Raw genomic sequence first — 288358 nt, forward strand, 5'->3', positions numbered from 1 at the left:
AGTGGTTAAGAGCTGAGAGAACTGTGGGGATAGCACTATGAAAAAGAAAAGGTGAATCAGTTAGTTATAGAAGTGCTTATTATGGTAAAAAGTACTTGGTGTAGCATCATGTGTACTTTTGTAGCACTGAGGTTAGAAAAAAAAGTCACTTTGTACAGGACAATACTGGGGATATTTTAAAATGTTTGTGGGAGGAAACTGATGGAAAGGAAATATATGATTAAAGCCACAGGCTGTGTGTTTTGGACAGTTTTTTGAGATTTGGTTGTTTAGTTGGTTAGATTTCTTGTTTTGTTTCTCCCTTTTATTTTTTGGCTAAAAGAGCCTAATGGTTATTAGAAACATACAACAATAGTAGAAGAAAAGTGTGTTGCCATTGGGGTCATACAACTGAGAACTGACTTGCTCACTCAGGGTGTGGTAACCCAAAATATGTACTGTTTTAAATTTGTTGTTTATCTGTCAAGATAAATTAGACTGAGAGAAAACTTTCTGGATGGTTTTACTATCCAGATATTGCTGTCCTAAATTGCAAATCAGTGTAGAATATCTGTCAAGTTCCACACCTACAGCTACCAGATGATTGCTTGTATTTTAATTCAATCATATGTGGCTTTATAGATTGTTTAGAAGTGGATGAGTAGTGTAGGCCAACCTTGCAATGCAAAAAGTGACCAAAATGTCTTTATTTGTAGTATAATCTCCATGATGGACCATGATTACAGTTACAATAATCATGGAAATGACCACCAAACTCCATCAGCTAAAGGCAGTTGTGTGTTAACTTCAAACTAATGCCTTTAGGTACCTGCTCAGCTACTGAGGTACATGCTAAAACATCCTGCCTTTACTGGAGTCATCAGCTAGGTAACTTTCCAGAAATTACAAATTAGTCATATTGCAGCCATGGTGGGAATCCCTGGAATCTCTCCTAAAGGTGGCTCCCCACGTCTGCAGGCATTTTCAAATTGAGCTTTTTCTTTTATTTTAATTGTGACAATGACTTTGTTAACTGTGCAAGTTGCTTTGACGATAAAAACGAAATGCTTGGCAAGAGGAGCAGTTGATTTTGGTACACCTTAGCTCGGGGTGACGGGCCATCCGCAGGTCAGCAGCTGTCACTGCAGCACCGGGCAGGAAACAGCAGGAAACTCCCAGGAGAACCTCGGCTCAGCCCTCATCAGGAGCTTTTATCTAAAATGATGTTTGCAATGTCCTTTCTGAAGGGGAAGCTTTGGTTGCCCTCACTAATACTGTGTGTAATGTCAGAAATACTGCCTGCTGTCGGACAGGGGATGGGGAGCCAGGTGTCTCCTTGCACTGGTTTCTCTTGGAGTCACAGACTTCCCTGACCATCCTTGTTTTTCACAGCACCACGTTTGTGATGCAACAGGACAGATCTTGTAGAAATTTCCCTTCAAAGAAAAAAAAAAGATTCTAAGGCCAAATTCATGTGTACCAGAATGGAAAGGCAGTGATGGTGGGAAACAGCATCACAAAGCATATAGTCAGAGAAATGGAAACAAAACTGCAGTGTCCCAGACCTCAGAGCAGTCCAGATAGCATCAGTGAAAGGACAAGATTGGCTTGGAGTGATGTGCATCCCAGAAAGACAGGACAAAAGCCCTACTGTAGCTTATTTCTGTGAGCACAGAGCACTAACACAGTAACAGCTCGTACCAGAAGGCAATGGTGCTGTGTTAGTGGCTTACAGGCAATATTAAATTGTTCAGAATATAGATGAATACCCCTGTAAAACAGAGTGATTTTGGAAAGTGAAGGGTAAGGGAGCCTGATGCGTCAGTCTTCTCAGGAAATTTGTTCAAAAGGCTGTCTAGAGAGTCCTTGTCATTACAAAGATGTGCAGTACCTAGGATCAGCTTGAGGCAGCCCACAAGCCACTAGAGACAGAGATGAGTATTTTTTGATGAGGGACAGCTGTCGTGTGACTCTTCACTCAATGTGTTCATTATTCAGACTCATTTGCATCATAGTTTGCAAGAGCCTGGTGTTCCCAAGTTATCTTCAGCAGTCTCAGCATGACATAAGAGTGGATTCAACAATGTTTCACAGGAAATTTGAAGGGCCACCTTAACCTTTTGTGTCAGGACCTTAACCTGTACTACTGGCAAAATATTCTTCTCAATTGTAACAACACTTTTTGGCAATTGCAACAATATTTTAAAACTAATAAATCCTCCTGAATAATATGCTCACACATTTTAAATCCCCTGTCTGCATTTTTCTTTCTTTGCCTTACCATGCCATTTGTGCAGCTACAGTAACATCAGCAGAGCTACAGCATTTATTGCAGAATTAAGTTCAGAGTACCTGTAAGAAAAGACCAAATTGACTGCACAGCAGTTTAGACAAAAAGCAGAATTTTCAGCACCCCACGCAGGGCTGTAGTAAACATACTCTCTTTTTCTGTGTTTGTTTGCAGGATGTAACCACAGAGTCTCTATATGCTTCTTGTGTATTAGAATTTAGTGTCTCATTTTCCTAAAGCATTGGAAAGATAATTTTGAAATGTTCATAAAACGTATTTTAAGTGAACAGAGAAATTTTGATGTTTGCTTAAATCTACAGGCTGAAAGACCCAAAGGTGAAACAAGGCTGATTCAAACTCTGTTCTGTGCCCTGGAGCAGCCTTACACTAGCAGGATAAGCAGTTTATTTGATGATTCAATTTAAAGTCTTTTCTAACTGTAACGAAGTGACACTATCATTCTGTGATAGGAGAGTTTGTCATAGGAAATTTTAATGAAAGGCTCTTTTGTTCTGCCTTTACTATTTGTAACATCTGTCAATTTACATCATGCACAGCCTGAGTGTATTAAATAGAGATGAATCTAAGGTTCCATTTTTTTAGTCTAAGTAGGATTTATTGAGTTTATCCTTTTTACAGAGAAAAGAATGAGTCAAGATAGCCAGTTCCAAGAATGCATTTAGTCTCAGGGTCTGAATTCCATGACTTAAAAAAAATTTGGTATATTTGCTTTGGGTTTTAATATTCTAATATTTTTCCTTCATTAATAATTAAGTATTTTTACTTTAGTGTTCTGATATTGTCATTTCTCCACATACATCCAGCCATTCTTTATATTCTACTATTTAATATAAGTACTTTTTACTCTGAGTATCTCCTTCTTTATGAAACCTATTCTCAATCTGTTTCAATTTACTTCAGGCCTTACATAAGTGTTTCTATGTCTCAGGAACTTGAGGGCTCTTGCTTTCATTTATGGAAACTTGAATTTGACCAACTGCTTTCTTTGCAAATAAGGAATAAGTAACAACAAGGAGCTTAGGTCATTAGTCATGAACCATGACATTAGAGGGTGACACTTCACGGGACAGAACACTTGTTCCTTGTTTTGGATTTTTTCATGTGGAAAACTAGATTAAAAGTCTCTTCATGAAAAAAGTATCATAGAAATCTAAAGTGTCCCTGCAGCTTTTTCCTGGTTTTTCCTTCACACTCCACAGGAGTCACCTCCCCCGGCTGAGGCCCTTTGCCAATCACCTTGTCAATGCCCCTTTCCTTACAAGGTGATCCCAGCTGCCTGATTTCCCTACCCTGATTCCAAGCTACCAGCCCTGTTCCCCAGCATCCCAGCAGTGAGGTGATCCCCTGGGTGATGGCTGAAATCTCTTTGCATATCCCACAGCTCTCTCAGGGACAGGGACTGAGTGGTTCCCTCTTGTTCCACCTCTTCCTCCTGCTCTGTTCTCCTTTGCTAAACAAACTCTCTCGTGTCCATTTCTCCTGGTGGGAAGGGGTGACTGATACCAGCAGGGCTGGTGCTCTGGGGCAGCTGCAGGGCCTGGGGCCGGGGTTGGAGCAGCTGCAGTGCCTGTCACTGCCATCAAATCCAGGCAGATTCTTTTCCCTTGGGGACCCTGAATTAGTGTTGAACTGGGCTCATGGGCCAGGGCGCAGCACACTGCAGTGATTTGTGTCTCTCTGGAACTGCCAGGCTGGTGGCATCCTCTTCCAAGTGTTTTCCTAGTTTTTCTGGATCCTGCGCTTGTTCAGGGGGACGTTCCAAAATGCTGAAGGTACCCAGTGTCCTAGGCACAGCCGCTGCCCACACTATCCCACAGCCCATCCACTCAGAGCTGTCCAATCTCAGGGCAGATCTCTGGGTGGTTTTCTTAAGTAGGTGTTCAACAAGACCTGGAGCACAGTCAGAAGACACAGCAATGAAACTGTGCTGGTTTGAACATCCCAAGGATATTTGACATTTGCAAGAGCTGTAGTAACTGGCCTGGAGGAGAAGGGAGGTGAGAGGAGGTCTCCCCCATGGAGTATGTCCCTCACAGTGGGAAGAAGAGGAGAATAGGTAAAAAGGTAAGACTTGTGCATTGAGGGAGCAGTTTAGTAATTGCAATGAGGTAAAAGATGGTGATGATGATGATGATGATGATAGTGATGGAAAGGAAGATAAGAAGTGAGAGAGGAATAAATCCCAAGAAAGACAAGTGGTGCAGAGTGCAATTTCTCAGCACCCACTGAGCAGTGCCCAGCCAGTCCCCCAGCAGTGATCAGCCCTGCTTGTCCAAATTCCCCCCACCCTATATACTGAACAAGACACTCTGTGGTGTGGAATACCCCTTTGAGCAGTTCAGGTCAGCTGTCCTGGCCATGCTCCCTCTGGCTCCTTGTGCACCTCTTCTCTGGCAGAGCATGGGAAGCTGGAAAGTGCTTGACTCAAGGCAGGCATTCAGAAACTACTAGAACATCATTGTGGAATCAACAATATTCTCATACTAAATCCAAACCACAGCGCTGTACCAGCTACTACTTGGGCATGGTCTTTGCAGAATGCCAAATGAGAGTGGACATATTATCTGCATCCCAACCAATAGATCACTGCCAAATGTATGAAAAATGCTGATTTATTACTTTTGCACACTCTTCAATTACTCTATATACATAAATGACAACCTAGGACAATGCAAAACTGAGTCTAGAATCTTGGATGGAGCAAAAGAAAAATCATTTCCAGTTCTTTAATTCTCAAATTCTCATGGATCATGTCTATTTTAATACAAAGCTATGCAAACTCTACAGAAGGCAGACATTTCCAGAACAGTAGATGCCCCAATATGAAAGCTCCCAAGCCTATTCCATCTCCTACGAGACAGTAGACATCATCTTAACTGTGACTGAAATCAAGACAACCTTGGTATAAGTTTAAAGTTGTTGAACATATGGTTGTGTGATTTACTGGCTCAGATTCTCTATTTACAGCTGGGTAAAGGCTGGACAACACATAAAGATAGAGATCTTTTTTGTAATTCTAGATCTAGACAAAAGCACCAGAATTACCAAGAGTAATTAGGACAATGCTGGTTGGAGAGGAAGAAATAAATTTTGGTTCTTTATAAGGAATCACGTCCTACATATAAATTTACTCAAGAGATAATATATTTTGTGTTTCCACATGCAGTGAAAAGAAATAATTCTTTGTTTAAAGACAAAGACAGAAGTTGGATAAAGTGGTCACATATTTTGGTTACATTTAGTCTACAAGACCAAATTTAAAGGTCCAATCTCAAAAATTATGAATCTAAGGGAACTAAGAAAAAATTTAAAACTGAGTTTAAGTTAATATAACATACATCATAGGATCAGGAGATGATGCAAGTTCTGTTGACTCAGATTCTCCTTTACATTTAGTCTAGTCTTTAAAATTATAGTTAAAAGAAGAACTCTCTTCAGTTCACATGAGAACTGGCTAACATTCCAGTCCTATAAAACATCTGTCTGTCGCCATGAATCTAAGATCTGTACCATGACTCTGTAAACCAGCAATCACATTAAGCTTATACTGTAGTACATTTGTAATTGTGATAGTTACTTTGCAATAATGCCAAATCCTGAAGCACAACAGACCTACGAATATTAGGACAAGGTGAAATAATTAATGTTCAAAGATGGCAAATATGGGAAATGTGAATTTTTTAATGACCAAATGTCTATATCCATGGAAACGTTTGTAGTATACAGTGGATTTGAAGTATCAGCCAGTAACAAGATAGTTTAAAATATCAAATACTTCTCTCAACAGTTCAATCATATCAGACTCCCAAGAATTTAGGATTGCATGGGAGCAGTCCAAAGGAGAGGCTCAAAAAAGCTACTCTCTGTATAATGAAAAGAGCAGATCAAGGCTCCATAGATAAGGATTAAAAACCCTGTAGGATGAACAATAATTAAAATTATATGAACAACAATCAACTACCAAAAAGGTTTTGTCAGTCTATGCAGTTCATGCAATATTCAGCCTTGTTATCTGTTATGGGGATTTGAATACATTGAAATGAGGATATCTTTCAAGTTATCTTAATTTAGAGATCTCCTTCAGGGTCTCTGGGGATTTAATGTTTTTCTTGTGTATTTTCAGGCTTCCTGTGTGTGAGACTGCCAACAAGGATTACTAATGAAAATTACATGAAACTACTTTTTCTTAAATACTTGAAATCCTCGTTCCCATTACAGAATTTTATATTATATTTACAGAGCCATATACTAGCAAAATAAAAATTGAGATATTGAACCCCATTGAAGATTTGTCTCCTTCTGTATCTGGTACAGGAAATTGCTCCAGCCTGGGAATTGCTCAGATGTCAGTTTGGTGCCTGATGACTCTGCTCAAGCCTACTGTAATGTATGTTGTTTTGAAACATCCATACCAAAGATGTGCCAAGAACACTAAAGTGTCCCTTATCCTATATATCTTCTCTGCGTGTGGATTTGGCAGGAGAGATTGCTGAGGGGTTACTTTTAGGGAAGAGTTGTTGTAATAAAACATTTATTTTTTCATGATCTAGTAACTATAAAGCAAGCTCTCAAAAGTATTTGCAAATAAATAACATTGGAAGTTCAATTATATACAAATTCAGTGAACCAAGACAAAATTAAGGCTTACCTGGTCTTTCTTGCTTCATATAAAACCTTGTCTACTTTGATAGTTTTCTAATAATTCTGTAAAAGATGAACTAGCAGGGAAAAAATTCTCTGCTGTCCGCAAGACAACTTTCTTCATCCTGATTTTGGATTTTCTGAGGAAGTTATTCAAGACCTCAAATAAACTCCCTTCTAATACTGAGTATTGGAAGATCCTTGCTGTACAGCTTGTGTCTTGATAAGGGCTGCTCTTTAGCGAGCTTCCCTAGCCACCATGGGAGCAGCTTTTCTTTCACTTACAAGGATTTGTGAATGAAAGTTATTATTTCCAGTGCTCTTTTATGCAGGCTGTTGTGTCTGTAAATACTGTCTGGATCAAGACAACATTAATAAGGTTTATGTCTTGACAGTCATCTGGGAAGGCTCATGTGGCTGGAGGAACTATTCTTATATTATCATCATTTTCTAGACCAAACAGGCCAGGGTATAAGACTATGCATAGCAGAGGCTTCCATATCTGTTAGAGGGTTCTTTTTCTCAAATTTCAGTTCAATTGGCATTACAAGACTGCTTGACAAGCACTAATTATTCTATAGTTACATTCAGCATTAATATTGCCATGCCATTAGTGGGGGAGGAGAGTGACAGCACTTCATGTGTCTCTAGGGAACAAGCCATTGCCAGGAGAGAGGCAGAGCACAGCAGTCTCTCTCTCTCATAAGCTCAGCTTGTTCTTCCAGAGAGACCCTCTTTCGACCTGTGGCATCCCACACGTGCCCCCCCTCAGCCAGCAGTGCAGCCTCAGCTCGCTCTCCCTCTCCAGGAGCCATCTGGCTCTCGTGCCCCCCCAGCAAAGGCCAGCGCCTGCATGGATTGGGCAGCTGAGCCAGGTGAAAACGGGGATTCTTTCAGTGGTCTGTGTGTTTGGATTAGCTTCCAGATGCACCAATTCCCCAATCCCACTGACCACACAGCTGCTCCAGGGCTCACACTGGCAAAAGAGAGGCAGCAGGGCAGCCTCTCTCAGACACAGCTCTGTTTTAGGTTACTTTAAGCTGGTTACAAAACCACACCCATATCTTCAGAGAAATGGAGCCTACACAGAGCCATATGGCTCAATAAATGACAGTCTAACCAGTGCACAGCCAGTACAGATTAACCCAAGAATTCTTGCCATCTGCTTTCGCTGCGGTCCAACAAGTGGCATGTTTGTTTATTGCACCACTAAACATTCATTTTTAAACAGCCAATCAGCAAGTCTATAGCTATTGTATATCTGGAAAGCCCCCCTTTCATTTCTTTCCCAAAAGAAAAAGGTTAGTGCCAAACATCATAACATGCACTTTTCACTGAGATTTCAGTGTGCACTGTTTACTCAGTTGTCTGTGTAGAGGCCCATTATGCATAAATCAGTGCAGAGAAATAAAGGATTGGTTTATTACACAATGAAATTTTCTAAAAAGGATCCTAATTTCCTGTTCAAGAAATGGCACCATTGTTTACTTGAAACACATATGCTAAATAGCCTGGAGGAATTTTGATTTTAGGAGACAGACTTGCCATTGTTATAAGTAAGAGTGTTGCATTGTTCATGACAATGGCAATTAAAACATATTTTAATTTGAAGGTAATTAGCAAAAATGGCAAAACGCTATTTCAAAGCTTGACAAATTTTCCAAATAGCTAAGGCTCAAATGAGTCCAGTTCTTGGGATAATTTTCAGATTGCTCAGAAGTATTGCTTAATATCAACAAGAAATCAGCTATGAAGAATCTCTGTAAATTCCATGGTATTAACCGCAATGCATTTCATATACAAATTAGCAGACCTGACAAGATGCTATGTCAACATCTTAAATCCCTCAAATTTTGTAACCCTGAGGTCAGATTAGCAAGATGTTAGTGAGCAGAAAGACTACTCTCAGCCCTTTTCCTTATGAACTCACCTGCAAAATCTTCTCAAGTGCTTTTTCTCAACCACACTATCTGCAATTCTTCCACTTCCAGGCCACTCTCACCTCTATGGACATTCCTCATCTTCCTTCTTTTTACTTCCCTGACATGCATCTGTGCCACTCAACCCTTCTGGCTTTCCTATTCTTAGTACCATGCCCTTGCCTACCGAGGGACATGTGATTCCTCAGGTGTTCTGCTGTTCCAAGGATAATTTATTATCAAATTACATCTAATTCTGTGTGGACTGTTGAAAGGACAAGTATAAACCAATTTAAGAGGAGGAAGATAAAGCTGAAAAATGCTACAGTTGCATTATAATACCCAAGACACAGCACTCAAGACCTTTGTCTTGAATGAGATCATGTTTCCACTTTCAAGCCCCTGTGGGGCAGAATGGACCTGTTCTACCATGGCACATGACAGCACGTTGTCATACAGTAGCTCAAAATCTCTGCTGTGTGCAGATCCTGCTGTTTGCAAGATGGGATGAGTGAGAGGACTGCCAGGCATCTGGTTGTGGTTCCAGATTCTCCAGGGCTTGTCTGGACAGCTCTAAACAGTACCAGCTGCTAATAGTTCCCCTTGGGATCATTTTCTAATTGCAGATTACGAGACACAGCAGGGCATCCCTTTCTTCTCCAGGGGTAATTCTTATGCTGGGATGGAGGGGGAGGAGATTTTTGAACCAAATATGCTGAGAATTGTCAGCGTGGCAGAGACAACTAATTAATTGGTGAATATTTGAGAGATTTCTGATATTTTAGTGCTCTTTCTTACAGGGAATCTATCTTTCGTCATATTAATAATATCAGCCTGTTAATTCACCAGTGCAGATATTATACATCAGAATGGTTTCATTGATGTTTATTCAGGTGATTTGTATCTGGGTTTATGCTAATCCAGGGCTGTGCTGTCTTATCAAGTTGATATGTCTGTGTCATCACTTGTCTGGACTCACTTGAGAATTGTGATTTTCCCCCAGAGAAATCTGATTGTCAGGTCCTTAATGTTACATCAATGTAGAGAACATGTGGCTGTAATCTGTATTCCTAGGACATGATTTCAGATGAGAGTTTCAACAACAGTGGTGATTCTTAAAAACTTAATCTTTGTTAGTGACGTCTTTTTGAATTTCTAGCCAAAAATATTTTGACACTCAGTTATAATGCGATGCACCTATTTGTTCTTACTGATCTTTGGAAAGTGCAGGAATCCTACATGAAAGATGTCAAAACACTGATTAAGATTTCAAATTCCAAGGCCTCCTGTATGAATGGCTCTCCAAAGCCGCATATTTTTCCAGAAGATTCTTTTTCTGCCGTTACCCCTCTCATCCGCGCCGATGAAGCGTCGGTGCTGGGCGGTGCCCAGCCCTGTGCGAGAGGAGCTGCTGGTACCTGGTGCTGGGGCAGGAATTTCTGTGCCTGTCACTAGAGGGCAACGCAGCCGCTCCCAGCGCCGCGCCGGGAGCCCCGGCCCTGCCGACACCGCACATAAAAAAGATTTGCGGGTTTTTCTCCGCAAATCCCACGCTCAGGCGCTAACCTAAATAATACCGGTTGAATACTTCTGGATGGACGGTCTGGAAAGACGCTGAGAGGAGAATGACGCTTCCTAAAGCAGGAGGAGTTGGCCTCTGTGTGTGTCACCTCCTCAGGAGGGTCACTGCCCGCTGCTGACAGCAGCTGCGGTCACCTGCGGACACCTAGTGCCTGACTTTGAGCCACTGGTGCTACGGGGGATTTGCTGCTGGTTCAGTTTCACTAAAAGCAGGATTTGATCTTTGGTACTGACTTTTACCAACAACAATGTTCTTTTACCCAGAACATTACTAGCCCAGGCTGGCTAAAACTGACCTTGTGAAAAGCGATTCAAGTTTATCTTTGAATTTTGTGCAGGCTGGGGGGAAAAAAAAGTTTTAGATTCTGTCGCATGTAACTCAAATATTGCCAAAGAGCCTGGCTTGTCTTAACTCGCAAGCACCTGGCACAGAAACAATCTATCATTTTGAACACTCCTATATGCAGTAATGCTCTCATTTAACCATGACTGTGCTGGCTACGTGTGAGGGTGGTGTAATTTCCAAATGAGATAATGCTGTGTGATTACCCCGCATCAAAGGTGACTTCAGTTATTTCACTGAGGTTTTTACACCCCTTGTGATTTTTACTGCCTTGCCAACACCCTACTCTGTCTCAAAGTTCTCTGATTTCATGTGATTATCTTGGGAAGGTTTCCAGGTAGGTTTATGTGGGATTACCACCCGAGTGTATTTTCTTCCCTGCTTACTCAAGTGGTGTGACCAGATCATCACTGAAGGAGCCTATAAATATGTATATTGTAGCCAAATAAAATATGAAGCTCACATACTTGACTTCTTCCTCCTGCTTCTCTGGAGACATGTTTGCAGTGTAACCCCACAGTTTCTCTCCCATTTCACATAGTAGGTAACTATAACCAAAATCAACTTTATATTTTTTACAGAATGTAAAAGACATCCATATTTAAGTCTCACAAGAATTTTGTTTTGTGAATAAGAGAGAGAGGGTCTTGTCAAGTTATAAAAGTTAAAATGAGGTGGAGTCAGTGTATGGGAGAAAGGCCCTGGGTCTGTCCCCTCCCTCAGAATACCATACTAGAAGGAACCCAATCCAGCAGAAATATAATATTACACATCTCTTTTAATCAAGTAGCCTTATAATTTGCATACATCCCTTGTTGTATGTCATATATGATTTGGAAGTCCTTCCCATGAACTAAGTGAGGTCTGGATGTGGACATCTTGCATCCTCAGATATATGTTCCTCTGGTACATTGGGATACTACAGATAGTTGCATTAAAATATAATTTCAAGCTTTATTTCTTAAAACTTAATGGTAAAAGAAAAAAGGTACTTATAAATTTAACAGCAATATTTTGTTTAACAAGGACTTCCGTTAAATATAGTGTCTTCTATTTGGAATACAGGACTTGTTATTTGAGGTTGGCTCATAGGTTCATTTCCTTTATTATCCTTTTCTGACATTAACCGGCATAGAAAATTTCAGAAGAAAGCAGATGAAATCCTACTGGTGTTATAACTTTTTTTCTCAGTAAAATTACAAAGAACTTACAAGTAGCTGCATTCTAATACTCAGCTATATCCACATTCATATTTTAAAATAAATGCAGACACTATCCTAATTTTTGTTGCTGGAAGCCAGCTTAACTTTCTTTCTCTTAGTTCTTTTCAATCTTCAAGACAACAAAAGGTGCTGAAAGAGCCTTTGTGGTGAATTCCAAGACCAAGATATCCCCAAGGCAATGTGGTTAGCGCAGAACCAAGAAAAGCACTTAATTCTGTAGATAGAATCCAGTCCTTTTAGTAAGCAAATACAAGCCTATTAAAAACCCATCTTTAAACAAAAAAGCCAAAGCAAAAATAGCGCAAGGTGGAAATTTAGTTGGATTTGTAGGTAAATTCTCTCACGGCTTATGCAGCAGGCTTTGTCTCTGGGTCCCCCAGGCGCTGCCGTTCTGATCACACGCCACGACCACACAGGTGCTGAGGAGGAGCTTGGATTTTATTGTGAATCGGAACAACACCAAAAGTCAGAACGTGACCGTTCGCACCCCTCCCCGGGTCGTTGTTTGGGGTTTTTTAATCCCTACAGACACCGCTCACCCCCTCCGGTGATAAACGAGGGAAAAGCAGCGGGGGCTGATGCGGGGAGGGCAGCGCCTGGCGGGAGCCGAGCCCCGCGCAGGTGGCAGCGAGGGAGGGGACGAGCGACAAGGGGCGGGAGGGAGGGAGGGATGTCTGTAGGGCCCGGGCCGGGCCCCGACCCCTGGGCGGGCCGGGCAGCGGAGTGGGTGGAGGGCGCGTCACTCGGGGCAGGGCCAGCGGGGATGGCGGCCCCCGCCCGCCCGGCGCGGCGCGGCACAGCCCCGGCGGCAGCGGCGGCAGCATGCGGGCGGCGGCCGCGGTACGGCGGGCACACCTGCTCCGGCGGGGCACAGGCGGGGACGGGGACGGGGACAGGGACAGGGACGGGGACGGGGAGGGAGGGAGGGAGGGAGGGAGGGAAGGCTGGCTGGCTCGCTCGCTCGCTGGCTCTCCGCGGGCTGGCCGCTGCCCCGGCGGTGCCCGCGGAGAAAGCTTCATCTGTCTGTCCCTAGGACGCGGTGGGCATCCTCATCCTCTGCCTGGCTTCGGCGGCGGCCGCGCTGGACTTCAAGTACCACCACACCGAGGAGCTGGAGGAGTTCCTGAGGGGGGTGCACGCCGCGCACCCCTCCCTCACCCACCTGCACAGCATCGGCCGCTCGGTGCAAGGTAAGCGCGCTGGGACGAGAGGAGAGACGCTTTTTGTTCTAACTAATTCGGGGCAGGTGTGGGTGAAGGTGGCGTTTCGTGGCTGCTTGCTGGCGGCGGGGCTGCTCTAACCAACCTATGAGAAGTTTCGTGTTCCTCTTGCTTAAGCGTGAATAACACACTCTGGCTGAAGCATCGTACGTGTCATCAGGGTAGAAGTTCTGCCAACATTTACTTTTCTGAGAATTGGAAACGTCCTGAGTGGCAATTTCAGAAAGAGGGCCGTCTTTATGGAACGTAGAACGTGTGGGACCCCTTTGCCAAGTGCCCGTTCTGGGAAGGACTATAATTAAGGAAGTGTGTTTCCTGACTTGTGGTTGTGTTAAAAATACCTCTTGATACAAGCTCCTGTGGTGTAGATGAAGAATAGAATTTCAGTCTCAAATGTTACAGCAAAATGTACTGAAATCAGTAATTACTTTTCCGACCTTATATTGATATTTTAATTTATGCCCCTGTGATTTCTTACCATAAATTTGGGGAGAAGTGGCTAATTTTTCAAAAGAGATTTAAAATATTAAAATCCATATGCAAATAAACACTAATGTACATTTTTTTTAATTCTAAGAAAACAAACAAAAAACGCCTAAACTGCTTCACTAGATTTCAGTTCAAGAAACTAAATCACTCTGAGAAGAGCTATAAAACTAGATAGAAAATCCATTCTTTAGAAACATCGTCTGTTCCTCTAATCCCATTTTGTACCACGGGAAGGAGACATTTGTAGCATCTATTATCAAATCCATGCTTGTGATTAAAAAATAAAAATCTGTATTCTTCTTGATCATGAACACATTGTCATGCCTTCTCACTTGTTTTACCATGTATCTCAAAGTAGAAGAGGAATCTTAGTTATTTCAACTGTGTTGGTTTTGGTTTCATCAAAGGCAGAATTAGATTGGATTATGTTATTCATCCATGCAAGAGGTTAATTCCTGTAAGTGCAGTTCCCTCCAGTGCAAACTAGCAATTATCCACATCCTTATTTTCATACCTTTAGAGAACTTAGCTAACATTCTGATGATAGGAATAGATTATGACTTTTCTGCCAGAAACTCAGCTGGCTTATCTTTGTGCAGGTAGGCAGAAACCTTTCATCCAACCTGAGAGATTGGAACTTTGACTTTTACATATCTAGATGCCTGAAAGCTGATAACATGAGGTGTTCAACTTGTCTGAGTTCCACCAGCATGAAAACTGGAAAATCATCATCTCTTGGTTGTGATTGAGCAATGCACTGAAACATCATTCAGATTTTGATATATTGCCTTCTGCTTTGCCAGACTCTGAGAATTGTGTGGGCTCTCCTCGTTGTTATTCTCGGTGCCACGTAAAGCAGAATGGCAGTGAAAAATGTGTAGTGCTCCTCTAGTCTTTCAGTTTTTTCTAAAAGTTAAGAGATTTCTACCTTTGTTGAGAAATGAGCCTTCAGAGTCATCTGCAATATGGCAGGGGACAGTACTGAATTAGGGTCTAATTTGGGGGTTTTTTTTGCTCATGCTAAAAGAAAGTTTTGTGATAACAGTGGTTATAGAATTCTGGTGAAAATGAAGTTTCAGTTTTGGTCCATGGGTTGAAGTTCTGTTCCTCTATTCTCAGTTAAGCTGCTGCAAGCAAGGCTGTCTGCGCGTGCACACTCCTGTGTGGGTTTACTAGTGTTGTCCTCCTGCCAGTTAGCTAAACCATGGTAGCTAAATGTACTTCTTGATGATGAGAAACAAAAATTAATTTAAGTACTATAAAACTGAGATCAGTGTGATGTAGTAAGTTGATAGTCCTGATATGAAAATTCTTGGTGATGAATACAATATCCCATGGATCAAAGTAACACCTATAAAGTCAACAGACATTATTTTACTATTAGCATGAATGGCTGTTGTTGCCATGTTATTTGTTAATCTATGTTCAATTTTATCTAATAATCTAGTATTTTATACTGCCATCTAGACTTGGATTATGAAGAATGTGAAGTAAAGGCTTGACTTTTGGTCGGTGTGTGTAGATTCAGAGCTCTGCAAGGATGTAAAAATCCAGCTCTTAGAAGTTGTGGAGGTTGATAGGGACCTGTGTATTACCACTTCAGAAAGTGATCGTGTGTAGTTCTTTAGGAGAAGTATCTAAACACTCTTCATGTCAGAAGCCTCACCTGCTTGAGGCAGATCATAAAGTAATTTAGGTCTAGAGGCTATCTAGTCTGAGCTCCTGTTCAAAGCCAGGCTCACTTGAAAGTTAATTATGGTGCTCAGGGCCCTCTCCACTCTACTTCTGAATATCTGCAAGGGTGGAGGTTCCACAGAGTCTCTAGGTACCTGAGCCACCTTGCAGCCCTTCAGCTGCACAGCTGCAACCCAGCCAGTCTGCAGTCTGTACCTGCCTGGGATTGTTTTCTTGAGTTGATAATCCATACATGGGGTTCTTTTGTTCCAGGTGTAGGATTTTGCATTTATCTTGGTCAAATTCCGTGAGTTTGCTGTCAAGAAATTCCTTCAGTTTCCCAGGGGCCCTCTGAATGGCAGCCCTGGCCCTGATGAAGATATTAAACAGCATCAGCCCCAGTACTGGCCCTTGAGGAATGCTGCTAATCATCTGCTGCCTCTTGAACCACCAGTTGTTCAGTCCAGTCAGCTTCTAGCCTACTTTACTGTAGTCTAATCAATAATCCCATAATCCCATATCCATAATCCCAGCTTGTTTACAAAGACACCATGAGGGTGGCTGGACACTGGAACAGGCTGCTCAGGGAGCATCCTTAGAGATATTCAACATCTGTCTGAACTCAGTCCTGTGCAGCTGGCTGTAGGTGGCCCTGCTTAAGGAGAGGAGTGGGACCAGGTGACCTCCAGAGGTCCCATGCAATTCCTGAATCTGTGATTCTGTTGAAAGCCTTGCTAAGGTCAAGACTAAATGAATAGGGTGCTTTGCTCCCTTTCACTAAGTCACTCATTTCTGCATAAAACCTAAACAGTCAAGTGTGATTTGTTAGGGATAAATCTGAGGCGAGATTTACATAATGTGTTTATTTGATGCATGTAGACTGTAATAGCGGTGTGCACAGCAGAATCTGTACCAAGATCCTCAATGGAAAACAAATGGAAAGATGCCAAATTTGTTGTGTAGTGGTTTACATCACCATAGAGAAAATCCCCCCTGCCAGATTACTAGGAGCACCTCTGCCAAGTTACTGAAAACAATGTGTTTTAGACTGGCAAAGGCCTGTTCAGTCTCCAGATCTGATTTGGAAGCTATGATATTTAGTTATGTATCTCATCTGCTAAGCTGTTATCCTTAAATGAGGGGTGAAAGGAGCTTAAAAGATGCAGCTTATTGGCTGACAAAACTGAGTGTTACCTTTTGGTCTAATTTAGTAGGTATCATCACATCCCTCAAGATTTGTAGGTAATTTGGTCTGTGAGAAACTGATAGAGTCTTAGCAGCAGGTAGGCAGAGATGTGTGATGGCCCAGAAAACATCTTAATTCTTTTACATTGTTTCAGGTGTGTTGTTGAATAAAGTTATAAAAGCTTTTTGTCAGGAGTTCAGTTTTCTGATATATCCAATATCCAACGTCAGAACAGAGTGTGCACTCTATAATAATAGAGGAACCTGCAGGGCTGCATCAGTCTGGGATGGGAGAATGGGACCTGGTGTAATCATATTAACCCATCCTGCCTAATGCCACCCCAGTGAGAAACAGGCTGACTCTTAGCAAGCAAATCTTAGAGTGCGTTACCAAAAGGAAAATAGTCAATGTACATGTAGGATCTGTGGCTTTTCATTGTGCAAGATACAGTGCTGTTGTTATTCTTTGAAAAGAAAATGAGGGTGGTGGGAAGCTGACTTAAGGATTCTAGCTGAACTGATGACCTCCTTAGAAGGACAAAAACAGCCAGGTATTGGAAGAATGGAGGAACTTCTGTAGTGGATCCACACTCTAAAAAGCCTTTTCAGATACACTCTGGATTGAGATAAAGTGATAGCATGCTAATTACAGCTTGGTTTAGATCTAGGTTTTCTGGAGGCCAGTCTGCATTTTTAGAATTCCAGTCAACTTTGGGACAGTTGTAAACATCCTCAGGCCAGATTCTGCTCACTGAAGGAAAGGTTGTGTATGGTTAAAGTGCCCCTGTCTTTACTTAATGAAGTTTCAAAGTTGACTTTATATATTAGTATCCCTTTGGCAGATTTCATCACTGGAGAGACAAAAGCTAAAAGAAACTGACCAGATTTTGTTCTGGTTCCACTAGAAATTCTCAGAAATACCTTGCAAAAGAACTGTCCTGAAAGCTTCTTTGGTCGAGAGTTCTGTGGCTTAGTCATCCAAATCTGACGCTTAGTGAACACCAATACTCAGTTGCTCTCTCTGTTGCCCTTGGACAGACACATTCTGTCCATTAATCTTAAACACTTGGCTAACTTTGGGGGGAATTTTTTGGTTTTGTTTTTAAGTAGTGAGTCTTGCTTATTAGCATTTTGCTGTCCCTGCTGTGTGAACAGGAGAGGCTGAAATGTGCAGGGGGTGTGTGTGTGTTTGCTGTGGGGTTTGTAGCTCAGGAGTGCAGGACTGGCCCGTGGCTGCGTGCATGGGTGGTGCTGTGGGCTGCAGGGAAGGAGTGCTCAGCAGGCCAGGTTTCCCAGTGATAAGGTGCCTGTTGGAGCACTTTGTCCCCTTCCTGCCTGCATTCATGTGCTTTTCTCCTTGGAAAACAGGAGGGAATGAGCATGCCCAGGTTTCCATCTGATAAGCAGCTGTGGCTTTGGCAGTAGGGCGTGCTAGGGATTGGGACTCAGGTAGCGCTGCATGCAACATGTGCCTGATAATAGAGTCAGTAGAAAACCTGGGCACTTAACCTGTCCATCATTGCTCACCAGCATCAGTGGAATGTGTGCCCAAGGTGTGCCAGAGGTCAGCTCAGACCTCCTGACCCCTCTGACTCTGTGCTGTTGATACCCTCAGGCATTTATGGGTGCCTGATACCTTTAGGCATTTATGGAAAACAGGGGAGTGCTGATTTAAGGTTCACTGCACTTCAGTGAAAATATTTAATAATAAAAGGCCAGGTGTTATATTTGTCTCATCTACACATAAATAGTGTGTGTATGTAGCTGGGAACTCATTTTAAGTTATTTATTGTGATGCAGTATGGAAGAAGCCTGAGTTACTGCCATCAATAGTAAAGTGCATTGTAAATTCTATTGAATTTACATTACAGACTTTTATGTTCTGGGGGTTTTTACTTTTTTTAAAGTACTAGAAAACAAGTTTTACTGCTGGGGAAAACAAAGCTGAAATATGTTACCCATGAAATGTTTGTTTTATTGTTTCATTGGGAATTATTTTTTGTTTGGCTCAAGGGTTCTGGCAGTGCATAAAAATAGAATGGGAAGGTTTTATACAGCCCACTGTACTTCAAGGTGAATTTCTTGGTGTTACCCATTATTAAATGCTAGTGCCAGTGTTTTTAAAAGTAGGAAGAAAAATGAAAGGTAACAGAGAGAATTCTTTTTGTCTTAAAAATAAACAAATTACCTAGATGAAAAATCCATAGCAAGTGTGTTGTCTTTAAAGACTATATGGTAGTTATTTTTTCTGTGGTTACATGATGCGAGGTATATTTGTGTAGAGGATTGTTACCTTAGGTTTGTTCCATTTGACTGCTGCAGATGACTTTCCTCCTGTCTCCAGTCCTTGATAATGTCTCCTCTTCTTTTCCCTCCTCCTTATCCCCACCCCACAAATTTCCTTACAGGCTTGTCATGCAAGCATGGTGTGTACATATGATATAAACATCGAGGCTTTTCAAAGTTTGTTTTTAGAAAGAAGAATGAATGAGGCATTTTCCACTCTGGGGGCCCCATGGTGCAAATAATACTAAAGTTGCTTAGCTCCAGTCCAGAATTCCATGTAAAAATGGGCATTCTAAAACGTACTGTGATAGTTAAATTCTTATCCATGCTTGCTCACTTCTGAATTTTTTTGCCCGTTATGGGTCACGTGTTCTTTCATGTCTCTCTAAATGCATGTTAATAAGATTTTTAGTAGGTTTACATGTTCATTTTAGTATTGCAAAGGTGTTTGGGTTCACAGATGGGTTTGATATTAATAGCCTTGTAATCTTTATTTGCAGCACATAATGTCCCTCACTGTGATGGGAAGAGGAAATAAAACAGAGAAGTACTGGCTCCTTCATGGTTTATCTAGTGAAAACTAAATCATGACGTTAAAAACAAGAAATATTAACTTGTATTCTTAAGTCTTCAGCTCCAAACTGAGCTTTGCTCTAAATCATGTGTTTAAATAGAAGTCACCATTACTATATTAGCTTTAGATTTTATTTGTCCTAACTGAAGCTAAAAATTCTTTAAATGCTGAAATATAGATTCATATACATTATCTGACTGCATCCTCTAGCAGTTTGACTGCTGTGGTGAGACTCAAGTAGTTTGTGTGCAATCAGTCCTCCAACAGCCAAGGACTAAGATTTTATCTGATGATAACAAGACCTAACTTTTCTTTCCTGTCAGTACAACTATGCTTTTTATATGGGTCATTTATAAAAAGCATATAGTTTGGTCAGCATCAGATGTTTAACAGATTGATAAGCTCAGACATTCCTCTTGGAGATGCAGTCACTGACTCTGCATTCCTATTCTCTTGCAGTGAAAGTAAAATTATTTGCTTAAGTTTTCTCTTCTTTACACTTGCTGTGAATTGGTCAATCATTTTTGTCCTGCCTTCTATGATCTCTCCTACTTAAATACACTTCTTTCAGAAAATTTTGGAGGAAAGTTTGTTCATCTGTTTTTTTCCTGTGAAACATGCTGCATCAGAGATTTCTGTCCCAGCTTAAATAAATAAATAAAGTGTGAGGGGAATCTATCCTAGCAACATAGATCAAACATTTCTCATATATAAACTGTTATCTAGTACTGAAGTTTTAATGTTGCAACTTCAAAATGGAAAGATCTGATCTGTTTAGAAAAAGTACATTGTTCACATGAGTAGCATTTATTTAGATTCAGCCTTTTGAGAAAAATCTCTGTTTTCCTGCTTCCTCTCTACCTTTTGCTTTGCAGTTGTCTGGTTGCAGCATATATGTGTCAGCCTTTTTTTCAGAGCAGTAAAAGTCTTAGGGCTGCAGCCATCCTGTTTCCCATCAGCAAGGCTTTGCAGCTTTCTCTGTTTGTTTAGAGACAGGCAGAACTGACTACTGGATATTGTAACTCACACCAGTGAAGTTAGCAATGCTCTGGAGCTTGTGTAACACAAAATCAGGAATTGCAGCTGGTGGATGCAGTATCCATATCCCTTTCTGGTGTTGAGGAAGTAAATATGTAAGATATTTTTCATGTTTGAGGGTTTTGTTTGTTTTAAAACTTAAGTAAAATATAGAACTCAAGGTATTAACAATGGTGCACAATGGACATAAATTAATGGTTTTTCCCCCTCACTTGTTGTAGAATTCTGCATTCTGGAGCATTGTGCATACATTTTTAGCCCTGTAAATGACATATCCTAATCACAAGCTTACTTAAAAAATAAAACTCTCATCTTGTGTCTGAGTTTTACCCAGATGGTCAATTTGTCTGCTTTCTCCTTTTAGCTTGAGAAGAACTTAGTAACACATCCCTCCTACCCCACTTCAGACAATGACACTTTTTAGTGGCAAAGTGTTTCTGGTGCCTTTCCATTCACTTCCCACAAAAGAAGAAGAGCAGTGTGCCCTGCATCCCTTCTGCCCAGCCTTTCTGCCTTGGACCTCTGGCTGTGGATCCTTGAAGGAACCAGTCTTGCTTATTTTCAGGTCTACCTAATTAAAGGTTTGCTGTGTGTAGCTATGGCATATTGTGTTCACATAAGTACATGGAGACCTACTTATGATACATTAATTAATTGTTTGCAAGACTTCTCACAGTGAAACATTTAGTTCATTAGACAGTCATTCTGCACATGTTTTTGTGTAGAAGAGAGATCTAGATAGTTTTTAGGGCTGGGATTTTTTTAAAATGAAATCTGAATGTGCATGTGATTTCTAAACTTCCTGGAAGTTCTGCTTTTGGATCTTTTTATTAATTAGAAGATTAATTTTAAGAAATGGACATGGAAAAACATAATGCATTGGACTGGCTGTAGATCTCTTCCCCTCACAGCTGAGAGAACACTCTCCTTGTAAAACTGTTCACTCTTATAAGCTGTGCAGTGGCTCAAATGTGAGAAAGAGGGTAGAGGATGTTTCTAAGCAGATGATTCTGCAGTTTGATATCTAGGACTTACTTGTTGTTATGGGAAAGGTCAGACCATGGCAGTCAGAGGCACTTAATTAAATTACTGTAGCTGCTACGTAACGTGCTGAGCTCACAGTGGATCTAGGACAGTTGAGTTACATTTCCTGTTTGTGCCTGGCCAGTGTGTTCTGCATCCATGGCCTTGCAGTTACCTGGGGCGTTTAAACAGAGCTTGAGCACATCTGGAAAAGTAACATTTATCCTAAATCTAAAATAAAAGCAAATTTCATTCTCAATAAGAAATGTACTCCTACTGTGTCCATTATTCTGTTTTCCAAAGAGCAGCTAGAGAAAATTAGGGGAATAAGGGTGGCACAGATGCCTTCCCTGCTCTGCACTTCAGCAGTGTGCAGCCAGGATGGTTCTGATGAAGCATTTTTCCTGATCGTGGTGTGCCGAGAGTACAGAGCTTGCTTTGATACACAATTGCATTAGGCTGATCTCAAAATCCCAAGAATAAACAAAGACCATCATAATGTGTTTGTTCAAGAGGCTAAGGACCAAATTACTTTGCTTGTGGGGGGTAACACAGCCTGATCCTTGGTTGCTGCCTTGTGTCTTTGTTTCCTTTCCTGAAAGCCGCTTGCTAGTGTTTCTAGAGACATTTGTTACCTGGTTTAGGAGAGAATCTGGAAATGCTGGTCGGACTAATGTAGCTTGTTAACTAAACCAGAAACAGATGATCATGGCACAGACTGGATTAGTTTTTAAAAATTTATCTAGTCTCCATTTTTCCGCCTTTATTGAGTTAAAAGGGTGGGGGGAGCTACTCAGTGTCTGGATTTGTAGGAGTCTGCTTGTCAGTGTTGAGATGTGTATGGTGTTGAGCTTCCTGTTCTTGAGGCAAACACAATGTCTGAGATCTGACAAGGATTTTTAGGGGTGTAGCAAGTCTCTTGGTGACGTACTTCAGTGAACTCAAATCCTCAAAGTGTGCCAGTAACTTCTCAGCCATGTATAAGCCACAGCCTGTAGAGTGCTCCTTCTGTTACCTTCAAGTGCCAGAAATAGTTCTACATCCTCTGTCTCTGGTGGTCAAAGTGTAGGCTAAACAAAACTATTGAATCTGGATAAATTGCACTTTAAAAGAAACAACCCCCTGTCCCTTATGACCAGCTTGTGTTACAAAAATCACTTTATTCATGATGATCCAATGGTACTATTGGTAATATTTATTACTTTCAAATATACAGTAGCTTTTCTGAAATTACTAGATGCATACCAGTTTCATAGCTTTCTCAGAATATAACATACACCTTTTTAGAACTAGGTTTAAAATCCCTGTGGTGATAGAAACAACAGTTGGTGAAAAGGGAAAAATAATCTATTTGGTTTCTGGGTGTAAATACGAACCCAGTTAGTGTTAATAGTAAAAAATAGCCTGCTCAGACTTCTCATCTTCTTAGTGAGCAATACAGAGTAAGGTTAGTATATCTTAATTTAAAACCAGTATTCCCTCTGCATTTTCTTTGTCTTTTACAAATTTATTTTTATTTATTGATTTTTTTTCAAATAACCTGTAAGCTACTATTGTAGAGACTATGTTCTGCATTGACAATTTTTCATTTTTGTATGAATTGTTTTGACTCCCTTCTTGTCTCAAGTGCTTTGGATACAAATAAACAGTATCTAGTGTTTTTAGAGTCATTTTTATTCCTTGTCATGTTTATTCCTTCAGTGCTGTTTATATGGTGCTGACTCTAATTTAGAGTGACTGGTGTTATCTCTTGGAGTAGATAGGAGCTGATTAAACAGTGGGAAATTGATATTTCTGTTTCCTTTTTGCCAAGAGAGAGCGCCGTAAGTCTGTAACAAGGGATCTGTGGAAGAGCCAGAAGTGTTAAGTTTAGCAGTGGCCCCCACATAGTGATTCAATTGCTGTCAGTGGCTGTAGACAGTGACAAATAATAAACCTGTAGCCAAATGTTACCTTGGGTGCTTTTGGCTTTTTTTCTGCTTACTAAGCACCATGCTGAATATTGCCAGACATACCAGGTTGATGTATGTGATTGATCTGTATCTCCTTATTCTTTAAAATAACTTGAAGACTTTCTTATATTTGAAGTGTTCTAGCTCTTCCTGGCATATTAACTTTGTTCATTACTAATGCCAGTGCTACTACAGGCCAAGTCTTTAGCTAATCCATTCTGTCTCAGTATACCTGAAAGTAAAGAAAAATGCTCACAAAAGAATTTGATGTTCAGTTGTTCTTACAGATGTTTATCTGATTTTAGCTTCAGGTATGTAGCTTATTTTGGCAGTGTTTTACTCGGTCTGGCTAGATTAAAATCACATATTTGTTCATATTTTGAAGGCAATACTGCTACATCAGTCATTCTGATTAACCATTTCTGGTTATACAAGTAATGTACTGGTACTTCAAATTCTCTTAGAATCTAAATCAAGCCATGTGTGGTTTTAGGCAGTCCCCTTGCAGAAGAAAAGTTCCCAGATGGCATTAGATTTTCCAGCTTGAATTGGTAATGACAAATCAGAGTGCCTGAGGGCAAGGGTGCTGCTGATGGTAGTTTAGCAAAAGGAATTACTCCTGGAGTCCTTCATTAGCTGTGGCAGTGTTTTGCTGGAAGACAATGTTGCCCTGAGGAGGCTCATCTGCCTGGAGAAGAGAATGCTTAGGGTGGAATCTTGTCACAGAATTCTAGCACTTGAAGGGTGGCTATAAAGAGGATGGATCCTCTATCTTCTCAAGAAGCCATGTGCAAAGAAGCAAAGGGCAATGGGTACAAGTTGCACTATGAGAGGTTTCATCTCAATAGAAGAAAATTTTATACAGTGAGAAGTTGAGATTTTATACAGTGAGAATGACTTCCCCAGAAATAAGGTAGAGTCCTCCCCACTGGAGGTTTTAAAGATGCAATTGAACCAAGTGCTAAAGAATCTTATCTAGGTTTCCTTTCCCATGTAGGGTTGGCCCAGATGATCTCGTCCTTCTAACCTGGGCTGTTCAATGATTCTGAGATTTGTTCTATGATTTAATTGCTCTGGGACCTCGCATTCTAATGAGAGTTAATCTTTCTTCCCCTCTTCTCTGTCCTGCACCTTTCTAGGTGGGGGCTGCCTCAACACAGAGCAGCACTACAGCAATTCCTGCCCATGAAGCCAATGTGCCAACCCAGCAGGACTGTAGTCAGTCTATTGCTTTTTCTTGGTCAAAGTGGTCCTCCCTGCAAACTCTTGAATCAGTACTCTAGCCTGACTGCTACTGACAGCGGGTCTGAGCCATTCCCCAGTCATTTCACTTCATTTCCTAGTCATAACTTTCTTTGAAATTAGGAGTTTTTCATAAATGAAACTGTAAAGAACAAAGTGAAGAAAAGCAGAAATAAAATTCAGAACAAAAACAGGGAGCACAATCCAGATTCTAACGTCTACACATTGATTTGATTTCTTTCCCAGTAGATCTGGAGATCAGTTTCAATTCTTCATTTTAATTACCAGGTTTTGTACATCTTTAGGATATGACACTACGTTGTGAACTAGTGGCAATGCTAGAAAACTTTTTAAAAAATTAAAAAGGCTACTCAGTCTACTAGAAGCTGTGTGGTCTGGCTCTGCTCCAATACGAGTCTTGTTACTTGTCCTGAGACACAGAGTTAGAAACACACGTTTGTCTTCATCACTTGAAATATAGTTCACTAATTAGTTGACGTCAGCTTTGCTTTGGCAATTTGGCAGTGAGAAATGGCTTTTCAAAGCACGAGAGGAAGCTTAGCTGTTCCCTTCAGGTACCAAACCAGAGTTATCTAGGCTTTGCTGATTAAAGGAAACCATCCATATGCTGAATCTTTTTACATGCAGTTAATTACAGCCGTATGGAAAGAAATCTTACATCATCCCTCCCAGATACACTATCCAGTACTGCAGGCTGAGCAGACCCAGGAATGTATTTTAATTGTTAATGGAAGGTTTAGTACTTCTTACAAGCTGGAAATGCCAGGAAATAATTGGTATCTCAGTTCATGGGAGTGTTTATGGTGTGGATGGCCCTCACACAAACTAAACAGTCTGAACACTAATGCAGGAACAACCAATTTACATCAGTACTTAATGTTAGTCTATACTTAGCTCTTCCTTGTGTTTCCCATGAGTGCAATCCACAGTGAGAGCAGCAGGAACAAGTACTGCTGATGGCAAGACACTGGAAGTATTATTTTTTATTTTGATATCAGAATACGCTATTATTTGTAGAAAATCTTAAATGATGGAAACATCTAGAGCACTTTATCTCTGTGTGGACTCTTTGCTTGAGTGTGTGTGATGAGCTGCATGTTGTAGGTTTGCAGCAGCCGCCTTTGGGCTGGGCTGTGGCAGAAAGGCTGCAGTCACTGCTGTGAGCAGGTGTGCTCCTCCTGGTGCAGAAGCCCACGTGGCAGCTGGCACCAAGGAGGGATGTCTGAACTTGCCCTCCAAAAGAGGGAATGGGAGCTGGGAAGCAGGCCTTAGAGGGCATAAGGGCAAAGAATCATAGGAGCATTCTGGAAGGACTCCTTGGTAATTCATTGCAAGTTGCCCCAGGATACAGCTATGGAGAGAATGACACATTGCAGAATTGGAAAATTTAGGTTGTTGTCCACACTTGATTATGAATAACAGTTTTTTCACTACCAGGATTGTTTTCAGTTCCAAACATATGCTACTGCAGCAAGATTTGTCATCTGTTTTCGCATAGCTGCAGGATGGTTGAGATTAGAGGGGCTCTGGAGGTTTTGGAAGGGAGAAGGGCTAGGGTGAGAGGATTTGTGTGTTCTCTTTCTTTCCTTTTTGAACAATAATGTGATTAAAAGTTAGTGTCTTTGGGTTCTCCACTCTGCAACTTGTCAAGGCTTACAGAAATCAAACTTCTTTTTTTATGAGACAGTGGTTCTACATACAGCAAGGCCAAATAACTAGCTTTCTTTCTTACCAAATCAGTTGCCACAAAATTATTTTTAAAAGTATGGATTGCTTGCTCACATTGTCCTTTAATGAAAGAGTCAGTAGCATCATCTCACAGCTTCGTGCATGGCGTGGTTACAGGGGTTGAACAACAATGTCTTCAAGAGCAGCTGCGAAACCAGGGGATACTGAGATCACTCTTGGTTGAATCTCTCAGCACTGTCTTGCTGCTTCTTGGTCCCAAGACTCTGATTCTGTTAACTGAGAAGTTAGTTTGGCAACCACTGTCTTCAGTTTTGCCTCTCTTACATGTTTCAGTGCATCATCCAGTGTTGCTTTGCCCACTCCAAGTTTTTCTCCCATTCCCAAAGCCATGACCCTTGTGGTAGAGCTGCTGTCAGCCAGTTGCACAGCTGGAAAAGAAAACAAAAATGCTGTGGCATGTGCATGACTACAGTGGTCGTGCCTTTGGGAATGGGAAGCTGGTACGCTCCAGAGTTTGTTTTCAGTGCAGATTTGATGACCCACAAAGCCTTAGGAAATAGGGCTTTTTATAGCATTGCATGTAGCAGTTCCTGTGTTCTGTCTGTCCTGCCAGCAGCAGTGGTGGCTGGGCTCCTCTCAGGCAGGCTGTGGGCCCCAACAGGACCTGTGTGGAGCTGGGGCCAGCTGCCACCCTGCAGGGCCTGGACATTGGCAATCTTTAGCCTGTCACTGCTTTTATCAAGTCACTGGTCCAGTTTCATTGCTGCCATCTGCTGAAACTTGAATTTTCCACCTCACTGAGCAGACTAGTGGGAAGCACAGATTTGCAGATGAGGTCTGAAATGCCACAGTATCACTTAAAATAATAACAAAAAATTTCCTCTCCTCACCCTTTCCCCCTGCTTAAATGTGGACTTCCAAAATGTATGTATGTTTATTTTGGTGCTTAAAGTTCAGCTTCTTGTGCAGCTTTAGTGGTCCTAACTAATACTCTTTCTGTAGCTTTTAATTCTTTCCCTGCTGATGTATTTGAAATATGTCTCTGATACTGCTCTTTCTGGTACCTCCTGTTTTCTGAGTAGTAATGCATGAATATGTTTAACTTTTTTGTGTTGTCTTTAGTACAAAACCAGATGTTCTTTCTTTGTGATAATGAAAATTTCTGTATATATTTCAAAAAAGCCTTATGATTTAAAATTTGGGGGGGGGGAAGAGTGGTGTTATTTGCTAAATTTAATTTGAAAATTGTTTTTTACAAAAAAAAGAAGAGCCTTCTTTTCTAGTCCTGGTTAAATGCTTTAGAAATTGCAGAGTTTATTATGTACTTGGGCAGAAGGCAAAACATATTTATTCCTATAACTAATATTGCAAATATTCATAGAGTAAAAGAACCCCACAGTCTACTTTGATATGTTATTATAGGACTGAGTGGGCACCAATGAAATACGAGGATTTGTACAATGGTCTTAATGACCAACTCTTTTTATTCTTCTAAGGCTTGTATAATTTTACACATGTTTTGAAAAATGTCTTTTCCCCTTCCCCTCCTAAAGGTAGAGACCTGTGGGTTCTTGTTCTGGGAAGGTTTCCAACCCATCATAAGATTGGCATTCCAGAGTTCAAGTATGTTGCTAATATGCATGGGGATGAGGTACGTTTCAATTTTTGCAATGTCATTTATACCAAATACACTGTACCAGAGGTTCAGAGTGAGCTTCTCTCAGTCATGTTCTTTTTATTATTGAGATATTTCATAACTCAAGGAAGACAAAACATGTGTGTATTTATTGAGGAATTTTCAGATAAATAAAGTTCCCTTGTTTTGGTGGAAGGGCCTTAGGAGACCTTACATCATGGTGCAGAGTCCAACAATCCTACACTCAAGACCTCTCTTAAGGAGAGAGCTTTGTCTTCTCCACCTGAGCAAACCCAGAGGCTTTACGTTTCCCAGCAATGCATCAGATGCAGTAGTTTGCTTGTACATTGTTATTGCCTAGGCATGAAATATGACTGATAGAACTCTTTAAATACATCCTAAGATTAAACAATAATTGCTGTGAAGCATCAAATTATTTATTGTAGGAAGAAAATTTATCTTGGAAACCTTAAGCTAGGAACAGCTAGATTCACCTGAGATAACACAGAGTACAAAAGAAAAAGCAATGCCAGAACAATAGACTTGCTCTGGGAAGAATGCCCACTTATTAATGATCAAGGAGGAATTGTGATTATGAGCCTACCTGGTGCACTACCTGAATCTGAATCAGAAAGAATCAAAGTTTTGCTGTTCTCTATAGTACTTTTTTGCTTTATATTTCTTTTATTCCTTGCCTTTACCTGATTGTATTAGTCATCTGCAGGATAAGTTGAAACTGCACAATATGTTTTTATGCAGCCTTTCATGTGAAGGTTAAATAATTTAACAGGAGTAGCAAGGTATATATGTGCTAGACTGTGAATTGCCAAATTAAGAAAGATGGAGGTAGTAGAAGGTGTATCCTGTGCAAAGGGTAACGTGTCAGGAGTTATTGCTCTGTGTGAGCACTTGCACGCCTACGGGCACTTGTGACATTATGTGCCAAGAATTTTCCCCAAGTTAGACTAGTTTCACCTTGTTCAACACTGGCCTTGCTCAAAGTGCTGCTGGGAGTTTGACTGCTTGGGAATTTAACTCTATGTGGGAGGAGGCTGGTTCGTGGTGTCAGGTGGGTACGTGTGTCACTGGGTGCCCAGGTAGGGTTTGCAGCTCCCGGAGCACACCTGGTGTGGTCACCACGGTATCCAGAGGCCGGGGCTCCATCCCACGGTCCCTGCAGGCTGCTGGAGGGCATGGCAAACCTCTGACTGTAGTCAGCCAGCTTTGGTGGGGAGGAGGTGGAGGGCAGGATATGATCTCATCCAGGATGGGCTGGCTTGCAAATCCAATATTGCTGGACTGCAAAAGGCCACACGTACTGAAGTCTCCACAAGGAAGCACCCCTGTCATTATCACTGCTGGATGTGCATGAGGAGCTTTGGCCATAGGAACACACATTGTTTGCACATCCACAGGGCTGGGAATTGCTGGGGATTGGCAACTCAGATCACTGCCTAGGATCTGAGTTTTTTATTGACTTCATGAGGAAATTAGGCTAGATTTTCTTTTAAAGTCAGACACAGTGCCAGATGGTGTGAGCAGGGTTGATCCTTGAGCTGCCTGGCTAAGGCGTCCAACATTCCAGTTGTTTGTCTGACCAAGCTCACACCTAGGGAGCATTCCAGAAATAGAGCTATTCCTCCTTTTCAGACCCTCATCATGATTTTTGCTATATGTGGTTTTTGGGTACATACAGGTGAAACAAATAAACATACAAACACAGTTGGTGTTTGGGGCTTTTTAAAATCTCATCATAAATGTGTTTCAGATGGCAGGAAATGAATTCCTCATATAGAGAAGCATTGGAGAACTTGAATATTTTTTCCCCATAATCTAAGATTCTGCTGGACTAGTCTCTGGGGATAGATTCAACTACCCCTACAATATATTAGACAGATAAGCTTTGCACTAATTATACAACAAGCTTCAATTTGTGTGCCAGAGTCTTTCATAAATTGAAATTGTGGGATTATGGCTTCATTGATCCAGTCAGGCCTTTTGTGCTCCAGTGACGTTTTCCACAAAAGATAAAAAATTAGAAGTTCTGTTCTCAAGTGTTGTTTGGTGAAGCTGCCCTTCCAGCCTGTTATGATCATGCATATGTCACTTAACTTTGACTCAGCTGGCCCACTGCTCCAAACACATAAAAGTTGGGGTGGAACCTGAATTACATGTGTGTGGGCTGTTCACACGTGCTGCTGGAAGAAAATCTAGGTTATTTGGAAAGCTGCCCAATAGGGAAGTTCTAATAAAGTAATCTGAGTATGCAGTACCATGAGAGGAGTATTTTTTTCAGAACTGAAAAGATTTATTTTTTTAAGCAAGTTTATTTTTCTTGATACTGTAAGACATAACCAGCCAAGATCTAAAAGATTGTAGTTTTGTGTTCACTGTTGCCAGATAGAGTGAACTTTTGCCCCAGATCCACTGAGAGGCAGCAAAAAACTTCTCCCATTCTTTATGTTGCCTGCATGAAGCTGGACACCATTTTTAGCAGTACTTTTTGTTTAACCTGAGCCAAATGAAAACTGATTTAAGCTAACTTTAATCAAGATGGTGGTAACTGACTGCACAAAATGCATAAGCCTGTGAAATGTTGTTGAAGTCTGCAGGGGGAAGGTGAGGGAGAGGTTGCCTGATCTTCTGGGGCAGCTCCCATTCTGAATTAGACAGGAGCCTCTCTTGCCCCAGTCTTGTGCTCTTACTTGAAAGGCCTTCTCTTTCCAAGTCACACACCCCTCCCTGGGGAAGAACTCCTCTGCTCAACACCAACCACAGCCAAACCCCCAGATGCTCCCAAGTCACGAATGGAGCAAAACCATTTGGGCCCTCTGTGCCAGTGACTGGAGTGCTTTCCACACAAACAGGATCTAGCTGGAAGGCTCTTCCTGAGCCATGGATATCACTGCAGGGAAACCCCTTAAGGAAAAGCACATCTGAACAAGCTGTAAACTTCCTGTGTGCTTCTGCTCTCCCCCTTTCATGTGCTGATATATGGCTTTAGCTTTCTGCAGCTGTAGTGTAACTGTGTCATCACAAGATAAACTCTTTCTCAGGATGGCAGTGCTGATATCAGTCCTTTTCTTTTAAAGTGTCCACTTCTCATCACTTTATTTTCTCAGTATATGAAATAGCAACAGTGCAAATAATATTAAATAATATCATCACTTATTTATAATAAACAATAGTTTATTTATAATAATATAAATAAAACACTAATATAAATAATATAATAATATCGTAGTATAAAATATTATTAAAAATAGTAGTGTTTTTCCTTTTTCACTGTGTGAAACTGAGCCTATACTGATAGGTCTGGACTAGCCTATGTGAAAGGATATGTTTATCTGCTGCCTTATCTTGTGAAATAAGTTAAAGCAACTCTACCCTATTTTCCATGTCATCATAGGCACAGTCATATCCACAGTTGGGTTTCCTGAAATATTAGAGCTTAAGTGATTAAGGGCTGGAGTAGATTTATTTGTGATTAATATAAAATATAATGGAGTCTTAAAAATTCATCAAACAATAAGCTAATGAGGCTTGTGCAGAATTTCTTACACTTATTTCTAAAAAATTAATGGAAGCTGCATTTACTCTATCAAAATACCACTGTTGAAAAAAAGGCTGTTTTTTTATCATCTGATAAGAAAAAAATCATTGCACAAAAAGAATGCTGCATGTACTGCACAACTTATAGAATACTTGCATATATTGCTATGAGGAATCCTAAGTCCATATTCCCATGTCCCAGTCCTGTGTGATATGTTATTGAAGTGATATGCAGGGAAACAGCATTTGCTCTAGGAAAACCCCCACTGTTTATAAAAACATTTATTGGATAGTAAACTGTTTTCCACCTAGCTTCAGTATTAGCTGATGTGATGTGAAGAAAGGTCAGAAGAACCAGAAATTTAAAAATTCAAATCAATCAAATCTCAATGCTAACAACAGACTTTGAAAAAAGCTGGATGTTGCTGAGCACATTTTATTTCAGCACATTTTAACACTGCCTCGCTGCAGTTACTTTTTCCTTATCTTTCTTCACACTCTTCTGAGCGGGAAAAGAAAAAGCTGCCCATGTCTCACCCAGGTAAATTCTGAAGCTGGTGGAGTTTGTCCAGGTGGTAACAACTTGTGCCAGCTACTGGTTCAGAAGCATTTCCTTCAGTGATAAACCAGAGAGCTGCAGTTCCTGTCACACATGTGGTGTTTCTCAGATGGCCATAGAGATTGCTGCTGCAGCAATGAAGGGATGTGAGCCAAACTTGGCACAAGCCAATGGTGTGTTTTAGCCAAGAAGGGCAGCCCCAGTGGGGTGTGTCCCAGCAGTGCATGATAATTAGAGCAGTACAAGTGTTAAAAATAAATAACATCCTGCAAGTGTAGCGTTTCAGTGGGAAGCCAGTCTGGCCTGCTGCTGACACTGAGCTTCCTTAGGTGGGGTTGTTGTGCCTGGTGTGCTGAGCCTGGCCTGTGGAGCAGCCAGGGCTGGAGCAGGGAGCCAGGCAAGGCTGTGCTGCCCTGGAACAGGTCCTTCCTGACTGCTTGCATCTTTCTTTCAACATCGTTCAGCTTAAAAACCAGGCCACGTTTAAGGAAAGAATTTTAATAATAAAAATGGGCAGAGTCCATCCACCCATAGTCCCCTGGTATTAGGTCTCTGTCATGTGGTGAGAGCGCTGCTCTAAACCCAGGGCTGCTGCAGTAAAGTGTTACAGCACAGGTGCAATTGCTCCTCACCTTAATCTGCTGACTGGCTGCTGCTCAGGCCTCTTGAGTAATCCTGTGGCACTGAGCAGGGTGCTGACACAGCCCTGCCAGCAGGCAGAGTCAGGGTAAAGGATTCGTGTACAGAAGCAGCAGTTGCACCCTTTTCTGCAGCATTGATCCATGTCCTGACACACGCACGCTTCTTCATTCGAGGCTTCCCTGAGGATCACTGGAAGCCTTTCCTGCTGACTTTCTCCCTTTGGGGCACAGGAGGAAGCTGACAGCTGAAAGTGCACAGAGAAACTCAATGTCTAATTGTATCCCTGAGGTGGGAGAAAGGGATTTCCTTTGCTTTTCTGTCGCCCTTCCTGTGAAACACAGTAGCACAATCTTCTTTGGCATCTCATCTCCCCTGGGATACTGCAATCAAAGCTGAATGTCCACGTCCTCTCAAAGCCCAGAACACATTCATGCTGTCCCCTGCTCTTCTCTCTTTCTTTGTATTAAACCTGAGGCTGGTAAAGGTGTCTGTCCAGTAAGGTTACTGTCAGCAGCCTACCTTCAGTGTTTCTAGATCCTTTATTTGAAGCTCTAAAATAAAAGTGACTCATAACTCTTATCCAGAGACACTCCTGACCTCTGTAGCAACAGGGTAAAGCTGGACTGAGCAGCAGATACTTTCCAAGGGATGATCAAAACTTGACCTTGAACTTAAACTTTCCCAGAAACAAAAATTTCCCCTCAGATACTTCCAGATGTGCTTTCCCAAGCAATGCAGGGTGCTCTGGACCAAAACAAAACCACCCCTCTGTTACCACACCAAAACAGTGGTAATAAGTATATTCTTCTCTCACAGTGTAAGCACCCAAGTGCCAGCACTTTTATGATAATCTGAACTGCCTAATGTCCTGAGTACAACTACAGCTATACCAGGAATCCTATAAAATAGTTTGTAAAACACTGCACATGTAACTAAATCTGGGATTAACTTTTAATTGCAAATAATATAATCTGTGAAAATCTGGTCATCTTTCATTCTTTGTAAATATTGTTCTTTTCCACCACATTCTTTTGTTCCTTTTCTTTTCTCCCCTTTCTGCTCCTGCTTCTCTACCCTTTCTTTTTGGGACTTATTTTGGTCAGGCACTGAAGAGCAGTACAGCAGGAGAAGAGCACTCTGCCAGGTTCCCAGGCAGCAGTCCAGTCTTGTCTCTGTGGTAGAGCTGTTCTTGCTGATTCTGAGTCTGGTAACTTCATCTCTCATGCCCAGGGCCATGAGTTGGCTGATTTCTCTCCTCTCCTGTCCTCTCCTCTCCTTTCTTCCCCCACCTTATAAAGTTCCCAAGATGTCTATCACCCTTTTCAAGAGCTGCCTGTACAAGACAGGTTCTGTTGCATCCCTTTTTAGATTTCACAGAGTGTATTTATCAAACCTGCAGAGCAGTCTGTTTTCACATACTCAGGTGCTGGTTTAGATCCTGTTGTGATATGCCAGGCTTTGTTCTCTGAGATAAAGTAGAGATAAATTATCTCTAGAACTCATCTGCTTGCAAGTCTTGGTTTGTTCCCTTTCCAGACAGGGTTTAGGAACCCTAAAGCATCCTTGAGGAATGGGTCACAGTGCTGTGGAAAGTGCCCCTGGAAAGCAAGGCTCAATGAACACTAGCACTGGTTTCTGGGGTACAATAGAATTGTCCTTAACTCTTGACACTATTTTGCCTAAAATCTGATAGACTAAAGGGAGATGTCAGGTTTCATGACTTACACAAACTTACATGAACAAAAATGTTTAGCTTTTTCTCTGCAACTACCTCTCCTTGATCCAAAGTCTGTATCCAAATGTCTAAATGTCTTTCCATGTCCTTTTCTAAGGTTTTTTTTTATTTCCCCAATGCACATGCTCATGGCATTAAAATAAAGCAATGTAACAGAAGTATCTAGTGGCCTCTTTGATCTTGTATTAATATTGACTTCCATAAAAGAGGATCAACAAGAAAAAATTCTGCTCTGTGGCATCCTGTAAAATGTGGCAGACTTGTCCTCCCTTCCTTCTGAAGCTCCACTGCCAGGTGGTGCCACACAGTGCTGGCACTCGTGTGTGGGGTCACAGCGCAGAGCTGGGACCCTGCAGTGGGACTGAGAAAATGCAGAGGAGTGTTCCCAAGCCCACATGATGTTTATCAGGCAGCTTCAGTTTTTGTTATAGCTGTTCCTTATCCATGCAAGATTTAAGCAGTGCATCTTGACACAGTCAGCTTCCCATTATACAAAAAGGTCTGGTTGATCTGGGTTTAAAACCCTTGTGAAAACCCTCCAGCGATTCCTTTAATCTACTCAGTTGCTTTAAATATATTTAGGGGAGAGCATAAAACAAAGTAATGTGGATCAGTGTGCTCTCATATGCCTTGTATGTCTGTGCAGTCCATAAGAAAAACCTGGAAGTTCAAGGCAGTGGATATTTATTTATTTATTTATTTATTTTCTTCTTCCATATCTGACTTAAGGTCAATTTTGTGCTTCTTTACACAGACTGTTGGGAGAGAAATCCTGCTCCATTTGATAGATTTCCTGGTGACCAGCTATGGACGTGACCCAGTTATTACTCGCTTGCTCAATAATACCCGGATCCATATCATGCCAACCATGAATCCTGATGGATTTGAAGCTACAAAAGTGCCTGATTGTTATTACACACCAGGAAGGTAAGGGTGGCTTAGGAGGGTGGGAAGGGTAAAATAAATGGGTGGGGAGTAATAATTGCAGCTAGCCAGAAGACTGAATCACACTTGGTGGAGAGCAGAGTCTACAGGATGTGCTAGGGCTAATTTTTGCCTTCTGAAGACACATTGTTATGGCATAGAGTTTCTGAAAGATTGAGTCAGACTGGTGTTTATATGTGGTGGAGCCAGAAAAAGATTGGTCAGAATTGGTGTAATGACCTCACCTTTTAGGCAGGAGACCCAGATTGCGAATACAAGCACAATTCCCCATTCTGTAGCACCTTAGAGTGCTACAAGAAAAGAAGGAAAATTCCACCCACAGGGATCTGTTTCAATTGGAGAATTCTGTAACCCTTCTTAATGTCAAAAGGTGTGTCTAAGCTTGTTGAATGGACTTTAGCCATGTGTTTAAAAATAATGTTGGATGTGGATTTAGTAAGAAGGAGGAGTTACACAAGCAGAGCTGGCTATAAATAGGTTCTTTGCTAATAGTGATGGTAGGGAAGAAAACCTACACAGAGGAAAATATAACTTGACATTGCATCCTGTGCTGCTTTTGCATTCTTTATTGTGACTATTGCAGAGACCAAAAAGGGGATGAAAAGCTTAACAAGCTAGAAGAGGGAAAGAGACAGTGAGAGAATGGGAATAAAAGCCCAAAGGACAGATTTGGAATGTGCAGAAAAAGCAAACCCATGAGCTGGAAGTTCTCTTGGATCACTGGCATTGGCAACACCAGACACAAGTGAAAAGAAAGTTTAGGTAGTTTAGTTCTTCTTTAGGTGACCAGTGTAGGCCCTCCATTTTATTAAGAAAAAATGTTTTCCTCAGCAAATAGATGGGACGTGTATGGAGGCGGGTATTTTTTATCCCCTCGCTGTCAAATAGACAGAGTTTAACAGACTGAGCTCAAAAATTATCACAGTCAACAGTGAATACCCTCTTCATTCCTGTGCTGACCTAACTGAGAGAAAAAGCAAGAGAGTATTTGAACAGGCTGGGCATTATGGGTCAGGGAGAATAAATGCATCCTGTGTTTGACTCCATTTTTTCTGTCTGTTGAGAGTGAGAACAGCCCAAGGGATACGGCCATTCAATAGTTACCTTGGGCCTCTATACAAGCAGGAAAAACACATACAGGAAGAGGACAAAATCCTTCTGATCTGGCTCTGGTTTTTCTGATTCAGTTATGAGTAGGTGTGCATTCTGTGTGCAAGTTAAATATTCTCTGTTTCCATTTAGAAATGTTTTATTGTGGCCTATGAAAACTCCAGTGCTGCCAGAAAGCAAACTGGACTCCACCACTGTAACGCTTGAGAAATAAAAAATGGTCATCTTCCCTGCTCCCTGAAAATACTAGCACACCACAGACCTGGAGAAGTGGGAGGCTGGTGATGTGGGAACATCCACAGGCAAAACAGAAATGGGAATGTCTTCTCTCTTTCTAAGGTACAATGGGAATAGAGAAGATCTGAACAGAAATTTTCCCGATGCCTTTGAGGACAACAGGGCCAGCATTCAGCCAGAGACTCAAGCAGTAATGGACTGGATCAAAAATGAAACGTTTGTTCTCTCAGCTAACCTGCATGGGGGTGCCCTGGTTGCCAGTTACACCTTTGATAATGGTAACCCAGGTAAGCTGCTGGCAAACTCTGTTCTCCCACAACTGACTGGGTTTAGGAACATCGGCTGTACCAAAGCGAAATTTATAAGGATTCCTGCAAAGTTCCTCTAGCTTTTGAGCTGGGATGGGCAGAATTTTATAAACCCCATCAAAATTCACTGCCTAATGTGGCCTTTTGGGAGATGTTTACCCTGCATGTAAGCCAACACTGTGTGTTTCACCAGTAATGAGAGTTGCACAATGGTTATCTTCACTCTGCAGTTACTGGCTCTTTGAAAGGCTATAGCAGATCTCCAGATGATGATGTCTTCATTCACCTGGCAAAAACCTATTCTTCCAACCATGCCAGCATGTACAAAGGGACAGGCTGTGACAGCAGGCAAACCTTCCCAGAAGGCATTACCAACGGGTACTCCTGGTACCAGCTGGAAGGTAAGAATGGCATTGATATTTCATTCAGCTGCTCCTGGTAAGGTGTTTTCTCACTTCCTCCTGCCATCTCTGATGATGAAAGGGCAGTGATGTTAGAGTAGAGGGCTGATGAGGGAAGCAAGTCAACTCATTCATGCAGATTCTGTGAGCAGGACCTGGATGTTTTCAGACTCCTCCAGCCAGCAATTCCACAAGAGAATGAGGCAGGCACTGCTGTTTGCCTGCTTCTGTGCCCTTGTTTAAGGCCTGCAGTAGCTGTATACATTACATACATGTGCACACTCTGCTTGACATCAAGATCTTTCAGAAAGAAAACCAATCTTCTATTCATATGTCGTACATTTTTAAATGTTTAATTACGGAAATAAAAGTTTTCTTTATTGTTTATGTGTAGCCAGATAGAATATGGGGCTTGTGCACTGTGTATGTTGTTTTCATTGTATTAAAAGACTTAAAAGGGTCTTGGAATGGCTTTGGCAGTGACAAATCCTATGCCAGCCTATCTGTCCCTTTTTAGATGGAAAAGCTTGAATGAAGTCAAAGACCCGTCCTTTCTCAGCCACAATCATCATCATTTCCAAAATGAAATATGTTTTAGAAAACAACACTCTATGAGTAACTAGAGTTAGTAATTAAGTTGGTTTTTCACAGGAGGCAGTAAATACAAGTGTGGCATTGAGGCATAATTTATGTGAATTACTTTTCTTACAGGTATGATGCAAGTACCAACATTTTAACTCTCCTATTTGTCTTTTAATTTGACCTTAGTGTTTCTTTGCAGCTGAAAACACTTTTATCTCACTTTTAAGGTGGAATGCAAGATTACAACTATGTCTGGGGACAGTGTTTTGAAATTACACTGGAGCTGTCATGCTGTAAATATCCTCCAGAAGACCAGCTGGGAAAGTTCTGGAGAGACAACAAAGTTGCTCTGATCGAATATATCAAACAAGTACACCTAGGTGGGTATGGGAGTGGGGGCAGAGAGAAAACTGGGGCCAGCTTAGAGGGAGCTCCTCAGCAGCTGGGGCAGTGTCACAGCTCACAGGGGACAGATCTGGTGGTAACTTGGGAGCTTCTGAACAGGAACTGCTACAAAGCCAGGGTGGGTGAGGCAGGAGAACTTACAAGTGTGTCAGGTGAGGGGATACTACAGTGTGCAAGGGGTTAAAATGTGCTGGGGCAGGAGCAAGGGGCTGGCCCTGGGAGCTGTCTGACCATGCACTCCCCTCCTCCCCTCTATTCCTGAGCAGCCTTGGGACAATAATAATTTCAGAGGTCTCTAAGTGTATGTGTGCCTCAGCACTCATGCCATGGGTCTTTGCTGTTTGGATTTTGTAAACTTGAAAGGCTTCTCTAGGTGTGATCCAACTTCACATTTGGAAGAGAACTGCTTAGTGAAGCTGTGGTGCTTTACAATGAGTTGAAGGGTTTGCACAAACCTGTTGCTTATCTTGCATTTTGTTACCCTAAATATCTGACTGCTGTTTTATCTCTCCCTGTGTTGCCTTGAGATGGTGTGTGGGAATTAAGGGAAACTACTTCATAAGCAGACATTGTTGGTATTCTGCCTTTGGGAAATACTAGACAAGAGGCTGACTTATTTTAAATCACAGAAAAGAAGGGGGGATGGGTGTGTGTGTGTGTGTGTGTGCGCGCAAAAATTGCCAAACCTGTAGCAAAGATTGAAGCCCTTCAGTAAAGGACATACAGTAAGTGTGTATGATACCTTCAGCAAATGAGATTTGGAATATTAGAAGATTACAATGCTGCTTTCTAACTTAACATGGGGTAAACTATTAACAACAGCCAAAGATTTTCTGGTTTAATTCCCTTGAGCAAGGCCGAAGTGATTAGGTGCTAATACTAGATGTGCTGAAAAGTGGTGAAATAGCCTTTGAGGGCATCCAGCAACAGAACAGTCTGCCTTTCTCAGAGAAGGAGGCTCACCAGTTACACTTCATGATCTTTCCCTCCTCTCCCTTTTTCATAGGTGTCAAAGGCCAAGTTACTGGTAAGAATGGGAATCCTATTCCCAACGCCATCGTGGAAGCCAAAGGAAGGCAACATGTCTGTCCCTACAGAACAAATCAACACGGGGAGTACTTCCTTCTCCTTTTGCCTGGGACATATGTGATCAATGTGAGTACATATGTGATCAATGTGACTATGCAGCCTTACTGAAGTATTGTTTCCAATTGCATTGAGGTCCTGAGCACAGTGAGATTGCAGCCTTAGAGATGGGTGAGCTGAGCTGCTCAAGTCATAGATAGGAGGTGTAAAGACTCTTTAGCAGACTTAAAAAAAAAATGTATTTAAATATTAGTCAGCAGAAGGGGAGTTGTTTGATACAGTCCTCAGTGTCCAGAGCTAAGCACTCCTTGGACCTTGGTGGTGGAGCCAGCTGGGATGAGTCTGGAGCATGGCAACAGGAGCTTGAGGTGTTTGAAACAAACCAGGAGCTCTTGCAGGGTGAGAGGGTGGAGCCTGGGATCTGCAGCAGGGGCTGACACCACCATGGGTGACTGTCACTTCCTTGTGCCAAAATGGTTTCCCTGTGGAAGTCCAAACATCCATGCCCTGTAGGCTCTGCCTGCTGCCAAAGGCTTAATGCTTAAGCATCACTGCAGGATTCTGGCTCTTGTACAGCAATAGTCTTACTGCTGTAACATGAACACTTTACTTTTCCCAGTCCACATTCTCAATGTATCTTTAGAATATTTTGCCCTGTATATTTAAAGTGTAAATATTAATTGTTTCACACTTGAATTCAATGTTTCAAACCAAGGAAGAACTCTTGTGTTTGCTCCTAGGCTACTGTACCAGGATTTAAATCCATGCTGAAGACAGTGGAAATACCTGACAACACTGCAAACTTCAGTGCTGTGAAACAGGATTTCTCTTTCCCAGAGGTCTCAGATAAGATCAGCTCAAAAGTTACTTCGTGTCCCAAAACTCCCCTCTACCAAGAGCTCTCACGGGCTTCGGCTGCAGTAAAACCAACTGTACATCTCTTGGTTTTAATGACCGTTGTGCTTGCAATTTTCAAATAAAGTCAGGAATGACAAAGGCAAAGGCAAAATCTTCCTGCACAAATGTGGCTTTTCAGAGAAGGAATTGTATATGCAAAAGAAAGTATGTTTTTATAAACCAGATTCTCAGATTCACAATCGTGTTTACTGTATTTTGTAAAATACTGGTTTGACAATTGAATGTTTTACTTTACTTATAGTAGACATATTTTTAATTGTAACAGACTGTCATATTTTTCTATGTAAATATTTTACTCTGAAGAAATTTCCTACACTCTATGCTGATAACTGTAGAATTTTGATGCAGAAAATACAAATACATTTTGAAGATTTTTCCCAAATTCCAAAACATTGTGAATTGTACTGCAATGTTTCATGCAAGCTCAGGTACCACACGACTGTAAGTCATCAGCTCAATACTAATTTCTCATAATAAAGCCACTGCTATAAATGAAGAATGGCATTTCCATATATGCTCTTTCTTACCTGGGCAGATGAGATGGCTCAGGGCTCAAATGAAGTAAAGGCCAGTGACACAGACATGTTTTAAGACAAGAAGATGAAAATGAAATGTGAGTATCTACCAAAGGGCTGTGCTGTGGAAGCTGGATAATAATCCACACCAACAGGGAAAAGGGAGGAATTTGTGGCTCTGAAAACCATGTTCTCCTATGGCAGAGCTGCTGAAAGCAATGTGGAAAGAGTCACTGACAGCTTTATACTGTGTCCATTTTTAACTGAATTTGTTGTGGCAGAGAACCACATACATTCAGAGTTCTTTGAATAGTTTTAGCAATGGCTTTATACTGCTTCAGCAGCCTCACAGCCCTGCTGCTGCACTGCTGGGACTGTTTAACAGCCTTGCCAGGAGCTGGCAGGCACAGCAGCAAGGCACCAGCCAGCTCCAGTCACAGAGGGTGCTTTCAGTGCCCCCCTGGCTAGGCTGTACTGCAGGCAGGATTAGCAGACTCCTTTTGCCTGGCCAGTTGTGAGTCATTTTCAGAGCCCTTTGAAGCTGCCCAATTAACAGAAAATTCTTCAAGAAAAGCCAGTTAGTACCATCTCCTGTGTTTATTTTAAAGCTTTATCTGCCAGTAATTTTCTTGAGCAATTTCAAAAGCAAAGCAGCAAAGATTATCTTTGGAAACATCAATCTTTTCCTGTATACAGTAAATAAAAAATGCAGGAATTCAGTTAATCCTTTAATGCCTTTTAAAATCTCTCCTGAGGCATTGCTGCCTGTCACACCAAGCCTTCCAGCTGGGCTGTGGCACTTGGGCATCAGCCACTTGTCTGCCAGACAGCCACATTCAGTGTGCAAATCCACTTCAGAACTTGACACAGCAATGCCAATAGCAATGAGGGCTCTGTGCAAGAGACTGGTGTTTGAGTATTTCCCTCATATCCATTTGCATTTTCTACCTTTCCTCACCCTCTCATCCGCTGTGGGTTGTTTACCACACAGAGAAGTAATTATCCACTAAATCCCATCACTGCTCCTGCCACTTGTAGCAGGAAGAACGAGATTCCTTGAGTTAAAATCTCCCAAACCAAAGAAATCTGACAGAAGTCAGCAGTCCAGCAGCTGAGTGGGGGCAGAAAGAGCCTGTGTGCTGGCTCACAAAAGTAAGAATCTGTGTGAAAACAAAGTAACAGAACTTCTAACAATCAAGTAACTGACATGAAAAAAAAAGAGCACCATGGAGTATATAAACAAATCTTTATTTAAAGCTTTTAAATGGAACACAGTATTCAATTTTCATCAGAAAAGGAAAAACTGAAAACTGAAAGATAAACGCAAGACACGTGGAACTCCTCGCAAATAGGTCTATACTGTGTGCAACTGGAGTGGATACTTGCATTGTAATGGTTACTGACTGTGCTCATACGTGCACTGGGTAGCTGGAAAGTAATACACCAGGTCAAGCTCTTGAAAGCACGTTGCATAGTTATTTAAATTCACTATGAGCTACTCTATTCAACAGTCATCCCAGCTATGTGTAGTCAGACAACAAAGACTCTGGTTTAGAAAAGCTATTGGTATTTTAGGTATAAATTAATCATCATCCTGACAGCCACTACTGTGGCTCAAGACCAAGAACCATCCTTTAAAAGCAGGCTGTTAAGCTAAAACATCTACTCAAAAGGGGAGCCACCACCTTTTTAAGTATCACTGACAAATTTCACATGTATAATATAGCTCTAGATACACCAAAGAACCATTCACTTGAAGCTTTCAGTGCATCTATGCTAAAAAAAAAAAAAACACCCTAAGTAAACCCCCACACTGTAGTTAAAAGCAACAATTTTTCATGTTCTGTAAGTGCAATCCACTATTAAAACCTCAAGCTGGGTTTTGTGCTTTGCTTGTGCAACCTTTAAAGCACAAGATGTGCCTTGGACTCCGGTGTGGAGGAGCTGGACAGGCAGGGCAGGGCAGGTATCCCCTGGAAAGGAGAGGGCTGATGCTCCAGCAAGGACCAAGGCTGCCCGACAGCCCCTCCGTGACAACGCTGCCTCTCCTCGAGTCCCATCAACTGTCCAATATAATCCTCCCCACAGGGAAACCTCCCAACAGCAAATGCCCCTTTTCAGGCCAAATGTTGCACAACAAAATGCTGTACCTTCCTGGGATAAGGGATAACTCCTGCCCCAGCATGTGTGTGGTAAGTTAATGTGCTGAATAAATTACCTGCTTTAAAATTATAAACTCTACCTAACGTTACACCCCAACACAACAGCAGCCTTAGATTAAGATGGAGAAGAAAAAAATCTTCACCCCTATTTCCATCCTATTTATTCAGTTTCATTAGGATCTTAATAATTTTCTAATCTCTCTTTTGTAAGATACATTTTTCTGAAACAATTCTTCTTGTTGACGCTCTCTGTAAGAACGAGGAATTTTTCTCTTCCTCATATTAGTCATAAGAGAAAAAAATCTGAAAAAAATCTTCATGCCCACAGATGCTTCAGAGACAGCAACATTTGAACAAATGTACAGCAAACAGAACTCTGATAAAATCGTACCACACTCTTAAAAGGAATGTAAGCTTTTCATCAGTGAGCATTTTGAAGCACCTTTACCCTTTCTAAATCATCTGCTAAGGGGAGAGGCACAGGACGGCACAGCCCACGATCCTGCTGGTGTGAGGCTGATTTCAATACTAATATAATGGCAATACTAACAAATAGGTAAACAGTTAAAGACTTGTATTTAAGCAAAAAGTAGGTTTATTGTACTTTCTAAAAAAAATAATTGCAAGTTCTTGCACCATTTATAGATAACTATTGTCTACCTGATGTGCAAGAAGGAAGAGACTAAGAAAATTACTGAAAATCACATACAGACGCATCCTGTGGGCATCTGGCCTCCCCTGCAACCTTCATGGTCATGTGTCCAAAGGCAAAAGCCATTTGCACCTTTGCAAATTAACCTGAAAGCCTCTCATCATCATCCTGCATCTCCTGGACCATCACCCCAACGTTACCAGCACCCAGAAGCAGTCAGTCAGCTCCTTCCTGTACTGAGGGATGCAAAAGCATTCCAAAGGAAAGCAAAACACCACCAAAATATTTTCACTAAGCTGAGGTTGGACCAGCACCTTCTCTATTCAATAAATCTTGTTCAGGTTCAACACAGAAGTTGTTTTAAGGGAAGGAAATAAACACCATAGCCATAAATCTCCCTTCTCAATATAATACAAGTATTTCTCTGAATTTTAATGCTACATTTCTTAAATTAGTCCTCTTGGGCCTGTGATTTACTAAATAAGCATATTTATATAACTACACATGTAGCAGTAGACTAATTCAATAAATTAGAGCTCAAAACATCAACTGTGAGCACAAGTATATTTACAAACAGCAATAAATTATTGATTAAAACGTGTACGATATTACATAAGGATCTCTGACGTTTAGTACCAGTGTTCAAGGGCCAGAACAAGCAGGGTGCCCACTGCTCGTGCCCACACAGGAGACAGGGTGGAGGCAGAGCCAAAGGAGACCCCACAGGAGCCACTGTGCCACAGCCCCGGGCACCAGCCCTGCACTGGCCTGTCAGGGTCCTCTGCAGGAACAGGCATCAATTCCCATCACTCCCACTTGCAAGGCACGCACCCACACCAAACAATTCAAAGTTGCACTAGAAGTCATTAAGAATAATATTAGGCCATAGAATGTAACTCAAACCAAAATACTCGACACAGTGATTTGCAGATGCAGAAATGAAAATGGCCCATTTCCTCCCCATTGTAGGGAGTGGAAGGTATTTCCACAGCTATTCTCTGCAACAGAAGGCATGTGACTGGAAAGGATTGCCGAGAGAGATGGCACAATTTGTCCCAACAGGAAGAAGATAAGGACAGCTGCTCCCCCAGCATGCAGTTACACAGCCAGGGCAGCCACTGCAGAGAAGGCATCGTGCTGAGACAGGGGAAGACACGGGAGACAATGCAGGAGGACAAAGCTTCATAAGAACAAGATGAAATTTTAGGCACAATTCCCATGTTATTGATGCTTCTGCATATACACATCTATAATTATCTCTCACCTGTAGGTGCAATGAAGAGCCTCTGCAAGCCTCACAGCACCTAAGTTTATCAAATCAAAAATTAAAAAAAAACATTACCAGGAAGTGCAAAGTAAGGCAAGTAGCTCTGTAATAGTATCTCTCTTTGAAAAAACTAGTTATCTTCCAAAAAAACTAGCTGAGGCTGAAAGATTATCAAATCCTATAAAACCCATGAAAGGTTTCTGCTGATCAAAAAACTTCCAAAAATTCAAGCTACCCGATGTCCCTTTACAAATTGCAGGAGGCAAGAAACTTGCAAGTAAGAACGTGAATGAATACAACTGGAGTTTATATTTTGTTTGCTTAAAATGAACTATGTTAGAACTTTGGTACACCACTTTCTTTCACTAGCAACAAAATAACTAAAAAAAAAAAAGTATGAACAAAATGTGAATGATCCCAATAATTCAGTCTTTACCTATAAAGTTACTACTTTTCAACCAAGTCACAGTCAAAGATTTACTAAGCCTTTCCTGTATCCCCTGATGTCCTTTTCCTGAGTACTTCCAGGCATTTGCAGCCCTGCAGTTAAGGAGGGCAGGAGGAGTCTCTGTGCCAGCTCACAGGCATCAGCAATTTTATAGTGCTGGTGTTAGGGAAGCAGTTGAGCCTTAGCCTGTAAGATGGTAACACTGCACAATTCCTGCACTTGGACTACATCTCCACTCTTGGCACTCCCCTGTTTATCTGCCATTCCCTATTGGTCACACAATCAGCAACCACATGTAAAAATAAAAGGTACTAAAAATATACAAGTACTCTTGTAACATAGTTTTCCAAAGGAGTAAGAATCACTCGCAGGGTACAGAAACTCCATGTGAAAGGCAGCTGAGTGATCTTTACTGCATCCTGGCTCCCACTCTACCCTGCCTTAAGGCCCCCAGAACTGAGGCAGGCAGCAAACTCCCTGGGCACAGAACTGGCAAGTTTCACCAAGTTTTTGACAAAGTATAGTGCGGAGGCAAGAGCTAAAAGCAGCAAAGGACAGGTCTAACAAGACCAACTTTGAATGGCCAAGCACCTTGCAAAATATTTCCAGAATTCTCAAGATACAGATAAGAACAGTGAGTTGGAAAGACTACTGCACTTAAAGAATGTGAACTGGAACTGCACAGCTTAAGTGTTTCTACAGGTGAAGGGGAATTTCTTTTCTATTTTTATTACAGTGAATGTAGCAAGGCAGCTGAATGTATTCTGCTAAGTCAAAACAAGTGCAGAAACAGAAAACAACTGTCCCCTACTACTACCTGACATGAGAGCTCATAGCATATCCTTCATTTATCTTGTCTGTTGAGACTTGTTTCATGCTGCACATAGGCAGAGGAGTCTGACTGAGCCTTATGTTTTCACCAAGCAACAAAAACTGGAACCTGGATAATCATATATTTTCTTAAATGAGGAATTTGCAGAAATACACACTTCAACATGTCTCTCCTCCAACAATTATTGAATTTGGGGTTTTAATGCACGTATTTAATTCAATAAAACAAATGTCACTAACTTGCACGGAATATTAAAACACTTGGAGAGGAGGTGGTTTAGAGGATCTGGTTACTTCTACTGAGAGGGATTTAAAATCTCCAAGTTGACTTCTGAGCATTAGGCAAACCTCTTAATAATTGCAGTTACGTCAGCAATTATTTTTCACACAGAACACAAAGAGACACAAAATATTAATTTTCCAATAAGCATACAAAAATAATTTCTTACTCTCTTAACCAGTTTCTGAAGTTTCTTTTGCTGCTTTCCAGTCAACACATGTCTAACTAAAATAAGTTAGCACAATCATTTGTATGGGCTGCCTGCACACTGGGCAGGGTTTGTTCCTCTTCTTGAGCTTTTTTGCACAGGTAAAACATGACATGAGGTGTCCCGTTTTGCCATGTACTATGCAGCCATTTTTAGGTCTGCTCTGACATATGACACACGGCTCTATGCTGGTAACAGGCAGACTGGATTCCATGCTTTCCTCTTTGTCTTGCATTTCTCTCTTCTCAGGTTCCTTGAAGTCCTCCTGACTGCTACAGAACATGCTGCTTGATGTTGACGGCTGGGAATAACCTTCACTTTCCTGGGACTCAGAAAGCTGTACTGATTTATCCTCATTCTCATCCACAGCTGGTTCTTTATCTTCAGTCATTTTTGTTTTCTTGCAATCAGGAACATCAAAACCTTCTCCAGACTCTGCAGGAAAGGAGGTTTCTAATTTGCTCTTTTCCAATTTCTCACTCTTTTGATCTGGAAGCCAATCCTCACGAAGGGCCCAGCATCTGTGGCAATGTCGTGGAAGCGGAGGATTCATTTCATTGCATTCGGGACACTTCCAATAATCCTTCAGAGAATCAAAGGTTGGAACAGCTTAAGCTACTTGGAACACTTACAACTGAAGTATTCAGACATTATAAACAATTTATTACTGCCAAAATAATTATGTTGAGCTATCAACTTGTTTAGAATTTTAAAATTCCACTGAGTGGTTTTGGCCCTATTTTACAATTCTATATTGAAATGGTTCTTATTTTAAAAGGACTCTGGCTTTCCTTTGTTTTGCAATAGGTTTATGAATAGAACAATTCATTATTTCCTACGCAAAACTGCAGAAACCAGACCACAAAATTCTTCAGAGGCCCTCATGAAAACCTCGTTAAAAAGGTCATAATTTCCCTTTTTTTCGGCTATGGACTCCTGCGACGGGAGCTATTCCAGGCGGAGGGACGGGACCCTTGCCCGGCGGCGCTGCTGGTGCACACCGCGGCCGGGAGAGGGCGCTCCGACACCGCGGCAGCACAGACACAGCGGCCAAGGCAAACACGGCCGGGAAGGGGGAAAGGGAAAAAATAAAAGGGCAAAACCAAGCCATGCATCAGCCTCTCACAGGTTACTCCACGGACTACAGTGAAAATAAACCACTGCTTCGTTAAAAATAAATTTTGCTTTTAAGTACAGAGACCCTTCTTAGAAACAATGCACGCTGTATAGAAAATCAAAACAAAAAAAAACCCAACCCAAAACTTACTTAGGCAAGTCCTGAAAAAAAATCAGTAACATCAAAAGCTTATAAAACAAATTTTAAATCCTAAAAGTAATGTACAGGTCTCTTTTCCTACACATAAGCACCACTGTCTTTTCAGAAGGTGGCCAGCCCTGTCTTTAACACACCAAGTCCCTAAGTCCAACAGACTATCATGGGACTGGAACACTTCACAGTTCCACAAAACAGCTTTAATTCAAGTATCAAATGTGAAAAATATAAATAAGGTGATAGGACACACTAGAATTAAAATGCAGTGTTTTTTCACAAACATCTCCATATTTTGCCTCAAGACTGTCAATTTCTTCCCACACCTCAAGAAGGGTCTCACAGAATGTAGTGAAGGCCTCTTTTACAGTACTGTTCTGATAAAAGGCTTGCCTTCACATCTCTATGTTACAGACACCTTCATTCAAGCTGGACAGTAAAACTAGGTATTCTGACTTCTATAAAGAGTTTTTTAAATGTACATGACCAAGATTTTAATTTTTTTCCATTTTGTTCAGAAAGTCAGATTTAGGCTCCAAATAGTTTTCTTCCATTAAGTCAATGAAATGGTAAATTAATGTGGGATTGGGGTTTTTTTAATGGATTAGGAAGTTTATTACCCATTTTAAAAAAAACCCCAAGATTCCTTAATAATCACATGTTCCTTAATAGACACAGTAATTAAAATATTGTATTGGAACCTTCACACAGACAAAGTCAATTGAATTATTAAAAAAATCACTGGTAGCAATAGAACTCATCTATACTTCTTCACCTATTCTATGTCAGTTTACCCAATTTACGAGGCTTCACCAGACAAGTTTTTACTCACAGCTAGAGAAATCTCTGGATCTTCATCAAACGAATCAGCATCACTATCTTCATCCTGGTAAATAGTCAGCTGATAAACCTGGTTTAAATTAAAATATATATATATATATATATATATATAGAACTGGCTTTTGGCATTTAATTAAAAATGCAAATATTTTTAACCTGCTAAGATTTTCAGATAGCAAGCTACTGGAGAGTCTCCAGGGATGGACTATTAAGATTATTAATGGATTACAGGAGCTCTCATGTGAGGAAAGCTGAAAGAGCTGGGAATGTTCAGCCTGGAGAAGGCTCAGGGCAGGAGGTAAAGGATGGCATCAAGAACACAGAGCCACGCTGTTTTCAGTGCTGTCCAGTGGCAGGACAATGGCAACTAGCACAAGTTGAACACAGGAGGTTCCCCCGAGTATCACCTTTCACTGTGAGGATGAAGGAGCACTGGCATGGCTTGCCCTGAGCACCTATGAAGCCTCCATCCCTGGAGATATTCAAGACACCTGGACATGGACCTGGGCAATCAGCTCTGCCTGAGCCAGGGCAGGTGGGTAAGACAACCTCCAGAGGCCCCTTGGAACACCAGCCATCCTGCAATTCCCAAAACTACTGCCTGGAGCAGGGGCTTTCCTCCTCCAAGATACCATCCTCTCTCAGGGTGCAGCTCTGCTCTACACTACAGTTTGGTGTACATCAGTACAGTCAGTCCCACTCAGCCTCTCAGCTACCACAATCATGTATGTCCCTGGGGAATTCTGCCTCTGGTACTCACCTAATCTTGCCATGAGCTGATTAACCTCTTTAAAGTAACAGAAAACTAACCCAGGAAGAAAACCCTACACACATTCTCACTTCATTCCCATCATTCTAGAAATCTCTTGAAAATTGCAGTAATCACAATTTTTCCGTCTTTCTGCCTACTAGTAAAGATTCCTAAAACTTTGGTTCAACATCTCTATGAAACATTTGGACATAACCCTTTGGAAAGAGTTACTCAGAAAGGTTTCCTTTGGTGTCAAGGGTTGTCAAAGCTCAACATGTACTTCTAGAATTAAAAATGCAGAAAGGCGATAGTACACATGCAGCCACTGACTTCAACAGCTGATAAGAGCAGTTAAACACCCAGACTTTTCTATCCAGCCCCTTTCAGAGCCTGCAGAAAGCCTCAGCACCATTTCAGTAGCTGGCTGGTGAGTTGTAAAAAGGTGACCCAATTGCACCAACATGTATTTTGATTTAATGAACAACTGGCTGCAGACTGTGACACCAGCACATGCAGTTTGCAAATATACCTGAAGAGTTCTCCTTGGAAACTTGCAGGAATTTTTCATGTTGAAATTCCTTTTCCTTCTCATCCCCTCCCCCCAGGGTCAAACAAGGAAAGCAGATAGTACCTCATCATCTTCATCAGTGAGCTCCTGCCCTTCTTCATTATGGCTGTAATCTTCTGAATAAACAGACTCAACTTCAAACTCCACACTGAACTGGTCTGATACAGAACCATGGTCAAACCAATCTGAGTTTTCGCTTAATGAACTAGCATCAAGATCCTGAGGAAAACAAAAAAAGAAAGCACACATTCAACCTCACCAGTCCATATACACAAGACTACTGATAAAACAACTCTCAGGATAAAACTGTACTACTCAGTATAATTAGCTATGGAAGAAAAAGGACCAGCTGCTGTGAGACACAGTACTTTTTATGAGATAAACAAATTATAGGGGGGTAAAAAGAAAGCTAGGCCTGGAAGCCTTTTGCTGGCTCTAGTAAGAAACTGCACTCAGCCTACAGGCAGCTGAAAGGCTGCAGTCATTATTTCAGAAAGTCCTTCCTAAAAAGTGAAAGAAGGGATGAAAGAAGATGGTATCTTTTGGCTGCGTGTCATTCAATTCCCTATTCTCATAAACTTTGTTTAATCTGAAATAATTTTTTAACAACTACAAAACATGAAGATTGAAAATACAGTATTAGTGCTCTCAATTGAGAACACAGTATGTGACCAGGAATACTGTTAGTTCAACTCTTCATGACTTAATCGAACCACAAATTTGCCCTGGTGTTGGCTATAAACAATACAAAACTTCTGAATAATGGCATGGCAAATTAATACAATGCACCATCAGCACCCATTCCACTGGGTAGTTACCAAAGCTGTACCAGAACTAACACCTAACTCTGAATTATGGAATATCTATGACTCTTTTTGCTTAGCATTCTAAGAAATATTTATTTTAAAACACAAAATATGTCTGACTTTTTTCCATACTGTGCCAAATAGCAAGAATCTTGGTTTTTAAAGAATATTCAACATTAATATTTTTTAAAATTTCACTTCAGGTTTGCCAGCAAATCTATGAAAAACCCCACTCCACCCACACATCTACTTTTCTTTCAACCTCTTTTCTTTCCTCACACACCACTGAAGGCACTGCTGCTTTTAATTAAGAACACTGTTTTCAGATGCATGTTTGCACTTGTGGCATCTGCAAAATTTGTACCACAAAAATACTTTACTTTTCTATTTTGACTTACAGGAATGGAAAGAGAATCTGTTGAATCACTGCTATTGCTTCTTTCACGGCACAGACCACTGACTACACACCATGACAGACTTTCATCAAATGTCACCGAAATGTTCTCTGACTTGTGTCGCTTTCTTCTGTCACTGTGCAGGTCATCTGAAGAACTTTTTTCTGAGCATAGTCAAGAATTTTTTTTATTACTCAAAAACATCTATGCAATGTGCAATTTTGAATTTTCTAAGCAGAAGCTTAAAACACAATTTACTACAAAGAAATCTAGTAAAGTAAAATATTACAATATTTTTTTTTATGGGGCAAAAAGGCACTAAGACTTATTTTAAAAGACACAACAACTCTTACATCCATACAGTGTGAAACATTTCTGAAACCAGTATTTCAGGGGCTGGCTTTCCCCACTTGTCTCATCAGTACACTTATAAATGGCAGTCTCCACATGGAAGACAACAGCAAATTTGAAAGAATTTTTACTCCACACACAACATGTTAAACCCTTCCTAATTTTTAAGAAATACAATTAAAATCTTACTTGTCCTCACACCCTCTACAGGCAACAGACAGAAAGGCACTTTCAGAGGGCTTTTGAGTCCACCCCAGAATTTGTGGGGAGAGAGCGCAATTAGCTCTCAGTTCACAGGCATCCAGAACACCTTGTGCTAAGCAAGGGAAGTTCAGGTTCAAGTTTCAGACAACTCAACATATTTATCAGTGAATAGCTGCAGTATATGTAATTGTATTTACCCAACAAGATTTTTGTAACAAACTCTTAGAACTTTCATAGCGCCCCAGCAGGAAAACCTTCAAGACATACTATGCAAAAGCTGAACTCTGAAAGCATTGCTTTAACTCTGCTTACTAAGCATGCTTGGTGTGAGGGCAAAAAGGCAATGCTTTGTAAACACATCGTGTTTTGGAACAATCACCTACAGCAGCATGAGGACTAGGGGCACAACATTTTAGGGGTAGGCAAGTCAAAATTCAGCTCCATTGACTTCTAGAGCATTTGGTAAAAAACAATTTTATATAAAAATGTGTGGCAAATTCAGCATGTCAGCGCAGGGGAGTGAAAACCTCCCAAGATGTCAACAACTTTTGGTTCAACAGGCCTTGGTACGAGCCTGCTGGCTCCCCTGCAGGTGCCTTTTGCACCCACCCTCTGTTGCCCACCTTCTCCCTCGCCTTGCAAATCACACTGTGACAATCCAAAAGTCTTCAAGTCTTGAATCTTTCATTATTAAAAAACAAAAAGGAAAAAAAAAGGAGAACAAAACACTTGTACATACTTTGAGACTTCTCTTACTCTCCCTTGGTGCTTCTTGGCTCAGCCCCTTTCTTTTCTTTTCTTTTTTCCGCCCTGAGAGAGCCCCACCAAACTTGGTGCCCCAAGGCCCAAAGGTTGCTCCTGTCCATCGTTGTCCTCATTTAGTTGTCATGGCTCCATGCCGTACTGATACTGTATCACCACAAGGTCTCTATACTCTATTTAAGGGGCTCCAAAAGAGCCACTACTATCCCAATTTAACAAGAATAGTGGTTTAAAAGGAAGATTTCCTATAAATTAGAAAAAAAGTGTATATAAAAACACTATATTAAAAGAACTCTTAAGGTTGTAACAAACTAATAAATGGATGCAAGGCAAGAGTTAATAATCAAACCTATAATAAGTAAGCACAACCCAGGACCTTATGTGCTCTGTGCCATGCCTAAATATTACAGGTTGTGATGTTTAACCAAGACTTTCCATCCTTTCATCAGTTTTAGTTACAACATTAAAATGTTCTTTTAATTTAGTGCAAACCGCTCAGCAACGCAGCACTGGTTTGGGACTGACTTAACGTAACAGTGGCCTATGAGGGACACAAAAAACACTACTTGAAAGCTGAGGAACAGAAAAATGCTCCTGAGCAAGTGAAGAAAAGGAAGTTCTATGCAGTGACAGAAGGTTATCACTGCCCAGGTAAGTGAAATCACCTAGTCATGAGGCAAGACAGTAAGTGATGGAACAAACTAATGTAAGAAATTCCACTGAAGAATATTTACATAGAACTGTAGAGAACACTTCCAGTGAGAAACTAAACCAGGTTTACAATGACCAGATTGTTATTGCTACTTATAAGAAACATTCTGTGTTTTGAAAATGTATTTGCCAGTGATTATTGAATAACCACAGTAAAGACAAACGGGAGGCCAATGTGACGCTTAGGTCACCAGATGTTTTAACAAGTGCTTAATGAATGGGGAGGTACCTGAATATATCCAAAATCATCCTGTGTTACTACCACACCTTTGATGCCTCCCACCAGTTGAAATCCAAAGAAAACTGGCATTAGTGAACAAACAAAATTTCAAATTTTGTGGCTGTCTACAGAAGGAATTGAAATTAATTTGATGGTATCAGTAGATTACAAACAAAAGTGTTCTCATAATGAAGATAACACAACTGATAAAAGTTCTGCTGATGTGAAAAAGTTTAACAGAGCCGTGGAGTAAGTTATTCCATCATCTTAATAACAATTCTAGACATCCAAACTGTAACATGACATTGGAGCAATGCAAGAAATTGTGTTTTTCTTTCAGACTGAAATTTTGGTTTAGGTAAGCAGAGAAACATGAGTAGTATTTGCAGCATCTTCCAAGTCAGCAAGGCAAGAGAATGTAGCTTTTCCCTCTAAGTGGCCATGCTACTGGAAAGCTCTGCACCATAAATCTGCAGATACCAGATTCACTGCGTGTCCTCCTCCTAGAAGATGTAGTTGGTTGGGAAGTCAGGCTTGATGAAGTCTGGGTCTCTTCTAACTCTTGCCTAGATTCCTGAAAACAGAAATACTGAGTAAGCCTGAGCATAAATATGAGGTAAAATTCAAGAATCAACTTACTAAATTAAACCATTGATACGATCATGCAAAACTGAATAGAATGTACAACTCAGAATAATTTATTCAAATAAAATAAAAATGGCACCTTAACAACATTTTCTTCTTCAAGCTGAGATGTGGCATCATCCTCAGGTGTGTCGCCAAGAGTAGAGTCTGAAACCAAACCAAAATAATACTTATAATACAATATAGCAGAAAAACTCAATTTCAGGCTGAAAAAGTAAATTCTAAGTAAAACTTAAAATCCAGACATTTTGCAACAATGGAAAAAACACACTGCTCCTTTGTTTTCCAGGTGTGTGCAGCACCTTCCCTGCAACATTACTGAAGCGGAAATGTGGGGAGAAAGAAGAAATGTCAACTGAAAGCAGCTCAGAATTCTGTTACAAATGGCTTCAAATGAAGTCTGTGCATAAACTGTGATTCTGCAGATATGAAAGAATATAAGCAGGAAATGTAACTACTTGCTCCTCTCCAAAGTGCTTTTTACTACTTATGGGAACCCTGAGTTAGAAAGACATACAATAGAAGAAAAATTAGCTGTTGTTAAAGATAAATGCTTAGTAACTAACAGATCCTGAATTAATAAAGAGTCTTTCCTGAAAAAATAACTGGAAGATAAATTTAAGTTTGCAAGCTTAACAATGGGGATGACAAAGAGAGCAAGTTTCCCATCTTCAGCAGCTGAACACTTGCCTTTAGGAAAAATCAGAAACAAAGGATGTCTTTATAGAGATTTAGAGGCCAATTTACAAAATGGTTTCCATTGTTTAACTTCTGTTTCAGACCCCATATTAGGCAAAAATTACAGCTATACTGAGCATTTTTATACTGCAGGACTGTGTGTAAAACTCTGCATTCAAGCAACATCACCACAAAGATACTTTTTAAAAGTATACAGCCCATTTAAAACAGGGCTGAGTATAGCTCAGAATGACCAGTTCCAAATGTACTTCACATTCAGCTGTGAAAATTAAAACAGAACTTTACCACAAGAAAAAAAGCCTTTGCCCTAATTTCATTGCTGGCATAAGTTTAAGAAGTTTATTTTTCATATTAAAACCTTGTACGTTGTTGAGGGTTTTATCAATAACAAATACAAGCAAATTACTTAAGTTTGTAATTTAGTAGCCTTTTTGTTCAGCTCTGTGTTTTTTCTGATTCTAGTCCAATAAAATTACCCATTTTTTTTTGTTCTACTGGGGAAACAAGTGTTTGCTTTGGTTCACCATTTGTGATTGCTCTGGACTATAGTGAGCAAAGCCAAACAGCTAATAATGGAGAGCTCACTGTTGTCAGATCACTGTCTGCAAGATTCATCACGAAAATTCTATTTTCCCTACTGCTGCTTCCCAAACAAATCACCCTCCTAAGCTAGCTTACCTTGTTGATTGATTGCTATCAGATTTCTGGAAATCATTGAATATAGCCTCCTTAAATAGGGATAAAGAAAGAGATGATACAAGTTAGCTACACGTAACCATAAAAGAGAGCTTACCATCTTTGAAGATGCGGAGAGTTAAAAAAGGGATATATGCATGATGGTCTTCATTATTTCCCAACCAGACTCTCAGAAAAGAATCCCATTTTTTACCTGTGTTCTTTTACTGAAAAGCTTGTTACTCCAAATAACTCCCCCAGGAGATCATTTGCACAGTGTACAATATGCTGCTGTTTTTCATCATATAATTGCTTAGACATAATATATTGTCCAATATAGAATATTACCTGTGAAATAAATTAAACACAGATGTTAAATATCCAGGTTGTTTCTTAAAGTGTAAGAGACAAAGCATATTAAATACATTGAAATTTACTCTTCAAACTCTGCCTAAAACTCTCTTTGAGCTGACAGATTTTCATCCATCATTCCAGAAGAAACTTTTGTTCAGATTTTTGAGAAACTTGCTAAATACCCAACTACAAGTCAGCAGGAGAATAAACACTGTCTTATCTCAATTTCTAGACAAGCTATGAAAAACACTGCCCCCCCATTTACCCAACCCAAAACAATCTATCTGTACTCACTGTAGTCTACCTTTAGTGGTTAAAAGTTCTCACCTCCTTCATAGTAAAAGTGTCCTTTTCAGCACCAGCTAACTTTAACAATTTTAACAACAGTGGCTTTGGCTTAACCTGTGTATGAAAGGAGAAAAAATACACTAATTATTCACCAAAAAACCCCATTTATTTATACCAGCTGTCTTCCTCCTTCTGTATTAATCTGATATGCAAATATACAACTGCATTAAAATCTATCTTCATTCAAGTTTTTCACTTTGCAAAGTTCAAACTTAAAAGCAAATAATATGAACCAAATCATACTAAACTTCTCATACACTGTTCATCTTAGCTCAAACCCCAGTTTTGCACTGTCCCCTGGTTTCAGCTGGGGTAGTTAATTTTCTTCCTAGTAGCTGCTACAGGGCTGTGTTTTTGATTTAGAGGGACAATAATGTTCCCAGCACACTGAAGTTTTTGTTGTTGCTAAGTAGCTACACTAAATCAAGGACTTTTCAGTGTCCCATGCCCTGCCAGTGAGGACATGCACAAGCCCTGAGGGAACATGGCCAGCACAGCTGACCTGAACTGGCCAAGGGGATATTCCATACTACAGAATGCCAGGCCTAGTGCTATGAACATGGGAGCTGGCCAGGGGGTTAAACCTCAACACACTGGTAAATACAAATTCCTTAACTGGAGCTACAAAATTTGTTTATTAGTTCCAAGTCCAGGGCTAGGTCCTGGGGAACTCAGCTTCACTCCTTTAACCATTACCACAACTCCCAAAGGGGAGGGAGGATGGAAACAGACCTCTGTGACAGCTAGGTCCACAGTGCAAGTCACAAAACACTGGTCCATCTCTTTCTTAGTCTCTTTCTGTGACAGTTTCTGAGGTTTTGGTTTTGCATTTGCCAGCTGGGCTGCTTTACCTCTCTTAGCTGGGACCAGCACACCCTGTCCCTTCTGTCATACCTCACTCACACCCACCTCCCACCCAATGTCCTCCCACCCAGTCACCGTGCCAGCAGTTTAATCTGCAGTCACTCTATGACAATTTCCAAGGCAGAGGAAGGAAAAGTTCAACAAGAAAAATCACTTCTCCCATACATACATACATACACACAAACTGCACTGTCCCACACAGCTGAGCCAGCAGATGAGAACAAGCTGCAGCAAAGCCTGTGGAGCCACTGATGCTCCCAGAGCAGTATATTCCAGTCACCTCTTTAACAATAGTGTAACCAGTCTAAAACCGGGCTAATATTTAGCTATTCTGATATATTACATAAAATAAAATATAAAAAATAAACACACAGAAAGTAAAAAAAAAAAAAACCAAAAAAAAAAAAAAAAAAAAAAACAAACCCACCAAAATAGGGAAGTGTGAATAAAATATCATGGGAGAAGGAATTAATGTTTGAGGAAGGGTGGAGGAGGGGAACTACCCTTCATTCCATTCCAAAGATCGACTAAAACCAACATAAGTCTCAGTGAGTTAACAAGATATTAGCTGCAAGAATTACACATTACAAAAAAAAACTAAGCTCCTGGGCAACATTAGCTGCCCATTCACCCCCTCCTAAGAACTGACTTATTTAGAACATGTGTCACATATACTAGTTTCATAAAACAAGCAAACAAAAACTTATTCAAGCACTACTGACAGTTAAGCATAGCAAGGCACAGTTTCAAAACTGAATCCACACCTAAGCCCACTTTTAATCCCCAGCCCTCTCCTCCTGTCTCCTCCAAGTTCTGCAGCCTTGCAGGTCTGACAGCAGACAGTACTATCACAATATGATGATACAAAAAAAAGGAAGACACAAATTTAAAAAATCAATTTTGAACAGTACTGTTCTGCAATTTCACTTTTTTTGAAGTTCTACTGTCAAATCCACACTTTTAAGCTTAACTCTTCTACACAAGATAACTCAGTTCAACCATCATTGTACGTATGCATTTCAGGTGTGAAAGGCTTCAATCCTCAGGAAAACTAAGGACAAAACAGCAGAACTATCACTGTATTATGGAAAGCCTAGAAATGCAAAGCCATAACACAAGTGGAAAATCTTCCCATTATTTCACTAAGAGTATGTTTTGTACGATGGAGATCTTCTAAAGCTCTTCAGCTATAGGATCTTTAACAATTACCATCCGAAATACTTACAACTATCAAATCTGATCATAGGATCCTTTTTATTAAAAGAAAGCAAAAACCATCAAACGTCTCCAGGAAACATTCTAGACCTATACCATCACCCTGTACTCTCAATTACGCTGAAGATTTGCTTCCTACAGAAACAAAGAGAACCACCTTCTCTGGCTGGACTTCCTGGCTTTTCTCCAGCCATCGCTCGGTAAACACAGGATTCTTCTGAATTAGCCGCTAAAAACTCTGCAAAAAGCACGCAAAACAACCACGCGCCCAGCAGCTACTGACCAGCGCCTCTTGCTCCGAAGCGGCGGCAGAGGGATCCGTAAGGGAGGACATCTTGGTATTGCACATTTGCCTGCAGTGAAGGGAGAACAAGCTCAGATCGCGGCACGCAGCGACACAGCCCGGGCGGGCGGCAGCCGCCAGGCCGGCGGGGCCCACTCACCCCGGGGCCTGCTCCAGCCCGCACGCTGGGCTCCGGCGGCGGTGTCTGGGCCGGGCCGGGCCGGGCCGGGCCTTATATAGCGCTGCCCAGCGGAGGCAAGTCAGGGCTTAGCTCCGCCGCGGCCCGGCCCGGCCCGACATGCCTGAGCATGACCCGCAGCGCCGCCGCCGACTCACCGAGGGGGGCGGGCGGGCGCCACCGGCCCGCGCTGACTCACCGGCGTGGGGAGACGGCGCCGTAGAGGAACAGCGGCGATCCCGCGCCCCGCACCCACCCGCCCGCCCGGCGCGGCCTGCCTGGCCTGGCCTGGCCCCGTTCCTCCGGCGGGAGCCCCTCCCCCAGCACCGAGGGCCGCACGAGCCACCGGCGAGACCCCCGGCGCCCCCTCGGCCCCCGAGCGCGCCGCGATCGATCCCCACGCACCGCCAGCCACGCCCGCTCCGCTGCCCGGCCCGCGGCGGGTGGAGCGCCGGGAGCGCCGGGCCCCGGCCGGACCCTCTAGCGCGGCCCCGGCGCGCCGCGCACGCCGCCCGCCGCCATGTTGGTGCCCGCAGCGCCCCCTGCGCCCGCCGGCCGCGGGAAGCGGCCCCGGGGAGGGAAAGGCGGCCCCCGCCCGCCGCGCGCCGGCAGCGACACAGCCCCGACCGGCCGCCTCAGGCCCAGCAGCGTCTGTGGGCACCGGCTCCGCTTCAGCCGCCGCCCATGCCTTCTAAGTTGGTTTCATTTCCAGAGGTAGTTAAGAAATGAAACTAAGAGAAAACCCTGCATCCAGAGAGAGTTGGACGTTGTCGTCCTATGCTCTTGTCATCTCCGATTCTACAATTTTCTGAATCTTTCAAATGTAAGGCGTTTGGAAGTATGTTACTTTCACAGGTACTTATTAGTTGTTACACTTCAACTCGAACTGGTTAGTTTTTAGTCTGCCTTTTCTAATTCTCAGGTTTTTTCTTTGCCCATGACGTTTTGAAATTATTTTTGAATAATGAAAAGCTTTTTTCAGAGAACATGAGTGGTGCAGACAGTGTTTATAGATAGGCTAGAGCAGAGGGAGTGTAATGCTACTTTTCCATGACAACTAACTTGTCCAAACAAGCAGTGGATAATTGCCTGGACTTGTCTGAGCTTCTCGGCAACCATGGCACCTTGTAAAAATTCCAGCAACGGTTTAAATCCAGATATTTGTGTGACGACGGATTTTCAAGATGACCTTGTTATCTCTCTAGAGCATAAAGCTCAAGGTCTAGTGAGGGACAGCCGAGAAGCTGCCAGAATTTTGCAAAGCCTGCTCACCTCTTTTTAGTGCTGGGATTTGAGGGCAAACAGAAATCTATTTCTAGTAGAGTCAAGAATGTCCTGCAGCAGGCAAAGTCTGATATCTGCTCTTTTCCACCCAGCACCCCAGTTCCTGAGACACTTTGCTAGCTAATTTCGTTCTTAGGAGAAAACTCCATCTACACAAAAATGCAAGAGGAAGGAAGTGAATGGCTACTAAATACCTCAACTACTGATGCTCAATCTTGTCCTCATGCAGACTTCACAAAAACTATAATTCCAATGCAAAATGTATTTTACTGAACAGAAACCGAACCAAACAAAACTGTTTATGTAGTTCTCCCCAAGCTATCACATTATTGATCCTCATCTTAAGCACAGTATCATTTTGCTATGGCTGTGTGGCAATTAAAAGAGCTTTCTAAAATTATCAATAAATTTTCTGTAGTCCAAGACTTGCCAAACTCATAACTGACTTTCTTTTTCCACTTCTCTACCAGTAAGCATCTTCTGACCAATGGCTTTGAGTCTGAGATTATTTAAATAACAACTTCCCTTACTGATTCATTAACTGCTGAGGATAAAAAAAAACCCAACAGTTTCTGTCTAGGTTTTTTATCAGCCTTCAAGGACAATCTTATCTCTTGTCTCCAACAGACTAATCTTGAGTTAAGGGAGATTGCAAGTAGGTAAAATATGCTGTCTGTGCTAGCATAGGGAAAGAGGGGGATGTTTACTGATATGCAGTGCTGCAACACTTGTTTGTCACTAATACAGTTAGTGCTGCTATGTGATCAACATACATAATTATTTTCTTGTGCTTGATTATTCAGGACAAGTATAATTTAAAAGTTTTACTTGAAGGGTGAGTAATAAGCTTCTATAGTTACAAGAGCTGACTTCTCCACTATTTGAGGGTTGTAAAAAGAAAATGAGATATCAGTACACCTGTGTACTTTACTTATAGTGCTACAGAAATTTTCTGGAGTAGTTAAGGCCCAGCTGCCTTAACTGGAGATACTCACTTTACACTGTGGTTAGCTAACATTGTATGAAACCCTTTTTAATATAAACTCATATTCTAACTGTATACAATTTACTGTTTAATGCTTACAAGCTAAATTATTTCCTGAGATGGATGTGGTCTACTTATAGGCACATGTGCCAGAGGAAAGGCAGGCCCCAGTGCTGCAGGAGTGTCCAACTCAAGTGAATGGACAGACTATTAAAACACTTCAATTTCTGATTTTTGTTCCTCACTGTATTTTTTTTCTCCCCAATATGTCTTACTTACCCTTTCCTGGCAGCTGCCTGTTCAACATCCAGCACATGCACAGTATGGTCCTTGCCAGATGCTGATTGGTGGCCAGGGTTTGTCAGGACTCATCTCCAAGCCATTTGCTCCTAATCAGATAGAATAATCTCATACTGTCTGTGAACTGCTCCCAGACAAAAAAAGAAATAAATTCAGAGCAACCCTCCAGGGCTTTGCACTGTGCTGATGTATCCTTTCTGAAGCCTTAGGCTGCATCTCTATTACTGTGACATAAAGCTGGGATCCATTGTGTGCCGCAGATTGCCAGGCACCTCAAGGTGAAAGGACAAAGGAAGGAAGATGCTGAAATGCAGCTGGAGCATGTGTTGCTTGATGTGGCTTTCTGCCAGCTGCAGCTGTGACCCCTCCTGCCAGACAGTGGGTCAGTACAATTCTGTACAAATACAAAAGAAAGAACTTTGTTGCTTTCTTGAAACGGCTGTTGTGTAAGAAAAAGCACGATAAGAGATCCTCGTGCCAGTAACAGCATATTTGATTCAGGGAAATTATATTTCACAATCTAACACCTATCCCAATGGAGAGATCTGTCAGCACCTCCACCAGAAATTCATACTAGAAATGACACTCAGGTTCTACTAAGTGAAAAGCAGATGCAGCCTTCCTGGGAGCAGGTTTGGACAGACAGGCAGGAATCAAGAGCATGGCTCAGCAGCAGTGGGAGCCCAAAAACCAGATGCAGTGGTTTAACAAGGAACACTAAACTCTCCTTGCTGTCCAGCTTGTGTTTTCCTGGTGTGCAGGAGCCATGTTTGAGTTTCCCTGGGCTGCACTGCCCTTCCCAACAACCCCAGTTACTCTGCAGGCTGGGTGGCATGGCAGGCATTCTACACCTTCACCTCAGTGCACACCCTGGGCTGTGGTGTCTTATCACAGAATCACAGAATATTCTAATTTGGAAGGGAACCCAAAAGGATCATCAAAGTCCAGCTCCTGGCCCTGCATAGGACACCTCTGAGAATCACACCATGTGCCATGTGGGTGCTTTGTGTACATGATCATCAGTTTTCTACATTTCCATAACTTCAGATGTTTATTTTGAAAAATGTAAAATTATTTCAGGTGTACTGGAAAAGAGGGTCTCAAAAATTAATTTTTTTTTCCTGGCAGCTGTTCATGAGCTCTTACCTCCCTCCCACACACACTCAGTTCAGGTGTGTCTGCTCTCCAGCACGTTAACTACAGCTGCTTCAAAACCACCTGGACGTGGAATAATCCCACATCAGAAAACAGCAGCTCTTCTACTTTTGTTTAATTGGTGTATTTATTCCTTCATCCATCTGGGAGAGCTTGGTAATCTGTCTGCCCAAATCTGATTCCTATTTAGCAGAGCACAGTCAGCCACAAGCACAGTTACACGAAATAGTGTATGCCTTTTGAAGGGAAGCCAACTGGCAAAAATACAAACCAATTATTTTGAACTTCTGCTCAATATCTAACACAGAATGAAAGGGTTGGGTAGTTTTTCACACTCTAGTTTTCTGTTTAGTCCTCACTTTTGAAAGAAGCTCATGGAACAGTTCTAAAGAACTAAAAGGGAGAAATTTCAGGAAAAGACTCCTCTTACTGTCAAACAGTTTTTGTTAAGCACATCACTGAGTGAAGAAACAGGCTTTTCTTCTTAAGCAGGGGTGAAGTATGTGACTAGGTTGTGACCAAATCCTGCTTTACTAAACTGTGAAAATTAAACAATCCAATGATCTCGCCTTTCCTACAAATACTTGATTGTATGTAATTAGATCAGAAAACCCCCAGTATAATCATGTTCATCTGCCTTATGTAATCAAACTAGGATGATGCCAATTCAGTTTAGAATTTTTCTTTTAATTCAGTGCTCATTTGTCATTCAAATGTGCTGTTCAGTCCAGCACAAAAAACCATTTCTGTTCAAGGGAGTGGCACAGAAGGGTGTGTGGGGTGTGCACAGGCTAATAGGACTCATGTGAAACACTGAGGTTTCTTTCACTCTGAAACTGAAATGTATTCAGGGACAATCTAGATCCAGAGAAGCTGAGAGCAAACACAGCATGCAATCTAAATCCAGTCTGTTTGGAATGCTATGCCTGGAGAGAACTACAGCTGATGATCAGGTCAGGCCTGAAGTACTATTCAGGTCAGGCTGCAGGTTAGAGGAAGAAAAGACAAAAAATTAAATGTCTGGCTGTTAGTTGAACTGTTTGTTTCTAACAACAAAACCCAGAAGGGATTTTATTACACAACCAGCTTCTAACTGAGACCCATTCTATGTACCTGATCATTTATCTCCCAGAATTGTCCCAGTCTTGCTGACCCAGCTGCCCACATCTCCTCTGCATGCTCCATTCTTGCTTTCTAGCTGCCTGTTATACAAGTAATATATGCTTTGCTTTGGGTTACAGCATCTATAACAACCTTCCTTGCAGACCTACTTCTGGTCCACTCCACAATTTAATGTTTGGTTGATGCAGTCTTACTGACTGGTGTATGATTTTACTTGACACAGGACGAACCATCCATTCCTGACAAAACCTCAGCCCTTTTCCTTTCCTAATACAATTGATTTACTGATGAATTACAGTCACCTTTCTGCTGGCTCTCTATGTTTGAGAGCACAACTTCTTCAGTAGCATTTTTAGCATACACTTGTAGCACATGCAGGTAAAGAACAGTGCAAGTAGCTAGACAAGTAGTTTGGAACACTTACTAGAGGCATTAGTATCATAGCCTGGCCTGAAACCCTCAATGCTAATTTGAGTAGTTTCCCTCCACTAGTTCATTGCCATCACAAACAGGGCTAAGTTATCAACCTTGGATGTATATTCTGAAGCCTGCTTTGAAAGTAGATTTGCTGTGGAGAGTTTCCTTGAGATTAAATATCCCCCTCATTCTTGCTAAGTCATCTTTCTGAGAAACCGCGTTGTTTACCCAGTCTTTTTTTTTTTTTTTTTTTGCCCATATGCCCTCTCTTGGTTCGGGTGGATCCTGATCACAAGTCACCTCAGCACCCAGGAGCTGGCATGCAATAACTTGTTGGCAAGTGAGAGAAGTGGTTTACAGTTGCCTGCCTGTGAGTTAGTACCTGTTTAAACACAAATATGAAACAACAGCATGAAAGCAAGGAGCACATCATGACACCGAAACAGAAACAGAAACAGTTGTCTCTCTAGAGCAAGAGAATAAATAGTAACCTCAGCACAGCACTCAGAACTGGTGTAGAACTGGGCATTCCTGGGAGGAGTTTTGTGACCCACAGAGATGCAGCACAGTTCCACTGCAACAGCAATAATGGTTTACCTGCTTGTTCTGAGCTGGATTCCAAGGCCCTGGAACATGACAGTCACAGAAATCAAGGGAAAATGTCATGTTTTCCCCCTGGGTCAAAGAAAAAGCTCTAACACATGTTTTACATTCTCACATCTGCAGTAAGAAACACTAAGGAAGGGGAACTTTGGCATCTTGCAGTTCAGGTGCCAGACACTGTTTGGGATGACCAGCACTCTCTTGAGCTTTTTTATCATGTTCACCTCTGATTTTCTGTTTTACTTCCAACAGAGTTTTCTTCCCAGTACTTGTGTATTCCTGTATCCTTCTCTCCTCCATGTCATTTCTGCTTCTCAGATTTTGTTAATATTTCCACAGTATATTTTATATATATAATATAAATTCTAGAGATATAAAAAGTAGTTTCATACAAAGAGCTCACAAACTATTCTGCAATAGTTTGTTGCTCTTATTGTGTCCTGATTTTTGGTAGTTATATGTGAAAATGTTTGTAGAATTGGATCAATAAAGAAGCATATAGCAAGAGGGTTTGCTCCTTCTTAAAAGTATATCCATATATTTCACACTCTATTTTTCTTCTTTCATTGTAGAATTTTAATTTTTCATAACTTCCACTGAAAGCCAGCTGGTGGCACTTTCCAGTCTGTGGCATACATTAGCCTGAGAAGGACTGTGATGGGGCCATCTGCACTAAAGACATTTGAATAAGTAGCAGATAGTTCTTGGCCAAATCCATGACTTGGGTTTTTTACCAGAATTTTTTTAAAATAAATATGAAATAGCAAAGTTAAGGGAAAGCCCCCATCCCAGCTGCCTTTCCAATTGAAATCTAAGTATCAGGGGGCAGTACAGATCAGGATAAACATCTGGAGTCTTTATCAGGAAGGCAATATTTGAAGAAAGGAAGTATTGAGCCAAATGGTACATGAATTTTTGAAGGTTGTGTGTGCCACTAAACTCTTTTTCCTGCTACCTGCCCTGATTCCATTAGCGGGTCTGACAGCCACCACCGCAGTTCGGAGCCTTGGGACTCAGAGCCCCCGCCCCGCCGGCCTCGGCAGGAGCTTTGTTAGGGGAGTTTCCCTGGTGGCTGCGCCCCCTGCTGCAGAAAAGTTTTTTTTCATCTACAGCACCCAAAAAAGGCTCTTGGAATTAATGCATAGAAGTCGCACAAACCCATTGATGCCACTGGAAAAGCAGGACACAAACTAAGCTCTGACTGCACGTGATGAAGCCATGCAAAATACTATTCTGTGCTTTGTTTGGTTCCATTGAAGCATTAATACCTTGGTTATCTCTTGTCTCCACAAAAAGCAAGTGCATGGACTTTTTGGTATGCCTTCATTCGGCTGGTTTTGCAATATCCACCCTAACATCTTGGTTTAAATCACCTTTGTACTTTAAAAATTTCTTCTGCATTTGTTTGTGTCCTGGGAGAGATATGCAGGCACTGGGCTTTGACTTCTGACCTACCTTATTTATCTTAACCACATGTTGCTCACCTATGAGCCAAGGCCAAAGGGTAGGACACCTAGAGAGAAACATACCATGTAGTGCTACTCACAAGGGAAAATCTCAAATCCACTGTTGTGGGACTTAAAGGTATTACTGCCTCATGCCTTTGCTGCCAGAGGACAGGCTACAGTTTGCTCACATAAGCAAAACAAACCTCACACAAACACACCCTGAAATGCACTGCAGTGAGACATCTGAGAGCACAGATCTGGTTTTCATGCCAAAATACAGTTTCAAAAAGACTCTCAATTTTTCAAAATAGTTTTTCTCAATTTTCAAAATATTTCAAAAACACTTTCCCCCATATCTTTTGAAGAGAGTCTGTTGGAATACAGACTATCCTTTTTGGCAGGTAATTGCCAATCCTGATCTTTAACTCATTCAATTCAGAGGATATCACAATAGCTAATTTCCTCTTTCTTATTGGATGGTGTATATGTAGAGCTGCAGGGAATCTTTGACTTGGGCCTGCCTTACCATCTCTCTGATCCTTAATCAGCCACATAATCTGCTCTGCTCAAGAAATAGAGCAGTTGTGGGGCTTACTCAGCTGTACAGCCACAGTAAAATGGTTGTGTTTAATGGCAAGATGATGAAGACAGCCTGTATCCCTTTGTAAAGGTGTTGGTGGCATGCTATTTCAGAGACATCCATTCCCAACCATTTTTCCATCCTCTTGCTGCCCCTTTTATTTGTGCACCCATGGTATACAGTGGATAAAGTGACCTAGCACACCTAAGAAATAATGCAATTTTTTTTTTCTGTAGATAAGTTCCCTGAGGCAGTCCCAGGCAGCTACACAGCAGCTGGCCCAGCACATCACTGGAATGGCAGCAGGCAGGTAGGCAGGGAAAAGGTGGGATCTGCTTCAGCTATTTTATCAGCATTACTAGGAGGAGGAAGATTACATTATGCTTGGCTGATTTCAGGGCACACCACTGCCAGAGGTGCTCCATTCTCCTCCTTGTCTCCTCACTTAAGGCTGCAAACTGATGGGGAGAACTGATGGAAGAAGTGTGGTGTTGGATTGCCTCAGCCTCCTTGTAGTGTCTGGTGATGCAGCTGGGCTCATCAAATTCCTCACCAAAAGAATGCCCCAAGCTCATCTAATGCCCGGTTGAAACAATGGCCTTGCCAGGAGCTGTGCATTCCTAGCCAAGTATTTCTTTGAACTGGCTTTGGCTCCTTTGACCACAGATTTATCTGATTCAACAGCAGGATATCTACTTGTATTTGCTGCTAGTATGTCAGCTTGCTTTATCAAGAACACATAAGACATCATAAAGAAAGCAGCAGGGACACACAGCTGGAAACAGAGAAATGGAGATGGAAATGGGAAATAACTCCTTCTGAAGGCAGGGAGCCTCAGTGGTCTTTTCCTTATCATCTAACCATACCTTGAATGTTATCTCCTGTATCAGTCACCTGGGTTGATAAACCAGTTAGAACTGTGACCATATTCCCAGAAGTTTCCCTCAGGTGTTACTCAGGGAGAAGCAAAGAGTGCATGTTGTATCACTGGTAATTACTTTAGCTCCCCAAAGCCAGCTTTTCCTGTGCTGCAAAGGAGCCGAAACGTTTGCAAGATGAGTTGTGTTGATACTACCAAAGAAGGCACTTCTGATGGTAATTTGCAGGCCGTTGTGTTTTAGAACTCATTTTCTCAGTACTTCAAACTGAAATTGTTCTTTCTGTGAAAGCTGATGTAAAAATACAAGACATCACCCCCTTCTGCTGTTGTTGGGACTTTGTGACAAAAGTTACTGCCTTAGCAACGCAATTTATGTTGGAGGGATTTTTGGAAATGATACAACTTTAACATTTTTAATGTAACTTCAGTCTGTTCGCCTTTGCCCAGGGGGAGGGGAGTTGAAGTTTCACTTCAAAAGATGCCGTTCACCGGGTGGGTCTGATGAACTCAACATCTACAGACTGGGAGTGGCCACAAGATGCACAGGAGAGAAGCGAACATTAACCAACATGACCCGCCCCGGTGCGGGAGATAGGAGACACCAGGTCAGGGAAAAGATCGCTAAGAGAAACGAAGAATGAGGACCAAATTAGCATCGAAGACAAAGGGATAAATAAGTAACAGGAAACAGAATACTAAGACTTGTGTAATTTAAGACCAATGAACGTGAATTTCTTTGGGATTAGTCTGTATAAATATGTGAAATGTGTGGTGAAAAACCATTTGTGATGGAATGATTTTCACTGCACGACCCAAGTATGTGGGATGAAATAATTTCTATTGCACATCCTGGCCGAAATGACATCCTGGCCAGAATAAAGTACTACCTTGATTCTCTAACAGTGCAGAGATGTTGGAGAGTTTCTGTTTTTCCCCGCAGTCTCAGTGACAGGATCACTACCCATATCTCAGTTCTCACTCTGGCATGTTGAACTGATACCCCAAGGATTGTATCCAAGGGAGACCACGGCATGGGCACACATTCCTCTTTGCTGACACAGACAGGAAAAGGACAATCGGCTCTGGAAAAACAGAAGCCTGAAGTAGCTGGGGAGCAGTACTGGTACACACCACCGGCAACCTTCGTACACAGACTGAGTCCTTCCGCTTCATGCAGCCATAAAATTATTTTATTCAACACTAAAACGATGACTGGGCTAAAACTAAGAAAACTTAAGTATTGTTTTATCTATGTTTTATATATGCATATCAGCTGTCCATTTTTACTAGATTGTGGTTCCAGTTTCCAATGCAAACAATCCCTCTTTACATCCCAATGTCTCTGGCTTCTACTACAATGCAATCCTGCCAAACCCCTTTTGCAGCAAAGTAAGTTTTTCTTAATCTCAGTCATTTCTACCACCCCAAATTTAAATCTCATTAGACAATAAGGACATCACGTCATAAAATAATTTCCTCAGACATCTTTGCATACCCTGATTTGCATTAATTTTTAAAAGGAAGCTCTGAAGATGAGCGGACTTGCTTATTGTATTTTACACTCAATGAAAATGCTGAGAATACTTAACTTGAAGGCATTTAAATCCTGGCTTGCTTAGAGACAAGTAAACTGATCAGAAAATTAACCAGCCTTTATAAGTAATATCCCAGTGATTTGTGATTTGTGTAACATTCAGTGAATTACTATAAGCTATCCAAGAAACACAAACAGATGATGTAGCACAGACTGGTTCAGCTAAATAAAGCACACTGAAAAACAGGATCAACATCCAATTTACATTGCAAAGATACGGGGGACAAGGGGAATAGAGAACTGCCAGTCCATAGGAGGCTGCAGAGCCTGGAAGCAAACTACTGAGGCTCGGAGCAGAGCCTGTCTCCCAGACTTCAAGGCCACTTAAAGGCTCATAAATATGTTGAGTGCTTAAGAACCTCTTTGAGGGCTCCCGTCTGAGAAGCTGGTAGCTGTACATGCAAAAGAGTATTTTCTCACCATTCCGTTTGTGTGTGACACTTCCTCCTTCAAAACCTGTCTTGTGAGGCCGGACGTTCCATCCGGACTGTGGAACGAGGCGCCTCCCGCCCCGCTTCCCTCAATCCTGTTTCCAGCCGTGTGGGGTCACTCTTCCCCCTTCTCCCTGCACGGAAACTCGCCTGCCCGCACAGGAAGGCTCTCAGAATAGCCAGTCGTGGCCATTCTGCCTAGCAGAGGGCCATATAATCCTCCCAGTTCAGACAGAACAAGGGGCAGAAGCAAAAGCCCAAGCTGGGTCCAGGGGAGACACGTGCCCTTAAGCAGGAACACAATGTTCCACTGATGCTGCCATCTCATATAATGTGTGCTAGGAGTGTGTCTTCAACTACATCTGCTAATTTCTCTTAAGTTTCTGAATTTACATTCCTGTCTTCAGCATCCAAAATGAGGTTTGAATGACATCCAAGTACTGGATGGTATGGTTCTGTAAACTTGCATCTGTTTCTGTAAAACTAACTTGGTGCAGGTGCTCAGCAACCCCAGCTCAGTGCCAACCTCCCACGTGTCCATTCACGCTGCTGTCAGCTGGAACTCTTTGAGACTGTAGGTTCAGGGGTATAGAATGAAGGTTTACATGTCTATCCCAATAGAGAAAAAGTTATTAATGAACTGGAAAATGCTTTGTAGAAAAGTTTTGTTTAGACTTTGAGAAAAAAAATCTACTGCATCTCTGGGGAATGATACTAGCTGAAAAACATTGGTACGTTGTTAATCCTGATCAGAAGGACCACCTTAACAGTCAGAAAAGCAAGATTGTGTTTTCAGAAATGTATCATAATTTCCTGGAGGGCGTATGATCACCACTGTCAGTTTCTGCTCTCAACTGGATTAACAAATAGGAAATGAATTTCTGACTAACCACCACAAGAGATGCACTTAACAAGTAAACCACTTTGGATGCCAGACCTTAATATTGCTTTGGACTCTCTGGAGAGAAGCATGTATTTCACAACAGTTGATGCTGCATAATAGGAGCTGGAGAGACTTTTTCCATTCAGCTTAAAGACAGAAGCTTGATTAAGAAGATCTTAATCCAAGTTTTAATACACAACTTGGTGTATTGCAAAACAAAACCCATTCAGTCACTCTAGTTAGAAAATAAAGTGCACAGTTTCTTTTCCCCGGAGAGTAAGGAGGATTAAAAACATTGTGAGCAGAGTAAGGAAACAGAACAAGGACTCAGTTTCTTGGTTGAGTAGGATACCAAATTTAGCTGGAGACAAAAAAAAAATGTCAAACTTGACAACTATGCAGCTTCCTTTCTGGAAGTGCTGAGCGAATGCCATTCTCTATCAAGTTCTCTTGAAAGGGAAGAAGTTCACACTGACAACTCTGGCCCTGTTATTGAGCTGACTAATTGTGGAGTTAAGCATCTAAACTTAGACCTTATATTTAAAAACCTGCCTGGATGTGTATTTGCTGTTTACTCAGTTGTTTCTTAATCCATTGTCTCACTTTTTTTTTTTTCCTTTAATCACAACCACTTCTATTCTATGATCTCAATATCTATGATTTTTCCATGTTCTTCAAAACACAGCTCCTTTAAATGAGTTTGCTTCTCAGTCTTTGCTTAGTAAGAAAATAAAACACAACATTTTTTTTGTGCCAAGGTAATTAAAAATTACATTCTTATGCTCTGCTTCAACCAGATCTCCTCCCTGCACTTCCTGGATGAGACACAGCCATCTATGGTTCTAAAAATAATCCTGCTCTTTTCTGCAGACACACTGCTTAGCCTGCATGTGCATCCTGCCTGTGCGCGTTACCCACACAACCGCGCTGGACTTCTTGGAACTCCTTGAATATAACCACATACCTTCAGATGAATGGCTTGTATTCATGTTCCAGTGAAGCCAGAGATCAGAAAACATCTTTGCAATGCCAATCCTCCAAGCAGCCTTTGGATTGTTCCCCCTACTTGCTTCTAAATATGTAATTTACTTTAATTACATTTTGTTTAATCTGCCCTTGTCTGTTCCTGCCTATCCATTATAAAGGCAGCACATTGCGCCCGTTTGATACTGAGCAAGTGCAGCTGGGAAGGCACGTGCAACTCCTGAGCTGACTAATTACCTCTTAATTCAGGTTAACCTGACTGCTCCTGTATTTTAGGCAAATAAGCTTTTCTGGATTGGAAGGCAGACAAGGGCCCCGATGTAAAAAATCAGCAATAGTGGGGGAGATCAATGTATTTATGTGAGCAATGATACAGTTTCTGTCTCAATTCCAGAATTCCATAAACTGTATCATAACTATATAGAAAGGACAGACTGGAGCAGTAAAGGGAGTTTACTTATGCACCTACTAAAGGGAAATTACAAAGATTAAAACTGGAAAATATTAGAAACTGCGTGGCAACTATAACAATGAGAAGGGATCAATTTCTTCCTTCTTTAGTCCTTGCACTGTAGATTGTAACTATAACCCCTCGGGCTGGATTCCCTGCTGCTGACTGGACACTGCAGCTACACAAGGCAATGGAGTATGTTCCACTCCCCAGGGCCACAGAATCACAGAGCAGAATCGTTAGGTCCATTAGACCTTTCAGGTCGTTTTACACACAGAAGGAAGACAGGAGAACGATCCACGTCAGCTGGATGTAAGCAGAAACAGCAGCTTCAGTGAGACAAGCCCTACAGGGAGAGGTGATATGTTTTCATTGGACCAGCTGATACAGCTGAAAAAAAGCAGAGCAGCTTTCAGGAACACAAACCCTCCTTCAGCAAGCCCAGCATCATTGGAGCAGGGGAGAAACAACAATACGTCCCTTCTCTCAAGGAAGGTTAATCACTGCTGTGGAACAAGCTTGGCAAAGATCTTATACTCTCTGAATCTACCTTTTTTGTTTTTAAGGCACTGATATTTTAAATTTTACATTATTAAAAACTAATTTATACTAAATTTATCAACTACTACAACACAGTAAGAATACAAGAAATTAACATCTTGCATTCTCTGCAATACCTGCTTGGAGATGAACCCGCACCTCTCCCTGCTGCTTAGCACAGGCCTGTTTGGTGAGATGTCTCTATGTCTTACAGCAGAATTTCTCATCACCCAAGATTATATCAGCTCCTGCTGAGAGTTTTTTCCTTTGTATTCTTAACCCTCTGCAGCTGACATCCCAATCATCTTTGCAACAACTGAGCCGTCAATCAGAAGGCTGACACTGTGATCAGAGGGAGAGCACCTGCAGAAGAAACTGAATTTGTATGAAGCAGAAAAGCCATTCTTAATGCTTCTTTTTGGCTGCTTGATTGTAACAGTAGAAAAACAAAGAACTGCATCTTCAAAATTAGAAGAGTGAAATTCTTTTGCAAAACATATTTCCATTATATATACACAACAGCCTTTAATTTATTAAAATAATTTTCCTTTTTGTTTTCTCATTAAACAGGGAATTTGAGTTTTGAAAGCCTAAAATAAAATTTGAAGAGGGAAAAAACTCACAACACAAACACCTGCAAGTCTTTAATCCAAACTCTGATTCTTTCATAATCTAGGTAAGACATAACTATTTAACTGGATGCAAAACTGACATCTTGTAAGAAAAATCTTAGTATGAAAGGTGATAGGAGGAAGTAAGTCCTGCTCCCCAAATTACCTTAACCTGCAAGCCTATTGTCAAAAGCACAAACATAAAAAGGAGACATTAAAAAGCTCTCACCAATCAGTGAGTCCTCTTCCTTTCCCAAGTACACTGGCGAATTTCAGGCCAGATGTTCTTAGTGCCTGCCCAACACCTGAACAGTGTGGCAGTGTCCTGTACTGTTCAAGGGCAGGCCTCTCCTCAGCAACCCAACTGTACCAAGGTGTACAGCCAGCTATCAAATCCAGCATTTTGGATACATTATGCAAATCTGACAAACTAGATATGGGTTAGACATTAGCTCAACTCCAAAATGTTAAAAACCACTCTTTTGAAACTCATTATATAAGAAAACATTATAAAAATGAGATTTTACCTTAATATTTATCTTAATATATTTTTAAAGTTTAATAAAATACTGTCTTTTTTTAGGTTAACCTATACAAAGTTTTAATGTTGCTTTAGTCCCAGGCCATTGCTGGGCATTCATTTCATGAAATGAGACAGAGAGAGGATACAGTCCTGCTGAATTGCAGTTCTGTCCTGAGCGCTGTGGACTTCCTGCAAGACAAACCTCCTTTTCATACATGTAACAGCAGCAAACCACACTCCTTCAACCTCAAGCCTGAGAGAGTAGCCATTCACCCATCTAGAGGAAAACTCCTCTGGCACTCTGCCCCAGAGCCTGAGAGAACTTAGCAAGTTGTACAAAACCCCATGCAAAAGCTGTCAAACAAGAGCCAAGTTACCAAAGTTAAAGGCAACACAAAGCTTTACTCTGAGTATCTCTTAAATGAAGACATACTTCCTACTGCTTTGGGGAAAATGGGGAAACCTTGTGGATGTTGGCCTAAAGTGTTTTTGGAGACAAGTCTAGATAACTTGCCACCAGTCACCCACATTTTAACCAGAATCATTGCTCTCATTTTTAAATGCCATCTTGGTATCTTCAGTTCCATTTGAACTACATCAATGGTAGCTTTATAAAGTAAAGAATGCTAGTATAGCAGCAAAGCATGGCATTGCAGGAAAGGACCAAAGCCTACCCTGTTACCACAGTTTAATCATATAAAGTATGACTACAAAGTAAAATGAAAAGCAGAAAGCAAACACTAGGGCAAGTATGGTACAGCCTCAGTTGCAACAACTCACACAGGGAGATGACTACACATTGCTGAAGATGGCAAGTCTCTGATTTCTTTTAGAAAAGCCAAAACTGATTGAAACACACATAGTTAGCAGGAAAACACATTCAAGGGATGTAGTGAAAATCAGAGTAAAAAAGTAAGTATCAGTAATTTTTGTAAGACTCCAGTTTTACCTCAGGACTTCGTTTTCCTCATTTGTGCCATGAGTCTAAAAAGTTCAAACTCCCTGCTGTATTCATGTGGCCAGAAATCCATGTGGTACTATTTTGTCTTATACACATCTAGACCCCCCAAAGTTATGTAATTCCAACAGAAGATGAAAAAAGACAAGAACTCCTCTCTTCTGCAATAAGCAGGAATCAGACAAATGATTAAAAATTTATTCCCACCCTACACATGGTATCCAAAGAAACAATACATACAAAGATCTATTTATCCCACAATTACACAAGCATCCTGGATTTAATATTTTGAAACAAATGACAAAGTTCAAGATATTTTATTTATTAGATACAAGAAGTAAATCTCAAAAGAGAGTTCTTGAATGCATGAAAAAAATATCACATCACTTAAGTGACTCATACACACACACACCTTTCAGCACCAGATTATATTTATAATATACTTTTTAAATGATGATCTTAACTTTCTCTTGCAGATCTGCTCCTCTCCTTACGGAGTCTTTTGTATTTCCAGGCATGGTTGTTTAGTTCAGTCTACTACTTCATATATATATATTTACATCCATCTCATCTCAAATATTTTTGTCATACAGGCATGTCATTCAGTTGTTTCCTAGCTGTTTCTCTGCAGTCCATCTGCATCTCAAAAGAACTTGTGCACAGCACAAATTAATGGAAATGGCTTTCTCAGTGTACATACTGAAGGATATGCATCCAGAGCTTGACCATCTGAACACATCTTTCAGTAGCCCAGGCTGTATTTTTAAACTAATTATACAGATCTACAAAACTGTACTTAAAAAATTATTCTTGGACCAGTACAATGTCCAAGAAACAGCTGATAAAGATGTAAAATTTTTCAGGTATTTGTAGCTCTGAAATGATATAGAGTATTACTGTATAAACTTAGATTACACAGAGGAATAACTTTTTCTTAAATCAAGAACTCTGTAACAGAATAAATAAACAAGCTTGAGAAAGGTTGCATTGTTTCCAATGCAAAGACTTCTTGCCTCTATTGTAAAAAACTTAGAGGAACTAAATATTATTTCTGTCAGTGGCTGCACAATTTAAATACTTGGTTTTGTCCACACAATTGCCCTCTTTAAATCTGACAGAGGTAGATGAAGACTAAACAAACCCCAACATGTAAGGATTAAGATACTGCAATTAAATTCTAACCCTGCAAATCTAGTGAGCATATGTTCTCACTGGATTTACAGAAAGCAGCTATTTTTTCTTTCCTTTTTTTAACCAGAACAGCACTGAACTTCTTCCATCCACGTTGTCAAAACAAGTGCCTGATACTGTCAAGAAAAAAATTTCAAAGCATTTTTTAATTAGAGCAGCAGGTCCCACCTTGCACTCTTCAGTCATTCGGATACATTTCCCTGGACTGTCTGTTGAGGAAATGCTGCCTCACACCCAGCATTGTCCAGCCAGCCCCTGGGCCTCTCCCCAGACCATGACAAACCTGCAGATCCCACCCAAGGTAACTCTGGGGGAAAGGCGTGGGAGCAAGGGAGGTGGTGCTGAAGGCAAGACAGAGAACTGGGCAACCTTCACACCCATTAAAGACCTTTCCAAAGCCTTCTCAAAAATATTTTTTAGCATGGGTGTCTGTGTGCAAGGGCTGCAAAACATTTGGTTACTACCACAAAACCAGAGATTTTATTGGGCTCACAGGTAGTATTTACAAGATCTTGTGTAAAGTCTTGGTTTTGGCACAGAGAAAATGATAAAGCAGTAACAACAGTTTCAAAACGTCAATTACTTCATGAATGTCCTGACAAATTAGAAGAAAAAATTAAGATGAACTGTTTAGATCCAATTTCCTACTTTGCCACACCTTGGCCTGTGGCTTCAAGTTTTCTGTTTTTCTCTTCACCTGTAATTTTATCTACTTTCTTCAACTACAAATCTACCCCTGTGTTGAAGCAATACATAAGAAAGCAAATACAAGAAATAGGAATGAGTCTGGCAGCCTTTTTTTTAAAATGATTGGACAAAGTATGTCTCCCTCTTCATTGTTCATTGGACAAAAATGAGGAAGCATCACGACACACCAGAACATCTGCATAAAAGTGTCTCCAAATTTCTTCACAATGGCAATACTGGCTTGATCACAGAGAAAGGATTCTTTTTCTTTCTCTCTGTACTATAACTGTAGCCATCATGATCTCATTTGGTATGCAAAAAATATAATTACTTCAATACAATTTCCACAGCAATTTGAAGTGTGCCTTTTTCTCTTTCAAGTTAGTGTTTTAATTTAATGAAAATGATAGGACAGACTGAGATGGCAAAACCCCAGAATTTTACATCCTTCAGTTTGCTTGGTTTAGTTACAGAATAAGAATCCTGGCACTTAAACTAAAACCATAGATCTAAGTGGATGAGGCAATTTTGTGCATTCTAAAATCAATGCATATTTAAATACTTGTTTTCCTTCACAACAGTCTTCAGAAACTCTTGCTCTATGGACGCTGGGCCAATTTACTCTTATTGCTTTCCTGCTCACTAAGCTTGAAGTGGGTGTAGGCTAAAATGCCAAACAGTGTGCACAGAATCCCAAGGCCTTGGTTAACAGACAATGGATCCTTAAATAAGAGGCACCCTCCCAGGAGGGTGATGCAGAACTTGAAATGTCCAAACATGTTATACCTAGACATCTGTTAAGGATAATAGCCAATAGCAGTATTATTTTTTGTAAAAAGAAACCCTTGGAATTTTCATTAGTTCCACTCAAAGCATGCAATGGTACACACTGTGTTGACTCAACTCAATACAGTTTTCTCATACAGATCTCTGTGGCTGTATTTACCCCCACCTAAAGGCTTTCACCCCTTTTCACTGCAGTCTGATGGACATGCCAACACTTCCCCAAGGCAGCCAAAGTGTGAGTTAATATTCCTTGCAGGTATGAAGGCCAGCGAATGAACCATTACCTATACAAATCCCAAACCAGGAAGGTTATCAAGCAATTTTCCCACATTAATCAGCCCAAATGAATTCCAACATAATTAATCTGGAAACAGGAGAAACCACCAGTGTTACAAAGGATACGTGACAGGTGACGTATTTCCAATGATCCAGTAAATGGACAAGTTTACCATAAAGGCTATTATTCCAGACAGCAGTACCATTATCTGTGGATTAATGGACACAGTCAGTAATCTGACTTGCTTTTGGCAGTTTGTAGATACATTCCAGGTTATTTATTCAGTTTCATTTACTTTCAAATGCAAAATATCAGGCAAGAAAAACATATGGAGAACAAAAATAGAAACAGTTTCAAACCAGTACAGACACTGGTGAGGTGTATAAGCAGCTCAGTAACATGTATATTTATGACATCCATAAATATACACTGACAGAGCCACAGGCCTTTTCTCCTTTACTCTTGGTGAACATTTAAGAGTGATTTGGAAAATCTGGATACTCATTCACATAGAGGTTGTATACTTTAACTTTGAGATAAAGTCCAATTTATGGTCACAACAAAAACTATTTTAGTAAAATATCTGATTTTATTACTGTGAATACTTGCTATCCCATTCATAAAATACAATGCTACAAGAGATGACCCATCACTGAGGGGCACAATCAGCAGTAGTAAGAATATGTCACTGGCTCTTTTTTGGACAGAAGGATATTGAGAGAAACTATAGTCTCCTTGGTGAAAATAAACTACTAATTCTAGAGAACAATCAATGTTGGCATCCTTCCACAGAAGAGAAGTTGAGAGTGTCCTTCTCTGAGTGGACAGTGAGAGATAGACATAGAGCACTTCATACACTAGGGGAAGCTTCTGGATTTTGATAGATTTTCCTGTTATTCAGATGCCCTCTAAATAGAAACAAGAATAAGGAGATAAATCAATTGTCAGACTCGCTCCTCTCAGAGGAAGCAGGGCAGACTCAGCAAGGGGCTTTTTGTCCTGCACATGTCCCTCTCATCTCACCATGGACAACAGCTGGACAAAAATCTTTCTGTTCCACAAAGAAACAGATCTCACTATCAAATTTAACTATATCAGTGATAATTATTTAAATAAAGTCAACAAAAGCCTTACCACAGCAGAAAGTGTCCAGGGCCCAAATATTCCCCCCTCTCCAAAGACTGGCTCGAAGAAGGGTATGATGAACAACAACATGGCTGAGGACATCGGTGCCTGATAGTACAGCAGCTGCATAGAGTTTACCTGCAACTCGTGCTGCTTAGCACCTACCCACTAAAACCAAAAGAGAAAGCTGTTAAATATGAGAAAAAAACCCCATAAACTGAAAAACCTGAGCAAAAGCAAACTGGCCACTAACACAGAGGCAGTCTCACGTGGACAATACTACTTAAACAGGCTGTTGAGCCTCACCTTTGCCTCAGTGTTTGTCTCTTTCAAGTGAAAAGGCCATGAGAAAACTGTATGCAGGGGCAGTGAAAAGAGTGCCTCAACTTTCCTTTACACATAGCCTGGGGGTAAATTACCATACTTGACAAAAAACAAGTAGATTGAAGAGCTGGGAAGAAAATAGCAGCTCCCCTTTATTTTATAAATTCCAGATCCTGCCTGTGTTGGACCTGAGTATCCTTTCCTAAGCAGGCACTGGATTCTGCTCCTGTCTTCCTCATTTTCCTGTACATACAAGCTAACAAAACCAGTACACATTTGTCTTTTGTCAGTTTATCCAGATTTAACAGATTTCATTTCAATATTGATTATACTTGACTCGCAATTCAATTTTTAAGGTTGCATGCTTACAGAAATATTACTTATCTATGGCCATGAAGACAGATGTTACAGCCAAAAAGACACATCTTTCTCTTGTGCTGAAAACTGACATTCAATACTTAAATCACATTAACTGGAAACATGGATTCTGGCATATAAACTTGCTCACAGTTTTTAATCTAGATAATTTTACCCAAGTACCATTATTTCTCCAGTACACAAATCATCACTAAATGTCATTATGCAGCACCTCTTTCCTCCTCCTGCCCCAAAACAGGTCAAGAGACCATTATTTATCATCTTACACACACACGAAGAGTCAAAGAGCCTCACTTTTTTTTTTTTGAGGCACAGTATGACTCCTAAAAGAAATTCACGTTTAAATCTATCACATTGACACGACAAGAGTTTCTAATCTAGGAGGCTCTTACAGTCATGGTTAATAGCAAATCGGGTGAGCTATTAGCACAATGTTACAGCAGAAAGGGCTGAGGCAGTCCTTGGACATATCAATTTTTAAAATCATGATTATCCAGGACGGTTGTATTGTGCGTTTATGTATTAATCCATCCTCTACAAAAACACTTTAGAATGTATATAGTTGAAACTGAAGAAGGATACTGATAAAATGCAAATAGCTCACGGACAAACCATGGGATTGAAGGACTGGAAAACATCCTTTCTAGGGAAAAAGCTCAAACGCAAGGCACTTGCTTCAGCAAGGAGAACATCTGTTCCCTCTAGAAAAAAAGGAGTTTTACCGCTAAAGCAATCTTCGCCCCTTGAAAATAACGCTCACGTTAAAGATGACACCCCAATTTTTAGCAGCAAGGACGATCAGGAGTTTGTCTCCTAATTTATCAGGAGTTATGGTGCACTATCATAATTTGGTGGGGGTTATAAAAAAGAAATAACGGAGCAGGGAAGGTTTCCTGCGGGGCTGGGTGCTACTTAAAGGCTACCGAAGCGAGGGGCGGCATCCCAAGGGAGCCCAGCCCCCGCAGGCTCCCGCGGCCGCCGTTACCCACCACTTGGTACAGCGAGGTCACCAGCACGCCCAGGGTGGCGAACGCCATCCCCAGAACATTGAACTTCACGTCGTAGTAGGAGTTGAGGAAAACACCCAGCGTGATGGGGACCTGTGGAGGGGACACGGCGGTTTTAGGCGGGGTCGTCGCCCTCAGCGCTGCCCCTCCCCACTCCCCTGGGCCCCGCCGCCTCCTCACCAGGGTCAGCTTGATCCGCAGAGGGAAAGTCTTGCCGTAAGCCACGCTCTGGATGACCACGATGACCGGCGTGGTCATGGCCTTGGCCAGCTGGTAGGTACCGATGGTGTTGCTCTGCAGGGAGAGGTTGGTGAAGACGACGAAGCCGCAGAAGCTGAGGGCCAGCGGCAGCACCTGCGCGGGCTGGAGGCTCTTGGGGGAGAAGGCGCCGAGCGCCTGGCACAGGTAGAGGCCGAGCCAGGTGATGGCGAAGTGCACCAGGGTGAGGCTGAGGTTGGGGAAGCCCAGCCGCACGTACAGCCATTTGTTCAGGAAGACGATGCAGATGGAGGCGGCCAGATTGACCAGCAGCCCCGCCGCCAGCCGGCCCTGCGCCGGCAGCCAGCCCATGGCTGAGGCAGCCCGGCGGCCGCCCGCGCACCGGCCGGGCCCGCCGCCGCCTGCCCGCCCGCTCCGCTCCGCCCGCCCGCCGGGACACGTGGGCTCGCGCCTTCCGGTGGCCCCGCCCGCTGCGAACGGCTCCGCCCGCCCGGCCCGGGCGGCAGGGGCGGCCCTGCGTGTGTGTGTGCGTGTGAGTGTGGGTGCGCCCCCACAGCCCGCCCAACAGACACGCTCCCGGCTCCAAGCCGCGAGCACCGCTCCACAACGGGACTGGGCATTTCCACAACACGGCACTGAACGCACGGATGTACAGCACGAAGTACGTTCCTTGCCAGGGGTCAAGAGACACCGACTCGCGTGAAGGAGCCAAAGTCCTTGCCTAACTGCACTACGTGTCCGCTGCACTCTGTCTTGTTAAGGGAAAGGCAGCTAAAAGTGTGTGTGCACAGATAAACGGGGGCAGAACAAGCTTTCAAAATAAACTACGAAATCTCAAATGGGGGGGTTTCAACCTATTATCATCTTTCCTCTGGTTCAGGATTTCATCAGCATTTTAGCAACTCCTTCATGTACAGCGGAACAGGACAAGGCTGCCTTCTCTTCTGAAGGGCTGGAAGTAACCCCTCACTTTTGCTTTTTGGTTTTCCTTTCCTCCAGTGTGTCCCTTTTCCTTCTCCCCTACTTTCTCCATACACCTTCTGGCAGTCTCACTTTCCTTCCCCCTGTATCCATGCAGTCTATGGGCAGCCTTTGTGGCATGTAGCAAATAAATTAAGGAGGTTCATACAATCACCTAATTTATATAATGCCATTTTAGATTAGAATGAACAAACATTTTCTCTTTTTCAAGCACTTTTATTAGGAAAAAAAATATGAAAAAGGTCGTGTAACAAATAACATTCTGAAGTTGGTCATACTTTTTCAAGTTTAAATTGAAATCTGAAAGTTGGGGTTTTTCACCCCACGCGAAGACAACACTTTGTCCAAGTAACGATTCTGTTGGGGTCTTTTGCTTGTTTTTGTTAATAACCAGAATGTCCATGCTCAGAAGTTTTTGAAAGTATCTGCATGAAAACTTATGACTGAATTTCATATCCCAAAGGATCAAGATCCTGGTCCAGAAGTATCAGAGAAGATTCCCTCAGCTTCTGTAGAAGCTTTCGGAGTTCTTCTTTTGAAAACACCTGAGAATAAATAATTAAAAAAACAAACATCATAAAGTTATATTTATTTGCAATGAATAGCGCTGATAAAAAAAGTGGTGGTTAATTAAGTTGCTATTTTTCTATTTGATTATTTATTTCTATTTAAGATCATGTGATCATCAGGCATTTCAGAAGGACATTAAATAAGGCATGGGAGGTTAGACACAGCATCCAAAACCTGAACAAAGGCTCAAGATAGCTCTGTCTCATTCTGGGGGTGTTTTTAGGCATTTGGAGGCAAAGATGGTCATGACTAAACCAAATGCTCTAAAGCAAAACCTGCATATATAGTGCTTGAAATGTAATGGAAATAAAGAAATCAATTACAATACTACAGGTAAATTTAGAATCACAGAATCATTTAGACTGGTAAAGACCTTTAAGATCATGAAGTTAAAATTCAATAGCCCCCATCCAAAAACTAGTAATTGCAGTACTCAGAACTGGTTGTAAGAACACTGGTCATTACCCCCAATATTTCAAAGTTAACTCAGATTCCTTAAGTCATAACACAAGGAAACCTTTTACTACTGCAGTGAATGGGAAGCGATCAAGAAACTTATGATGCTAAGGAACATATGGTGTCTTCCTCCCTATATAGAAGCTTTTTCCACAGGCAGCCCACAGAGCTTTCAGTGTGGGCCAGGCTGCTGCAGCCCTGCCCAGCTCACCGTGTAGAGCTTGTGGCGCTCGGAGGCGACCATGTCGGCGAGGCGCAGGCACTCCTGGTGCTGCCCCGTGCTGTGCAGCACCGTGTGCAGCAGGAAGCACATCATGGGCAGGCACAGCTTCCGCAGCAGCCTCATCTGGTGCGCGCGCTCCGGGTCCTCCTCGGCGTCCTTACCAGGGCAAAGTGACATGTCAGCGGTAGGAAAATGGACCTTTCACAGGCAGCTCAGCATCGCCACGCAGATGGCACTGTCAGAGGCAGACAATGGCCTCAGCAGCCTGGAGGGGACTGTCAAGTGTGATCTGCATGGTTACTCAGGGAGCAAGCTCTAAATGCTCACAGCAAGGCCAGAGCCAATTGAACAGGAACACATGAAACTAAATGTCACAACGGTACAACTACATGTGATCTGTGCTTTGTGGTCTGCGTCATGACATAAAAATTCATTTTACCTCTCTGACGTCAACCATCCATCCTCCATCGACAAACAGCAACACATTGTACATTTTCTCCTTAACATCAGCTGTAAGAGCATCCAAGAGGCCTTTCCAAATGCCATAATCCATCTGGCAAAGAAACAAAAAATAAACTACTGCAGAACAGGATAATTTCCAAGGCTATTTTAAAACAGACTGCAACAGGCAGTGCAGCTCCAATTCAAATTAGAATCTTCAGTCAGTGGCTAAAACTTAAAGCCTGCTGCTCGCAACTATTTCCATCCTTTCTTAATGCCCTGTCCACAGTTAGACAGGTTGTTCAGAAACAAAGTCACGAGAGGAAGATAATTTTAAACAACCTATTCTGCCATGCTTATAAAACAAATGTTTATGTTAACTGAATAGGGTACATTTTTACTGACCAGACCTGCAAAAAAAACTTTAATCAAAACAGAACTGCAGCATCTTTTAGAAAACAGAAGGTGATAATACTTAATAGAGTTAATAGCAAAATCAAGTGCTCACATTCATTAATAACACTGACAATCAACACATGATAATATTTACTATTACAATATTTTATGTAAAGCTGAGTTATTAAAAAACCAGAATTTATTGTGCAGTTGCCTTATAATTCTGTTGTCTCATACTCTAAACATAAAAATAGTTTATAAGAGTCCTTAAATAATATGAAATAGCAGTCTTCTACTTTCTTTCATTGAACTAGACTGCCTCTAAAGCAAGAACATAAAAGTTTACAGTAAATAAGGTGGACTTCCACCTACCTCATACTTCTTTTCTTTATGTTCATGGGCCACTTTTTCAGTGAAACTTGCTTGTGGTAACAAAGACGGCTTCTGTGGAGCTGAGTTCATGTGTTTAAACCATTCATTAAAGGTTTCATGGGCTTCCTGGATTGCAGTGGAAACAGTGTTTGGGTATTTTTGACTCATCTAATAACCAGAATGTCATTGCATGCACAGGTTTAATGAATCAAAGAATCAGAAGTTAAATCAAATGGACAAAGCTAAAGTTTCACCACCAAGGCAAAGCCACCAGTACTTCTAAACAATAACTTGGAATATTGCATATTTGAAACTCACCAAATATGCACGAATACATAAGTGTTCCCGGATAGCATTGTCATCTTCAGCTGGAAGCGGAGTATCCATTCCCTGTTCCTCCCACTGGTTATATATTTCTGCTATGGAGTCTTGGGGAATCTTCACAAACACATCTTTTGCAGCTTCATGTTTCTTGGATGCTATGAGAATGTGAACTGGGTATCAGAGCTTTGCAATTTCCATACCTTATCTTCTTAAGCTGGCAAACCCATGCTTTTTAATAGACTAGATCCAGTTATATCAAATGTACTGCCAAGAGCCAATGAGAACAAAACCAACATTTAAAAATAAGTCTACAATATTTGTGAAGCTTAGTACCCAAGAACTTCCTCATGATTGCATTGCTTTGTTTAAGTGCTTCTGCCCTCTGTGCAGGATCGAATACGAGCCAGTCAATTACATCTATTTTCAGCTGATCTGCCTGTAAAAAACAACACAGAGATTCATCACCATTTCAAGCACACAGCTGATGCAACATACATTACATCTGGTCAGGGAAATACACAAGTTTGGAAAACATTGCAACACAGTAACAAGGATCACTTTATTCAAAAGGCTAGAAAACCTCTGCCATCTGGAATAATTAAAAAAAATTAATTTCTAAGTGTTCTCAAGATATTCAGAGCATCATCTCTCAACATTTTTTATGGATTATGATGCGTTTTTCTCAATTTTTAATACAAATACACTGTACCAATATGGTACATTTATGGAGCTCTTGCTATAATCTTCAGGGGCGCCATCAGCCTGCAACCACAGTTTTCCTGTTAGATAAACTACCTTTTTGTTTTAGGGAGCTTAAACTTTGTACTGAACAGCAAAAACATTACCACAGTTTTGCAAACGATCAGTTCCTTTCTAAGCAGTACTTTGAATAGAGCCTATTAACATTACCTTGCTGTCCCTAAAGCACTGAGTTGGATCCAACCAATGCTCAAGAGCAGTGACAAGGAAACTGTCAGCAAAAGCAGTGTTTGCTGTAGCTAGAAATGCCACTTCGGCATTTTAAAAGGTACATCTCAGATTCAAAGTACTAATCTTCATAAACTGCAGAGGCCACAACAACACCCTACTCCCAGCTACAGCATCGGGTGCTGCAGTCGTTTCAAGGGTCTTATCTTCACCTAATGTTTGTATACAGGTAAGCACACACCCAAAGAGCAAGGAAAAGCAGAAACAGAGTTACATATTTGTGCACTGCCCTCACTTGGTCACATGGAAAGTGCATTTCCCTCACAGGCTATTTCAAGGCAATTTTCACCATTGTTGAAAGAAAAAGATGGCTCATAGATGGTCAGAGACTCCACAGCTGATTGCAAACTGCACTATGTGCTCTGTAAAGCACTCACCTCTGTTGTGCCCGTGTCCAGCACGTGGTCGTGGTGGCTGAACTCCCCGGCATCCTTCTTGCGGATGTTTTCAACAACGGTTTTGGTTATGGTTGCAACGTCCAGACCTGAGTTAAAAGTGAACTGTGTAAGAACTATCATGAATTCAAACTTAACACAAATTGAATTTCAGATTCCAGTTGTTCATCTTATTCCTTACTACTGGTAATTCTTATCAGTCTGTTCAAACACATACTGTCAGAATAAATTACAAGCTTTTGCGCTCATTTATTGCAGATATTTTACAAGAATGAGATTTGATATAACACAAAATACCAAATATAAGACAACCTATAAGTTCTTCAATCTGTGCTGAAGACAGCATATAGATATATCTGCTAAGATCACCGATTCCTACAATTCTGACAGCAAGACTATGATTTGACAAGAATGTACCAGGAAAAGCTCAGAATAGTTCTTTTACAGATGCTTAAGCAGGATGTGTTATTTTTGAAACCTTAGCTGAGTTTAAAAGAAAATGATTGAAAAATGACTGAAGAGAAGTTAAGACATGAAATCTGCAGGAAATCTGCTTCTTTGTACATTCTGAGTTAGCACAGAGGCATTATCAAGCAATGGACAGTGTGCTGCTTCATTGTAATCCCCTTCTAGTTTCATGTAGAGGCCCTGAAGGAAGTTTACAATTAATGCAAGAAAGTTACCATGGCTAAGAACAAGCACTATAAATTGGACAAAAAATTTAAGATACTCATTACCTTCCTAAAGCCACAAAAAGAGTGTGTATTTTTATAATTAGTTCTCTGAAATAATATGAACATGTCAAGTTTCAGAGCATATATTTGAGATAGACAGCTGACTTTTACTTCCTGGTGTATTTGGACATAACCCAGAAGCAGTGATATTTAGTTTAATTCCAGGTTAATGAAAACACACCTATACACCTACTTGAAGAAGTGATCAGAAAGTAATTTTATTTATCTGAAAAAAAAATAATAGGGGACGGAAAGAGTGTCATATTCACAGCTAGGTTTTAGAGCAAAAACTACTGAAAGACAAAATAACCCAGGATATAAAATGATAATTGGACCATCAGAGTCTCTCACCTGCTTGTTTTGCTAACTCCAGGCAGTGGTGGCGTTGATCGCTCTCAGTAACATCTTCAAGGAATAAAGCGTACTGAGCCACAGCGAGCTCTGGGGGCAGGTGGCTGACATAAAAGGCTATTAAATCTGTGTGCTTCTCAGACACCAACCTCTGCACAGTGTGAACCAAACACACAGAATGAGAAGCACATATGTAAGAAGCAAATATACCGAAGATATCCACTGATATATAAATATATTTACAGATATGCATACTATATTCCTTGGTGTAAACACCAAAGTGCTTACACTTAGGCAAAAACATGTACTGGGTACACCCGAAAATGTGTAACCAATTTCTGATTAATTTATTCTGACACAGGAAGATTCCACTCAACTTCTAAACAAGGATCAATACAATTGTCTCATTTAAGAACTGCAGACAGAGAATCTGTGTATTAGGCAAACTTCCATGTATCTCCTGAGAAAAGAGCATTAGCTGCATCATAGCTCTTATCATCCTGTAACCTTAAGTCTGCTTTTCTTCCTCCTTTACATCTAAATCACATCAGAGAAAACAAACAATATTTCTGAAAGCTTACCTGAATGTACGTCTTCAGGACTTCAACAGAAACTTCCTCCTTATTGCAAACAAATACAAATTCAATTTTAAATCAAATAATGTGGAAAATAAAATAAAAGATACTTGACAGGCTATCACTATTAGAACAGCCACAAGGTTATTTGCCTATTCCTGCTTCAGTAATTTACACAAACAGGCTCAACTGGAAGAACTGTTTCTCTTGGAGCATGATTAAAAAAGCATGTCTTCCGATTCAAAGATTTAGTGTTCCAAGGATTTTCTTTTTCGGCAACTGGATAATACAGCCTTTGATCTAAGTGGAATGTTACTTTTTACAGGATTTAAAAAACTTTCTATTTTACCATGTATTTTAAATAAATAACCAAAATGTCAGGTACACAGATTACTACCACAGTGTAATACATGCTCTGTTTTATTATGGAAAATGATAATGTAACAGGGTATAAATATCACCTGACTCATCTGGAATAGCCTACACTAAACAACCACTATAGGCTGAGCACCTGAAACTGCTTTAGCCAAGACTCAAGTGTTTGTTGCTGTCATGAATTATAATTTTAATTTTATATGTGTAAATTGAAGACCTTCATCTAAGAATTTATCTATATGAGCTGTATACAATCAATATATAATAAACATCATAAAAGCTTGCATTTCTGCCTCCTTCCCATGAAGTCTACTGAGGGTTGATTGAGTAATCATACAATAAATTCATCTACTCTAAAACTGTAAAGGCAGAATCAATTGTTACAAATTCCCATAATGGAATTAATGTTGGAAATTACATGTTTTTTGTCCCCTCTGTCAAACATATGCTAATGGCTAGTTCTACTGCACTTCAGCTTAAACACCTACTCTATAAAATTTTGAGTCTGGCTAAAAAATCAATATGTATACATGTACACACATACACACACACATTCCTCTTATTTAGCTAAATGTTAACTGACCTCAAAACAGATTTCCACAAAGGATTCAAGCAATGATTGCAAGTATGAATAAACAGTAACTCAGAGCTGTATTTAAATCATCTAATGAAAACACATATTTGTGTTTTCCCAGAAGAGGTTACATTCAGAAACTTACTTGACACATAACAGCTTCTAAATTTTAAAATAGAAAAGGAGAGCCCCAAATTACTTGTGACATTGTCCAAAATGAGAAACTACAGCTATGTGACCCCTCTGTGTATTTAGCATAAATAGGCCAAATAGGTAGTAGGCTATGCTTTCTTTATACTTGGAGATAATAAGAAAGTTGCAGCTGGTACTAATTACCTCAAGCAGAAGCATTTATGAGCTTACAGCAGCAATAGGTACTGTTCCAGCAACTGTCTATAAGAACAGGTTATATTTAAGACATCTTGGCTGCTATGAATAAGCCTAACATGAAGTTTGACCAAGGACCTTCACAACAAAGGGTTTCTGAGTAAAATCCACCATCCTCAAAACCCAGTTTTTAAGCTCAGCTGGAAGGAGGAGGATGCTCTTTTCTCCTTTAGGCTCCAAGATCAACAAATACACTATTGAAGCATGCAGCTCCTCCTCAGCCTGGCAGTAATTTACCACCATTCTATGTTGTCCTTGTACTTGCACAAAAGAATTTCTACTTCCAAGACTGGCCACTGCTTGTGACAACAAATCAAGTACAAGTGAACTGACCTTGGTCTGCATACCCAAAGTGCGGAAAAACAGAATAAGATGTGTCATGAAACGAAGGAGGTGTCCTGGGAGCACACTTCTGTCCTTGGAAAGCCACCTGCTGACTTCCTCCATCAAACCTATAACCACCAAGGAAATGTCTGCATTAGCCATATCATGGAGAAAAGGAAAAAAACACCCAAGAAATATTTCCAAATTATGCATTTATTCAACAAATGTAATTTAGTCTCAGTAGTCCAACAAAACAGAACAGCAACGATTGTGGAAAGATGCAGCTGTTTGGCTTAAAAATGTACTGCATGTATCCCATCATTTCTCAGAAGAAGTTATAGCTACAGTCTGGCATGTATCCTGACACATCTACACGATTTCATTACTTCTTTGAAAACTACCTTGTAGGTCAAACTGCTCCTACAGTTCTTGATTAGAGTACAGCTTTAAGGCAGAGCTTGCCTACTGTGTGCTTCTAAAAATCCATTCATATAGAAGTTTCTGGAAAGGTTCCTCAAAATAATGTAGTCAGTTAACAATAAAAAAAAAATCACTTAAGAGAAATGCTTACCATCCACATCTCCAAGTATAATGAATTTCTGAATCACATGATAGTGTTCTTGATTCTCCTCTATAACCCTCTGGAGACAAAAAAAGAAAATTCAAACTTTGAATAAATCTTCTAGCATAATGTATGAAGAAAACAAACTTATAAATAAAGCAAAGGTTCCTCAGGGGAAAAAAGCTATCTTATTTCAAAGGGTATCCTTCATAAAGAGCAAGAGAAAAGGCACTTGCTGTCTCTGCATCAAATTACAAGAACACTGATAAACTAAAAGAAAGAACTGGAATATAGATCTGTGCAGTTAATACTTTCATGGAAAACTGCCAACTCCAAGGGCTTTTTGCTCTGAAGAGGAGAACAAACAATGATGTTACAGATCAGATTCACAAAAATCACAGAAGAAGCAACAATGTGTATAAATCCTTAAAGAAAAGGCCTGTGAAAGTTACTTCAGGAAGAAATTCCACCCTCTCCCCAGAGGAATCAACACATTAATGCATGAAATGCAATCCAAATCTAAATTTGCTTTATGGTGAGGATTGCACTATGTTGCAAAGGCAAATACAGCTGGGCGTATCTGTAGCTGACTGCATGTCTTTGTCTTAGCAATATGATAAATGCTATGTGTCTATTCCATCATATAAATGTAACTGTAGTTTCAATTTAGTCACTGCAAAATAACCTTTAAGTTTTGTATCCCCACCTTACACGAACTGAGTATTTTGGGTGCTAAAAATAACAAAGAATCACAGTCTAAGCAAATATGCTTTTAAATTTTGAAAGGCCTGTTCTGAAATACGCACACAAATCTCCTATGAAGAAAACAGAATGAAATCGATTTGGAACATTTTACTGAAGTGTTGATTTGTCTGTCTGCTTTGTATGTCTGACAACATTTGACAGCCATCTATTTCTTTAGCACACCCAGCTAGTTTGGCAGATACAGGGCAGGGCAACACAAAACCTGCATCACTTTCACTCTTAAGAGGGTGTAGCATGAAGAAAAATCTATTTGAATTTGGAAATCACACTATTTTGGGGATAGAAAACATAAAACAAATTAGTCATTGTGCATATTTGAGCATTTCACTAAAGAGTGAAGTAAAAAGTAGAACCCAGTGAATAACTAAAAATGGTAAGCAGTGAGGAGAAACATGGCAATTATTACATACCCTTTTGTCTGTTGCCTGAAGTTCTTCAAAAACTTTTTCTGAAGTCCAGCTTCAAAGCAAGGGAGAAAAGACAAAAAATGTTACCTTGAATAATTTCACAGAGATTCCATACAGGATACTTTGTTGAGTGTAGCAGCAGCAGCATTTTACTTGAAACTTACTTTGTTTCTAAGTAATCTCTAGGGAGCTCTTCCATCTCCTCTGCAGTTACTACTGAGGTTCGTATTTCCTGCTCGACTAGAGTGTCCACCATGACCCTGAAGTATGCCCAAACAGTATCTTCCCAGGTATCACAAACTGGAAGAAGCTACATATGAAAAAAAGAGTAAAAATTTTCAAGAGATGGAGAAACACCAGAACCCAAACAGAGCAACTATAATTTAGGATCAGATTTTCAGGCAACATAGCAGTGTATTAACCACCTTAAACAGCAGCCTTTCCTTGACTGAGAAGTCTGTAATATATTTAATTAAGGCATGTCAGTACTACAAAGAGCATGTCTACTAAAGCAATGTTTGTTATTGTTCTGTTTACTAGATCTTTAAAAGTACAGAAACCAGTAACTGCAATATTTCTGATGATATCACTGTCACATATGAGAATAGAAATGCACAACTACCAAACACTGTTTATTTAGGATGCTTGACATACCTGTTTGAGGTTTCCACTCAGGGCTGCATAGATTGCTCTTTCATATCTATTAAACTGCTCCTAAGAGAAACAGTAAAAACACCCAAACTTTAAATTACAAAGCAATTAAGTTTTCTAGTCACTTTACATTTTATTAGAGATTAATCCATTGCAAAATGTTCCATCTAACAGATTTCAAGTAAAGTTGGAAAATCCAAAATAAGAATAGCAAGCGACACTCCCTTCACTAGTATCCTCTTGTAACTTAACTGAAAAATTTACATTGACCTGGAAAGAAAGCAACATTTTCTTTCCCATTCAATTAAGTCAAGATGAAAGTCAGTGTCAGTGGTTTTACTTTTTACAGAAAAAAGGCAGACGCTTCCTGAAAAAGTGATGTTGATTATGTAGACTTCTCATAATGCATAAATATGATATATCAGAAATCCTCTTAGAAGCATTAATTGTGAATCCTCTGAGCAGCAAACACAGAGTGGCTGTGTTTACTTAAAATCCCATTTCAGAGTTCAGAAAAGTTCAAATTTATGTATTAATAGAAAATATAGCAGCATTGTCTTACCTCTTCAGCCATGCGCCAACAACTAATTTTCCAAATGCACCTGTATGGATTGCCTTCAACAGGCTCCAGCTCTTTTCCTACATGCAAAGAGTAATTAAAACAAAAAGAAAAAAAGACAGGGAAAGGAAAAAGAGAGAAAATGTTATTAAAAAAGGAAAATCTAGTAACGTCTAAAAAACGATAAAGTCTATTTTCGTTTCATAGCTCAACTTCAATCCCTTTAGAACTCTTCCTAAAGCATTTTGATGCTTTTGACTGGACTGCAAGATGGCTTTTCTGGCTAGTTGGGTGAATTGCATCTATAAGTTACAGTAATTTAAAAACTTGGCTGCTATCTAGCTTTTTTAAAAAAATGGTTTTGGCTGTAACATAGCTACAGTGTCTACATATGAAAAACAGCAAAGTTAAGGGGAAAAAAATTATATCTTAATCAAAGCTTCTTAAAAATGTCACTGCTTCAGTGCTGCTATTTTGCATGTATCACCATGGGCATTTATACTCGTGTAACAACAGCTTAGGTAGGCAGACTTAAAAAAAAGCTAGGACAGTGGTGTGGCATGCAGATAAAAGCTACAGGCTATCAGGATTTGAAAAGAAAGAAATCATTAAGCCTTCCACACCCAGCTATAAACAACATTTAGACTCATTCTTGAATTCCTTGCTAAATCCTGCAATGTACTGAACACAAGAGAAGCAAGGTACTGTGTTATAAATGGGGAACCATGTGCAAGGAACCAAGGAGAAAGGTACTTTACAATTTACAAATATTTTAAAAGCATCTTTCTCCTGCATTTACATTTGCTGAACTCTAGTCCTACTACACCTTTCTGAAGCTGGGTATATCATCCAATTTGAGTCTGTAAGCAACAAAATGTGTGCTAGGTGGCATAAGCCAGATGTTAAGAAAATACAAGACCCAATTTATTGTATGGAGGTGGAGAAGATCTGTACAGACCTCTGAGACATCTACTTCCTAACAATTATGTCTGACTTTAAGAAAGGAAGTGGCTTTAACATGTGTAGATGGATACAATGAATTCACTTTCAACTAAAGTAATTTCATGTTAGTTTTTACATGTTCAACAGATATGGTAAAAAATTCCAGACATCAAGAAAGGCTCATCTGGTGAAAATAAAGAGCTATTTCTCTTTGCCACAAATAGATACTATGAGATCTTAGTATTTTTATATCTGTCTCAAATGCACTTTGGAGCAGATACCTCCATTTATGTTAGGATCATGATACAATTTCCAGCCTTCCAAAGTTGCAGCTCTCCAGGCCTGACCACATCGTTTGCATAAGCGCTGTGCCTGAAAAACAACACATTTTCTCAGCAACACACTTCAAGGTAAGAAAACCTCCAGCTGCTTCTTTAAAAATGAGAATATTATTAAAACAGTTAATTTTATAGAGATACTTCTACGTGAAAAATAAGCACAGAGGATCTTAAACTCAAAACAACTGAAAGATTTCAAAGCAAATGTCATCCTTTTTTCACCTTCAGTCAGTATTTACAGCAATGTAAGAAATGTGCTGCAGCCTTGTCTTTGTTAGCTAAACAGCTGTTATGCATCATTCTGGTAAGTCTCAGAGCACAGTCCTTTTGCTTATATGCTTAATTGATGTCTTCATGTTGTCTACTTTCCCAGTTCACTCAGCCTTTCCAATCCCAACTGGAGCTGCAAATCTGTACTCACAATGCCCTGCAGCAGTATGCTCATGTTCCATACCATCAGAAAATGAATATATGTGCACCATATTGAACAGAATATGAGCAAATACCCATAGTTCTCACTTAAGGTCTTTGGCAAGAGAATCTCAAATCCCCTTTCCTCCCCATTACTCAAATGTCATTATGTATACACACCTGATAATCCATTGATGATCAGGGACACAATTAGGAAGCCCTTTAAAGCATTCTGTCTGTTTGTCTTGGCAGTATTTAGTATCAAAACACAACAGTGAAAAAACATCATCAAACAACCCAAACACCCAAAACTACATTTTTTCCATAACACCTATGCTACACCCAAAATTATTTAACTAGAAGCAAGTTTGATTACAATGCTAATTTGGCAGTCAGTATTGACAACAAATTGAAAACTGAATCACTACAAGCCAAATTTAAACAGACATTTTAGTACACAGCTTATTTGCTTTTACTTCATTAAAGCTTACACTACCTCATCTGTCATTCCTGCTCTGATGAGAGTGAAGAGATACTTCAACAACCTTGCATCATCTTCTTGGTCCAAATCATCAAGTGGCAGTTTCTGTCGAATAGGAGCATCTGGATCCTGCAAGGAAAAAAGGCATCACTCAACCTACACAACAGATGTCATCACATCTACACAATACCTATATGTCTCTTCCATTAACATCCTGCCCTGTTTTATAATCTGGAGTCACTTTTTCATGTTGGCACAATAATCTGTACAACTCATGTAATATTGAGCATGATACTTCTGTTTTTCCTCTAATTTCTCTTATTCCTCTTCTGTCACTGTTCCTATCAAGAGTCAATGCAAATAATTTACTCCACTGCCTTGTTTTTTGCCCCAAATTTCTTATCTTCCACCTCTTTGCACCTTCAAACATCCTTTGTTCTTCTATCTGCCTACCAGACTGTTTCTCCTCCTTCACCTTCTATCTGAGAAGGATTTTCACAACAGTTGCACTTGCTTCTATGTAATCCAAAAGAGATTTTCCAAAGCCAATTAATACCTCAGATCACTCCCCAATTGAATTAACCTTCTATGACTGCTTTACTGTCATTGAGGCAGCTTATCACCTTGCTCTAATGGACAGCCCTTTCTTTCCTAGACTTCTCTCCTACTAGCTTTCATTACAGAGCTCTCCAAGTACTGCACTAGGACTTGGTTTTATTGTACTTGTTACTGCATAAAGACAACACTCCCTTATCTGCAAAGGCTCCCCAAAGAGTTTTATAAGCTTTTCTGCTTGGGAACACAGGTTTGTTGTAGTCATAATAAAGCCATTACTTTGCCAAACAGATCACAAGTACTTGTGTGGGTGGTGGGGTTATGGAAGTGACTGCTGAAAGAAAACACAAGTCCACAGTGATCCATAAAAGAATTTTTGAGGTGCCCTGCCTCACAATTTCTGCAGCCATTTTTAGATACTACAGCTACTTTTAGAAAGCACAACTATCTAAGAATTGGTGGCAATCTGTGAAGATAGCATATTTCTCTAGCCCATTTTGAAGCCAAGCCTTATTTTCATACAATACTTACCAACTCTGTCACAAGAGGACGAGAACTTCCCATGTATGTACTTGACTGTCGCTGCTTCAGGGCATGTAGTGTGTTATCCCTGAAATCAGCAAAATGTTTTACAGAAAAATTACTTTTTTAGCCAGCATCTTTGAGTAACACAAATATTGAAAGACATATTTTGTTACATAGAGTATGTTTACAGAACAGACACTTGGTTTAGCTGATATATCCATGGACTCTGCTAGTGTTGTGAAAACATAACATTTCACAAGTACAATATTAGAATTAATGCACATATATTTGATTTCTTTCAAAAGCATCCATTATTTCAATCATTCATAAATTCCACTAGTAACTGACTTCTGCAGAAGCATTATCATTACTATAAAGTCAGTCTAGGGCAGAAATTTAACTGAGGATAAACACATAATTCCAAAAGCCTGTATTCACCAGCCATTAAAAGCAGGTTAACTCTAGGCATCTAGCATGGAAGGTAATCTTTGGTCCATTCTGCCATAAAACCCATCAGTGATAATACAGGTGACAATAATGGCTTCTGGTGAAGGGTAAATGACACCAAGTGATTAAGAACTTGGGGAAAAACTAAAGCCAAACAAAGATTAAATTACAATGGTTTGATGGTTTTTCCTTTCATTTTTGCCACCCAAAAGGCATTAACTGACTTGTGAGATTTACTTCAGTGGATGGGTAAGAAGTCTCAATGTAAGAATTAAAAGAAACATGTAAGAATTAAAAGAAAAGAAGTGAATGAAATGAACAACCTAAAAGACCACTTCTTTTCAAGAGTGATTCTGTGACTGTGAATTTATGCTTGATGGGAAATGTATATAATCAAAGAAAGTCTGAACTCACCAATATACTGTTTTTGCATAAAATTCAATATTATCGGAGAAGTCCCCAATTTCATCCTTAGCAATGCTCTCTAGCCAATCCACCACCAGCTGGAATAAAATTAAATTGCATTTTTAAAACAAACATGTAACAAATGTATTATTTTCTACTTTCCTCTCGTCTCTGGATCCACTTGTTTTCTAAGCAGCAACCAAAAGGCTGACAGATCCAGAAGACTATTCCACTTGCATTCTAAGTATCCAAAATGAAGGTGGTTGGCACTTTATGACTGTTTCTCAGTGGATACTGCAGTTTAATACAGTGCTACTTAACAGCTTATCAATCACCATCAACAGTAACAGATGCTGCAAATGGGAACAGCTCCCAGCCTTTCATCCTCTGCAGAACAGCCAGAAAAATCCTTCTCATTTCAGCAACTAAGGAGCACCATTTTTATGCATACAATTCACACACACTTGAGTGAATGTTAAAAAAAAAGTATCAGAAACAATCCCCAAAAGTGCACAGAGCATTAGTATTATCAACATTTAATCTATTTTCATTCCCATATTAAAAACTTTCCATCATACCTGACTTTGTCGAACAAGAGAATCTTTCTGAAACAAGTTGTCTACAGTAGTTTTTTCACTAGCAGTTAAAGCCTATGTAAGAAAAAGCTGATTATTACTTCATGGAAAATAAAATTTCCGCAGAAGCAGAAATACCAACTCGAACACATACTAATTCAGAAATTTGCTACAAGTTCAGTATGCTGTATTTCCCCTCCCCTCCCAATGTATAAATGCCTTATACATTATTTTATTTGATCATTTACAGCCAGTTACACTGAAACCATAAAAATGTGACTTAGAATATAATTCACAAATTATATTCTAAGACCACAAGTAGAAAGATTCCACACAGTAGATTGATTCCTTGACTGCCAGCATATTATCTTAAATCCCATTTGCTACCTCAAATTAAAAGAAAAAATAACTTTTAAATGTCATACACACATTTAACATCAAAAAGTGTGAAAAACAAAAAAATACCAACCCCAGAGCCCTGATCCTTCTATTTGATCTCCTGCATTAATTTAGCTTTCATTAGACTTTCAATAAAAAGAGAACAGAAGATGTGCCTTCCTAAAAAACAGAGGTAGGAGGAAACTGGGTATTTTTGGCACAACAGTGATTAACACTGACAACTTAGCAGTGGGAATTGTAGAGGAAGCTATTTTGTGACTGAGAAGAAAGATCTGCAATCATAAATTTTACAAAGGCAGAGTCACTTTACTTATTGTTTTGTTTTCCTAAGCATATTCTGGCAGCAAAGGCTGGAAGCACTGTATTGACATAGACAAGATGACTACAGCTCTAACAGGAATGCTAAAAAATTTGGATTTCTCTTCAGGTAAATTGGAATCAGGACTGCAAAGGCTAGACAGCTAGAGACCACATTCTTCTTTTAAGCAAAGCAAAACTATCTCTGATCTATGGGAATGTCACAGCTACTGATGCAGCTTTTAAAAATAAATAAATAGTTATTTCTAGTAAGTTTAGGGTTGCCTTGTGTAGAGCCAGGAGCAAGACTCAATGATCCTTGTGCATCCCTTCCAACTCAGGATATTTAAGGAAACAAAACAAAGAATAGTTTGCAATAATTTTTACACTAGCAATCTCTCTTTAGAATGAAACATTTAGATGTACTTTTCACAATAGATGAAATAATTTAGTAATTGTCTTGATAAAATCAGTCTCATTTTTCACTTTTGAATTTTAAGTGACTGCCACTTTGAGATTTTAAAAGTAAAATACAAGCATGAAGCCTATATTTTGCTTATTTAGCTTCTTATATCACTTTAAAAAAATGCCAAAAGAGTCCATGCTTACAGTGATATCAAATGCAGTTTCATCTTCCAGTGCAGACTGTATTCTGTCTCTAGAAATAAAAATGCAAACCACTAAAGATTAAAACAAAAGCTGAGAAAATTTAGCAAAATGTCTACGCATAAGTGCTTAAAAAACTTTACAAAAATGTTCTTAAAAATGCTAAAAGTTGCAAAGGTAATAAGAACACTCCTATTTATAACTTTAATTTCTGTAAACAGATAATGAATAGACATATATATCAGAGCCTACTTCAATAAACAGCTCTTAAACTTAATAACAACTTAATAAACAGCTAATTAAGCTTAATTGCTTGACTCCATATTTATAAACTCCTAAAAAATTTGTCCAAGACAGTTATCTCAGTACAAAAATGCAGTAGTGTGCTTTTCTAAAGAATTACCTATAAAGTGAGGACAGCAGTCTCCATGTTACCATCTCCTGCTTGAGAAGCCACAAGACACTGGCAGTTTTGGAAAACTTCTGCTGTCCAGGAGTTGCCCGATAAACTATTTTCCCTAATATATTCACCTGAGAGGAATAAATTTATACAGAGTTAATATTGCCAGGGTTAATTTTTTTGAATTTTTCTATTTTTTCCCAAGCCATTACAGCAATCTTTTTACTATCCTGAATGTTTTCCAACAAATGGATTTGATTACCCATTCAAATGATGATTTTATTTATAAAATAATATGATTATTTAATTTATTTACATATGAGAGAAATAAGTACATTTTAATCCATCTTATTAATAAAAACATTTATACATCTGCTAATGTTTATTGCCACTTGACACTTTCAGTGGAACAGCAACCAGATGACAATTTTAGTATTCAGCAAGCCACACCATGGGTACTCCCATGCCAAAGCAGTGTTTGAGGAAAGTGAGATGCTACTCCATGCTAGTGTTCAGCAACTCACGAGCTGGAGTATGTATGTTAAGCACTGTGACTTCCCAGCAACACTGCCTGGGGAAGGGAATGTAAAATAAAGTAAATAAAAACTAAGTAGCTATTTACCTGACTGTTACAAATATTTTCATACTCATCCACAAGATCAAAAATGGTAGTTGATGTATGCTTCAGAAAGGAATGCAGAAAGTCAGAGTACATGCTCATAGTAGCTAGGACAAATGTAAGAAGAAAGAGCCATATTAGTGAGTCACAACTTGGTAAAAAAGCCCCCACTGAACTACAAAAACATCCTTCTGATGACATCTCAGTTTTGCAAATTTAAATGAGTACAATGATGATAGAACTATCTCATGAAGTCAGAAGCATTTTTCAGCTAAGACAGTAAGATCTACAGAAGTTATGGGCTTTCTCAGTTATAAAACTTTAGTTGTAAATATGCCACCTGCAAGAATTTCAACAGTAAACTCATTTGTGTATCTCCACAAAACTAATCTAGTTTGCTTCCCACATCACTAGAGCATCACCTTTATTCCATCAGAACAGGCTCCATAGAAAGCACAAACTCACAAAACTCCAATAAACTGGAACAGAGTAATTTTCTGAACTTTTAAAAACAGACTGTTTTTGACTAAGAAATACCAGCAAAATAATACCGATTTTTTTTTAAAAGGACACATATATTTATACCCACAAACCAGAACTGGGATCAATTAATAATAAAACTCCAGATTGTCTCACCAGCTTCGCCAGGATCATCCTCACGTAATAAGACAGCACTCATAGTGACATCTTCTGTCAGATTGGACATGTCTGCACTTACAAACATCCCTCTCTGCTGAGGCGAGAGTGCCATTGTCCAGTTACTTTCATCCAACTGAAAGCACAAGAACATACTGAAAATAAATTTTTGCCTTCTATATGAATGGTATATAAACAGAGAATCATAAAAAACTAATATTGAAATAACTGCCTTTAGATAACGTACAACTATGCCATAAAAGTTACCAGTGTGTCTGGTTTAGGGCAAATTTAGTCACCCCAGGACACAGTGAGAGCTCTGTATACACACTGATCAACACAGAAGCTGAAAACTTATGAAGAAACAAATGGCCTGCATCAAACCACAGAAACTAAAAAGGAGAATGAATTAAAATGTAGACAGAGAAAAACACCTTAACTTCTTTAGAGTTAATTTAAAAATAAATGGAGATAAGATACTTCAGAGGTCCCTACTGATAACTTTTCCAATCAGTATTTTTCCAAAGACATTGAAGTAGAAGATAGTCAATGTCCTCTAAGAAGTCATCAGAAGGGCTTGTTCTTTGAAGCCTAAACTTCAACACTCTAGTGAAGCCTAATACTGGAGAATGCTAAAATAAGAAAAATCCCAAAGTTTTAACTTGCTAACATAAAACAATTATCTTTGAAGAATTTGTAAACAAGCACAGTCAGGATTTTTGTAGTCACAAACCGATGTTGTGAGGACTAGCTTAACACACATGGTGTATTTGGAAAGTCCTTGAAAACCTCTATTACTCCTCACTGCATCATCTCAAAGAAGAACACAGTAATAATTAACACCAGCAGTAAATAGCAACAGCAGTACTAGCAAGATTATACCATTCACAGTTTGTCTTTGGAGCAAACAACACAGAAACTCTGAACTTGGGAGTTTCCTATGTTTCACAGAAAAAAAGAGAAAAAGATGCTCTAATCATCTTACCATTGACAGACTGCCAAAAAGTGCAGAATTTGGTAGAATAAGAGGAGATTTTCCTGTTCCCAGCATGGCAGACATATCTGATGGCTTCATGGAGCTGCGATGCAATGCAGTACCTGAAAGAGAAAGAGGTTTTCCTGAAAAGTATTTAAAGCTACTCTGCTCTACCCAGAAATTCCAAAAGAAATTTTTAACAGGGACTGAAGTACTTATGCAGTGCAGACAGAAGCCTGAAAACAGATTATATATGTGCACCAAGCAGACAACATCCCTTCAGCTACTAGAGTTCATTATAAACACATAGGAGCATAAAGAGCAGCACATCACCACTCAATCTTTCTTGGAAATTGGTCTCAAAACCCTTAAAGCAAAAGGCAGCCCAAAGATATGTCAACTAGAAAAGATTGCTCAGGATCTTGTCCAGCTTTATTCATCTCCAAGGACAGAGACTCCATAAACTGTCTGGGCAACCAGTTCTAGCATTCAACTACCATTACAGTAAAAAATAATGTGGGTTTTTTAATGTTCAAACAGAATTCCTTGTATATGCTGTTGTGCCTATTGCCTCTTGACTTTTCAGGGCACCAAGAAAAACTTGGCTCTTTTTTTACTCCCTCCCATCAAATATTTATATATATTTACAAGATCCCCCAACCTCTCTCTCAGGATAAACAATCCCAGTTCTTTTCAGTCTCTCCTCATATGTCAGATACTTAAGCTACTAACCAACTTTGTGGGCCTTCACTGGATCACAGCACATCCACGTCATTCTTATGGATTGTTATTAATTATTAAGTACAACCACACAAAACCTTTAACTAAATAGTAAGCAAACAAGCAAGCAGTCTTACCTGGCTGGTGAAGTAATGAATTAGGAGTTCGGGAAAGAAACTGGCTTTTGGGTGTCATGTTCCCAATGGTGTCATCCAGGGATGTAAGAACTGATTAATTAACTAGTTAAGAAACACTCTCCTAAACACACTTTTGGATTTATTCTAAATGAATGTGACTACTTGGAAAGGAAAAAAATTTTGTCGTAACTCAAACGTTATGAAAATTACACATCTTGTCTTTCAAAATAAAACAGTTTGATAAAATGCTTCATCACAACCTTAAAAGCTGGAGGGTTAAAAGGGACACCACAAAGTGAAGTTTAGAAATATGAACACAACAGGTCTGGGACTCCTCACAGTGGCTCAGGTCAAAGAGAATCTGCCCCATGAGGGGCTGCTTCACCCTACATCAACCATAACAAGAAAATCTGAGCCTGAATATATTTTTTAAAATGCTCCCTCTCTCGGTTCCAGGTGCTCCATTGCTCTACTTTTCTTCTTCCCATCAGTAACCAGGTTAGGTGCTCTAGGAATGATTTACTGAGAAGCAGTTGTATAAAAAAGTTTCAGTAGCTTGTGCTATTAGCATTCAGAAACATCCCGATTCATAGCCACAATATAATGAGGGCAAATATCTCACTAGCTTTATTTTAGATGCAAAATCCCTAAGAATCAAATGTACTGGATTCCTTTGCTATCACAACCACGAAAATACCACTATCTTAGCTGTTAAACTACATGATAGGGGAGTTCCTTATTGTAAAAAAGCAGGGGGGAAAATTTCTATGGAATTTAAATCTATGTGTGCACACTACTCTTGCTATGCCAGTGGACGGAAAGTTAAGATACACTATATCATCATAATACTCTGATACTACAATACCTGCAAATAAGCTTACAACCATAAAATTAAGATATAATGAAGGAAACCTATTTTTCTTTTCCAAAAGTTCAGAAATGGAGGCACAGAGCTCTCATAGTTCTGGGTGGAAACCCACTTGAGTTCATAGACACATGAAAATCTAAGCAGTATTAAAAATATACACACCTGGTGAACACAACAGTAAAAGATAAAAATTCTTTACAGAAAAAGGATACTAGAAACTCTTTTCTGAGAGCCTTGCTTTCGTCCAGGTCTGACCATCTCAGGATCATGGGGGGATGACATGTCTTCAAAACCATTTCTACAAAACAGCAGCACAGACCAAAAAAAAGCAAGTGAATTCAAGCAGGACATCCAAGATCTTACTGTCATGCCAAAGTAACTCCACAAGCAGGAAACTTAAAGCGTTCTTAGTTGTTATGTCCAGTTTCCTCTGCAGAAATCCAGCACTGCTTATTAGCTCAGGGAAACGAGCTTGTATGAAAACCCAGATTTTGTTCCTCCTACACCATAGTTAACATTTTACTGTTAAAAAGAAAAAAGGCTAGAAAAAGGTGCAACAGTGGGAAATTCCAATTTCGAACTGAAAAATTAGTTTGAAAGAATGGCATGATATCACTACACGACTTTTTCGCCCGGATAACGCGATCAGCACAGAGCAGCAAAGCTCTGTGTTTGCGGAAGGGAAAACTCGCTCCCAGTTACTGGGAGCAGAGCAGCCGCTCCCGGTGGGCTGTGGGGGCGGCGCGGCCTGGCAAAGGCCCGGCGCCGCGACCCCTCAGCAGCTCCCGGTGAATCCAAAGACAAACCCAAGAAGCAACAGCCAGAGACTTGAAGCTCCCGGCTGACAAAACCCCTCCGGTACGCTCAGAAGCCGCTGCAGGCCCGCTGCGTTCCGCAGCCCGCACTGTGCGCACCCGCTCCCGCCGCCGGGACGCGTCTGACGGCCGGCGCGGCCCAGGCCGGGGCTCCGGCCGCCGCCCCTCACCTGTCCATGGCAGCGGCCCCGGCGCGGCTCGGCCCGGGCTCAGCCTTCCCGCCGCCGCCAGCGCCGGCCCGCGGCCCGGAAGGACACGGGCGCCTTCCGCCCGCGCCGCCCATGCGCCCCGCCCGCCCGGGCCCGGCGGCGCTGCTGGGGCCCGGCAGGCCCGTGGGGAGCGAGCGGGAGCGGCGCGGGCGGCCGCAGGGTGCTCTCCGCTGTCAACCCGCGTGGAGGGTCAGAGCTTAAAAAAGCCCCGTAGTGTAAAAGTGTCAGGCGCTGTTGGGTTATCTCGCCGCACAGAAAAGGGCTCACGAGGCGCGCCAAGGGGTTCATACACTGGGCTGGAGCAGCCGCCGTCCCGGCCTTGGCAATGACGGGTTTTTCACCAGGCTGCAATCGCGCGTCTGTTTCTTTCCGCTTTCTGCCTGTGTAACTCAGTCTACAGGCACCAACATAAAGGGTAAAGCAAGCACCACACAGCATCACTCAACTTTTCAAGGCTGGACAAACTTAACAGAATTAACCTCTGAAATAACCTCTCCCTTTCCTTCCCTAAATTTACTTCTTACCTAATACTTTTTACATAGAAAAAAACACTGTTACTACTTTATAAGCACAAACGACTGTGTAACTGACCGTGGATCGTTTAGTTGCACTCTAGGACAAGGAAAGTGTCCACATCGAATCTTTTCACGTAGACAGGCAGGTTCTGAAAAACACTTGCAACTACTTGGGTATTTTTAGGGCTACAGCTACAGTGGGATACTTCAAATCAGACAGAAGGATACACCTGACAACAGCTGCAAAAGGCAGCAGAAGTGCAGCCCTGAAGTCCTCCAGCTTGCTTGCGATACTGATAAAATACCATGATGCCCAAGCATAGGGGTTCACTGAAGCTGCCAGAGAGTCTAACTTCAGACGGCTTCATAAGAAGAAAGCTGATGAAGACTGGGTGTGCAGAAACACAAGCAAGTAGACCTATGGAGAGTAGATTGTCACTCAGGAAATGTACTGTTGGATTAAAAACACCCCAAAAAACCAACGACCAAAAACCAGAAAAAGGTTGCTCTTCTATCTTGAAGACTATCAAGAAAGCACAAGCAAAGGCAACAACCTTCATGATGACAGAAAACTAAAAGAGTGTTTAAGGAATTATTACATCCTACTACTATATATTTCATAGAATTTACCTCTCAACATATCCTTCTGAAACAGTGTGGCGTTATCGTCTCCAGGGCAATGGGAAATTCAGAGTAATGCACAAATCTGTCTGGTTCAATCATTTGCTAACAGCTCACACCCTCAGGCTAGCCCTGCCTCAGGGCACAGGGTAAACAAGTGAGAAATGTAATGATGACAGAGCAGATGCTTCCTTTGTGTGCCGTCTCAAGTTTATTCAAAGCACTGACAAATGAGAACAAAGCAAAGGAAATAAGTCTGAAATTAAGAGGGCAGGATGCATACCTTAAGAAAAAAAATCCCCAACCCGACAAACCTGTAAAAGTATATGAACGACTGGGGCCTTTGAGAGAACTTGTCTTAGCCTCTGCTAACTGCAGACTGGGGAAACGCCTTAGAGGCTCCACGGGGAACTCGATAAAAACCTAGAGGTGTGTTTTAGTACTTTTTGACTGGGATCCCATTTTATATTTAGCTACCAAGATGGAAATAGGGGGTAAAAATGAAGAAAAAAATAACTGAAAATCTCATTAAAGCATCTTATGCTTCCAAGAAGAAGAAGAGAATGCATTTTTTTATTCAGTGATATAAAGGACTGTAAATTCAAATTTATAATTAAAATTCTTAAATCTGTCCTAAAGTTTCACATATTTGGATCAGATACACTAATCTTAACTCCAGTTGTTATCATGAATCAAGGGAGGTAGCAATGCTCCTTACTTAGAGGCAGGACAACCAAAGATGACCCAGCAGCCAGCACAACTAACACTAAAACCTGGCATATTTATTGCCAATGCCTAAGGTTCCTCTGCTTCCTTGTACCTTCTGCAAAGTTAAGAGAGCCTACAGGATGTAGTACACTAGACTAATTTTGATCTAGTATAGCCTGAACTTTAAACAAGTAAATTAACTCAAAACTCCAATTACCCTTTACAAAACGTTTTAAGACAGTTCATAAATTAATTTTCTTAATGCCCTGCTAAGCTGCATACATGTCATCTGCATTTACAAAATTGTTAATTCAGAATTGCCAAAAGCAAGAGCTCAACAAAGTTCAAGTGCAATGTGTGACAGCAGCACAACTGCACTCAGTACAAAGAAAACTGGAAACTATACCTTGCCTTTACATTACAGAAGCAAAAAAGGTCATGTTTTAGCCCATCTTTTCTTAGCTGAAACACATTTCTGGAAGTATGTAAATTTTAATTTTTTTATTTAAGTGCATAGAATTTTAAAAAACCAATCTCAAGAATTTAAGTAACGTGTTCATGTGATTGCTTAGTATTTAAATACATGTTGACCTTCAAAATGTTTGCCCAGGTTCTTACCAAAACAAATTGATTCTCATGCTCTATTGAGGCAACTCAGCTAAAACCATTTTTTAATTAAACAGGAAAAAGAAAGAGACAAATTTGTAGCTCATTTTATTTGTGTCTGAAAATCATGACAGTACTGCCAATGGTCTTTGTTGCTTTTGGGTGCATTACAAGCAGTAAACCCAGTTGATAAGAGTTGGAATTTCACATGTAGAGATTTTTTTGTACTTAGTATGGGAGTGAAGCTATGGAGCCCTCCCTGCTAGATTTGGAAGGTTAAAATGTCACATGGTATGAAAAGGTAAAGTATACTGACAAAAGAAGGAACTGTAACGTCCACTAGGATTTCACTCAGTATTCAGGACTGCAGAAATGGCCCACACCTCCAGGTTCACAGTAAACAAAAGACATTACATGAATTAATTAGAAATGACAATGATTCTCAAATGAAGTTCACCTCAGTCACAACTTCAAAGAAAAAAAATCCTGGTGGTAGTAAACTTTCTTAAAACAATGAAGTTGTAGCGCTTGTTGTTTGGCAGAACTAGGATCTCTTAAGACTGAAGTGAGTACAGTGGAAGTGCAAAGACATTCTTTTATCCATTCACAAATCTCTCCCTAAAGAACAACTCTTTGAAAACAGGAAGTCACTCTCTGCTTGATAACTCAAACTTCTGAAAATAAATGGTTTTGGAGGTTATTTAAAACAAACAAACAAACAACCCCCCAAACCCCCAAAGACAGAAGCCACAGCAAAATCCACATTTATATGTTGTTTGAAGCCCAGATATTGAAATATTGTGAACAAAATCAAGACTACAAAACAACTTTGCTTGTCTTTTAGTTCAAGACTCAGAAAGTAAAGTTTTCCACAAATATAAGCATCATTCCAGAGTTTACTTTATAAAATGGAAAATATAGATGAAGTTTTAGAAATCTTCAAGTTGTGCATAAGCTTTTGAAAGAAAAGCATAACATGCTTGAGATTCAGAAATATAAACCTAATTTAATAACTCTGGTACTCTAGTGCTACCTTAGAGAACAATTTACAACTGCATTTTGTTATATACCTAATCAACTTTTTATTTGTCTTTATTCTCCTCCCCACACGTAGGCAAAATAAAAGCAATAAATTGAAATATAGCCTAATGCTGTTGGGACAGCAGTATAAAACTGAACAAAAAGCTTTTTGTCTACACTTGGCCACATCATCAGATTACAATTTAAAAAGTGCTACATAGGTGTACATAGACTATTTTTGACCATTCACATCTAGTATAAAACTTTCTACTGCTGATATATCTAAACTGAAGTCTAGAACTAGTGCAGTATTGTGGACAAACTTCTTTCCAACTAAGTTCTTTTCAAAACTGGCAAAAATGAGAAAACTTGGGGAAAAAATTAATTATGTTTGATTCATCCAGTTTGTTGACACCATTTTAAAAGAAGAAAATTTCTCATCTTTACTGTTGACCTGTAAGAAAATGGTAATTTTACTTAAAACATTTAATCCCAATTTCAAACTCCTGCCACCTTTAATTTCTAGCATGACAGAATCAGTACGTCTTATGAAAGAACTGTAATATCTAATTCCACAATACTTTTCCAGAATTTAAGTCTCTTATGCAGGAGAGCAGAAGTAGCTTGAGCTTACACTTAATTCATTTGGACATCTGAAAACATCTTGCAATGTCTCAAATCGTCTTCTAAATTTCTTCTAAATTAGGCAACTAACATTCATTTCATTTCAGAGTAATTTGAGAATGAAAAGGGCACTAGGATAAGGTAAGATATAAGAGAAATTTATATTGCAAGGAAAGAGTCCTAATATGAAGAGTGCAATTCCATTAAATAATACTTTTGTATTTCAGGACATAAATACTACTTTTTCCATAGAAGGCTCAGACTTTAAATACTGACATATATCAATTTCAGATTAGAGAGGAAATAAAGCAGTGTGCACTGTAAGCATAAGGTAACTTTACAAGCAGTTACATGTGTATTAACAGCAAATTTGCAAAAATGCTTGCATTAGTTCTCAAAATGTGTGTTATGCATGTTTTCATCCAAAGCTTTAGGAGAAGTGTTCAGTTTCTGTACAAGTAGTTCAAGTGTGAACTTCTTAAGCATTGGTACTGGAATTGTCATGAAGATACATAAAAGTTTGCTCAAAAATGGCAGCATTCAGGATGGTTTTCTACAATTGGTAACTGCTTACATACTTCCCATTCCCATGGGGAACTGGGTCCTCACTTCCTCAGTGGGAACAGCATTTCATACCACAATTATTTAGACATGAAGAGAATTCTAATGTGTTTTTCTTTACACTTCATAATTTCCTTAGCAACATTTTGTCAAGCATCTTGCCTTTAACAACTGCGACACTGCTCCCTTGAAGCTTGCCTAAATTTTCAAGAATACTGGGATTTAGGTGTTACCTGGGTTACAATGTGCTGGCTTTACACATCTGAAATTAGTTCTAAATACAGGGGATGGGGGCACATATTTCCCTTCTTTAGCACAACATTTAGATATTAAAGCCTAGAGATTCTGAAAATTTGACTTCCTTAAGGGTTTGATCCAACTGAATACCTCTAATGCTGAAGAACAGAACCACCAAGAATGCTTCAGTACAGAGCTTTTCAGGACAAAGCCTGATCTTCCCTGTCAACAGTATTCTTTGGCTGGACACCAAGACCAGACCAAGGCCCCTTCTATGATGTTCTCAAAAGAATTTTCTCTTACTCCCACCCAATGCTATCTGTACAGCTGCCTGGAAAAGAAACACATTAAAAGGACCAATAAAAGGACAGCCAGGACATAAAAGTGTTACAAGCCTGAATAAGCAGAGGTTGGAAATGAAGGGAAGAAAAATTCTGATTAGCTCACCAAAGAAGGTAAGCACCTAGTGAAAAAAGAACTAGGGCATCTAGTGCTCCAGTCTCCTTACTCTGGGGACCAAGCAGGATGGGGATTATCACATCTTAAGATTTCTAAAGATTAATGAAAAAGAATTTCCCTGCACAGTAGAAGTATATTGCCTACATTAAACAACAGTGATGACTGATGAAACTAGCAGCAGGAAGGATCAGCTGGGCTTCTTAATTCACTTTGGGCAACATAAACTATCTCAAAGCTTACCAGTATTAGCTAACCCAATCTGATTGAATTTGCAGGAATGAATTAGAACAAGCTCTCTGATAATTCTGTGCCAGAGAAACAGGAGGTACCAAGGATTTGGGTGTGACATTAATACATTAATTTCCAGCTGCACGGCCAAGATCAGGAAATCATCTACAGTCCATGCATTTCACTCCTCAGTCCAACACTATTAACAGGGATTTCAAGTTGGCAAAATTATACAGTCCATACTGCAAGAACACTCTTCTGCAGATTTCTTTAAAACCAAACAAATAAGGTTTTGTTCATGCAGAAAAATCATTCTGTCTCCCAAGATTTTTTTTTTTTTTTTTTGCTGGACTAAGAAAATTTAAACAATTAATTCTCCCTGGAAAGGAGGAAAATAACAGGCAACATATTTTCAAGTATCCAAAACAGCCACTGATGGTGTAACCTTTGAAGACAGGTATTTTTTTGTTAGACTTTTCCTTTTGTTAGAGCTTGGCATATTCCAAGTCCAGAAATAAATGGAATTTCATTCAGTCAGAAATTAATTTACAGTAACACATGGGATACTATTAGAAGAAATATCTATGGCATGTATTTGTCAGAAAACAAAGACATAGGGGCTCCTCTTCATCCTAAGACGTATGAATCTGCACTGTGCAAGAGATTTAAAAATCAATATTTACTAGCATTACTAAAACACAAAACATTCAAGTAGTATAACTGTAATGCAAGCCCTTGCATGGCAATCCAAATTTATTGAACTACTGATGCTAAGTCATACAAAATTGCACCACTTTAATTAAGGCTTTTAGTTTACATTTGGCCACCTCCAAGCAGTTGTAACATTAGGTTGGTCAATTTAAATACTGTGGCTCCCTGTTGGATATACACACAATCTTTACACCCAAACGTTAATGCATACAAAGCAACAAGGCATTGTTAAATAAATCAGCAAAAGTTAATTACTGCAACTTAGGCCCTGTGACCAATTACACATGATTAAAATTACTTCCCACATTCACATCCACAGTACTCTTCCACCATTTAACATCTCAACCAAAACGTTACACATGTAAAACAATCACTAACAGGCAAAAGTACTAAACCTGTATATTTGGTATTGCAAATACACTTATGCATGAGCAAGCAAGGGAATTCACAGTGAGAATCTACAGCTGCAGAAGCCCAAAAATGATTTACAAAAAATTGTTAAATCATTAAAAAATTGTTTTAAAATATACACTTCTTGTTGTAGACCCCCACTGTACACACAACTATAAACATTGTTCCCTATGTAAACAAGGAAAAGGAAACATACAATAAAAGGTTGAAAAGTCTGGACATTTCCTTCCCAACAGATATTAAAGGCCATGTCTTTAGTCAGACGTTATACTGAAAGGACTCTTAAAGACTAGGTCACTGTCTCCACAGGTTTTTCCTAAAATTAAAAAACTATATAGCCGTTGTGTTAATCAAAGCGCTTTTGTACAATACGATGATGATGATGATCCTGTATTTCTTTAAAAAAGTTACAATAAGCTACAAATACCGATGAAGCAAAGTTATCTGGAGTAGTCTATATAGGAGCTCTTTGGACTTTCTTTTATTATGCTAAAATAGTGGTGCTTTTAGGATTTACATTATTGTACTCTCCAATAGAAAGTGGGGATTGTTGAAGTATACAGTACACAGTTTTCATACATGTACAACATTGGTGGATGAACAATGTCTCTTATCAGTAATACTGGATGTAGGCTCTGGTTTTACCAGTTGCATACACAGAATATTTAGAAGTAAAAATCTCTCATGACACTGGAAAGTGATAGAATGTGCAAACTGATGTAGCTTTCATCCATGTCTTAAAGGGTACCACCACAGGAAAGTCCATTTAAGATGTTGGTAGGTTTAATAAAGTTGGAATGCTGGCACTGTTGAATTGGGCAACAGTTCTTCAGACCTGTAACAACAAAACAAGGCATTAGCAACAACTATTTGTCCTTGTTCTTCAGTTAAAACAGCTACAGCAGGAACTAGCAACGTTCTTGACAAACAGAAACCAACTTTAACACTTCTCTAATCATACACTTCCTACTGTACACGTACAAATAACACACTATCTCAATTACTATCCTAACTGGATTAGGATACATAGAGGAATCCAAGCTGCACTGTGGAAGTAATATTTGCTTGATGGGACAAGTTTTGCTTACAGCATGACAGTTCCCATGGCTTTGAAAACAAACACTATTGAAAGATCAAAGCTCTTGAATCAAAAGTCCTGTTAAAGAAATGGAGCAACCATTTCTGCCACTCTCAGCTAATGCTTTTAACTGATCAAAGTTGTTCAAACTGAGGAGGTTTTAACATACCAAGAAAGAGTTACATATGGCACTACCTGATTATGAATAAAAAGCCTACGATTTCTGACAGTGAGCTGTCCTACTAGGATCCTTCAGTACATCCAATAGGTCACCTGGATGACAAAATAATGGATCACAGCACTGAAGTAACTGCACCACTCTACGCTCAGTAACACTGAAAGAAAGGGAGGTAATAGCCAACTTTGATGATATCAGGTAAATCAAGACAGACCTCTGCTCATACTAAGGCTTGGAGATAGAAAGAGGAAAATAATCTGCCCAGAAACCCCCCCAAAAATTTTGCAGAAAAAAAATCCATGCCTCCTGACTAACTTGTGGAAAAGCTTGCTTAAAGAGCAGGCTGGAGCTCGCTTTATCCTTCAGCACCATTCTTTGTGCTCATATTAAGTCATGTAGAAATTTAGCCAACTGCAAACAAATAAGAAATTGGTCTAGTAACCAACAGCTTCAGGTAAAATATTTGGACTGTTACAATGATCGCTTAACCTTTCTGATCCAAATATACTAATTACCATTTGGCCTCCAAAATATCCACAGTCTCAAGAAAGGAAGCTAAATTCCTATGACATCACACAAGCATATGCAGGAGTTCAAAGCAGAAAGAGACACCAGCATGCACACTACAATACTGTAGTGTGTGCATTCCAGATAACTGAGCTCTTGCAGTAGATTTCATCAGGCTTAAAAGAGAAAACCATGTTTCCAAAAGCTTTGAAATATCAGAGGAAACACTGTTAATTTGAGCTCTACCAAAACCTTAAAGCTTGAGAAAAAGCCCCCCCCCAGACTAGTGTGAACAGTGTGTCTTGCACATATTTGTAGTTCTGACTTTGAAATGGCAAAAGGAAGACCATTAAACATTTCTATGATAATGTAAATCAATAATTTTCAATCCTGTTCTGCATCAGCTACCAGGGCTGTTTAAGGTTTTTTAGTTGTTGCTTTGCTTGTTTTGAATAGTCATAATGCACAGAAAAATTTAAAATGTTTACCTGGCTCAGAGCTACAGTACAGCTATGCATTAAAGTAGCTGACATGATGACTTTTTGCGTGCTTTTCCAGGCACTGGAGTTTTTCTGTTAATTTGTCGCACAAGGTCATAAAAGATCTGAAAAGACAGAAATCAGATGATTATGGATATTAGGAAGCTTCTCTTAAAACTTTAAGCCTTGAATTTTCACACATAATGCACTCACATACTCAAGGACCCCTGAAAATATTTAGTCACCACAAAGCTATAAATGGTATACTTAGTTACTAACTGGTTGTTTTTTTTTTCTTGCTTAAGATAATTTTCTGCCAAGGGTTCTACAGTTTCAATGAAGCAAACTGAAAAGGCATCTATAACCCACAGCTATTTAATCTCTGGGTCAAACTCATCTGAACTCACATGAAAAATGCCACAGTGATCAACTACTGTATAGTATTACTTTGCAGTTTAGCAGTAAGGTCAAGAAACAGGTCACAGCTTTCTTCTAACTCAAATCACTCTTAGGATATTCTTTTAAAGAAAATTCTAGTAAGTTTTAACTACACATTTTTCGTGGTAACTCACATACACTACATATTCAGTAATAGTCTCTTGTATTTGAAGGAGATCATGCTTTTCCAGAAACTTAAAAAATACTGAAGTCTAAAGAACTAATTCCACCTGTCTAGACCTACAGCATGACGGAAGCATAAAACTTCCTAGAAAAGGAACTCATTTATGGGACTGTCACACTTTAAGTCTCCTAGAATTCTAATAAGAACATGATTTTTTTGAAAGGCTAATTTAAAACAAATCAACATACAACGTTTCAACAGCATCTGTTTAATTCATAATTGACATTGCTCTAATTACTTCTACATCTCATAAACTAAGGAAGCCCTCATGCTAAAGCCATCCTGGCACTTTCTTAAGCACTGGCTGCAAAGCAGCAAATGTTCTAACAAGGATTTGCTGGAAGTTCTAGTATATTGAGTGTATGAATTTTATACAGCTATGGTGATTAATTCAAATTTTTTAAAAAGTCAATGGCTTCCAGAAATTCCCACCTAATTAAACACACATTACTTATTTTAAAAATCAGCTGTGTTAAAACCACCATACTGTTTTGACTACTTGCAAGTCTGGTATAGAGGCCCTTTCAACTTCACTGATGCTGCCAACAATGTTTTCCAGATGACCTAATGAACTGTAGGATTTATCATAAAATTCAAGCTGTTCCAGAAATGTAAATACTAACACAGATTCATTTTCTAAATTTTTTGTATCCCTTTCCTCATGCTGGCACCCCCCACTGGATAAAAAGGCATGCATTATGGCAAATCCCCAAAATTCATGCATTTGATTAATTGTCTAGCTGCTGTTAAATAAACAAGTAGATACATAGTAGAAAGGCTTTTGCATCCCTTTTACTTTAGAGAGAAGATAATTTTAACAAAACATTCAATAGTTTTTCTATTTACCATCTCAAATACTATTAACACCAAGTAACTTAAATCAAGTAGTTTTAGTAAAAAAAGAAGTCTAGCAGTACAATCTCAATTGATAAGAGACTGTAGCAACTAAGGAATGGAACATGAGGGAAATATTTATCCTAAATTATTACAAAAATAATTTGAAAATTACACTAATTACACTAAAATCAATATAATTTGAAAAAATTCCATGTCAAAGCTAAATATATCCCTTAACATAAACATCTCGTAACAGTAGGGTACAGTTTTGTCCATTTGTAGTGAATATTATTTCATGATTTTGTTAGTTTTTTCCTTGACAAACAGTAAGCAGTTATCAGGACAGTGTCCCATTCTTCTACCCCGACACCTCTCCCCACCCCAGGTAAAATGCCTTACCTCGTTAACATTTATCTTTGATTTTGCAGAAGACTCTAAGAATGCACAGTTATTCCATTGCCTTGCTAGGTTCTGACCTTGCTCCTTTCCCACAACTCTTTCATCTTCCAAGTCACACTTATTGCCAACCAGAATCATAGGCACCTAAAAAGCAGTTCAAAGCCAGTAAAGAAACAACTACAATTTCATAGCAGCACAGTGTAAATGCACACCTAAAAGCCATCTGATTCCTTAGAGGATCCTGAGTTTCAGAATAATCAAGCTCTGGTATAATGACTCTTACCAATGCCAAAATCCTGGAAACAGTGTCCTGTCCTGGGTAGCACGATGAAGGATGCTAAAGCCCTTTCACCATTCCCCTACTCTGAGCATATCACACAGTTCTTATGAGCAAGCTACAGCACACAGAGAAAAGGAACATGGTACCTTACCAGGATTCCCAATTACAGAAAATGCTGAATTGACCTTTGTAGCAAGAAAACATCATCATCTATTTTTCCCCCGTTTGTTTCTTTTGCTAATTTAGGAACATAGCTAAAGTCCTCACAGATTCAAGTGTTGAAAAAAAAAGTTTACAATATTTTGACCATTTAATTTCCCCCCACTGAGAAAGCAAGTCATGCCTAAGCTTGGGCATAAGAAAAACTTTTTCTGTGAATTCTGATGGAAACTGAAGTTGCAACTTGAAGCTTACTGTCTTTCTCCTGATACTATGGAATGCCTTTCAGGACTGAGCAGTACCTTCTAAAAAAATACAATTCTAAGGAAATACCTCCAAAAATGCTACTAACCAGTGTAAATATAACACACGAAGTAAAAATATCATGATATTTACCTTGATTTTATTGTACAAAACTAATTTCATGGTAAAGAAGGCTGTAACTTGGTAGGTTGTGGATGGGAAACTTAAATATTAACCTTCTGAGATACATTTGTGGTAATGGGTAATAAATTGCTTCAAGAAGAAATCTGTTGAACATAGGCAAGACCTGCAAGTGTTTATGGTCAAGCAAGTGCAAAGTGGTTTGTATTAAAAAAGTCTTAATGCACTTCCCTGAAACTGAAATGGTTAATATATTCTGTGTCTGCTGACAGCAGAAGCCTATGCAGTAAGGAATGTTTCAAAGTTATCAAAGTTTGCATAAACACAGTTTAAATTATATGATCATGCTTATAAACTGTTTATTGCTTATTTTTTTCTTCAAGAAGGTAGTTTTTCTGCCTGAAGGCTGAAAGCTAAAAGGTGTTTCTGTTAAAAATACACTCTTACTGCTGTTTTCACATTTGAAATACTTCTTTTTCTTTATTAGGGGACCAAGCATTAACTTCCTCCAACTGCTGTAAGGTTCTTTTAATAATTGATAAAATATAATGTTTTAACCTCACTTTATATCTTTAATAATGCTAAGAGATGCATAATAGAAATTGTGTGGGAATAGCTTGACCGAACTTAATTGCAAGCAGACAGACAAAATATAAAAGCTACATAACATGCAAGTTTTAAGGTTACAACTTAAAATTTTACACTTTTAAAATATCATAAACAGGAGGGATATTGAGCAGAAAACTTCACTCATAGTAATTAAGGCAACAATAGTTGTTTTAGAAATGTTTGCTGCAGTCTAATGAATAAAGTTATACCCAGCTTCAATTAAGTTATTTTAAATAAAGACTAAACAATTGTCCATATAACACGTGACAAGTTACATTTCTCCAGTTGCATTCCTGTACTATGCATCTACTGGTTCATACATCTTAAAACTTGGAGACCACCTGACCACAGTGCGTACACTGCAACACACTAAGGAAAACTTTAAATATTAAAAATTTTTAGAGATCTTACATCATCAGTGTCTTTGACTCGAAGAATCTGTTCTCTTAGATCCTGTAAATCATTAAATGTAGATTGAGCTGTGATGGAATATACTAATGCAAAACCTTGTCCGTTTTTCATGTATAGATCTCTCATCGCTGTAAACTGTTCCTGTAATTACAAAAAAGACAGAGATGTTGCATTCAATTTGCATTTTACTTGCAAAAACTGCTATAAACTTTAGGTCTAGTTTATAAAAACTACAGTAATTTCACTGGAGAGAAGTACAGTAGAAGGTACACTGTAATCTGTAGATTACAGAAGCTAAACTGCTCCTGAACCTCTCCTAACACACCAACATTTTCTCCATATCCTGATAGTTCCTTAAAATGGATCATAAAGTGAATGCATCCCTTTTCACACCCAATTTTGTAGTCTAGGAAATTTCCCATTAAATTCTACATTAATTTTCAAGGAGATGGACTAGAGGATGGAGACACTCAATAGACTTGTCACATTTCCATGACTTCAGGGCCACCTATGATATTGCATATAAAGACTTGCTGGTGCACTCTTACCAGCACAACTGTAGAATGGCACGTGCCTCTTTCGCATTGGTGACTGGCTATGTGGTGCCTGATCAATCACTCCCTGTCCCTTGCTGTATGTCAGATGAAAAGTGCCATTTATTGCTAGAAAACACCCACTCCTTACTGTATATTTACAGAGTATTAATCTAATAGAGAATTTAAATAAGTTATTATTGTACCAGATTACTGCCACACTTCTGAGAACACACGTTAAACTCCAAGAATCTTGAGCTTAAACTCACTGGAATCAATAAAGGAAATTACTGGTTTCAGTAATATTGGAACTAGTCAGAGCAAAACCTGACCAGTATGCAAAGGGTCAGCATAAACCCTGTGCTTTGAGCTCCTATAAGCTGACAGAAGCAATACTATTTTTATCCCAATGTCACAGTACATCTCACACACAAAAGAAAAAGGACATCAGAAGAAAGCACATATTCTCTACAGCAACAGAAATCAAATCGAAGTGGCCAGTGGGTCCTAATTTTTTTCTGGGCAACAAACTTAAAACAAGAGCAAAATCTCTTTTAAAATGCTCTATTTCTTTCCCCTGTTACAGAATATGAGCTCATGGGAAGCTTGCAAATAATTTTGTGCTGCGAGACTCAAGTTTACTTTAGAACACACTGTATTATCAGTATTTAGGAAAGTTGTTCTTTACATACCGTTCCTGCAGTATCTAAGATTTCAAGCATACACTGTTGTGCATCTACTTCAACTTGCTGTCAAGAGAGAAAGATATGGTTATAATTTCTCCCCTCCAAAGACATCAGAAATTGTGTGATTTTTTTATAAGTAAATTCATAATGCATAAAGCAACATAATGGCTTAAGAAGATTGTTTGGATATACACTTTGAAAACAGCAGGAAGAAGCCTTTCAAAGAGCCCTAGTGACATTTTCAAATGCAGTGTCAGCAGCCAACTACCACTTTGCAAAGTGATTAGGGATTTTTGATTATTTAAAAGGAGGCTGCTAAATTTGTAATGATGGTTATCAGCAACTAGCACATCTAATTTCCACTTGTTTCAGGGATCATCACAGATTGAAAGAAAAGTACAAGTGAAAGCCAGAAAACTAGACTGGCATACTAAGGCTCATTTAATAGTAATTTACATCTACAAGAGAGTAAGTAGTACACAGCAAACAATTAAACAGCCACCACTAAAAGTGGTGTCCCCAAAACAAGCCTTTAGGAACACTAATCAGAAAAGTGACCCAGCTTGGAAAAGTTTGCAAAGAATGGAAGGTTTAAGAAGACAGAAGAATTTCTGTATTCATTCCAGAGTTCCTCTATCTACTGGACATAATCTCAAAGAAATGGCCCTGAGGGCAGCAAAGGACATGGAAGTGCCCTCAAGCTGTTTCAAGCAGACTAACCACATTTTAATTTTTTTTTCCTTTCAAGCTATTGGTAAACTTCTCTTGTTTCCATTTGCATGTAAAATTCCTAATTAACAGATTACATCTTCTCCTTTTATGCACTGTCACTAGTTTAATCTGCAGCTGTTCTTCTATAACTAGATTTGAGCTGGGGACGGGGAAGAGGAGTATTTCCCCTTTTCTCACACCTCTCCCCTGTCCACTATGGATTGTGATTCCTTAAAAAAAATATCACTATTTTAACAGGTATTGCTGCTGAAATTATTCAGCTAATTAAGTAACATTTATTAACTTTATGAAGAAATATTTGGGAAGTAAACCAAGGCATAAAGTTTCAAGACTTCAAGCTCAATTATTTAGATGAACAAGTCACATCTCTCAACTTTAAATATTATAAAATTACATTTAACATAAGTGACATAGAATTTCAACTGCCAAAATAATACATTTTGAAGGCAAGAGGCAAGTCAGAATTGTAATCAACAGTGAGAAGGTGAAAATGACTACATAAAATGTTGTCCAGGCTTTAACAAGACTTCAACAATCTGGCTGATTTGAAAAGAAGAATACTCAGAGTTATTACTAGTTATTTCAGGAACAAATCTGAAAGGAATAGTATAAATCTTTAATAGCAGCAAAACCAAAAAGAAATGTAGTTAGCAAATGGCAACATTTCTTAAGATGGCATTACTTTTTTAGGCTCCATGGAAACAGTCTTTGGAAAAATTCACCCAGCAAACATCATGATTCTACTATGACCTAAAGAATGTAAATATATATCAAAGGAAACACTTTACTTTAGATCAGCCTGTGAATGTTTTTTGGAGTAATTTACTGGGCCTGACCCATCAAAGTCCTGCACTAAACGCTAAGACATGGTCAAAAATTCCTGCTTCTCTAAAACAGAAGAAGTGTCAACATAGAATTTGGAACTAGTCAGAGCAACATTATTATTATTATTATTATTATTGTGTCTTTAACAACAGTTCTAGCTTTGGCTGGAAGCCCCCATACTTCAGATGGATTTGGGTGTTTCCCAACATACAGTTTATATAAGGTCAAAGAAAAGAGGTTTGAAATTATTATTTTGTTCTCACTAATTCCTGTTCTGTTCAGAAAAGATTCTGGTGACTGCAGGCTGCAACAGTTGTTAATGCACCACCTTTGTTCCAATACAAATGTTGCTCAGTGCTGAAGGAGGAGGTCTTGCAGTTTGCCCATTCTCAGCTAGGGCTTGTCCATCTTGCCTCCCTTGTATAGACACCAATATTTTTGTGGCCACACGATGAGCAACATCAGAGTATTAATGTACATGAAAAGTAACTCAGCTAAAAAAGACAGATAGATTAAGAAACTGACACAGCCAAAAATTTATCTCTTGCACTAAATGGTTAATGGTAGCAGTCTGGATATAAATTATCTTAGTCTGGAATCTTAATCATGGTCTCAGGTGAAAATTAAGAGCGAGCAATATGGAGATTCAAGATGATGCAAGCAGAATCAGACCTTTCAGCCTGTCATGCTGAAGACAGGAAGAGGGAAACTAACAGGCCACTTGCTGTAAATGCTTGTTCATTTATGACAGGCTTGTGTTAACTTATTAATAAAACAACAACCCATCTAATGGAAGCATATCTAGCTATCATTTAAATTCTTATGTGTACAGTATGATAGATGCCAGTGTTCTAAGGGTGTGAAGTTGTTTTTAGCTATTTTTCTAGTAGCAAAGCAGCGTAGTACCTCCAAGACCAAATCTACCTGGAAATACTAACACACAAACAAACTAATAATAAAGATTATAAAATTGAAAAGTGGTAATTTTTAATTTTTTTTTTGCAATCCCTGTTCCCAACTCTCACAATGAACTAACCATTTTTTACTGACTAGCCAGAAAGATACTATGCTTAAACGTTAAAATGTTAGTCTTGAATTATTTCTTTTAAGCAAACTTTAGGAGAACATTTATATTTCAAACTTGTTATCTGGTTTAATATGGCATACCCATTTTCAAGCAGTGAGTCAAATATTTGACAATATTTGACAATATGTATTACAGCTCTAACACTACAGACATCTTTTGTATATACCTTTCTGTAGGAGTCTTCTATCGTAGGATCGTATTTTTCAACAAATATTCCTTGAACAAACTGTACAGTCTGCAACACAAAAGTTCTTGTAAGATTCTCTTACATAGTGACATTTTGTAAACACTGTACACAAATCACTGTTCTAGGTGTATATACTCTGTTATCCATAACATTTTTAAAGCAAATCAAACAATTGTCATAACTACAATTGTAAGAAACAACAGAAAGCTAGATCTGTATGCCTATTTAACTGTTAGATGAAGCAATGCTACACTTGCCTTTATCCACCACCACATGGAGGGTAAGAATTAAAGCATGCATCAATTTAAGGTTTGCCTAACTCTTGAAATTAGTATTAGTTTCTAGTTGACCAGGATACAATACATTTGCACAGCTTTTACATTTTTATTTAGAACTACTTCATCTTCTGCTACTTATTTGCCAGCACAGGAATTAGTCAAAAAACAATTGCCAGCTTTTACTAGTCTTAACTACACTCAGTAGGCTGTTCCTGTGTACCTAGCACGAAGGATGTTTTTAGCACAAGTCAAAGGGAACTTAAGACTCAATGGCCAAGTCAGAGCAGGCACATTCAAATCCAGAAATGCTGCAGTGAGATAAAGAATTCAAAGGTGAACAAAAATGTTATTTCACAATCTAACATGATTTAAGCTTTTCTTTATGAACTGCTGCACAAGAGAATACTTCTTACTCAAGGGAGTGGGTAAGCTCTGGAACTTACTTTATGGTAAGATGCACAATTAAACAGAAAGATGCAAAGTTCTCAGGTGGGCTGAGAGCATCGTATTTTGTGAACTTTTTCAATTCTAGGCTAGGTCAGACTAAAACCTTCTGTAATCATTAAACTGTAAATAGAAGAGCTCCTGCATTTTAATAATCTACCTGCCACAGGTATATACCTACTCTCACAGAACGGATACAGCAAACACATTAAGCTTCCCACCAACACACAAATCTGTATTTCTATCTGCATAAAAACATTAGAGCTAAAAACACTATGCAAACAGCACCCTGAAGACCTTTCTAGAGACAGGACTTAGAGGGGCAAGCTAGCTCATATCCTTTGAGAGATTCACAAAGGAGCTTGATTTCCCACAGACTGATAGTCAGTTTATCTGTCGAAACCAGACACCCCCATAATGCTGCAGCTCTGCACCTCAGTGCACGAGATGATCAAGCACCATCAACCAAAGCCATACAACAACAGCAGCCTGGGAGAATGCACCAATGGATGCAGATGCACCCAGTAAAGGATCTACCTACTGGCCATGATGCCTCACTGGGCATTACTAGCACTTAGATTTATTTGTGCACCCTTATATAAAGAAATACACATTAGTAGAGAGTGAATTAGAGAAAAAAAAATACAATAAGCCTAAAAAAAACCTTACTTGAACTGCCTCATACTTACCAGAGCAGACTTTCCAACACCTCCAGAACCAAGAACCACTAGCTTGTATTCACGCATGATGCAAGAGATAAATCACCCTCAATACCTAAAACACACAAAACATCAGTCTGATTAAAACTTGACCTATATGCAGGAGGTACAATAATGACACCACAATCCAGTTCACTAAGCAGGGTTTGATAAAAGTTCCTTAGTTAACTTCTTTAATACAGCAGGTTGTTTTCTAACTGTCAGCTCTTAATGCAGCCACAGTAAAATACTGCGAACCATCAGATAAAGTATTTTCTCTACCTCATTACTGGTTCTCCCATAAATATCAAATAAACCCTACTATACTAAAGCTAACAGTTACTATTCATAAGAGATAATTATCCAAGAGGAGATAGCATGAATTTTAAGCATGAATTTTATCATTCTGAAACACTTAAGGCACTAAACAAAGAAGCACAGAGACTTTTACAAGAAAATTAAAACCTCTCCTTTCCAGCAAACAAACACTTCTTAAGAAGACCAGCAGGATCCCAGAAATCACTTTCCAAAAAAATCCCTTCCCTAGTCTGAAAACTGTTAAATGTTCCACTAGATCTATTATGACTTATTTAATGAGTAAGTGGAAGCAATTAAAATAGTATTTTGAGACTACATCTCTTCTACAAGCTAGATCTGCTTCACTAGCTGATGTGGCTACCAACAGCAAACTATGGGATCTGTTTGCTCATCTTTATTGGAAACCAAGCCATGAAACCAAAACAAGGCCACAGATTTTGGGGACATGTCTTTGGGTCATACCGCTCAAAATCCCTCACCACCTCTTGCAGTTGGGCTGGCAATGAGCCAGCAGGACTGTTACTGCTTTCCTGAGCAAGATCTCAGCTCCTTTCCTGCAGGGACTTATGAGATTGAGTTACCCGTTTTCTCCCCTCTCCACCCCTAAAGAAAGATGAAACCCTCCCCAACTAATGAATAATCTACAGGCCAGGGAAAAGGGAAAGTGCAAGGATCCAACTCAGGTGCTCGTAAAAGGTAAGCAATGGGAAAGTAAGGTAAGAAACACCCATCTCATCAGCAGTAATTTGACAGCATCTCTGAAATTTCTGAAACACCGTCTGTTAGGTGTTGAGCACAAAATGCTAAGATGATTTACACAGAAATTAAACCACCATGGTAGAATCCTGCCTTTACCATCACAGATTAAATCTACTGATTGTCAGAACACAGAGAAATCAAGAGTCAAGGTCTTATATCTTCATGCAAATGCGTAATCTTTCAATTATCTAAACTGTCCCTCACAAAAGGAACAGGAGAAGACAGCCTTAAGGAAATTATTGACCTGATGTCCAGCAAAAGAGTTGTCTCCACAGGCTTCCATTACCAATACATTTTGAGACTCTTTGGTGATTTTCACACCTAATAGGACATCTTTTCACTCCCGACTTAAAAAAACTCTTTCCCTCCCTACAGAATTTTTTGCAAACACAGATCATGAGAACCACTCACACCACAAGTTTTATCTATTTTGCACCACTGTAAATGCTGTTAGATCCAAAAATCCATAAATTGTCCAGTCTTTCCATAAACAGGATTGTTTCCAGCTGTCCTGAAAGGCACCTCTCAAACTCATTACAAGCTAAGCCTATAACTACATTATTGTCATTTATTTAAAACAAACACTCAGTTATTCTTTTATTTTTATAAGGGTATCACTAGAATGACAAAAACATAGTGGAAATCCCAGTAATCTGGGTGAACTGCAGAAATTTCATTGTCTTTAAAAGAAAAGTTTAAGCTGAATTTTTCAGTCCTCAGACTGAAGTTAGCAACTAAATATGGAGATATCAATAATGAAGGCTGACAGTAGCTTAAATGTAACAGAACTTCAGCAGCAGGTACCACATATCTGTTTTAAGTTATTTCTGACTTTTTCTAACTCAATTATCTATACTTCCAAATCCTGAAATAAACTAACTTGGTTTTACTGAGAGACTGCCAATTTCATTTTTGGCTCTGAAACAGCAATTCAGGAATTTAATGCAAGCTGAAGCTTCTTTCAGCATCCAGATTGAAAGTTCAACCCTAAATATCCAATCATTGTACAACATTCTGAAGCTGATTTTCCTGCTTTAAGTGGTGGCACACAAAGCATATATAGACAGTATTACAGTGTGGTTAGGCAATCTTCTTAATCAATAAACGCCTAAGTAAAAAGCTTTTTAAGATCTTTGAGGACAAAGCCACACTGCAGTAGAAGTTCAACATTTCTCTGACCTTCCCTCCAAACTCAGGTAATGGACATACAAATACTAACTTCTTTCCCCATGACAATTTTTTGTCATTTGTACAGTTACTCTAACTCACCAAGAGCACAGTAATGTTTAATATACGCACACACCCATATAGCATAGAGGTAGCTTGGCATCCCTGCACTGATATCATCTGCCATTACACCCTGGAACGGACACAAATGAATGTATTCTCTAAAACAGTTTAAGAAAGCTAACCTGCACATCCCTAACACGGCAGGCAGCAGAGCACCTGCTCCCTGCTTATAGCCTGCTGCCACTTACATCTACCACCCACTGCCTTTGAGCAACAGTACTGATGTTACTCCACCTTTCTTACTGCTTTCTAACAGAAAAGAAAACTTCAACTCCTATCTAAAAGAGCTTTCCTGAGAAAATTTTCCTGCTTGCAGGTCTTTGCCTCCTCATCCAAGAAACCAGTGGATCATGCAGGACACAGCAGTCTGCCACACTACTTGTTGTTGTTAAAGCCTAGCACACACCTTTTCATGGACCAGTATGCCTGATGGCTGCAAGCATGCCCCAGACTCAGCTCTGGCTCTGACCCTTCCCGAACTTGACTTTCCAGCGATTCCCAGCTAACCTGACCTGGCTCTGCTCTTGATCAAACCTATTTTTCCATATCAGATCTTGTAGAAACTGCTGGCATCCTAAATCTCAATCACGCTCTTGCTTTATTTTCCAGTTGATACAATGCTTGACTCTGGAACTAATAATGTATCCAGATTCATCTGGATGCCAGTAAGATTTCCTTCTGACTCATTAATGACAAATGAGTTAGGGAAAAAGCAGAAGACAAAGTCTAAAAGAGGAGGTTTAAGCCATAAAACACCGTGTCTGGCTGGCATTTGTAGAGTAAGTTAGGGTCAAGTACAACAACAGCATCTGTCTGTAGTCCCCAGACCACTTTGGGGATACAAAATGATTATACTTGAACAGGCATAACAGAAGAAAAGATACTAGAATAAGTGAACAACAGACAGGCAGGATGTCCCCAGATTTATTGAACACTTGAGATGTATCTACACAACCATCCAACAGTTAAATCGAAGTAAGTTTAAACTTATTCCTAGCAAATAGAACGAGTAACTTGTCTGAATCCCCCTCTTCATTTAATGGAGTTCATTTTAAGGAAGAAATTTTGCTTTAAAGGCTGTCTACCTATAAGGTGACTGATCTGCAAGAAGGGAGAGCAATGCCAACTTTCCTTTGCTTTTTCAATTTTCCATTCCCCTGTCTTTAGACAGGAAAATACTGTCAACTATAGCCCCTATGCAGACGCTAATGTGCAAGAAGATAGGAAGCATGCAAAAATTAAAACCTCTTTTTTTATTTAGTTTGAGCAGGTACTGCCTTTTAACAGCTGAGTTGAGTATTTATATGCACAGATATATCTGACATGACTGAACTGTGGAGATGCTTAACATAAGATTTAGCTAGAAAAAATGAGGGAAGCTACTCTTTAAAAAACAGCACTATCACAAAATTGATTCTAATGCTGTCTTAAGTATACAATCTCTCAAAAGTACTGAGCTCAATTCTAGACTGCCTCTGTTAACTGCCAGTGAAACCTCAGGAACTGCTTTCCGTACTTCCCGAGATGTAACTCCATAAAATCACTGTATCTGTGCCTCTCTCACTAGTCTGTTCATATTACCTTTTGTACTTAGTGCATTAGTGCAGAATGTACTAATGAAAGTATTAAGGTAACTGATTAATTCTACTTCTTCATGGCATACTTAAAGTACTTGATAAACTACTAGAGCACATGCACACACTTGATATGCACATGGACACTTTTCCCAATAAAGATTCTCTCTGAAGGATGAGCAGCATATCTTTGAATAAACCTATTAGAACAGAAGAAAGAAAGGTTAACCAGGACAAGACACTGAAAATGCAGCATTTCAAAAGTTTCACATCTGACAAGGACTGTAAACACAGAACTTGCTTTCTGCTTCTGTCCTTCTCAGATAAACCAGGAAAAAAGTGCCTCCTGGACATTTTCTTCAATAGTTTCTTGAAGCATGTCTCCAGAAAAATGCAAACCAAAGATGATGCTAAGGAAGTTGACAAATAAATAACCTTACTATAGAGGTGAATGGAAAAAAACCTGCAAACTTACTGCTTGTAAAGCTTTTCTAAAAAGCAACCACTCAATGAAGAATTCAAGGAAATTCATACACCATTGGTAATTGGGCTTGATGTGATAATTGTGAAAGTGGGGTGGGTTTTTTATTTTTTATTTAGCGGTCTTTCAATTCCTTCAGTTTCAAATTTTGGGTTCTGACTGAACTTTGTTATTTAAGGGATGGGAAAGCTAATAATCCTATTTTTTCAAGCGATAGTAAGCCTTATGAAGCTGTAAGTAGACCTCAGCCCCAGGCTGAAGACATGAACTAAGTACAGTCACTTACTTGGAGATATCCCCAAGACTTGCTTATATGAACTAGTTGTTCAGGTGTGGAATTAAATAAACTGGCCCTCCCAGAAGCCTTATCATTTTCAGAAAGGATCATGATAATTCAGTGCTTCATGGACACCATGATTCTTGTTCAGACCCTGACATTTTGGTAGCACTGTATTCACTAAAATTTTCCTAATTCTTTTGCCTCAGAGTATTTACCTCTGTGGAAAAGAGACTTTGTTAGAACCACCTTGAGAACAGCACTCCCAAATTAATCCCAAATATTTGCATGAGAAAAAAAAAAAAAGAGTCATACACTAGATTGAGAGATGAAACAAATTAACTCACTGGTTTTTTGGCGGGAAAAAAATCCAATATTTTTCTCAGAAAGGGGATACTAGCTGTGTGACAAAACAAGATAACAATGCTCAGATATTTGAAAAAAATAGCACTAGTTCAGTCACAGGACCAGCCAAACTCAGAGGATTATGTCTTTTCAGAGATGTTTCTCATTTCTGATACTGGAATAGAGTCAGATGTCCAAACCATCCCAGGATCCACTATGTTTTCAATCTCCTGTCTTAGAACCTTCTTTTCAGGTAAACAACTAATTAAGAAATGATGTGTGCTGTTCTTAGTATTCCCCAAACACTTGCATTTGAGATGTCCTAAATTCTTATCTCTTATCCCAGAGGGTTCTCCCCCTCTGGAAGAATTTCAGGGCATAAGCAGAACTTTGACAACATAGCCCCAAGTGGAAGCCTGTTCATTTTCACCAACTTTTAGAGGCTTTAGAAATTAAAGCAATTCAGATAGCCCTTACTCAACAGGGTAAGTGTACCTCTAATAAAAGAAATTAAACTACTCCAGAGCTGACTTTGACACATTTATAAAAATTCATAAAAACCATTATTCAAAATGAATAGCTGATCGGGATCTAATAAAGACTTTCATACTCAAGATTCCTGTAAGTACAGCTACCAACTGTTCAGTAAACAAAGCTAGAAGCAATTTTTATTTCTAGTTTTTACTTGTTTTTGATATTTCTGGTCTTGACAATGTATTTCATCAGTTGAACAGCTAGTATCTTTTGGGCACTAATACTGTAATTTTTCTTGGACAAAAATAGCTCTTCAATTATGTTCAAATATTTTAAGTGATGTCAGACAACCTTCAGAGGATTTTCAAAAAGCTGGCTGGGTGGTTAAGCTTATTCAGTGACATGAAATCATACCGACCACCTGAGAAACAGCCAGAGAGCTGAGAACAAGCTACTGTAGCACAAACATGGCGCTAAGGTTTAACCTGCTCCTTGAACAGCCCACAGGGACACTGACACACAGAAAGCTTAACCAAGTTTTCCTTCCACTGAAGGGAGCTACCTTGATTAATACTGCACACAGGGACCATTTCTGCAAAAGCAGCTAACAGCATCTGACCTTGTGAGACTAGCTCCACTGTCTATAATTAGTATAGCTGAATAAAACCAGATTTTATTTTTTTTCTTAAGTCAAAGTTAACTCCCAGCTAGATCTTAAATTTGAACATAAATTTATTGGATGTTGTAAAGGTAAAAGCAGCCTGCTTAAAGTCCCTGATATCTCATGATGAAAGTTTCCTGATGTGAGAGACTAGCAACCATGTGCAACTTGCAGTAGATTCACACAAAATATAAAAAGCATTTTCAAAGCAAGTGATGTAATGAACATCCTCATGCTACTAAGGATATGCTATGCTTCAACACTTACTGAGTTAAAGTTTCAACTTTGTGCAAAAATTCTAACCTGCCAATTCAAATGTGGAGTACTTTATAAAGTCTATGCTGTGGAATCTATTAAGTTTCAAATGCAATTTGTAGCATTTATCAGGCATATTCTTCGTTTTTGTGGCTGTTTGCCACGATATTGCATTTTCTCCCTATTCCTGTCAAACAGTCGCCATCCCCCAGGAAACCTGTTTGTGAATGTCCCACCAGTCAGACTTACAGTTAAAATTATAACCTTGTAATTCCTGAACAAACTGAACTGCAAGTAATTTTTATGCTTGCAAAGAAAATCCAGGCAGGCAATAAACAGAAACAACATAGAGATTTTAAAAAATACTACAGGTATATTAAATTCAGAGAATGCATAATTACTACGTTACAATATCTGGCTGTGCAAAAGCTAGATATTCAACCATAAAGCCAGTCCTGAGAACTGAGCCAGCAATTTGATGCTGTGAATTTGGCTCTGCAGTCATTACAGAGAAGGATCAGTATTTAGCTCTACAATTTTCCCAAGTTAATGGATTGCCACATCACAGTGCACACAACATTACCTGATATGCATGCTCCTGATTAAAAGCAGATGTAACTATTTGTTTGTCCCCATAATCGTTACACTAAATTTTACCTTTCAAGCTTCAAAACAAGGTAATACCCAGCAGGACTACAAGTAAGGCATGGGAGTTTTCAGAGTTAAGCTATTTCTTTTCTAAGTGCAGTTTGAAAGTTATTTTAAGCTTGCCAGCTGGCTTAAGGTACTCTTCTTTGGAAAAAGGCATCTTAATTTCTTTTTAAGAAGCAAGACCTAGTCTCAGATTCCATCCGGTATCTGCTTAATATCTGGCAATCCTAGCTCTACTTTGATTGTGACACTGGCTGTGAACTAGTAAAGCCTGGTATCAGGTTTCCTTCTACAGCTGTAAGCCAATGCTGGGTTTAACTGCAATTCCAGGATCACCTTTTGCCTCTCCTCTATTTTTCTTCCTAACATACAATTACATATACACCCCGGCAACACCAGAGCTTGCAGGCCAACATATCATTACTTGTACTATCTTCACTATAAGAAATGTGGGTTTTATTCAGGTTTGTTTAGATTATGAACACATCATCAAGGCACAGATATAAAGATTTCCTTCATCATTATATGAAGTTTTGTTACTGGCCATTTAAATCCAGCTAGTGTAGGCCCTTTATGTACAAAGTATCCTTCTGCAGTACAATTTACAGTAATTCTATTACTAATCAGGTTGGTAGCCAGAGAGAAGTTTTACAAATTCCCATATGTCATTTTAATTAAGATTAGAAGTTTTATCTGTTGGAAAGACACTGATTCTATGCAAATTGAGACTACTCACTACTAGCATTCATTAACAGGAATAAAATTATCTCTTTCATGGTAACTGAACCATACCAGTTCAAGTTCCAAGTAATTGTAACTCATGTCTGTTTTAACTCTCAATACTTCCTAATACTTCCCTAAGAGAAACATGGTATTTGAACATGAGCAACAAGCCTCCCTGAAAGTCACCCAGATGACACCTATTTTTACCAATGGTTCTTTTGTTACAGCTTCAGACATCTTCCTGAGGGTAACCCGAAAAAGGCATACACTGACACCCAGCAACAACCACTATTTTCTGCCACATGGTTTTGCTACTTGTGCAATGACAGAGGTTCAACCTTAACTCCTCCTTTTCACAATTAGCTTCATTAGCTGAATCCACTGATGAACATGAGTTTCTAAAAGGTCTGACATGCTTAATGGAAGGGGGTGAAACCTGAGCAAAAAAAAAAAATAATCCTGTTCTCTTTCTGGCAGCAAGGCAGTATCACTTTGAACCTAGGGATAATGAACCCTGCAGATAATGTCCAACCCACAAGCAAACCTTAACCAGAAGGTGACAACTGCAGACATTGATCTTCTCACCTCTGCCCATATGGAAATGCACAGACAACTTGGTTGTTCTTTAGGCAACTGTTAAGTTGCTACAAGCTCCAGAAGAGGGTATTGAAGAAAAACCCCAAACACAAAAAACGCTCAATCAATTAAAACTAAACCCCACAGAAAAAATCCCACCCACTAAAACAATTCCCTATCCCCTTGTCCCCTGCCAAAAAAACCCCAACCAACAAAACAAATCCAACCCAAAAAACAAACCAACAGCCTACATAAAAACAACTCTAGCTAATGTCTGCATGCAAAGCTGTGAACTGCTATAGCTCTACACCTGCTCTGTGAGCAGCTGATGCACCTTAGCACCCCTAGAACTCTCATTTAATGGGCCACAAATTTTCAAGAGGTGAAAGATCTGAGTTAGGAGCATAACACCAAAGGTAAGCAATTCACACTTGCAAGCCTGAGCTCATGTCCTCTCCCATGAGGACACCTACACAAAAAACTGAATAATTTCAACCAAATCAATTTGAATTACACTCATCCCCACACCACTTTCAATTACATGAACTAGATCTTTAGTACCAAGTTACCAAATTAATGAGGATTAAACTTGTTTAATCAAGTCTCCACAAGATTATATTTGAATCTTCTTAAGATCACTCTCGTTCATATTTAGACCATAATTCTTGGTTCCTCTGCATCTTAAAAGCTTGCCATTTTCTGGAGAAACCTGTCATACCTCAAAACTCACTTTGCTAGAAGCCAAATTTTATTTGGTTTGCATGGCAATGTTTTGTTAGCTAGGTGGCTTCTGGTGAGAAGCTGCCAGAAGCTTCCCCCATCTCCAGTGCCAGGTGAGCTCCAGGACAGACCCACTGCAGGCCAAAGCTGAGTCCATTAGTAACAGCAGCACCTATGGAACAACATATTTAAGAAGAGGGCTGGAGGGGTCAACTGCGAGGGGAACAACAGCAGCAGAGAAAGGAGTGAGAATATGCAAGAGCAACAACTCTGCAGACACCAAACTCAAGTGAAGAAGGAGGGGGAGAAGTGCTGCAGGTGCCTGTGCAGAGATTCCCCTGCAGCCATGGTGAGACAGGCTGTCCCACTGCAGCCCATGGAAGTGCACAGTGGAGCAGAGATCCACTGGCAGCCCAAAGAAGACCCCAGGCCAGAGCAGCTAAATGCCTGAAGGAGACTGCAACACTATGGGAATAATATGCTGGAATAGTTTGTTCCTGAAGGACTGCACCCCCAGAAGGGACTGCCACTGGAGAAGTTTGTGAAGGACTATCTCCCATGGGAGACCCCACACTGGAGCAGGGGAAGAGTGTGTGGAGTCCTACTGAGGAAGGAGCAGCAGAGACAACACATACATGGTACTGACTGTAGCCCCCATTCCCTACCCCACTATGCCTCTAAGGGAGAGGTGGTGGAAAATTTAGGAGCTAAGTTCAGCCAGGGAAGAAGGTGTTACTAAGATTTGGGTTTATTTCTCATTATCTTATCCTATATGATTTGCAATAAATTAAACTGATTTCCCCAAGCTGAGTCTATTTTATCCCCATGACAACAACTGGCAAGAGGTCTTCCCTGTCCTTATCTTGACTCACAAGCCTTGTGCTGTATTTTTTCTATCTGCAGTGAGTTGACCCTGGCTGGATGCCAAGCACCCACCAAATACTCTTTACCATAAGCTTCTGCCCTGGACAAGGGAGAGAAAATATAATGAAAGGTTCATGAGTTGAGGTAAGGACCAGAAGAGATCACTCAACAAATCCAATCAGAAGCAAAAAAGGCTGGAATTAGAGATATTAACTGAATTTATTACTAACAAAATCAGAGCAGGATAATGTGGTTTTAAGAAGACCGTAAAACACCTTCCCCTCACCCCTCCCTCCTTCCTAAATTTTACCTTCTTGCCCAGAAGCACAGGGAGAAGGGCATGGGGGTTATGGTCAGTTCATCACAGGTTCTTTCTCCCATTGCTCAGGGAGAGGAGTCCTTCCCCAGCTCCAACACAGGGTCCCTCCCACAGGAAATAGTTCACCACGAATTACTCCAATGTGAGTCCATCTCACTAACAACAGTTCTCTGCAAATGGCTGCAATGAATCCATTCCATGGGCATCAGAACCCCTCAAACTGCTGCAGCATGGATCACTCTTCCACAGGGTGCAGTCCTTCAAGGACACGCTGCTCCAGCATTCGTCCCCCATAGGATCACAAGCTCTACCAGGGCACTTGTCCAGTGTGGGGCTCTTCCCTCCATCAGTCTGCAAGTCCCTGCCAGGAGCCTGCTCCAGCACAGGCCTCCCATGGGTTCACAGTCTCCTCTCAGGAATCCACCTGCTCTGGTGTGGGCGTCCTCCACAGGCTGCAGGTCGATCTCTGCATCCTCATGGTCCTCCATGGGCTGCAGGGGCACAGCTGCATCACCATGGGCTGCACCACAGGCTGCAGAGGAATCCCAGCTTTGGTGCCTGGAGCACCTTCTGCCTCTCTTTCTTTACTGACTTTGGTGTTCGTGGAGTTGCTCCTCTCACATGTGCTCACCCTGCTTTTCTCTGGCTGCAATTACAAATGTGCAGTGACTTCTTTTTTCTTTCTTCTTCCTAAATCTGTTATCACAGAGACATTACCACCATTTCTAATTGGTCAAGCTTTGACTAGTGGCACGTTCATCTTTGGAACTACCAGGGACTGGACCTGCCAGGCACAGAAGAAGCTTCTAGCAGCTTTTCACAGAAGATAGTCCTATAGCCTACATGCTACCAAACTTTGCCTACGCAAACCCCATGTAGTTGAGAAGGGGAGTGATACAGCAGCTTTGGTGGGCACCTGATGTCCACCCAGGGTCAATCAACAACAAATCAAACACATTGATAAGGTAACAGAAGATGTCCAAAAGTTACTGAAATGTAAAATTGACTTTAGAGTTTTGATGGGCAGACCTTTCTAAACAAAATCTGCATGTCTGTCTTCTAAGAGTCATCTATTATTTACGCTATGACAATCACAATCACCACAGCACTTGAATGAGCATCACCACTACATCCTTAACCCTTCACTGAGGAGTTTTACTGTTAGCAAGTTAAATACAAGCATCTCAAAACAATCTGTATTTGGGGCAAAGCCCAAGCAGAAGAATGACTTTTCAGTCTGCCCTGACTGTCCCAGTGAAGCAGGTTTATCCTTCAGGGAACCAGTCTTTCATCCCCACGTTGCTTAAGGCACCTGCAGTTTACCAAATGCTTGCTCTCTTTAGGTTCTTGTGATCTGTGACTTCAGCCTTCTGTAGGCAAGCCTGTGAATGATTCCTTATTTTCACTTCCACCACAGCAGATTCAGCATTCAGCTCAGAAAAGAGGCTTCAGGCTTCCTCTGTGAAACTTACAGCTTATTTTAAAAGTAGTCTCACAATAAAATTAAGTAACAGAAGAATTGCATTACCTGTAAGTACAAATATTTTCAAATTAACATATTTGTCTTTGAAAAACGTTTTTGCAAACTGGATCTTAAGATCCTGCCTCTGGCTAGAAGCAGAACTAGTTAGCAAGATTGCACATTGTTCAAAATATTGGTTACTGCAGCTTAATTATGTCCTAACTAACGTGCACTTAATGGTGCTTCTCCACCTGTTTCCTGGCAAATCAGGACCCAGATTTCCAGCAGAAAAGGAGGACTTCAGGACTTTTTTGCTCTTCAAGCATAAAACTGGACAACCTACTAGATCTTTCTGTTCCAGGCTCCACATGAAATATTCTTACTTTGTCACTCTAATTTGTACTTACATTAACACAGCACTCTTCTTCTGAGATTACTCTTAAGAGTTGATGAAAAGCAATACACAGATCAAAAGGATGCCAAACATAAGCATACACAGCAGCCTAAAGCCCTTAATTGTAAAACCTCATTTTCAACTCCTCAGTCTTCACAGAATTTCAGCTACCACACTTGAGTTTTCTATGCAAGATCTCTGGCTGAACCTCAATTTAGCTTTGGGCAATTCCTGAAATAAAAGGTTTAAGGTGATCAAGACAAAAACCAGAGGATCATTAAAAATATAAGCAAACAAAAATTGCAGCTCAAATATAAAGAAAGGTGAAAAAGTAACAATAAAATAAGGACATAGAGTAAGTACAGGTATACATAGCTGTAATTTAAAAATGCTTGCTTCCCTCTCTAGTATTCAGATTTAAAAGCAAGTAGAAAATTGTACACCAAAAGTAAGAACATTTGAAGACCAAGTATCCAGAAAAAACTAGCTACAAGTGCTTGCTTATTATAGTATTACAGCTTCTCTCTATTTGTCTCCAAACCTACCCAATGTCCACAGAGATTAAGTGCCAGGGGGTCTCCTCTTTGGTGAAATCCCATCTAATCTGCTACTGAGTCAAAAAAGATATATCAGAAAAATGCAAGAGTGATATTCTCCAGCATGACAGTCAGCTAGCTATTCTTGCCTCTTCAGTGCTCCTTGATGCCACAGGACTACTACAGTCTCTTTGATTCTACCAAGTGACAATTTGATGACAATTTGGCATCACTTTCTAGAAGTATGGCACATTCTGAAATAACTTATCTTGGTAGAGGGTTAGATTTTTGAACATAACAGCTCACAGAAAACACAAGTCCAAGGCATCTTGAACGTGTTGCTATAAAACCGCCTTGGAAATTCATCCATAGATTGGTAGCATATTTGTAAGAATTCTGAAGGAGAGTTCACATTTGCCACAAACTCATTTTTGACACTCCTCATCATAAAACCCATGAAGACAACATTGTATTTTCTGTATGCTTCTACCAATATAAACAACAGACACTAAATAACAAATATTCCTGAATAGGAATAAAATCACCAGACTCATAGAATGTCTACTGCCCATCAAATCTCCATTTTAAACAAGTCAGAAGAGTCACAAAAAGACAGTATGATACATCCTTATTCATACTAACAACATAAATATAACTCCAGAAGTGCAAGAGTCAATATTTTGCCAAGCTGTACTAACTTATACACTCTCTCAACCAAAAGAAAATCCTTCAGCAATATTTTATCCAAAACACAATCATGTGAAGCCAAGTAGGCTACATTTATGGGTCAATTAGTACATCAGAATGTTACCTTATAGGTAGCTTCACAGTGAAAGATCACAGGAGAGTTACTGACAGCATCTTACAAATTCTAACAACCCCCCTAACTGCTTCATGTGCACAAGATTAGTGACAGATCCCTGTACGCTGCTGGGCTGTCCCCGCACGCACCCGGACACAGCCAGGCACACAGAATGGCCTGAGTAGAAAGGGACCTATGAGATTGTGTAGCTCTGCCAGGCACACACAGGGATTCCACCCCCTACATCAGGCAGCTCAGGGCCCCACCCAGTCTGGCTTTGATCATTTCCACAACTCAGTAGCAACAGTAATTGTCACCTGATAAATACATCAATCTGGTCCTAAACACTCTATTGCAGAAAGTAAGATTTTTAGGTAACTTCCACGTCAATGGAGATTACTTCTGCTCCACATTCCGATTTACCCTTCTGCAACAGTTTGCAACTTTCCACTAGTCTTCTAACAAATCACTTCTAGGGGAGGTATTAGACCAAGTGTTATAGAAATTTGATTAACTTGCAAACAGGGATTGTACAGTTTCACAGCTTAACAATCACTGTTATCTGGGTTGTGATGTATTCCAATGTTCATCTCAAATAAAAAATACTGACCATACATGAAACTGCTAAAAATAAAAAAAAAATCAAAGTAGCTGGTCTGACTCTGCAATTACCAAAACCACTTTCACTTCTGTAGTGCTGAAGTGCCACTCCTAGTGACAGGTTCTCCTTCTATCTCCTGTACGTGCCCTCTGAACTCAACACAGATAACTCACAAGTGTCTGCAGCTCATCCTTGACAGAGACGTGGTGGCACTGATTTTTTTGCTTCCTCCTGATATACGAAGCATGCTTTTAAGAAACTTTCTTCACTGCAGACATAAAAAAAGTGAAGGCACAATTGGTTAGCTTTCAGAAACAGAGACTGTGAGTGGGAAAAAATAGGACAAGACTTCAAAAGCTAAGACAACTAATGCAGAAAAACAAAAAGAAAGAAAGTTGCAGGGACTATCTGTGTTGACAAATTATTTCAGTTTAACTGAAGACAATGTCACAGAAAGTTATAGAGTAAGCTATAGTAATAGAAATGCTGAAGTACATATTTTCTTTTAATCCAGATTATCTACTGAAATGAGGTAATAACTCCTATAATTAAAGCTTGTAAGAGTCACTTCAATGTCAACAAATCTTGATGCAAAGAACACATTCTCCTGAATTTCTATGAAAAAAAAAATTAATGACAGAGTCTTGCTTTGTTTTCAGTTATAAAAATGAACTGTTCTCCAGTTCCAGGTCCTCAATACTGCCCAAAAATTTAATCATGTAAGGTTTCTCACAGCTCTACAATGTATCTTCCAATTAGAGATACATTGGAAATTATTTCACGAATGAGTAACAGTGGCACACAATATCCATTTTGCTGAAGACCTGGTCAAGTCATTCAGATTTAGGCCAGCTTCCTGTGTTGCAACAGCTGCAGGAATGATACCAAGTGATCTAAGAAAGTACAGATTTCCTGAAGAGAATTTCAAGCTGGGGAGAAACATGAGATGTTGCTTGTCTGGCACAGGATGCAAACACCAATCCATGAGAAGGGCTAGGCTGTCCTACTCCTGCACTACAGTCTAGCCTTTCTCCCTTGGTCAGGAATGAACTAACCATGTGGACTTACTCGGCAGTCTCTTTTTGTAGTTGCATAGCCAGGACTTACTTCAAATAACATCAAGTCCTTAGATTAATAACTATAGAGTGCTGACTGGGACAGCATACAAAATAATGTCAAATGCCTCCTCTTCCTCCTGGTTCACCTCTAAAAAGTTTCTGTAATTCTATAACAACACATTTCTCTAGGGTCTGACAGTGACTTTCACTCTACTGCTTCAGTAGTAAAAATCACAATTAAAACACTGCTCTTGAAAAAGAAGCATCCTGAACAGCTAGAGGGCCCCCAAATAATTAATTTTATATTTCAAAAACTGCCTAATAGGCAGATTTCCAACCTGGTGTTTATAGCCTTCCTCCCTTTCCTTGCTCTTGGAAGGGAGAACACGCAGTATGAGTACGTCAGGAGCTCACAACAGCATGCATGAGCAGGCACACATAAAAATAAAAAAACTTTTTCACTTTAGTCGTTACAATGTTTCTTTACACATTCTAAAGCTTGAGAAATGAGAGTTTCCAGTAGCCATAACCTACTGCTGCTTTTGAAGGTAACCTCATTCAACTCCTTCATGAAGAAACAGTCTGTACCAGCAGACAAGGTCTTTGACTTTCTCAAAATAGCATTTGCCTACCACAAGCAAACTGCCATAACTTCACTAAAATATTACCTCTACTATGCCTGTCTCACCCAGTTGCCTCATGCATGACAGGCCTTAAGGAAAAAGCCATATATTAGATGCTCTAAGATACTACAGATCTACTACACTCAACTGTTAAACAACTTTGAAAACTCAGCTCGAAAACAGGTGTATGAACTGCATTAAAGTACAAAAGCACTTTCCCCCCCTGCTTTATGCAAGAAAAATAGAAACACAGCATCTTAACCACATCTGAGCAGGAAAACAAAGTTTGCCTTGAAATATGAAGGTGTAGTTCCTGTAGATACTCCTTTCATCTCCCTGAACAAGGAGGCTGTCTAAAATATCCCTGTACCCGACCTAGATGCAGCAGAACACAGCAGAGGCCTGCCCCAGCTCAGCAGGGATCCAGCACACTGACACCACACAGCGCACCTGGTCTGCTCTTGGATCAGCTCTGAGCCGAAGGAGCGGCAGCACTCACAGCCACAAGCTGAACACGGGCTGGTGTCGCACAGCTCGTGCTGAGCGATCTGCTCTGCTAAGGGAGCAATTCTGATTAAAACTCCCAACTGGAGCCCAACCTGAGAACAGAACACTCTCAAGTGTCAGCGAGGTATCTGAAAGCCATCTAAGCATTCCTTAGAAAGGCCAATTCACACAGGAGCTGCCCACTCTCTCAGCATACCCCCAAGGACAAGAGTGCCTGTTTTTATCAGTAAGATATTCTTATCCTCAAGAGCACCTCTCTGTACCTAACCCCGAGCAGCTCAGAGCTCTGTGCATGACAGCGTTGGCACGGTAGCAGTAAGCATCAACTACTCAAGTACTTCTGTGACTCTTGCACTTCCCACACCCCAGATGATAGGTGGACAACTGTTTATTTTAGTTCCCTGTCACATTTACTGTGAGATCACAAGCTACAGTGTAGCCTTCAGCACACTTCCTTCCTCAGCCATGGAAGCAATTTCTTTCTCCTTTTGTAGGCCCTCACCTAGATTCCCATCTGTTTGCCTCTGCTCCAGAAAGGCTCTCAATTAAAAAGACAGTCAGTTTTACTCTGCAAAAACTGGCACAGCACAAAAAGAACTGTCATGGCTCACTTCAGATTTATTTTTGATGAACTGTCCTACAGGAGAGCTTTGGAACAAAATAGAACAATTTTAATTCCACTCAGAAAACTTATCTGGTGCACATATACAGTAATAGCAACACAAGTACAGACAGTAAAAAGTCTATTGGGTTTTTTCCCCCCAAATAAGAGTTCTGGTTTTACTTCTTTTTTGGTCTTTGAACTCTGTTTTGCAGATGATTTCACCCCTAGGCAGACAGGTGCTCCAAGTATGATCATCTTCATTGCAAAAAAAATACATGGCACTTACACTGCACAGTGTAACTCCAAACTCAGTTACTTGGGTACAGAAAATAATAGGTTTTACACTACAGCTCTAAGTTAAACCTGAAGTAGCTCATAACACTACAAGAAGCATCCCTGAAACATAAATGTACCAAAGGAATAAAACATCACATCTCATTAGTCAGTTTATTTTTGCAAAACCTTTAATGTGAATAGTACAAGTATACCTCACTATTCACTCAGTTTGTTTTTATCTAGAACGAAGTCTACAGGATAGATTTTGAGGAAGAGTAAAAAAAAAGATGCAATGAATAATAAAAATTTAAATACTCAACTCTACCAAGTTTGGTTGGTTTTTTCCCCTCCCAAAAGCTTGTGATTTTAATATAAAGGCAAGCCATCGAAAAGGTAATAACTTAAATAATGTTACAAGTTTTTCACAGAGCTAAGAAACTCTTTCCAAAGGGAAATACTCTTGTTTTCGAATGGTTATTCTTAAATGTAATGTGATTGCTTCACTGCCCTTTAGTTATAATTCACAGAAAGGAAGAGTGTTTCTTGATTCCTTTTCTTATAAGAGTAATTTCATCATATACTTCACAGTGAAAGACTACTGAAAAGCCTTTGTCATACACTATCTACACATCTCATGCTGGGGTAAGATGTAGCTGTTATATGTGAAAAATTACAATTACATTAATCAAAACATCTAAATGCAAGAACACATAGACAACCTGTATGATTTTCAACCTGGGCATCTCTGACATACCCTCTGTCTTGGAACTCTACTACCTTACTATCATATCCCAAAGCAGTACAGAGAAAGACTTTCCTTTATTTGTTTCATTTACCCTGAGCAGCATAATCCATGCCTTCAAGATGGAAACAGGAGTAAAAGCATGCTATTCTTTTTTGCAAAAACCTTGGTTTCTCATCCTCTTCTGTAATCTAGGGCCAATGCAAGAACAGATTTGGTTTTATTCTCCCCTCTGCAAACTTTGTTTTCCTTCCACCACCTCTTCTCTAACGCACGCAGAAGGGTACCAGGACCTCAGGCTCAGTAAACGGGTTTGGCGCAGGAAGTGTCAGTCAAATTCTTCCATTTGCTTTGACACGGGTGATGGTGGGGCGCTTAGACGAGGCGAACATCCCTGTCATTTCCTTTTCATTTTGCGATAAGCAGGAAGGGCACTCGCAGGCCCCGCGCTGGCCGCCTGTCCCGCTCGTGTTCCCCCCGGCAGGCACAGCCCGGCGGGCTGCCCGGGCCGGCCGCGCCCGGCCTGACCCCCCCGCCTCGCCCCCACGCCCGGCCGGAAAGAGCGAGCGGCTTCTCTCCCGCGGCCGGACTAGGTGGGGCTCGCCTGGGACTTCCCGCTGACAACGCCGGCGGCCGCCGGGCACCGTCCCCTTCCCCGCCCGCGCCGGGCGTCACCCGCCCCTCCCCGCGGCCGTGCGGGCCCCACGTCGCGGCCCCGACCCGCGGGGTTACAACTTTCCGCTTCCGCTCCAACTTCTGCTCCGCGGACCGGCGGCCGGGCGGCGGCGGCGAACGGCAGGGCCGGGCCCTGGGCCCGACCGCGACGGCTGCCTCCCGGCGCCCCGCTCCCCCCACCCCCTCGGGGTCCCACCACGCCTGAGGCCGGACGAGGCGGCGGCTCCCGGTTCCACTTCCGCCATGTTCCGGGCTGGTGCCCCTTTCCTCAGAGCGCGCCGCTCCCCGCCGTCGCCGCCGCCACCCCCCTCTCGCCGCCACCGCCCCCACCCCACCCCGCCCCGCCCCGCCACCTGTACCAGAGACGCCGCGCCGCTCCCCGCCACAGCGGCTCGGCCCGGCCCGCGCTGCCCTCCGCAACCCACCGGACAGCGCCTCCGCTCCCCGCCGACCGCGCGCCGCCGCCGCCGCCTCGCCGGCCGATCCCGCTGCGCCGCGCCCGCTGCGCTCCGCTCGGCTCCGCTGCGCTCCGCTCGCCGCCTGTGCCGGGGCGCGGCTCGGGGCCGTCGCCGTGACGCCGCACGCCCAGCCTCGCTCTGGCGCGGCGGGGGCGGAGGGAGGGGCGGGCGCGGGGAGGGCTGACCTCGCGCACCGCCCCCCGCGCACGCGCACGCGCGCGGCCGCCCCGCCCCACCGCGGGCTGGGGGCGGCGGGGCCGGGGCTGAGGGGCCGCGGTGGCCGGGATGGCCGGGGTGGCCGGGATGGCCGGGGTCTCCTTGGGGGAACGCCGCCCCTCGAGTGCGCTCCAGCTGGGAGCCGTGGCTTAGTCACAGCTCAAAGGTGCGCCGAAAGCACATCATGGTTGCTTAAAGTTAATTAAGAACGTAAAGAGACGGAAAAGTAAATGCCAGCGCACTATTTCCTGCGTTTCTAAAAAGGTGTTGAGATCCACTAGTGAAGGGTGTTTCAGAGATGCCGCATACTGCTGGTTTTATGTGGACCATTATGCCTCTGGATGTGAAAAGTCTTATCACTATTCTTGCCTGTACAAAGCAGGATTCCCAGTGCCTGCAAATAATTACCGTATTAGCTTTTCTGTTAATTTAGTCCTAAGATATGCAAATCACGTTTCTCCGCCGTCCCCCCGATGTCACCTATATTTTCCAGTTACAAAGGGTTTAGCTGATAAAGATTAAATGAGCATTTCTGTTTCTAGGAAACACTGAGTAAGCAAAGAGTTAACGTGGTGCTTTCACACAAAACTTGCGCTCTGAGGAAGTCCACGGCACTTCCACACTTGCACAAGGGTGTATAAAACTGACAGGAAGTTGCACTGAGGCTTCTGGCAAGGAGAGTGGGTGTGGAGGAAGCAGCGGCTTTCTGTTTGTAGGACAGAGATAGAAAAGGGAGCCCTTCTGAGTTCAAGCGAATCTGTGGGAGATGCTAAAGCTCAGAGCAGGGTCAAAGGATGAGCAGGGAAATGAGCTGCCCTCGGTAGGGAAGACTTCATCGACATACAGGACATCCAGAAAGCAACACACTTCAAAAAATATTTTTCTTTTACAGTGTTGCTGCCAAATCCTGAATGTCATAAAATCTCTTCCAAAGTCCAGACAAATCTCTTGGTGTTATACAGTTTAAACTCGTGTGCAGGCCTTTGATAATGAATCCCTGTAAATGATGGATGATGCAAGAGAGCTCTGGTTGTGGGAAATCAAGTCCATACAAACCAGTCCTTTCTCAGCAAAACAAACGTCCTATGCAGGACAAAAATCATTAATGAGATGAATAGGTGAAATACAGCCTTTCAAGTGAAAATAAGAAGAGCATTTCATGCAATTATTGCTACTGTGTAGCATATTAGCTCACCAGACAGAAAAATACTTGTGTTCTTATTTTTTCTGTCACTAGATACTGTTATCAGCGCCAGAAATATTCAGAGGAAAAGAACAAAGATAAATATCCTCAGCCCTCACAACTTTCTTCAGTGAACTAGGTTAATCACAAATAACTTGCAGTGTTCCAGGAACAGATATGTGTCATTAATGTAATAGAACAATATGTATAGAACAATATGTTCTATAAAAATATATGTTTTATATCTGGGGCAAATCCGCCTCTTTGCAATACAATAAGAAAAGAGGAAGGTGGCCTTTGGGGGTCTTGAGTAAATCTCTGTGAGCAGATCCTGGTGTTCTGAGTTTCACATAGGGGTAACTGGAACTTAGTATTTTACAAGAAGTGTATATACACATATATAACATATGGTTTGCTTAATATAGACGTGTTTGGAGATTGATTACTGTAGCCAGAAGAAATAGGCAATTAGGATTCATTCTAAGCAAGAGACCAAGTGTTCCCTCTCCCCAACTCTCTCAGCCACATAGTTTGAATGTAAATTGGACCCTTAATTTTGGATTTTCCTATGAATCATCTAGCTAATCCTCAGCTCAATTCTTAAACCAGCTTTACTCATATCAGTGTGACTGGCAAAGAGCAATTGGTGTGCTAACAAGGCATACTCACCCAGTACTTCCCAGGGCTTGTTCTGCTCAGCTTGCTCAGAGTTTCTACCTCAGGCAGCTGAACAAGTGCTGAGGTTTCCCTGTGATAGAGCAACTCCCCAGAGATCCAGGGGTTTGGGTGAAATGAGGAGGATGTGGCTGCAGTGATGTTGTGTTTAATAGGAACAGCACAGACACATCAGCTTGCTTCAGTGGGCCTGCCCGTGCCCAGCACTGATCTGGAATTTTAAAAGAAGAAGGTCAGATACTCAGCTGCCTGTTTACTGAACAAAAAGCAGTAGAGACCTACTTATGCACATGAATCTTAACATCAAATAGACCTTTCTAAAGCACTGTAACACTTGTCCTTTGTGCTGTAACCTCTGTCTCCCAATTTGCCAGTTGCCTGCATGTATTTCAAAACCCTTTTATTTCAATGACCAGTGCTTAGCTGGAGGTAGTTCAGTCTGCTCATCACTAACACAGTGCGCCATCTGATAATGTCATGGCTCTTGAGAGGAACAAGAGAATGCAGAAGATCCCCTCATGAAGATCTTCCTCATGCAAGATGAGGAGGAAAATACTGACAAATCTTGTTTAAAAGTTCAGTGGAACTAGTGGGGGAGTAAGGTGGGGGTCGATGGATTATTTGGGGAAAACAAAGTAATATATTTTAAATGATTCTTTAATAAAAGCTTGGCAGGGCAGCCTTTGGTCACCTCCATGCAATTTTCCTAACTTTGCCTGCATTGTTTTCACTGGGACTGCATGGGTGTTGGAGTGAAGAATGTGGCACTGTGTGTATTGCAGTTTCATTACTGCTGAAACACATCCATCTCTGGGACAGAATGCAGAGCTGGCTTGTGCCAGCAAACTCTAAAGTTAAAAGGGTATGTGGTGCCAGGGAATACAGTACTGGCTGCATGCCAGCTAGCTGTGAGCTTTTCTAGAAATTTGTCATGAAGGAAAAAGAAACACCATTTGGTAAATCCTAATAGGATGCTTAGATTCAGAGGGAAAGTAAATTTCTCATCTTTTAAGGGGAATGGACTAAAAGGGATCAATTCTTAGCTCTACACCTCAACCAGCAAAGAATGGTTACTAGATTCGAATGTGCTTTGGATCATGGGAGCAATAAAGAGAAAGCTTCTTCAACAGTAAAGAAAAATAAGATATTTTTGTGACATAGATATGTGAGGGTTTTTTTTCATTCTGTATCCTTCAACATGATTTTCATTTGTTATTTCTCCTTACTCAGAAGATTTAGTCACACAGAGTGGGAATACCTGTCTGTCTGGATAGAACCTTGAGATGTTTCAGGGATGTGTCTTCCCCTCCAGACTCAATGCAATTTCTCTGTGTCTTTGTATCTGTTGATACAGCTTCAGCCTGAGGTTTTTCACCTGGTAATTATGGGTTCTACTTGTTCATCATCTTCCCTTCAGACATAGCTTCCATTATGCAGTGCTGCTTCTTAATGTCTCTTCATTGCATCTTCTTGATGTATTGCTGTTTGCTAATTCAAAGGTGTTTAAACATTGGTTTAATCACAAGCTTGACTGAAACTTAATATGGAGACCTTTTTCTCAACTTTTTTTTCACTTTCCATGTGTTAACCTCATTGCTGAGGAAAATTCTGTCACTTTGCTCCTCTTTCTCCCCCAAACCATCTTGAGTTAATGCTTTTTCTTATCTCTAAGTGATGCTCCATGACTCTTCAATTTATCTGCCAAAATCTCTTACTGAACTGGCCCTTTTCCTTATCCTTGGCCAAAATCCTATTATTTGTTCATACAATATAGTCCTCCCTTTATCTTGTGATTTGTCTCCTTCCCTACCCAGTGATAACTGCTTTGAGGTGCAAAAGTTGCCATTGTTTTTTTAATCTGAGGAAGAACAGGCAATGGGCACTACTGCAATTTAAACTGTAAATGTCAGCACTTATTTACAGGGATCTAATTTTTTTATCTATTTTCTTCTGTCTTTGGGAGACTACTTTTATATCACTGCAGTTACTTCAGATAAAGCAAGGAATAGCTGTTTCACAACATAGCTGTTGTGAAAGCACGGTACTCTGAATTGCAGAGGAATTCAAGAAAATGTCCTGAGCTCTGGAATTTAAACTCTTAAAAATCAGGATTCATTTCATAAAAGGAAAAGCCTACTTTATTTTATCCTCTGTGGAAAATCCTTTTTAAAATTGCTTTGGACAACCAGCTCATCAGATAAGGAACAAGACTGTCAAAGCAACATAAGTGCTTTAAAAGTGTAAATTAAGAATAATGTATCTACTTGAAACTAGAGAATGAATGTAATTACCTGGAGGAGAATCTGACCAGGATATGGGTGACTGTTTTTCTCAAGAAAAGCTGAAAGTCACACACAAATTTTCACACACCAAGTTTCAAAGCTTCAGAAGTTTCACTTCCCTGCTTTTCCAGGAGAACACTTCTAGCAGTGCATGATGCAGAAAGGAGGTTGCTACTTTCTGAATCACCAGCTGCTGTGATACCTGGATAGTTCTTCAAAGCCTTCCATAAAAGGGCTGGGTGCAATGGCATTGTGATGACTGATCACAATGTGTCATTATAAAGTTGTAAACCAACAGTTTCCTCATTTATAATTCAGCACTATTCCCAACAATGTCCTTCTTCACACCATTACCAGGTATTTTAGAATAATGCATTGAGCAAAATAGAACAGCCTGATCAAAGATGATAGCACTGGGTCCACGGTGGTAGTGCTATCAAGTATGGGGAAAGTGGGAACTTTTCATTCTGCTTTATGGGAACATGAAAGTACAGAATTTTTACTTGCTAAAAACGTGTTTATAATTATAACTGAATGTCAGTAAGAACATTTTAACTATTGTATCCTTCTTTTGTTCTTTGATTTTTTTTCATTGGTACTTGTTTCTAGCATACTCATTTATATCCAGATTCTGACTGCTGGAGACAGAAGAAAGGTTCCTGTTGATTTTAATGAGCTTTAAACCAGGACCTAAATTCAGCCCTTGAGGGATGTGCAACATTTAAAATATATATTCACTTCTGGTTCATGTCAATATTAAGATGGGAACAAATATATTTAACAGTGACAGGCCTAAAAATACTCAGTGTTTTTGTCCTGCTTTCCCTAGCAGCCGAATTATATCCCAATGAATGCAGGAATTGACACTGACATAGATATGGAAGTGACTTTTCATTGCTTTGTTTTTTGTTTCTGTCCGCTTCAGAATCAAGCCTTAATTAACACAATGGGCCAAAAGCATTCATGGGAAAATAATTATTTACAATAGTAGTTCATTACTTTTGGTACTCAGTTTGGTTAGAAAAATGAAATGTACAGCACAGAAAGGAGAATTTATTTCATAACTTTGCTAGATCATTTTCTTCTTAGCTTTCTTTGTACATGTGGCCTTGTTCTTCCATATCTTTCCTCTGGCCATGAAAACTGTTACTGAAACATGTTACAATCATGACAGAGGTCTTAATGAGTGTAGTTAAAGTCTACACCAAGGAATAAGCATATTCCTTGCCTCTTAAAACTAGCCAAAAAGCAGATTATCTTTTTCCTGTTATTATTTTTTGTTTTTTCCAGAATGAATGAATTGCAGGTTCTTTAGCTGGTTTACTTCTTCTTTTAAAATTTTTGGTTTACTTCTTTCTTTAAAAGTTCATAAATTGCAAACCTCAGAAATAGTCATTTTATTAAAGTTTTTACCACTAATCCAATGGTATATATTATAGTTAGAAGAAAATATTTTTGTGAAATCCTCTAAATAACCAGTGTAAAACCAGGAAAATATTGATTTTGAGTAAGTGCATATATTCAAACCATCTCCAGATAAGACAATACATCTGGCACAGGCTGCTATATCTGTTCACAGTCTGATCTGGAAAAGTTCAGATGTTTTTTCGGGTGATATGGGTGCAGTGATAATCGATGGCATCAGATCTGTGCAGTGATGCCCCACTCTGCCTCCTCTTGCTCACTCTCATCACACTCTGCAGCTTGTTTGCCTCCCTTTAGCCCGACTTTCAGGGTGGTTTATCAGCTAGTAGGCCTATCACCTATTTGCCCCTTTCTGCTGTCACCTTTAGAAGGACTCAGAGGTCAAATTGCTTCTTGTTCCTTAACTGTCCTGGAAGTCTGAATAGAAGATCTGTGCTATAGATTTATTTTATGAATACTTTCTTTTTACTTCTGCTGTACTAAGCAGTTCTGTTAAGCTTCAAATTGAAGATTTCACAATATCATATTCACATGAGTTATCTTTGTTCTTATATTCACTTTTTATCAATAAAAACATGTATTTGAAATTAAAGTGCCGTCCTCTCCCTTTCCTAGAAATCCAGAAGTCCCCAGACTTTTAATTGCCTCTGCACTACACAGAATCTTCTGTTATAACCTCAAGCAGCATAAAATTTGAACTCCAGACAGGATTTTAACATTCAGAGAAGGCTGGTGTAGAGGAGGCCTGTGAATCACTACCAAAGAAAGGGACAGAATGGGAGCTGTTGCCCTGGTGTTGCATTTCCCTCTGTGCAAATGATACTCCTGTTGCCCTGGTGCTGTGTTTCACATGCTAAGGTGATACTCCACGGGCTATGCTAGTTGTGCAGCCTGTTTGTGGCATTTCCAAATTCAATTCAAATTAAAGAAGACACGGGGCCATGATTGTATGTAATGTGACATTAAATAAAAATTCTAACTTGTTTTAATGGTGTTGACACCTGAATTGTTAGTTTTCTTCCCCACTTTTTCTAATTTTTGTTGTTTTGTACATTTTTCCTTTTCCATTCTTCCCTTAAAAATCATCAAATTATATGAGTTTCAGACCCCAATGAGGCTACAATGAATTCAAGTAATGGGTTTTATGCTGTCTATCTCTAATTCCTATAATTGTGTCTATCCTTTATTCTACATAATCCCATTATTTTATAAAATGGCAAGTTTTTCTTTCCCCCTTCTTCTCTTTATCTTTTATCTTGTCTGCCTTTTTGCTTTAAGATGGTATTTTAAAGACTTCAAGTTAGTTCTAGGGTGGAGTTGTGTGATATAATCAACTTCAAAATTATATTTAAATTTCCTTTCATCCACTACAATACTGAAATTTATGCTCAGAGATCAGCATTTGCTCTTACTGCATGTTTTAATGCTCCTTCAGTGTTATAAAGAGAGGACTGTAGCTTTTTTTGCCTGAAATCTCTCTTAGATTAGTACCTTGTTATTAACAATTCTGGTACATAACAGTAGATTCAGGGAAAGGGCAGTGCCTTGTAGATAACCAGTTCTTGCGAATAGCTTTTTATCAATTAAGTGATTTTTTTTCTGTCTCTGGCATTCAGTAATGGAGGAAAAGTCCTCAGGGGGTCATCCTTCCTTTTAAAGAAGAAATTCTGAGGTGCTTCAGGCTTTCCCAAGTTAGCCCATTTCCTACTCTCCCCATATCCGCCCTGTTCTAGGCATAACACTGTATTTTAGTTCTCAGAAATATTCTGTGCATGGCTGAGGCTGTTCACGATGGCACATGGACCCCAGAAAGTGAGCACAACTGCCCACAGTATTTAATGTACAGAAGTATTTAATGTACAGAGAACACTGAGTGTCAACAACTCACAGGGCCAGTAATTCTCAGAATTTTGCCTGCACAGGATTTTTGCTCATCCAGCCCAAGTGTGATTAGATGGCTTTCTCAGATGCCAGTGTAGGGAGGGCAGTCAGTCAGATGCCACATACACCACACCCGTGATGAAAAGCTGAGCCTGTCCGAGTTGCACTCTGGGGATATATTTTTTAATGCTCTATAATAAGCTACCTGTGCACACCAGAGTCATGAACCATTCTGTCATATAGATTCCTGTCAGCTTGTTACAGCTTGTTCCAGGTTTGCTAGTATATGTCCAAGGCAACTTGGTTCATAATTAGGAATCCTAAACACAGCTAATAAATCTCAGCCCCATTTTCTTTCAGAGTGTATCAGTGGCAAAAAGCTTGCCTGCTGAACCTATATAGAAACTACAATTTCCCTAAAAGACAAAAACATATTTTATACTCAGTGTCCTGTAGTTTGGTGCCAGTATCACATAAAACAGGTTCCATGTAGTTGCATGGAATTTGCAAGATGGACAGATGAACCTCAGTTCTGCCCTCCCATATAAGCAATAGCATAATATGTAAGTGAATTACAAAAATTTTAAATACATCTCCAAAAGGGAAATTGATTTGGTTATTTGCTTACCCACACACTTCATGAACATATACATGTAGGCAAAAAAACAAATGCACAATTTTGAAACAGCATTTTCCTAACGATTTGTCTGCAGTCTAATGGGTTTTCAGTGACAACATAATAATATTTGGGATAATGCACTGTACCTATATACATGTAAACATTTAGTTAGTATTACTCTGGGAATCCTATTTTTGAATTTCCACCCTTCTTTGCAATGCAATGTTTGACCTTCATGATGTATTAACATAGAGGGGTTTTTTAAATTTAATATACCGATGAAATTGGGGCAGAGAACACAGATGACTGCCTCTGAGCCCTCAGGCTCCTGATTATCTCAGGATAACTGTGCCTTCCTGGAGTTGCTCAACTGCTGCATTAACAGTCTTTGCTGTGAAGAAAGCAGTGTTAGATAAACATCGTTCAGAAGGATATCTCTAATTGTTTGAGCCTATGGAAATAATGTGCCCCAAGCATCAGCAGTAGATAGGTGTGGTTTTGAAATCATCAAGAAATATCTTTGGCTAGTATCAGCTCAGTGCTGTGTCATCCTCTTGTTTTAATTGACAGTGAGTGTATCACTTGCTCATTTTAATGTATTTACAAATCTTGATTAAGTCACAGTAGTTAAATGTCAATATATTCACAGCAGCTTTGTAGGCTAGGGAGTTACCTACCCTTTTTTGTGTTTGAATACCTCATGCAGAGATAGTAAAAGACATTTATTTATGCCTGAGTATTGGCTAGTGCCAGCAACAGCTGCCAGCAGCTGAGGGTGGCACTGGGATGTTGCAACACTCAGCAGAGGCATCCCGGGTAGGTATCAGCCCTCCCCAGCTGAGCAGCTCTTCAAAGCCACCATCCCTGTGCCTGCAGTCATCACAGCCAACAAATCCAGGGAGTCAGGAACTTGTGAGCCATTCATGGATTCGAAACCGGTCGATAACTCCACTGGAGCTGGGACCTTGTGCTTGCCCTCTCTGCATGTTGTTGACTAGGAGTGTTTTGAAGATGACCTTCTTTGCTTCTCATATCTTCAGTGTGTTTGTTCCTTTTTACACATTCACCATCTTGTCCTCCCGCATATGTCACCCCAAGCTTCTCATAAATGTCCTGATACTCTCCTTCCTCAAGTGCAGAGGTTGTGCACGCTGTGTCACTACAGCTGCAGTTCACAGCTCATGTAAGTCCAGCACAGAAAATAGATATGTATATACCTTGTAGGAAGTTTGGTGAAATGGAAGTGTTGGGGTGCTTGGAAACTCCAACTGGAAGGTCTGTCCCACATAAATGAGGTCACTATTCCAGTAAATTGCATCTATTTCTGCTATGTGAAACTAGGGAAATTTGGTTTCTTGGGACCTTTCTGTCCTTCCAGATTAATTGCATCTAAATTAAATAGAAGGTGCTGATATTATACTAGCAATATCTGATGGTCCTGTTTCATTTACTAATATACAAGTTCTGTTATATTTCCCCATGAATGACAAGTGGTCTGGTGACAGTTCCTGAATATGTTGGAATCTATCTGAATAGAGTAAAAAATCAAAGTCATTCTAGAGGGGAAAAAAAAGAAAAAATACCTTGATTGTTGATTACTATTTTCTTTTTTGGGGTAGTTTTATCCTAACTTGTCATCAAAAATACTTTATCATTAACAACTTTGATATTGATAGAATATCTCTACCACAAGTCCTTTTTCTTATTCCTCAAATTTTTATTAATATGTGCCTCAAACTGTGATACTCTGTGTCAAAGTACCCATCACTGACTTGTGTATATATGTATCAAATAATATATATACACTAATATTTACCCTTTATTTATGCAACTGTTTATATAAATTAATATATTATTACACAATACATTATTGTAATGACATCATACATATACTAACACATATCTATACCATATGCAATTATTATATGGGGCTATGTAATAATAATAATTACAATTGTGTATAAATTGTATGTGATGAGGAGGTCATAAAAGGATTGCATCAACATCCTAGCCATTGCTAGTGGTATTTATTTACCAGGAGAAAATTAACTAAAATAGCTGAAGTGGATTATATGTGCCTGAAAAAGTAGTTGTCCTGGAATTGGCATACCTTGCTTTAATCCAGGGAAATGTTATGAGGTACAGAAACCTCCTTGTTATTGCTCATAGCTTTCCCACAAACTGTGAGATGTATGTAGTGAACATTTATCTGCAGACAGAAGTTACTTTTTACAAAGACAACGCAGAACCACAGAAAGGCGTTAACACTTCAGCTCTAACACTGTGGTTTGTGAACACTGATGGCTTCTGAAGCCTCTCCTCTTTCCAGGGCAGGCACTCACAAATCTGCTGTAAGAAGAGATAAATACTAGACTTCAATCCTAGCCTGCTTCTACTCCTCATTCAGTAGCACTTGGCTTTACAGACATTTTATCCTGAGGCTTTTATCGCTGAAAGGAAGTGGGGACTTGATTTCCCTTTTCCCACTGCCAGCTCCCTCCCCGGTTGCACGCAACAGATCTGCTGCTACAGTAGGCTGTAGTCATGTTTCAGCAGCAAACATGGAACAGGCCATAGCTACAGCAAACAGAGAAATAATAATAATAATAATAATAATAATAATAATAATAATAATAATAATAATAATAATAATAATAACCATTACCATAACCACCTCATCTGTTCTCAAGCTGACATTGATCCATGAAGTGCCGCTGGTATTTTGGTTGCAAGATGATGATACATGAACTTGTTAAAATGATACAAAGCAATCCCCTATAATTATACTGATTAAAATAGGAAGGATACAGACCATGCACTCTTGCATCATAAATATTGTCTGTGAAGTTTTAAGGTTTGAAAATCACTTGTTCTATCTTAAAAAAAGTTTCTATCAGTGCAAAATTTAGCAGTTTAATGATACCTTCATTCTACGCAACACATAGTCCTCTATTTAAACAAGTCAAGGGTCTGATCACATATTTACGACCAAACTATAACTTTCAGAGATCAGAGTGCACAAAGAATTTATAATCACATTTTGGGAGACTCAGTTGTACAGCTCACAGCTGCCTTGAGTATCCCTTAACAACATATATTCCTAAGGCTTCCTCCCAGCTCAGATGGAGAGAAAAAGATATTAATTAAGGGTGCTATGCCAGTTCATACCAGACTGAGATCCAACCTAATAGTTATAGCCCACAATAGAAATAAGAGTCTTGATGGAGGTCTCTAAGATACAGATGCTAATTATCCTGAACATAATTACTAGGTGCAATGGTAGAAGATGATGAGTGCTCTTTACTCACAGGAACCTGTGGGCCCAGTGTAAAATGGCGCTGGCTCCATCCTACTGTCTGGTAAAGTGTGAGAATCACAGATACTCAGCAATGCTAGGGAAAAAGCCCCATATGAAGAATGCATGGACATTAACCAGTAACTCTTTGGAGCACAGCAGGAATGTTCATATTTATATTGATAGTAAAAATGAGTGCAAGAAACTGGCTGTTGGATTTTAAGTACTGAGAACTTTATCCCTTTCCTGCCATGTTAGGGTAATACAGTAGTTTTTCTGTGTTTATTCAGTCTGTGTGTTCTATATTGTGCTCAGAAGGTTTTGTCTTGCAATCAGAGATGTCGATCTGCTGAGAAGATGCCTCTGGACCAGAAGATATCTTGGCACTATGGCCCATTATGGTCATCTTGACAATCATTTGCCTAAGTGTGACAGAAGCTTTCCTGAATGCCCTCAGTACATTTATAGCATTAGTGCCATGTGTTCATCCCTCACTTGTAGAAAAGTCATGCTCACTGTGAGATCAGGCTGTTGGGAGCCTTGCACCTGCTGTCCTGATAGAGATCAGAGCAGGAGCTCTGCAGGGAGGGTCAGGGAAATGTGTGAGGTGTGTGTCCAGAGGCATTGCTGTGCAGTCCATCTGGCTGCCTTGCTTCGTGCCCACGGAAATAAAAAGCACAGCAGATTTCCCAGGGTGGGACCCCAAAGCCAGGCACCAGGGTGTGAGGCAGCTCACAAGGCTAGCTTGGGCAGACCAGATCTAACAGCTGCAGTGTCACTCCCTTCTGCCTCGCCCTGTGGTTGTGCTGCTCTGCAGCTGGGGTAGAGTCAGTAGTGTAAAAACTGCTTTAAATCTGGCTGGTAGTGATCAGCAACAGGGGAGCCATGGACTTCAGTCTCTGTCAGGTTTGCCACTGACTAGAGTTTGGCCATATCTACAGGTTAACAGTCCTTCATAATGAATGTTCATGTAAATTGGAACCTTAATTTATTAACTGAGCTGCTGAAAACTTATCTCCTTCTCTACCATGCACATTTAAAGGGTTCTGTCAAGAAATAAAAAATCCCATCTAAAATACTTTCTGTTCCCCAGGGATCATAGAGCACCTCCAAAGTCTGTTTTGCTGTCATTCTCCCAATCTGTTTTCCACTTCTGTTGAACAGAGCTTGTACCTAGGAGCAGTTCTTACAGAATGCTACATGACACCCATAGGTTCTCCTGTTGTTTTGGTTGTCTTGAACTTAATGCTCCAAGGACATAAACAGATTTGGCATTTAGAGTAAATGCAGTAGAAGGTGATATCAGTACAACTGCAGGAAAAATTAAAAATAAATCTGCATTGTAAGAGAAATTGTTAATTATTTAGAGAAGCTGTTAATTATTTAGAATTCATCACCTGCGTGGGACAGTAGAGCTTTGTGATTTATTAAAAGGTTAATTTTATTTTGAATTTTGCTTCCAAGTTCAACAATTATATCAACCACCCCCGTAGGCCTTTCAGCCCCACACTCTGCATGCAGCTCTGCCCTGCAGGCACAGTTTCAGGGAAAGCCACAATCCTTTTATAAGCTGTATGTTATTGAAAGATAAGCCTATACCTTGGGCAGTATTCTTCCTAGTTTTGCTGTGTGGGGGAAAATGCCAATGGTCTCAACTTTTCAGTATCTCCTCCATTGCAGAGGGAAGTTCGACCCGAGTCCTTGTTTCCTCCCCAGTGAGGGAGCATACCTGCTGCTTCATGCAGTAAAAAGAAACACTCCCTGTGCAAGACCTTCCTTTAATTTTTTACTAGGGTATCACGGGAAGGTCAGATGAAATCTGGCCCTACAGCATTTAATCTGACTCATTTTTTTGTACAGCTTCTTTCATGTAAACAGTGCAGTAGAACATTTAGCCAGAACAAAGGAGTATTTGAGAGGCCTGCTAAAGATGTTGGGCTCATTAGATTCACATAAGGCCAAATTCTGTTCTTCAGGACACACCTTTAATTAGGAGTTAGATCATGCATCTGGGGAATGGAAATTATCTTTTAATGCAGTCATATCAAAGAGATTCCATTTGACAGTTTTCTCATTTCTTTCCACAGTTAGAAATGCTAGCAAAAGTCCTAAAACAACTTCATTTTTCCTTTGATTTATTCCATGTCTTGAGCTTGTTGCTTAAATTTTAAATAATTCTGTATGACCATAGGAGAACCACGTTTCTGTTGGCAACTTGCAAATGGCTAATTTTCCTCTCCTGCCTTTACTCTTCCACAGAAACCAGTTCTTCAGTTTCAAACTATTTCTTGAAAGAAGAAATGTTGCAGAACAAGAAGGAAGACATTGTTCTGGGAAGGGACCCACATGCTGTCATTCATGGCCCAAGGTCAGTCTCTGAGTCAGCTGAACCTTCCTTGCAAAGATTATGGAGAGTGGGAAGGCTTTGTTGTGTTACACAAGGCATATGAGAGGTTGGGAAGGTGGAATATATCAGCAGGACAAAAAGGGATGAGGCAGTTTTGCAGATAAAATGTCAGTAAACATGCTAACAGCACCAGGTGATGCACCATCAGACATGCTACAACAGTAATTCTCTTGCTGGGAGATGTAAAAGAATGGAATGCAGAAAGTGTCTACACTCACATGCTCGCCATGAGAAGCATCTTCCACTGAAGACATCTTCCACTGGAGACAAAATACTGAATAGGATGCATCATTAGTTTGACTTGGTGGGACATTTCTGGTGCTTTTAATTAGGACCAGATATTTGAAATAATTATTGTTTTTCAGTGAAATTTTCATAGCACTTCGATTGTAATATCCATAAGGAATCTAATCAAATAACCAAAAGTCACGTTTGTCCTAGTTTTTGTTGCCACAGGATGTGTTAGTGTCTTGTGTTTTTACTCTTCATTTACAGCACATCATAAAACAACTATAGAAGCCTCTATCTGTATTTCAGGGACAGGGGAGCAGTGCATCTAAATGCCATGGCTTGATGGAGAAGAAGGGAGAGTGAGAGAGCAGGAGGAAGATAATGTACCAGATGTGGACTCTTTCTTGTAAAATCCGAAATTTCTATTCCAATTTTTAAAAAAACCCTATGTTTTATTCCAGGTGGAGGGTGATCTAGTCTGACACACTGAGTTTTTTCAGACTCATATTCTGTTATCAATTTGATTTACCTCACTTAATCCCTTTGGAAACTGTATCTGACCTAATTTTTTCTGCAGTGACTCTTACGGCAAGAACAAATAATAGGGGTGACCCTGTGCATTACTGCCATATCTCTTTTTCTGTAATGTGGATCACTCCAGTTTCAATTCACATTTTTCTATGAAGAGACAAAGATCAGTTCAAAGCAGCTGATACATTCTTGCAAATTCACATTTGGCAGCACTCTAAGTGGGTAAATATTGCCAACATGTATTGATAGCTTTTCCTGCCTCAGCCAACAGACCCGAAGTTATCTGCCAAACAGATATTTTTTTTGGTAAATGATACCTCATATTGCCTGATGTTGCATGAGCCATATCAATTTACTGTGCACCTCACCTTCTCTGAGAGGGTTGGCTCTGTAGGGGATTCTTCTTTCTCGACAACAGATTTTGTGATTTCCTCTTTAATACAAATTTAACAGAGAAACAGTCTGATAGTAGTGAGACTTCAAAATATGGCCATTTGCCACATTTTAGGAAGCTGTCTGTCCTTGAATTTGCTGTGACACTGCAAAGTGGAAGCATTATAAATTACTTTTATCTCTCTTGGGCCACTGTTCCTTTTCCTATGTGCGTGTGTGCAATTGTGTGTGAGTGTCAGTGTGTGCACTTGGGTGCGTGTGTAACTGATGGGGCACCTGAAAGTCTGTTCTGCTAATGGCCTTCTGTGTTGCTCCTGCTGCAGCCAGCAGCCAAGCTGCTCTCACTGCTGGTGGTGGGTGATGGAGAATGCTCAGAATGCAACAAGTGTCTGCTGGCTCAGCTGCCTTTTTATCCACGGCAAAAGCAGGCTGGCAGTGCAGAGGAAAGTGTGCTGAGCTCCAAGGAACAATAGTCCAGGCTGCTGGTGGTGGTGAGGGAGAGATTCTTTTGGATTCAATGACAGATAAAAAACCCAAATGTTCTCCAAAGAAGTTCCTTCTCTTTGCCAGAAACAGATCTATTTAATTAAAGAACTGGGGAGCTGGATGCTGTTCCATCACCAGATATGGAAGCTGAGATAAGAAAATAATTTTTATACAGCTGAATTGTACTTATAAGGATTATAAAATAATAATGCCTTCTACTATGATGAGGTCTAATAGGTCCAATATCAATGTCCTAGGCATTACAGAAACATGGCAGAGACATACCCTATTTTAAGAAAGACACAGGCAGTTTCAAGAAGATGTAGAAATCCATTATTGCTGCTTTTGACATGACATTAGTGGTTATTGTGAAGAACTGTAAGAATCAGCAGTCAATAATGCAATGTGAGTGCCTCCCTTTAAAAGCAACCACTGCAATGAAGTTTATTTTAGAATCCTTTGCTGGACTGGAAGGTATACAGTGACTTAAAAATGCTTTCACTCCTGGTTCTTTTTCTGCCATGATCATTAATCAACTCAAAGTCTCATTTAGCTTACTGTTACGAGGAGAATTATGCCTCTTGTATTACAACAGCTGCAGCTTGATGGGGAACTTCAGGCCCTTCCTCCTCTCAGCAAACTCTTCCTCAGTGCCTCTGTGCAGTGACTTAATAGCTCCTGGCCAAGAGAGTATTACCTCCTTTAGCTGGTGGTGCTGAGAATTGCCCATCTGGGAGATCAACTGGAAAAGGCTTGAACAACACCCCTTCACCTCAACCCACACTGTTTCTGTTCCCCATTCCTAAAATATGGGCCTGAACTAGGAGCAGTGTAACTCTATAATGAGATTCCTATTGATTGAATCAGTCTCTCAAATAGAAGAAATATCATCTTCAAATTTAAAATATTCCTGGGTTTTATTTTTATTTTATTTTATTTTATTTTATTTTATTTTATTTTATTTTATTTTATTTTATTTTATTTTATTTCATTTTATTTCATTTTATTTTATTTCCCTAAATGAAGGGAAACGGAGGCAGAAAGGAACAGTAGCATGAGGGACAGAAGTTCAAGGCTTCAGGAGAGTGGTCTTCCCTGCATTTTTATGCAGTGGGATATGGAGGCCTTCATGTGGGGTCCTTGTGATAGGATGGGTAGTGCAAGCTGCTGACAGACTGTTTTGAGCAGGCTTACATGCCTGCAGTTGGAGGGCTAATAGTAAGAAATTATTACCTGCTCTTGGACCTCAATCATGCAATCTTTTTCTCTGGTCTTCTGTGAGGCAAGGAAATTGAAAGAGAAATGAATTTTATTAGCTGCTTTGTGAATGTGGTAAATGCTGATGTCTTATTGCAAATGAGGCATTTGCTAAATAGAAATGCTTTTAAAAGAGTATAATCCTTCACTGTCCCTCCAGGACAAACAACTGGAGAGCAGTGATTGCAGAAATCATTTAGGTCATGCAAATCAAACTCCAGCAGCAGTGTTTCATGCAGTGAGAGGGGAAAGCTAGACCATCTTATTAAGAACGCTTGTAATGGTAAACATTATTCAAATAACTTAGGAGAAATTACCAAGTGAGGGTCAAGAAGGGCTAAAAAGGGCAAGATGATCGTGGCAATGCGTTTTTAAGTGGACTAATTCCAAAGAAGTGTGTTTATCACAGTCGCACATAAATGGCTGAACAATAATCACACCAAAAAAATGAGAAAATCATGGCCCTTACAAGGTCTGAGGGTAGTTTAGAAGCTTTTTATGGACAGAGCTGATTTACATCAAGTGACATAGGGGCCTAAAATTCTCACGTAATGTTTTCATAAAAGATGACAATCAAAGCTTTCTTCTGGGCTTAAATCTAAATGTCACTTGGAGGAATATCAAGTTATCAATATTGTACGGTGTAAGCAGAATGCAATGAAAGGTACTGCAGGTAATGCTGCTGTAGTAAGCTGCATTGTACAGGATTCATCTCTGTCATTTAGACATCCTGGAGATGAAGTTCCTTTACAGTGATTCTGGCCTGCCAGGGCAGCTGAATGAAGACACTAATTGCTTTATTTAATGGCGCTAAATAATCTGGGATATTTTTTATGTGTGGTAGTACGTGGAGGAAACATATCATCAACCAAACACACTGTTTGGTTACAACAGGCTGTGCACAGACCCTTTGCAACTTGGAGAGCACTGAATCCTCAGTGCTCTGGCACAGCTGAGCTGGGAAGTACCTCTTTGTAGGCTAATGGGTACAAACCAGATTGAACAGCAAGCTGTCTCTTGGCAAACACTGAGAAGCATGTCTATTTCTCCTCCTGCCTCCTTTCCAGCCACCCCTTATTTCACTTCTCAGAATTACTTCTATTTCCATCTTCCAGAGGTTTTGGTGCTGTGGGCCCAAGCGTGGTTCTGGTGTGGGCAGCTCCCTGAAGCCAGGAGCACCAGCCTGAGCTCACACACACACACAACTGCAGAAGCTGCCCTTCAGACCTGCCAGCTCCAAATTAGGTTTTGAGGGATGCATATTTCTGATGAGTTACCAAAGCAGGAAGCTGGCTGGCTCTGAGGCTACATCAGCTGCTTTCCAGCCTTCCTCACTGAAGACATGTGGATGTAAGGGAGAAGAAAGATTTAGGAGGACAATGGTGACAGCTAGCACGAAGGGGAAGGGACAGCCAAGGCGTTGTCTTTGGTCTGGCCATGGAGCAGTAGCAGGGAAATTGAGAGGCCAATTAGATCTCTACCCCACAGGAAGATGAGGACTACAACAGCTAATTACAAGGTGTTACTGTGACAACCCACGAGGCAGCCGCAGCAGGCTGAAAACAAAGTACGGAAATGTAAAAGATGAAACTAGGGGAGGGAAAAAAGAGAAGACAAGAAACATGAAAGAAAGGAGAAAACAAGTACAGTAGAAGCAAGAGCAAATTAAAAGGTCAAAATACATTTTGAAAGGATGAGGGAAAAAAAAGTAGGTAGTGAGGGGGCACCAAGAGAGATACATGATCAGAAATGAAGCATCTGATAACCTGGTTAACAAACAAGATGCCAGGATGTGGTATCTTCACAGAAAAGTCTCAGAGATGTTTTGGACTGGGTTTTTTAATCTGACTTTAACCATCTCAAAAGTTAGATGTTCAGCCTGAGGAGGTTTACTAGGCTCTGTCAAATAGTTTGCAGAGAGAAACAAGTACCAGGGGAGGTTCAGTTCTGCAGTCAGTGTGGATGTGGTGGCTCCACAGATGTTTTCTTTGCTGTCAGCTATGGCTTTAATTAAATTGCAGCTCTTTTGTCTTCCTGCCTTCTCCCTCCTCTGCACTGCTGCATGACTGGTGCTGGTGAAGCTGTTGTTGAGGGACACAGTGAATTATGTTGGGAAATCAAGGAGAACTCCTATTGGTCCATGTTGTTGTTCAATCTGGTGGCCACAGAGCAGCCGCACGGAGTTTCACTGAACAGCTGGGAGAGTCTTGTGGAGCCACAAATGAGTGCCTAAAAGAAATGGTGAGATCTGGTTAAGGTGTCACTGCCAGTGGAAAAGCTGGCTGCTTGCTGACAATGGTGACTTGTCCACTGGAAGTGTGTCAACAGGGAGAGAGCTCTACTGGCTAGTCTGGCCGGCCAGCCTCACTTCTTTGTGGCCTTACTCTGCAACTGGCACTTTAGGTCAATTACTCATTGCAAAAATTATGTATCTGGACTGCTATGTGTATGGCAGCAAAGTTAGCCTTGTGACAGAGGGGGCCAGGAGAGAGTGAGGGAGCTGCTCCTGAGGAGTGTTGGTTGCTTGTGGTGAACCACAGTGCAATTCACCTGGGAGGTGTTGCACACCACGAGATTGCTGTGTGGCTCTGATCAAAATCATCACAAGGCATTTCACATTGCAGGGGTTCACTTCTGTGAGTCTTCCACATTCCTCCCTGTTCATTTTCCTACTGGGCAGGGAAATGAGCAGGGGGAACAGTGTACTAGCACTACATTTTGGCAGTGCTAGTACACGACCGCCAGTGTCAGCTACCTTTCATATTTAAACACTGCTCATATATGCAAATTTGTATATTTGTAACTAATTACAGAAAGGAAACTCTGATGCAGCAGCTGTCAGAGAGCAGTGAAAATTAATGGAAACTACTTCAGTAAAACAGCCTTCATTTGAAACAGCTAAAATGCCCAGTTGATTTAAGTGCCTGGCCATGCTGGAGTAAGTAATCTACGCTAGGCACAGACCTTCAGCAGTCACTGGACCGCTAATGAGAAACAATTCTCTTATTATAAAATCATTATCAGTCAATAAAATGAGCTCAAACCACAAAATAGGAGCAAAGTTCAGGGATCTAAGAATTCATAGTTTAGCCCCATCAGTGAAAATGTCAGGAAATTAAAAGAAGCTCTATGTAAGTCGCCACACAGTGGAACCCAACACAGAAACAATCCCTGAGTGCCATGGCAACTCTTATGGGCTCTTCTGAAACAAATTGCAGTTTCCAAGGTGAAAGAATGAGGCCTTAATCTTTGCTCCCAGTTCTCCATGTCCACCTTCATCCCATCAGCATGGTTCATGCAGCTGGTAATTATCTAGCAAAATGCAGGCAGGGAAGACAGAGGTCAATGCTTGGCTTGAGGAAAAAAGAGAAGAGCAATATGGTATCTAAATTATGGTTTAAAGACACACAATAAGAGAAAACTGAGCTAGCATTATGCCTACAGGTGATCACAGTTCCCTCTGAAGGGCACATACTGCCTCTAGACCTGACCTGGGCTTGTGCAGAGCTGTCTCAGGAATTCCTAAGAGCAGGATGAATAATGATAATTAGTGATGGCCAGTTGACATCTGACTCTTGCTGAAGTTTACAGTGAAAGTAACTGGTGATTTTTCTCAACAAAGGTTATATTAGAGGAAGAGTTTATTACCTTACACCTCTCATTTGGTTGGGATCTGCTCCTCAGGACTTGGTTTGGCTTATTCAGACCTTCTTTCCCTTCAATTTTTGGAGGTAAAGAGAGGACATTTAGGCTGCGCGCTGGGACTGGTCTGGTCCCAGCTTCCCAGATGGGCCTTGGTCTGCCTGGCTCTGCCTCCTGCACTCGTGGCTTTCTGGCCAGATCAGGTACAATCAGGGAGGCCTTTGTGCTAGACACAGACTATTTGCAGCCACAGAAGGCAGTACTGCACCAGCTGATGATGCTGTCAGCTTCAAGGTTACCTTTGTGACCTTCAGGAAAGGAGCAGGTATCAGGGCAATTCAAACCAGAGTCCCAAAAAGGGAATCCTTGCAAATTCGGGAGCATGTCAGCAGAAAATACTGAAAATGTTTTCAAAAAGTACAAACCCATATAAAATAGCAGTAAAAAGAGGAAATCTATGAATCATAGATAGATAGATAGATAGATAGATAGATAGATAGACAGATAGATAGATAGATGGATAGATAGATTTGAGATACAGCAATTGAGTTACTTAGGATAATAGTACTTAACTCTGCTGTGCCACTCTTCTATTTGTAGATTTTAAAATTCTTTATAGAAATGAGGGACATGTACTTTTGTTTTGCATATTAAGGGGATTGAATCACAAAGAAGCTTAATGACTAACTCATGGAGAAACACTGGGTCTTTGTCTGTCTGGGCCTAGACTGGACCTTTTTGTATGCCAAAAATTATCTTAATCTGTAGGGGTTTTTGGAACCTGATGCATATCAGAGACTACTGTGAGAAACTTTTGGGTCTCTGGTTTGTTGCAAAAGCTATAGTTTCAGATGTAACATATTTAGGATGCCTCACAAATGGGCTAACCTTGTAATAGATACTTATAAACTCTGTAACTAGGCAACTAAAAAAAGAAAAAACCCTCTCAGGTGGTTATCAAATTTGTCTTAGGAAACCCTTGTCCTGCTGTGCAACTTAAACCAAGAGAGGGTCTTGCAATGTAATTACATTTTATCTTAAATTAAATTGTCTCATAATTTATGCAGCTGTATTATCTGAGTTTTACTCAGAATCATCAGTCTGTATCAGAGAGGCAAAATACTAATTTTTATAGGATTTTACCTCTTTTTATTAAATAACTCTGTTATCTAAATAGTAAAGCAATCTGGTCTAAGTACACACATTTTATTTCATTGCGTCTGCCTTCTCTATTGTTAATGAATGAAAACTAAGGCAGGAAGCATAGCTCTGGGCTTTTTCTGTTCCTCTTTATGTATTCCAGTTTGTAGGTCCCAAGAGTAATTTGGATTTACTGTTTTGAATATCCATGGTAATACACAGATCACATGCAGTGACTGCAGTCCTTGTCAGGAAGGTCCTGCAGAGGAATACACTCACTTCCACTGGCCAAGCTAACCCCCAGTTACTCCTTGCTATGCTGAGTCCTGGTGACCTTCAAGAAGTTTACATGAAGCAGATGTTGTGATGCAATGCAGGGGATGAGCTCTCACAGAAAACTTAAGAAATGCAAAGCCAGATTTCATACAGATCTTTATAAACAAGCTACAGCAAGACACATGAAGTCAAAAGGTATCCTAATTAAACCCATATATCCCAATATTAAGAAATAATAACTATTTGGCTGTTGTAATGATGACTTTGAAGGTTGTACAGAAAAGTCATATTCAAAATATAATTAAATGCTCTGAACTGAACTGGAGTCAATAAAGGCCATAAATAACATAATTATCTGACCTAGTAGATTATCAATTTTGATGATACGTATATAGCATTAAAAAGGAAAAAAGATCACAATATATTGTAAGAAACCCCTTCAAGAATATTGTAAAGAAATGCAGCAGTGTTTAGATAGACTCATCTGTTTCTGCAGAGGGTTGAAATACCTCCTCAGGGAACAGCAATTCCCAGGCAGAAGTGCCAGTGTGAAATGCTCAGAGCGACTGGAGCCATGATGAAAAATCAGGCCTTTCTTTCTGGATATATCTGAAGTAATCTGTGAACAGTTCAGGAATCTGTGTCTTTCCAGAAAGAGATTAATGATTGCCTGTTTTCCAATAATTTGTTTGTAAAACCAGGCTGTGGCTGTTATGTGTTACATCCTGAAAAGTTTGCTATTTGCAAAACATTTTACCATTTTCCACTTCAGAAGCGTCTAAATTTAGTAATGGTGCATAGCTCTGTGTCCCCAGGGGCCTGCAGTTCAAAAGTCCATCTCTGTTTTGAATGTAAGTTCAGAGCAAACAGCACAGCATGATGTAGTGGCTGAAGAACAACCTGTGTCTGTTCCTCAGTGCAAAATCTTTAACCACTCAACCCTAGGGTGCAGAACCCATGTGGGAGACTTGGGGGTGCAACAACTGAAGGCGTTGTCTCTTCTTCACAGACACATGGGATGTTCTGGTTCTCTCTGGACAGCTGTGGCCCTGTGCCTGCTTGCAGCTCCCACCTCTCTTGCCGAGAAGCAGTCAGCCATGGGAACAACAGCGCTATGGTCTCGTCACCCACTCTTCCCCTGTGAAATCCTGCTTGCTGGGCTGCCAATGTATGGAGCCATTCTGTCCCCTCTCCTGCTTGTGCCCGTGCTGTTCACCGTCCCACTGCTGTCCAAGCTTTCGTGTCCTTGGAAAGAAAGAGAAAGCAGATCTTGCCCTCCTTGAACTGCGAAAGCAGAATCTATTAACCACTGCGGCAAACAGCAATACACTGGGGAGGTGGACTTTTGTAAACGGGGAGATGCTTGGATGTACTGGTGCAAAGTCAAAAGTATGAGTCTTTGACCCTTTCATTTATTATTATATTTCTTGACCCAGATATTCAGAGAAACCATTTTGGAATTTATAAAGGATTTTGGATTGCTTCCAGCCACTTTCTGTTCCTAGTTAGTACCATGCAGGGTCATATCATATTGAATGTCTGCCATCTTACTAATTTCTGTTTCTGCCTCCTTCCTGCTCCTTTTCCCCTTAAAGGTTACTGTGAAGAGTCCATGGTAAAATTCTCCCTGGTCTCCCCTTCTTCCTGTCTACATTTGACCCAACATAATCCCATCTACCTACACAAAATCAGGTGACAACCCTTGGATGGGCATCTTGGATTCCCATCTCTGCCAGAGCTTTCTGTCCAAATCTCAGCACCTCATTCTGCAGCAATTCCCAGACAATGTCAGGTAAAACTGAGTGTGCCAGCAGAGTGTAGTGGCTATTGCCAGCTAGGCTGTGCAAAGCCAGCTCAGTGCTTTAGTGGTTCCCCTGGTTCAGTCTGCAATAATAGAAATACAGAATCCTAAATGCTTTAGAAAACTATTTTTCCTTTTGGTCTTCTCAGCAGCATTAGAAACACCAATAGAACAATTTCCCTAGGAAAAATTTTAAAGTTGTGAACTCTGGATTTAAACAAGGAGCATTTATATTAAGTAGGAAAGAGAAGGCCTTTGTTTGAACACAACAATCAGGCCTAAAGAAAATACAGAAGTATGCTTGGCCAAAATTTTCAGCTTCATTTTCTGTCAGTAAGCTAGTTGTAAAAGAATTTTTCTTGCTGAGCTTAAAGCTTGTGCTGTATTATTTTAGATATGCTCCATTACCTAATGGCACAAAGCATTTGTGTTTCTCAGTATACAATAGAATTCATGCTTCTGTTGCGAATTCCTTTGAACATTATGAGGAATGGCACAGGGAACTGTGTCCTTTGGAAAAAAGGAATGGTGGAAAACAGGAAATGCTGATTATGAAAATCCATGGGAGTCTGTCTAGCCATACTGCAGTATAAATTCAGTTCAATACTTATCAAAAAGCAATATATCTGCACAGCCCCACTATGCAGCCAAGTTTAGATTACTTCTTGATAACTTTTCTAATGGATTCAACTCTGCATGATAAAAACCTTGCACCTGAAACCAGATTCAAATACTTTCACTGTTAAAAAACATGCTACTGTTTGGTTTAGTTATGGTCGTTTTATGTTGTTTCTGTAAAGGCAGAGGTACATTTGTCTGATCTTCTGAAGGGGAATCATATCTGTCTCCACCTCAAGGTAAAAGATTTATTTGTCAATTCTTGAAATATTTCCTGAAATATCTTCTTCATATATTAAAGCCAAGAACCTTAAGTAAAAACATGGAGGAGAGAATGTTGATGTGACACCCCCCTCCCCCCTCACCACAAAATACTGTAGATGAGCAAAATTAGTGTGGGTTCCAGAGTGACTAGACAACTTAATGAAAGGTGAATCCATTGGTGGTTATTAAATGCAAAATCACCATATCTGGTCCAGGAGTCCTCTGAACCACAAATTGCTGTATACTTGGTAGATATTCTGAGAACAACATGATGCACTTGCTCCATTCCTAATCCTTTTCTAGGCATTTACTGCTGCTCACTGCTAGAGCCTGGGCTGTGCTGATGTTGCTTGAATTGGTGTCGCTGTTTCTATGTTTTGAAGTATTTCTGTGGATTATTGCACATTTCTTCACAGGAAAGGTGGGAAGAAGAGAGGAATCAAATGATAACTCAGAAAGGAAGGTGAATAGAGGTCACAAAATTTTAAGAGAAGAAAGTTGTAAATATTGTCATACTTTTCCACTCTCCTTCTGTAACATAGTTATGATGTGGGTAGAGGCTATAAGCCACTTTTGGATACACTGTGTGTAACCTGATGAATCTTAAAAAAGTGAAGAGCTTGTTGCAAATTCTGATCCTCTTTCAGTCCAAACAGTCTGCCTTAGAGTCAAAAGAAAACAATGTGGTCAGTCTTGCTTGCTCTCTTCACATTCCCTAGGGCTGCTAAATGGGTTATTTAAAAAGGCACATGTTATTCTAGGCAGTCATGCTTTAGTTAATCCATTTAGGAATAGGGTACCTGTCCCCTGCCTTCCAACTTTCAAATAACTCTCTTTTCTTGATCATTTTTGTGGTATCCCTGTATGGTCATGAAAGCTCAGTCCTTGTAAACTCAGACCTGTTGTTTACGCCCTTTGTCTGCTAAACCATCATTTTTCGGTTCTCTTTCATGAGTTATGAGTTCCTCACCCTGTTGTTTCCTCAACTGGTGAAAGCAAGGACAGAAACTATTGCCTTGTTTTCACAGAGTAGTGTGGACTAAGAGCTAAAGTTTGTGAAAAAGTTGACTTAGTTGGCAGCCATTGACTGCTTACTGACATGCAGGATAAATCATATTCTGATTACAGAGGCAGTTTGGATCTGACCAGGCTCAGTAGTTTGGTTAGTGTTAGTAGTAGTTCTGTCAGTTAGATAGCTATACTATACCTAAAGTAAGTTTGCCACTGAAGAAGTTCAGCCAATTTTGTACGTTCTGCACACTGAACTACTTAATCCCATCAGAATGAAGCTTGCTCTGAACAGAGACAACTTGGGTGTCCCAGCACCCCATGGCCCAACGTGGCTTTGCACAAAGCCAGCTTCAGTTTAGCAAGTCTGGCACTAAGTTTGAGGTACTAAGTCCAGCTGGAGCTGAGCTAACTCCTGCAGAGCCCTGCCTACAACTGCACTGTGCTTCTCAGCCAGCTCTGAGCACCCCTGCGATGTGGAACATGGACAAAAGGCCCCAGTTGTGTGGTCCTGAAGGAACCAACATGCTCCAGAAGGGCATATTAGCACTAATGTGGCACCAGCCATCCTGGCTGACTTCACAGCAAACCATTCAAATGCCTTGGCACCAAGTTGCTCTGTACCATATTGCCTGCAATTTTCATTAGCTAGGTTATTTCAGGCCTTTGTTCCTGTTCTTCTCTCCCGCAGCTCTGGATACCGGCTAGTTGGCCACAGCATGAAAGCAATGATTTTGCCATAACTGTATGGATTATCAGACCCTGTAACTTTTATGGCCATTTAATGCACTCTTTCAATTTTCGTCCACCCTTTTTGGCTAGGCAGGCTGCATTTTGGGATCCTAGCCATGGAGCACAATGAAATTACTGGTTAACTCATCCCTGTAATAAGCTGTACTTACAAGTCCTGTCTGTGGAATATGCGGAAGGGATGGGCTGGAGAGCTGGAAATAGGACTTCACTGCATACAGAGAGCCACAGCAACGAGCACAATGTTGCTGCTTAGGCATTTAAGCTCTGTAGCATGCACACAAAATGAAAAACCGAAGTCACCAGTTTTGATAAAGATGGCTCCCACCAAAACATGCAGTGAATTATCTGTGGGGATTTTTTCCAAAAAGGAATATCGAGGTGTTTTCAGATGAAAGATGTAATTGTAAAGCATTACCTCAAAAATAAAATCAGTGAAATGAGTAAAGAGGACTTTAAAAATTTGTCTTCCTTTATCTATCCTCAATCAGATTTGAAAAGTTTCCAGCACTGTGTTCTTCCTTTTAGATGGTACAGTACCTTGGCAGCATTTCCTGAAGGCTTTTCATGACCTCCTACCATAATTGCTTTGAAACCTACAGCAATCTCTGTAGAGTCTTCTTAAAAGAATATTACAAAAGTTGTAATGAAACGATTTTTTCACAGATTTAAAGATGGAAAGATCACATTTTCTGATGTTTATGAGAGTCAGGTATCTGCTTTTTAGATCTACCATAATTTCCCTCTTTTGTCTTTTTTTTTTTTAATTCTTTCTTAAAAAAATAATAGGTACACCAAATTGCACAAATATATCAATATTTCAAAAGCTACCAAATCTTGCACATGCAAAAAAGGAAGCTTAACAATCTTTGCTAATCTCTAATGCAAGATGCATCCATTATTTATGAAGGCAGCAGACAAAGGGGAACTGCTCTTGAATGGAATCCCAAATGCTAGACAAGAGAAGCCCACAGCACAAGATCCCTGTTGTAAAGCTACTGACCAGTCTCTCTGGAGGTTAAATCTGAAAGTTAGTCTCCAGAAAATTTTATGCTAATTGTCTGTGATCTGAATTGGTATTTGTAAAAGATGGAAAGAATGAAGGTGGAATCCTGCTATCCAATCATCATTTTGTACCAGCACCAACTGAGTTTCAGCAGGTCAGCACTTTGTCCCTCTCATCTCAGATTTTCTGCAATGCAAACATCCCTCAGTGGAGGGACACTACGGTGGAGGCCCCTACATGGCATGTAAGGGGGAGAACACGTCTGGATCCAACAGCACCTATAACTTTTCTTCCCTCTGGGTGGGTATTCACTTGTAGTAGTGTATCTGGTAGCCTTAATGCCTATTAATGCTTGCAAATGGCACAACGAGGCCAAACTGCAATTTCCTGAAAGCTGAGCTTAATAGATCTTTAAATACTATTTGTTTCTGCCTTGACTGATGAAGATTTTCCATATTGATATTCCATATTGAGTTGGAGAGGAAGCGTTTGAAAAGGGTGGGATCTTTTTCTCATCCACACAGAATCCATTTTAGGGTATCCCACTTCAGAAAAGGCAGAATTTATGGCAGATTTTCATGAGATGAGCAACAAAAATGCTCAAGAAATAATGAGGGAACAGACTCTGAGGAAAGGCAGGTTATTTTCTGTGGAGAAATGAAGAGGGAGAAGTGACGTGATGTCAGCCTTCAAATGTGGGTTTTTTTCAGACACATTTTGGCCTGCCAGGGAGAGGGCAGGAAATTGTCTGACCTCTGTGTACATGTTGGATAAGACCAGAAAAAATGTGCTAAGGGGGATAATGCCCATGCATTGCACAGTCTGGACATTAGTGCAGGTTTTTAATGGTAAGGATAATGAAGTGTTGGAGTATATGTCCTAGGAAGCAGAGGAGCATCTGTGGGAAGTGGCATAGGTATGGTCTATCCTGCTGTAGCTAACAGGATGGATTAGAGGACCTCCCAAGCTCCCTTCCTGCCTGCTGTGTGTGAATCTATTCCTATATATAAACATTTCCAGGATATTTCAGATGGAAACATATTTTAAAAAAATCTGGAACATAACTGAAACTACTCTTCTTAGCTCTTTTTTGTTTTGAGTTTTCTTCCATAATCCACACAACAGGTACAAAACACCTACAAAGCCCTGAAACACCTGAATGGGGGCCCAATGTGAGGACAGCAAGAAGTTTGATGCCTCACCGCTGAAAATGGTGGGTAACCTTTCAAAACATTTTGAGAGGAGACTGGTGTCAGCCAGCTCAGAAGCTCAGTTATGGATCTGAATTAGCTCTTAGTTTCCTTCTTGCTGTATTACATTCAGTAAAATTAATAAAAAATTAAAAATACCAGGAAGGAAAGCACAAATGTAATAGAAAATGCTTTCATCTCCCTAAGATTTCGAAATGTTCAAACTTTTTAAGAACTGGGGAATAGTTCTCCTCAGGGAAACTGTTTTCACCATTTCCCCCTTGTCTCATTTACTAAAAAAACTCAGTGCTTTGAACTTAAAAGGAATCACATAGAAATGAAGGGTTTATGAACATGACAAGGAGAACAGTGTCCGACATGTTTTTCCCCTTAGAAGTATGTTCCGGTTTTCTCTTTGTGAATTTAGGCATGCTAAACTCTCCATTCTTTGTTTTAACCACACACTAAAAACACTGCCTTTATAGTTTACATCAACATTAAGTATAAGCCTGATCCTTGTGCTCTGAGCAGAACAATTCTGTATGTCAGAGCCCTACAAGGAGTTTAACGTCAGGGGAACAAGCTCTTAAAGGAAAAGTACAAAGCACAAAGTGCTTTTGTGAAATTTAGTGAGCTAAAGGGGAAAGGCTGGATGTACACTACATGGGATAATTCTATAAGTCATCTTTCCTCCCTTCCTCACATTCTACTCATTTCTCCTCCTTCCCTGCTATGCTTTCTCCCCATTTTGTGATCTCCCACAGTTGTGCAAGTGCTGTATTGTTGGACTGGGGTTCACCTTCAAGCAGTTCTTGAAAGTGAGTTTCAAATGGCCTTCAGCATTTTTGCTTGAAATTTAAAATCTATTTTGAAAAATATGAGTATATTAGCTTTACTGCTAAACCAACCAATGTTTTCAAATACACTGGACTTTTTTTTATTGTTGTTGTTGTTTCTAATTTGCATATCTTTGTCCTTACCTTTAGATTAGAAGACCAAAAATGGCACAAAGACTTACAATTATAAAACAACTGAAGATGTTGGTTTGCATCCTCCCTTTTCCCCGCCCTTTGTTTTTTTCACCTTAGGTTGATAACACTACATCGACTTCGTGTCTTACTTATTATTGCGTGAAAAATTCAAATTAAGTAAATCAGACAGTTGTAAATTGCTGGCATGTGTAGTAGTAAATTAAAGAGCAGTGATCAACAGAAATAAAAGCCTGAAATGAATTGGAGTTCTGAGGATGCACTGAGAAACTGAAGAAAGACATCAAAGCCATCAGGAAAAAAAAATTAACAACTTAGCAAGGAAAACTGGCTTTTAAGAAAAGACATTGGATTCAGCAAAGTGGTGTATGGCCTAGAGAGGATAAAAATAATGAAGAAGAACAGCAGGGACTGCAATAAAAACGGTTAGAAATGAATACACCCTGGAAAGCAGTTTTTACAGTCTTTGCCAACAAAACTCATAGCAATGAAGCAATTGTAAATGTTCAGGAATTGTCTGAAAATGAGATGATTTGCTATTCAATATTGTTATAATGTTGCTTACATGTCAGGGAACAACTGGCCTTTTAAGCCAGTCAGATGACGAGATTCATGAATCAGCTTCAGAGAGAAATCACAAGGAATCCCCCAGTATTTTTAAATAGTTGTATGGCAGCCTAGAGGGTCAGAATAAAAAGAGTGTAGGGCATTAGTAAAACTATTTCAGGGATTATCTTGTAACCCTTTCTTGAGCTTTTAGTCTCATTGTCATTATGGGTTGCACATATCAATTGTGTGTTTGAGAGACTCTCATACATCCTATATTAAAGAAAAAACAGTTTCCCAGGCCATAGATAACTTTGTTGTATACTCTTCCCGGTGGATTTGGGCTCCTCTTCAATTCTGGGAACTATTATTGCCACCCTGATGGTGAAGAAGTAGATGGGGATTGACTCCAAAATACATGGATCACCAGCAGCACCTATAACACCCTTGCACAATTTTATGAGCCTAATTCTGATCCCACTTAGCCTAGTTTTATGCCAGGAAACTTCAACAGAGTGATTCCTATTTTGCTGCCATATAAGGGAGATCGGACCCAATATGACTCAGCCCATCACTTGCCAGTCTATTCTAAGCAAGACTATAATAAGAATTTCCACAAAGGAAGCTTAGTTTGCTAATATGCAAAAGAGAAAAAAGAGTAGCAAAAGAGTGCCTTTATAGACATTTGTTCCACTTTTTTTTTGGCTTTTGAACTGGATATGTCTACACAGACTATAAATATTTGCTCAAGGCAGATATGGCATATTTATGAGCTACCTGTATTAATTTTAATATGCTTCATGCAGTGGTAAGGATATGACAGCACAGGCTGGCACCTGGAGTACAAGTATCCCGGGCACACATAGTAGTCTTTTGTCCATGCCACCACTTTTTGCTTCACATGCTATGTTAACACTAGTCTGGATGCTGTAAAATCACTTTGCCTGAAAAGGAAAGGGGCACATGGAAGCCCTCCTGAAGATAATGTTTTGGTAGGAGGGGTGCAATTGCCACCTTCTTGGAGTCACTGAAATCCAGTTGTTTCCTAATGGACCCGTAATCAGGACAAAGAATGAGTTTGTGCTCGAGGAAAGCACTCCCAGTGCACAGCTAACCTCACATTGTGCCTCTGAGAAACATGATTTTCTTACCTCACATTTTATAGCAAAGGCAAAAGTGTTCATACTATCTTACTAATGGAAAAGCTTATTAACTCAGTTGGAAAGACAGGTTATAAACTAACTTCCATGCTGGCTGCAGCCATGGGGCTCTACCCAGCAAATGCCTTAGGCATGCAGCCTTACCCACATGGGGCTGGTTGGTATTGCATGCATTCCACAGCAGTAGCCCTGTCACCTCTGCAAGGGCATGCTATTTGCCTTGAATGCTGCCTTTAACACAAAACCACTTTGAATGTTAGAGGATGCTCAGCTGCTCATGTAAGAGGTCATTCTTAAAGCAGTGTGTTATCCTGTAGAATATAAATCAAGTTATATGCAGGTATATTTTGCTCGTCTGAGAAGATTATTGCAGCTATTGCCTTAAGATGTCACTAAGGTCACTGTTCACTTTGCTCAAATTCCTTGTTGAAATGTACATCTTTTAGAAGGCCAGTAAGAAGCCGGACTGTGCATAATAGGCAAGTAAAAGAGATTTGGAGAATGCGTGGAAGACCAGCAATCTACGTAAATCATAAGTTTATACTTCTCTTCCTCTATTGCTTCCCTTTCTTGAGCTGCTGGACCACGAGTAAACACTGGCTTCAGTGAATAACGAATTAAAAAAAATTAAAATATATGGGCAGTTTTTACTGGATCCTTTTGAGCAGCCATAGAAAAATGGCAAATACACCATGATGATTTGTTAAAACTCAGAGAAGAACAGAATGCACTTCTAGCCTCAGGCTTCCTATCTGAGCCGTGGGTCAGAAAAAGGGCAGTTTTCTAGTGTTGCCTTTAGAGGCCTTATTTTGTCTATGCTTCTGTGGCTTTTTAATATGATTTGTGGACAAGCAAAAGATTTCAGAATTATTTCCATCTCGTTCAGCATTTGCAGTCTCGGCTCTTTATTTTGGTTAAGTTCTTCTTTTGGGCCTCTTACCATAGTATCCCAGAGTCAGATTCCTGGGATGAAGGTGTAAAAGTTTGTAATTTCTCCCCCTGCTGTAATTTCTCCTCCAGGACTTTAAGATTTGTTCCTAGAAAAAAATGTAGGAGTGAGAGTTTTCCCCATCTCCCTACACCCAGTGCTGTAGGATGCTCTGTGTGTGCTGGTAGCTGCTCCTCAGAGCAGCACTGGCAATAATTGTCCTCCTGTTGCTGCGATGCCTCCAAGAGGGATGGGATGGATGGGAGGATGTGTAGAAAGTGTGAGGCATTTGTGAAGAAGCAGTGACTCTGGAGGCTGCCAGTGAGTCTTTACTTGAAGTCACCTCCCCAGGCTGATGGTGAAGCTCTTGGTGACCTTGAATGTGATATATGGCATGATTAGCCAAGTTCATTGTTTACCATGTGCAGAAAGGGGTAATTGATAGTTCACCCACAGAATGCCCTGGCTCCTGGCAGACCTTAGGGGGAAAGGCATTGCATTTATTTCTGGCTATTTCTGAGCTAAATAAAAATAGATTTGTGTCATATAACATCCTGCTATTTATATTTCAGGAGGCAGAACTTAATTTCTTAATTAACCTGAGTAAATAATTAAAATTGTCCCAAACACTTAAAGAGAAAAAGCATTAAAAAATATTTTAGTGTATAGGAATAAGATTACATATAAAAAAAAAAGCAGCTACTCATGCATTGCCATTTTTTGCTGTTGCTGCCTTGTCTCCCTTGTTAAGTGAAAGGAAAATTTCCCCTTCTTCTAAGTCTGTCTTGTTTTATGTTTATTACATCTTGTCACCTTGTGGCACATCCAGCTAGACTTGCTAGAATTGGATGTTGATATTAATAATTACTTGTCTGAACTAAATGAAAGTGCTAATGAAGTCAAGGCCCCTCTGGGGGTAAGGTCTGGGCTTCCATTGCTGTGAAGGTGTAGCTGGATTTTTATGAAGAAAGCTTACATTATCTCCCCCAAAACACTCCTCTCAAGTGATAATACACCATATAATCTCCCTTAGCAAATAGTAACAAGTGCTGCAGAGCAGCAAGAGATTTGTGAACGTCGAGGAGGAAAAATCAAATTGCCTCAAACTACCCAAAGGCTATGGAGCTTAACTCAGCATGTGGCTGAACTGAAGGCAGCGCTGTTTTAAATAATTGATAGTGTTGTAAATGTACATGATGTGGTACAGGGAGAGGTCACTGCCTAGCACGTAGTAAGCCCTTGCCCTGAAGGGTTTGTAGGCTGATAGTGTGAGAGCAGGAGAGCCCTGGTGCCTCACCAGAGGAAGGGGCACGGCCTCTGGAACCCCAGTGTCTGAAGGGGTCGGGGGGTGCCCAGTCACAGGTGAGGCCAGCAGCTAGAAGCAAGCAAAGAGGACCAGCCAGTAGCTAGAAACAAGTGAGGAGTGCCAGCACCAAGTCAGATGCAGCTTGGAGGAGGCAGCCAGACAATTCAGAGCTGTGCCATTTTAAGCAGGCTGACTAAGACACATTGGTGATTCAGCAGGGATGCTGGCATGCCAGCAGGGCTCCGGGATCTTGTGTGAAACCAGATCGGATGCTCTGAACCCAAGGTCTGGTGTGATCGGTGCAGATGGAGAATCCTGCAGCTGAGACGGCCTCAGCCCAGACACAGGGTGGCTAAGGCAGTGGGTGGAGGGCTCTGAAGATGACACTAATTATCTGAAGTATTAGCATGTAGGGAGCATTATGCCAGAGGATGGAGAAAATATGTTGATATTTCTCACCACAATGCCCCTGGACGTGGTATGGTTTGACCTGTGTTACTCGGTCCAGGGAGAAACAGTGACACCCAGAAAGCTTTTATAAGATAACCTCAACCTTTTGGAGCTGTGCAAATTTGCCCTCCCCAGCTCTCTTCTGCTGGCTCTCTCAGTGTGGGACACCCAGTGACTGTATGGAAGCCTCAGGGGGCAGGGAGAGCGCTGCCAGTGAGACAGCTGGTTGCCATTACATTATTTACTCCTTACCCTGGAACATAAAAATAATAATGAAGTGAATGTTACTTGAAAGGGGGAGAAAACAGCAAGCAAACAAGATTTTTTTTTTTTTTAGATCTGACAGGTTCAGCTCTAACACATTTGCATCTTAAACATCTGTCTATGTGTAAAGAATTTTCAAGCATTTGGATGCACAGAATCAAATCCACTTCAGTGCCATACTCAACAGCTGCTATAAGCATTTTCTGATACAAATAACTCATAGTAGTTAAGTAATTTGCCAATATTTTAAGAGAGGTGCTTTTGATAAAAAACCCTTCTTCTTTTCCCCATTTAGCAGAGATTTTTTTGAGGACAGCTTTTAACACCAGCTTTTAAACAGAATTCCCCATTGCTCTCCATAGAATCCCAGTTCTGAGGAGTGGTGTGGTACTACCATATGTCAGTTTCTCAAAAATGTTGTATTTAACCAAGCAACAAGAAGTCAATTTTGTGATACAGAACAAATGTAAAGACATATGGTGAGTAGACCTGCTGGGGGAATACCAAACTTTCTGCTTTACGGAACAAAAATGTCTCAGTATTTTTACTGTCTACTGCCTAGTCTGCTTCCAAGAGAGCCTGAGAATCAAAAAGACATATGGGGCAGAATATATCTCACCAACCCAGCTTCAGTCATCTACAATACAAAGATCTATGACTGCACTATGGACCTTGGGCTATCTGTAATATCAACAGACAGACAGGTTCTTTAAAAGGGCTTGATGTATGACTGTTTTAGACATCTGGGTAGGGATAAAATTACAATATTTTTTTGAAGAAAAATTTTTTAGAATTGTTTTTTTCTTCTTCCATTGGGATTGGCTATGCAGAAATCTTAGGACACTAATTCAGATGAAAACATCCCCAAAGTTGACACAAGTGTTCAGAAGAATCCCACCTATGCATGAGACTGTTGGATTAGAGGATGTTGAAAATGTCCAGAAGTCCAGATGCATGGTATTATTTACACAGAATTTGGAAGATTCATTCTTGTAGGAAAAAACATGCCCTGATAATTGAAAATATTTCCTGAAAATTCTGATTGCAGTATTTTATTAAATGTTTGTTTTATCATAATTCTTCTCTTTTAAAAAAACCCCAACAACCGAGAAATAGGTGAAGTCTACGCAGCTTTAGTGTTTGGTAGAATTTGGTGCTCTGATGGAATATAGGCCCCTATGTGCTTCTCTAACACTGTGCTTTGCAATGTGAGGCCTCACTGTTTCAGAAACATTCATATCACTTCTTGAACTTTGCAAGATATCCTAATGACAAGATGAAATATACGTACCATGAGCTGACTTTGGGAAAGCTTGGGAAATGTATTTGCAAAGAATGTTTTTGCCAGTATAACATTTTATGACATAAACTCAGTTGCTCAACTGGAAACTTTTGAATTCTGTTAAAACAATGTAACAATTTCTATCTTTGAGGTTCATTCTTCAGAGCACTCCCAGACATGCACATTGCTTTGCTGCCATTGTTCTTCTTGTGATGGGGATGGCAATCTAGCATTCTGGGTAAAGAGGAATGAAGAACTAGTTTGGAGCCAAAAATAACTAATGAGGAAGCAAGGAGGAGGTTGATAATAAACCCTCCCCCAGCACAGAAGTAGTACAGGCACTACTGTGGCTTAAGCTGATAGATATCCTTTGCTTTATAAAACTGCTTAACTCTACCAGCAACCCTCAGCCTCTCTTTTAAGGCCCACCAACTTAGATGTTACTTTTTCCAAAGAGTGAGGGAACATTAGGAACTCTGTGCCTCCCTCCCCACGAGCAGCCATGTGTTCTGCATTTCTGAAATTGTGTTTCAGCAGATCAGGGAGGAAGAGGCCACAATATTGATTTGGAAAACTACATTACATTAATGGCAGCTATTCTTGTTTTGGTTTAATTATCAAAAGCAGTCATGAATACAGATCTGTTCTTGTATCTGTGGAAAACTGAAACTTCACTGAAAGCAAAATTAAAGCTCTGATTGCTTAGGCAGTTAATGGAATATCCATTTACAAATGCATTTCTTGTAGCAAGAGTAAGGAATTCTATAAATAAATGAAACTACAAAGTGTTACACTTTCAAATGGAGCATGTATCAACAAATATTAATAGCTCCGTATAAAAGCATCAAGGAGGCAAAAGCATCTGCAGCTGGGAAAACAGAGGTGATGAGCAGAAGGCACAAAGGTAAGGCTCACACCTGCTAGACTCCTTTGCACAGGACTTTCCTGCTGCCCCAGAAGGATTTTGTCATGAGCTCTGCGCTTGAGGAGCCTAGATTGTCTGTGTCCCCTAACTGCACTTTCTTGTTGGTAACTTTATATAAATGGATTATGCACTTTGGTTTTCTGCCTTCATGGGATCCCTGTGAGCATCAATAAACTCACAACTTCAAGAGTATCTGGTCTAATCATCTTACTTGGGATCAAAAGTGTGAAAGACTCTACTGTTCACAACCACAAGAATCGCCCATTTACAGTAACTTTAATATTCCCTTTTTAAATTCTAGGTGAAACTTCAGAGTTTTGAAGTTAGAAAAACAGCCCACAGTCTATCTACCCCTTGCATATACTACCATATAAACTAAACAAACATAAGGAAATGACAAAGCAGCAGCTCTTCAACATATGGGTAGAATGATTAGCTAGGGGGTTATTTTTAAATATAACCTCCTTTTATCTGTCCCTAAAGTTCCCAGTTGTTTAGAGGAACGTTTTCTGATGCTGCTGGCTTTCTTCTGAAGCTCTCTGTGCACACTTCTGGACCATCCATGTGACATTCAGAAATGTATATCCTGCCTAATTAAGTTGCTTACTGACTATTTCTGACACGCACGTTTCTTCAACATAGCAAATTCAGCAATAAAAATATAGCAAAGCAAGTAAAAATCACAGAATGAACTCTTAACCTCAAATATGAATCATTCAGATTTAATTGGGAAAAGAACACATTTAATTTTTTCCCATGGGATCAACCACAAATAAAACACAAATGTAAATATTTGTTTGAAAAATGGTGCCTCTACTAGCAGCTAAGTCAAGGCCTTTCTAAATGCAGGGCAAATTTTGATTTTAGTTTGCAACAAAATTACTGCTGAAGTCAGAAGGAATACTGCAGGTGGTAAAAACGACCTTTCACTCTATTAGACAAATGTTGTGTGTAAGGCTGCACCCCACTGGAGGGTATGAAAGAGAACTTTAAAAATAAGAGCTTCTACAAAAAATTCAGGAGATCATCATCTATAAGAAAGGCCCAGATAAAGTCTCTAAAAGCCTGATGGATAACACTTCTGGAAGTGAAGTATGTTTTAGAGATGGAAGTAATGATGATTCTCTCCCGGCCTGCCAACGGAGGGACAGAGATGGTGAGAACACAACTGAAAGGACAATGCTTGAACAAGCTCTGAGTAGAGCCTGGAAAAAGATCTGTTCTCTGACTCACAGGCAGCAGCATGGTGACTTATTTGGTAAATCCCTAAGTAAATCCCTAAGTATGAACATCTGTCTTTTAAAGATGTTTGGAAGTAAAGAAAGGTCTAGAACCTTGTCCAAGGCTTCTTATCAAATCAGCAGACATCTTACTTTGGGTAATGGCTCAGTTCAAGAAGTCATAAGCAGAATCAATCAGATTATTTCTTAATATTTCAGTGAAGATCTCCTCAGACCACATAAGCCAGCAATAATGCAATGCATGCTCAGAGCTCCTGTCATCCAGGTATCAAAATGACTTTCTTAGAAATTATATAAGCTTCATCAGCAGAGCACTATAATTTAAAAGATGGACATAGCAATGTGCATGTATGCTAAGAGAATTATACAATTAAGCAGCCATTTAAAGACAAAACCAGGACATAGCCCAGCCTTCCTGACTCTCAGTCTTCTTTCAGTACCATCTGGATAATTTTCTTCTTTATTCTTTGAAATAAATAATTCAGCTGTTTGTCAATATTGTATGGCAGTTGTTTCCAAAATTTGTGGATAAAATACTGTGCTGGATGTCCAGGAAATGTGATATAAAAGCCATAGGCCGGGGGGCACCCACCTTTTTGGAAACCTTCAGTGGCATGCGCTGGATTTTCAAAGGTACTGCAGTTTAAACACAACTGAGAGCCACGCTTGCTTTTCATCTCCTCACCAGAGCCCTCCCTTGCATTCTTCTAGGACAGCATTGACACAAGTGTCCAGGTTTTACTACTGCCTTCAGCAGTGCTTTACCCAAAGGAGTATTTTCTACTGCCAGATCTGTGGATTTTTTTTTCTGTGTTGTCAACACTTCATAAAGGGACTGAAACATGGTGAAGGATCTTGCCACCACTTACTTTTGCCTCATATGTTCTCTCCTCTTGCATATTTGTAGGTTATACATTAAAGCATTGTCAATAGGTCAGAAAACCATGAAGTGGCTAAGCCATTTTTAAATACTATCCTTTGAAATGTCTCCTGTAGTTGAAGCAATGTTAGTTAAATATCAGTACTTAGACACAGAATGATGAGAATGGGCTTCCTTTTTGAGCCTTTGTATGTGCACTTTCCAGAGAGTTCATACAACCCACTACAGGTGACCTAAAGGGACAGAGCTTGTGGCAGCCAGCCTCCCGACCTACCACACTGCCCTTGCCTCCTGATGGCCGTGTCACCACAATTATGGGTCAGGAAGTTTTTTAAAACAGGAGCTGTGGTACTTTAATCTACATAATGTGATTTTTAGCAGAGGACAAACACATTGTTGATGTAGGTGACATTACAAATTCTCACATTGCATGTGGTTGACCCAAATAGCACACACTCAGATTCTGACTGAAGTGTACTACACTGCATGTTTCTGGCCCATCACTACAGTTTACAATTGCTAAAAATATCCCTGCACTGCACAGATGGTGGAGATCATTTAGTCCAAAAGAGTCATGAAGAAACAAGTTTTAAGAATAATATGGGATTATTTTTTTTGCTTGTATGTTCCAATAGTCTTGTAAGGTGACTATAACAAAGAGAATTAAGAGAAAAAAGTGCTGACAATCTTTGTGTGGATGATAGTGGTGTACTCAGGACAGCTGTCAATTTTTTTAATCTGTGTCTGAACTTTAGGAGAACATTTTTCAGGACAGCATCCTGCCAGCACATCAGCCCTGCACAGCAGCTCCTCAGAGCAAACACAGACTTTTTGGTGTCAGGGACAAGATTGCCTCTGTTTCTGCAAGAGGGTTGAAAACACGTGCTGAATGTGGTGTCCCTAGGGTGACACGGTGAGCATGTCTCTTCCTTGCTAGTCTAGTTCCCTCCTACTTGCACTTTCAACGATCTGGGCTGTGCTTTAACCTGGACATCTGGCAGACACATGGATCATCAGACTAACAGGGTCAAATCCAGGCATCTCTCTGGCCTGACTTCAGGGTTGTTTCTGGAGCTAGAAGAATGTGGAATACCATGACTCTGACACAAGTTTTCCCTTATAAAGGACAATAGAGATAATAATCAGAACAATTATGCAAAAGTCACTAAAACTTTCAGGAATTTACAAGTAGGTACTAGTAAATATTCAAGTAGCAATTGGTAGGATTGCAAGAGCAAGTCCTTCTTTTTTAATCCAAACAAAGCAGAGAACAAACACCAGGAGACCATGCAAAGGTGGCTACACTGATATAAAAGAAGTACAGCTGAAGCAAGAAGTGGTTGTTGAATGTTAGAAAATCCAGTAAGGAAGTAAGTAAGGAAGGTAGGTAAGGAAGATTTGTGAAAATAAGTACCAACAAACAACAAAAGGATAAATGGGGGAATAAAATTCTCATGCTGTAGTTAAATCTTTACAAACATCTGAGAGTACACACAGTACCTTCTTATTGAATTGTAGGCAGAGAAAAAGCTGGTTTAGAAACACTGGAAGACACTGTGTTTATACTGCTTTTATGGAGTCCTCTTCCTCAGCAGTTATTTGTCCATCTGTTTCCATTTCAGTTTTACAGCTATTTTTGACTCACAGCAGGTCAAAACGAAGGGGGGTTTTTGGTTGTGAACAGACAGTGTTTGCAATGCTCTAAGGGAGAGTCTCTGTTGGTACCTTCCCTCTGTGCCTGGCTGGGGGTCAGGGAGAAGCACAGCTTATCCTCACCCCACCCACCACCTCCTTCAGGGCTGAGGAGCCCATTTTTGCCTTTGGCTGTACCAATACCCATGGCCTCCTGCTGGCTCTTTAACTCATGCCTGCAGGCTCCGTCTGTGCTGTCCCAAACACTCAAGAGAAGCTCTCCCTGAAACATCTGCATAGCTGCCTCACAATGTCTCTTCAGTTCTCCTTTAAAACTCTCCTTTTCCCATATTATCTCCATAAGTTTGCATGAGACCTACTAGACTGACAAATATTTGGCTTTTCATTTCCTTAAATTTGTTCTCCTGTCTTCTCTTCTGCCTATCTGCTGCGTCTTTTCCTACCTTTAAACTGTAGGGTTTTGAGAAACAGAGCTGCTTTCTCATGTGCTACTTAAAGAAGGTCTGGTACAAAGACCATCATTCCTGGTATGAGCACCTCTTGTCTCTCTGGCACACTACAGATCAGCTGTGGTAGTGGTCAACATATTAAATTTTTTTTTTCTGGATTTAGATGTCTCCATAAACACATCCTTATGACCAGTACCAGAATTTTAATAAGGGCTACTGAGCTCCTGAGAGATGAACCATGGTTTAATGTACTTGTAACACCTGGATGATGCAGGACGTTTGTCTGTCCTGCACAGAATCCTCCCCATCACTTTCATACCTAGTTTCAGGATAAATGAATCTAGTGTCAAACCCATTTCATTCATCCCTGTGGGCAGGCCATTATCTGACAAGAAGCATCCAAGCACTAGACCCTAAAGGGCATTTAGGTTCCTAAAGCCTGATTAAGTGACCAGTATACCCCAATTCCAATAGGAAGGGAGGTTTCCAAATATGAGTTGTGTTTTAAAAACTGGTACTCTATTGTCACTCAGACATTGTAAATCAGACAGTAAACTGATGACTTGTGAAACTTTCATTTTCCTAGAAGATCACAAAATTTTCTAGTTACATTACAGCCCTTGTGCTAGAAGGGCACACTTCCCCTTGCTCTCAGGCGTGCATCAGAAGATATCTGCGCAGGAATCCAAAGCAGTGACTGCCATTGCCTCAGCAGTTCTTTTGCAATCCAGTTTTGCATTCAGAAATGCATTTGTGCCACAAAAATCAATTTTTACAGAAACTGTGGTGCCTTGTGGGAAGGACACAACAGTGAAGCAGTATTGTGGGTGAGGGTGGGTGGCAGATTAGAAGCAGAATATGGTCAGTGGGGCATGGCCTCTGGGTGCTCACTAAGCACTGTGCAGGTTTTTGTGGATGGACCATGTTGCTGTCAACACCACAGGCTCTGATCTTATTGTGCACCCTTGTTTATCAGATCCTGTGTGCTAATGCCAGATAACTGTCCTTAGATCAAACAGACACAGGTGAGCAGCTTTGCTAAAAAGAAATAGCTCTGTCTGGAGCAGTTTGCTTCTGAATTATGGCCAAGTGGTGGCAAACAGCTTCAAACATTTTTAATAAGAAAAGTTGTGAATCTCTTCCCTAGTGATCCATCTATGAACATGGACATAATGGGTCTGTGAAACGAGTCAATTAAAATCTATCAGCCATATTTATTGACCTGCCTGATGAGAACTCAGATTCTCTGGAGAGGCACAGCACACACTGCTACAACTGTCAGCAACACCTGCAGCTCAGCCCTGCTGAGGACAAACCTAGGGCTCATATTTCCCAGGTGAAAACAAAGATATTCTGGATTACCAGACCTCTTGCAGAGCTGATACACTTTCTTTTTATGTGCACAAATTCACTACTGAAACCTGACCCTTGAAATGTTACTATTTGTTAGAACCTGAAGGGCTTGCTGTTAGGTAAATACAGCTAAGACATATGTACCTGAGATTGCTTGACCCCGCCTAATATTTTTCTGAATTGGGTTAAACATTGTGAGCATAATCAGCTGCTTTTCCTCCAAGATAAACCAAAAAAAGCCACCAGCTCATGCAGAAAGGAAGGGACCTCCACCCCTACTGAAGTCACAGTGGGGCTGGAGTGAGAATGCCCAAGGGTGTGCTGATGCAAGAGGACAGTGCAAGAGATAACCTCTGTTGTGCATCTGTGTGCCTACAAGGACTTCAGCAAGAAAGATGACAGAAATCCTGGGAAGACAGGAAAGGCATGAAGACCACAGGAAAAGCCCCAGATCCTTAAGGAGAGCAGAGTAAGCGAGGTTTCCTGACTGATAAGCACTGTGGGTGCACTAACAGCCTCACTGTCCCTGCCCTGCCTCTCCAGGCACCAGACCTCTGCCCATGGGCCCCATTTTAGCCTGTGATTTTACACTTCCATCTATCTGAGCTGTGATGCTGGCCTACAGCTATGCCCAGTCATGGACCCTCTTGACCCTCAAGGACCTTCAGAGTGGCTGGCCCTTGGACCTGCCTCTCCACCTCCGCAGAGGCGCCAGTGACCTGGGTTCCTGGGGGAGCCCAGCTGCCCCTGGCAGCCCCGCTCCCTCTGGGGTGAAGTCCTGCCCTGCCTGTCCCCCTGGTGAGACCCTGCAGAGCAGGTGGCTGTGGGTGCCACTGTGGCGCTGTATGTGCATGCTGACAAGAATGTGAGAGGTGCATGTTTCAGTGGGAGTCCTTATTCTTTGTCTCACAATGTTCTTGCTTTGGTCTGTCCTTGCTGAAGAAACGTAGACCCCAGTTCTTCAGCCTAACATGGCCAATAACTGGTTAACAACTCCTGTGAAAGAAGTGGCACCTGTTGCTCAGTGAGGTCTTAAACAGTATGAAACACAGGCAGAGACTAATCTTTAGGCTGGCCCCTCACCATTTCCTTTCACAGTTTGGTTAAATTAGCAAACCAGCAGAAGCCTTACCTCCTTTTGTTCACATAGTATTCTTTCAAAGTTCATGGTGTTTTGCAAACCACTGGTAAGTTTTTGCATGACATTGTAGAAAAAGGTGGGGGTTTTTCCTTTTTTTGACAAATTGGCTTCAGTTTTTCTTTTTTTCTAGTTGGAAGAGATCTTTAGATTTTCATGTTCATTACAAACTCCCACAGCTCTGAGGGTCTTCACAGAGGGATTTGATGGTGCTGATACTTATTGGTGCAAACTGCATTGGTTTGTTGCTGTCTTCTTGTTACTGCTCTACGTTTAGTAAATGAACATTTTAAAAATCATGTTAGGAGTGTTTTTAAAAGCTGCTTGGAGCTGGGAAAAAAGAGTGGGTCAGCAGTAAGGGGAAGAGGTAGAAATGACGATGCTTGTGCCTTGCATTGCCAGGCAATTCTCAGATACAAACAAGATGGTAACAGCAGTGCCCCGAATACTTGGAGCCACAGAAGTTGAGAGAAGGGGGGAGAGACAGCAGAAGGTGAAAGAGATGGTCAGAGCTGTGCAGCCAATTCATAACAGAACAGCAGAATGAGGATGTTGCCACTTCACTCTGGTGTCTAGACCATTTCATGTCCCCTGACATGGTGGGTAGAACCTGCTGGAGTCTCAGGTACTGCTGGGCAATTCTTGAAAACTCTTTTGTGTGCACTGTGCTGCTTTTAGTTGGATTAAGACATTTAGACAGAGATCAGTATGGTGCATTTTGTCAGAAGGCCTCTAAATAAAAGGGTTGAAATATGTGAATACCAACTCTAGAGGAACTGGTTTCTGCAATTTCTGTCAGGGCAAATGGCCATGATTCTAAGAGAGAATTTTTTCTTATTGCCTTAGGCTGTGTTTTGAAAGGTATTTAGGTGCTGAAAGATAGATTTAAACTTCTACTAAGGCTTTGAGAAATATTGCCTGCTTCATAAAATCTTACTCAGCACTCATCTGGTTTGTTTGTTTGTTACTTAAATATCTTGGAAAGCTGGCAATGTGCAGGTAATAAATGCCAAAAAATAATGGGAGTTCAGATAAAAAAATAGCAATTTTTTTACAGTATTATTTTTACAGATTAGATGAGGTTGCCTCCTATGTTTAACTGTTAATACAAATAAGTCAGTATCTCTTATGAGGTGCATGGAACTAAAAGGTAAAAATAAAAAAATGGACACCTAAAAAAAAAGATAATGAAGATAATGGAGAAAATGCAAAAAGTCTACTTTATAAAAAGACCCTATCATGCAGATTCAGATGATTTACTTTTGCCTTTTTTTTAACCTTTTCACTTGGGAATTATGAGACCAACATAGAATTGTAAATTGAGTGTACAGATCTTTCTACATTTGCAGAATGAGAGATCTGAAATTACTTAACCAACATTCTTCAAACTCATAAGGACAGTTACTTGTTCAAGAAAGTTAAATATATCCTGTAATAGTGAGCAAATCAAACTGATGTGTTCCAATCATGAGTATAACTCTCCAGTTTGGTTGGCTTTCTTTTTTTTCTTTCAAGGGTAAGAAATAGAATGGTTCTTGAATATGTAGATCAGTATAATTTAATTAGCTTTTACGACCAGGAATCCTCAGAGATAACCATAAAAGTCAATTAGACTGTATTAAAATGCAGCCATTTTCCTGAAGCTTCTGTGAAACAGCCCTTACTTATTCAAGAAAATTATAAAAGTCTAGATATCTAAATATAATATAAAGAATAGCCACATAGAAAGACATGGCTGTAGTTGTTTTTAATATAATTGCCTTCTTTCTTCACTATGCCAGTGAAATGCATTGCAAGGCACACATCATACCTTGAGTTATAGGCTGTCCTGGCCAGCCAGTGTTGCAGTATGATCTTACAGTCTGTTTAAAATTGGATTTGAGGAAGATTTTCACAAAGTGTAGTGCCTCAGGGCAAAAGCTGATTATCTGCAGGAATCAGGAAAGGACCATGTCCCAGCTGTACTCCGCCTCCCAACTCCAGGTGTTCTACACACACAGCTGGCTAAGCACACAGGAAGATGTGCAAATACCTAACCACACAGTCAGATGATCACATCTTAATTGGTGCCTTCTTTCCTCACCCTTGTCCCTCTGTATGGTAATCAGATCTTCACCTCTGCTGAGTTCAAACGCAGTGCTGAGGTGGCACTTGGTGACCATCAGCTTGGTCTGTGTCCACCCCTCCTCCCACATGGCCACAGCTGCTCTTTGCATGGTGGCTCTGCCTTGAGATGAGGCTGCCTCCTATGAGTGTCCAGTGCACCCCAAACTTCAGGTTTCTGCTGCAGTGGAAGCTTTTGAGGGCAGGAATCACAATTGCATTTTCGTGTCTCTGATGAGCATTACAGACATATGTGAGTGACTGCATTACAGAATGGTCAACATTTCGTTTTGAAATTTGCACTTTTTCCTCTGAACAACATATTCCAGCCGTCCCAAAGAGCATGATTCTACTTTTAATTGTCATGATGAAGTACACACTCTCTTAAATATTAATAAACCTATAAATACCAGGAATGGCTTCTATTATTCCAGCAGGTATGGATTACCCAAAGCAGAGGTGGGGAGGGGTCAGCAGCCCGAAGCTACAGTATCTTGCCAACCAGAGGTTTGGTCTTTGGAGAAGAAGTGGCAAAGCAGCTGGGCAGCTTCCCTATCACTGCCACACACCACACACATCTGGCCCTGAATTCCTGCTCAGCCTTATTTATTTCAATTAGCTCATAAGACATTTCAAGCCTCCATGCTTATCTCAAAAACAAATATTTGCTGTACAGTACGTCACACTACCCAGTATTATGTCCCATGCATAAAGTCCTTGCAAAACACAGCACAAAGATCTTGTTTTAAATCCACTGTGAAACTCTTCAGTCTGTCTTTGCCTGATTTTAAAGGATTAAAGTCTCAGAACTGATGTTGCGTTAGTGTGGTGTTTCTGTGGAAATGATTGCATTGAACACATAATTATGTGTTCAAGTTCTAAAGGAGAGAGACAAGTATGAAGTAAACAGAACTCTTATAAATTTGCAGCGCATAAGAACAAGCATTGTCTCAAAATCTCAAGTTCTTTTCTTTTTTAAGGCATAAGGAAAAATATTTGAGAGTTAGCAACCATGACACTGAGCTGATGTTCCCTTGCATCGATGTAGTTAATCTGTCAGCAATTCCATCAGCAAACCTATTTTTCAGACCTGTTAACTGTGGTCTGAAAATCAATTCCAGACTTAATCATGGACAAAGGGGTGCATTCCATGTTCTGCATGCCAGTGATACACATATATCACTTGGAGAATAGATTCCAAGGTCTCTGACCATAAGAAATTTAATGCTTACAATATTTATGATGGAATAGCACCATTGTGCTAAAGAGTGGGGAAAAGTAGACGGAATAGGTGATTCAAATGCAAAATAGTTTGAGCATCTGCTTAAAATTCCTTGGCCTTCAGTCTTATCATACAATCCAAGGCACCTAAAAATTGTGCTGGAATTTGCCTCTTGTCATATCTCATTGCTTAATTATTAAACATGTTTGGTATGGTACAGTTGCTCTATAATAAAGTCTGTCATTAGCTCAGCAAACAAAATTCCTTGTGCCATTGTCCTCGTAGGTAGTCAGTACCTGATAAGGGCCAGGGCTGCAGCTCCAGGCTGAAGCAGGGCCATGCTTTCACACAGCTCTCCTGTGAGAAATGGCATCACCCTGGGGCACTGCTGGCACCAACAGAGCAAACAGGCACTGCATTTTCAGCTCCTTATTGTTTTCTTCATGAAGGAACAAATCCTGCAGCCTTCTGTCCAGCTGGACAGACCAGGGGAAGAGGGCAGGACAGTCATCCTTTGGCAACAGCAAATGCCAAAGCCTTTAGAGCAAGGGGCTGGAGATAAAACTGGCAGTGATACCAGGTTGGGACACCAACATTACTGAGGTTTCTGCACTTCTGAGTACACTCAGGGAAGCAGACAGAAGAGCAGAGCTTAGAGAACATACTGCATGAGCAGGGACAGGACACCCTTCTTCCTCTTCCTACCCCTGCTTGCCCAAACCCAGTTTCTCAGGATGGGTCTGAAAAAAAAATGTCTGAGGCACATATGTGAAGCACTTCTGCACCTGTTTATGTTTAGGCTTTCCACTTGATTTTAACCAAGGACCCCCCAAACTAGGACTAGTGAAGCAGACAATGACAAAAATTTTCCTCTCTGCACCAGTGCAGCCCTTAGCAGACACAGCCTCCTTCAGTTTTACCATCACCACTAGCTTTGTGTGCCCCTACTTTTTGTTTCTAAATTTGGGTTTGCTTGCCTGTTTTCCCAGATAGGGTTTGTGAGGCACCACTTTTCCACTGATGCTTGTTGGAATGGTGCCAGCTCCTGGCCATGAGTGTCAGTCACAGCCCAGCACCTCTGTGTAGGTACCCAAAAACTGAGACAAGATACATCCAGAGTAATGGCTTTACACTTTATTGGTTTTATCATCTTCTGTGCAAGTGCAAAACATCCCCTTCAGTTAGAAAGGGAGTGAAAGAGATGTGAGGCTCAAATACAGATGAGAGACCCACTCTCTGTCCAGCCCTTGGTCCCACTCACGAGGTGCAAATCCCCCCATGTGAATGTGCAGCCCTGCTCAAGGCCAGGCAGTAAGTCTGGAGCTGCACAAGGGAGTGCCACCAACACACAGTGACCTCAGGTCCCTGCAGCATCTCTGCCAAGGTGCCTTTAGCTGCAGGGATAGCAAACCCACCTGAGCTCAGCAAAGGGCTTCACTCAGGGACATGCTGAGCTTGGGCAGCATCACTGAGTTCATGACGAAATGCAGGGTTTTCCTAAACAGAAAATTGCAGGGGCTGCCTGGGAATGTCTGTAGGGTGCTTAATTTTAGTTTTGCTCATGAGTGAGCCTGGGGAACCAGGCAGGATGGCATCCTGGGAAGGAGAGAAAGGTGGGCTGGTGCTGTGGGTACTTCTGCTAATTTATCTTCATCTGCAGTTTGTGTTACACAGCAGCCAGCAAACTGGGGCAGCTGAGGCGCAGGCAGACCCTCTCACTGTGAGAGCAGCTCCCTCCAGCGCAGCACTGATGCCGGCAGCTGTTGGTGACAGTGCTGGCTGAGCAGCCAGCCCAGCCTTGCAATGGGCTCCTGCCCCTGGCTCAGCTCCCCTGGGGCTTCTCCCACTCCTGCGGGGCCATGGGCCCTCAGGGCTGCTGCTGTCAGCTGCGATCAGCAGCGGGGCCGAGCTCCCTCCCTGCGGCCCCAGCCCAGCCCTGCAGGGCAGGCATGGCGTCCTCGCCGCCTCTGGCAGAGGGCAAGGCAGAGAGCTGCACCGAGCTCTTATGCTAGGGCCTTATTGACAGGGATGCAATTTTTCCAAGGCAGTCACAAACCTTATGTAGGAATTCTACAGCTCTATCTCATCTCTAGTGCAAGCTGTGCACAGCAATGCCATAGCTTTACAACCATATAATCCAGCAGTCTTTTCTAAAAAGACAGACTGAGGCTATTAAAAAAAAAAAACCTTAGAAATTATTTTATTTGAAGCCAACTAACTGAGCACTTGCAAACCTAACTTTATAAAAAGAGCTGTATGCTTAACCATGGGCCATCCCACCCCACAAAGCTTTTAAATGAACTGGAAATGATTTGTCTTCAATGTCTTGACCCCAGGGCTCAAAGGGGATCTGGCAGCAGCGGCATACAAAAGCCCAGGTGGGAAACATTTAATTTCCCAAGATGTTACTCCCATGGTATTAATGAAGAGGAATTGCTTCAGATATTGCAAGTTGAGTTTTTTGAATCGTGCAGCTTTGCCAAAGTAGGGGTGAAATCAAACAAATAAGTAAGTAAATAAATATGTCTCTCTCCTTTATCATGCACAAGTTGGAGGGTAGTATGGACAAATCCAAAGGTCCTATAGAAAAAAGCTGACGTGCAAGCCTAGTTGAGAAGGTCCTTTAGTTTTTATCACAGAATCTCTTGTCCAAACACTCAGGGTCTGTGTAAGGCCTGGCTGTGTTGGCTGTGTAGAGGAGCCCTCTGTTTGCAGGGGGACGAGAGGGTCTGACCTGCACAGCCTGGAGTGGGAGCACACACACTGCTGCAGCCCACAGCCTGAGACACTCCCTGCCTCCTGTGCAGACACATCACCTCTTGGGCTCATCTGTGACCTCTTCAGATATCCTGTCTTTACAGGCCCACGCCTATTGCAAAAGGAAACCATAAGATTTTCCCATTGTGAATTAAATTAATGGAAAAATAATCTAGGGAAAATTGTCTGTTCTTTGGCTGATTACCTTTAGTTATCCTACTAGCCATGTTGGGGGTTCAGCACTACTGAAAGAATGAGCAGTAATCTAATTAATATGCTTAGTGTACTAGACTAGAATCTAAAGACACATTCAGCTTGCCACAGCATGCACTTTTAAATTTTTTACTCGGCAGTAACATTAAAACAGCCAGACTTTCAGCCCTGCAAACTGTGGATAATGAATTTCTTTCATCCCAAACAATTTACTCCCTGGTGTATTAAAACACTTAACCAGATCAGTTGTATTTGTACCAATGCATGCTTTTACACGCAGAGCAATTGAAAAAATGAGCAGTGTGCAGTAATGATTATTTTCCTGGTAAATGTCTTTTCCCCCTTAAAATTATAGGAAAAAAGTCCCATATTCTCGGTCACAAGTGAGCACTGTTTACACAACCAACATGAATAATGATAACAAGTATATTCCCTGCTGCCCTCACTCTCTTTGGATGCTATCCAGCATTGACTGAAGTCAGGGAGAGCTCTCTGTTGACTTCTCTGGAGCAAAATGGGATTTGTTGCCTGCAGTCAGCACTCCCTTCAAACAAGCATAGCTCTCAAAATGCAGTGCAGATGGAAAAGTCCCATGGAGATGGCAGAGCTCATTGTACTCAGGGTTAGTAGGTTCACTCTTTTGGTCCCAAAATGGGGTCTAAGACAGGAGGAAGGGAAAAAGAAGAATTTTAAAATAAAAGTTTGTATGCTTTTTTCCCTGCCATTCTAGTTTCTGAGGCATTTAGCTATATTTGGTTGTATTTTTAGGCTCCATTCCAAGAGCAGATTGAAGAACCAAAAAACTTTGTGAAATGAAAGTTAGGATTTCCACATGATCACTTCACTTCAAAAGCTTGTTAAAATACAAATGTTTTGTCTAAATACAATTTTAAGCAAGCCACATGAATCTGGTTTCAACAATAAAATTCTCTACTTTTAAAATTTGATACAACAGCACAGAAATGATGTTGTAAGGAGTCCATCTTCTCATCTTGTGTTTTGGGGTTGAGTTCCATGTTCTTTTGCAAACATGCATTAGGGTTCAGTTACAATGCACATACACAGTTTCTCAAAGCAACTCCCAGAAATGCAGTTAATCATTTCAGCAAAATGGAATTTAGGGACAAGCCTTCTGCCCTTTAGAGAAATTAAAAGGAGCAGGGCTTGGCCTGTGAGGGTAGGATTCATCCTGGGTGAGGGGTGATGTGGACTTGAAAAAGGCCCAGATCGTCAGCCTTTGGCTGTAATGGCAGATTTGCCTGAGCAAATAAGAGCTCACATGAACTTTTCATTTGTGCATCCATAAGGGAAAAGATTTGGCTTTGGCTGCCAGACTCTTCAGTCCTTCGGGCTCTCTGGGGTGGCTCCTCTTGATTTCAAAGTGTGTCAGCTGGGGCTTTTCATCCAGTTGTAAAAACAGTGTGTGTTGATGAGAGTCACTCCCCACGAGGTGACCCCTGGAAAACCTGCTCAGGCAATGGCAAGAATTTTTATTCCACTTTGGCTGGAGAGAGATTAAATTGTTCGACTCTTTCCCATCATCAGCATCCTTGTTGTGGAAATACAGCAGTCAATTTTTACTGTGGTTCTGCAGGGCTGTCCTCAGCACTGCGTATTTCCTGCTTGGCTTCCACCTTCCTTGCTTTTAAAGTTCATTATTGGCAATCTGCTGTGAAAGAGAATATCGAGCCTGTATGTGTTGGCCACCCAGGTCTATACATTCCTGTTGTCAGATCTATACACTACTGCTGTAATAAAAGCACTGGAGAGCAGAGCACGTGATAAACTACTCCTAAGGAGATCACTGAATCTTAATCTTTGCCTTACACCCTGTTTAGCACTATTTCTTCTGAAGCTGTGCAAATATCTATGCAGCTGTGTATTTTCAGCACATGCCACTGCAAAATAAATTATTCAGGATTGTTAGATTACTTATAAATGACACCAATCAATTAACACCACAGCCGGCAGTCTTTGGGGCTTTTGTCACAGGCCAGGATGGTACAGCCCTCGACTCTGTTTCCCAGTCTGAAGGATTATGGTAATGACAGCTTATTTTTATTGAATTTTTAATTGATGAGTAGTATCTCTGGACTCACTGTGCTAACATTAAATCTAGGGAGAATTAATCTCTTGAAGGAGAACATGATAAAAGCAGAGCTGTCCTTCTGCAAACAAAAAACCTCATTTACACGTGGCACCAAGCAAGTTTGCTGCTGTCAGTTGTCAGAGTCTTTCACAATCCTTTGCAATGAAGATTTGAGCCTTTTCCTTGCACAAGCCTTTGAGGAGACCACACACTGACTCGTGCCTCAGCGCTGCCCTGTGACAAGGTGAAACAAGCAGGGTGGTTCCAGGCCATGTGGAACAAAGCGAGCAGCAGCCTCTATTGATCCCTGGGCCGAAGATGCCACGTTTCTTTTTGCAGGCTGGAAAAGCCCCAGGTCACCTTCTTCTGCATCACTGACATTCCCAGTGTTTCTGCTGGTGTTACCAGCAAGGCCATTGGATGGCAAGGTCTACAACCCTCTGACACAGAAACAAACCCTAATGCTGGCTGCAAAGCCACAGAGCCATGAAATAAAATATTTGCTTCCCTTTCTGGAACAAATAAACCTAGGTTCCCTTCATCCTTCCAAATATCCAGCTCCTGGGCAGACTGGGCTGGTGCATGCTCATGGTGTGGGTAAAGGGTGACCAGTGCAGAGAGCTGCACCTAAACACTGGCAAAGAATAACACAGACAATTGGTGTTTTCCATGTTGCTTTCAGGAGCAACAAAGCTTCATGAAGATGGATAAATACTATTATCTTGCATTAAACATGTGTGGTTTAAGGACAGAGAGTAGTCCAATACTAAGTTTTTCAATACAGGTTGAACATGTAATTGAACAGTTTGTTTTATATTAAAATCTTCCTAGACCCACAAACTAAAATCAGGCTGTTCAAAGTCCAGCTGATTTAACTTCATTAAGTCACTGAGAATAGTTAAAAAAAATATACATTGTATGCTGACATGGATTGATTCATTAAGGGTGATGGTAGAGTCTGAATTGGAAGGTGCAGTGAAGACGATGATGAATTTTAATGTGGCCAGTGGCTACTGTGCAGCAGATATGAAATTGGAAATCAATGGTAGCTATTAAATACAAATGGATGCTTTACATCTGAAGCAGTCTTCCATTCCCAATCTTTCAGTGTGCCAGGGGGATGGTGGTATGAAGGAAGGAAGCCCAGCCTTGCAAGGGTCTGCCAGTGCTGCCGCCTGTACTTACTGTTCACAGCTGGGGTACATCTCACCCTCTGTGAAATGGATCCACAGCAAATGCTCCCAACTGCCCCCATGCTAGATATGGTGCCTCTTCTACTGGGTCTAAATCTCAGTCTCCCTGTCTGAGAGCTGCATGACTGCATCAGAACAGAATCTCATACATATCTCTAGATCTCAGGGTCAGAAGGAAAATCCATGAAGGATGAATGCATAATGGATGCAACGATGCCTGAGCCCACTGGCACCCCGAAGACCAGTCCAAGGCAAATTAGAGTGCAAACTCTAAAAGCCAAGAGAGCTGCACTGCTGCTGGAAGGTGTTGCTGGAGGAGTATGACATCTCAGGCCACGCTACCCTGGCCCAGGGAAATGCTGCTGGATGTCCCCAGGGGGGGCAGCATGGTGCCAGAAGTGCGTGGTGGGTAAGCCTCTGCCTGCCAGAGAAGAAAACTGCCCTGTCAGTGCAGCTCTGTGTAGCAGTGGAGATGCTGCATGTCCTTGGGGGAGCAGAGAAAGCCTCATGAGACTCTGTGTTGTATTTTGCTTAGGACATCAATTTGCTGTAATCCAGATGTGTTCCCATATAATGCAGAGACAAGGTGTTTTAGCCTCCTGTTGCCTTGCTTTCTACCATCCTTCTTTTCAACACACACATGGACAATTTAAATAACTTGACTCTTTTGCTTTGTTATAAAATATTAAATGGAAAGACAGACACTAAAGTGTCTTCTCTCCCTCTAGCAAAGCAAGGAAGAAATACGCATACCGATCTCATTTAAGTATTTGCTGGCTCTGTTGATACTGGAACATTGAGCTAAGTCCCTAATTAAATGAGAAAACAACAAACACAACTAGTAAACTATTGGTTTTCAAACAGTGTCTAACAAGATGAGCACAAGATGAGTATTTTAAATGTTCACCCTCTAGATGTCTCAAGCCTAATCAGCGATGTTTAACACGTCCTTTATGAAAATACTGTTTCTTTCTTCCATGCAGGAGCAGAAGGGAGAGGAGCAGTTCCTAGGATGTGGACAATAGACTGCACCTGTACACTGGAAACCAACACAGATTCTCCTGTGTGAGCATGACAGTGGTATTGGTGTAGTGAGCTCTTCTTGGGTCAGTTAACACAACAAATGGATCCATTCCCACTGAAGGATCTGGGTGACCTGTTCACCCAACACAGGAAAGCCAAGGAGGTAAGAACAGGGTTATGGGATCTTCCAGCCCAGAGCCTGGCTTTTAGCATCAGCCAGCATGGCCTTTTGCATTAAGTCCACAGACAAGCCCCAGTCAACACAACTGGTTCACAGCTCAGACACCAGCACTAGCAAGGAGGGACAGAAAGGCACCAGCTGCACTACCTTACTTTCCTCTGTGTCAAAGCTTGTCTGACTCCTGAGAAGCATCTCCTATTATGTACTACAATTTTACTACTATAATTTTACCTAGCATGTTGTCCTTGACCTACGCTGGCACAGCATATCTATCTTTCCCTGTGTATAGCTGAGGTGCATAAATTTAGCTGGTAAGGTTGAAGTATTAGTGATTTGCAGCCATTTTGGATGACATTTTTATACTATGAGAGGCAGATTTCAGTTTGATGTTCATTGGAGCTGGTGATCAAAAAACAGGGGAGGGCAGAAGAGTTGCTACAGCATCTCCAGGTACCATCTATTTTGTGAATATCTGAGATTTTTCTTTTTGTTTTAATTGATATTTGACATTTCAGCCAAGCCTGAAATCTCCAGGATTTAATTGCAATAAAATCAATGATGCACCAGGACTAATGAGGTGTACCTGAATTATCCTGAAATAGATATAATTGCTGTGTAACTCACCCAGCAGGTCCCCGTTTCCTCAGCCACAGTCAGTATCTCATTGTTTTCCACGTGAAAAATGTCAGGAGCCAGTGGGATAGAGCATAATCAGTCAGGGTGCTCTTGCCTGTTTTGCTTTCGAATGTCATGTAGCAAACAGCATTGGAGTAGAGGAAAGGGTGCTGGAAGAAGATTTTGGTTAGCTGGCACCCTGAGGGTGCTCCACACTCCAGTGGTGGGGAAGATGACTGTGGAAGTGTGATGCCAGAGTGGAGCATGGGCTGGTGCAGAGGAATGGGACATGTTCAGCTGGGAGCTCTGTGTAGATATTAATGGTGTTCTCATTACAACTGAGTTTTGATTTTCACTGCAGTATAGAAAAATCCCTGCTACACGCCAAGATGAAATGCTTCATAAATTATCAGCTGTCATCTGCTGAAGTCATAGCTCTGAGCCATGGCAGTTGATGGAGATGAGGGACAATAAGGTACTTGGCCAGAGGAGCTATAAAAGCTACTGCAATTAGGGAGTCTGTCCTCCTAAGGGATGCTGGGGTACATATGTCTCTGCTCAAGAACTCTTGCTGCCACATCTCTGCTTCCTTTCTTTCTCCTGAAGAGAAACATTCCGAAGATGTGGTGAACCCAGGCTGGATGTCTTCTGCTGCCTGAGGATGCTCGAGACTCCACACATCCTCTACTGGAGACCAGCTTTCAACTTCTTTTACTGTACTACCTCTTCTGCTGCAGAGGTTTCCTTACACACAGAACAACTCTGCCTTGATTAAGGGGGAACTCTGCCTTAATTCAGCTGGGAAGGCAGGGTATGCAGCCTGAAGGTGTGATTTGGTCTGGGTCTTCCCACTGCTGCAGCCACTGAGCTACAGAGGCAGCCTCCATGGCCCCTCAGAGTTGTGTTAGATTGTCAATGAAAATTACTTGTTTTTTGAAAGACAAATAATTTGATAATTTAGGCCTTTTAAAATTTTTTGGAAGCTCAGGGAGATGTAATGGGGATACACAGTCAACTGGACTTCTGCTAAAAATAATACAAGACAAATTTGCCTATTGAGTTCAGCGTGTCTTAATAGCCTTCCCCTGGTGGTTTTGTACTGGCTCCTATCATACATCAATGCTTCTTTCAACACATGCAAATAATACACAGGGCACAATTCATGCTCCCATAGAAAGCAACTTGCATTTAGTCACAAACAGGCAATCAAAAGCTGGGCCAAATTCTGCACCTTTTGCTCACAAAAATAATCTCTGCTGATTTCCTAATGTGGCTGTGATAAACCAGGATACATTTTATGAAAGTACTTTATGCTGCAATATATTTCATATTAGGTCCCAGTGCCAAAGGCACTTTTAAAACCTTCCATATGTCTTGCTAAAGCATAGTGGATGGGTTTCCTACACTAACAGAGAACATAACCAATCCCTCTCCATAATCATCTAACTTAGTCATACATCATCTAACTGAAGTGTTACAATTGCAAGATTTTTTAAATAGCCTATTATTTGTCATCAAGGTGAAGATTTTAATGCAAGTACCCTGTATCCATCAGTGCAGCTTAGATAAGCAGTTTGGATAAAAATTTGAGGTGTAAATTTAAATATGTTATATGCCTCTGCATGGTGAGCTGGGCCCACTCTTTGAACTTTATTTAGTCTTTATTCCTTTGTTGCTCAAAGAAGCAGAGCAAAGTGTGTCACACAAGGCCACGTGCAATGTTCACTCCTTGCAGTGGCCATTCACAAATGTCACTGGGCACCATCACACAACAGCCTCCACACCACAACTTACTGCCAATCTAAACCTGAGCTTATACTGTGCTCATGCTTGCAAGCTGCACTTGCAAAAATGTGTGAAGGAGATAATTTTCAGCTAGACCATCTTGAATACCATTGTCCAAGGTGCAAAGCATGCCAATAACAGCATAATCTTTGTTTCTGCCTTAAGATCTAAGTGAGTAGGCTGTGATATATTTTCTTTCTTCTCACAGGACCGTTTCTTTTTCCACTCTGTTTTCTGTTTCTATGATGACGCCCAGGGAATCAGGAATGAATTTGTAGGGGTAATGTGTGAGGGATATATATTTTCTGTTTGATCCTTTGCAACAGCATGGCTTCTTCCAAAGTATTTTTATCTGGACAAAGCACTGTACACAGTTTACTAGCAGAAAGAGGCTTTCACTATGAAAGTGTGAAGCAGGAATAGTGCATAATTATCTCCTTCACCTTGGTCTTAATCTACATCCTCAAGGTTTGATCTTGTGCACATGAAGATCATGTTGTTGACTTCTGTGGGATCAAGTACTAGAAACACTCAGAGGGAATAATATAAGAAAGTGCTTTATAGCCAGTCTGCATGGAAGGAATTAGAAATACCAGATGCAAGTTCAGGGAGAAGAAAGATGCAGTTGTTGCATTTTCTCCATTTAGAAACAGGCATCCAAAAATCAATATTCTTTATACATAGTCCTGAAATATGCTGCCTAAGGTGACTTGGACACTACAGTGATGTGTGTCCTCAAAATCAGATCAATACAAACATCTGCTCCAAAGGCCTACTACCTTAGTCATAACATGGATAACTACTGACTCCTCAGGACATGGGCAGCTCCTGCAGAAAGTAAGCACACACATGGTCTCCAAACAAGTGTGTTTTTGGGGATAACACTTCAGGTACAGTTTGTCTGCTAATTTATGCATTGTATGAATTCCAGCAGACATCAGACATGATTTGGAGATGTTCTGTAAGAAGTAGAAAAATATACTCAATGCAGCAAATTTTGATGATAAATATATGCTGTGTTGTTTCATTCAAATGTATACACTTGTTCATTTTCTCCTCAAAATCTAAATAAATTATGCAGGCATATGTAATAAATATACCAAATTAGCAAAGTATCTTTACTAGTACCTCTTGTTTTTTAATATGACCTTAAAAATTTTTCAAATTGAAAAATTATGGGAAGCAGCGAGGCAGAATTTTCAGATTGACTGTTATAAGGGCAATGGAAAATTTCTCAGGCATTCTCAAAAATATTTCCATATTCAAAGGAATTCCTTCTATCTTGAAGTGAATATTGTACCAGAACATTTGCCATTTTATGACACTCTTATTCATGTTCTTCCAATCACCAGTTTTCCTAGGAAACCCATGCTTAACATCCAAGGCTAGATTTGTATACCTGTAGGAATAATGAAGATTGAACCTGTAGGAGGACATGCACAGGTAAAACCTTTCTGGCCTCTTGTGCTTTGGGTGAGGTGAACTAATACAGATATTCTCATCTTTCTATGCCAACAAAAGAAAAGTTCACCAGGAATTCACATACTTGACACAATAGTCAGAGAGAAATAGAAGAATTTCCTAACTCACCCCCAATCCCAATTGGGAGCACACAGACCCCAATTATTTCTATAGTACTGCATTGACAGTCCCACACCAGCAAACTCCAGGCCTCCATAGGCAATGTCTGTTTAAGGGAGATAATTTTCTTATGAAATATGTTTTTAGGTTGTTTTTGAGGAGCACTATTTAAATGAGGCATGATGCCACCTAATATTACACCTAATACACCAGCAAGATGGTATAATTTGAAAGGAGTATCTGCTACTTTAAAGTTGTTTTTCTCCCAGGAACTAAGGCAAATTGCATTTGTTTTTCTAAAATGGTACTCTTCATGAGCCTGCAAGGAATCTATTTCTGAGAGGGGCAGATTTGAGTGCAGCACTATTATTCTTAACAAATCAATCATATTGCATCACCAACACAAAACAATGAGACTAAAAAGCCAGTGCCATAATTTGCTCTCATGCATACTGGTGTAACTGCACTGGCTCTGGTTTTTGGGCACACCCAAGCTGAGCAGAGATGTCTCAGAGAAGCCAGTTATAGCCCGAAGGCTGCTCTGCTCTCCTGAGGAGTGAGTGTCCCACTGGACTGGCTGACAGATGGGATGGGAGCACCACAGGCTTGGCCATCTCCCTCCCCACCCTTCCTCTTCTGATGCACCAAGGGTACGTGGCAGCTTGGTGCTGGGCCAGAGCTCCCCAGAGAGAGGGCAGTCAGGTCAGGAGACTGGCTGTTTCCCACCTTCCTTTGTCCTGTGGGGCTGATGCTAAGCTTTCAAATATTGAATCAGACGGAATCACTCCCCTTTCCTGGCATGGAACAATTGCAGAAGCCCATCGTTTCTTATGCCTGTTGAAAAGTAAGAAAGAAATCAGTATATTGTGGTAGAGTTTGGAGACAGATGCCTTTCTTCTCTGTTCAAATACTACAGTGGTCTGTGTCCCGACTGACCTTTGCTGTTAAAGTTAGAATACATTTAAAAAATGTTAAAGTTTTAACATTTTTAAAACATATCTTTTAATTAAAATGGGCTGGAACAAATTTCCATTCTTGGTCCTGGATTGGGCACTTTGATTCACACTGTGCTCTCACTGAGGTTTCCATCAAAACATTTGACAAAGTGTGGAGCTACTTCAGATTTCCATGCAGAGAATTAAGATCAAGATCTACCCTTGACATTTGAGCCTTCCTCCAGCATAGATCAGGAGTTTTGACACTAATCCATGTTTAAGACTAGAATCTCATTTCATTTTTACTATCAAAAACCCTTCTCCTGTGCTCTTTTTAGCAACTCTGCAACTTTATGCTTGTGAATACACAGTAGAGAGAAAAAGTGAAACTAGTAACAAAAATAGCAGGAACATGATCTACCAAGCATCATCGTCTGAGCAGTTCCTTCCCCTTCCCCCTCATGCCAGCTTGTTCTCAAGTATTAAATCACGTTGTGAAGGCTGCCTTACAAAGGAGCACCTGAGGGAAGCAGCTGTAGTACACAAGGGCTGCTTACATCCCCACGTGTGTACTCCTAACCGTGACGGATGAGGGTGAGAAAGCTACGTGGGCAGGGAAGTAATTGGAAGTAATCACACAACAGACTTGCATAAGTGAAATGATGCATACAAGTAGTCTTTGGAGATTAAAGATATTTGGGTTGGGAGAGGAGCTTTAATTGGAACTGACCTTGTAAAACATGCTGCCTTATGTTCAGGCTTATAATCATGGGTGGGCCAGCTGATCTAGTTAAAAATGCCTGGTTCACATTAACCACCCAGGTTTTAGAGACAGTTTTTAGATGCTTGGTGGTATCGCAGAGAATAAATTACAGTGTTTGAATACTGATCCAGCGCACTCGCAGTTAATGGAAATGAGTACAGATGTTTGGTGTAGCACCTTCAACAGCACTATCATGCAATGTTTTGACCTCAGAGAACATTTTCCTTCAGGAATATAAAATACTAATGATCCTATGGCTTCTTCGGGGACAGCAGATTTCCAGTTGCTGATCTCTAGCTAGATTTTTAGCTGTAACAGACAAAAGATCTAATAAGCCCAGCGATTGTCCTAGGAAGATTTGTTCAAAATTAGTTCCTTCCATTGTAACACAGACCCAAATGTCCTAGGACCAACACTAACAAATGTGCCATTTTGCTCAGGAAAGCTGAACAGAAAAGAAACGCTGTATCTTTGTGCACCCTGGTTTGGGGCATGTGAAGGGTGGGGCTGCAAAGGGGAAAAGCGGATTTTTATGAGGAAGTCCAGGGCTGCACTTTCCAGGGTCTGGATGCAACGAGTGCCTCTCTCTTTTGATCTCAAAAATAGCACAGACCAATTGTCTGTGAAACAGCACAAATTCCCGCCCCTCTTTAGAAAGGTGAATATTGGATGTTTTGCATTTGCAGAGTTTCGATGGTGCATCCCTGATATGAACTGGCAGGCTTTTTTTTTTTTTTTTTTTTTTTTTTTTTTTTTTTTTTTTTTTTTATTTAGTTTTATTTATTTTGCAAATACTGAGTCCCAGTAATTCACCCTGCAGGTACTGTTTCAAGGTCTACTCCTTGTGCCCCTGTCACTGCTGTGGGACCAGGGGAGCTGTGTGTCTCACAAAGGCTGGGTAGTTCCAATGGAAATAGGGCGAGACCAAGCTCTGCTCCACAGACAGGGGAATAGGCTGGTGAAACATCTCTCCTTGAGCTGAAATCCTGCTACAGGCAAAGGCCCTTGAGCAAGCTCCTGCCCTGTGCAAGCTTCAGGCTTCGGGATTTCTAAGTATCCACAACAAATCTGTTGCTAAATGGCGTATAATTGACAACTGCATGTAAATTGTACTTCTTGGGCAAGGGACTTGCAGCGTGAGAATTCACAAAATGCCTTAGAAATGTTTGAGAATTGATGACTGAAGCTTGTACTAATGAAAACTCAGGTTTTAACAAAATGATGGTTTTTCTTAGAAATAGTTTGCTTTCCTCTATGTTATACAAAAAGCGTATTTCCCCCCTTTCTTACCTCACTGGCCAAAATTGAGAAGTTTGTTTTCTGCCAACAAATCAAGTTTCCTGTAAGGAACTCTTTCTCACCCTCACAGTTTCTGACTGGCTTCATGTGCATAACCTCCTGACTGTAATGTTTGGGTGTAGCATCACACTTCCAGGAAACCAAACCAAATTCACATTTGACACAAATGACTCAGGAGCTTAGAATAATATATTAAAGTGTGCTGTCTGTAAAGAAATGGCAATTGTTAAACCTACTTTTAAAGGAACAGCCTCTGATCTTTTTTCTTCCTGCAGACTCAGACTTCCTTAAAATCTTTTGACATGCCTCATTTTTTTTTTTTTTTTTTTTGCAGTCTTCTGTTGCTAACCTCTGTGCAGGCTTTCAAATGGATGCTGTCCAGAAATCCTATTACAATAAATTTACTGTATTAAAAAAATCTGAGGAGGAAATAAGATATGGTCATATTATTAAGTCTGACTGTTCACCACTGCCAGCTTTTCATCCAGCCCTTTGTTTATTGTTATCTTATCCTGCACTTAATCTCATTTAAAGCATAGGTGCTTTAGTACAAGGACCTTAATTTTCTTTATTTTTTGTGCCTTCTGCATATATGATACCACATTTAAAGATGATATTCTCTCTCTTTAAAGTGCCTTCTACATCTATAATGTAGAAATAAATTGTTATAGAAGCTTAATCAAGACTTGCACACCTAACCAAAATGTATTTCTGTGGCTCTTAGTCTTCTTTGTTGTAAATAGCAAGGGTAGCTTTTCTGTATTTTAGGAGAGATCAATTACCATATTTACCTAGAAATGCTGCTTAAAGGAATGGATTAGATACTAGCAAATCTGAATAAGAAATCAGCAGAATACTAGAGTGTATATCCCTAAAGAAATTTTGAGGATCACTTGTTTTAGCTGGAATTATCTTGGGATCTGTAATACCTATTTGGAGAGCAATAATTTGGAGTTTTCCAGGTTGACAGTCTGCTCAGAGGACAGCAGGAGAGCAGCTCTCTCTCCCCAGAGCTGCAGTGCAGGGTCAGTGCTGACCTGGGGGCAAAGCACTGCTGAGATATTTCACTTTAAACCTTGGGGCCTAAACACAAGGTGGCACTGAGCGAGCTGTGTGGCCACAGCCAAAGGCAATGGGACCACGATGTGGCAGACAGCTAACCTTATTTTTATGATGTGGTCCTAGCTGTCCACATCACTGCTGCTCCAAGTGGGGAAAAAAACCCAAAACAACCAAACAAAAAAAAACCCAAACAAAGAAAAAAGTGCTTTAAATAGTTTAAATGCTGCAGAAATAGAGAAATGGATTTTCCTTTTGCCTGGAGGGAGGAGGCAACACTGAGGTTCTGCTCCAAACACATCGTCCTTTCCCCATTATTCAGAAGACTGTTGAGAACGAAGTCCTGTGCTGACGGCTGGCGTGGTGCTGGGGCTGATCACTGGATGTCAGCTGCTCAGCACAGCACCAATGTTTAGCGTTTTTGAGACGTTTGCTGCTGCATCAGGTTCCTGCCACCTAGTGGCGACAGTCCCACCGTGTTGAGTCCCTTCGGCAACGCAGACAGTGGTTTTCCCACCTTTTCATGAAAACCAACAAAAATCAGAGTATACTTTCTAAAGCACCATGTTCCAGGTTATTAATCAGTACACTGGATCCTCCGGTAAGTTTTACCTTTCATCTCCAAACCACACATCAGCCTTTAGAAGACTGCAGATGATATCCTTGACTTGGTGAAAGAAAATGCCAAAGGCATGAGTTAACATCTGTAAATTTGCCTGCCCACTCCAGCTGGCTCTGCTTGGGTCTTGAAGCCAGAGGCAATGCAGTAATAAAACACAAGAATAGAGGAGCACTGAGAGGAGAAACCAGGCAGTTTTCACTCATTGCCATTCCTTTATCTGCCCAAGTAATCATACAGTTGTCAACAGTCCATTGTTGGACTAGGCATTCTGGGCACTGCCTAGAAACCCTGGAAGGTGTATCTGAAAAAATAAGTGTTTCCAAGTAGCTTTATTTAACTGATCTTGTCTTCCACCTTGATTTATGATTATTGTCTTAACCCAGAATAGATAGACGTAACAATCTGTTGTCAGCAAACCTGCAGTAAAATTTAAATTAAAATTATTTTAAATTAAAATTCATCTTTGTTAAATGACATTTTCAGCCTTGCTTAAGCAAAATACTTTTGAAGATTTGTCATCTTTTTGGTTAGACAATTTAATTCAGGGAAAAATAAAAAAAATATAGCATCTATCCACATTGCAGTGTTGGAGTTGTACCAGGAATTAATCTGGAGCAGCCGATTTATTGACCAAAACACAACAGAAATAATTGTTGACTTCAATCTTTCTGAACTGATTCAGCCACAGAACAGACTGCAGTGGAAATTTTCTAGTATTGTGCATTCATGTATGGTTTAATGGATTCAGGCCAATACTAAAAACAAAGTCAGCATTTAAGTCTTCAGAAAAACTGTAATGCTATAAAATCTGCATTCTTCCCACCCAGAGATCAAAGATTGGACTTGACCTGGTGAGGAGGTAGGAAGAAATCTGAAACCCTGAATTGCTCTACTTCTCAGGAACACGGAAAAATGTGGCATTTCTGCCACTATTTCCTGGAAACTGTTAGATTAGCTTTAAAATAATAGCAGGATCACCTATGAGTTCTTCTGATAAGAAATGTTGATAAAATCTCTTGCTAATATGGACCCTTTACTCCGTAACCTCGGTAGATGATCCTGCTGTCTGTGTGATATGTGGGCCCTGGTCTTGTTCTCGGCCATGCATCCTTCTTCCAATAAGCCTTTCTGCCACTGGGATTACCCAAAGGGCCCAGGAAGAAAAGAAAACTTCTGAGAGTAGCAGAAATGATAATATGCCAATAAGGGCTTTTAGGGATTTAATCAGTGCTCCTTAAATAATCCAATTCAAAACACAATGAGAACTATGTCTGAGAGATGAGCCATGCATCTCAAGGAATGTAAAAAATGGATTAGAAAAGCATAATTTGTTGAAGATTAAATATTTTATAGACAGAAAAAATGTGATAAATATGGCTTCTTTAAGCTTTCTTAATATGATGCTTTCAGTGTTCAGTGAGCATCAGAGGTGGAGCAAAGGCAGATGTAAACTAAGAGGAAAATCACCTGTAAGAGCTGCTACATTAGAATTACATTTTAAAGTTGAAGTTAGGATAGATAACAGCATGTTATGACAGAAACAAATGTAACATCTTCTTTAACAGCAAATTGTTTATTTGAGGATGACTATGCCTGGGAAGGAGCAGAGGGGGAAAAAAACCAAACATTAAATGTCAAATAATTTTACTAAATTTGAAAAAGCAACAACTTCCCAGAGGCTGCCAGCATGACCCACACTTAAAGGAGAGACTGAAAAATGGAGAAAACCCCCCAAAATATCATTCTATAACCTAAGAATAATGTATCAGCTGTGATAATGCAGTAAAGATGGACTGACTTTTTGGATCCTGTTGGCAGTATTCAATTAACATGCCAAATGATTGTCAGACATCTTCCTGGTATTATTTTTACAAAGTTTAATTGCTCATAAGACCAGAGCAGACTTAAACTCTCCTGGTTTTGCTCTTGGTTTTTTTCAACAGAAGTGTAAAATATTTGGAAAATTTGATACTTTTCAATTGGAAAATTTAGATTTGTTCATCATCAGGTGATTGCATATGAAATATTTAATATCTAGATATTTTCCAGTAGAGAAAATACTCTGTGGGAAGTTAATGCCACACTGGAGGCAAATTTTCTCCAAATAAAAGGTGGGATATAGTTTTCTGCTTGCCTTAATGGCCCCAGAAGTTCTGCAAATGGGTGTTAATTAGTCACAAACAGTCTGTCTTTACCATGCTGCTACACTGGACACTGTGTAGTCAGAGAGATTCACCCATTAAATTTTTTTTTTTTAAACTAGGACCACTGAGATATTCTGAAAATGTTAACTCTACTTTTTTGTATATGCAAATACAAACCCAGATGGAAACTTGCAGCATAAGTTTCTTTTCTTCAAAAGAAAGAGGTTTTCCCGTCACATTTCTATTTTTAAATGGATATTTGCAAACCTACCTACTACTAACATGGCTCCTTTCCTGCAGCTTTACATCCTGACACGGATGAAGGACTGTTTTGTCTGCTGAGAGAATTTCAGCTTGGCTATGATAGTAGAACTGGTGGAACACCTGCCTGAAGTAACCTTTAAAAACAATTAAGTACCATGACTGTTGGTTTTAATTCACTATGACACTGCTATTTAGGTTAATGCTTTCACCATCCTTCTGTTCAGAACAAGATAATTGTTTTCCTTTTCTTGAGGTCATCAGGAATGTTGGTCCTCACATCAACAGAACTTTCAGTATATGACAGAACTTTATCTCTTCACCTGGTATTGTCATTGAGGGTTACATTCTGACAGCTCCTTGCAACTGATGATGGTGACATCCAGCACATCTGCAGATGGAGATTTTTATCACAAAAGTTTTTGCTGCCATTCTAGATTAAAAAACAACAAAGCATATTCAGATTTTGCCGGAACTGACTATTGATGGTTCTCATGAATGACATCAAACCATCACTCACATGGCCAAGCTCAAGCCTCTGACTAGAAAACAAAAGATTACAAGAAATACTCCTTTTCAGAACTCTTAGCAGAGATGATCAGCCAATGGCCCTATATTTAGATTTGGTGTGTGGAAAGAAAAGGGAAAAACCTTCAGGAGACTGTACCTCTGAGTTTGCTCCATTGATTTCAGTGGAAGCCACTTAGAAGAAAGTTCCAGCATTTTCTTCCCTGGTACTGTCACAGAAAGAAAAACCCTAATGAAATTATCTTTGGAAGTGTGCCATACCAAGTCAGGTATTTTGAAATGAATTCAAAGTATCACATTTAATTGCCGATATTTTCTGACAGCTATTAAGTACACAAAGCTCTGGTTTATCTGAAGTTGAAAAGTCATCCAAGACTAAATTGATTGAAACTTAAATTTTGGGTACAGAGACTAAGCCGCTGTGATAAGGACCAGATTGATGGTTGGGTGGCATTTTCCTTTTCAAGTGGTATTGGAAACTCTAGATTTTAACACAGATTGAAAGAAAATACTAGAAACATCTTATTTGTGCAGGCCAGCTGTAAACACCGTACCCATTTTATAAAGATCCTGAGATCTCACCACTGGGAGGCCTGGCTGCCAGGGCTAGGGAATGATGCAGAGTTCCTTTAGCTGGGAATGTGTGGAGTAAGGATCAACTGCAGAAGCCTTGCATTTGGAAAATCTCATTAACAAGACCCCAGAGAGCAACACGGAGCACTGGGCCTCTCCCTGGGACCACCAGGGGTAGGGCCAGGCTCAGCCTGTAGCTCCACACCTGCGTCCCCTGCAGCCAACACAAAGACTGATGCTCTCTTCAGCCAGAGATGGGTCAGGCCCTCCAGGAACACCCTCAGCTTGCTCAGTTTCCTTGGTGAACATTACCTGGAGGAAATAATTTTTTGAAGAAACTCAAGATACATGTGTCACAGTGACACAGCACCTGTGTCACAGTGTGTCATATCTGCTGTAGAAGGGCCTTCAGGATTTTTGCCAACTGCTGTTTACACAAGACATTATTCAAATGGTGTCCCTGGGGGGCTGCAGATGGGGAAGGAGGTTGAAAACAGCTGTGGTGGTAAATATTAGATTTCTTTGTGCTCATATGCATATCAGACAGAAGCGAAACTCAGACAATTAAGAAATTTCAGCTTTAGTAAGGACATGCTGACAAGATCATTATCATTTGATTTGTGTGGCACTGGATCACCTACCAGGCAGGAGCACATGATGGCACTTCTGGTGAACTATCCAGAGTGCAGAGTTTGTTATTTATACTGGCTTTATATTGTCTGGGGGGAACTGGTGTGGTATGGATAGAATATACTCAACACCAATAAAAGCTGGAACACTTTTAAAGCACATTCAAATCCTGTGCCTAGAGCACTTTATGCCATAAGGCTGCAGCACTGTGATGCAGTATTCAGTGCCCTAAAATATTCCCGTGTATTGCCTAACACAGTAGACTGATGAAAAGATGATCTGCAGTAACTAAAGGCTTATACAGAATGTTCAGAAGCTCTTGTCCTTGTGAACAGCTACAACCGTGTGTCAGAACCAGGTACACAGTCAAACAGATTTCTTGCAACACCTAAATACAGGTAAGAAATGCATACACCAGTTGATGTGTGTGGGCAGACAAAGGCAGGAGAACAAGATTTTCATTCTGTCCTTCTGGGCTGTCTGTCCACCTCCTGAAGGATGCTGCCAAGAGCAGCAGGGAAGAGGGATAGCTGCTCACATCCTGATTCCAAAAGAACATAAAGAACGATCTCCTTTGGACAGTGTGGCTAATTTACTTAATGAGTCTTCCCTTCTAAATGGCTATGAGTCAGCATCATGGAAGTGTGATTTCTTACTGATGTATGCATATAGCACCAATAGTGCTATAACAGATTATTGTTACAAATGGCATGCAGAGCAAAGTAAGAAATGGAAAATGCCAAAGATTCCACTTAAAGTTCAGGATGTCTCTTACCAAATGTATTCTTAATAGAACATGGGGAATTCTGTCTGTCTACAGTGACTATTAGCTTCTCTGCCTTCCCTTTTGAGATTGAGTTGCATTACCTTGCAAACCCAGTAAAGCTTGCCCACGAAAGCCATGGTACTGTACTTGGGGCCCATCTCATGTTTCCATTGTTACAGTGCACTTACCAATGCATCAGATCATCCCAGGATAATACTCACACATCCTGTGTACAGGAGTTACTCCCTGAGGGGCTGTCAGAACAGATTATTTATGCCAGCATTGCACAATTTTGCTACTGCAGTGCACAAATCTTATGCACCTTTAAAAACAGAAAGGAGATTATTTTTACAGTATGAACAGTCACGTCAACTGGCAATGACTGAGTGCACAGAGCTGCACACATATCACAAAGCAATGCCCTGTGCTCCCTACAGACACAGACATCACTGTTGTTTATACCTACAAAGTGGGTGCAAGCTCCTTCACTGAAGGATGAGCAGCTGTGGCTTCTCTGTGCTCTTCAGGCAAACATTAGATCAAAATGACACAGGCTCTCCTACTTTCTTTTATCTTCTAATGTAAAAAATGAAGTTGGCCATGGTTGCCCTTGCATCATCTACACACATTTGAGATACTCTGGTCTGATTTCGAACTGGAATTCCACACTTTTTAAAAACTACCTTGTGCTTTTATTAAAAACAAAAAACCCAACCCTCATGATTAGCAGATATCAAACTATGGTTAGAAATCTCATTATTCTCATTTTAAAGAGGGAGGAATCAAGGGCTATGGACGCTGATATCCAAAATGGTCTGATCTAAGACATTTTAGATCCAAGATCACCCTGGGTTTCCATGGAGTTTGTCAGCCCTTGGTTATGGGAAGTCCTGCTATATGTGTCTGGCCCTGGGGGTTAAAGATGAACTTCTCAAAGGCAGCCATCACTTTTGATAGTGTCTTGCCCTGAGAACATACAATGCACAAGTAAGTAGATGATAGATTGAGAATTGGATCTGTCTATCCATATTTCATGTTTAGGACCTCTTTTACAGCTATAAAGAAGAGCTATATAAGCTTTTTCGCTGTTCAGAATGAAATTGAACTAGAGAGACAGACTACTTTAAGATGATAAGAGTTAATGCTTTTGCCAAGCTCAGGGACATGAAGCCAGGATATCTTCAAATCCAGACTCCTGTAAGCAACAAAACACTGCCCTTTTAATGACTGCTGGATCAGCTCTGTCACTTGAAAAAGGGATTGAAATGAGTTCTAAAATGAAAGTAGTTTTAACACTGCAGTTTCTAAATGGGTTGTAAAATAAGCTGGGACAAGTTTGCACAAGAAACATTTGCTCTTAAGAGTAAAACCATGGGATCTGAGCCAGGCCAGCTGTGCTACCACTCCTCCTTTACTCCTGTACCAGCGAGTGCCAGAAGCTACAGATTCTGGAGGTAGAAAACACGTTTCATTGCTCCTGTTTGATTCCCTTGAGGCTGACACACGGAGTGGAGCTGTCAGGCTTCACAGCAAGCTGTGTCTAGCCTTCTTTGGCTGCAGGGAGGGCTGCTGATACATCATGCTCTGAGTTTTGGCAAGAGACACCACCAGTGTTAAAACAAAAGGGAGACACTTCAGGTTACCAGCTCCCTAAGAGAAGGATGCCTGCGGTATGTGAGCTTACAAGCAGCGAGAGAAACGGGTCATGGGAAGGTCCCTATTTAGTTAGATGTAATAATTAGCTGTTCACAGGCTGAAGTGAAAGTCTTGAAGCCAAGACTCAAGAGTATGGGTGTCAAGAGATAGAAAAGGTCAAAGATTAGGTCTGGATGTATAGCAAAATGTGGTGAAGCTGATGGGAAAACAAACATGGGTCACAAATTACTCATTTGAAATTATATGCATAAAGAAAATCAAAAGAATTTTCTTATGGTTTACCAAAAGAAATAGCCACTTCTGATTAATTTGAAGAACAAAAACAAGATAACTTAAATGTGGAATAAGAATCAGCAAGGCAAATTAAAATACTTAAATTTGCTCTATAGGAAATAAAGGAGGAAGATGGTCAACCTCTCAAGGGTTACAGAAATGTGAAGTGACTTGAACTCAAAACTACTTAGATGTGTAATGTAGCACAAGCTTTAAATGCTTATTTCTTTAAACAACAGGATCCAATAAATTATAGAGACCAGTTACTGAGGGATACACACTTACATCAGTCCCTGCAAGTTTATGTTCCAGAAAACTGGAAACAATCCTTTCCTGCTTTTCCAGACTGTGAGTTTGTGAATGCAGTGCAACTTTTTCTACACACAGACCCATGCTTTCATTATTCATTTATTTATTCAACTTTCATATGGAAATACTGTTACTGGCCTGAGCATCTTAGCATTCTTACATCACACTGCCTTGAATACCTGTATGTTCTGTAATGTGTATGCATTGAACCTGAAGTGGCTCATATACATCAACAGTGATAAAAAACATGAAGTAAAGACACTAGTAGCTCAATGGTTGACATATTTATTGAAGTACTTCCCCCCCATAAGCTATTCCTATCTCACAGCTATAAGAAGATCTAAAACGCAATTTCAATCAGCGCATAAAGAGGGATGTGAATTCCATTGTTTCAAGATAATTTATTGTGTTTTATCTTAAAAAATAAAAAGAGACATGAAAAAATACAAAAATATGCATATCAGGATGGCATGGTGTCCTACTATGTTTCTGCACTAAAGAATCAAATCCATCTCTAAATTCAGACAGCCCCAAACCATCTATAAAAGCATTGTTGTAGTTTGGTAAGTGAAAAACACCCTAAAAACATATTATGTTTGGCCTGGTTTCCATACATATCAAAGAGGAAAGATTTCTGGCAAACCTGGAATATGTATTTTGAACATTGTATTTCTGCCAGCTGGCTTTTCACATTCTATAGCAAGTTTGCACATTACTTTAGAAAATGTACTGAACTAGACCTGATTGAAAAATCACAAAATAAATCACTGTAATAACAAACCAAACAACTTTCTATGCTGGACCTAGCGGTTTCAAGTGTAATCAGCAAGTAAATTATACCAAAACTGTTGTCTTGATCACGAAATTCATGAATAAAGATGTGTGAAACTTGAAAATACTATCAATGCAGCATCTTTCTTCTTCTCCCCCGCTGCTGTACACATCGCAGAAGAACATTTTACTTTGCTCGCAAGCGTTTCATTACAGATCGGTGCTCACCCCTGCCTCACATCGACAGTAACAGATTGTTGCTCGCTGGTTACGCAGGGTCCCAGCGGACCTAAACTCTGCTTGAGCTGAGTGAGTCTGGCACTGACATTACCCCTGCGCCTGGGAGAGGCAGGGGGCACAAAGCCCTCGCTCAAGAACAGAACACAGCAGTTCTTTTCCCAGAACAGGGAACCCGGGGAGGGTCGGCAGCCAGGGCAACAGGCAGTGTAAACACATCGCCCGGGCCGTTCTCGGGCGGCACGTCCGCCTCTGCACTTTTCTTTTACCGCCCTCCCCGATCTTTTTAATGTGAAACAGCCAAAACCAGGCGGGATGGAGATTAGCAAGGGGAGGGCAGTCAGAAAAGCGACCCCCGAGGGAAGATCTGAACAAGAAGGTGGATTAAGATCTCCTGACCGGGTGGCGAGGTCGGGTGAGGTGGCGAAGGCGGACCGGCAGCTGACACGCCGTCGCAGAGACTCCAGAAGGGTAAGAAACTTGTTTTTTCCCTTTCTCGAAACGCTGTTTTTATAGCACCGTAAAGCTGCATGCGTGGACACGTGATTTTTTTGTAACCAGGCGCCCAAGATCCCGCAGGCCTTGCGATGCATTAACACCGGGTGCCTCCCCGTTGTGCTTCCTCAGACACACAGCCCGGCCGCACAGCACCGTTACCGGGGCCAGTCTTTTAACGTGGACAACGCGGCGCCAAGAGCCCCCGGCAGCACCGCTGCGAGCGGCTCCGGCTGCCACACGGCCCCAGGCCCGGGCCGGTGGGGGAGCGGCGCGGCCGGGCTCTCCCCGCCCGCCCTGGGCGGCCGCTGCGCAGGCGCCCGGCGGGTCGAGGGGAGGCGGACCGGGCCGGGCCGGGCCAGCAGCGGGGCTCGGGCCGGGCCAGCAGCGGGGCTCGGCCCCGGCAGTGCGGGGACCGCGGCTGCACCATGCCCGTGCGGTTCAGGGTGAGCTGAACGGGAGCGGGGCCCGGCGGGGCGGGCGCAGCCCCGGGCGCAGGGGGCGGCAGGAGCGGGACTGCGGCCGGTCCGGGGTAGCGGGGAAGGGAAGGGCCTGCGCTGCGGCACCGGCTGGTAAAGGCAGAAGGAGTTCTGTCCTTCTGTCGGTGACAGCGGGTCCAGGCTGTGTTTGTTCTTGAAACCATTTACTTGAAGACATAAGATACATGCTTTTTGTTTTGTTTTTTTTTAAATTTTAAATGATTTTTTTTGGTGCATGAAATGCTTCCACGTTTTCTCAGCAACACTTTTTGTTCTCCGACGGGGGTGGGTTTGGAAGATGCAGGGCAGCCTGCCAGCTTAGCTCATCCTGCAGCAGCGTGTTGGTGATGTTCCTCCCTTCGGAGAGCTGTTAGCGGCGGGAGCAGTGGAGCGGGATGTGCACCGCTGGCTTGACAGACTCCTCTCTGCTTGCTGTAGGGACTGAGTGAATACAAGAGAAACTTCAAATGGAGAAGCCCAGAGTTTTGTAGCCCGTCCCAGCAGCAGAAATCCTTGTGGGCAGGACTGCGGTCGGATCAGTTTGGTGAGTGCCCCTGGAAGCTGCCCCCTTGGTTGCAGCCAAGGCCTGGAAAGCTTCGCTGTGATGAGTGCATGGCCACAGGGAACTGGTGCTGTTTACAGTTTGTGCACTTCGTAATTAAATTAAAAGTATGGTCTTGGTCATCATTTAGATAGAGTGTGTTTTTGAACTCCGTATTCTTTATGGCTATACTGAAACTTTGTTTTCAATTAGTGGTGTTTATATAAATATTGGAAAAAAAAGTAGTTTATGACACGCAGCATAAACTCAGACCCAAACATGAAACACAGGTGCAGTGTTAACTCATCTAGGGTGTGTCGAGGGTGGGATTGCTTTATTTGTGATCTATGGAAATAGTAAATAAAATCCCATTTTTAAGGGGAGAATAACTTGTGGCAAAGTTTGATAGAGTAAAATTGTTATGAACCTAACAGGTACAGCTAACTGAAAGAGGTCAGCCACTACAGCAAAAACCTTGTGATACTGTAGTGTAGGATTTAAGGATTGTAGACACTATCATGACAGGGAAATGTGGGGATAGAAAGCAGGAGGAAAAGGAAATAGCAGTTGGATTGAAAGACCTGTAGGGAGCTGAGGAAGAGGAGTAAGCTGAAGAGTGATGACAACTGCAGTGCTCTGAAAAAGAGTAATAAAAAATAGTAATTATTGTAGTGGCACAAGGCTGAGTAAAAAAAAAATTGGTGCAGTTCACTGCAAGTGCACTATGCAGTCTGTGTAATTAGAGTACAATGCATTCATTCTTACAATAAATGTTCTGAATTTTGGCCTTGTAATTAAGAACTGACTACTGGCAATGGGGTTAACCATGTTCTTTTCACTGGCTGTTAGTTTTCTTGCTGTTCATCTCCCAGAATCAATTTGCACAGGGTTGTCCTGTGGACATTTTTGCTTTATATGGTTTAATCCAACATGATTCTGGAGCACCATGTTCCTGTCTATTTAGTGTAAAGGAAAGTAATTTGCAAATAGGAAAGAACACAGAATTTCACAGCAATGCCTGTAATTCATAGTCTGTCACTGCTCCAAGCTTTCTAGTAATCAGTTGCATGATAAACTTTCAGTTTATTGTTGTTACAGAGTGATATTATGTCTTCAGTGAATGTTTTTGTTAAATCTAGTATGGCTTTTTCTCAGGAATCACAAGAGAACCAAAATTCATTTCCAAGAGAAGGGTACCTTACCGTAATCCACAGATTTCGAAGTCCCTTGAATGGCCAGCAGATTGTGATTTGAATAACCAGCTGGAGACTGAAGCTGCAGAGTTGCACACTGACCACGAAAATGATAATGGGAATCAGGAAAAACTTGAAACACCAGAAGGACCCAGACTCCCCCCAAAAGTTCAGTCACATATGGTAGATTCTGGTGGTGAAATAGCTCTTGCCCTTGCAGAGAACAACATGAAGAAATCACCCTCAGAAGCTCCACCAAATCAAAATGAAGCATTTTCATCTCCAAAAAAGGAATCAGAAATAATGGGTAATGGGGTAAGGGAATATGTTTGGTTTTTTTTTTAATCGACCAGTCTAAAAATTACTAACAGTAATTTCATAACCATGCTCAGCCTCTCTTGTCGAACTGTTTCTTTCCTTGGTTTTGTATTTTGATACTCTTGTACCTTCTTTGTTGGGAGAACAGTAAGTTTCTTAATTCAATAGAATTTGCTCTTCCTTTGCATCTTCAGAATGCGACATCACTGCTGATTTCAGTTTAACAAGGATTTAGCCAATAATGTGTAGATTTTGGGGTAGTTGCCTATAATGAGAAAATGTACTTTTCATTCATTTTGTTCTTGAAACCAAAACCCAAACCATTGTTTTGAAAGTGTGTATTGAAAGATATTTAAATTGCAAAATATTGCAGGAAAGGGAACAATCATTGCATTTTTTTTTCATTGTCAGTTTCACAGAGCCCTGCAGAGGAAAGCAGATGTAAATATCCCCAGAAATTCTGAATATCAAAGCCAGTTTGTCTGGAAGAGTCCTAATGAAAAGTCACCAATACTTGCAGCTGAACAGGTAACGTTACATATTCCAAAAAGCAAATTAATACTTTCTTTTATGTATCAGCAAAGTTTTCCTTTCAAAAATATTTCCTTTTTTTTGCTCTTTTGGTGGAGGAATGACAAACTTTAATGTTGTTACAATTATGCTACACTTCTCTATAGAGAGAAAAAAAATTATTTGTTTCCATGTGATTCTTTATTGTGATCAGACCTAAGTATTTGTTCTCCTTAGGCCTTATGTTTTGCTCTTTCCTGTTCTTCTGCTTGCATTAATTTACCTGTTTTGCCCCAGTTTCTTACTCTCAGTCTCCATCTCTGTGCACGTACACTTCTAAGCCCTTAAGTGTGTCTCTCTAGTGTTTTATTCTTTCATGAGAACAGCTTATATTTAAAAGTGGAATTTTCTGGTTTTAAGATAGGCTTGTGACATTTTAATACATTTCATGAGCTTTTGGGCTTTGTAGGGTTGAAAATGCTGCTTTTTCTGGTGAGACCACAAAGAGTATGAGACTGCTTTGTGTATTAATTAACTGTTACTGGGATCTTAGGAGACTTAGAATACTTAGGAGACTCAGCCTTTAGGTCATTCCACAGTGTAAAGCTGGCACTTCTGCATTTATCTTCTCTTTCTTCAGTAACATCTTCAGAGGCAATAAATGTTGATAACTAAAATAATCACTATCCTGTATTTTTCTGTTGGAGTGCCAAGCAGGTGGATTTACTGCAGGATATGTTTCCCAACAGCCCCTTATCCAATGAAAACTCACTGAAATACATGATAGTACTATAGAGAAGACAAAGGACCTTTTGAGGAAGAGAGAGTTTCCAGAAAGTCACCTCATGGAAAAAGTCAAAAAGAATTCCATTTGATTCTGTGTGCAATCAGTTTGATAGTTTCATTATTAATGCTTGTGAACATTGTGCTTTTTTTTGGAAGAAAGACTTTTTTCCACAGCTTACACAGAAGAAGAAGAAGCAGTGAGAATAAGTCTGTAGGCACTATACTTGGATAAGTAGAACCTAGGGAAAATTTAATGCTAAAAATTATACATATTAACAAGTTGTTATTGTTCACTGTTGATATGACTGAAAATATACCTCAATACTGACAATGCCTTTCCCTTGAAGAAATTCTGTGAAAATATCAAAGGTATCCAAGTTAGGTTATAATTCAGACCTAAATTCTCCTAGCAAATCTTTGGAAAATGTATGGTTCTCACATATGGCACAGTCTTGAAATTTGGAACCCCATGACCACATATGAGGCAAATTCTCTACCTTGATTTATAATACTATGTTAGTTGAAAAGGAGTGGATTTCAATTTGCTCAAGCTCTAAGCATCCAACTCTAAAACTCAGAGCAGTTTTTTGTTACTTATGGACAGGACATATACTAAGGACTCATGTGGAAGTTTTATGGCATGCCTTTAGAAAGTCATGATCCTACATACAGCTCTGAAGGTGAACAAAAAAGAAAATAAATAAACAAAACCTTTGATAGTAAGTTTCAGTAAGAACAGTGTTTGATCACAGGTTTAACTGTGTCTGTCTTGGTCACTTTTAAATGTATTTAAATTTCTCTTTAATTTCTCCTAGAAGTTCATTAGTCTACACATGCTATATTTTTACAGATGACTCACTCATATGTGAGTGTATTTGTGTGAATAAGTTAACAGATTTTGAAAATTTAGCCTTAAGGTAAACAAATCACACTTTTTTCTTTGCTTTGTTTTCTTCCTCCCACACAGCTGATTTGCAACACAAAGAAATCCATACCTCCGGTTAAACCTCTTGCCATTACTTCTGAAGCTGCATATGAGAGAAATTCCAAGGGGTCTCCTCCTGTTAAGAGTCCACAAGAGAGAGATGGTTCAGAAGAGAAAGAATTTCTGGTGTGTTAACAAGTAAATACTTCCCAGAAAGAAAAGCTTTTATAGTAGTTCTGCAGTGTGATCTGTTCTGTATGGGGGTGGGTTTAGGTTGAAATTATTTAGTGTTGCTGGTGACACTGGACTCAGCAGTGGTTTCTGTACAGCTCTGCTCTTCTGGGGCTCTGTAGTGGGTCCTTTGTCGAGCATTTTTTTTAGTTTTAAGTTTCTGAGTTTTGAAGTGATTCTATTTTTTGTTGTTGTTCCCAATTGACACTTTATTTTTAATAGGATAGTTTCTGCAATCTAAATCTCTGATTTATACTCTGATTGGTACTAGTGTTGTATCTTGGTGTGCAGTAGGGCTAGACAGGAGGTCTGGAACTTTTGAATTTCATAAATCAGAGATAGTGAATTTTCTCCCCACAGTGGCAAGCAGTATCTCTGTATTCTTTCCATGTCAGCTGACTTTGCTTCCACTGGGCATACATCTTCCTTCTTTTGCCTTTCTGAGTCAGCTCCCTTATGACCTGTTCCAAAAAGATGTCATTCTGGTTTTTTAGGAATCTTCTGGCCTGGGTTGTACAAGCTGTGTGATGCTCCCAGTTAATCTGAGTCTCCTCACCACCCATCTCTGTTGCTGGCAGAACAGAAAGGGCCATTGTGAGAGAAGGTGTTCATGAGGAGCACTGCTGGGCTAAAGGTGTACTTAGCATGCAGTGCCTTGGCTTAAACTAAGCCATTGGTACTCCTGAGGGGATTGTTGGCTTGGAGGCTTTATCATCTAAAACTCAGATCTGCCCAGTTCTTTAAATCCCATCTGGGGGTGAGAAATTTTATGTACCCTTTTCCCTTTTAGTAGATATGAAAAAAGCTTGAAAAGCCTGAGGCTTTCAGGAAGCATTTATCTGGTTTTAATACTGGAATTTCAGGTCACTTTTTGAGAACAGCTAATAAATGAAGTAAGAGAAGTCATGAGAAGGGAATTTTTGTGAAAATGCCTAAAAATTTGTTGTTTATACCAATACCTTGTCTCTGATGAGTATCTTGAAAAGGTTTTGGGGGATTTTGGTGGGCTTCTAAATTTTTTTTAAATTGAATTTGAACAATATCTCTGAAGATCTCTAGCATAATTAGAAGTCATGCATTGCATTTCTGAAAGAATGAAATAATCAGGAAAAAATATTTGTAAAACCCAAGCAAATCAATCTAAACATTTATAAAACAAAATAAATATTTAAAATTTACCTTTTGGACTCAGGTTAGAATGTGTAGATATTGTATTATTTTATTTCTGTGTTCCATGTTGAAGTAATTCTGTAAAGTGGTCAAAATGGATCATCTAGCTAGCAGAATGTTGCACTCAACTTTGGCATTTTGCTAGTTTATTTTTATCTTAAAAAAGAATGTGGTATTCTTGTTTGTATTAAATATTCAAAACAGCTAACACAAAAGTGAATTGTTTGCAAGTGCTTGATGTCAAAAGAAATATGAGGGTTTTCAGATTGTTAGCTAATGTGGTATTTTTAAAATTATCTTTGCCTTAGAGTAAGAGGGAAGAACCGTTTCAAAAACCAGCAGAAGATGCAACAAAACAAGGGAAATCAGAACAGAAACATCCTAAACAAAATAATAAGCAACATATCAGTCCAAAGCCCCTCACTTTACATACAAGTCGTGGGTATGTATAAAACAGGAAAACCTAGACTAGTGAGTAGGTGTACAGTGGCCCAGTGTTTAGGATGATGGACTGTGGACCTTTAAGCACACCATGCTGCAGTTGCAGGGCCAGATGCTCCTTGCAGCACTGAGGTTGAGCTGCTTGTGGGTACATCTAAACCTGATGTTAATTTCCATCTCTTCTCTGGGCAGCAAAGTGAAAGCTTTGTAACCACTCCTGTTCAGCTGAACCTTGTGATGCAACAACAGTAGTAGTAATGAATACAGCATGAGTGAAATAGAATCAGTGCAGTGCTGCTGCTTAACTTTCAACTGGTGCTTTGGAAGTCACCTTTCAAACTACTTTATCTACTGTGCCTACTCCACACCTTAAAACTGTGGTGATTGTACTTGATGTCTGCTTATTCTGGTCAGTAAAGCCTTGTGTGCCTGAGTAATAAAAGCAAACACACAAGATAAATGAAAGAAATCTGTCCTTTTTAGAGTAATCTGGCAAGCATGAAAATGAAGTGAAATTGTATGCTATTGAGTGCTATCAGAGTATCTTTTTATTTTTGCCACATGGCCTACATTGCAAAAATTGAAATTGTATTTCCATTTCATACACATCCGAGATATGTCAAGAGCAATAAAAGCCAAGAAGTAGGCTTTAAAATGCATAGATTATTCCATCTTTCCTGTGTTTGTGCTTAATGTATGCCCCAGCAATTGCTTTCATTCTTTGTGGCAGTGTTAAGGCATTAAATTGAAGATGGGAGGGGAGACTGGTGGATATTGGGATTTGATTACAAAATGATCCAAAATTCTATGAAGTAAAATTGGTTTATGGAAAAGGGAGAGGATATGGTATAGCTAAAACCTTTAACTACTTGGTTTTCATATTCTTTGCAGTAGATTGTAGTCAGTTTTGCAGTGAGTAATGTGCAAAAAATTCTTGATCATTTGCTGGGGCTCTTTTCATCTAAAGACAAATTTCTGCCTCTTATGCCTGTAGTGTAGTAGCACAAAACAAAATTCTCTTAAAAATCACTGGGCAAATAGCTGTAAAAATGTGCAAGTTCTGAATATGCAGACAGGATTGTTGCTTGTATGCAAGCTGTGTTGCAATGCATGGCCTGCTTTTGCAGCAGAATGACTGGGATCCAGGTTCAACAGTATTGTGTTTTTTGTGCTAGTCCATTGGTTTGGCAACCAAAAGTGAAGGATTTCTGTCAGTTTTAAAGAAAAGGACATATTGAGAGAAATTTTGAATAAAAAGGGTTTTTTGACCTTCGTATTTTTCTTTTTGCGTTCATTTTATGCTCTGACTTCAGACTTTTATGACTTATTTCTGAAGAAAGATTGAAAAATAGGGCTTTTCCACCCTGTGCTGTATATATAAAAATTAAGTTGGTAATGTTGTGAAGCATGATTAAATCCAAAAATATCTTTAGATTTAAGCTGATACATCCACAGTTCTTAAGGACTTGAAGTACTACTTACTGCCTCCTATAGGTTACATGATGTTAATTTTTCTGTGTTTGTATGTGTGTGGCAGAATGGAAAAATGAACCCATCTTCTCAAGTACTGAGGCCTTTTGAAGATCAAAGCCAGTAGGATGTAGATGAATTATTCTGACCAGTGTTCTGGCAGTCAGATGTTTCCAGCAGCTCACCCCACCCATATGCAGAGAGCCTTTAAAATGGAGTTCATAGAAGGAAATGTCTCAGACACATTAATGCCAAACCATGCATTTTTACTAAATGTACCTTCATCAGTGACTTAAATCAAGGTCCCACACTTTGCATTGAAGTAATTGAGGCTGGTGTGTGTATTATGTTCTGGCTGTCAGGACAAAAGCTTCTGGTGGAGGTGTTGCAAGGAAAAATTAGTAGGTGTAAGTACTTGAAGGACCACCAACTGTGAATGAGTATTTTTGACAGCTTTCCTCGTTGTGTTGGTTTGAGTTCTTGTTTGTGCATGTGGTTTTTGTGTCTCACTGGCATTTGGGTGCAAGTATATTTATGCTTGTTGAGTAACTTTAAAAGTGTTCTTAAAGAGTATTTTGAATATCAAACTTTACTCTTATTTTTTTCTCCTCATTCTTGATTTCTTAGGAAGATGAACACTGAATATAGGTCAAAATTTTTGTCTCCAGCCCAGTATTTCTACAAAGACGGAGTTTGGTCTCGTATTAAGAGTAAAACTCATAACCAGGTGAGTATTCTTAGAAAATCTGAAGCCTGAGTATGCTTTGTAGTTTGATATTTAGATGCAAAACTTTGAATTGTGTTATTTGTTAGATACAGCTTTGAGATTGTAGTGCTAATGACTCAAGCTCCCAAAGGTGAGTATGCAAAGACAATTAGATTCTGACAAGTCAGTATAATACATAGGAAAAAGAAAAAAGATTATAAGACTAAAAATTTATTAATGTGACCTCCAAAGTGAGGGAGAAATTTTGTTTCCTGTACAATCAGGTTCATTCAGGACAGAGTCTCTTGCGACAGGTAATTTTATTCTTGATGTTCAGCCTGGTTGTAACAAGCAGAAGTGTTCAAAATACGGGGCTGAATGATAGGAGATTCCAAGGGAATAAAACCAAAATGTATCAGCCTAGGTTGGCTTTATGGTCAGGCTCAGTTCTGTAGCTTACCGTGCCTGAATCCATTACATGCAATCCACTGAATTCTGTCATACACAACATAGAATAGAGAAATTTTCTTGCAAGTTTCAGTCTGTGTATTTTCTTGTTGTTTATTCAGAAACTGCAATTCATGTTATACTGTACATGAAGTCATTTGACAGAGCTATGAAAATGCTGAGAAGCTTCAAGACCACAGCATTTCTTAGCATTAAGTGTGATTCCTGAGTTAGTCAAGGAAATCAAAACCATAAATAGTGTGCTAAGGAACTGCTAGAGCTAGCTCTGCAACTCTGATTTCACTGAATTGACGTAGTAATCGTCTCCCTGATAGAGAAGATAGAGGAGCCTTTGTGAGCTGATAGAGGGAGCCTTTGTAGGGCACCTGTGTGGCAAATACTTGGAAATGTGAATTTCTTCATCACTTCAGACCACGATGATGTGGAAGGTAGAACTGGAGGAAATGGTTCCGGGGTGCTGGGCTTTGAGAGTATAGGTTCTCTTTGAAAATAAGGTTCTCTGAGAATTGCAGGAGTAGTCTGGTAGCTTTCAGTTCTGTGTTTTCTTGCTAGATTTAATATAGCAAGTAATTTTGCTTTTAGCAAAAAGAAAGAATTTCAGAATATATACAGAGTCCATAATGAGAAATAAATCTCAATATTTAAAGTATATTAAAGTATGAGATGATTAATAATCTGAGTTTGTGTATGCATGCATGAGACAATCTATTCTTTGTAAATAGCCTCAAGAGGATGTTAGAGGACTGAAAAGAAGCAATATTTTAATTTTTATATGCATTGATATATGCATTAGATTTACTGTAACTAAGACTGCAAAATGTTATTAACTCTTGCATGCAGCCTAAGTGGTATACTGAATGTTTCTGTAGAACATGAGGTCATTTTTCTGGCATATAATACTTTAATTTGTGGATATTGCATCATGAAACATTCAAACCAATAAGGAGCAGTGCTCAGCTTTAGGAGCAATTGAGTGGAGGCAACTAGAGGGTGAGCCTTGGGATATGGTGTGTTTGTGCACAGTCAGCTGGGAGGAGTCGCTGCAGTACAGTTGAGGGAAGGAATGAGAAGACTGGAAGTGGAAGATGGATGGTCAGCTTTACACGTGGCATTTAATTAGAGTGTATGAAAAATCAAGGATTTCCCACAATCAAGATATGTTTGGAGTGCATCAGACTTTTCCGCAGAGATTTTCTTGCTGAAAAGGGATTTGAAGGAAACTAGAAAGAAGTTGCTTGGCATGTGGGTGACTTTCTGTCCAAAGCAGGCTTTCTGAAGTTCTGAGTCCAAACAGGCAAATGCCATTATGGAATCCTGGTGTGACCTTAGCCATAGTGATTATTTGTAGGCTGCTTCTCTGCAATTTATTATTAAGTGTGCTTTTCAGCAGTTGACCAAAAAAAAATTATTTTCTAATTATGCTTTTGAAAAATTAATGTGAGCAATTCGTAATTGCAGTTGGACTCCCTAGGGCCTGTGTCCTGCTGAGTTAATGCTGCCTGCTGAGTTGCTGAAGGAGATGGTTGTCCTTTGTACTTCTTCACAATTCACAGGAGACTTAGTATTCTTCCTCCCCCTGAGGTACCCTCTTGCTCTGGATTTACATTCTTTCTATTCTGGCTATCATAATTAATTTTTTATTCTTCTAGTTCAAGTGAGTAATCCAGTAAATCACTTGCACATCAAATTTCAAATTCTTTGAAAATGACAAGCATATCTTTTTAATGGGCTATTCTTTAGAAGTTTAGTGGGTCAAATTGTGGGATGTTAGCTGGATATCCATCTGCTGCATCCAGTTACTTTTAGTGGGATTAGCTGAGTTTAGCCCATTAACTCTGTTCCTTGCAGGAGGAATGATGTGAAATCTATCATGAAGAAAAAATAAAAAAGAAAAGCTATGAAAATGTGGTAGAGGAAATGTCAGTATTACTTTTCTGCTCTTTGACAAATGCTTATTTCTTGTGGACCATTTTTTAGTAAGTCAGAATTCACACAATATCACAAAATTGTTTTTAATAATTTAAACATAAACTTCTTGGTTTTACTTTTTCTCCCTGCACTTTAATTGTGTTTGGGTGAAGGACACAAGACAGCAAGAGTTTAAATGGTCTTAACTGTAAAAATGATGTTGTATACTGTTTGAAGAGGGAGGTTATCACTTTTACTGTTTTGGAGTAAAACTGACACCTGAACAGTTTTGTATCTCATTCTTGCAGTTACTTGATAGCCTGGAAGGAATAATGTTGATGCTATGTCTTGCATACCGTAGCACCCAGAGTTCTTGTATTAATCTTAACTTTTCACTAATGTTTATGTAGTTAGAGACAATGGTAGTGTTTGCAGCATACAAACTCAGTATTAACCATACACATAGATCTGTTGATTTCAATTTATCATAAGTTAGTGGGGAATGTATTTTTGAATGTTGATATTTAGAAATCTAAATTAACTTCCTCAAGCTTGGCAAAAACTGGTGGAATGCCAGTGCAGACTGTATTTGTTAGAGAGCTTTATTTGAATCTCAGGGAGGCAGCATAGAGCTATGTTGGCAGATATTTAGTATTTAGCTTCTTTCTTAGACTGAAGTAAAGTTACAAAGGTGATAATAATAATATCAATCTTGAGTGTTGAGAGGAAAAATAAGAAATTTTAAAATAACTCTGTATTCTTCTCTTTAGGCATCTCAAAACACCCTAAATTCCATGTGGTATATGGAGGTTGGTTGCATCCAAGTTCCTCTTTCAGTGTTTGGAGCACTGTGTCTGAGCACTGGTGGAAAAATTAGAATCCAGCACTAAACTTATTCATAGTTACTGCATAAATTTTTGTGCTCATGGAATGAATAATTGCCAATTTTGCTTTGGCTTCATGGCTCAAACATGCTTACTGAATATATTATATTTGCTTTCATCTTCTTACACATACTGTGGCATGCAATGCAATGTTTGTGCTGTGGCTGGCCCTGTATTATGTATTATAACCTGCTTTTCTCTCCTAGCTGCCAGTAGCTAATGCAAATATTTATAGTAGCCTAATAGTGAAGTTTAAACAGCTGTGAAACTTACAAAACCTTGATGTGTAGGTGAGAGAGCTTCGAGAAAGAGCAAAGGCTTACAGGCAACGAGTAGAGGGAACACACTTCTCCCGATACCATTTCAATCAGATCCTGTCTGATAATAACAGTCTTTGGGATGTGTCCTCGACTTCCAGTTCAGAAGAAGGAATCAGCAACAACATCAGAGCACTAGATCTTGCTGGGTAAGGTTGTCATTCCTGCCTGTTATTCTGCAGCTTTGAAGCTGAGCAAAATGCTGAATATAGGCTTGTATGGAAGTAGCTGTTTTTTGAGTACTTCTCATAATCTAATTTGCTTTCAAATTGAAAATACAGCCCTAATGTACACTGCATTTTTGGAAAGAGTCTTCATAAAATCTAGTTTGAAAGTGGGATGTGCTTAAGCATCAAGTAAAACTGCAGTGGCAATTTAACCATTCATCATATCATTCATACTAGTTTGTAATGAACTGTTCTTCTTGCAAAGAACTGAACTGGATGAATATGTTCTGTGTAGACACATGTGTGTTGTGCAAATCAGAGGTACAAAATGCTGTGTTCTTTCTTACCCAGTGTTTCTGAAAAAGAGACTGCAGCAAGCCCTGAAGTGCTGCAGCAGCCTGACTCCAGAGAGCAAGCTCATCAGGACAGCACAAAGAAAGACATGTCAGATGCTTTAACTGTTCCAGTCAAAAGACGTTTAGCTTGGGATGAACCAGAAGGTACTGAAGAAAGGGAAGATCAACAATCAGCAGAAGACAAAGAGGAAGAAAAGTCAGGTGAACAGGCTGCAGTCATGGCCCAGCAATTAGCAGAAAACAATAAGGACGCTAAAGAAGATACAAAAACTGAAGGGTAAAACTGAATGGTTTTTTCATGTATATATCTATATATGTGTGTGTATATGTGTATATATATGTATATATTATAAACATTTGTAGGTTAAATAGTTTTTGTATTAAAGAAAGTGTAATTTGGTGTGGTAGTACTTCTGTTTTCAACAGTATGATAAGGAATGAAAAGGTTTAAGACACTGGACTGGTTGATGGAAGTGGACCTATGATTAAAAATGCTGGATTTCTAACAGACAGAAGTTTCCAGACTCATGAATGATTCTAATATTTTTATCCAAAACTATGAAATCCACAGTAATTTGATAGGAGAGGATATATGCTAATATTGTACATAGGCATCTATTTTTCTTAAAGCATTTAATGGACAAAGATTAAGGACTTGAAGGAAAAAAAGCCCTAATATGCAGTAATCACCAGTGGTTATGTTACTAAGCATGGGTGGGAAAAATGTGGCAGGGTGTACACAAATATTGGGAGATCAGCTCAGTATGTGCCTGGTATAGTATTTGACATTTGAGAGATCCAAATTGTATCTAGTTTCAGAAGTCTCTGTTACTGTGCATGTTTTGCATACCTTTTTTTGTAGAAGAATATTTTACTTTGATAGACATAAAATTCCGAATAGCTTTGACCCTTGTAGCCATGTCAGCTACACATTTTGTATTCCTCGTTGCATTTTATCTTTGGTGTTGCAGCACTAATCAAAGGTAAGAAATTGTAATTGCCTCCATTTGGAGTAATAGCGTGTATTCAAACAAAAAAAAATCGAGATGTTAGACTTGAACAGATATTAAATGTAGGCTTTCAAAACCTGCATCTAGAAACCTTTTTAAGTTTCTATTTAATTCTAGAGATAGTCTAGTTCATAGATGTATCTGATTGACATTGACCATTTTCTGTCTTCTTGTTCTGTGTGTACTGGGATGTGCACTGGACTCAGCTGTGCAGAGCAGCTTAATGCTTGCATGTTACCTTCTTGAGAGCTGGAAATGAGGAATTCTTTGCCTAGATGTGTCTGTCATGTACAGATAGAATCAGGTTTCTCCACATTGTGGATATGCTGCTCTTTGTGAAATGCACCTGGAGGCAGAGGACTGAAGTGGTAGTGCTGATGTATATTATATATACATATAAAATGTATGATATATGTATTTACATCATATTATGATGTGTATCTAATAACCTAGGGGCTATAACCATTACAGAAATTTGGGATATTTGGCTTCAGTTCTACCACATTGACTGAAGAATGTGAAACCCACACTCCCACCTCTAAGGCAACAATCATGTTTGAAGTTTTTCTGGGTTCAAAGTTTTCCAGCCCTTCTGTTGAGCAGTATTGTGCAGCAGTATGCTCAGGGTTTTTCAGGACAAAGGGAGCCTGGATTTATAGCTTGAGACTGTTCAAAATACAGAAATGGAGGCTTAAGGGCTGGAATCCAGGACTCCCCTTGGCAAGCAGATGTTTTAGCTACAGGCTGTTGGGGTGTTAAGGCCTTAACTCTCTTGCCTTGAGCTTCATTGTAGGAATGGATTGGAAACAAAGCTTGAGTGCAAAACTCCTGAGTCCTTCCTTAGCTAATCCTTTAATCATTACTCACTTTTTTTTCAGTGAGAATGCGTTAGTATTGAACACTTCTGCAGCTGTGTCAGATTCTTCTGTATCCTCAAGGAGAGGCAGCAAGCACCCTGCTCTGAAGCTGAGAGCTCTTGCAGGATCCCCAAGGACTCATCATAATCACACTACCCCAGCTGTTGGTAAAAACACTTGTAAATGCAAAGCAGTATTTCAAGAACTAAAGATAAAAATACGTAATTGAATTAATTTATTAGGTTATTTAATGTAATAAGGCATTTTTAATATTTTCCAATACAACAGGAGGTACTGTTGTAGTGTCTGCTCCAAAGTTCAAGTCTTCATCTTCACCTCAGAGAAGGCAAAACTCAGCAACAAACCCTACCAAAACAGAGTCCTTCCAGGTGAGCCAGAAAACAGACTTACCATGATGAATTTTAGGAATGCTCTTTTAAAGTAATAATTAATAATTTATTTAAGAAATCTTTTTCTTTAGTTGTTAGTTACTGTCTTAAAATTGTCAGTATCTGTGACTAAAAACGGCATGTCTGAATGCTTAGGTTTTTTTGGGGTGTCAAACAAATGAGTTGAGACTACTGGAGTGACATTAGAGGTGTTTCATTTTGGCCTCTTTGACTAAATGCACAGGATCTGTTTAAGGAAAAACAAAAAGTTTGCTAGTAGAATTTCCCCTAAATGTTATTGTAGCCATTGACATAGGGCACAACTGCAGATTGCTTGAGTTGGAAGAAACTCAAAGGGGAGAGGTTGGGTGCTTATTTAAAAGATAGGTTAGTGTACCATCATAGTTCCACTTTTCCTTTACTTTTGTGCTGCTTTTACTTTACTTGCAACTTCGGTAGTTACTAAAAGAAAAATAGAATCATCTAGGAGTTGTTATCCTCAGAATGTTGGTAGTTGTTTGTCAGTTGTGCTTGCGCTGTGTTCTACAAAGAGAGTTACCATTTGACAGCATACATCCTCTGCAGTAAGTTCTGTAACAGAAGCAGAACAATTGCATGAGTTGGTTATGTTGTTGTAAAATCTAAAAAATCACACTTTTAGAAAATAAACTCTTGGTTTGACCTGATTAGATTACTTTCAGTCCTTGTTAAATACTTTTTATTAGGAACAGATTTTCTTCACACTCACAAGCTTGGAATACTTTTTCTTTTAGTACTTGCATGAGAAGTATAAAAGTGTAAAGTCAACATTTGCTGCATATGTGAGGGCCTGTACTTGGAGGCTGTATATGAGATGTTGTGGTTTTGTGCTTTTTTGATCCTTTCTTTTTTTTTCTTTCTATTATGTTTGTAGCCTGATGTGAGAATGGAAGCCACTTCACTCTTTAACTCTGCACCTGCTGGGCTGGGAACTGTGGATCCTCTGCCACTTAGGCAGGACCAGTGGCCTCCTAAGAGGGTTGCTGATGAGCAAGTTCCTCTTGCTTCAGCCCATCAAGAGCAGTCAAAGTCAGCAAAAAGCCGCTCTGTGCCTTGCTGGAGTCTCTCTCATCGTATTCAAGGGACTCTTAAGGATCCAGAATTCCAGCATAATGGTGGGTTTTGTTTATTAAGTCTGTGTTAGACTGATGCAGGATGTAAGTGACTACTGTGCTGTGCTTAGGCCAAAAGGTGCTGAGCTTCCTGCCTTACAGTATCTACAAAGATTGTGCTGTTTAAAAACAAAAGCTTTTTAACTATATAGTTGGTTAGTCTTGCTGAGGAAATGGGCACAACATCCACCTTAGTTTCAGATTCCACTGATCACTGTATTACAGTGATCAGTTTGTTGTCTGATTTTGCTTTATTAATTTCAATAAATACTACTCATGACAATAATTTGGTTTAGCATGAACAGCTCTAAATTTTAATATTTAAGCTGCAACTGGATGGTGCGACACTCTTCCAGCTGCAATTCCTAACTGCAGTGTGTAAGTGGGACCTCTGTCATGTAGTAGTATTTTGAAAGAGCTGTGGATTTCCGAGAGGTAAGCTGCTTAAAATTATTTCTGCAGGATAAGGAAACTAGAAAACTGTCTCTATAAGGTTTATTGGATATTGAGAAAAACCTTTTCTTGGCTGAGGAGAGATTTGTACTGAAGCATTTAAAAAGTTTTTAACAGTGTTTAAGGGTACTGGGGATGTAAATTTGATAAGGAAAAGACTCCTTGTCCCCTTAGTCCGGTAAGATTTTCCACAGCTGCTTTAGGTCCCACAATTCTTGGTCCTTTGATTACAGAGATCAGCTAAAAAGTAGTATTTCTATTCTAGAACAGAACGAGCAGTTGTCAGGTTAAGCAGGAAGGTGAAGTGCAGAGAATTTCCTCAGAAAGGTTACAATTTGTGCTGGTTTCTAGTTCTGCACCTTGAGTGCAGTGCATTAAGTGACTTGTAGCATGTACCAAAGAATGGTGTCTTGAGAGGAATGCAGTGGAGCAAGATTATTTTACCTCATCCTAGGGTAAATGAGTCTGGTAGAATTTTCATGTGAGCTATTTATAAGACTCTTGTTTTGGAAATAATGTTACAACATTTTTAGATGTTCTAAAATGAAATATTATCTTTGGTCAATTTTGAAATTATTCCAATCTGTGCCTTTTGACTTTTTGTCCTAGGGAATCTTGGCAATCCAAAAGTGAGAACTTTCCAATTGCCCCTTCGGGAAAGAAACCGTAATGATGAAGGTATTTCTTGTCCCAAAGTATTATTGTAAATTGTGTATGTAGCCTAAATAAATTTTAACTTTGCATTAATGTGAGATGTTTCTGAATGCAGTAAATAATGCATGGTTTATGTGTTTGCCTGAGTAGCTGCAGTGTATTTTTATCAAAATAATTTGAACATGTTCAACCTAGTAATCTGAAGTAGGAATATGAAGGTTTAAGGAATATGAATAAACCATTAAATGTGGCTGAAAATTAGCAGACCATTGTGGCTCTCAATATGGTTACTGTAGGTTGGTTAGTCCCATACCTTAAATTGTTTTCTGCACACACATTTTTCAGCCTTTGTGTTGATAGCAACCAAAAGAAACTGCAACGCAGCCCAAATTGCAGCTGGAGTAACTTTGGTTGCGACTTTAACGGTCCCACAAACTTCAGGATAAAGGTTTTGCCTCTGAGACTTTAGCCCCAGATGTGCAACATGAAATGATCCCTCTTGACTTTAATTGTCCCACCTTTCCTCTGCTCAGTGTGTTAGGGGTGCTTATGGCATGCTGCTATTCTGATTGCTGGTTTGGGCTTTTTTTTAATGTTTGTTTTAAAGTTAATCTACGAGAGCAGCCATTGCACAGCTGCATCTTCTTGGCCTTTTTGTGGGCAGACATAAATAAACTCTTTCAGTAGCATGAGTCAACCAAAGGCACTGTATCTGCCATACACTTTTTCTTAGTGTGGTGTCTGAGGTTGAGCCTGGTGTGGAGCTGAGCTAGTTCCAATCACCTGTGTTTGGTTCAGCTCAGACTATGGCAGAGCAGGTTTATATCTGAATCTGATTGCAGTTTATTTATAGTTATACCACCAAAAGCTTATTTTTGTACCCCTTGGCGCTTCTTTGCTCCTTGGGTTTTAACCAAGGTTCAGGCTAATTCTCTGTTTTACTCATTGCAGTTGGCTGCAAAATATGTGGGTGGTGCAGATGGCTCAGCCAAGCTTCTGTGCAACTGCATAAAACATGCAAAATCCTGTAGTACTCTGCAGCTTGCTGCACACAGATTGCTGCCCAGATTAAATGCTGTAGCTGCTGTTTCTTTTTTATTTTTCCCTGTGAGCTGAATGGTACTTTTTGAACTTGCAGAAACAGGTGAAATGTGCCAGCTCTCAGATACTTTGTATGCCCATATTTGTTCAGGTACAAACCTGGGAGTTATTCCAATGACATGTCAGTTTGCAGAATTGCAGTTTGCAGTTTTTCTTATATGTGGGAATATAGTTGTTATACATAGTGTGTGATCCTGTTACAGGCTGTTAGATTAACTGTGTTTTAAGAATTTAGAAACTCTGCTGAAAAGTTAATTCAAACACTGACAGAATATTGGTGCTGTTTGGATTGAGTTGAGGAATTTTTCCCTGGATTTTTTTTTGTTGGTGACACATCTGGTAGCTAGTGATACAGTTCTTTCTAATCCATTGCAGGAGAATGCGAGTAATTAAGGTCATTTTTCATAGAGGCCATCTTGGCAGACTTGTAGGAACATTTTAATAAAGCTGTTGAAGAATTGTAATGTGCTTTATCAAGCAAGCAGCATCAAGATTGATTAGTGTTAGGAGTTTTACTGTGTGTGAAATGGACCCTGTATTCCAAAGGAAGACCCTCCAAAAGTCTATTTCTAAAGCCTGCTTCTTCTTGTCTTTGTGGTAAACTTCTGTTTTCTTCAGAAGACACGTTCCTTTTAGCAGCTTTTGGCACACTAGCTGGATTTGGCACAGAAGGACTCTTCTTAGAGGCATGAGTTCTGATATTTTAGTCATATTATTCTAAGGTTGTCTGCTTCGCTTGAAGCAGTGGATTGCTTTCAAGAATATGTCATTACCAGAGTGTAATCTATATAGACTTCAGTGGCAGAGGAACAATTCCTGAGGTCTTCTGACACAGGAGAGTAAAGATCAAGGTGGCTTGGAGAATTGGGTGATTCCCAGGTGAACACAGGGGTCTCATTCTGGAGTTTCTCAAGAGGTGGGCATGTAACTCTCTTAAACTTACCTAATGTAACTCTCTTAAACTTACCTAACATGTTAGAGGCTTCCTTGTGAGTCTCTTCTCCAGCATGACAGTTGCCAAGTAATTGAATTGAAGTATATTGTGGTACTATTTTAGCATCCATTGTGAAAGAGGGCATAAAAATATTCGAAAAATGTCAGCTGTGTTTGAATATGTATGTTTAATCTTCCTATTTACTTTTTCCCTTGCTTTCCCACAGACGACAGGCTGTCTCAGATTTCTGCTCGCTCGGCAGCATCTAGTTCTCTTGCGTCTCAGATCCTGGAACGAGCTCAGAAGAGGAAGGATTTCTGGGGCAAGGCGTAGTCTCTCCTTCCTGTTGTACAGAAACTATTCACTAAAATGATGTATTTTGTATTGTACAATTGTACAAACTTGTAGTGTACATTTTAAAATACAGTGATTGTAGGTTTCACACAGCATCCTTTCACTTACCATTGATGTGGCTCAACTTTTACGACTTGCCATCCCACTTGAAAATTAAGTATTTAAACTGATGATGTTGAAAATTAATGTTCTTTATTTCTGAGAGTTAGGTCTTAATTCACTCTGTTACAACAGCCTGTGAGGCTTTTTTTTACAGTGCCGTGCCACCTTTTGACACTGAGATAATTATTTTTTTATGGAACCTGTGTGTGACTTCTCAAGGTATTTGCTGCAGTCATGCAGTATGACCTGGACCAATATTCAGGGGCAACACCATTGTTCACCAAATATCTCAGTTGCTTTATTTTGTCGAGTTATCTTAAGGGCAGCTGTGGTATATGTGTTTATGTTACTGTATGAATTGTCAGCATAACACAGCACTGTAACAAAGAGTTACTTTTATTACTTACTGCTTTTAACTTTTTACCAAAAAATTCTAATTTCTTAATGACACTAACATAGAGTGTCATTAACAGCAGAACACACAGGAGTTTAAGAAAAGCGAAGCATTATGGTTTGTTCTTTGTCCACAGGTTTTTGGCCAGGATGACTGTCAGAGTTCAGTGTACAGTATTGAAGTTTGTCAGCTATACTAACATGAATGCTTGTCTTGTAGACTGAGATCCATGTTAATTTCAGCTTCTCTAGAAAAAGCAAATTCAGCCACCTTAAACAGTGGTGTTTCCCAGCTCCAATTCAAACTCAGGTATTTAGGACTAGTGATCTCTTTAAGTAAACTCAAAAGAATGTTTTTTTCCTTGACTTTTATATTTTAATTACCTCTTATCTTAGTTTCCTGTTTTGGGGAGACTGATTATGATTGTTACATTATGATTGTTTCATGTTGCATTATGATTGTTACAGTGAAAAGTGTCTGTGATTTATGCTGACAGCTCATTTTATCTTTCCAAGTGATGCAGACAAGATAAATGAAGTAGAGGAAATATGTGGCTAGCAAGCAGTTTAGTTCTCTGTGTGGCTTCAGGTTTTAATACTACTTAATTTGAACATTTTGTACAAGAGCAATTTGAAATTTGTACACACTTGATTGCATTTTGTATGTAATTATGTATGCATATTACTGAAAATAAAAACGGTTGTTTGCTTTGTTTCTTTTTAAGTTACGCTGGATAATTTGGCAAAGCCTATTACATTGCCACTTCTCTATTCTCTGTTTCACCTGTTCAGCTTGAATATCTGTAGACTTAAGAAACACAAGAAGTTACCTCAGAGCTGATCTTCATACCTCAGAAAGAGTATATTGAAGCTAGATATGTTGACCCTAGAAATCGCAGCTCACTGCAGGTATTTTAAATGGTGCTGCACAGACTGGAAGGGCTGCAATGCCCAAAGGGTCAGCCCCCAACTAATGATTTAAAGAGTGAGTGAATTAGTGCTGTCCAGTACTGATGATGTTAGTAAAGGGTGTTTGCTTCTTTCAGAAATTGTATGTTACAGTAGCTTCCTACCAGTGGACTTGTTTGAAACAAACAAGGTATTTTATTTTATCTCAAGGGCTTCTGGGATTGTTCTGTGGTGTGCACTTAAGGTATAAGTTATAATTGGTCATAAAATTTCTACTGGAAGGGAAAATGTGCAACAGCATTGATGAAAATTTCCATTTTTCCTCTAAAATGATAGTTTTATAGTGGAAAACTTAATGGCTAAAAGGGGAAATATTTTTTGTTCAGGATGATACGTTACTGTGGCGTGCATTGATTTTGCAGTACCTATCTACATTATTCATATCAACATGTTCTCCTTGTTTCCCTGGCCAAGAGCTCTCATCATTCGTTGTTTCTCTGTGATACCTGTTAATTGACTTCTATGAACTGTGTCCTCTTTCTTTGTTTTTCTATGTTTGCCTGGTTTTCCTGGCTGTCTGACAGCTCTGTCAAGAGTTTTAGTGCAGGTCTGATTTTGAGGCCTGTAAGTGGCAGATGCTATAACACCATATGTGCCAGTGTTGCTCACAGTGTTGTCTGTAGTGGCACAGGTGAGTCTGGTGCATCTGAGGTAGCTCAGTTTGTCAGATGTGTGCAGTATGGCCCGTGTGTATTGATTTCTGCCAGGCAGAGAATAGCTATGGTACATGGGGGACACATTTTGGTTGCATAGGAGTACACACCAATTTAGATGTTGGAATGAAAGTTCATGGTATCTCACACATCCCTGGGCATTATTTCCCATCTAAACAACTTCTAGTATGTGCCTGAAATATCTAATTGAATTACTTCTGGACAGAAGTTTTCTAAGGGAAGTGTGGACAAAAACACTGGTTTTGAGTTACACTAGTGCAAAGCTGCTGAAATGTGTGCTGTGGTCTTCAAAGCAGATGTAAAATTCTTTATGCATGTTCTCTGCTAATGTGTATCTCATTCAAGAGGAATTCTGGTTTTTCTAAATATTTCAGACCAGCCTTCAAACATATTTCCTGTTGTGCTTTCAAGCAAGCTGAACATGGAAAAAATGTTCAAAAGTGCACCCTTTATTAATAATTACAAGTGTGTGCTATGCACTGAATGTGTATTGTTTTTTGTCAAGGAAACTTGTGAAACATAAGGAGGAAGGCAGCTGTCAATAGAAGATGTATCTCAGGAACAAACAACCTTGTGAGCTTGTCAACTCAAGGTCAAGATTTACAAAACCAGCACAGTAATAGCTGACCCGGTCAGTAAGTCTGAATGTCTTCAGCTGTTCCCAACTCGTCACCAGCTGGTCAAGGGAGGTGAGGGAAGACCTCATTGCAGTCTGCAACTTCCTTGGGAGGGGAAGAGGAGAGGCAGACACTGATCTCTTCAATGTGGTGCCCAGTGACAGGACCTGAGGGAATGGCCTAAGGATGTGTCAGGGGAGGTTTAGGTTGGATGTTATGAAAAGGTTCTTCACCCAGAGGGTGGTAGGGCACTGGAACAGGCTCCCCAGGGCAGTGGCCAGAGCACCAAACCTATCTGAGTTCAAGAAGCATTTGGGTAATGCTCTCAGGCATATGGAGTGACTGGGAATGATGCTGTGCAGAGCCAGGAGCTGGACTTGGTGATCCTTGTGGGTGCCTTCCAACTCAGCTTACTCTCTGATTCTCTAACTGGTTTTGCATATACAGTCTGAATTAAGTCACAAAGCCACTCAGTAAGTAGTCATCTAGTGGTACTTTAATCACTATGAGTATGTTGTGTAGGGGTTTTTCCATTAATACATCCACATCTACTAAGTTGCTGATGGATTCTTGTGTGGTCAGTAACAACCTTCTGAAAACAGGTTTGGCTTTACCAATGTCAGGTAGCTGGAGTTTCCCTCTGCACCCAAGGGCCACAGCCCCAAAACCCAGTGTGTGTTGCTGTAAGGTGAAAGGAAATGAAATTATTTACCAGCCACCAGCTTTCTTCACTCAAAAATTCTTGGAGCCCAGGTACTAATACATTCTCCTAATCTGACTTCTGGTGACATTGCTCTCTGGCAGGTAACAGTGGAAGAATTGCACAGGATTTTGCAAACTATGTTATAATTCAAAATCCAGTAATAAACAGTTATTCAGGTTAAGAAATAGCCCCAGCACCTAGGTTGACCAAGTACTAGCAATTTTATCATGTAACAGATTAATTACATGAAGCCATTTTGAAGGGAAGTAACACTATTTAAGGTGAAGTACTTGTGCTCAGACACTGCCCATAGTACCAGCATTTCCCCTGAGACTCTGAGAGTGAGTCCTGGCAGCTCAGTTATTCACTACAACAGAGCCATTAGAGAAGGTGACAGCTCTCATGTCACTAAAGCAGCTTTCCAACTTGTGTCCATCCCCAGGAAGCCAACAGCCCCTGCCCCAGCCCTTCCCCAGACCAGTGTACTGCTATTGACAATCCCCCAAGAGAGTTCTGTGAATCAATGAGTTTCCTCTTGGAGTAAAATCATTGTCAAGAATGTGAGATTTATGGGGCCAGAAAAAGCAGCTACAGCATAGGAATTATGATGCTGTTTTTTCCTGTTATCTGTTTTTAGCCTTGCATCGTGTAAGCTAAAATCCACAAACAGGCTGGAGCCAGCTTCCCCCTGGAAACACAAATAAGCATTCCTCACGAGAGCACCATTCTGGGAGCTCACAGGCTCACTCTAGCTGAGCTGAGCCTCAGCAGGTTTCCCTAGTCCACACAGAGAACCTTGCAAGAGCTGGGCACCCAGTTCTCCAGAACAGGGTGCATCTGCAGATTAAGTTTATGTGTCACAGCAACCCAGTAATCAGAAAGGGGTCTAGAAAGGAGAAATCCAAAAGTACATCCTTTCTGGATCCTGCCAGGCATTCTAATTCACAACCTAAAGTAGGTGCTTTGGAGGCATCCCAGCACATGACAGTATTACACAAAGACACTTTGAGTTTCAGAAAAAATGATACATGCATATATACATATGTACACACAGCCATGATTTAATTGCAGCCAGAATTAAGCCCCACTCAGACATTCACCCACTCCCACTGGAATGGGATGGGGAAGAGAATCAGAAGAGCAAAAGTAAGAAAACCTGTGGGTTAAGATAAAGGCAGTTTAATAGGTAAAGCAAAATCCACACATGAGCAAAGCAAAATGAGGAATTCATTCACCAGTTCCCATGGGCAGGCAGGTGTCCAGCCCAGGAAAGCAGGGCTCCATCATGCATGATGGTTACTTGGGAAGAAAAACACCATCACTCAGGTTGTCTCCCCACTTCCTTCCTCTTCCCCAGCTTCATGTGCTGAGCGTGACACCACATGGTGTGGGATATTGGTCAGTTGGTGTCAGCTGTCCTGGCTGTGTCCCCTCGCAACCTCTTGTGCACCCCCAGCTTACCTGTTAATGGAGAAGGGTGAAGAGCAGAAAAGATCTTGATCCCGTGCCCAGCAATAAAGAAAACACCTCTGTATTATCACCATTATCTTCAGCACAATTTCAAAACAGATCCCCATACTAGCTACTATGGAAAAAAATTACTGTTCCAGCACACACACATATGTATACCTACACAGAGAGTATATGTGTATATCAGATTTAAACACAGATAAAAGGAAAAACTCTGAGGTCCACTTGAAACCTTCACAGTTTTTCCTTAGTTACCTTGCCATAAGGTTACCTGGCATAAATATAATGTCAGGCACATTTACAAAGCTGACATGCTTTGGTAGACAACATCATCATGGCCTCTGAAGAAAGTGAGGAGTAAGAAGCTTGAGTTGTTCTTTGCGCCCTCCGCTGAAGAACCATCAACACTAAGCAGGATCTGCTGCTCTGGCTGTACCACCCGGCTCTCATTGCAAAGAGCAAGCTCTTGGCAAATGAGTGCTCTTGTTCTTACACTTTTAACAGAGCCCCGAGTGCAACGAGCAATCCAACAGAAGCTGTGAAATCTGTACCTAAATCAGGCCTTGCTTTCCCAAAGGACAGTCTTCAAAATCGCTTCATATAATTAATCTGTTACATGATGAAACTGCTAGTACTTGTTCAACCAAGGTGCTGGGGCTATTTCTTAACCTGAATAACTGTTTCTTACTGGATTTTGAATTATAAGCCGGTTTGCAAAATTCTGTTCCCATTTAGAGTGGTTTTCTTTCAGCTACAGTATGTCATTAATTCCACTTCATCATGTTACTGACTCATGGCTGTGCAACCACACCACACATTAACAGGAAGCTCTAAAGTTTCAGTTCACCTGATCTGACTGTTCACAAGACCTAGTTGGACACATGTAGGTCGCTATATAAGGTGATAGTCTTATAATATGTATGTGACTTTACACTCTGAATTAAGAATTGCCATCTGGTGGAAGGGGTTAATAGTGGTGCCTTTGGTGCTGTGTGCACTGACATGGTCTCAATTCTCTTTTGTTTCCTCTGTGTGAACAGAGTGTTGACTGTGTGTTGATAAGCCTTATTAAAACTTCTTTATGTTTTACTGATGTTGGCAGGAGTTTTCTGAAGAAGCAAGAACACTGGACTAGTATCTATTGCAGTTACAGTGCCACAGGGTTTTTTTGTTGTTGTTTTTGTATTAATTAGTTAATCATTTAGGGACTGCTGTAGAAGTTTCTACCTCAATGGTCCTGGTAATTGCATGGTATTAACACATTAAGAACACTGGTAGCGGCAATATAGTGTTGTCTCAATGTATCTCTAGGTTGCTTTCTCTTGTATCTCCACTATATGAATGTTTTTGAGAATAAAGTTATTTAAAATAGAAGGGGGGATTTGTGTGTTTGTTTATTCTGGTTGGGGGTTTTTTTTGTTTGTTTTGTTTTGTGTGTATATGGCTGTGGTTTTTATTTTGTTGGTGTTCCCCCCGCCCCCAATGTAATTTAAAATTGAGGTAATGACTTCCCTTCCTTTTGGATGTTTTATTATATGAAATACCAACTTTATGATATAGCATCTTATGCTTAGGAGACCCAAAAATTATGTAACAAAACCAAGTGAGGGTCAGAGACAAAGATCTTTGATGAAAGATCAGATATAAAAGCCAAAGTGTTACTGGTAGAGGAAATGTGTTACTCTGTGTTACAAAAATGTTACAGCCAGGGAAGGTAGGAAATCGCACAGCCTCAGCAAAAGCCCTGACTCAGCAGTGTCTGTGCTGAGAAAGGTCTCCAGTCTTTTTCAATCACCTGGTATTCCCAGGCTAAGCAATTTTATTGATGCTATTCATTCTTCTTCCAAAGGACTCACAATTTCTTACATAACATTAAACCTATTTAAAAAAAAAAAGAAAAAAAACAAGTCAAGCAAAAGTATAACAGTTGAATGCTACATGTCCTCTCCCAGTCTCTGTATTGGTACCATTTCCTCTGTAGAAATTGAATCCCTGCTGCCATTCCTAATGATTGTGCCCAGAAGGCACTTGCCTGTGTACTAGGTTTCCATAAGGAATGGTTGGATTACAGGAAAGCTTATTTTCAAGTTTTGTAGGGAAGAATTTATTTCCATGACTGAGGTTTTCATTGCTGGGCAGAGAGCTGTCTAAAATAAGTTTACTGGATCTTGAGCTGAAACAATTTTATAGTCTACTTTGATCTTTGGAAGTTTGAAAGTCTGGACAAAAGCAGAGAAGAATTGAGATAAAATGAATGTGACAGCTGAGTGCTTCACAAATGAGCTGGAGCAAAATAAGGGGATGAGTGTGACCTGAAACCTGAGATTGAGTGCTCAGTTTTAGGTGTTACATGATGTATGGCCCATTCATAGAAGGGTTTAAGGGGAGAGAATCTCATTGCCAAATAAAAGATCCAAGAGTGTAGCCATGATATTTTCTGAAAAATCCTTTCTTTAGGATTTTCCCTCCTGAGAAGCCTCAGAAACAAAATGTAAACATTGATTATCTGCTGCTGTGGAATACAACAGGTGGATCTGTGATTGGTCTCATGCAGTTGTTTCTAATTAATGGCCAATCACAGTCAGCTGGCTCGGACTCTCTGTCCAAGACACAAGCTTTTGTTATCATTCTTTCTTTTTTCTGTTTTTAGCTAACCTTATGATGAAATCCTTTCTTCTATTCTTTTAGTATAGTTTTAATATAATATAGGTAATAAAATAATAAATCAAGTCTTCTGAAACATGGAGTCAGATCCTCGTCTCTTCCCTCATCCTAAGACCCCTGTGAACACCATCACACAAGAGCACAGTACACAGGCTCACTTTTTCACATGTCCACTCTTGAGAGTATTTCCAGCCCCGTGGCCAGTCCTGACTTTTCCAATAGTGCAGTATAATCCTGGCTGGTTGAAAATGTCCTAAAGCCCAAGAGAATTCCTGCATGCTGGTACATTGTTGCTGATACACAACAGCTGAACATCAAAGTACAGTGTTGGTTGCTCACCTGTGACCTCATTCAAAGTCAGAAGGAAGTGTCTGTGGCTTTAGAAGCAGATGTGATGCAGAGTTCCAGTCCTCCCCAAAAAATCTTCTCTCTTCAAAATGGGTCAACATGTCATTGTCGAGAATATTTACCACTATGGTTTCTTAATGAATTAGGGAAGTTCCCTGTAATTAGACTTCAAAAGTTTATAGGTGAGTTACATGATAGGATAGACACTTAACTCTTGGGGTGGTACCAGGGAGAAAAAGTGACCTATGAACAATTTCAAAATAATTTCCTTAATTAATTATACTTGAAAAAAATAGAAGATTATAGAAGATTAAAGGTCTTTGGTAAGTTTTAATTGAAACGAAAGCAGAGGACATATTTTCTTGTGAGAGTTTCATATTTTAAACAGTGCTACTAGCCTTAAATATGAAAAATATCATTAAACCTATTAAAAACCATGAAATAAGAAAGGGAAATTACTTCCCTCTCATTTTTCAGATGCATTTTTTCAGTTTACTCTTTCTCCACAAAGCAAGACTCTCCAGTGATGGTTTCATCCAGAGTACCACATTTTAAATGAAAGGCAGCTTTCCTTCCTCTGATGTCTCCTGCTGTGCAGGTCAGGGTAGCCCATTTGAGAAGGGGAATCTAACCAAGCAATTTTCCTGAGGCTCACCCTAAGTGATGCTTCAAGACCTTGCTTTTGAAAAGTCTATTGTATTTCCTCCTCAAACAAGAATAAAAATAACCCCTTCCTCAAATGTAGCAGAAAACACAGAGATGAAGTCTCTTCTGGACTTCAGCTGGAGACTGAAGTAAGATCCTGGAGCACTATCCCATCTTTCCATGGGATATATGGCTGGGTGTGCATCTCCCATCCAGGGTGTGGTGAGCCAGGAAAAAGACGTGGTAACTGTGACTAGTCTTTGTTCAATGCAATCTCATGACAGAAACACAAGACCCTAGGAATGGGAGGCATTTTTCCACTTCCAAAGAAATCCTATTGATGTGTTACAAGGAACTACTGAAGCCATGACTGGGGCTACACCATAGCTCTGTGGCACCAATAGACCTGGGAAGAGGCCAGGAATGATCTGATGAACTTGGGAAATGTAAAGTCTGCTGTGCTAGTGTCCAGAAACATCTTGGCTGTTTGCTTTTGGGCTGGACCATACTCAGAGTAAGCTAGAGGGATGAAAGATAGTTGTAACTCACAGCTGCTAACAAAAGGGTAAATAATGCAAAAGCTTTAGGAATGTCATAAAACCAGAATTTGCAAAACATGGTTTTTGTGAAACTTAATGAACTTGAAATATGCATTTCAGCATCTCAGTGTCTGAAAAATAGCAAGGTAAACTGAACAACTGAAACAGCCTCAAAAGGAGGACATGATGGCAAAACCAAAGAGTAGCATGGCTGAGATGACTAACAATACAGATGGGAGGCTAGCTTAAGGTTTTCTATGAAAATAGGTATGTCCCACTGTATGGTTTGAAATAAAAGAGCAGGAAGACAGAAGAGATGCTGTAATCACTGCATAGGAAGGGGTAGAAGAAAGATTCAGCATCTAATTCCTCATTAATCTGCCTGATTTTGTTTAAATATCCATCAGGACAAGGGATGAGGTGTGCTCCTCATGGTGGTTTGAACTGATGGGCGTGGCACAGCACCAGCTTAGGTCATGCACCCTTTCCATGGGGCTGGAGCCACAAAAAGAGGTCATACAAGCTGGATCTGTGTCTGATGAGTGAGTGACCAAAGGGATGGAGAGGTAACACCTGCCAGAAGGACAAGAGGACAGGGGACCTGAATGCCTGTCCGCAGCTCCTGTTGTGGGTATGGGACTTCAGTTCTGATGGATGAGCTGGTGGAGAAACCTCAGTTAGAAGCAGACTTTGGTTATCAGACTGTGTTTAACACCTGGGGAGCAGTTAATGGAAATGCATTTCAGGGAGACTCAATACTTCAAATCAGCCTATCCATCAGGATTCTCCCAGTTTGGTCTTTCACATCTGTCCTTTGGTTTTGTAAAACTCAGCCTTTCATCTTCTCATTAACCTGTAGCCCCACTGGAACTATTAGCTTGAAATGTAAGTGGAAAAGAGTTTAGAAATATATTCTTGAGTAGCCTTGTGGTACATTTGGGTGTGAACTAGACTGTTGACATCCTGGGTCCAGACTCAGTTTCTGCTCCTGCTGCAGTCAAGATGCTGGAGGCTGGTCATGGGAATGGGTGCCTGAGAGGGGCATGGAAAAGGAGGTGGTGATGATGGCTCCAGGGCTCAGCTTCGAGGGCACAGATCTGTGCAGTGCTGATGTAGCAGGTGTCTAAAGGCAACTGAGGCAGGACTGAGACATGGAGGGATAAATTCATGCTGCAGAGGCATCAGAGGAGGATAAGGAATAAACCTTGTTCCGCTCAGCTTTTAACTGCTTCCTTTCAGATGTAAGAAAAAGATCTGGGCATTTCAGACCATGAGGCACAAAGAATAGAGCCCAGCCAGATGGATGCCCACCCTCAGAGCTCTCAGATATCCACTCTCAGAGGCAGAGCTGAAGCCTTGGTTTTCCAGGTCTCTATTCTCCTGTTTGTCAGCTGTGTACCTTTTGGGTATTAGAAAACTAAGAGTTTACATTTGTACCAGTTCTGTGTTCTCATGCATTACTGTCTACAGATGGGTTGCAAGTTACTGTCTAAAGAGTGCAATGTCCTGTTTGGAGCACTGCCTGGCATTTCAGACTGAAGGTGCAGCACTGCCTGCATGTTAGCAGAAGGGCCTTAGGAACATGGAAATCACCTGGATGGATACATGACCACAGCTCTGGTCATTTTACCAGATTACAACCTTAAATACAGATGATATTTTTGAAAAACAGAATTTGGAAATCAGGCATGTGATAAATGCTGTGTTGGTCCTATACAGTTTCTGATCTCTCAGGGAGGATTGCACAGTGATGTGCAGATGGCCAGTGACTCCACTGGGCCACTGTGTGGGGAAAGGTATTTTCAGGGTAGGAGCCACAGGTGGTCAGTGTTTTGGTTCTCATACAATCTCTGATCACTTGTGTGCACCAGTCAGCAGCAGTGAAACCAGTCTTGTACCACAGAAGATTTGATGGTTTTCTGCCATCAAATTGTCAATCAATGAGTGCGTAATAATTAGGACAGGAGGCACAAACTCCTACAATTCTCAAATATTTTTATGCAAAAAGAAGTCAGGATTCCTACCCTGGTAAAAGCCCCTGCTTTGCCCCACATGAATATTTGGTTTTTTTTATAGGAAACTAAAGATTATGATGGCCTTGAAGTTGTATTTGTGGGCTTTGAAGTGGTTAGGTAGTTCTCAGAAGAGGATACTGGAAAGTAAGAGACTTGCTGATGTCATTTTTATTTCACCACCAGTACCCCAAAAAAAAAGCTGAGAGAGATGTTGGTGGCCCTATATAAGGTGCAGCTCACCTCCTGCAGAGCACACCAAGAATCACAGCAAAGGTAAGGCTTGCAGCCCTCGTGCTGCTCTCACTTTGACGCGCTCTCCCCGGTGCTAACGCTGCCTTGTCTCCTGTGCAGTGCTGAGCCCGCTCTGCAGCCGCTGGGACGGACGCTGCCGCACCCCGAGCCATGGCCTCCCTGCACACCTCGGCCAGCAGCTTCCCAGGATGGCTTCTCTTCTGCTGCTGTTGCTGCCTCCCTCTTCTCACCAGCTCTCTGCCTCTGAAAGGGGCTCCCGGTGCCCATCATGCCTGCAGGCTCAGGAAGATCCACTTCCAGCAGCCCTACATCAGGAATCGCACCTACACCTTGGCCAAAACGGTACAGTCATTGTGTGCTCTTCATGGTGGGGTCTGGGGACCTACTCCTCTCTTGGTGCTGTGACTTCTAGCCTTTGGCATTCCTCCCTCTCTCCCCTGATAAAAAGAAATGGATTTGCAGTTAAGGCAGAGGTTGGGTGTCTGGAGCAGGTCTATTGCCTGCTGGCTGTGCAGCCAGGGGAAGCTGCTGCCTCTCCTCCTGCTGCTCCCCAAGGGAAAGGCAGCCCCTGGAACAGCACAGCTGCTTCTTGTCAAGCAGCTGCTGCCAAAGTGAGTAAATTGTGAAATATGACATTAAATTTCTGAGTGTGCTCAGGCCATTTGGAGCTGGGCCTGTCCATGACTCCAGTCACAGCCAAGCAGATGCTCTGGTGTCCCTCAGGGCTCTGCTGGGCAAGTTTCCTGGCTGCTTTTGCCGTGGGTGGGTGTCCCTGGGTGCACACCACCGAGCACCTCCCTGCAGCACTGTGGGCCACTGTGAGGTCGGCCACCTGCAGTATCTGGTTTAGTCACCATAACCACGATGACTTCTGACTTTCAACTGGGGGATATGAGTTCAGACCTCAGCTTATTTATTTTCCTCTGATACTGACCTTGAATCTCACCCAGCTGAGAGGAGAAACAGACACGATGTCCAAGCTTATCTACCTGTAACAGACTGTGGGGTCCATTCCCTCATTTCACCTGCACTTTCATTGCTGATGAAAACTTCTGGGTTTATTATTAATTTTTAAGTAAGATTCCCAACACCACCTGACTCTTCCTTTTTCCTGTCAGGCCAGCGCCTCAGACAAGGACACGGACAACAGATTGATTGGGCAGCAGCTCTTTGCTAACATCAGGGTAAGCCTTACATGAGGAGTCTGCTCTTTGCATCCCTCTGCAGCACTTACGATCTCTTGCCTTGATTTAACATTGCTTTACTTTCATACATAGGAAAGCAACCGCTGCTACATGATGAAGAGGGTTGTGGAGCTCGTAGTAAAAGATGTTCTCCTCACTGAAGTCAAGAGCCAGTACCCTTATGTTGAGGAGGTGGCACAGTTCTTGGCATCCCTGACCTCAGAGCTCAGCAGCTGTGTGAGTAACATTGCGTTTCTCTCCCTCTCATTGCTGCTCCTAAATCTCAGAATGCTACAAGCACTGGCAAAAGGCAGTGATATGAAAGGAAACCTCAGATCAAAGATATGAAAGTCAGAGTTAATAGAAAGGTGTGAAAAAAAAAATAGTACCTCACTGCATATATCTGTCCATCTTATGTCTGATGTTTCCTTTCTTTTAGCAATTCTCAGGAAAGAGAGACCACATTGAAAAGAACCTGGAACAAATGAAGAACAAAATGGAACAGGTACATTTTCCCCAGACATTTAGAAAAAGCTGTTTCAAACCCCAGTCCTTTAGCTGGATTAAGGCTGACCTAATTATGAAACAAACTCAAGATTATTTAGGACGTGAAGCCTACAAGGGCATGAAATAGGAGATAAATGGTATTTCCCCTTCTAGCCCTCCCTCACTTGTCCTGTTAGCTCTCTGCACATGTTGTGGGAATTTAAACCTTAAAAAATTAGGTTTCAGGAAACTTATATGCTAGTCTGGATTTGAACAAACTAATTTATATCTTATGATAAAATGACACTAGCAGAACTGTGTAAGAAAATTAGGAAAGTAAATTATTGATTCAGTTTCTGTGACAATCCTAATTTCAATTGTCAAAAAAACCCCCAAACCTATTTGTTAAGATTTGCATTCTGCTCTTTTCTAGTTGGGAGAAAATGGAAAGACTAAAGCCATTGGAGAGCTGGATTTACTGTTTGACTACATGGAAAATGCCTGTACTGATGCCCCAAAGAAGGGAGGGAACAAGAAGAAAAATTGAAAAAATTCTGGACCAGGCTTGAAGAGACGTCTCTGCAGATCTCTTGCAATAACTCAAATTGATTAGCTGCAACTATGTCCATTCCCCCTAGATGCAGTATATGTTTCACTTGTGTCAAAACTAGAAAACTAAGTGGGCAGAGACAGGATGGATACTGCTGCCTTCTTTGAAAATGAGAACTCCAGGACATTGCCTCTTGATTGCAACGCAGGGCATTAGTTATTCACAAAAGCACTGTTCTGTCCTCCTCGTCCCCACAGGAACGAGGCAACCATTTCTGTCTTTTACACACTGACATTTGACACCTATGAATCAGCTTTGTTTAAGGCCGTGATGTTTTGATGTGATGTTTTAGCCTGGATATTTTGAGCCTCCTAGCTGGAAATCTCTTTTGCATATGTTGCCCCCTTCTGACCTTTGCCTGAAAAGCTGGTATTTCAGAAGTAATTTTTGTCTTTTGTATTTAACAGTAATTTATTTTAAGGTAATAATTATAAAATACTTTTATTTATATAGATTAATTGAAAAATATTCAAGGAAATGTATTTATGAAGCTTTACCAGAAATTAACACTCCTGTGTGATATTTATATGCTGATGGAACGTTTTATAAATGCTTTAATTTATTATAATAAATATTTTGGTCCTCAAATATTGCCATTTGCAGAGCTTTTTGTCTTTTCTTCAAACACAAGGGAGATGACACACATTGCACCTGTGGAGCTGCTGGACTAGTGGCTGTGCTCTTGTGCCCAGGAAGGATGCAAGCGCTGCCTGGGGCTGTGCTTCTTCACCATAAGCCTGAAATTCTGGCTTCTCACAGGCCAGGGCTCAGTGGGCAGCATGTCAGTCAGCCTTCCTTGTAGGGGATGGTGGGAGAAACAGCATCACTCCTGAAAGCCATTGGTTTGCTTCACTGGTTCTGCCTCGGTACACGCAGAGACAAGATCCCCCCTTGAATTGCTGCTGCTGAAAAGTCCCAAACTGTCCCCATGGGCCAGATGACACAAACAGGCAACAGCTGCTAATGAAAACTCAGAGCTCTGCGTTCCCACTGCCCATCCACAGCATACTGAGCACAAATGGTGCTCTGCAGCATCAGGGATCTGAGAGTCCTTCAGAAGAGAATGCTTGGTGCCTATTCTCAACACAAACTCCAAGGCAGAAAAACCCCCAAGTCCCCGAGTCACTGTTCAGTCTGTGTTTATCCTGTCATGTCCTTGAGCAGTGTCTCCTGGAAAGAAAAAAGAGTTGCTCTGGTGTAGCCAGGGAAACTGGTGATTGGACCAAGGCTAAAGGGGTGAAAAGCATCCAAATAATCAGAAATATGTAACAGCAGATTCCAGCAACTGCTGAAGTCTTCTTGAGTGAGGCCTTACCATTTATTCATCAGGGCAACAAGTATCATGTCCACATTTAAAAAGTGTTGCTCCTGAGCCAGAGCAAATTAAAGATGGATTTTAAAGCATCCGTCCTTACCTGTTTTGAACATAGTTTATGTGAACTGAAATCACAGCACTTTCTTGTGGGAAATCACATATTAGACCAGCATATTGATCCATTTGAGTGATGGATGCCTGTTACCTGTCAAACTAGATTCATTCAACATGATTTACTTTTCCCCACACTTTCATTTGCATATCACAAGGCATGATTTACATATCTAGTCACAGTCAAGGCAGAAGTGGCCCATAAATGACAGGCAGCCAGGATCTGGTACTGCATGACAGTTTCAGGGATTTAACCTTTATTACATATTCAGTTTGGTATATATTTGCTCTCTTCTGGGATATGGAATGGTGTTGTCAAGAGCTATTGGCCAGCATTCTTTCTCTTATCATTCAAACTTGTGATAACTGACAGCAAAGGAAGGGAGGTTAACACCAAATGAATAGTTCACTTCACTGACCTTTGACATGCACAGTGTCTTCTTGAACTACATCTGTCTCCCTTTACAGTCAGTGGAGGAGAAGAGGAATTATACAGGTGTCATTTCCCTGGTCTGCATTAGAAGTTTATAAAGGTTGTGGCTTTGGGCAGGATAACACAATTTACGCTAAAAGTACCTGTTTTCTTCCTTAATGATAAAGACCAGACCATGAGCCACATACATGCTGTTCCTTGTTGATAAAATCGCTTCACAAATGGATGAATAACTTATTTCCTTCTTCTGATTCCTTTAGGTCTCTTCTGCACTGTCCTTACCAAGTTACCCTACCCAGAAATGTCAAATCAGTCTCAAGTTTTCCACACTGGGCAGATTAAAATCCGTTTGTCCACAAAGGCATAAAAATGAAGTTGACTAATTATTAACTTCTCCAAACCTAAAAGCCACCAATTGGAAGACTGTACCACAGAAACCTCATGAGCTGGAGCCCTGGAAATGCCACACAGCAAAATTTGTAGAATTTCCTTCTCAGATTTTCTTTCAGGGTATGTGTGACTTGAGGATGTGTGAAGGGTGGTGGTGATGGTCAGTTTTGAACAAAGGAAGTAGAAGTTCAAATAGGTTTCCCTTAAATGGAGGAAATGTCTGGGACAAACAATTATTGATCAAAAGAAAATAAAAATGCAGTTTCAGTCAGGCAAACTGGGTTTTAATCCAGTTAATAGTTCCAGCTCAAAAAGGGAAAATCTTGCTGAAATGTTTTGTTCTGACATTTTCTAAATAGTTAGTGTTTTGGTTTTAGGTGCATTTCTTTCAAAGGTTGAAAAGAGATTTGTAAGCAAAATGAGCTGTTTCATTTTGAGTTGGACAAGTGCTTTGAGCCTACACAAAATGAATTATTTTGGCCTAATTTTCTGGTTGGGCCACTAAAGAGAAACTCCATTATTCGTGCAATTCTAATTCCTGTTGCCCTATTTTCATTTCCATTTTCTGCCTCCAAGTCACGAGCTGTTTGGAATTCCCAGAGATCCTCGACTAGCACCCTTAGGGAAAGCACCTGCTCCACATTGAGGACACCTCCCCTACAGGGGCTCCAGGACCTCTTCCTGGGCAGAAATTCACAGACCACTCTACTGTCAAATTAGCGTTTCATCGACTCTTCCTCCCCTTCTCTTACATTAGGTGACCAGAACAGGCTTTTTTTTCCCAACACAGATAATTGTAAAACATTTATAAAACTGCCTCTGAAATGTCATGTACTGAAGAGAGAAGAACCCAAAGCATGAACAGAAGTTTCCACATCCTGCTGAGTAAGTATTGGTGACAGTTTAAGAAACATGTCTTAAATATATTGCCTGGAGTGTTACTCATTTAAGAGATTAGATATTCAATGTGTGAATATATACTCCCCAAGTGACCTAGAATAATACAGGGTTGATATTTCCAATTTGCTACTGGAAGTATATTCTAGGCAGTGCAAAATGTTGAAGCTATCCTGTTCATAAATCAGTGGCATGTGATTATGTCAGCTTGTGCTTTAAAGCACGCTTAGCTACACAATTAGCTGCTCTGGAGGTATGGATTGCAGTGAGCAGCAGTAAATGCCTGACAAACTTTTCAGTCAAGGTAATGACCACAGAAAGAAGGAAAAACCTGCAATGCAGTTCTGTGGGACCCTGGGTATTGTTGGCAGGCCACTATCAAAAAAAAAAAAAAAAATTACATAGAATAACATATTTAAGATGGAAAGTAATGCAACCTCTCTGGGGATCCAGATCAGGATTCTATTTCTAACAAACATTCAAGAATGTTTGTTAGAAAGTCAGATTTGGGTGAGGTAACTAAATACAGACTGTGCCAAGGCTGGTGGCACTTCTGGGGCTGCATATGATTCATAGCACGTATCCATTTGTGACACCTTTTGCATTGGTTAACACTGCAGATATTATCAGATTAACTGCAAGTACTTCACCACTAACAAAAGTGCTAAAGAGCAATGCAAGTGAAAAGATTTCTTCTCAAGTCTAGGAAATCACTCTCTCTGTTAACTTTTATATTACAAATCCCCGGCAAGTACACATATATCAATTTCTATAGTTTAATTTGGAATTCAATGATGAATGGTTTGAAAAGTAAAGATTCCTACATCTTTCCTCCCCTAAGGAGAAATTAAAGTAAAAATTATATTGGGAAGAACCATTTCTCCTCAGCAAACTAGCTCATGGGACCCAAATGTAAATATTTTTCCAGTATGAAGGATTAAAGCACAGCATTTATTATTTCCAGGATCTGGCCAGTTTTCTTATCCAAGTTTGATTAAAAAAAAATAAGGCTATCTTCTAAACAAAAAACATTTTATTTTCAGCTATGGGGAGCATGGATAAAAATATTTCAAAAAAAAAAGCAGACTCATGAATATGTATTTAACTGGCTTATTTGAAACTGTTTTATGGTTGTTTCTTCAAGAACCAGTAAGGCTTTTCCCCTGGAAATTGTAGCCCTAGTTTCAAATGACTGAATGCAAAGTGATGTTGGTTTCCAAAAACTGCAAAATTGCACCAATTTAAAGTTCTCTTTATTCTACAGTTTTTTTCCAAAAGAAAGATTTCTGACTCCTACTGCACATTTAAAGAATATTGATGATGTTCCTCAAGAAGAGAAAAGAATGGGGCAATCATGCATCTGTGGTAAAGTCTAAAAGCTGTGCAATCATGAAGATTGACTTTCTGATTAGGCCTTGTGATGTAAGAGCTCCCCAATGGATCAGTTCATCCTGTGTCTGGTCCTGCTCCACAGAAGGGAGAAAGTAAGCTCCTATTGACTCCAAAGTGTGTAAGATCAGACTTGTTTGTGTATTTATAGGCTCAATTCTATTACCAAAAAAAAAAAAAAAATTAAAAAGAAAGGTTTCAACACAGATAATGGAAGTGATGATTTGGACTGTTCTGATAAAAGGTTTTTTTTTGTGAAAATCTAGTGCGTTAACACTTGTTTGAGAAGCAGAGGTTCCAAAATAAAGTTTAGATGCTACTTGTCTTTGCGGTGACCTTGTATTTATTGTTGGTCTAAAAATGCTCAGACCTTGTCCTACTTCTTACCAAAAACATCTGTAAAGTTTCTGGTTTGACCAGCTTTTCTCCTTCAGGAGTCATCCTTTATAATGTGAGTCCTGACAGTTTTGAATAGGGAAAGAGATTCCAGGTTCTCTATTTTTCTTATGTTATGACCAAATAAATTAATAAACGGTGTGACTAAGATTTAAGGTAGATATTACCAGATTTGGGGATGTTATCAGCTCTGGGGCTTATTTTTACTTTGACAGCTCAAAAAGGTACTGTGCTTGTTTGTCAAGGACAGCATTTGGCAAAAAATATGACTGGTTTGTAGTCATTAATGTGAACATCAACACTGTGTTCATTTCTCCTCTGTGTGATAGAGGTTCAATTCAGTTTAGGAAAGCATCTTGGCTTGATGGGAGCCATGTGTGGCTCAGAAAATGCAGGACAGTTACTTGCACATGAGATATGCACATATGCACATGTTTTGTAGCCTCCAAAACAGGGAGCTGCTCAGTGTGGTCACCGTGCCCTCATTTAATATCTACCAATGATTCAGTTCTTACCCGACTTGGATTTCTGGGAACTCGAAACAAATCAGTGACCAAGACTCTGATCCTGCAAATTGCTGAAGCACCACATATTCCCCTCATTTTGATAGTAGCCTCATATGAGTCATCTGCCCTAGCTTTGGTGCCAGAAAGCCAGCTGGCAAAGCTGAGCCCTCGCCCTGTCAGCGGCAGGGCTGGCAGGCACGGAGAGCCTGGTGCCTCCATCAGCCCTGTGTGATGTGTCATGTGTCATGTGTGGTGTGTGGTGTGTGATGGGTGATGTGTGATGGGTGATGGGTGATGTGTGGTGTGTGACGTGACATGTGACGTGTGATGTGTGACATGTGATGCGCGACGTGATGTGTGATGTGTGGCATGTGACATGTAATGTATGATGATGTGTGGTGTGTGAGGGTGTGAGGTGTGACCTGTGACGTATGACATGTGATGTGTGACGTGTGGTGTGTGATGTGTGACGTGTGATGTGTGACATGTGACATGTGACGTGTGACGTGTGATGCGTGGTGTGTGGTGCGTGGTGTGTGATGCGTGGTGTGTGATGTGATGTGTGACATGTGATGTGTGACGTGATGTGTGACATGTGGCATGTGATGTGTGACCTGTGACATGTAATGTATGATGATGTGTGATGTGTGACGTGTGAGGTGTGACCTGTGACATGTGACGTGTGACGTGTGATGCGTGATGTGTGATGTGTGATGTGTGATGTGTGATGTGTGATGTGTGGTGTTGGTGTGTGGTGTGTGATGTGATGTGTGACATGTGATGTGTGATGTGTGGCGTGTGATGTGTGACCTGTGACATGTAATGTATGATGATGTGTGATGTGTGACGTGTGAGGTGTGACCTGTGACATGTGACGTGTGACGTGTGATGCGTGATGTGTGATGTGTGATGTGTGATGTGTGATGTGTGGTGTTGGTGTGTGGTGTGTGATGTGATGTGTGACATGTGATGTGTGATGTGTGGCGTGTGATGTGTGACCTGTGACATGTAATATATGATGATGTGTGATGTGTGACGTGTGAGGTATGACCTGTGACGTGTGACATGTGATGTGTGGTGTGTGACGTGTGACGCGTGACATGTGACGTGTGACTTGTGATGTGTGGTGTGTGATGTGTGATGTGTGGTGTGTGGTGTGTGGTGTTGGTGTGTGGTGTGTGATGTGATGTGTGACGTGATGTGTGACGTGATGTGTGATGTGTGGCGTGTGATGTGTGACCTGTGACATGTAATATATGATGATGTGTGATGTGTGATGTGTGACGTGTGAGGTATGACCTGTGACGTGTGACATGTGATGTGTTGTGTGTGACGTGTGACGCGTGACATGTGACATGTGACGTGTGACTTGTGATGTGTGATGTGTGATGTGTGGTGTGTGATGTGTGATGTGTGGTGTGTGATGTGTGATGTGTGGTGTGTGGTGTGTGGTGTTGGTGTGTGGTGCATGGTGTGTGGTGTGACGTGTGATGTGCGATGTGTGACGTGTGACGTGTGCTGTGTGCTGTGTGCCGTGTGACGTGTGCTGTGTTATGTGTGATGTGTGATGAGCTCAGACCCAACACCAAGCTCAGACTCAGCCTCGGGGCTGTGTCTGGGCCTTTCAGATCCCAGGCTTGGGCTTCAGGGTGGTGCGGTGCTCATGGGTCAAGCTGAGGGCAAGTGAAGGAACCAGAATGAAGAAGCTTTTTCTGTGCCATTTTACTTTGGAAATGTTCTAGCAGTAAGAATGTAACTGCATTAGATTTCAGTTTTCAGTTCCTAACTGCTTTCCATTGGTACTTGCAGTTATGGACTTCACTTCCTGTTGGTAACCCAGTGTCACTGGAAATGAATAAATAAGAGAGAATGTTTTAAGGGGAGGTGAATATGTGATGTTTCTCTGAAAATAGGAAGACAGGAGCAACTCATTTTTTGCTACACTGGTGAAGAGTAAACCAGAAAATTTCTTAGACCTGCAGTATGAAGTTTTGGCTGGCAGGCTTAGGCTTATACTGTAACCTCATTATCAGAACTGAGATAAGAGAGATTGATAAATTACCTCCTGTTCCTTGCCATATAAATAGCACATAAATAAAATGTTTGCTTTCCCAAAGCAACAGAATGATAAAAATAAACTTTTATGTGTTCAGAGGTTTGGGCAAACATTTCAGACCTAGAATACTTTGAAGGGCTTATCTGAGAGTTTTGAATCATGTTGTCCGAAGATCAAGGCAACAAATGTGGTTTTTTTGGAGCTGCTGAGCTAAACAAAGCAAAATTTGGTACAAAAATGCCTTTTTTTTCAAGAAAAGGAATTCTCATGGGTAAAAATTTGCTTTCAGATAATCTAACCTAAACCTGGAAATCTGAGGAAACCTTTCCCAACCCATGTGTATTTGGAACTGATAAAAGCTTCATCACAAATGAGTACAAGTACTGAAAATTTGTACTGATGGGAAAAAAGTAATTAAAATCAAGGCTACCATGTGATTTTTCCAGCCCACACAGTGAACTATAGAATTAACCTCTTTTTGTTGATTTAAGTAATACAAATAATCAGAAAAATTATGGCAAAGAATTTTTTGTTTTGTTTTTATTCTTTGTAGCAAATCATATCTTTAAAGATTTTATTGAGTTTAAAGGTCATTTTAACTTGATTTAAAAAATGTTTTTCTGCTTTTCTACACAAGAGTGATTTTCTTCTGTAAACTTAAAAGCTGGTAAGCCCAGCACTGATATTACATTAAAAAAAAAAAAAAAAACAACAACAAAAAGGTGTTCATTCATTGTTCTCTGCAAATCATAGCTTAAAAAGTTAAAAGTTGCTGTTTTCATATGGAGTGCATTAAGGACTTACTAATTCATTTTGCTTTACTCCTACAAGTATTACATGATTTAAACTTTCGTCACAGTTACAATATGAATTGGATGTATGGGAGTTGGCAAAGTCAGTGCTGTCTGTAACTTTGCATAAAAGGCTTCTCTAAAAGCTCTAATAAGTCTGCAAATATTAAGAGATTTAATATTTCTCTTTTGTTCAAGAAACTCTTAAAGAAAGCATCTGTTAAAAGATTTCTGTAATTTAAAGTGTTGTGCATGTGTTTACATACTGTGCTACACTCTAAGTAAAAAGTAGACCCTGGAAACAGACTAAAGAGTGAAACTCCAAACCAGCAAGTTATTAGATATAACCTGTACTCAATTTTCTTAGAAAGTTTCTTAGGTTTCTAAAATAAATTTCCTAAGTTTCTAAAATAAAGTTTTCTGTTGTTTTAATTGGAAAAATCATCAAAAGTTTATTGATCTAAAGTGAAAATTTCAATGGATATTTTGACATCTGTGGCATTTTTCTTTCTTTTTTTCTAGTAATTTTTTGCAATATTTTATTTTTCTATAACTTTTAGGAGTGTTTACAATGCAGTCTCTATTTTATAAATCCTGCCAAAACAAACTCTTCTTTTACAGCACCATCAGGTACTTCTCTAATGACCTGTGCCATGGGACTTTACATGCTTTAGAACTTCTCACAAACAAATCATTACTTGTCTTCTATATATTTTCTAGCAAAAAGTGCCAGATGCGACCATGTCTGATAATTAAATAAGTAAAATTTCCCCCAAAAGTGCCTCTACTGATGGGGTTCATTGGAAGCAGCACTTCACAAAGAAGGAAAATGCGCAGTGGGAAGTGGAAAGTCTGGAGCCACGAAGGTGCTGGGGAGATGGTTCCCGTGCAGCAATCTCTGACTGAAAGGGATCAAGGATGCTTCTGAGGGAAAGACAACGGAGGGAAGCACATTTATTGCCTGTGGGTTTAAGTTCACCGGAGGAGAACAGCACTCCCAAACAGAAAATCCCTCAGGGAAATCACTTTGTTGCTTGCTGCACTGTTGCTTCTCTAGCTTTTGTTCTGTGCTCCTGCACTGGGGGGTCAAGGTGGCAGATGTCCTGTGGGAGAGTCCAACAGTGGCCAGGATTTTGGAACAAATCTCACATGTGAGGGAGCTGACCTGAGAGATGACATGACCAGTTTTTTACATTTTTGTGTGCTGGAGATTTTCTTTGTTGTTCAAAATTGCCTGGCTAAAGCTAGGATTCAGCTTTCAGTAAGCAGAAAAACTTTAGCTGCAAACCAAATGGATGACTTCACCTCTTTACTGAAGTGCAAGTATTCTCATTGCAAGCAATATTTCCTACATAGGGGTTTTTTGTTTGTTGGTTTTGTTTTTTCTAATGAAGGACTATTCTTGCAAAAAAAAAAAAAAAAAAAAAAGAGAAAAAAAAAATAGAAAGTGATTTTTCATATTGTGGTTCAATTTATTGCCTGGCATTAGCATGGGCACATCAGCAGAGAGGTTCAATGCCAGTCTTGCAGCCCAGCTCCCAGGGGGTGTAACACATAGAGAGCTGCATGGGCAGCCTGTGCTGGTATTACCAAGATACTCAGGAGTGTCCTGGGTTAAGAGAACAGAGGGGGAAAAGAACTTTAAAATATTTTGAAAAAAGAAGCAAGAATGAAGGTTAAAAAAGATTGTGGGGAGAGAGAAAACTGAAAAAAATAGTGCACAAAAGTAGAAGGAGGACAAGTTTTCCAGGACAAGAGTTGTGCCATGCAAACTGACACACTTCTACCAACCCAGCAGCTGTGGACATCCTCCTCCCCCAGAACCAGACCCAGGTTTCCATGAGGTTGGCTTTTTCCTTTTGTAATTTTAGTACAACCTTTTGTTAATGCCATGATGACATTATAAGAGAAAGCAGGTCACAGACTTTTGAACACTCCTGTATGTCACAAGAGAAGACAAGGAGTGTGGATCAGCCACGTGGGAAGGCTGAACTGTTATTGCTGGCACATCTGAACACTCTGCAGAAATACTGCTGTGCAGGGATTTCCTACTGTCAGTTTTGTGGTGGCAAGCAAATGTTTTCTAAAGAGTTTGGGGATTGAATAATTGTTGCTAAATGAGATCTCTTGACTGGTTGATGGGAACGATGCTCAAACATTTTTTCATATCTCTTTCTTTCATAATCTCTATTCTCAAATGCAAGACTACATGTGTGTGACTAGTAAAGGCTATATGCATAAGGGTTTTATATAAAATTCAACTCCTTGTCCAATGAGAAAGTGATTACTAATTTTAGCTATGTAACTGGACATTCGAGATGTATCTTGACTATTACTCAGATAGCATTGAACATTCTTCTGAAGCAGTTGGCCATAAAAACTGGTACTGCTTAGAAAACTATTTTTTTATTTGTTGTCTATTTCTGTGCACAAATGCAAAATTTCAGTTCTAGTACCTTGGTGGTGGTTTCAAAAACTCTATCTCTGAAAAGACTGAATGTACTGAACCTTCCAATCGTATTTCTGAAGAAAAACCAGCTTGACACATAATTGTCAGCCATCTGTCACCAAACTGAAACACTGAAGCAGGCCAGTAGCAGAGGGAGATCCACCACCTGAACTACTCCTGAGAATGACAGAGGACTTACATCATGTTTTATAGCAATTTACATCTGAAGTTTACTCAGAAGTTGTTATACATAAAGTGCAAAGGAGTGCAAATGAAGGAAAAATGTTATTATGTTTAGGGTTGTTTTGTTTTGGGTGGATTTGGTTTAGTTTGTCTTCATCATCTGGGTTTGAGTCTGATTTCTGCTTTACTTAATACCTTAAAATTTTTATGAGGTTTGTGTAAGGCATAGAGTGAAAAACTTCTGAGAGAATTGGATTTGTGGACCTGCTGGTGAAGTGCCACAGAACAATTAAAGGACTGCAGCATCTTTTGTCTGAGGAGAAGCAGAGAGAGCTGGGACTGTTCAGCTCAGGGAAGAGTCAAGGAGATCTCACCAATGTGTACAAATGCCTGAAAAGAGGAAGCAAAGAAGAGAGCCAGGCTCCTCTCAGTGGTGCCCAGTGACAGGACAAGAGGCAATGGGAAAAAACTAAAATCCCTGAAATTCCACCAGAACATAAGACAGTTTTCTACTGTGACCAAAAATTTGCACAGGTTGACCAGAGAGATTGTGAAGTCTCATCTTCAGAGATATTCAAAAGCTGACTAAACACAGTCCCAGACAAGCAGCTGTAGGTGGCCCTTCTTGGACAAGATGACTTGCCCAGGTCACTTCTGACTAAATCTTTGTTGCTCTTTGGCAAAGGCAGCTGGGGACACCCAGACAGGCACCATGAAATGTGGGTGAACAGGGATTCTGTGCACAGGGATGGGAAAAGCACCAGGCTGATATCCAGTCATGGACATCCAGTGATTTTCATTTTCTTTGCACTGTCCTTATTTCATTTATGCAGGTTTATTTTTCCTAGCCAGAGCAGTGTGTGTATAGTATGCAAGCTGTAGCTGCTGGTGCCATCTCTCTGTGCTATTCTGTTGTTCCCCTGATTTTTATGACTGCTGAGGCTACTGGTAGTGGATCACTGGGTGCCTGTGTGCTGAGTTTGCGTGGGTAATGTTGATACCCTTGCCTGAAAAACAGGCTCATAATAGTTCTGTACTTGTACAGAACTTGTACAAGACCTATAGCAGCTCCAAGGGTTCCTGTTATACTAACAGAAGGTCTCAAGAAACAGTTTAACTCTGGTGGGTATTCAGGGTTTACCTATGATTTCATTACAACCATTTTTAGAAAATTGCAGGCTCAGTATTGAATGCTAGAAGCCTCTCTTCTCCAAACTACTCTCTCCAAGGGAGGTACTGGGGTATCTCAAATTTTATGCCCTAACAGTAGTGTTGTCACCCTCAGTTTTTGTAAAATATCTCTAAACTTCTTTGTTGTTTATCAAATCATGTTTCTGAGGACAAGTACTACACCTCTTCATGAAGACCTCTTATTTTTCAGAGGATCAAAGTGATTCAAACAGGATAAGGAAGCAAAAAAAATTGGTATAGTCCTAAGAGAAAGCATAACGTTAGCAGCAGTTAAGCAAATATGAGTAATGTTCATAGGAAGTACACGACATTTAATTCTAGTCGTACTAACAGGAAACGAAATAAACAGAAATTGTGAAAAGTGAGAAGATTCCTAAGTAAGAAACTAGACAAGGCTTTTTGTGGATGGAGATCAAAAAGCCATTTAAGCTGCAAAACAACGAGTCGTATGATTGTTACCTTAAACGGACTAACAGAATTTTGCAGAAGTGCTAGCTGTACATGTTTATTCTCCACAGACCAAGAGAATTTAATGTTAATAATATCTAATAAGCTCTTGTAGATCAAGAAAATTCTGTGGCTCACAATAAAGCAGGGAAGAAAGGATCTTCATCAGGCTGTTGTTTTCATGCACTCACATGGAGCATAGGTCATACACAGGTTGCTTTGAAACTTAATCCCTACACAGGATAAATCAGGCAAGATTTTCTTATCTAATATGTTGACTACTCTGGTGGTTTTTCTTACACTTTTTTCTTAGATACTTTCTTTCTTGTTCATTTTCATGGTCATAAGTTTTATCAATTCTGTATAGATGTAATACATGAACTTCGCTTGTGTTACCAGAATTGTGTTGTTCCTGAAGTATTGGCTGATAGTGTACATCTAACTTTCCATTAAAGAGAGATCCCATTGCCTCTGGGGCAGGGTCCTTGAACTTCTCTGGTTTCCAGGCTACTCATGGAAGCCAGCATGCTTTGTGGTGTGCTCTGTTGTCCTCAGACTAACCTGGATACATCAGTTCTGCTGCTCATACAAAGCTTTGCAGGTATTTTCTGACTTCATTGCTAAAAGGGCTGGTCCCCGAATTTGTTTTTTCTTCTGCTTGTTATAATTATAAAATACTGAGTAATACTGGTTCTTTGGTATTCTACATTATTTATACCATAGTTATGGTATAAATGAGTGCCAAAGTGGGACTAAAATACAAAGTGCTACACAAGACCCAGAAAGATAAGACTATCTTTGTTCTGACAAGTAACACATAAAAAAGTTGAAAAATATTGGCTATTTTTTTGAAATAGCCAATATTTTTCAATAGAAAATCAAATTGTTGTATCAAAAATTGTGGAAGTGTAATTGATTTTATAGGATTGGTTATTAAATTGTAGCCCCCATTCTTTTATGAAAGGAGTGATAGGAAATCACTATTTTATTTTTATTAATTTTTTCAAGGTATGGCTACCTTGCGCTTGCATCTACCTGCATCCTTTTACACCACCCAGTTGAAAAGTTTGCCAGTTCAGTAAGACATTTACTGATTCACATCCAGAGGTGTCTGGAGCCCAATGAAAAGGTGTCACTTACAGCCCTGTAAGTACGGTGATAGAAGTTCACAGAAGAGACAAAATGAAACTTGTGGGCTCAAGGGTTTTCCAGCAACATTAGATGTTTCAGAGATGTTGAAAATTATTGATTTTCATATGAAAAGCCACTACAGACTGGCTACATGACCCATTTATTCCGTTTAGAGGAAAACTGTTGACCATGGAGTACCACACCAAGGCAGTTTTGCATTCTGACTGTATTGCTTTCACCCAAGACCATCTTCTAGGAATAAACTAGCAATAGGAGGCTAATCTGCTGCCCACATGTCATGTGTGCTGAGGTTCAGTGCACCTCATCTGGCAAGCCTGACCAGCATTTGGAATGTTTAAACAGAGGCCACAGTTCACATGAGCACTAAAATGCACATAGACCCTCAGGCCATTATCCTCTCCACTTTCCAAAATCTAAGACCTCCTCCCCTTGCTGGCTGCTTTTGTCCCTGGACCCCATCAGCACTTCCGTGCTAGTCGAGTGAATGTGGTGTGTAGATGGTTCTGTGGAGAAAGGCATTTCCCAGAGCTGTTATGAGTGGGATGCTTGAAGAGCCCTGCTTGGCCTGTAGGCTGCATGCGTGCTTGTGTGTGTAAATGGTCAGTGGGATTGAAGCTGGAGTGAATTAATTACCCAGCTTGTCTCACCTCTCTTCCTCCCAGAGCTGACACACGTTCTGGGCACAGGCACACTTGTGCCACCATAGAGGGACAAACAGCTCTGCTGCTGGATCTAACAGATCATGGTCACTTTGAGTCATTTCAGCTGCAGTTTAAACCACTTCTTCTGATCTGTTTAAAGTTTTCTATGTTGCTTTTGAAACATTAAACAAGTCAAATGCCTGTCCTGAGTGAATATTTCAAGGGCTTCCTTTTACATCCAACAAAAATGGTACCAAGGAAATTTTGTTCTAGACCGAAACCTGCTTTCTTTGTCTTCTTGCACACACCTCAGTCAGTTGTCTCACCCAGGATCTTGACATTTGACTTAAAACTATCCCTGGCTTAACAGCCTCGCATGGCTGGTGTTACTTCACGATTTCCAAGTCTATCCTTGGAGTGATGTTCTTGCCTGTCTGGAGTGGTACCTAAGAAACCTGCAGCATTTGGCTGTGTTGGAAACAGGCCAGAGACAGAGATTGGCCAGTCTCTGACCACCTTTGTAGAAGAGTGATCATTTCTACTCTTTTACATTTACCACCTCCATGATGGATATGCTGTGATCTTGCACATTATTTCCCAGTGCCCACAACTCTCAGTGGGCTTTTGAATTAACTTGACAGCCAAGGATGTTCTGGTCCTTCCACAGAGCCCTCCCTGGAGCCCTCTCTTTCACACTAAGCAGTCTACTGCTCCTACTGGAAAAAATGACAGAATTTAAAATGCAAACACCTGATAGATGCTATACCCTGGGAAAAATACCCATCTCAAAAACTGAGCAGGGAAATTCTAAACACCATGCAGTCCAGCTTCCTTATAGATAACAGACTTTCTAATCCTTTTCAGAGTAAATTAAGATTTTTTTCCCTTCTGGGCCATTACCTTTCAGAAAAGTGCTGCCATAAGGTTTTGTGGAAAAATTAAAAAACCCCCAAAACACATTTGGCATGTTGAGAAACTAAACTAGCGCTCAACTACCTTTTCCTCACTTGACCACCACTTAAGTGAAAGAAGACTTCACACATGATAGGGAAATTCTTCTTTCTTGGAAACCTTGACCCTGTTGCCAGTAAATATGGAGATATCGTTTAGAAAAACGTCACAGATGATTGTGGTCAAATTTGTTGAAAGTGGAGCAAGCCGTATAAAAAAGCACAGCAAAAATACCGATCAGCCACCACATGAGCAATAGGTTATCTGCGTGAGCATCTCGGGGAAGAAGCTACTTTGAGGGTTAACAAAATTAGGTTAACCTCTGTCAACTAACCAGTCTGGCTGCATCACACATGCTGCTGTGACTGTAGAGGCTCGAAGATTTGGGAGCGAAGATGAAAGGATGTTCTATTTTCAGATCTGGACATTTTTTATTTCTGCTTTGTCTTTTTGCTGTGGAAGGCAAAAAGTCACCTGCAGGAAAAAACACCTGCCGAAAAGGACTCCTCTCCCAGGTGACGGAGAACCTGTATGTCAAGGCAACTAGTTTAAAATCATCTATTCCTGTAAGTTGATCCCACTAACTGAAAAGTTTATTTTATTTATAGATGCTTCTTTATTAGTTTAATTACTGCACTTCTGGAAACTTTAATAAGTTCAATGATCTCTACAGTCCTGAGAGATGGGGTAGTGCAGCTACTTCCTTTGTTAAGGTGGGAAAAAAGGATGCATAGAAGATGCATAGAGAGGCTGGATGAGTTTTCCGTTAAAGAAATTTGCAGTTAAGCTAGGATTGGAATATAGATTTAGTGAGTCCTCACCCTACATCTGAAGAAGACAATGAAGATTAATATTATTGTTACTAAGTTTTGTACAAACCAGACTTAAAACTGTCTCCCTTCCTCTGCTCGGGTTAATTAATACTATCATATTATATTTTACAGAAGGATCTCATCAAGACCACGAGATTGCTTAAAAAGACTACAAAAATGCTGTTTATGGTAAGATTTATACTACCTGTTTTCCTTTTTCTTTTCCTTTTTCTTACTTTGACTTTCCTTTGGTCAATAGAAACAGGAATATGTGATCAAAAGAAATGACAACTAATGCAAAAATCACTTGTGTTTAATTGGGAAAGACATTTATGAAAGCCACGTGCTTAGAGGAAGAGTTTTATTTCTGTTTCATGAAAGGGATATTCCCCTGGGATATGAAGGGATGATTGATCATGGTAGGGGGAGAAAGAGGAGGATTTGGAAAGCCTGCCTGGAGGCATTTCTTTGTGGACAGCTGAAGTGATGCTGTGCCAGGAGGTTGGGGTGAGGGTGTTTCTGGTCAGGGAGAAGTGTGCTTGTTGCAGCACTCCTCCTGTGAGCCCTGGCTGCATGTGAGCCTCCCAGGAATGCTTTCAGGCACCAGCCCCCACAGGAGAGCCAGAGCCACAGCCACTGTCCCACGGCTGAGGCACCTTCTGCTGAGGGTGTGCAGCACCATGGATAGCCCGGGCATGCTGCAGGGAGCTGAGACACCCAAGGAGCTGCTTTGAGCTTAGCCCTCTGCAGGTGCACTGGAAGAGGATCATCAGAGTTCCCAGTGCAACTCAGCATGGGAGTGAGAAACAAGCCTTGGGGTGGCTAATTGTGACTGTAAATGTGTGAGACATTTTAGTTTTCTTCATGCAGAGTTCTAGTCAGCAAGACCAACTGAGTTGGTTTATCCTTAAGTATAGACCTATTGGCCTTTGATGTCCCTTGGATTTCACCAATTAGCTTGGGAGTGAAGGCTCCTCACTTTTCTGTGGGACCTACACACAGATATCCACATTTGAGTGGTGTCATCTGCATCTGCAATAGGCTCCTGACAGGAACCTCTCACCTGACACTTCATTCCACTGCCTAAAAATAGGCATATAGTTTGAAACACCTTTAGGTGTCCAAGAGAACCCACAGGTCAGGCAATAATACAATACAGAGCTGACAGGATGACTGATCTTTTCTGGAGCAGCAGTTGGGGACGGGCTGGATACCCTACAGCCTATCAAATGGCATGGGACAGTGATGTGGAGGAGTGGAAAAATGTCACATACAGTCACTCCAACAATTTGACCTAGATGGTCTGACTTAACTCCCTAATTTATCTTCCATTTACTCTTTGTGTATTAAGTATATTTGTTGCTGTCACTTCTGTTCTGTAAGACCATGATTGGTCTTACCAATACCCCTGTGCCTGCCAGCACAGCACCCTCCTGCCTTTCCTTCAGAAACCACAGAGACAGATTGAGCTGTTTAAAACAAAAGGTCACAGGTCAATTAAATACTAAAATTAATAAAAAATGTTTTATTGATTGCACACTTTCTAAACATGCATGTTTTATGAGGCTGAAATTTCAGCCTCATAAAAGTTGACTTTGGGGGTGTTCATTTGTCAAATATTACTTGATTTGTTTTCAGACAAACTGCACTGTTCGAGATCAGCTCCTCTCCTTCTATGTGAAAAATGTCTTCAGTCGTCTTGAAGTAGGAAGTGACAAGTTGTACTTCATTAGTGCCTTCCAGTTCCTGCAAGCAAATATGGATGCCTGTGTGAGTATATTCCTGAGTGTTAAGCTAACTTCGTCCATCTCAAAAGTTAGGGAAGGGCTCCATCCCAGTTTTTCAGCAGATGGAGGGGCAGAGGGTGATTCAGTCATGGTGTGATCCACACACAGGGCACCCAACTTCTTGAGGGCTTCTCCATTGGGCCCAGGGAAGTTCAATACCATTAATTCCCTCCCAGAGTGATCTTGGGGGGAGTGTGCAAAGTGGTGGAGATCCCATGGAGCCAAGCCACTTCCCTACTGATGATGCTACCTTGTGCTGCCCTCTCATCACTAAAGAAACAGGGTGGTCACAGGGAGAAATGAGGCTCCTCAAGTTTCTGTGATGTTACAGTGGTAATGCTTTCTTTCTTTAACAACTTACCCTCTGCTGGTGTGTAGTCTTTACTCACATGTCATCTCTGCTCCTCCATACTGAATTTTGAAAGAACTGGTGGTGTCTCATGAGTGAGCAGGGACCACAATTACAATGCACATGGGAGCAGTTCCTATGTATTAGCTGTGCTCAGAGTCAGAGCAGGTTGTCAGAGAGTGATGCTGCCCACTGGCAAAATGTCTCCAGGTGCCCCAGAGAAGAGGCACTTTTACCAGCTCTGCCTAAGTAATGACAGGACAGCAGTTAGAGCACACTTTTGCCTGTGCATATACTCACTAACATACCAGGTAGATGCTGAGATGATGCCATCACTTGTTGGTCACTTCTCACATAATTTTTAAGGGTAAACAAATAGTAACTGGGTGTGTCTTAAAGCTAAATATCCTATGGGTATCCTTTTTCCTCCCCTAAACCTGAAGTCCTCACAAATAACAGTGTCCCAGAAAGTGGAGCCTGACCTAGGGTGAAAGCCATGGATATCCAGGCAAATGTCTGTTGTGATTTTAAAAAGTGAGAGAAGGATGGCAAGTCAATTAATTAATGAATTAAATTAATTGAAACTTTGGCTAATCTGAACTGCATGGTAGCACGAAAGAAAAGGACAGTGGTTCTACATGCACAAAAACATTTGCAATGCAAAACCTAGCAGCTTCAGAGATCTCTTTGCAGGCCTCTCTGCAGAGGTCAAAACTGAACTGGGATATTTGCATAATGTACAAAGATTCAAATCCTAATGGGAGAAAACTTCACCAGCTTTCAGGTTCTGTATTTCAAACCATGCTAAACTTGAGAGATTCACAGCCATTATTCACAGCAGTCTGCTGTGATCATACTGCTGTGATTATTTGTGTCTATCAAAATTCCAGAAAATGCTGTAATTCCAGAATGTGACAATATAATTTCAGATGTTATAATATGCTTTATAGAGATTACATTTTTGTCTGGAGAAACAGACATTCTATACAAATGCCAGTACTCACTGAGGAGCTTAGACTGTCAACTGTGACAGAATTCAGAATATCCAGTGACTGTAGCTTGCTAGATAATTTAGTAATACATTTGTTTCTGTGCTATGTGGAGACAAAATGCTGCAGGTTTCTCAGAGCTCCTGCATTCTTTTTCATAATTAGTGCCAGTGTTTTACCCAACACAAGTCTAAACATAACAACTTACCTTTTGGGTCATAAAACGTGCTGGTAAGAGTGATAAGACTGTCCCTGCTAGTAGAAAAACAACAGCTCTTTGAAAAATGATGGCTCACCATGATTTTTTAGGGGACACCTCATTTCTGGAAACTAATATTTTTTGAAATGTCTGTATTAATTCAAACCCAGCAATACAAAGCCGTGTGAAAGAATAACAAAAATGATGAATAGAGCTAAAGTAATGGATCTTTTGCTTAAAGTAAACTTGAGATTTTTTTCATTTATTACTCCTCAATAAATTAACACTCATTTGTCCATGTACATAGTTCTTTAGTTGTTATTACCTAGTTGATCTGTAAGATGTTTATCAGAAGGGATTTCCTCCATGACAACATAGTATGCAATTAATTTTTTACCTTTCAAGAATAAAGCTCTCTATACAGCTTAGGGAAACAGCAACATCTTTGTAGACATATTCAGCTTATATTCTTTCACAAATTCAAGCTGTAATTTGGCCAGCTAGAGGCACATGTGCTACCTAGAAATCCTAACAATATTTGCCTCCCAACCACTTCCAAAGACTTTATACTACAGTATTACAATTCTCATCCTGCCAGTTCTTGGTTTTGTCCTAACAAGGAGGCATTAATATTTTTCAATGATATAGAGGCCCAAGTTCAGTTTTTCAGAAATATGAGGTCAACACTGACCTCATTACTTGCTTGAGTGCCCTGGTCAGCACTGCTGAGAACAGGGTGAAGTTGCTTCTGAAGTTGGACTCATGTTCCTACAGCTACAGCAGTAGTGCAGTGCAGAAGTGTTTTCTCATATTTGAATGGAGTGCAGAAGGACAAAATATTCCTTGCAGAGCCTTTAATATTTCTCTATCATTTTAGGCAGAGCTTGTAGACCTCGAGCTGAGTTTTCAATACTCTAACTTGTTGGCCAGCTCATTTAGTTACTTGCAGTATATGCAGGAAGACAGGAGTTTGTAATGTGCATCACCACTAAAGCAAACATACTCATTTAAGGCCAGTTCTGCTACCAAATAATGTTTTGTGGAAATCTGTATCATACAAGATAGAGATCATTAAAAAAAAAGCTCCAGGTTAGAAAGAACAGCCCTGGTTGGAAGATTTTTAAAAGTTTAGTTTTATTTACATCTCTCTTAATGTCTTTTAAAGATTTGCTTTTTTTTAAACACTTTTATCATGTGAGGTGACTTTGGGAAGCACAAAAGGTAACGTGAAAATGTTTGTGCTCCTTTTTAAAGTACTGCATGTGAGATAGAAATGGACTAACCATTAATTTCAGAGAAGTTATTTCCTTTCATGTATTGAGATGAGGAACTTTGCCTTTTTTCTTTTCAAACATGTTGTCCTTGTTTGTAGATTGGAAAATATCAAATTTTTCTCCTTTTTATTTTTCTCAGAAAGAATGTCTTTTTGACAGTCAGGTAGCTGAGGATCAGCAAGCCATGTTGCTCAGAAAGCTTAGTCTGGCAACTCAAAAAAAATGTTTGGAAAAGCTTTGGGTAGCCACTGCTGAGTGGCCAGAGATAGGGTGGTGAGGAGACAGCTAAGCCTTCCAGACTGTAATTAATCAGACAGTGGAGAAATGGGCTGGGGAACAGAGAAAAACATAAATTGACTTTATAAACATATTTGGAGGGCTTGCAAAAATGTGCAAATTTACTCCCTGTACTTTGCAATGGTCTTTGGCCCTTAGCCTTGCCTTCTCTCAGGTTCAGAAGTTCTGAGGGTTCGGAGCTAAAGGACCTTGAATCTTAGAGCTAGGATATGATTTGCAAAAGCTGTAACTGCAACCTATGTACAGATTCCTGGGATAAATAGAAAGCGTTTAATAAGAAAACTTAGAGGTACTCATAGTATCAATTTTGGGTGTTGTGAACTCAACTTAGCAGGAAGCGTGCAGGTAATAGAACACATTTGAAGTATTGGGAGATGATGAAATGATGCTGAGTTCACACATTTTACTGGCAGCCCTACAGTGCCACACTGTGGACTGGACTCTTCCTCATCACTGTGTCTTTATATCAGCATCTTTGGGTTTTTTTCATCCTTCAGCTTCCGTGTGCTCCATCCACAAGGTTAACTTCTGCTGTCAAAAAGTTAAAGAGAGTGTTTCTTAAGGTAAGAGCAGGAGATGCTGGCTCCCCATTGCACTTTTCAAGGGCTGTAGCGAGTTTCTTTTCTAATGCCTTTATCTTCTCAACAGCTTGGAGATCAGGGAATCTACAAGGCCATCCACGAATTGGACATTCTCCTTCCCTGGATTCAGGCCTACATACAAACCATCATATGAAGAATGAGGAGGTGACAGACAGTGTGCTGCTTCTGCGAGAAGGACAGATCAATACCCAAAAGGCTGAAAATGAACTGAGAGCTGGATGATAGATGCGCCTGGCAGTAACTCCCTCCCATGGAAAGAGACCCTCTGTAACACAATTGGCATAAAGAGGGCTTTTCATAAGCTCTCCTGATTGACCTGGCACAGCAGGTTAGCTGCTGAGGAGCAGTTAGAGCATGCTGCTGTGCATCCCACCCTGCCTGCCTGCCCGCTGCCTCGTGGGCAGCCCCCAAAGGCGCCACACCAGCAGAACGTGGGATCTGCTACCCTGCACATCAGACACAACGTCCCACGTGCTGTGGGCATGGTCTTGCCGTGCCTTGTGCCACCCTGTGTGAATACAGTTCAAAGAAAAGAGGATCACTTTAGAAAATCCCACCCTTAAGCTATTTTCCTTTGTGGCTTGTGGTTGTAGATATATAACAGTATACACAAGCCATTCTACATGTAAATAAGAAAAATAATTATATACTGCTCATCTTTATTATTAATTTAAAGTAATAATTGATCCCTAATAAAAAATACACAATTAATGTAAAAGCTTCTTTTCAGACTCATGCATGAGCTTTAGATGTCACATGATTTACATGAGATCAGACACTCAGAAAACACAATAAATGGGTTATTTTCACTAGGATTTTAAAATGATTTGTGAGAAGTTTGTGGAAGTTGATGGTAGTGGTTCCAAAATGTGTTTCATATAGTACAGAATGAAGATGGAATTCTAGTTTTGTCACATTTTTCAAGATTTACCAAGAGAAAATATCCAGGCCATGAACATCTTCCCTGTCACGGTGCGCTAAGTCCCGGCTAGGTGGGAACAGGGGCGTGACAGAGGTCCTGTTTGAGCTCTGCAGAGTCCCAGCTACCAGTGGAGCTTTGGCACAGGAACAAAAGGCAGCAGCAGCACAGGTCCTGGGGTGGAACTGGGGTAACTTTATTCAATGGCAAAACTCCCCGAGTCCAGGATCACAGGACCCCGAACTGAGGGCAGACAACAGCTCATAAATGGGGGGGGATGTGTCAGGGGAGGATACAATCTTTAAATAATTTGGAGAGCTGAGGGCGGAACACAAGGCAGGGAATAGAGTGTGTAAACCAATGGAGGATTTCAAGGGAGGAGAACAGTTTAAGCAAACCAATGGGGTTTTGAAGCATTCAAAATTGACAGGGAAGTTTCTAAAGGGAAGGGCAAGCTCGGGGAGGGATTGACATTTAATGGAAGGAGGAGTAAGGAAGGTTCTGGGGAAAGGGGTAGTGACAGGAGGGTTTAACAACTGGGGAGGGGGTTTTAAACTTGGCAGGCAGTAACTGGGTAACCAACAAAAAAACTGACACTTAACTGAACCGAATAACAGGGGGAGGACAATACCGAGGGGTTGCAAAACCACAAATTAAACAGTGAACGTGCCAAATAAAAAAAACCATACTACAACAATGCCAGTCTGTATGTTTGGCAGTTCCATAGGGCTAAGATTCTGCAAATCTTCAAATCTCATAGTTCTGCTATGTCAGGAGCATTTGAAACCATTAGTGTGATGACACTGATGAGTCTGAGCTAGTTCCTCTCCTGAGAAATGTCTAACACAAGGGAGTTGCTATGAAAAATACATTTATTTTCAGTTGAAGACAAAATGGTTAATTAGGGGCACAGTGGAAAACTTGATGTTATGGTCTTTTTTGAGCATGTAATTTAACTTAATTAACACAATGTCTCTTTTCATGGATTTTTTCACACCCATTAATTTTTGAAATTCAAGTTTGCTTTCAGTTTCAGTGTTTTTTGTCCAAACTCTGGTCAATGGAATAGAAAATTGTCCATGGGCATGGCCTCTCCAGCCTTCATCAGACATAACAGTCTGGTACTTGCTGTGGTAGGGAGCAGTAGCTGGGATCTGGAGCCCTGTGGGAGCTGGAGGGACTGCTGCTTCCCTGCCTCAGAAGGGAGCCAGTGACACCTGCAAAGAGAAAAACTGCCACCGTTAGTTGGGAAGATCCATGGGCAATGGTTTCAGGTGATTCAGGTTGCCAGAGACTTCTCTTGTGGAAATTTTGCACATCCAGTCAGTGACGACACACGAAGTGGTGCAGGACCTTTAGGAAGGGCAAGTAACACCTTTCCTGCCACCCTGCATTCCTGGGGTCAGCCCTGCAGTGGGCATGGGCAGCCAGCACTCCTCTCACAACAGGGTTTGAGGTCAGGCTGCAGCACAGCTCAGCCTCCCTTCATCTGACAAGGAAATCAAGCTATTTTATGGCATAAAAGCTTAGGATTTGTGTATGTCAGCCCTCATTTTCCATATAGCTTGGGACGCTTTGCGGATCTTTAGTTGCCTTGTCTATAAAATGAAAGTACCTCTGGGAATGATGCATCCCTTCCTACAGTAGTGAAAATCACATTTGCAAACCAATTAAACACTCCTGGATGAAAGCCAAAATACAGCATCTGCAAAATAAAGGGCATTACTAAGGCAATAGTGTTATGGTGATACATGGCATATGCAGGCTACCTAACAAAAAATATTGCTTTGATTCTTCACAAAAACATAGCAAAATAATTGGTATTAAATATATTCAACTGTCAATTCAAAGTATGGACGAAAGCTTGCTGCCTTTTAAACCCGGAGAAGTGAAGGACTGCATTTTACGGAGGAGACTCTAGGTGTCACTCTTAGAAAACAAGATTCATGTTAGTCTCAGTTAACTGCTGACTTCAGCTGATGGAGAAAGTGTTAGAGCATATTTCATAAATAGTTTTCTTGAGTGGAAACTGAGATAGATATGCAGTTAAGTCAGAAAGATTCAACTATTTCATTTCAATTGCCACTAATGTAGAATTGAAGCAAAAAATGCAGGGTAAAAACAATGGGCACATAGCAACAAACTGATTGATTATGAAATCTCTAGTTTTACTAAAGAATTCTTATTTGACTATTGACAAGTTCCTTTTTTAAGGTACTTTTCTTCTTTGACAAATGGGAAAACTGTCTATCAATTATTTGTTCAAGTTAATTTAGTGTACATAAATCGTCAGAAGGAAATTATTTCCCACGCAATGTTAATTGATGTCACCGTTGCTTAGGGTGGCTTGTCTCATCACAATGTTCTGGTTTTTTTGAAGCAGTGACTCTTATTACATGGAAAAAGAGGTATTTTATGACTGTTACTGCAAAAGCAAGAATGAAAAATACGTGGCTGTGCATTAAAATTATCAATAGACCAAAACTTCTTGAAAAACACTCATCTAGTGGAAAGTAGCAGTATTGCAAAATTGCACATGCAGTTTTGGTATTATGTAAATAGTACAGCAACAGTCAGTGAAGACAATTTCCATCACATACAAGATCATGTGCAATTTTCTGATTTCCCTGAAGTTTTTTTTTTCTCTCAAATGCAAAATCTTCAGAGCAGAGGTTATCATTTAATAAATAATTTCTGCTCTAGGCCCAACTGTCTGTAGCAATCTCCTCATCTCAGCTGCAGCCCTGGTATTATAATGCAGTCATAGAATCGTGGAATCATAACATCATGGAATTGTTCAGGTTCGAAAAGGTCATTAAAATCATCCAGTCCAGCCATTTACCCAGCACTGGCAAGTCCACCACAAAACCATGTCCCCAAGTGCCGCATCCAGAGGTCTTTTACCTACCTCCAGGGACGGAGACTCAATCACTTCCCTGGGCAGCCTGTTCCAGTGCTTGACAACCTTTCTTGGTTGCAACTTGACAGTGCTTTCAGAGAATATTTCCTAATCTCCAATCTAAATAAGTCCTGGCAAATGCTGGGACAGTTTTCCTTGGAGAGCATTAGAAGGATTAGAAGATTAGATCAGAAGACTGTTTCCTGAAACATGGAACTAAGAATGGTATTTGGACAATGATGCAACTTGTGTTGGATTTGTCTGTTTGGTCACAGTTTCTCTGAGCCCACAACGTACACTGGTTCCTAGGGACTGTAACAGCAGACTCTTCACTGCTAAGATGTGTGGCCAAAGGTGAAATGCTCGAAGTTTTGGCCTAGTGATTAATGAGATGCTCCCCCATGAGAAGCCAGTGAGCCCAGACACTTAGGTCATCCTCCCCTCAGGAGTTGTGGGGCTGCCAGGAGAAGGGGTGGCTGGGCAGGCAGGGCTGTACAGGAGCGGGAGGGATACAGCAGCTGTATCCCTGCTCAGATGCAGTGGTCACCTTACAGCTTCTCCCATCTTTAGCCAGCCCTCTTCATGTTGCAAATAGTGACTGCCCTGGGGCTACTCCCTCCTAAATACTGCCAGGAGCTGCTGAGCTGTGGAGAGTGGTCTCACCTCACATCTGTTTTCATTGAAAAATCAGTGTTTAGATTGACATTCCCATTCTGTTGGCTTCAGTGGAAGAGTGATTTGGAAACATAAAGGCAGCCAGTAGGTTTCTTGCTCTAAAGGAGTATTGACTGCCAGAGGCCGCAGGAATATCATCAGTTGAGGGTGGAGATTATAATGGAATAAAGTGAAATATGTCAGAAGAAAGTTTGAATTGCAAAATGTTATGGATGATGGTTTTTTTTTTCAGTTCTTTGGATGGAGTGGGTTGATGAAAGGCATCAATGATCATAAAGCCACAGGGTCCACAGGATAAATGAGGCTGTCACAGGACTCTGGAGGCTTCTGACCTGCTGATCAAAGCAGGGCACACCAGGAGATCAAACCAGGCTGCTCAGGGCTTTATCCAGCTGGATCTTGAAAAATCTCTGATAGGAGCAATGGAGGGCTGACTTTGAAGGGCCATTGCATAATTTCCAGATGGGTAAAGTATTACAGAGCTGAATGGAGTCATAGCTGAAGAAGGTTTCCATAGTTGAAAGGCAACCTATGAGAACTGCCTGGTCACAAAATATTTGTGTGAGGTGAATGATAAATTGCAGGCAAGTGTCGAGTCCTGTGAGAGGAAAGGGTTGAATGAATTTTGAAACAGAATTAAGGCAGATGAGAAGTCACAGATATTTCACTTCTGGTAAATTATTTCTGAAAGTTGCAAGCCCCTCTCAATTTATACTGAGGTTTTTGGTCCAAAGCCTTGGGCATGGAAACCAGCCCACTCCTGACCTGGCCCTGACTCCTCTCCTTGCAGCACGGGCACTGCCAGGGAAATTTGTAATGTGGGGCCCATAAAAAGTTCATGCAGGTCTCCCTGCTCCTTGGCCATTGACTCTGGATATCCCCAGAGTGCCCTACCTTCTCACCCGAGAGATAAGGTTATGATGACCTTTTTAGAGTTTTATTGGCTTCTGGTAGGTTTTCTGCCTCAGAAAACTAGCAAAGAGCAGAAGAACATGTTATGCTAGGATATTAAAGTAATATCAGCTATCTGATTACCATTCCCTGATTTTTGAATTGTCATAGATAGAAACCTGAGAAAACACAAATTTAATTCTGTTTAGTGGAAGAGGGTGTATAGATGTAGAGGCAGCCTGAGGAGGAACGGTGTAGAAGAGGAGTGATGATGGGTGAACAGAGGAGCCTGGAGGGTTTGGGTTTTATCCCTATGTCTCAGCATGTTGCTGTATTTTGCACATAAAAAAAAATCTACTTAAAGAAAGCGGGATGTAAAGTTTCTAACAGCTGCAGTTGCAGAGAAAAGAATGAAACTTAAACAGAAATTATGAATGAGCTTATATATAGACTTTAAGGTGCACGTAGATATTGTAGATACTAAGATACTGAGGTGTGAACAGGCTTGGTTTTGCTTTTCAAGCAGCCCTTTAATCAATTATGTTTCTTCATATTTAATATAGTTTTTCTTTTATTTAAGACCTCAAAAATGCTTTCACACACTTGACATAAAAATAGATTGGGGGTTAATGATGTACATCACTTGTTAATATTAACCAATGGATGCTTTTCCTTCCACTTTCTGCCATTGCTGCTTATTCAAGTTGTTTTGGCTGTGCTTTCAAACAAGCTGATGGGAAGGAAGTAGCTTCCTTGAAGTAGCCATGGTGCAGGGGGGCCTTTTGTTTGCTTGTTTCTTCTAAAGATTCAATGAGCAGTTGTTAACAGCAGAATACACCCTGCTGGATTTGTTGCTGAAGGTGAAGCTTGTAGCCCGTGTCGATCATTGGTAAAGCATCATCTGCTATTTTCTGATTTCTCCCTCCCCATGTGAAAGACAAAGTGGTTTGTGCCAGCCCAGCTGGTTTTCCCTAACCACGCGTGAAGAACCCGCTGACATCTCCTCGGCAGACTTTGTCATGTCAGTCTAAATGTTTTCTCTGTTCCTGTGTAGTCACTAAGGAATAACCAGTATCAATTTCCAAGTGATGAAGAAAGCTTGCAGAGATAAACCACAGGTGCCTTAAATTACTCATTTGATAAAGCTATTTACAAGTGAGCCTCTTAGATGTGAGGAAAAACCTTTTTTTGTGAATGAGAAACCACAGGCTGTCAGTGGAAAAGACAACCTGTTTTTCTACCCGCTCTGGGGGAAAGAGTGCTTCACGTACCGCAATACCCGCGAGGGCCTCGGATGTGAATCCCAAGATGGGGCAAACAACTGCAGCGCAGAAGGAGAAATTGAAAGTTTGGAGAAAATTGCAGGGTTGCAGAGGGATAAAAAAATGGGTTGCAGCGTCCGATTGCAATTTGACTGCAGTTTGAGTCAGTGGTTTGGCCTCTTTGAGACCAGCAAACTGAGCTTGCATGACATGTGCCCCTAAAAAAGCCTGCTGATACCAAAGGGTGATTGTGGCAAATATCTGAATGATATGGACTACACTAAGCTGATAGATAAGTTCAGCACAATCTAAAATCATCTCAAGCAAGATCCTGGTGCTCATTCCTCTATACAGAGAAAAGACTCTTTTGGGAGGTCTTATAGAAGGAAAGGAAGAGGTCATGCTAATCTAGTGGCAATCTATTAAAAAGTGCTTCCACAGCCTAAACTTCAGAATAAGGGTTTCACTCATGAGTGTAAAAAGATTTAAGAATGGTTGCAAACTGCATGTTTTGTAGTATGGCAAAAAGAGTGAATATATGTGCTCAACTCGTCTCCGTGTGAGGATTTACTGAGAGGAAGAAGAAAGATGTAATTTTTGTATGTGCTTTCACTACTGATTTTCTGAGTCTGCTCCAGCTTTTCCTTTCTTTGAAACTTTGGTATATTGCAAAGGATTTAAGGAAAATTTATATGAAAATTTGCCCTCTGGTACAAGACATTAAACATACCAGTTCAATCCCATAAATGAGAGGGAAGATAAAAAAATCAACCTGTTGCAATTGATCTACAAAAATGACTTCATAAGAAACTCCATGTTTCCTCAGTTAGATGGAAGAAAGCAGAGCAAAGTTGTTCTCTTCAGTGCTAAATCCAGGAAATTCAGTTAGGCTGGAACTAGGAATAAGACTGATACTGACCAGGCCAACTGGTATAAATGATCACCTTAAAGACTGTAAATGGAATCTCCGAGTATCTCATAATTTACGTCAGCTACTTTAGGTCCAGATTCTAAGCACAGGAGTGAAATGAGTTCCTCTGAAATGTTTAGCCTATGAACCCATCTCTGTTTCTTTTTTAGGAAGGCTGTTGCAGAGTTTCACATTCCGATTGTCAGAAGCCTTTCATTTTCTGGCCTGAGTTTACTCATGGACAGTTTATAGACATTTTGTCTAGTGTCAGTTTATTCTGTTAGCCTAGATGACTAACTGGATTTGCTGTTTTGCTGTAATGTAGTTCAAATAAGAACTGGGTCTTCTCGGCTTTTGTTTTTCTAAAGTTGAACAATACCAATTTTTCTAGTCTTCTTTTATAAAGCAGGAGCTCTCTTGGTTTTCTGGACCATTTTTAGTTTGAACTAATCTATATAACACAGGGTTAACCCACAAATGTACTTTGGCATTGCTCCCCTCAGTCTTCTGGAAACACCTCGCCCAGTTAACCTTCCCAGTGTCAATTTCCATTGCAGCATTGCCTTGATGGTTCCTGTGATGAGGAATGGCATCATGGAGTTTTTGTCCTCCTCCAACCTCCAACCTCCTCCAACTTTCTTTTGCAAGTGTCACTGTAGGTTAGTGGTTTAAGATCCTGTCAAGCCCAGTATTGAATACTTGAAGGTCGATTCTACCACTTCTTTGGGCAACTCACTCCGACGTTTAATATTTCTCATGCTGAAACAATTTAAGCGTGTTGCACAGCGTCCTTTCACTATGCCCTGTGTGAAAAGAGTACCTCCACCTTCTTTGTAACTACATTTTGGGCAGTGGAAAACTGCAATCAGATATCCCTGAACCTTCTTGTCTTGTGGCTGAATAAATCAAATTCCTTATGTTTTTCTTCATAAGTAGAGGTCCTCAACCCTCTCATCACATTGAAGGCCACTGGCAGAACATTCTCACATTTCTCAGTGTCTCTTGAGCTGGGGGACCTAAGCTGGTTGCCCTGTAGTGGGTGTGGACTGAGAAGTGCCAAGCAGAATGGGAGAGAGAACATCCTGTGACCGCTGGCTGCAGTTCTGCTGATGCAGCCCAGGACACTGTCTGCTTTCACAGCTGCAAAGATGAAATCCACTTCCATTTGGCCATCCACCAGCACTTCCAGCTCCTCAACAGCAGACTTACAGTCCTGTCTGTCTTATTTTTTTCGTTAACTTTTGAGGCAGATTCAAAATAATTTTGCACTTACGACTTGCAGAAACCCCAGTCTTATCAGAGAATGAGCATCTACTGTAATGGTATCTTTTGCAGTAGTACTAACCCTCTGTCAAAAAGACCCACACATCATTCTAAATCTGTGAATATCAGCAAAGCATAACCTTCTGATTTGGGATGACTGAAAAAACAAAGCGAATCCCTTCCTTCAACTAAGCAACACTTCATTATCACTGACTCCTAGACACATATTTCCCACAAACTTCCATGGAAGCAGAGGAGGAACTGATGCATCCCACCACAGACTCTTTTAAGTGCAATTCAAGATGCAATGCCATAAATTAGAAGGATTTTTAACGTGTTTCCATGTGTACCTATATATGAGAAGACCCATGACTTTTTTCAAATTTTTGATTGTTTCTTCCACAAATATTTATTGCTATACACTTCTCTGTCTACTTGTATCTGATTATTCTGGTTCAGGGTTTAGTACAAAGAACATTTTAATTTCATAATTTCATGCTTCCCATTGCTTAGACCGTTCCTCTTCAGTGCTTAACCATTTCAGGTAAGATCAGAAATTGTTGCAAGGTAACTTATGTCCTCAGTAGCAAAATTAGCAGTACTGTAGGAGCAGGTTAGTAGGTTACAAACATTGGTGTTGAGGACCCAAATTCCACACTGTGCTTGTTACGAGCTTATTTTGAACCAACTCTAGCCTGGTCCTGTGGCCTAAGCTCCTGTTAACAAATTGGATAACATCAAGAGAATTTCTGAAAACACTTTCCAGTTTTATTTTATCTGAAAGGAACTAAATTTTGCTAGCTCCCAGAGTGCTTCCAAATGCAAGCCAAAGTGAAGTGAGTAGTGATCCAGAGATTGGTTTCAAGTTCCCATATGTAGAATAACTGGCACACAAACACAGAGGATCTCACTGGTGTGTCATTTTGCCTTATATGAGCAGAAAAAAAAAAAAAAGTCAGTCTAAAACATCTTTTTGAGCTTTTTTTTTTAGCAACTATTGAACCAGAATTGATGGTTCTCCCAAAGAAAATTCTCTTATGGAAAGGGCAGAGCAGTTCAAGTGTGCTGATGGAAACCAGAGTTGGTGTGGCTGAATTCTGAGCTCTCTGCAATTAATACTCAACTTGCCTGTGTGCTTTTGCAAAGCTGTGAAAGGACTGTTGTACTTTCCTTGTGCACACGGAGGCAGAGGTAGAACACCATAGTTAAAGTCTAGAGTATCCCAACTCCTCTGCTACTGATATCTACACTAGTTAGATTAAAATAAACCCACCCTTGCTGTTGTGGCAATATGCTACAATTTCCCCTTCAGTTTTGCTGCATAGATATGCACAGAATGGGCTGGGGTGGCAAAGCAGAAGTGCTGAAAAGGATAAAGTGAGAGCCCAGAGCCCTGTACATATTATTACAAAACAGAACTATCAATTTAAGTGGCAGGAGAAGGTTTCTTTCCCTACTATTTTTCATAGATTTTGGAAGTTTTTCATAATTGCCATATAGACTTGCCTAGATATTACTAGAAATATTAATAAAATTAATACTTTCCTAAACTAATAACTCTTGTATAATTTATTAAATTAATATTCTTTCGTAACAACTAAACAGCAGTGCTAGGAGAGGTATTTCCCTCCTTATGGTAACTAACTCATATAGACACTTTAAAATACCAACACGTGGTCCATCATTAGTAGACCAATCTTCTTGTTGCTTAGCTGTCAAATTCAGTGAAGGTGGCAGGAGTTAAATTAGATGTGAGGCTTTTGAATCTCTCAAAATCAGAAGAAACTGCTGACTGCTCAAAAGTTACTGACAAGGAAGGAACCGACAGCTAAAAAACTGCATAAGTTTCATTTCCTTAGGAAAAGATTAACAAGTCAACCTGCCACATTTTGACTACTTAAAAGTATAGTACTTGAAACTGTATTTTGTTCTTCTTGAAAAAAGCATTTTTGTTGCAGTTTGTGGGAAAAGAAAGAGCAATATTTGTTTATTTTATTGTATTTTTAAAACTTGTTTTATTTCATTTTGGGATCAGAGACTTAATAGTCTCTTTAAAAAAACAACAGATTTCAGTTTCTTGTGTTTCGGTTTTTGCAAAAAGTATTTATTTCTAACTAATTCAGTCTTTTCATTTCCTAAAGAGGACTGGAATATGTTCATATAGAGCACTCCATAGCTGTTAGTTCAGGCCTCTGAAAAAGAAAGATGAGCATCTTTAAAGAGAAGTTCTTCTACTCTCGACCCACAGTAGCTCTTCTATAGGCAGCCTTACTTCCTGTGGGGATGAAGAGGAAATGTACTTAGGGTGTGAAGCATCTTCTTCATCTTCTAACTACCAAAAAACAAAGGTCTTGAATATTTCTCCTTTCACTTTAAATTCTGAATCTAATTGAAAAATCATTGCAAGTAAAAACGTTTGCCTCAAGAAGTCCAGTTCTAAGTAAAATGTTATCTGTGGATAAATTAAGCCTGACTTGGTGGCATTCTCATATGTGTCCTGGAGGCTGGGCAGAAACAGGTAGGATCAAATCTGTGTACTGACTTGCTTTTTCTCTGTAAGTAACGATGACTGGCTTGCTTAGTCACGCAATTATGAATGGCACTAAAGAGATTGTCAGGTGAGGGGAATCCCCACCAAACTGTCTCCTGGATTGTTTTAGAGGAAAAGATTGCACCACGTAGCAGATTTCTTCTAAGAAACATCCTGTGGAGGTTTCCAAGTGATTATGACAGAAAATGTCCACTCTCTAGGCTGGTTTGAAACACTTAATGGATATTTTCTTGCTGATGTTTGAAACAGATCATTGACTTAACCTCCAACATGTGCCCAAACCTACACACTTGTGTTTCCATGTATGTCATAATTAACGATTATAAATTGTGTAAGCGATAACAAGAAAATGATCAGATTTTTTCCCCAAATGCTGACATTTCAACTTAGAATATTCAATAAGAAATCAAAGCAGGGTTCCTTTCACTATTGTGTACTTCCAAATTTAAATGTGTTAATTGCTAACAGTAAATATGTCTGTAAGGTAAAGTACTTACACTGTGGAAGCAAATGCAACTGTACAATGAAAGCTCAAATGGACTTGAATTCTTCATTAAAAATTAAATAAAAAAGCTCCAAAGTAAATAAAAGTGAGCAGCAGAGAAAATCAGTATAAGGAGAAGGAAAAAAAACCCAGCGTGGAGAAAATTCTATAAGTATAATGAGAGGTAGATGAGCAGGACTGCCTCACTGACAGGTTGATAGTCTGAACAGTCCCATTTTGATATAGTATTAAGAATGTATGAAAAGTAATGAGTTGTTATCAATCTGCAATGAATTTTCAGTTGAGTCCGTGCTATTTTGTGAGGTTTCAAGCTGGCCTCTGATGAGATTAGTGGAGATCCCTGAATGGACTGACCTAGCACATGCAGAAACCAACAGCTGGTTCAAGACTAGCATCCTTTAGTCCTCTCTCTTTAAAAATGATGTAGTCCTGCTGAAAAAGAGCCTTGGGCTATTATCACAGACACTTTGATGTACAAGTTCTGGTAGCTTTTTGCTTCTTTTGAAGATGGATCTGATCCTATGAAAATGAAACTGAAATGAGACAGAAAATCGCGAGGTCACTGTATGGAGAGTTGAAGTGTAGAGAAAAACATGAATTCATTTACTGGGAGTTGGGGAAAGATACTGTGAGCAAAACATGATATTTTTTCTGTCAGTACCGTACAGCAACAGTAGATGTATACATATATATTTACAGGAAATAATCAGAAAGTCAGAACCACCGAACACAGTCAGGCCAAATTACAGTGGAATTGTTTTCTCCATGAATTAGCTCTCTCGAAACAAATTAAAATATCACCTTGAAACTAATGGAAGTATTTGTGGAAAATGTTATCATAATATTAACATGCTGGTCTTGTGAAGAGCAGGGCTATTAGAGCATCACAGAATCATAGGTAGAATATCCTGAGCTGGAAGGAGCAGAAGAATTAAAAAACCTTGGAAAATCACTTTGGGGGGAACTATTCTAATAAAATATATCTTTATTTTGTAGAATGTTTCGCCTCTACCAAGGCACAAAACGCCGTATCTGAAGTCAGTATGTTGTACCGTTAGCATGGGATGGATACCATTGCCTGCCTAACAGTAAAAATCAACAATATGAACCTTGTCACTGCTGGTGTCTAAAAAGCCTGGGCAAAAGTATTTGAAAAATATTAGGAAAAATGTTGAAACAATTGTCTTTAAATAATATGTTTTCCTATTTGCTCTATTTTGTTTTTAGAAGTTCATGTTTTCTGTCCTTTCCCTGCAAACATACTGGTTAAAAAGTGATTGGAAAAAAAACCACAACTCCAAAACTCTAAAATATATCCCAAGATTCATTAAATCATATAAAACAGGAAGCTGGTGCTTTAAAGTGGAAACAAATACTGCAATATACATGATATAATGTTCATAACTGGAAGTACCTCCAAAGGATATTATGGTGCTGAAAACAGAAAACTTTCAAATGTTCTATTCCTCTTGGAAGAATGAAGAAGAGAGGGTGAAAACAGAAGATTTTATGTAGAAAAACCTGTAGACTGTCCATGGTTGCAGCACAGGAGGTTTTACACGAGTCACCATTTAGACTGCTGCTGTGCCAATGGTTTTGCTGCTTTTCCATTGATATGGACTGAAACTGAAATTGAATAAGATTTATAATTTTATTCTCTTTTACAGGCAAGAGATTTCAATCAGAATTTGGATATGAGTAAAAATTCCTGACAGTAGGAATACAGAGTAGAAATGCACACCATATTTGTCCATCACTGTTTGCTACATTGCCACAATTTTTTCCATATTTTAATACAAGAAAAAGATTACTTTGGAATTTCACCTGACTTTTTCATGGTTAGCTCTCATGGATACCTTATAATTTCTAAACCATTCATACATGCAGAATGTGTTTTTTTGGAAAGCTGGAATACCAGTTTGTACCAACTTGAAATATGGCGCAAGAAACAGGAAGAAAATTTTGATCTCCATTGAATATTGCAGTCCATGCAGAATTAGCAACGAGAAAATATGTGTTTTAGGTCTATCCTTCCAGTCTCAGAATTCCTTATATCATATATGTCAGCTCAACAGTCTTTCAAGGAAAAGAAAATGAAGATGGAATTATGCTGATTTTAGAAACAGGTACATGAACAACTATCAATGAAGACAGATGTTCTCAGGAGAATATTTGTCATTATCTCCAGAAAATTATTTTAACACAGATCCTGAATATTTATATTATGTTATTATTGAAGTTTTTGGACAATTCAGAGCTGATAGTGATGCAGTTAGGAATTTAAGCAAAGTCCACCATAGCGTGTGAGAAAGGCCAGCCCAGAACAGCTATTCCTGGCTATCCTCTTCTTGGGAAAGCAAATGCTTAAACTCTTACTTACAGGATAGATGAGTACTCGCACCATGAGGGGTAATTATTTCCTGCAGGTAATTCAGAAAGGAATCATTAGTGTTTGGTGGGGAATTCCTGCATGGGTTTACCAAACTAAAACACTGAAGGAAAATCTGAAACAGGTGCCTTGAGTGAGTCAACATACTAAGACTTTAATTATTTTGAACTTACACTCTAATCTAAATTCTACCCATCAGATCATTATCTATTTGGACGTCTGTCTCTCTAGATGTCTAACACCACTGAGTGTTTCTTTCTTCTTCCCTCCCTTTCTTCAGAAAGCTAATGTGTGTGAGAAATTTTTGAAACGAAAGAGGGATCAATAATAAGATTTTCCTGTCTGCATTTGCATGCAGACAGGAGTATGTAATGGAAGCCAAAGGGCCTTCCTTGTGTCATATTTCAGATTGTACAAACTAGCTTTCTAACTCTCTCTTCCAGCACTCCAAAATGTCCCTGGAATGGGCTGAAATTTTGTCTCATTGATGCCTTAAGTTTGAACTTTCATATTTTCCAGATTCTGTACTGCACTAATATATAACTCTGAACTCCATATAAAGTGTTATCAAGTTCTCCTCACAGCTTAGTCAGACAAAACAATCCTTTTCCAGCCTGAGAACCAAGGACAACATTGCAGCTTCAGGCCCAAAAAGTATAAACAGCAAACTGAGGAGAGCAATCTGGGAGGATGGGACTTCAAAACCTGAAGCTGTAATTGGACAATTAACCCCAATATGTAAACAGACCAAAACTTATAAAAGTGTAAAAACTCATGACCCGTTGTCCATCTTGGATATAGCCTTGGACAGGCTCTTATACTGCCCAAGGTGTATCCTTTGAAGGCCTTTTAATAAATACCTACTTTATTGCTTTAACTCTGTCTAGCCTCTGTTATAGGTAGCCTCTCGAGGCACCATGTAAAAAGGTAGATGATTTGTGCCAACATTATCCTTACTGATCACTGGAAATATCCTCTAAATCACAGAGATCCAGTGCTTGGAAGGAGTAGCCAATTATATCCCCCATGATGTGTAGGCATATCCTTATCTGTAGGAGAGTGGTGGGTCGGTTCTTTATATTTTATTTGATTTTTGGTTTGGATTTTTGTTTTGTTGGGGAATTTTTGTTCTTTTGTTCTTATTTATTTGTTTGTTTGTTGGTTTTGGGTTTTTTTTAGCAGGGAAAATGGCAGTGTTGCAATATGCTTGTAAGGGTCAGCTGCAAATTCATAGGATCATAGAAAGTTTTGGGTTGGAAAAGACTGTAGAGATCATGTAGTTCCAACTACATGGGCAGGGAACCTTCCACTAGGCCAGGCTGCTCAGAGCCCCATCCAATCTGGCCTTGAACGCTTCCAGGAATAGGGAACCCACAACGTCTCTGGGTGATGTTCCATTGTCTCACCACCTTCACAGTTAAGAATTTCTTCCTAACGCCTAACAATTCCCTTCCCTCTGACAGTATGAAGCCATTCCACCTGTCCTATCACTACATGCCCTTGTGAAAAGTCCCTCTCCCAATTTCTTGTAAGTTCCCTTAAGTCCCCCTTAGTCATGAAGCCTTGATTATCAAGACATCTGCATTGCAGATCATAGCAACATGAATAACAATGCTTAGTAATTACATAGCACTGGTACAATGTGTAGGCAAAGTTTAATCACTTAACACCCTCAAGTGTGACAACCCCCCCTTCACCGCCCCTGCACTGTGAAGGTGGAAACAAAGGAATTATTTCTGCCGCTTTGTAAGAAAGGGAGGCTGAGAGGTGAAGTGTGATAGAAGGTCAGAACGACAGCTCAGAGAGGGTTTTCCAACCATGGGCTGCTTTCCTGGGGCAGCGATCACAGAGAAAGCCACTGTGTTTTAGTGAAATGAAAGCCAGGCAGAGATCTGCTGAACTGGCATGGGCAGTTCATCACTAAACCACTCAGCACACTGAGGAGTATGCATAAAACAAAAAAATGAAAGGGAAAAAGCTGTAATCAGGGGTCATAGTGAAATCTGACATGACTTTGCAAGGGCATCTTCGGGTATTTGGTGTAAGGTGTTGTATGAACAGAAGGGTGTGAAACCTCTGCTTTGCATGAAGAGTCAGATGACTTCCAGGCAGCAAAATGAAAAAATGCCTTGGTTTCACTTCCTTCTGCATTTGAACCAGATGATAATCCAGCTGTGACTATGGAGTCTCACAGAAGACACTTCAATTCTATGCAGGAAAAGATTTTTCAATCCTGTTCTGATATGTCTTTCAAATAGGTTAGGAAAAGTGTTCAGACAAAGAGCTTGTGTTAGTGTTGAGTGTTCAGTCCATGCCCCAGATATCTGCTAAAGAACACAGATAAAAAATTGCATGCTCTTAGGTCTCTTGAAAAGTGCAGTGATTTTCAGGATACCTCCTGCATTGTTTGCAATGATGTTGGTTCTCAGGGCAGGCAGAGCAGGGGAGCCATCTGAATCTGGGTCTTCCTCACAAACCTGAGTGTTCACAATTCTTGGGCAACAAGACATACACTGGGCAGTGGTGATCTGGTTCTGACTTTTGGGCAGAATGAGAAGCAAAACTGGACTGGAATAGACACAGAACCCTCATGTTCTACTCACCTATTGCAGGCAGTTGCCTAATTTCAAAATGATTTGGAGACACGATACTGTGTGTCAAAGGAAGAGAATATTAGGCAACTAGTATGTCAATGTTAATGTGGCACCATTTATTAAAATGTAAGGGACTCGGGAAAAGGGTGCTATATTTCTGCATTAAAATACTTTTCAATGCTGCTGATGATTTACCACAGAACATTCAACACTTCGTGTGATAATTTGAATGTGGAGATTAGTAAAATGTTTGGATCTAGCCTCCCCAGACAGGAGAGTGTACCTAAAATTCACACCTGCACTCAGAAGGTAGCATAACAGAGACAGATGTCATGGCTTTTTTCTTTGATTTTTGCTTAATTTCTTGCCTCAGTTTATGATGAAATATTTGTAGTACTGCATTGTGGGCAAAGCACTGCAATGAGACTAGGAGACCCTGTTTGTGTTCCTAGATTTGCCTTTCTCAGAGGCTGAATGATCATGAATGATCCCATTGCTCTGCGCTTTTTTTTCTTACCTGCAAAATTGGATGCTTGGCAACACTCTGTGAAGTGTGAGGAAATTTAGTAATCAAATTAGCCAAGTAACCCACCAAAACTATAACCAGTATCAACAAAATGTGAGTTGGCAAAATCCTTTTTTTTCCAATACTTTATCCTCCTGCTATTCTTAGAAGTGTAGTTAAAATGTGAGACCAAAGGGAGATCATCTGAGCGGCACAGCTTGCTGTGGATACGATGCTTGTCTGAAACGTTTAACAGGGCAGCCTAACCCAGCACAGCCCCTCTGGGTGAATGCAGTAGAATACTCTCTCTCTGTAGAAGGCAGTATTCCTGACTTACTCGTTCACCTCCTGGAATTACCTCTCCTGCTTGGCAGGAAAACTACCGCTGTTAGTTGTGTTCAACTGCGTTGTGATTTGTTCTTAATGTATTAGGAAGACTGAGCTAGTTGAGTAAAGAATCTTTCCCAAATTCCTTTCTATGAGGTCTTCTTTTCACTCTCTCTAGGTAATTCAGGACAAAAGCACTGTTCAAATTAGACTCTATAATGGCAAAATCTGGGCTTCATGACTCAGTCCCTCTTCCAGTTGTCTGTTTCTGACTACATAAAGAGTGCCATAGGTAACAGGAATCATTTTCACTCTCCTGCTTTACATGTCTTTTCCAACACTTTGGAAAAGAATTGCTCTGTTGACTCATGGCCAATCAATGAACCTCAGCAGGTATCCCCATCTTGCAAAATATCTTGATCTTCCTGTGTGTATAAGATTCCATTTATCTAATCCATACCATATCCTTGTGCTTTCTTGGCATAGCAAATCAGATGTTTCAATCAATGGGTTTGTTCAGTGTGCTGGCATTTGGGAATTCACTTTGAATTCTGAGTTCACTTTGAATTTTGGTGGGACCTGCATTTTGTCACTGTCCCCAAATCTAATTAAAAGGCACGTGAATGTGGTGTTTGGGAACATGGTTTAGCGGTGGACTCAGTAGTGCTAGGTTAGAGGTTGGCCTCAATGACTGTGAGGGTCTTTTCCAAACGAAATTATTCTATGTTTGTAATTTTTGGCACAGAATCACAGAATAAAAATGGGTTGAGTTGGAAGGGACTTTTGAATATCAGCTAGTCCAACCTCTCTGCCATGGGTGGCATGTTAACTTTACATTTGTTTACAGTGCTTTGAAGCACCTTTAATAGCACTATTACTTTGCCTTCACGACAACACTTCCAGTAATTATTACTTTATCAGTTTTAACATCTTAAACTGAAACAAAGATGTGCATTGCATAATGTTACTACCTCAAGCAGATTACAGCACGAATTGTTGTGCAGTCCCATGTTTGTTGTGAGATGCATCCCATCGATCTATGCTGCTCTTCCCAGGGAGTTCTTGCATGCAGCTTTTGGACCTGCCATTGTTGGTGAAATTTGGCTCTTCTCCCTGAAAAATGACCATTTCCCTGGTCTAGTAGTCTAGGTTTATTTCACAGATGGACATCTTATTTCAAACAGCAAATGAAAAAGATTTGATGGTATTAGTGGTCATTAGCTGAGATGGAAGGAGCTTCTGGGAAAAGGGAGAGTTTCTTCCAAGGAATATCCAAAGAGCTGTGTGGGGCTGAGATGGAGAGTTCTAATCTTACCTGCTTGGAACCACTTAAATTTTTATCTGTTTCTGATGAACCAGACATCTTCCAGTGTAGCCTGTGTGAACTGAGCCCACAAGTGCCCTCTTCCTGATTCTCTCTCTTTTCTTTCCCTATGGGCCCCTTCTTTATTTCTTTCCCCTGTAAGATCCTACCTACCCTCCATTCATGTACTGCAGTCTAAAATGATCTGATTTCTTCATAAGATTCCTCAGAATAAGCTCTCTTCCTATTATATCCATCAAAGCAGACTTTAGTTCCAATACAAAAACCCATCTGTTTCCCCAGCTATCCTCAGTAGAGTGGTTTCAGAGTTCTCTATGCACGAGGAGACCACTGTGTCTGTCTTCTTCAATGGGGCTTGTTCTCATTTGCGTCCTTCTCTTTTCACATTCTACACACATTCGTGCCGGTGAAATGGTAAGTTGGGAATTTTAATCATTGCCAAGCAGAAATGAGTGTCTTAAGTACTGAACGCTCTGCTCCCACGGACAGTAGACAGGCATAGAGGAATTTAATGTGATACATTCTTGCATTCACGCTGGAACCTTCTTTGTCCTATTCTGAATCAGGACGTGAAGAATGCAAAAGCAGCAGAAGTGCACTTTAGACCATGGAAAGGAGTGTGTTTCACAAAGGACAGCAGCAGAAGGAATGTGTAAATCTCTAAGTGTCAGTATAGAACACCATGGCAAACTCAGTGGTTACTTTAAAAGAATACCAGAAATGAGTTTGCTGCACTGACCCTTTAACCACAAGATAAGATTTTTTTCAGATGATGTGTAAGAATAGGTTTGAGCCACAATGCATATTCCTCAACCAGTACCGTAATTTCCCCCTTTTCCCCAACCACGTGTAAATGAAACTTCATAGTCTGCCACGTAAACGTTACCCATTGATGAACCACTGAAAATTTTTCCAGGACCATGCTTTGACAAAGACGCTTTCGAGGGATTCCCTTGATTAGCCAAAAAACGAAGGGCTCTTATCTGACACTATCTTGTCTAAATATACACAGCCTGTGATGATGAAATAAAAAAAAATTCAAGACCAGGTATAAATACCACTGACAGGATGATGAAGTTCAGTCGTCTACTTGCTTCTAATAGAAGATTTAACTATTAGAAGTTGAAGCTCTCTGCTCTTAGACCTGGTCCCCCAGAACTGATCTGAGCAGTTTAACTGAACTATCATAAAGAAAATGGCTTTCCAAAACTACAGCTTGTTTGTTCTGTCTATCATCATGATTTCTTTTGGACATGTTGAAAATAGATTGAATCTTCTTCAACTTCAAAATGATATAGACAAACTGAAAGCTGATTTTGTAAGTATAATCTTCTACTGCATTTCTCTTCTCCTGCTGCTTTGCTTTACATATAGTCCAAACTTGAGCACTGCTTGGCATACTCAATATGTACCAACAGAGGGTAATCATGTAAATAATTTTTTGATCATACCTTTTTATACAATAATATGGATTTTTTTTTTTGTTTTACTAAGCTGTTTCATTTACCTGGTTCAATTTTTCAACAGTCATAGTTATTGTAGCCATTTGCATTTATTTTAGGGGTGTTCCTTCTTTCACAATAGCTTCTTCTAGCTCAATTCAGTTTTGATTACATGGAATATCTTTTAACAAGAAATCTTAATGCAATTTATGGTGAATATATTAATCTCTATTCAGTTCTGACTAGATGCAATTTACTGACTTTTTAAATTTTATGTTAGCAATGTCAATGCCAGATTTAATACTACATAGCAATATAAAAAAAATGGAGATGAATTTTTGCTTTAACAAATGCATTGGCTACTTATTTTAAGTTGTAGTAGTGTGTTACTCAAAGGTGATTTCTGCTTCTTATTCTTTTGCATCCTCCAGTCATTTAACTTCCACATATGTGGCTATGACCTGGCATGGGAATGTAATCTGGCCCAATATTCTTTCTCGTCAAATAGAATTTTGGTAACTTGATAACTGTAATGTTAATTCACCAATCTTCATCTGGGAGGCATTAAAGCAGTACACAGCTGAAATCAGCAGTGATTAGTCACAGAGACAGCAGATCTACAATAGAGTCACTTTCAATTAACAGCTTTTATTTTCAATATATTTTTGTGTTTTATTCTCCTCGAAATGCAAAGAAAAAACTGCAACAGTCTGCTCCTATTTTTTAGCTCTGACTTCTCTGTGATTTTGTCATAATTTTGTGCAAATGACAGTTGATATTCAGTAGTCAGGGAACCACCCTGAAGTGGTAAAGACTAGTGTGATACTTCAGTGTTTGCAGGAAACTGGCTGTATAAGTGGCATTATGTCTTAAATTTGTGATTAGCATAGACCAGGGAGAGTCTTACTAGAGTATATATAGCTCTGTGGGAGAGATCCTGAGCCACGATGAGCTTTTTGTACTGACAT

General features: G+C 40.4%; 9 protein-coding genes across 13 annotated transcripts in view; 5 read left to right on the forward strand and 4 right to left on the reverse strand.

The window, feature by feature from the left end:
- Positions 1 to 12812: 12812 nt before the first annotated feature.
- CPM (carboxypeptidase M) lies at positions 12813 to 41005 on the forward strand. Its single transcript, XM_058022893.1, has 9 exons — positions 12813 to 12837; positions 13031 to 13187; positions 27944 to 28041; positions 35269 to 35441; positions 36909 to 37093; positions 37345 to 37515; positions 38325 to 38477; positions 39509 to 39657; positions 40329 to 41005. The coding sequence occupies exons 1-9, from the start codon at positions 12820 to 12822 to the stop codon at positions 40566 to 40568; spliced, it is 1344 nt and encodes a 447-aa protein (XP_057878876.1). The 5' UTR covers positions 12813 to 12819; the 3' UTR covers positions 40569 to 41005.
- Positions 41006 to 42251: 1246 nt separating this feature from the next.
- On the reverse strand, positions 42252 to 59473 carry MDM2 (MDM2 proto-oncogene). 4 transcript variants are annotated; one of them, XM_058022245.1, is made up of 11 exons: positions 59414 to 59473; positions 58831 to 58900; positions 56448 to 56522; positions 55981 to 56114; positions 55770 to 55819; positions 54472 to 54539; positions 54228 to 54321; positions 51503 to 51663; positions 50362 to 50517; positions 48972 to 49049; positions 42252 to 47452 (listed from the first exon to the last, which is right to left on the reverse strand). In XM_058022245.1, the coding sequence occupies exons 2-11, from the start codon at positions 58894 to 58896 to the stop codon at positions 46883 to 46885; spliced, it is 1452 nt and encodes a 483-aa protein (XP_057878228.1). In that variant the 5' UTR covers positions 58897 to 58900; positions 59414 to 59473; the 3' UTR covers positions 42252 to 46882. The 4 variants fall into 4 exon arrangements, with proteins under 4 accessions (XP_057878228.1, XP_057878230.1, XP_057878229.1 ...); XM_058022247.1 differs by lacking the exon at positions 59414 to 59473 and adding an exon at positions 59167 to 59247; XM_058022246.1 differs by lacking the exon at positions 59414 to 59473 and adding an exon at positions 58991 to 59030.
- A 15461-nt stretch (positions 59474 to 74934) lies between these two features.
- Positions 74935 to 81133, reverse strand: SLC35E3 (solute carrier family 35 member E3). The gene is made up of 5 exons (XM_058023450.1): positions 80713 to 81133; positions 80515 to 80625; positions 78833 to 78991; positions 77824 to 77906; positions 74935 to 77421 (listed from the first exon to the last, which is right to left on the reverse strand). The coding sequence occupies exons 1-5, from the start codon at positions 81100 to 81102 to the stop codon at positions 77235 to 77237; spliced, it is 930 nt and encodes a 309-aa protein (XP_057879433.1). The 5' UTR covers positions 81103 to 81133; the 3' UTR covers positions 74935 to 77234.
- Positions 81134 to 81927: 794 nt separating this feature from the next.
- On the reverse strand, positions 81928 to 103547 carry NUP107 (nucleoporin 107). The gene is made up of 28 exons (XM_058023527.1): positions 103483 to 103547; positions 102710 to 102795; positions 101630 to 101719; positions 100782 to 100894; positions 99797 to 99932; positions 99164 to 99267; positions 98545 to 98672; positions 98145 to 98193; positions 96843 to 96914; positions 96274 to 96362; positions 95419 to 95497; positions 94348 to 94461; positions 93384 to 93474; positions 92164 to 92240; positions 91605 to 91664; positions 91115 to 91260; positions 90954 to 91002; positions 89788 to 89857; positions 89226 to 89344; positions 87563 to 87601; positions 86982 to 87132; positions 85879 to 85985; positions 84848 to 84950; positions 84509 to 84669; positions 84191 to 84316; positions 83421 to 83534; positions 82970 to 83137; positions 81928 to 82277 (listed from the first exon to the last, which is right to left on the reverse strand). Exons 1-28 carry the CDS (start codon positions 103488 to 103490, stop codon positions 82170 to 82172), a joined length of 2757 nt encoding a protein of 918 aa, XP_057879510.1. The 5' UTR covers positions 103491 to 103547; the 3' UTR covers positions 81928 to 82169.
- Positions 103548 to 109823: 6276 nt separating this feature from the next.
- On the reverse strand, positions 109824 to 140707 carry RAP1B (RAP1B, member of RAS oncogene family). The gene is made up of 8 exons (XM_058022398.1): positions 140628 to 140707; positions 121627 to 121711; positions 120195 to 120263; positions 117391 to 117447; positions 116166 to 116306; positions 114323 to 114466; positions 112474 to 112589; positions 109824 to 111057 (listed from the first exon to the last, which is right to left on the reverse strand). Exons 2-7 carry the CDS (start codon positions 121681 to 121683, stop codon positions 112503 to 112505), a joined length of 555 nt encoding a protein of 184 aa, XP_057878381.1. The 5' UTR covers positions 121684 to 121711; positions 140628 to 140707; the 3' UTR covers positions 109824 to 111057; positions 112474 to 112502.
- A 70629-nt stretch (positions 140708 to 211336) lies between these two features.
- MDM1 (Mdm1 nuclear protein) lies at positions 211337 to 232875 on the forward strand. 2 transcript variants are annotated; one of them, XM_058022666.1, is made up of 15 exons: positions 211337 to 211859; positions 212801 to 212906; positions 214059 to 214411; positions 214826 to 214942; positions 216678 to 216821; positions 218345 to 218478; positions 220575 to 220674; positions 223800 to 223838; positions 224204 to 224379; positions 224749 to 225030; positions 226642 to 226787; positions 226909 to 227009; positions 227923 to 228163; positions 229223 to 229291; positions 231529 to 232875. In XM_058022666.1, exons 1-15 carry the CDS (start codon positions 211704 to 211706, stop codon positions 231633 to 231635), a joined length of 2271 nt encoding a protein of 756 aa, XP_057878649.1. In that variant the 5' UTR covers positions 211337 to 211703; the 3' UTR covers positions 231636 to 232875. The 2 variants fall into 2 exon arrangements, with proteins under 2 accessions (XP_057878649.1, XP_057878650.1); XM_058022667.1 differs by lacking the exon at positions 211337 to 211859 and adding an exon at positions 212249 to 212329.
- Positions 232876 to 243197: 10322 nt separating this feature from the next.
- IL22 (interleukin 22) lies at positions 243198 to 245264 on the forward strand. The gene is made up of 5 exons (XM_058023660.1): positions 243198 to 243389; positions 244166 to 244231; positions 244325 to 244468; positions 244671 to 244736; positions 245151 to 245264. The coding sequence occupies exons 1-5, from the start codon at positions 243198 to 243200 to the stop codon at positions 245262 to 245264; spliced, it is 582 nt and encodes a 193-aa protein (XP_057879643.1).
- Positions 245265 to 261020: 15756 nt separating this feature from the next.
- On the forward strand, positions 261021 to 267067 carry IL26 (interleukin 26). The gene is made up of 5 exons (XM_058023724.1): positions 261021 to 261191; positions 261570 to 261626; positions 263076 to 263207; positions 266830 to 266895; positions 266981 to 267067. Exons 1-5 carry the CDS (start codon positions 261021 to 261023, stop codon positions 267065 to 267067), a joined length of 513 nt encoding a protein of 170 aa, XP_057879707.1.
- Positions 267068 to 287143: 20076 nt separating this feature from the next.
- The window catches only part of IFNG (interferon gamma), a 4187-nt gene continuing 2972 nt past the window's right edge, over positions 287144 to 288358 (forward strand). The window contains exon 1 of the mRNA XM_058022844.1: positions 287144 to 287266. Within this exon, the coding sequence (XP_057878827.1) occupies positions 287144 to 287266 (123 nt within the window). The remainder of the gene's footprint in view (positions 287267 to 288358) is intronic.

The sequence above is a fragment of the Melospiza georgiana genome, chromosome 4, assembly GCF_028018845.1.
Source record: "Melospiza georgiana isolate bMelGeo1 chromosome 4, bMelGeo1.pri, whole genome shotgun sequence".
Lineage (NCBI taxonomy): Eukaryota > Metazoa > Chordata > Aves > Passeriformes > Passerellidae > Melospiza > Melospiza georgiana.

Coding starts and splice junctions, on each gene's coding strand:
- CPM (XM_058022893.1), top strand. Junction 13,188..27,943: donor CATCGGCCGCTCGGTGCAAG/GTAAGCGCGCTG, acceptor CCCCTCCTAAAG/GTAGAGACCTGTGGGTTCTT. Junction 38,478..39,508: donor TATCAAACAAGTACACCTAG/GTGGGTATGGGA, acceptor CCTTTTTCATAG/GTGTCAAAGGCCAAGTTACT.
- IL26 (XM_058023724.1), top strand. CDS start 261,021: ATGAAAGGATGTTCTATTTTCAGATCTGGACATTTTTTATTTCTGCTT. Junction 261,627..263,075: donor CTACAAAAATGCTGTTTATG/GTAAGATTTATA, acceptor ATTTGTTTTCAG/ACAAACTGCACTGTTCGAGA. Junction 263,208..266,829: donor AAGCAAATATGGATGCCTGT/GTGAGTATATTC, acceptor TTCATCCTTCAG/CTTCCGTGTGCTCCATCCAC.
- RAP1B (XM_058022398.1), bottom strand. CDS start 121,683: ATGCGTGAATACAAGCTAGTGGTTCTTGGTTCTGGAGGTGTTGGAAAG. Junction 120,264..121,626: donor GTGTTGGAAAGTCTGCTCTG/GTAAGTATGAGG, acceptor TTTGTGTTGCAG/ACTGTACAGTTTGTTCAAGG. Junction 112,590..114,322: donor CAAAGATAAATGTTAACGAG/GTAAGGCATTTT, acceptor CTGTCTTTTCAG/ATCTTTTATGACCTTGTGCG.
- MDM2 (XM_058022245.1), bottom strand. CDS start 58,896: ATGTGCAATACCAAGATGTCCTCCCTTACGGATCCCTCTGCCGCCGCT. Junction 55,820..55,980: donor TTTTCAGTAAAAGAACACAG/GTAAAAAATGGG, acceptor TCCCTATTTAAG/GAGGCTATATTCAATGATTT. Junction 49,050..50,361: donor TCACTGATGAAGATGATGAG/GTACTATCTGCT, acceptor AATTTAAACCAG/GTTTATCAGCTGACTATTTA.
- IL22 (XM_058023660.1), top strand. CDS start 243,198: ATGGCCTCCCTGCACACCTCGGCCAGCAGCTTCCCAGGATGGCTTCTC. Junction 243,390..244,165: donor CCTACACCTTGGCCAAAACG/GTACAGTCATTG, acceptor TTTTCCTGTCAG/GCCAGCGCCTCAGACAAGGA. Junction 244,232..244,324: donor AGCTCTTTGCTAACATCAGG/GTAAGCCTTACA, acceptor TTTCATACATAG/GAAAGCAACCGCTGCTACAT.
- SLC35E3 (XM_058023450.1), bottom strand. CDS start 81,102: ATGGGCTGGCTGCCGGCGCAGGGCCGGCTGGCGGCGGGGCTGCTGGTC. Junction 78,992..80,514: donor TGACCTCGCTGTACCAAGTG/GTGGGTAACGGC, acceptor TTTTGGTTTTAG/TGGGTAGGTGCTAAGCAGCA. Junction 77,422..77,823: donor GGAAATACGTCACCTGTCAC/GTATCCTTTGTA, acceptor ACAGATGTCTAG/GTATAACATGTTTGGACATT.
- NUP107 (XM_058023527.1), bottom strand. Junction 99,933..100,781: donor TTTTTGGCAGTCTGTCAATG/GTAAGATGATTA, acceptor TTGTGCTTTCAG/TTGGATGAAAGTAACTGGAC. Junction 94,462..95,418: donor GTCCTCTTGTGACAGAGTTG/GTAAGTATTGTA, acceptor TTTTCCTTGCAG/GATCCAGATGCTCCTATTCG.
- MDM1 (XM_058022666.1), top strand. CDS start 211,704: ATGGAGATTAGCAAGGGGAGGGCAGTCAGAAAAGCGACCCCCGAGGGA. Junction 214,412..214,825: donor CAGAAATAATGGGTAATGGG/GTAAGGGAATAT, acceptor TTTCATTGTCAG/TTTCACAGAGCCCTGCAGAG. Junction 225,031..226,641: donor GAAGATACAAAAACTGAAGG/GTAAAACTGAAT, acceptor CTTTTTTTTCAG/TGAGAATGCGTTAGTATTGA.